At 43.5% G+C, this 288,358-nt stretch overlaps 1 protein-coding gene across 1 annotated transcript; it reads left to right on the top strand.

Annotated features, from left to right (window-relative positions):
• Positions 1-186,627: 186,627 nt before the first annotated feature.
• On the top strand, positions 186,628-283,052 carry LOC126204279 (protein lin-28 homolog). Its single transcript, XM_049938667.1, has 4 exons — positions 186,628-186,838; positions 204,226-204,365; positions 215,789-215,961; positions 282,785-283,052. Exons 1-4 carry the CDS (start codon positions 186,628-186,630, stop codon positions 283,050-283,052), a joined length of 792 nt encoding a protein of 263 aa, XP_049794624.1.
• Positions 283,053-288,358: the final 5,306 nt, after the last annotated feature.

Raw genomic sequence — 288,358 nt, 5'->3', positions numbered from 1 at the left:
TAGATATCCTGCAAGCGCCGATGAACATCTGCTATGCTATGGTTTACTGCCAAGAAAACCCTCAATGTTAGCTATGTGCTTGGAACGCAACATCGCTAGAGACGCCATTTTTGAAGGCTACGTAAAGCGCCGCCAGTAATGGAAACTTCATAAACCTGAAGGGGCTGAAGCGGGAATATTCCACATATTTCGCATTTTTTCAAAAATCTGTTGCATTGCGTATTGAACGTCCCTCGTAGCATCATGTGAAAGAGTAATGTAGACAATAAACAATACTGACAAGAAGAGGACAGAAACTTTTCAAATGTGGTGTTGCAGAAGACTATCGTAAATTAGGTGGATCGATCGAACAACCAGTTAGAAAGGTCCTGAATCTAGTTGGAGAAAGAAAAGAAATTTTAAGCGCAACTTGACTAAAGTAAAGGATGTGTTAACAGTACACGTTCTGTAGTGTTAAGAAATAGCTAAAGTGGTACTGGAGGGAACTGTGAGGCATGAGAACTGTAAAGGGACGCAAAGGTTGTCACTGTAGTAAGCAGATTCAAATGGAGCGCTGCAACAACCCTTTTCCCCAATTTCTGAAGTCTAGAGCCACTTAAGTTTTTTTTTTTTTTTTTTTTTTTTTTTTTTTTTTTTTTAAATAATACATATACAGGATTTAGCATTTCACACACATGCTACTAGAGGACTACTGGGCTTTGCCTCTATAACGGACTTCCAGTTGTTTTCGAACCGTCTAGGAATAAAACTAAAACTGTGCTTATCTTGTCTACATTGGCAGATTTTTGAGTGGTTTCGAAAAATGCAGTGGGTGAACACAGTTCGAAGACCCGCTTTCTTGCCCTAAGTAAATAAATAGTGCGGTGATGGCGTTGAAATGAGAGGGAGGTCATGTGAATGCACACTTCCTGCTGAAAAGTATGGCCGTTGGTTACGCGGGTTTGGCCCGCAGCGCCAAGGAGTTAGTCTGCTACCTTATTCCTCAGAAGGTAGTGAGTCTATGTGTAAATTTATGCATCTGACGATGCAGGGACGTAGTCTTGAGGTCACAACGCCCAAATTCTCGAGAATGGCTCGCGATTCAGTAACGTGAGAACACCTTTTAGGCAATGTAGTGACATTCCAACTAATGTCCACCTTATCTCCCCCAATACCAAGAAAGAAAGAAAGAAAGAGAGAGAGAGAGAGAGAGAGAGAATGAATAAAAAAGAACACTTCTGTTACAAAAACAGCACATCAAACGCTATAAGTGTGTCGTGAAGTTTAAGTGAAGTTGAAATGCATGTCTTAACCTTTGACCCGTATGAAAGGAAACGCAAGAAACACTTAGGACAGACGTAAATTTAATACCCTTTTTGATGACGTTGTCGATGTTGTTTCAGCATTCTCGGAGGCTACGAATTATCCTCGCGTTATGTCGACACCAGTGTCGTATAGAAGATATCAGACGTGTTTTCCTGTGGAGGAATCGGTTGACCTATGACCTTGCGAGCAAATGTTTTCGGTGCCCATTGGAGAGGCACGTCATTTCGTATACTAATCGCACGGTTTTCCGGTGCGGTGGCAAAACACAGACACTAAACTTATTACAGTGAACAGAGACGTCAATGAACGAACGGACGGATCATAAGTTTGCGAGAATAAAGAAAGTAAAATTTTCACACCATGGAAGTCTTGAACCAAGGACCTCTCACTCCGGATCTGATCACGCTAACCACGGGGCCACGGCGCTCCTGAGGTCAGAATATCCAATGTTGCTTATGTTGCGCATGGACTACTCAGTTCGTATATTTTGCTTATTTTTTTCGTAGTTCCACACAACTTCTTCCTGTTTTCTCGATTGATCTGTGTTCAGTTTTTCAAGGCCTATCCACTGTGCCAACTTGTAACAAAATCTGAGGGGGGTGCGATGGGGAGGTTCCCTTGTTAGAACCAATTGATATTCGAATGCGTCAGTGCGGAACCGATTTACGCTAGGGATAAAAATAGTTCCAGTTGAGGCTACCAGTTGCAAATTTAGCACTGCGAATCCAAGAAACAAACATAGAAATGTTCCTGTATGTAATGGCTTAGGAACGGGTAGTTGGCGGGAAATGTCAAACAAGTGAAAAAGATGTAATGTTCATTTTATTAAAAACCGTCCCTTACAGTTTGTTCGGTACGAGCATCCGAGACGAGATGCAGCATCCGTAAAACGATGTGCTCAACAGATACTCGCAGCACTTCCGGTGGAACCTGAACAACGTATTCCAGTATAGTGGCCTTCAGATCTGGTAAAGACCGAAAACGTTTCTCTGGTAATGGCGTTCTTTTAAATATCCCGTTAGCCAAATGTCACATGTATTCACATCTACGTTACATGATTACTCTGAAATTCACAAATAAGTGCCTGGCAGAGAAACAAGTGATTCTGCAACTTTGGAGATGGCACATTACTGGCATTTTGCATTAAGCAGATCTTTCACTGGGCGAGCGACATAAGTTATTGGCCCAACTTGAATGAAAACAATGGTCTACACACAGTTGCGCTCTTTCAATGCACGAATCATACCCTGTACAAGGTCGTCTCGATAATGTGCAGGTGCCACGTTACTCCCAACAGGCCCTCAGGGTATGTGTTCTTCAAAGAAGAACGGACCGAGAGTAAAGGTGCTTGTGAATCTGCAGCAGACAGTCACATAAGGCGACTGCATTGGTTCTTCGTGCACAATACGCGCACAATAGTGCCCAAATTCGGCAATTCTGTGTGTTCACTGCGTCACTTAATGTAGAATTTGCCTCGTCACGCCACTGAGTATTGCGTGGCCACATGTCATCGACTTCGATTCGTGCCAGAAACCTAAGAGCCAATTCAGAACGTTGCTTCGGATCATGAGATTTCAGTTGCTGCACTGTCAGGATCTTTTACTGCTACGACTGTAAAATAGACCGCAAAACTTCCCATACACCGAGCGAGGTGGTGCAGTGGTTAGCACACTGGACTCGCATTCGGGAGGACGACGGTTCAGTCCCGCGTCTGGCCATCCTGATTTAGGTTTTTCGTAATTTCCCTAAAATCGCTCCGGGCCAATGCCGCGATGGTTCCTTTGAAAGCGAAAGGCCGACTTCCTTCCGTGTCCTTCCCTAATCCGGTGAGATAGATGTTTTCGCTGTTTGGTCTCCTCCCCAAAACAACCAAACCCAGCTTCCCGCACTGTTGACCATGGTATAGCAATTCTCGTGATACTCCACGAGCAGCAGCCACCTCGTCAGTGACGGATTCCTCTTCCAGGTGCCACACCAAGCTCACCCGTGTTCTCGAATTGCATTATTATCTTCTCTGAAAGATTTAATGACATCAGGGATCTCGTCACATCTTTCAGCCGGCGGTACTCTCTCAATGTATTATTGTGGTTGCTGTCGTTCACATAAAACAAGTTCAGTAACTGCGAACGGTCTGTCTTCGCCATTCACTCACATTGTGACTTGTCATATGACGCCTTGGATGCCATGTCGTCATACAGTGTATAGCACCAGATTTGTTTCCTGATGGCCGAAATCGGAACTAACTTTCTCCTGCGTAAATCGGTTGCGCTTTAGCTTATCAACCAGTTTCAATGCCATACGATAATAACAACTCACAGTGGATCTCCGTGAGCAGCTGCACATCAGTTATAACCATACTACTGTCAAAGTGCTGTAGCAGGAGCTTGGGTCTCAGTTGGTTAGTGTCTGTGAGATCTCAACGTGTGGGAAGATCTTAGCTGGTCTTGCTTTTTTTGTAGTTCTTCTTTGTAAGGCTCCTGCAACACCAGAACCATCATCCAGCTAACGCTCGAGAACTTTTCAAGCAATTTCGGAAATCACACTAATTTGTGTCACACATCACCGAGCAACAGACAGAAGTCCGTATGTGTTATTTTCCACCGTTCTCGTTCGACTTTAACCTTTCCTGAGTTGAGGATGAAGGACACTATCCTTACTTTTAAAGACACGGTGAGATTTCTGGGGCTCATTTTTGACTCGAAGCTTACGTGGTTACCTCATCTTAAAGACCTGAAACGACAGTCACTTAAGGCTTTAAGTATTTTAAAATGTCTTAGCCACAGTACATGGGGAGCTGACAGGACTTGTCTGCTCCAGTTTTACTGGGCATTTGTTGCGATCTCGGCTCGATTATGGGTGTACGGTGTATGGGTCTGCGAGGCCTTCTTACTTAAAGATGTTTGACGTTGTGCACCATGAAGGGCTTCGGTTGGCCACTGGGACATTCAGAACTAGCCCCATACCAAGCCTCTGTGCAGAGGCTGGTGAACCGCCACTTCATATGCGGCGACGACTACTTACAGTGCGCCAGGCGTATAAAACTTTGTCCACACCTGCATACCATACCGTTGCTCAGCCTCCTCTGGCACGGCTATTTCATAACCGGCAACGAGCGACGCGGCCCTATGGGATTCGCGCACAGGACTGCCCCGCTGCGATGTCTATGGCTGGTCTTCATGTTTTACGTCGCGGTTGGAGCAATTTCCACCTTGAAAAAAGAGACAGCATTGGTCGTATATTTTTTACTATTGCAAAATCGATTTTCTGTCACTGAGTGACCATCTTCAGTGCTAGAAGTTAAAAATTTTTTCACATTACGATCAGAGAGTACAACATAGAAAATCACAATTACATCTGCATATGAACATAACACTTATTAGAAACAAACCTATATTGTATAACTTAAATTGGGATGCACTGTTGTCACTAAGCTTACGGCAATCACATAGACTGAGGTCGCTGTTTACCTGCACTTGTTCAGCAGACCTCGGTGTGACGGGGCTTGACACGCCCTCTATGTGACATGTGTCACGTGAAGACATAGTATTATTGGTTTTGCGAATTATTAACACTAAATAACTCTTGTACTTTTGTGAATGGTGTAGTAATTCAAATTTAAAATGTGCGTACAACACATAGCATACGCAGGAGAATATCTAAAATACATTGGCATATTGTTTTTTATAAACTATAAAACATAAAATAGATCGATGATAAGTAAAGTAATACAAACCGGTTATCACTTTACGTAATTATTTTTAATGTATGTTAACAATTCTTTTGCTATTTGAATAAGTGCTGGATATCATGCATAGTCTATGTTTTATTTCTCTAAAGTACGATGTACATTTTGGTATAAGTGACACTATTACTTGTCCTTCCTCATGATGGTTTCTCGATGATTGATGTATACTACTTGTTCGCACCTTACATTTGCACGGCATTTTAATTATTAAGTAACGGCAGTTTCGCACTGTGATTATTTTTTATATATTTGACTCCTTGGTATTAACGTTATTATTTTTTATATATTGACTCCTTGGTATTAACGTTTGTTACATAAATTACGAACGTTGTACTTTTGACTTCCCACGCCAGATGGTGGGTGTTACGTTTTTAAGAAAGACCTGTGTTGCGCCTCTTTTTATGTTGTTCATTTATTATTCTTTGGCATTATCTTTTGCTTTTTATATGTTCTGCACTCTAACAACTTATCATCGATCTATTTTATGTTTTATAGTTTATAAAAAACAATATGCCAATGTATTTTAGATATTCTCCTGCGTCTGCTATGTGTTGTACGCACATTTTAAATTTGAATTACTACACCATTCACAAAAGTACAAGAGTTATTTAGTGTTAATAATTCGCAAAACCAATAATACTATGTCTTCACGTGACACATGTCACATACAGGGCGTGTCAAGCCCCGTCACACCGAGGTCTGCTGAACAAGTGCAGGTAAACAGCGACCTCAGTCTATGTGATTGCCGTAAGCTTAGTGACAACAGTGCATCCCAATTTAAGTTATACAATATAGGTTTGTTTCTAACAAGTGTTATGTTCATATGCAGATGTAATTGTGATTTTCTATGTTGTACTCTCTGATCGTAATGTGAAAAAATTTTTAACTTCTAGCACTGAAGATGGTCACTCAGTGACAGAAAATCGATTTTGTAATAGTAAAAAATATACGACCAATGCTGTCTCTTTTTTCAAGTATACCTGTTATCTGGTCGTAGTGCACAAGACAACATGGAGTCGCCAATCAATAAAATTTCCACCTTGCTGCTCCGGAGACCCAAACTTATTTTAGATTTGGCTGATTTTAAGAAAGATAGCACACCAGATTTTAGATACCAATCTCTGTTTAACATTTTGGATGTGCGTCACGGTTTCACCGTCGTTTATACTGTGGCTCCAAGCAGGAGAATTTCCTTGGCTGTTCTGTAGTGTTCCCTGATAATGTTACCAAGCTTCGCCTCCCTGATGAATATACGGTTTTCGCAGCAGAGCTCCACGCGATCCTGAAGGCACTGGAGCAGATGAATCGTGTTCGAGGAGATCGATTTCTTCTCTCCTCCGATTCTCTTAGTGCCTTACAATCATTTCAGAATCTGTACCCAGCTGAGGAGATGGTCCAGCTGATATATGACCAACCGTACTTCCTCCATCGGCGGGGTAAGGAGGTGTCCGCCTGCTATGTGCCCGGCAATGAACAGGCAGGTCGGGCTGCCAAGGAGGCCTGCAGAGAGCAGGGTTTAGTCCAGTGTCCTATTCCCTTGCAGTCTGTCATCTCTGCACTCCACAGGAAGTGCATGGAGTTGTGGGAGGAAGAATGGCTCGCGGTGACGGCCAATAAACTGCGGTTGGTGAAGTCAACAGCTCGGCCGTGGCGTTCCTCCTGCCGGTTGCTCAGGCGGGAAGAAGTGGCCCTCACGCGTCTTCGGATCGGGCACTGTCCTCTCATACACAGCTTTTTATTACGGCAGGAAGATCCTCCGTTTTGTGATGCTTGTGGTGTGCACATCTCTGTCCGGCACATTTTAACAGACCGCATTTTATACCGTGATGCAAGGGCAGAAGCACAAGTTGATGGGGATCTGCCCTGTGTTTTAGCCAATGATGAGACGTGTGTGTCTAGGTTTTAAAGTTTTGTGATGTGTCAGGATTCTGGCCTAAACTTTTAGGCTGGAGGTTTTAGTGTATTGCACAGTGGCTGACTCCTCCCTTTTTTCCTTGCGGTCAGCCAGCCACTTCCATCTGCTATATTGTTTTAGCTCCCTCTACCACTTTCTTCCTGTGTTGTCCATGTTTTACTGCTGACGACATGCTTCGTCCCACGCTTCGGTGTGGGTCGGCACATATTTTTCAAAGCTTGTTACCTGTGTTTTATTTTCTGTTTTACCTTACTGTTCTGAGTCTTTTCTTGACACCCGTCTCAATCTGGTACTGAGCGGGTGCTGAAGACCTTGCTGTAGTGCGCCCAAAGAAAACCACCTCCTCGTACTACTACTACTACTATTACGAGAAAACTATTCTACCTTCGATACAGACATGATATCTGTGGTGTCACCGCCAGACACCACACTTGCTAGGTGGTAGCTTTAAATCGGCCGCGGTCCATTAGTACATGTCGGACCCGCGTGTCGCCACTGTCAGTAATTGCAGACCGAGCGCCACCACACGGCAGGTCTAGAGAGACGTACTAGCACTCGGCCCATTTGTACGACGACGTTGCTAGCGACCACACTGACGAAGCCTTTCTCTCATTTGCCGAGAGACAGTTAGAATAGCCTTCAGCTAAGTCCATGGCTACGACCTAGCAAGGCGCCATTAACCATTTCAAGATAGAGTCTCACTTGTATCATCAAGAATGCTGTATACAAATGATGGAATAAAGTTAAGTATTCTAGCAGCTACGTACTTTTCTTTATATCATTCATTACGTCTCCTGTTTCAGACCTAAACTAGCCTGCGTGAGCTGACGCTTGCCCTTTCGGCTTCCTCGCCTTGTGTCTCGACTGTCTTGTCTAGACACAACCATATCAGTCTGTGCAACTTGAATCATCATTAGGTTCAAATGGTTCAAATGGCTCTGAGCACTATGGGACTCAACTGCTGAGGTCATTAGTCCCCTAGAACTTAGAACTAGTTAAACCTAACTAACCTAAGGACATCACAAACATCCATGCCCGAGGCAGGATTCGAACCTGCGACCGGAGCGGTCTTGCGGTTCCAGACTGCAGCGCCTTTAATCGCACGGCCACTTCGGCCGGCTATCATTAGGTTGCTACACCTTATATATTTCGTGACACTGATATTTTACATATGGTTCTATCGTGCGAAAGGGGGCGGGCATATTTCGCAGACATTATTTTCTCATAATCATACACGATTTGGGGTTGACGCAACAGCTTCACTCTTTGTAAACAAACGTGAGTTTTCCAGTAAGCCGCTTGCTCTTATGTCAGCTACTCCATTGTTTTTTTCCTTTTCTTGCGCCCGCATTAACTTAATTCTTCCCGGACGCGCTCTAAAGATTCCTTCACGCTCTTTGGCTGCCGCTTATTTGTTTTTACCGATAAGCGCTTCGGAGAAGGGCCCTTTAAGTTGTAATAGCAATAACACCGCTCCACAAACACAGGCCGCCGTGCGGTCGTATACATTCATCGCTTCCGCCTCCGATGCGTCGGATATGGAAGTCGGGCGTCCCGAGAAAAAGAAACGGACGCTCGGAAACAAAAACGTGACCACTGGTGCTCTAAAAACGCGCCGTCGAGGAGGGGGGCCTTGCGCGGGGGCCGTCCGCTTGCTAGTAAACAAACAGCAGAAAAAGGACAACACGATAAGAGATTTAATGAGTGACACATCCCGCCGCTCGTGGCGTCGGCGTGATTGCGCTCTCGGTAACGAGGCTGGCGCGTGTCAGCGGGGGAGGTCCTCACTTGGCTTCCGCCCTTGACCTGTGCGAGGACATGCACTCTGACCGTAGTACCGCCGCGCTGGCGGGAGGGCTGAGGGTACCTACTTTGGCCAGATCCAGTTTGCAGAAAAGTGGGACTTGAGGACGTAAGGCTTAAGAAATCGGCGGGACAATGACCTGAAAGCCTAGATACAAAAAAGGTCTTAAATTTTTGATCATTAGACAACATTTTCCTTTAATACAAGTGTGCATATCAAATCTCCCCGGTTCCCGAAAGCAATAAAAAAAAACTGAGACGTACAGGGGCTGGACAAAAATATGGAAAGAACGCGAGAAATGCATGCTTGAACATAAAATGCAAGCGCTAGCCAAGCCTGCATGTTGTCTTGTTGTATTTGGCCACGAAAGGATCTTGTGCGACGTCCTCCAGCGTTCTGTGTAGTTGTGGGTGCATTATGTCGGAGTTAAGCGAATTCGAACCTGGATAAATTGTTGTTTCTATGTTCGGAGCGTCCGTAACCTAGATAGCCAAAGTTTCAAGAGGCACCGTATCAAAAATGTACAGGGTGTGGCCGAGCGGTCATAGGCGCTTTAGTCTGGAACCGCGCGACCGCTACCCTCGAAGTTTCCAATCCTGCCTCGGGCATGGATGTGTGTGATGTCCTTAAGTTAGTTAGGTTCAAGTAGTTCTAAGTTGTAGGGGACTGATGACCTCAGATGTTAAGTCCCATAGTGCTCAGAGCCATTTGAACAATTTTTTTGAACGAAAGTCCGTCAACATTTGATAATGCGCTAATTCACGACAAAATATACACTGAAGAGCCAAAGAATCTGGTACACTGGCCTATATTGTGTACGGCCTCCGCCAGCACGCAGAAGTGCCGGAGCACAACGTGGCATGGACTCGACTAATGTCTGAAGTAGTGCTGGAGGGAATTGACACCACGAATCCTTCCGGGCTGTCCATAAATCCATAAGAGTACGAAGGGGTGGAGATCTCTGAGCAGCACGTCGCAAGGCATACCAGATGTGTTCAGTAATGTCCCTGTCTGGGGAGTTTGGTGGCCAGCGGAAGTGTTTAAACTGAGAAGAGTGTTCCTGGATCCACTCGGTAGCAATTCTGGACGTTTCAGGTGTCGCATTGTCCTGCTGCATTTGCACAAGTTCATCAGAATGCACAATGGACATGAATGGATGCAGGTTACTGAACAGGATGCTTACGTACGTATCTCCTGTCGGAGTCGTATATAGAAGTATCCGGGGTCCCATATCACTCCAACTGCACAAGACCCTCACCATTTCAGAGCCTCCACCAGTTTGAACAGTCCCTGCTGACATGCAGGGTCCATGGATTCATGAGGTTGTCTCCATACCCGTACACGTCCATCCGCTCGATACAATTTGAAACAAGACTCGTCCGACCAGCCAACATGTGTCCAGGCATCAACAGTCCAATGTCGCCTGCCAGGGTGGTCTAGCGGTTCTAGGCGCTACAGTCTGGAACCGCGCGACCGCTACGGTCGCAGGTTCGAATCCTGTCTCGGGCATGGATGTGTGTGATGTCCTTAGGTTAGTTAGGTTTAAGTAGTTCTAAGTTCTAGGGGTCTGATGACCTCAGATGTTTAGGCCCATAGTGCTCAGAGCCATTTCAACCATTTTTGAAGTCCTAATGTCGGTATTGATGAGCTCAGGCGAGGTTCATATGGTTCAAATGGCTCTAAGCACTATGGGACTTAACATCTGAGGTCATCAGTCCCCTAGACTTATCTAAACCTAACTAACCTAACGACATCACACACATCCATGCCCGAAGCAGGATTCGTACCTACGACCGTAGCAGCATCGTTTTTCCGGACTGAAGCGCCTAGAACCGCTTGGTTACAACGGCCGGTTGGCCGAGGCGAGGCGTAAAGCTTTATGTAGTGCAGTCAAGGGTACACGAGTATCCCTTCGGCTCCGAAAACCCATATCGATTATGTTTCGTTGAATGGTTCGTACGCTGAGACTTGTTGATGGTCCAGCATTGAAACCAGCAGCGATTTGCGGAAGGGTTGAAATTCTGTGACTTCGAACGATTCTCTTCAGTCGTAGTTGATTCCGGTCTTTCAGGATCCTTTTCCGGCCGCAGCTTTGTCGGAGATGTGGGTATTTTCCCTTACGACCATTTCACTAGTGTACTGTGAATATCAGAAATAGGGTAAAATATCACTTCATCGCTGCCTCGGGGATGCTGTGTGCCATCGCCTGTGCGCCACTATAATACCACGTTCAAACTTACTTAAATCTTGATAACCTGCCATTTTAGCAGCAATAACCAATCTAACAACTGCACCAGACACTTGTCGTCTTATATAGGCGTTGCCGACCGCAGTGTCTTATTCTGCCTGTTTACATATCTGTGTATTTGCATACACATGACTATACCAGTTTGTTTGGCGCTTCAGTGTGGGTAGAGAGCTAAGACACACAGAATTGACATGGGGTGTTATTGAAATATATGTAAAGTGAGGGGGTGCAGCCCCGAATACTACCGCGGTTAGGAAAATGGTACCGAATCCTCCCAAGCCCGCAAGGGTCTGAAAAACGATGGCACCGAATCGTCCCGTTTGAAGCAGGTAGCAGTTCTAAAAGTTATGAATACCCCAAACAGGCAAGGGAAAGCATATGAAGTTACAGTGAAGATGTAAACATTTTTCGGGTGTATTGCGAGTATGTTTATAAGTTTTATCTTATTGAGATAAAGTTTTGCCGGCACAGCGCCAGCGACTAAGTCCCGCCCAAGGTCACGCGCAAAGCGTGCATAAGTGAATCAATATTTTTTGTTTACAACATGAGAGGGGTAGGGGAAGTAGATAAGGAACATGGCAGAAAATTATGTTGTGGTCTAATATATAATGTGTCAGTTTGGGAGGATTCGGTCGTGTTACCTGCTTACCTACATGGTTTCGGGAGGATTCGGGGCTGCGCCCAAAATAAGCTATAGTTAGAGAGCTAGTCAGATCATATCTAGCCAGGCTCACAAACATAAACATCGGCGGGAAGGTACGTAGTTTACACAGCGTGGCGCTCCCCCCCACATTGGTCCACGTGTGAAATATCTCCTGCTCAGTTTTATGAGGCTCAGGTGCCGAGTCGCCATTTCTGCCATGCGTGGCCTCCCTGGTCAGAAATTTGTGCGGTTATTGGTTGTGGGGTCACCTGAAGTCGCAAGTGCACCACGATCGTCAGAACTCACAAGGGATGCTAAAATAGATAGCATCCGACGGCAATTTCTCGCCATACGTACTGATAAGCTATAAAGTGCTGTTCACAACATTGTCCCTCGACTACAGGTGGCGCTGATGAATGACGGCCAGCACCTTGAGCATTTGTTATAAACAACATAGTCTTTACTAAAAATAAATTGTTCTGCTTGTTATTGTTTTTGTATCGTATGAAGCGCCATCATTTTGTGGACTTTCTTGTTTCAATAAAACCCCATGACATTTCAGACATGGCTGTCCATCCTTACCTCTTTACATGCATTATTCAGTGAAGTTCTGAATTTTCGATTGTTAACGGAGTTTTGGGTCACGCTGTATACAGCATACAGCGAAAACTGAAATCATTATCCGCTAAGAGAGAACGCAGACGTGTGTGTGGGATCATCGTAACGCACGATCATGGAAAAGTATTTGGCGAAAAAATAAGACGACGACAGGTACAAAAGCCACTGAAGAATTCAATATCGCATTCGCGAACTCTGCCGCCACCACCACGACATCACTGAGCTCCATACGCAGAGCACTGCACCACGACTGTTGCAAGTGCCCATTAACAGGGAAACGTGGTGCCGAAGCCATAAAGCGTAAACTAGGGAGCAATGTAAAGAAAGTCATTTGATCGAATGAGTTTTGTCTGACACTGCTTACAACTTCTGGCCGACTTAACGTCCCGAGAGGGAAACATGGAGACGTTCTTCTGTGAAGATTTGGGCAGCCATATCGCGGTACTCCATGGGCCTCACGGTTAATTCTCAAGTCGCGTTACTGCCAAGATTTATGTGACCATTTTTGCCGAACAGATCCATCCCATGGTACAATGTTGTTCTCCAATCGTGAGGCTGTATTCGTAGACGGAATGGCCCCTATTCATAGAGCTCTCATCGTCCAGGAGTGCTTTTGAGCGCGAGGATGAATTGTCACATTTCACCCTGTCACCATAGTCAACAGATATGAATACTTTCGAGCCTTTGCGGGCTGCTGTGGAGAGAAGGGTGCGTGGTCGCTATCCACCTCCATCATCGTTATCTGAACTTGCAACTATTTTGCAGGAAGAATGGTATGAAGATTGGTTTGAAAACTATACGAGACAAGTACAATACGGCCCATTAACATTGCTACATCAAGAAGAAATGCAGATGATAAGCGTTTATTCATTGGAAAAATATATTATACTAGAACTGACATGTGATTACATTTTCACGCAGTTTGGGTGCATAGATCCTTAGAAATCAGTACTCAGAACAACGACCTCTGGCCGTAATAACGGCCTTGATACTCATGGGCATTGAGTCAAACAGAGCTTGGATGGCGTGTACAGGTACAGCTGCCCACGCAGCTTCAACACGATACCACAGTGCGTCAAGAGTAGTGACTGGCGTATTGTGACGAGCCAGTTGCTCGGCCACGATTGACCAGACGTTTTCAATTGCTGATACATCTGGAGAATGTGCTGGCCAGGGCAGCAGTCGAACATTTTCTGTATCCAGAAAGGCCCGTACAGGACTTGCAACATGCGGTCGTGCATTATCCTGCTGAAATGTAGGGTTTCGCAGCGATCGAATGAAGGGTAGAGCCACAAGTCGTAATGTATCTGAAATGTAAAGTCCACTGTTCAAAGTGCCATCAATGCGAACAAGAGGTGGCCGAGACGTGTAACCAATGGCACCCCATACCATCACCCCGGATGATACGCTAGTATGGCGATGACGAATACAAGCTTCCAATGTGCCTTCACCGCGATGTCGCCAAGCACGGATGCGAGTATCATGCTGCTGTAGACAGAACCTGGATTCATCCGAAAAAATGACGTTTTGCCATTCGTGCACCCAAGTTCGTCGTTGATGACACCATCGCAGGCGCTCCTGTCTGTGATGCAGCGTCAAGGGTAAGCGCAGCCATGGTCTCCGAGCTGATAGTCCATGCTGCTGCAAACGCCATCGAACTGTCCGTGCAGATGGTTGTTGTCTTGCAAACGTCCCCATCTGTTGACTCAGGGATCGAGACGTGGCTGCACGATCCGTTACAGCCATGCAGATAAGATGCCTGTCATCTCGACCGCTAGTGATACGAGGCCGTTGGGATCCAGCACGGCGTTCCGTATTACCCTCCTCAACCCTGCTAACAGTCATTGGATCTCGACCAACGCGAGCAGCAGTGTCGCGATACGATAAACCGCAATTGCGATAGGCTACAATCCGACTCTTATCAAAGTCGCAAACATGATGGTACGCATTTCTCCTCTTTACACGAGGCATCACAACAACGTTTCACCAGGCAACGCCGGTCAATTGCTGTCGCTTAAATTTCGCGTCTGTAGCACGTCATCTTCATGGTGTATCAATTTTAATGGCCAGTAATGTATTTATCCATTCGAAGATGTCTGGAAACTGTTTTAAATGCCAACGTTTTTAGTACACCGTATTAGGCAATAAGTTTATCCATCCCCTGCCCCTGTAGATGTATACGGGTGCATCTTAGACTAGAGCACAATCGTTGTAGCAAAGCTGACCAGTGTTCCATGCGGAAAAACTTGCTATCGTACCGTGTCCGGAGGGAAATCTATGTAGGTGCTGCTAGGGTCATTTAGACAGCAAGGCAGCTCTGAAATTTCTGTCAAACATACTTGCAGAATTCCATGAATCCTTTGTGAAGCTAAGGAATATCAACAAGATAAACCTGCTGTGGTTCCTTGGTCACTCATGAATTAGTGGCAGTGAACAAGCTGATAGGATGGCCTGAAGAGGGCGAGGACTCAATTTTTTTCGTCCGAAACTTGTCCTAACCATCACTAAAACGATGGTAAAATGGTAAAATCAAATCTACGTAGCTTGATCAGATGGAAGCAAGCAGAATGTTGGACGTAGATCGAAAAAAGAAAAACGTGGCAAGCTTATGATGCCGATAACATGTTTTAACAGAAGGTCTGCAATCCTGGGATTGAACAAGAGACAGATTGGACTCATGGTAGGACTAACGAGTTGCCGTGGAACTTCGTAAAACACCTGCAAACAATAGTTATAGAGAAAGAAGCCCTTAAATATAGATTCTATGGCAGTGGGGATGAAATCGCATCCCATTCAATCTTCCAGTGCGGAGCACCTAGACACAAAATATTTAAGTCTTTAAATCCTGGAGAAACTGTGTCTAATAAAGAATTATTTGATGGTCTCCTACTACTCTTAAAGTATTCCGGCTGGCTTTAATAGAATGACAGGGAGAGGAACTACAAAGTAAATTCACTTTCTGTGGGGGCAAAAGGGGACTAAGACTACCGTTGTTTTGTCTCCCTCTGGAAGTCAGTCCCTCAAACAACGAAACATCAATACTTACCGATTTTTTGCAACAAGTGAATTAACTCAAAAAGTTTTGAACACAAATTAATACACTTATTCAAAGGCTGCTTTCGTAAACTATAAAATGTCAAGACGTTACTCTGTCTAAACCCATTTGTGCAAAAACATGTCTGGGATGATGGAGGCTATTGTATCCACAATTCATGTGCAGAGATAGCCAAGGCCACACACAGGCGGGGCATAAACAGTGTCTTCCACATAATTCCAGAAGAAGAAAATCGGAGGGGTTGTGTCCGGAGACAGCGGTGGCCACTTGGTTGATTCCTCACGTTCTATTCATCGTTGTAGAAATGTTCAGTTCAGGAAGTCCCGAACTTGTAAAGTGCAGTGGTGTAGCATTCTGGCGGAAAATTACATTTGGCTGAAGAGAAGGAAGCTGAGGGACAGGAAATTGCTCGAGCATATCCAGAAGAACGGTTCCTCTTATTGTCTCCTCGATGAAGAAGAGTACGCTATATTCCATCAGCGCACACCACACTGTCATCTTTTCGCTGTCTCTGATACATGTCTGAAAACTGTGGAGATTTTCCGAACCCAAGATGCAAACGTTATGCCGATTAACCTTCCCACTTACGCGAGAGGTTGCTGCGTCAGAGTGAACATCTCTTAAGTGTAGACATTTCTGGTAACTATTTAGCACACGAAACAAAACAAAAGGAATCGCTTAGGAGAAAAATATACAAATTTTTTTGAATTGTTTCATGTGATGATGAAAATTTCAAGTACCTAAGTCTCTTACGTTTTCTTACTTGCCTTTGGAAATCAGGTCGGGTTCACGTGTACAGCTTGCTGATTATGTGCAAAATTAGTAGACTGGTATAACTATGCTCAAAACTTTTATTTTTCCAGAGAATACAGTTCCTGACATCTATAACTCATAAGTTCGCCTACTAAAAAACCGAGCCTATAACTGTTCCACATGAAAAAACAGGCATAATAAAGGACTAAATACTTTGCGTTTCTTATGAAAGCAAATGAAACTTCAAAACGTAACGAGGGTCGATGTTTAGGCTTGTTATTTTAGTTCACATTATCAGTATACCTACCTTGCAGAAAGGTTAATTCAGATTTGTTACGTTAGTTGTGCTAACAAATAGAAGCTTACCATTGCCAACCCAAATTACATTATTTACCCCGGGTGTGGAGGATGTAAGCTGTGTTGCCTATCTCAAAGTGCATGAAATATTTCCCAGGCCAGTTTTATTTTGCCCAGCCTGTGTAAATCACTTACCAGTCGTATTTCCAGTGACTTCCACATTTGAGAACGTCGACGTACACTGTGTACGCACGTAAGTCACCTACGTCCGGCGTTTTCTTTCTGACTGCGAAAAGAACAATTACAGGAACAAGCGAACAGATAGGAGGCTGGATCACTCTCCTAGAATGTAATCACTAACAAGGGAACCTCCCCATCGCACCCCCCTCAGATTTAGTTATAAGTTGGCATAGTGGATAGGCCTTGAAAAACTGAACACAGATCAATCGAGAAAACAGGAAGAAGTTGTGTGGAACTATGAAAAAAATAAGCAAAATATACAAACTGAGTAGTCCATGAGCAAGATAGGCAACATCAAGGGTAATGTGAGCTCAGGGGCGCCGTGGTCCCGTGGTTAGAGTGAGCAGCTGCGGAATGAGAGGTCCTTGGTTCAAGTCTACCCTCGAGTGAAATATTTTCTTTCTTTATTTTCGCAAAGTTATGATCTGTCCGTTCGTTCATTGACGTCTCTGTTCACTGTAGTACGTTTAGTGTCTGCATTTTGCGACCGCACAGCAAAACCGTGCTATTAGTAGACGAAAGGACGTGACTCTCCAATGGGACCGAAAACATTTGATCGCAAGGTCATAGGTCAACCGATTGCTCCACAGGAAAACACGTCTGATATATTCTATACGACACTGGTGACAGCATGTGCGTCACATGACAGGAATATTTTGTCGACCCACCTAACTTGTACATTTGGCGAATGGGTAAAAAGATTCTTATACCTTGCCCGATTTAGGTTTTCTTGTGGATGTGATAATCACTCCCAAAAAAGTGATGAAAACATAAGAGTTTGTCACATAAACTGCAACAAATAAATGCAACAGTTTCACAGTCGCCCAGTTTTCCCTGTGCTCTATTAAAACATATGTTTTGTTTCGATGTTCGTTTAGGTGTAGCGTCCCCATACTACGGCGCAGTTACCTCGCATCGGACGGACAGATAATAATTGTCTGAAAATAAAAAATTAAATATTTAACTTGTGGGAAGGCTTGAACCAAGGACTTCTCGGTCCGCAGTTGCTCACGCTAACCACGGGACCACGTCGCACCTGAGTTCACAATATCCTTGATATTGCTTATCTTGCACGTGGACTACTCAGTTTGTATATTTTGCTTATTTTTTTCATAGTTCCTCACAACTTCTTCCTGTTTTCTCGATTGATCTGTGTTCAGTTTTTCAAGGCCTATCCACTGTGCCAACTTACAACTAAATCTGAGGGGGATGCGATGGGGAGGTTCCCTTGTAAGTACTAAGAGACGTTGCGACCTGTCAGTGGGCAAGAAGTGCAGGCAAGTTGAAAACAGCAACGTGGGTGCAGTGACACAGTAGAAGCCAAGCTGCTGAATGTTTTCGAAACATACAGTGCGGGGATGCGCCGAAGCGTCCCTTTAATTAATTGATTAAATATGACCCTCTAGCGCACCGTATTCCAACTTCCTTGGTTTCCGCCATTGTCGCATTCCGAAACTCATTTCGGAAATTTCATGTATTCCACAATTTTTGAAGTGAATACGCGTTATATTCCGAATTGTTCGCAGTGCCCAAAAGTCGAAACATTCGGCGTCCTGCGTAGGGTTTACGCGCGGCGGATCATGACAACCCTAAAAGTCTGAGTATCTTCCTAAGTAGAGATATCTGACGGCATTAGGTGAGGGGCACAGTAAGATTGGTTGGTTGGTTTGTAGATTAAAGGGACTAAACTGTACGGTTATCAGTCCCTGTACAGTCAGAGGAAAGTACACTGCGTGCGTTATGGGTTAACGATCTATCTTGATGTATTAAAAATACTCAATGTAAAGAGTCGATCCATCGAACTGAACCAGCTGTATTGTTAACACTTCGTTATACTTCATTGCATCGATTTATTTTTTATTCTATGCGTCGCCTAGAGGAAGCTACTTTCATGTTTGTTTTGTCATGTTAAATTATTTTCATCACTTTCGAGGGCGCGACATGCTGTTCATGAACACTCGTTTGCTTCGTCAATCAGAACGCAATTAGACCAACTAAGGCCTATCGCTCACTCCATGCAAAGCAACTGCGTCACAAGCGACTACTTCCATTGTATTACATTGTTGTTATCCCCCTTGTCGGCCCTATGCTTCTTCCCCTGTAGCCTACTCTTATTTTTCCCAGAAGTCAGAACATTCTGCACCATTTTCGATTTTCGTACAGTTTTTGCAGATCGACAGATCCTATAAATGTGCCTTGATTTTTTTTAACCTTCCTTCTATTATCAATCGCAACTTCAGAAATGCTTAAGGTTGTCTTACCTTTCCGAAAGTTAAACAGGCCGCCATCTAACAGGTTCTTAGTTTTCTTTCCCAGGGTTTGTCACAAAGCTTTAATTATAACTGAAAAAGTAACGTTACGTAACTAATTTTTAATTCTCACAAATACAGACCAGCAGTCTTGGAACAGAAACTTCCTGGCAGATTAAAACTGTGTGCCGGACCGAGACTCCAACTTGGGACCTTTGCCTTTAGCGGGCAAGTACAATTTGGAAGGTAGGAGACGAGGTACTGGCAGAAGTAAAGCTGTGAGGACGGAGCGTGAGTCTTGGCTTGGGTAGCTCAGATGGTAGAGCACTTGCCTTCGAAAGACAAAGGTCCCAAGTGCGAGTCTCGGTCCAGCACACAGTTTTACTCTGCCAGGAAGTTTCACATCAGCGCACACTCCGCTGCATAGTGAAAATCTCATTCAGTCTTGGTACACGTCGCAATTCTCGCGGCACAGTACCGTAGGAAGCCGCCGGAGGAGGGAAAACAAAATGATACAGCTCACTCATGAAATGGTGTAGAAGTTAGCCCCACTCGAACCTTGCGTGGAAGTGATGTCAGAAAAACGTGTGTCTGAATGCGACCACGAAAGTCGGCAGCAGTCAACAAATGAACATGAGGAGACACCACACGGGATTTTGTCGTACTCCGTCGTCAAGCGCGTTGTGACAGGATGCCATTTCGAGACAACAGCAAAACTGAAAACATCAAAGTATGAGTTAATGAAACATGGCGGCAGAAACCTACAGGAAACCTGAAGATAGACGATAATATTCTAGAGAGTTGTATGTGTTCACTACGGTCGCGTGGTTACGACCGTGGAGTCAGAGTCGAAGGAAGTAGGTTTGTATCCTCCTATATGATTTCTTTGTTTCCATATTTGCCTTTGTAATAGATTTTGGAATTCCTCATTAATATAACAGATATATTATCTACAACATTATTTACATACGAGACGGTGTTCTCTGTTTTCGATTTTGTGACTTCCGCCTGTTTATAAAAAGAAAGAGGGCAATGACAGTTGTATTCTTGCTTGTTACAAATATTTGGCTACTTGATTTCGGTTTCCGAGGATGTGGTTAGGCGGGTTCAAATGGCTCTGAACACTATGGGACTTAACTTCTGAGGTCATCAGTCCCCTAGAACTACCTGAACCTAACTAACCTAAGGACATTACACACACACATGCTGGAGGCAGGGTTCGAACCTGCGACCGGAGCGATCGCGCGGTTGCAGACTGTAGCGCCTAGAACCGCTCGGCCACACCGGCCGGCAGGCTAGGCTGGAACCTAGGAATACAGCTTAAATGGTTGCGAGTGGAACGAATAGCAATGAGAGTTACAATATTCTTGCTTGTCACAAGAATTTAGCAGCTTTTTTTCTGGTTGCCATTTGCTAGAGTACACTCAGACACGTGACAAGCTAGCGTCACTGGCAGGCTGTGCAACATCATTTCTGCGTAATGTTGTGACTCGTATACTCTTGGTACCGCGGAGCGAGGATTTCTAACATGTAGGACTGCAGACATGTACGTGCAAACAAAAAAAAAAAACTTACTACTGACCTTCACTTTTGTTTTCTTTTTTTCCGAGGTGATAATCGGACCTTTTATGAGCGCCCTCGAGTGATGACACGATGACGATACTACAGTGAGAGATATTCGACGTCTTACACAAGGGTACCGACAGTTACATGACACACTGTAGGCTCGCTGTGTGTAAATTTGTAGGAGTTTGAACACTAGGGTACTGATTGGCAGCGGCGGGTAGGTGTCCGTGGAGTGGCGCAAGGGCCTTCTGCTTGTGGGGCGGCGGCAGATGCTCGCTGCCGGCTATCGTGGTATCACCTGGCGGCTCCTTCACAGGACATCTGCCGCGCGCAGGGGTGCAAACGTAGCGGCACGCGCCGCCGGGGTGCCCGCCCTGCGCTCGCGCTCTCTGCCCAGAGTTTCTACGCGTCTCTTTCTACCCTCAAAAGCTTCTCCTGTCCATTTTGTGTATATAGAGTGAGCCGCAAATGATAAAAATTACAACGTGCCTATGATCATTGAACGGAAACTAGGGGTTTTTCCCATACGTCGATGTTGATACGGTACACTACTTGATCAAAAGTATCCGGACACCTGGCTGAAAATGACTTAAAAGTTCGTGGCGCCCTCCATCGGTAATGCCGGAATTCAGTATGGTGTTGGCCCACCCTCAGCCTTGATGACAGCTTCCACTCCCGTAGGCGTACGTTCGATCAGGTGCTGGAAGGTTTCTTGGGGAATGGCAGACCATTCTTCACGGAGTGCTGCACTGAGGAGAGGTATCGATGTCGGTCGGTGAGGCCTGGCACGACGTCGGCATTCCAAAATATTCCTTACGTGTTCTATAGGATTCAGGCCAGGACTCGGTGCAGGCCAGTCGATAACAGGGATGTTATTGTCGTGTAACCACTCCACCACAGGCCGTGCATTATGAGAAGGTGCTCGATTGCGTTGAAAGATGCAGTCGCCATCCCCGAATTGCTCTTCAACAGCGGGAAGCAAGAAGGTGCTTAAAACATTAGTGTAGACCCGTGCTGTCATAGTACCATGCAAAACGAAAAGGTGTGCAAGCCCCCTCCATGAAAAACACGAGCACACCGTAACATCACTTCCTCCGAATTTTACTGTTCGGCTTACACAAGCTGGCAGACGGCGTTCACTGGGCATTCTCCGTACCCACGCCCTGCCATCGGATCACCACATTGTCTACCGTGATTCGTCACTCCACACAACGTTTCTCCACTGTTCAGTGGTCCAATGTTTACGCTCCTTTAGCCAAGCCAATCGTCGATGGCATTTACCGGTGTGATTTGTGGCTCATGAGCCGTTCGACCATGAAATGCAAGTTTTCCCACCTCTCGCCTAACTGTCATAGTACTTGCAGTGAATCCTGATGCAGTTTGGAATTCCTGTGTGATGGTCTGGATAGACGTCTGCCTATTACATTTTACGACCCTCTTCAACAGTCGGCAGTCTCTGTCAGTCAACAGACTAAGTCGAAAAATGGCTCGGAGCACTATGGGACTCAACTGCTGTGGTCGTAAGTCCCCTAGAACTTAGAACTACTTAAACCTAACTAACCTAAGGACATCACACACATCCATGCCCGAGGCAGGATTCGAACCTGCGACCGTAGCGGTCGTGCGCTTCCAGACTGTAGCGCCTTTAACCACTCGGCCACTTCGGCCGGCAGACTAAGTCGGCCTGTACACGTTTCCACTTCACTATCACATCGGGAACAGTGGATTTAGGGATGTTTAGGAGTGTGGAAATCTCGCGTACAGATGTATGACACCTAATCACCTGACCGCGTTCGAAGTCTGTGAGTTCCGCGGAGCACCCCATTCTGCTCTCTCACGATGTCTAATGAATACTGAGGTTGCTGATATGGATTAGCTGGCAGGAGGAGGAAGCACAATGCGTCTAATATGAAAAACGTATGTTTTTGGGGGTGTCCGGACTTTCGATGAGATACTGTACGTGGCAATGTAACTGAAATACATAAAGTCCATAACTGTCAAGCGTACTTCTAAGTAGGAAGACAGTACTGGACGAAAAATATCGATTCTTAACGGATACCATCGTAAGAAAAGTATCGTACTCATAAAAGTATCGGAAGAGGGTTATCGATACCTTGAGGTGACGATGCTTACCTTTGATAAAAAGATTAGAGCAGATACACTATGTCGGCTCCTATCTTTCCATTCCTGTTTTTAAAATTTATGAATGAAACTGGTGTCTAAGTTCGCAGCTTGTTTACGTAAGTTTAATAAATGCAACAGAAAAGTCAGCAATAGTAGATTCTCCTCCTACACTATTTACAACCAGTTTGCCAAACTGGGGAAGTTTTCGATTCCGCAGCTGCAGAAATCCCGCGGTTTTGAAGCAAAGAATTCGTCGAGCCATGTCCGGAGCGCTTTTTCATCCCAAAAGCAAGTTCCTGGGTTGTTCGATAGAGAGCGGAAAACGTGATAATCTGAGGCTGCAAGATCAGATGAATAAGGTTGGCCCGAAATCACTTCCCAACCCAAACACCTACATAGATTCTTTCGTCAGTGTAGCAGTATGTGGGCGGGCGTTATCTTGGAGTGGCATCACTTCTCGCAGTCTTCCAGGTCGTTGTTCTCGCACTGCGTCTGCAAGTTAATAAATGTTAAAAATGTTGTTTACACCTCGGGGAAGCAGTTCTTAATACACTACAATGTCGCTGTTCTACCAGATGTCTAACATTGTTATGTGGCGGCGCGAAGGTCTTTGTAAGGGAAGTTGCTGCTCTGTTTGGGCTCAGCCGTTTCTTTCATTTCTATATGTCAGCCTAGAGACACCAGTAACGGTACTGGGTGGGAATGGTTAATCTTGTTCACGAACTAAATGATGACGATCAGGCGCAGAAGCACATGTCGCCTCACACTGATTTCTGTGATTTTGGCTTAGAGCATGCGGCACACATACATCTGATTTTTGAACCTTCCCCATTCCATGTAAATGTTGTACGATGGTGGAATGACTACAGTTCATCACATTTGCTAGTGACGTGTGTTGGGGGTTAATGCGTTTAAACGATCTTCATCGAACCTCGAAGGTCTTTCTGAAAGTGGAGAGTCACTAATGTCGAAACGATCCTCCTCAGAACGAGAAAGCCATTTCCTTGCCGTGATGTATCCAGCGGCATTATCCTCCTTTACGGCAGAAATGTTTGTGGCTGCCTCCGCTGCTGTTACCTCTCTACTGAACTCGAACAGAAGAATATGCCGGAAATGTACCGATTTCTCCCCTTGGCCCTCCATCTTCTACCGTCCATAGATCCACTCATTGTCTCCAGATAACAAAATGATGATATGCAAGCTCACACAGCAACAGCAAACTACAAATAAAAAATCGCAATCGCCATATAAACCCATAGCAACCGCAATAACAATACGGAAAACAAAAACGCTACGAACTTACGCACCAACCTAATATAATAGTCAGTTTTTACAAGTTTAAAATCGAAAAATACGACCGTTAAATAAACTAGTGTTCTTTTACGCTACAGTTTACAGTTTAAAGAAAGATGAAATTATAGCACAGATTATGACAAAATATCAGTATCCAAAAGTAAATAAACACTATATTCTGTTCTGTACAGAAAATAGAACCATATGAACAATTAAAAGAGGAGGAGGAGATTAGTGTTTAACGTCCCGTCGACAACGAGGTCATTAGAGACGGAGCGCAAGCTCGGGTGAGGGAAGGATGAGGAAGGAAATGGGCCGTGCCCTTTCAAAGGAACCATCCCGGCATTTGCCTGAAGCGATTTAGGGAAATCACGGAAAACCTAAATCAGGATGGCCGGAGACGGGATTGAACCGTCGTCCTCCCGAATGCGAGTCCAGTGTGCTAACCACTGCGCCACCTCGCTCGGTCATATGAACAATTGATGTAGCAGATGAGCAAAAATGGTTCAAATGGCTCTGAGCACTACGGGACTCAACTGCTGAGGTCATCAGTCCCCTAGAACTTAGAACTACTTAAACCTAACTAACCTAAGGACATCACACACATCCATGCCCGAAGCAGGATTCGAACCTGCGACCGTAGCGGTCGCGCGGTTCCAGACTGTAGCGCCTAGAACCGCTCGGCCGATGAGCAGGTGTCAGCAAATAGCGTACAATGCTCCAAATTTTTGCGTGTATTGGTGAGAGCATGAACTGCAAGGATCATGTTATTGTGTTTCTGTAACAGAGAAGTAAAGGCACTCCAGCTACTGTTACTCTTGTGTAGTTGGTAGTCTTGAAAACTAACCAACCCCTGCACATTTTGCATATCTTCACTCAGTAATGTCTTACGTTATAATTTTGTGGGGTAACTCATAACTTGGAAAGGCAGTATTGTTTGCTTAAAAGCGAGCAGTAAGAACAATATGTATTGTTCACTCGCGGTCGTCATGTGGGTACCTCTTCAAACAGTTGGGCTTTGCTATCACAGTGCATGTACGACGGCTTGGTAGAAAGAAATGCCTCCCAATTTTTTAGGCTAATACTCGTTTTACATTGTTCTTCGTTTCTGTTTCTCAACATAGTCACACTGGCGACGAATTCATTTCTCCCAGCAACGGTCTAGCTTGTTGATATCGTCACGAGAGAATGTTCTACTTTACTGACGGAGCTACAAGTCCATTTCTGCTCGCACTGCTTCATCGCTATGAAAGTGAAGTCCTCGAAAGTATGTTAAATGTAAGATTTGTTGTCTCACAGATCGCAAAACAAATCTTACATTTAACATTAATTCATGACTTCTGAGCAATTACTATTCCATGGACGATTTTATATTTTAAAACTGATAGCCCGTATAAGAAGTAAAACTTGTTTTCAAGTGACGTTGCACGAGTATGACGGAAATAATTTGTTCATTGGTGCTGGCACTGCCGGCCGTAATGGCCGAGCGGTTCTAGGCGCTTCAGTCCGGAACCGCGCTGCTGCTACGGTCGCAGGTTAGAATCCAACTTCGTGAATGTATGTGTGTGATGTCCTTAGGTTAGTTAGGTTTTAAGTAGTTCTAAGTCTAGGGGACTGATGACCTCATATGTTAAGTACCATAGTGCTTAGAGCCATTTGAGCCATGTCAATTATACCATTATTTTTCTCTATTTTTAGCTAACGATCGTCGAACCTAAAACACTGTTTTTAAAATCCACCATCTGAGTTTCTTTTGGCGAATGGTCGTAAGTCCGTCGCTCGTTAGTAATTTTTAATCGAAACACATATCGAATTTTATAGAAACCACGAAGTCCAGCGCGACCTATACATCGACTGTTATTTTTCCCCTTTCTCGCATATTTCGTGGAATATATACTAGTATTTCTGATGGTTGTGCTGTGTTTGGACTAGTGTTAGTGTGTTGTCAGTGTGCTTAAGTGATGTCACTTATTATTCATCGTTTTTATAATCTGATAAAATGATTAGAGTTGATGGTTATCAATGTTATTTTGTTCATGAATCCATGAAAGGCTTTATTTGTGTGTAAGCGTTCTTCATGTGCAGCTTGTACGCCATATTCGTAGTATTTTGATTCAGTGTTTTGTTTTACACTAGTTTTACCCTTAGAAAAAAAATATAACTGTTTTCTTGAAGTAATATTCGGAACAGCATCTGTGCCTTATCATGTCTAGCAATGATCCGTTGTTTGCGTTTTGATATTTTTTTTCAACCAAATGTTTCAAAACTCGTGGGACCAGAAAGCACCGATTTTACAGCTACATCCATACTCTGGAAATCATTTATTAGGGATTCGTTCCGTCGCAGTCGTGTATGGAGCACGGGAAGAATGACTTACTTCAGCTCTTCGTGGTCCATATTGAAATGGTATAGAGGATGCTGCAGCAGTTTCCGTACTTGGTGTTGGAACTGGAATTTGTCAGCGCGTCCACCTTTACAATTGTAGTAATTTGCCAAGAAAGACAAGCCACCAAAACGATGCTTGTCAGAGGATACCTAGACCACTGGTAATTATTCCCTTTCCCGTTCCACTTGCAAATGGGGCGAGTGGAAAACGCCTGTCTATATGCTTTCTCTTCCCTTTTCTTCGCCCGAGCGAGGTGGCACAGTGTTTATCACACTGCGCTCGCATTCGGGAGGACGACGGTTCACATCCACGTCTGGCCATCCAGATTTATCGGTGATTTCCCTAAATGACTCACAGCAAATCCCGGGTGGTTCCTTTGAAAGAGCATGCCGAATTTCGTTCCCTATCCTCGAACCGATCTGAGCTTTGTTCCGTCTCTAATGACCTCGACGTCGACGGGACATTGAACTAAAATTTTCATTCCTTATATTGTCTCCGCGGAACATACGCGAGATGTACGTTGGTGGCAGTAGAATCGTTCTGAGGTCTTTCACAAACGCCTGTTGCCAAAGTGTGTTTAGCGAAAACATTGTCTTCTCTCCAGGGATTCCCGTTAGGGCACTTCGAACGTTTCCGTATTACTCTCGTGATGATCCAAGCTATTAGTAACGGTTTGCAACATTGTTTTCATTCATTTATTGGCTTTCAGGACGTGCCCATAAAGCCATCAACAATGGAACGTCATTTATGACGATACGAACGTATGGACAAAATAATACCCAGTTCCCGAGTGTAGAAAATCTCCGGCTTTACCGGGGACAAAACCCGAGCCCCTTCGCTTAACCATCCGCCGGCTCTGAATTGCTCCAATGTTTTCCATTAATCCGACCTTGTGGGGATCCCAAGCACCCGAACAGTAGTCAAGAATGGGTCGCACAAATTTTCTGCGTGCGGCATCCTTTACAGATGACCCACCTTTTCTGGAGTTCTCCCAGTAAACCGAAGTCTGTCATTGGCGTTCCCTACAACCTTGGTGGTCATTTCATTATATCTCGCTTTGCTGCGTCACACATAGATATTTCATCGATGCCACTGTCAACCAGCACACCAACTATACTGTATTAGAATATTATACAATTGTTCTTCCTACTCATTCGTATTAACTTACTATGTATCTACATTTAGAGCAATCTGCTATTCATCACACGGAACAAAAATTGTCTGGAAATCACCCTGTATCCTTCTCCGGTCGCTCAACAACGATCTTTTCCCACGTGCTACATCGTCGCCAACAAACAGTCGCAGATTGCTGCTAACCCTATCAGGCAGATCAAAGGATACTGCGGAGAAATAGCTTAGACAGAGCCTAGGGCATTGTTTCTAGAATGAATTCTCGCTCTGCAGCGGAATGTCTCTGATTTGTAAAGATAATGACAGATCACCGCGCACTCCGCCGTAGAGTGAAAATTCATTCTGGGCAAAAGTTGCCAAACCTTGCACCATTTCGAAATTTTATCAAAATCTGACCGGATATTTCTGCAACTTTTTCCACTTAGTACTTCGTTATGGAGTAGGTAACTGCATCGTCTGCAAAAGTTTGGCGTTACTGCTAGGTCATTTAGGTAACAATATACACGTTATTCAGCAGATAAACTAGATCACGGTTTCAAAAAAGGCATTGTAGCGATCTCCTGTAGCGCCTGGTGGAATTTCGATGCAGGCGCCTCTTCCAACTTCCCCGGAAGGTCGGACGAGAGCAGCGTGAGAGTTTTTGTGGCTCGTGGCGCCGAGCAGCGGGTCTAGCCAAGAAAGAATTTCCACCCCCTGCGCGCCAGCCGCCATCCCTGTGATATATAGTGCGCCGCTACCCCGCCAGGGGGCTCCACCGGCTGCCGGGGTGTTCGCTACAAGGGCGCAGGGGTGTCACAAGCGTTTCCAATTACGCGCCGAAATAGGCACCGGTCTTCGCGCAGAGAGCTGTACCAAAAATTCAGCTTCGTGGCTATAGCTCTTATTTGTATTTCGTTTCTACCCCCAACAATACAGCGAACCATGTCAGCGCAGAATACTGCCGGAAATGGTTTAATACACTACTGGCCATTAAAATTGCTACACCAAGCAGAAATGCAGATGACAAACGGGTATTCATACTAGAACTGACATGTGATTACATTTTCACGCGTTCACCGCGATGTCGCCAGACACGGATGCGACCATCATACTGCTGTAAACAGAACCTGGATTCATCCGAAAAAATGACGTTTTGCCATTCGTGCACCCAGGTTCGTTGTTGAGTAGACCATCGCAGGCACTCCTGCCTGTGATGCAGCGTCAAGGGTAACCGCAGCCATGGTCTCCGAGCTGATAGTCCATGCTGCTGCAAACGTCGTCGAACTGTTCGTGCAGATGGTTGTCTTGCAAATGTCCCCATCTGTTGACACAGGGATCGAGACGTGGCTGCACGGTCCGTTACAGTCATGCGGCTAAGATGCCTGTCATCTCGACTGCTGGTGATACGAGGCCGTTGGGATCCAGCACGGCGTTCCGTATTACCCTCCTGAACCCCCCGATTCCATATTCTGCTAACAGTCATTGGATATCGACCAACGCGAGCAGAAATGTCGTGTTACGATAAACCGCAATCGCTATAGGTTACCATCCGACATTTATCAAAGTCGCAAACGTGATGTTACGCATTTCTCCTCCTTACACGAGGCATCACAACAACGATTCACCAGGCAACGCCAGTCAAATGCTGTTTGTGTATGAGAAATCGGTTGGAAACTTTCCTCATGTCAGCACGTTGTGTGAATGCTCTGAAAAGCTAATCATTTGCATATCACAGTATCTTCTTCCTGTCGGTTAAATTTCACGTCTGTAGCACGTCATCTTCGTGGTGCAGCAATTTTTATGGCCAGTATTGTAGAATTATAGACGTAACTGTCAGGGAATGACCAATACATAACGTCTTCGACATTAGGCTTGCTCGGATAGATGTAATTTAATAAGTGAAGTAGATAAAATTTAGAGAAATTTTTTGATTCAACTGAAATTATACTTATAAAAGCAGTGTTTACCCGCTCACATGCAAAAAGCGCGTATTTACATTCACATGTCACAAGGCGAATGTGAGCTCTGATATTTGCTATCAGTTTTCGTTTTTTTTTCTTGTCGTAGGCGTGCCGGCTCAAATCTTGATATTCAAACGGTGTTTCGATGTCTCCTACGCACCATGTTCCATAATAAAACGTGTATCTGACAGAAAATGTAAACTGCAGTTAATTTTTTTACGCATTCGAGTGCCCAATATTGATTCTTAGATAGCGTTCGTGTTTCTGCTGAATTATTACGTAGCAGTAACAATATTAGTTTAGAGATTATATACTATGTATTGTCTAAATTGTTCAATTGGCTCTGAGCACTATGGGACTTAACACCTGTGGTCATCAGTCCCCTAGAAATTAGAACTACTTAAACCTAACTAACCTAAGGACATCACACATATACATGCCCTATGCAGGAATCGAACCTGCGACTGTAGCAGTCGCGCGGTTCCGGACTGAGCGCCTAGAACCACTCTGTCATCGCTGCCGGGTGTATTGTCTAAAAGTAGGGAAAGTGAAAGTTTTAAAAGAAAATTAATACTGGACAGATTATATTTTATAGTATGAGCCATTTTACACTAGGTTCTAAACGACGCAGCTAAGCCTAGGGAAAATCAGATATCAAGTAGCATGTAATTATATGTTAATAAAAATTATATTCGTGACTCAGTGCTAATGATCGGCACAAACTTCTTAAGCGGGTTCTTGTTAAATTCCAACATTGTGTGTGTGTGTGTGTGTGTGTGTGTGTGTGTGTGTGTGTGTGTGTGTGTGTGTGTAGCATGGAAGGAACAAGGGAACGAACGTATGAGATACAGAATGTGATTTCTAATGCGGTATCATTTCACTTATGCGCTGGTTTTATAGAAGTCGTCAAACTCGTCACGCATATGGGTCTATTCTCATCTCTTATATCGAATTGGGAATGAAAACAATTTCGGCCACTCTATCCTGTGCAAGCTTCTAGTAGATATGTTGTTGTTATTGTTGTTGTTGTCTTCAGTCCAGAGACTGCTTTGATGCAGCTCTCCATGCTACTCTATCCTGTGTAAGCTTCATCATCTCCCAGTACCTAGTGCAATCTACATCCTTGTGAATGTGCTTAGTGTATTCATCTCTTGGTCTCCCTCTACGATTTTTACCCTCCACGCTGCCCTCCAATGCTAAATTTGTGATCCCTTGATGCCTCAAAACATGTCCTTCCAACCGGTCCCTTCTTCTAGTCAGGTTGTGCCATAAACTTCACTTCTCCCCAATTCTATCCAATACTTCTTCATTAGTTACGTGATCTACCCATCTAATCTTCAGCATTCTTCTGTAGCACCACATTTCGAAAGCTTCTATTCTCTTCTTGTCCAAATTATTTATCGTCCATGTTTCACTTCCATACATGGCTACATTCCATACAAATACTTTCAGAAACGACTATGTGACACTTTAAATCAATACTCGATAGCTGGCCGGTGTGGCCGAGCGGTTCTAGGCGCTACAGTCTGGAACCGCGCGACCGCTGGGGTCGCAGGTTCGAATCCTGCCTCGGGCATGGATGTGTGTGATGTCCTTAGGTTAGTTAGGTTTAAGTAGTTCTAAGTTTTAGGGGACTGATGACCTCATAAGTTAAGTCCCATAGTGCTCAGAGCCATTTGAACTATTTGAATACTTTATATTAACAAATTTCTCTTCTTCAGAAACGCTTTCCTTGCCATTGCCAGTCTATATTTTATATCTTCTCTACTTCGACCATCATCAGTTATTTTGCTCCCCAAATAACAAAACTCCTTTACTACTATAAGTGTCTCATTTCCTAATCTAATTCCCTCAGCATCACCCGACTTAATTCGACTACATTCGTATCTCTAGTTAACGGAGCTTTTCATTGTCATTAAAGTGGGCATGTTGCTGTTGTTATTACGTGTGAGGAGTGCAAACCGTGTTCCAAGTGCCTGTACGGAATCCAGTTACTACAGTGATTCCTGTATGTACACATACGACTGGAATGCTCCGGACGTTCGATGTTCTATTGCCTGAAGGACACACACTACTGAGGCTTTGACCCTAAAAGGGGGCAGTCAAATGAAAACGGAGTACCCGCCGCATCGGGACCAATTCCGAAGCAATCACCTACACCCGTTAAGACAATTATCCCACTGGGAGACGACACAATCAGTTCCTGTTTCGAACACGCGGTCGTAGGCTGGCGGATTCAAAGTGCTCCCATTCTTGCGCTTCCACTTCCGACTGAAACCAACGTCAACCCATGTCTTTGATCAGGTCGAAAATGATGTGAAAATCATCCAGTCGAACGGTCCTGGTTGTATTGAGGTGGTTGCGGAAGTTATTGTGCAACAGGATGATTTCGTACGACAGCATTCTTGCGAGTTTAGGCTTTATGGCGTGTCAGAGTTTCTGCAAAGTGTCTTCATAGCGCTGCGCATTGATTGCGGCTCTACGCGCGTAGAACTCAACGAGCAGAGGTGTCCTGCAGTCGAAGTTGCACGAGTACGCCCGCCCCCACACTGCCAATCGGGCGAAGCCTACGCTTCAGCGATTTGGTTGGGAAACCATGCAACATCCTCCGTACAGCCCGTATCGTTCACAGTGTGATTTTTCACGTCGTTAGCGACCTGATGAGACATGCGTCGATGTCGGTTTCAATCGCGCCACGAAGTGCGAGGGTGGATGCGATTGTTGATCTGTCAGTGGCCGACCGCTTTCTACGAAACAGGAATTGATCGTCTTATTGCAAAGTGGGATGAATGTAATAATGCGAGTGGTGATTACTTTTGAATGTAACTATTCCATGATCCTGCTTTAGTGTGTTTGCTTTTCATTTAAGGGCTCCTCACAGTAGCCCAAATAAGTTTTCAAAAACAGCAGCTGATGGTGTATATATTTCTAAACGAATTACATTTGTTTCGATGTAAATAGACTGTATAGCAACGCACCATCGACTGTCTTACACATTCAAGGAGTCCAGGAATTTGGCGTACTATCTCTGTGATTACGAATTTCCTAGCAACGAGAAACATGTTAGCATCTACCGGAGTCTCCTCAATTATGCCCCAAGAAGTATTAGCCCATTGGTGTCATTTCTAGCGACGAGCTGGTCATGAAACGGGAATGCGATGACCGTCCAGATGAAATGCAATTAATCTCTAACGAGCCACCGGGTACCACGGATAGATTATTAAAAAGATAAAAAGCCTCCGAAAATATCCTTGAACAACCTTTAAAATTTTGTTGACGTATCTAGATCTCACCGTACATACAGGTTGTCCGAGGAGTCCTGGTCGGTATTCGAGAATGTAACAGGAACACTTATTTCAACCAAAAAAGCTTCATATGGATGTACTATGTATTACTTATGGTTTAATGTACATTTGTTTGTCTTCGGGCTATTTGCCCGCACTTACATGTCTTACTCACAAAACCTATTTGACGTTTTAATCTAGTCCATCCAAACTCGTTGCTTTCACCTTCTTTCTTTGGGATTTCTTTCTGCCATAGGAAAAAAAAAGTGACCATGAAGTTACATCCTTTAGGAGTTCCAATGCGTTTTCTCTGGAATCATTAAAATTTTATACCTATTCTAAATTCGAGAATGAGATTTTCACTCTGCAGTGGAGTGTGAGCTGATAATAAACTTCCTGGTAGATTACAACTGTGTGCCGGACCGAGACTCAAACTCGGGACCTTTGCCTTCCGCAATATCCTTTCTTCCAGGAGTGCTAGTTCTGCAACGTTCGCAGAAGAGCTCCTGTGAAGTTTGGAAGGTAGGAGACGAGGTACTGGCAGAACTGAAACTGTGAGGACGGATCGTGAGTCGTGCTTGGGTATCGCAGTTGGTAGAGCACTTGCCCCCGAAAGGGAAAGATCCTGAGTTCGAGTCGCGGTCCGGCACACAATTCTAATCTGCCAGGAAGTTTTCTATTCTAAATTGTTTGAATCATTATGAGAACGTTTTGCATTCTGCATTTAAAATGTTTGAGACCAATTGTGCGTAAAGCCATCAATTCCATAGATAACTATGTACATTAAATATGCTGTATCTTCGAAACCATTCGGAATATTTCACACGTCAATGTGATTTTTTTTTGTCTAAATGAGCGTTCCTGTCATATCTCTAAACCTTTACACTTCCATCTGTGACACCCTGTATGCTGCTTGACACAACTGTGTCTTGCTAGTAGGTTGACCATGATACCCAAATTTTATGCATGCAAATGCTGATAGCTTATTAAATACAAAGACTGTAATAAATACAATGCAATAATCACAATGTCTAAAATTCTAACTCCACATTTTCTTTTTCAGGTAAATATCGCAGCAGACGTTCATAGATGACGCAATAAGGTAAAATAAAAGTACAGTACGTTATCTGCTGTGTATAATGGTACCTTGCAGGTGATCAACTGAAGAAATCAACAACATGCAGTACTCTAAGACCTCGATGCAAAAGGGGAATAACTCCATTTTTCCCCATAACATACACCAGACCTTATAAGCTATAGAATCTTATCCCGTTATAACGTACGTGGGAGAAAGAGATAAATACTGGAGATATCCCTATTTTTCACGGAACACGCATGTCCAAACAAGTTAATGAGACCACCGTCTATGTGCGATGTGTGTTTCATGTCGTGTTTGTTGTTATATTTCCCTCTGCTCAAAATAATTACTTCATCTGATCAACAAACTTTTTCTCCTTACACCATAAGGCAAGTTTCTGTGGCGAAGTACAAGCCTGTGTTAGAACATGCTTGGAAAAGGGCGTTTTATGACACTGACATGCTGATATCATCGTTTGAAAATGTAGTTAATGTTGCGTTTGATATTCAGTAGCTTTAATGTAACAGTGTTGCTGATTGAAAAAGTGACTTAAGGCAGATGTGCATATTGTTCTGTTACACTTTGCTTTGACACATCACTGAAATACCAACCTAAACATTCACATCTGAATAGCTGTGCACCACTATCAGGCCAGCAGAAAAAGTTGGCCATTCAGATGGCGTCATTATTTTAAGCAGAAGGAAGTGTAGCAATATGCCACGGCATGAAATGTGTTATATCGATATTTTGTGTCTTCGCGTTACCGAAATTAGTCTCTTGGAGCTTGTACACGTAATCATTCAAATGTCCGTCCGCCGTAGTAAGACGCCTCTCTCTGTAACACGCAAAGTACTGCATGCGACTACCTCATACCACTGTTTATAGCACGGGCGATTCACATTCTAAGCACATTTTACTGCGTTTCTGAGCGTTACAGGCGAGGCACTTTCCTTGTTAGTATATTTCAGCACATACGGGAAGCAATTACACGTTAATCTTTCCACATTAGCTATGGAACTATTGGGGGCGTCCGCAGAAATTTCATCCGGGAAGGGGGGGCGGGGCGGGGCGGCGCAAGACTACTAAATTGCCATTTTTTAAAATATATAAATGTGTTCGAGAGTTTTGAGTCGTAATGAATTAAAAGCACATACTCTAGGTTCTAGGAGGGGGAAGCGTCCCCTCCTACCCCCCCCCCCCCCCCACGCCCCCTTGTTGTCCACCATCTTTTCCTATCTTTTGTTGTTGTGGTCATCAGTCCTGAGACTGGTTTGATGCAGCTCTCCATGCTACTCTATCCTGTGCAAGCTTCTTCATCTCCCAGTACTTACTGCAACCTACGTCCTTCTGAATCTGTTTAGCGTATTCATCTCTTGGTCTCCCTCTACCATTTTTACCCTCCACGCTGCCCTCCGTACAAATACTTTCAGAAACGACTTCCTGACACTTAAATCTATACTCGATGTTAACAAATTTCTCTTCTTCAGAAACGCTTTCCTTGCCATTGCCAGTCTACTTTTTATATCCTCTCTACTTTACCCATCATCAGTTATTTTGCTCCCCAAATAGCAAAACTCCATTACTACTTCAAGTGTCTCATTTCCTAATCTAATTCCCTCAGCATCACTCGACTACATTCCATTATCCTCATTTTGGTTTTGTTGATGTTCATCTTATATCCTCCTTTCAAGACACTGTCCATTCCGTTCAACTGCTCTCCCAAGTCCTTTGATCTCTCTGACAGAATTACAGTCTCATCAGCGAACCTGAAAGTTTTTATTCCTTCTCCATGGATTTTAATACCTACTCTGAATTTTTCTTTTGTTTCCTTTACTGCTTGCTCAATATACAGATTGAATAACATCGAGGAGAGGCTACAACCCTGTCTCACTCCCTTCCCAACCACTGCTTCCGTTTCATGCCCCTCGACTCCTATAACTGCCATCTGGTTTCTGTACAAATTGTAAATAGCCTCTCGCTCCCTTTGTTTTATGTATCTGGCCATGTTCTATGGGAGTGGGTCCATTAATATGTAGCTACAGCGAGTCCAAATAAATACTGTTCATCACGTCTTTCATACGACGTCCACTGCCGACGGAAAGCGTCTGTTTGTTTTTCTGTTACAAGCGAAATGATTTATAAGGCGTAATTTTACATGCCCTTTAGATATAGAGGTCCAAAATCAGTCTAGTGCGGTATCTGTTTTAGCGCTATATGTACTAACATGAGCAGCAAAACAAGTAGAATACCCAGTTCTCTAGCAGGCGCAACGCGCTATCCTCGGCCGCGCTGACAGTTTTCACTCTGGAGCAACGTTTCTCAGTCGCTGGTATTCTTCATGCTGCACTGGCCCTGTCAATGTATACAGGGTGTTACAAAAAGGTAGGGCCAAACATTCAGGAAACATTCCTCACACACAAATAAAGAAAATATGTTATGTGGTCATGTGTCCGGAAACGCTTACTTTCTTTCCATGTTAGAGTTCATTTTATTACTTCTCTTCAAATCACATTAATCATGGAATGGAAACACACAGCAACAGAACGTACCAGCGTGACTTGAAACACTTTGTTACAGGAAATGTTCAAAATGTCCTTCGTTAGCGTGAATACATGCATCCACCCCCGTCGCATGGAATCCAAAATGCGCTGATGCAGCCCTGGAGAATGGCGTATTGTATCACAGCCGTCCACAATACGAGCACGAAGAGCATCTACATTTGGTACCGGGGTTGCGTAGACAACAGCTTTCAAATGCCCCCATAAATGAAAGTCAAGATAGTTGAGCTCAGGAGAGCGTGGCCATGAAATTGGTCCGCCTCTACCAATCCATCGGTCACCGAATCTGTTGTTGAGAAGCGTACGAACACTTCGACTGAAATGTGGAGGAGCTCCATAGTGCATGAACCACATGTTGTGTGGTACTTGTAAATGCACATGTTCTAGCAGCACAGGTAGAGTATCCCGTATGAAATCATGATAACGTGCTCCATTGAGCGTAGGTGGAATGACATGGAACCCAATCAAGACATCACCAGCAATGCCTGCCCAAACGTTCACAGAAATTCTGTGTTGATGACGTGATTGCACAATTGCGTGCGGATTCTCGTCATCCCACCAATGTTGATTGTGAAAATTTACAATTTGATCACGTTGGAATGAAGCCTCATCCGTAAAGAGAACATTTGCACTGAAATGAGGATTGACACATTGTTGGATGAACCATTCGCAGAAGTGTACCCGTGGAGGTCAATCAGCTGCTGATAGTGCCTACACACGCTGTACATGGTACGGAAACAACTGGTTCTCCCGTTGCACTCTCCATACAGTGACGTGCTCAACGTTACCTTGTACAGCAGCAGCTTCTCCGACGCTGACGTTAGGGTTATCGTCAACTGCACAAAGAATTGCCTCGTCCATTGCAGGTTTCCTCGTCGTTTTAGGTCTTCCCCAGTCGGGAGTCATAGGCTGGAATGTTCGGTGCTCCCTAAAACGCCGATCAATTGCTTCGAACGTCTTCCTGTCGGGACACCTTCGTTCTGGAAATCTGTCTCGATACAAACGTACCGCGCCACGGCTATTGCCCCGTGCTAATCCATACATCAAATGGGCATCTGCCAACCCCGCATTTGTAAACATTGCACTGCCTGCAAAACCACGTTCGTGATGAACACTAACCTGTTGATGCTACGTACTGATGTGCTTGATGATAGTACTGTAGAGCAATGAGTCGCATGTCAACAAAAGCACCGAAGTCAACATTACCTTCCTTCAATTGGCCAACTGGCGGTGAGTCGAGGAAGTACAGTACATACTGACGAAACTGAAATGAGCTCTAACACGGAAATTAAGCGTTTCCGGACACATGTCCACATAACATCTTTTCTTTATTTGTGTGTGAGGAATGTTTCCTGAAAGTTTGGCCGTACCTTTTTGTAACACCCTGTATAAATCGCTAAAATAAATATCGCACTAGACTAACCTGGAACATATCTATAGAATGGGCACGTAAAATTAAGTTTTAAAAATCATGTTGTTTGTAACGGGAACAAATCAATGTTTTCCGCCGACACTAGATGTTGCATGAAAGACGTCATGAACAATATTGTAAGTACCTGCTGAAACGAGAGAGAAAATGCGGCTGACGACATTTAAGAGGGACACCCGGTGTGTATATGGGATGGTCATAAACAGTATTGTAAGGGCGTTGCAGCATAGGTTCTGCTGAGAAATGTTAGAAAAAAAAATCGGACACGTTGCGCCGTCTCCCATTTAATTAGCAATGAAGTTAGCCATTCCGGTCCTTGCGCGCGCAGGTTCGTGCGGCCAGCCACATACATGTGTTAGTTGCTCTTATAGCGTGTTTGATAGCGCACGAGAATGCTTAGCCTTTATCTCGGATTCGATCATTACTACCGTCCCATATCCAATTACGGTATCGCTTTCTTATTCTGTTCTAGGAACCCAAACGAGGAACATGGCGACAACGTCTTGAAACTGCGCGCGAAACGGCCTGATAGACTAACTTCAATACCAATTAACGTAGAAAAGGCGCGACATACCGAATTTTTTCTTAACAATTACCTCTCAGCACAAGCTACCCTGCAACACTCTTACAAGCTTTTCAGACTGTTTCTGACCATCTACAGCAACAAAAAGACTTTTCGGTTTTTTACAGGGACACAAAACCATCAGTGGTGTGGGTCAAAGTAGTTAGAACAGATCTGAGGGAAAAGTTAAGAAGGAAAACAAAGCAAAGACAGTGAAGGTAAAAAGTTTCAGTGGTTTCCAGGAGAAAAAGAGAGAGAAAGATGTAATATGGATAGAAGGAAGGAGGTCACTACTTCGGGAAATACTGAAAAACTGCTCGGGGAAAAAAGATGACGTTAGTTATTTCACGTCGTTACCATAGGCCAAACCAGTTTTTTTAAAGTTATAATAATAATTTCCGAGAAATTTAATATTTGCTTGGAGAAGACAGGTGTCGTGCAATTACCCGTAGTTTGTGAACCATAATATAGACTGTAACTCCCACAGCGTCATAGTTTACAGAAAGAACACGAATCGTGCAGTTAACTTAAGACCTGTGATGTAGAACGTAACTCTCAAGTCATAATTCACACAATATAAAATAGAATTGTGCACCCAGCATTATATCACTTAGCACTGCGACTGTGAACATAAATCTGAAGACTGTGCTTAACTATGTGAGAGTCCAGTTTCTTTGAGTCGTTTGGACCTCCTTTCGAAAATCAGGTTTTTTTTTTTCATGTTCGAGGGCCTTTCCATTCTGTCTTTCCTTATTCAGCGTCCTGTGGTTTATAGTTTTTAGGAGTGCACTCACAAGCCTGGTCGGTTTTGTTGGTATCAGCTGGCAGTCAGCCTGGGAATGTGCGTCTTTACCTCGCTAAAATGTTACCGGCAGTTCGTAAACACGTTACTCACACAAGCAATCGGAAAGTATCCTGTGTTAAGTTCAGCTTATAATTTACAGAATTCTTCGCTAATCTAACTACTTAGTTGCCATTCTACTTTATTTTCCGAAATGCAGCTGTGTCTGGAATTTGACATACGTACAAATATAAATACTTTTGCTATTTTTTCTCTTTACTGTTCCTTTCATCGCCTGAATAACACTCCTTAGGGCCCCAAGGGGGCGAAATTCATTAATCACTGATAATGTGCTTGTAATCGTGAAAGAAGATTGTATACGTGGGAGAGATCTGCAGACATCGGAAGGTTTCAGATTGACTATATAGTGGTAAGGCGGCAGAGATGTCGGAACCAAATTTTGGATTTCAGGACTTTTCCAGGGTCAGATGTATAATCTGTGCACAATTTATTGGTTATGAAGTGCAGATTAGAACGGAAGAAATTGGAAAAAGGTTGGAAATTAAGGAGATGGGACCTCGAAAAGTTGAAAGAACTAGAGATTGTTGACACTTTCAGAGGGAGTATTAGGCAACGGTTGACAAGAACGGGGGAAAGAAATGGAGTAGAAGACGAATGGGTATCTTAAAGAGATGTTCGCGCGTCTACTCTGCTTGGCCGAAATACAGGGGTCGAAAGGCTATTTACAACTAGTACAGAAACCAGACGGCCATTAACAATCAAGGGTCATGATAGGGAAGCAGTAGTTGAGACGGGTGTGGGACATGGTTGTAGCCGGCCGGTGTGGCCTAGCGGTTCTAGGCGCTTCAGTCTGGAACCGCGTGACCGCTACAGTCGCAGGTTGGAATCCTGCCTCGGGGATGGATGTGTGTAGTGTCCTTAGGTTAGTTAGGTTTAAGTAGTTCTAAGCTATAGGGGACTGATGAGCTCAGATGTTAAGTCCCGTAGTGCTCAGAGCCATTTGAACATGGTTGTAGCCTGTAGCCGATGTTATTCAATCTCGACATTGTTTTCAGACTTAATGACCTTTCTTGACTCTGAGAAGCTCATATGCAGAAACCAGCACGGTGGAATTTGAAACAAGCTGCCGTTGCAGTATCCCAGCGTTGGTGACATGTTCGGCGTATCATTCTTCCGCGTCTTCTTTCAATATTTGAGATTCTGCGTCGTTCAAATAATAATGAATATTTAAGGTTGTACGAGGTTTTGTGTGAGCAATGCATGCGAGGCAAATGTTTGTAAACCGTACATGTTTCTGCGTCAAGAATAGCGGTGCTACCGTGAAAAAAATGATGTATCCACGGTAGATTTTTTCGTACCTGCATGAATTTGAATTTGCTGGCGTACGAAGCCCGAGTAGATACAAATAAGAATGTCGTCTGTTGAAGTAGTAGCTATCTCTTTCATTTGTACAACAGTGAATGGGGATATTTGGGAGAGTGGGGCAAAATTTTATGCGCGCTTGTAATGCATCAACCAGATCGTTTATGTAAATCGTAAAAAGCAGCGGACCTATTACGCTGCTCCGGGGAACAAATGAAGTTACGCTTCTTTCTGTTGAAGTCACCCCATTCAGGACGACGTACTGCTCTCTGTCTGTTAAAAAATTTACTATCCAACCGCATATGTCATCGGATAGACCGAAAGCGCGCGCTTTCTGGAGCAAGCGACAGTGTGGAACTGACTCGAACGCCTTTCGAAAGTCGGGAAAATGGCATCAACCTGGGAGCCGGTACCTAGAGCCTGTTGTATGTCATGCCCAAAGAGGGCCGGCTGTGTCTCACATGACCGTAGTTCTGAGAAGCTCATATGCAGAAACCAGCACGGTTTTAGGAAACTACGGTCATGTGAGACACAGCCGGCCCTCTTTGGGCATGACATACAACAGGCTCTAGGTACCGGCTCCCAGGTTGATGCCATTTTCCCGACTTTCGAAAGGCGTTCGAGTCAGTTCCACACTGTCGCTTGCTCCAGAAAGCGCGCGCTTTCGGTCTATCCGATGACATATGCGGTTGGATAGTAAATTTTTTAACAGACAGAGAGCAGTACGTCGTCCTGAATGGGGTGACTTCAACAGAAAGAAGCGTAACTTCATTTGTTCCCCGGAGCAGCGTAATAGGTCCGCTGCTTTTTACGATTTACATAAACGATCTGGTTGACGGTATTGACAGCGGCATTAGCCGATGCTGCTTTGGTCTACGGGAAAGTAGTATCAAACGAAAGTTGTGAACAAATCAATGAGGATTTTCATAAAATAAATGCGTGGTGTAATGACTGGCAGTTATCTCTCAATATCAGTAAGTGTAACCTACTGCGTATAACAAGGCGAAGATCATTAATGTACGAATACAAAATAAATGCCCAGTCTTTGGAAGCGATAACATCCGTCAAGTACGTGGGTGTGACTATTCGAAATGATCTCAAATGGAATGATCAGATTACATATGTAACGGCTAAGGCGAACTCTAGATGACGGTTTATTGGTAGAATCCTGAAGCGATGCAGTCCTTCAACAAAGGAAATAGCTTACAATACATTAGTTCGTCCAGTCTTGTTGTTCGGCTGTATGGGACCCTTACCAGATGGGTCTCATTCAAGAGATTCAGAAGGTCCAAAGGAGAAAGGCAATATTCGTGACTGGTAAATTTAGCCATCGCGAGAGCGTTACAAATCTCATAGATAGTTTGAAGTGGGACACACTTGCAGATAGACGACACGCTAAACGGAAGAGGCTGCTCACTAAATTCCGAAATCCGATCTTCGCCGAGGATATAGAGCATATATTATTACCATCAACTTTCAAATCGTGTAATGATCACCATTCGAAGATGAGGGAAATTAGAGCTCGTACTGAGGCGTTTCTGCCAGTCGTTTTTCCCTCGCGCGATCCTCGAGTGGAACAGTGTGTGTGTGTGTGGGGGGGGGAGGTAAATATGACTTTGGCGCGAATTGTGCCCTTCGTCACCCACAGCTTGGTGGCTAGTGGAGTATGGATGTAGATGTAGAAATACTGAAATACTGGTGGGAAGTGTGTGCCTGTGTGTTTGTGGGAGGGGGGGGGGGGGGTAGAATACGTAGAGCGAGACCAAGAGATGAATACGATAACGAGATTCAGAAGGACGTACGTTGCAGCAGTTATTCATAGATTGTTTGCACAGATTGGAGCATAGAGAGCTGGACCAAACCGGTCTTCGGACTGAAGAACACAACAACAGTGTGCTTGTTTCAAATAGAAGTCTGTCTCACACAGGAAAATGACTTACACCAAGAAAATATGTCATTACTTACCAGTTGATGTTGGTGGCTTCATTTTTGTCATAAAATGACTGCGAGTGTGAAGCAGACGGCAGCTTGGAGCGGTGTGACGTCGGTCCCCCTGTGAGTGCCGCAACACTGTGGCCTCGTGCAGCGTCGCCAGGAACAGCATTCTGTTCTGCCGCGGCGGCCGCTTTAAGAAGGCCCTCATAATGAAGTGGTGTCCCTAATTAGGGACAAATATTTCAAGATAAGGGCGAAGCGGTGCCTATAAATTATGATTTACTGCCAGCTTCCTCTCCATAATCCGGCCGTTTGCCGGCACTGCGCCGCTGCAGTCTACATCGCGCGCCGGAAGAGGGCGCTCTCAGTGAGAACGGAGAATGGCAGGAGGTGGTCCTGGGCATAGGTCCGTTTCGATAGCATATTCGATATAACCGACAGCACCGCACCGTATTGATTGCTTTATTTTTTTTCCCTCCATGATTGCGATCTTCGTCAAAATACGAAAATTCTGTGTCACGGGTTCGTTCAGTCACTGCTCAGAGTTTGAAAAAGAGTCATCGGCAATAGCGACTGAAGATTTCCGGTATAAGGAGTCACCCTCATTCTGAGGGGCGGATAGAAGTGCGGGAGAATCTCCTTACACTTGGATGGATATGGTGTCTGTTCTTTCGGACAAGTCCGTAAGGACAGACACTTGTTCGAAAGAACAGACACCATATCCATATAAGTATGGCCGGCCGGAGTGGCCGTGCGGTTCTAGGCGCTACAGTCTGGAACCGCGACACCGCTACGGTCGCAGGTTCGAATCCTGCCTCGGGCATGGATGTGTGTGATGTCCTTAGGTTGGTTAGGTTTAAGGGGAGCCGGAGGTGCCTATGCTGCCCAGGTTAAAATCACTAAGTTTGAGGAACATTTATGAATAAACTACTAAATAGAAAAATTTGAATTTTTTTTTACATGTAGAGTGGTTTAGTATTGCAGTTATGACAGAGGGATTTTGGAGTATCTTTTCTAGTTTCCTCCCAATTATTTTTTTATTAATGACCCAATTTTTTTTTACAAATAATTGCTTTATAATTAAACTGAAATGAAACTACTGAACATATTGCTAAATGGCTGTGTTACAATGTAAGTTTGACCACTAGGAGTGCTGTACAAAAATTTCATCTCTCTAGCTTGAGTGGATTTTGAGAAAATGTTCCTTATATTCGAAAAATTCTAATTTACGGGAACTTCACACTTCACACTGTTCCCTTGGTTGTAGGTTGCTATTGCATCATAAATGCCAAAGTGCAGTGTTTTTATGCCACCCTTTTAGGAATCACTTTCCAAATCAAATTGTTTACGCTCTCATTAGGATTCTGCGTCTTTCCGTGTAGACATTCGTGTAACAATTCTGGCTGTGCTAAGTCATGAAAAATTGGTTTTATTGTACCCTCCTGATTCTTGTACATACTGCATATTACCCGCTTTACACAAGAAGTATAATACTACCAACAACAGGCGCAACACTGAACTAATTCGAAACGGTAAACAGCAAAGAGACGATGTTCCGCGCTCTTGTTCATTGTAGTATCGCAACTTGGTATTAGTGTTAATTTTCTTTTCCCTACGTTCTTCCTCTTCTTATATACACGGTTACTAAAACGTGCCGGCCGGAGTGGCCGTGCTGTTCTAGGCGCTACAGTCTGAAGCCGAGCGACCGCTACGGTCGCAGGTTCGAATCCTGCCTCGGGCATGGAAGTGTGTGATGTCCTTAGGTTAGTTTGGTTTAATTAGTTCTAAGTTCTAGGCGACTGATGACCCCAGAAGTTAAGTCGCATAGTGCTCAGAGCCATTACTAAAACGTGGCATCGTAACCAGAACAAAAGTGTACGACAATATTAAATGGAGCAAGATGTTCGAAATTCTGAGGAAAATAGGAGTAAGCTGTAAGGAAATACGGGTAATATTTGTCACAGAAAACAATGTAGCCAACCCTTGCACACTCGCTGTATACGTAACATAAGGCGCTGTATGCGTAACAGGCCGAGAAAATCCCAAGCAGTTCGCCAGGAAATCACGTTAGGGTGTTAGATGCATTCAGCGGCCGCCCATTTCCTCTGCAGGCGTGGGGGAAAATGGTAATAACTCCACTTCTAGGGCGAGTAGAACAATAATTCAAAGTTTACATTAAAGAGGAATGTTCCAATTAATTTTCGGTAGCAAAAAAAATCGTAATTTTTTGGATTTGACCACCTCCGGCTCCCCTTAAGTAGTTCTGACTGATGACCTCAGAAGTTAAGTCCCGTAGTGCTCAGAGCCATTTTGAACCAAGTAAGTATATAATTCTGGCAATACCGGCCATGACCTTCTTCTTCTGTGCGGTTGCACACATATTCCCCGACCTCTTACGGGACTTCATAAGAATGTCTTCCACTAGTAATGAGTGCATTCAAGGGGGGGGGGGGGGGGGAGAGAGACACACACTATGAATATAGTGTGTGGACATACAAGGTGAGAATGTGGGTCTCGCGGGAGGCGTGCGCGAGATATCTGCAGTCGTGCTATCCTCTGTGCCCTCGGTGGTTCAGATGGCCTGAGTGTCTTCCATGTAAGCAGGAGATCCCGGGTTCGAGTCCCAGTCGGGGCACACATTTCCACCTGTTCCCGTTGATATATATCAACGCCCGTCAGCAGCTGAAGGTATTAATATAATTCCAATTTCTTTACACTTGGGTGGGAAGGCTGTCCCTATAGACGGAGAAACCAACAATGATCCACGAAATGAACATGCAGAAGCGAATGGAACACACTGCTTCGAGATATGTTGTCTGTACACATAGGAAGCGTAGCCTATAATTGGAAGTATCATAATCATATTCCCCTTGCAAAAAAAAGAACTAGAAAACTAGAAAATCTGGAAACCGAGATGCAAAAGCTATATTTTGGAATCGGGGAGACCGGTAACATGAAACTGAAATACCGTAGTTTCTGGTCAGGGTGATATCAAAAACAGTAACTGAGCTACGGTGGTTTCAGTTTGTGACAATGTTCACACACAACTTAAGTTTTAGTAGCCGTTCAAAGAGTTTAAAATGTGCGCTATCTGTAGCACGCGATATTCCGATTGCCCCATGCACGGCCTATGCTGTCCTCCTTATCGTGTGCAAACACTGTTCCGATGCGAGCTCGCCGTTCTTGCAGGTCCCGCCCGGGGGTGTGGTAGACAGCATCCTGGACAAAGCCCCCCCCCCCCCCCCCAAAAAAAAAAAATTGAAGGGAGTTACGTCCGGAGACCTGAGTGCCAGGAAATAAGTCTATCTCCGGCAATACAGCGATCTGGAAATGTGTTGTCCCAAACCCTCCTAACGTTCAGGGCCACATGAGGAACGGCAACATGCCGTTGCAGCATGGCGTGAGGTTACAGTCCTTCGACCTGTCAAAGTGAAGATTTTTCCAACATTTCCAAATAAACAGTCGGGATTATTGAGCCCCTGCGAAGATAAACGGCCCTACAGCATGGTCATGAAGCAGACCAGACAACACGTTTATTTTTGGACTTTCTTGCACAATTGTCACGGTAAAATGGGGTTATCAGAGCCCTAGATTCTCTCTCTCTCTCTCTCTCTCTCTCTCTCTCTCTCTCTCTGTCTCTCTCTCTCTCTCTCTCTCTGCCTTCTTGGCCACAAGAAAGCAAGTTTCGTCCGTGAACATCACCTTCTTCAGATGGTCTGAGACAACGTCGATGCGACTCAGGGTCTCTGCTGCAAATGTCGAACGCTTTGGCCTCTTATCAGCTGCCCCACAACTACATCACTCTTGCTGGGACGCCCAGAACGCGTTCTCTTCACGACACTTCAGGATTCCGTGTAACTGATACACCGCTGTCTGAAGTTTCGGGGTGTGCTTCTGCAACGTGTCCGGAAGATCCCGTTCTACCTGGGTGTTAGAACAGGTCTCTATCAAACAGTCCACGTATTGTTATATCTGCTGGGGGGTTGCTATTTTTATCATTAACTAACCTAAAAAAAAGGATTATGCTGTAGAAACCCATGCTTCTAACTACATCCTTTTCTGGCTCATTCTCTTAACAGCTATATATTATTTTCTTTAATATCATTCGTTATTTCTGATACGGATACTTTGTTAGTTCTTCCGATATTATGCAATTATCAAATGCTTTGCACCGATACCGTTATCATAGGTGTTGATACTATTGGTACGTCTGTATCTGGGCGTAGTTTTGGAAAATTCAAGAACTTGAGGGGTTCTAGATTCCGTTTTCTGGAGAACTGACTTCGAGTCTTCTAATACCACAGCAGAAAATACCTCCTTTTACACGTTGCAGATCGGCTTGTGTAGCTGCAGCGCTCGAAACCAGAACGAGAACATCAGCAGATCGTTACAGTAAAGTTCACGAATGTGCGTTCGTCTCCGTGTGTCTCCAACTGCCTCTTCATTAGAGAACCAGCAAACACCGATTCTTTAACGACTCGATCTTACCGGTATAAAATAGCATCAAACATCTGATTTATTTTACAAATGAGTTAATGCCATAAAAAGGTAACGTTAATCAGCAATTCGAGAAAAAATTAGGAAAGGTTTGAAATTATGCCTAAAGTTTATTGAAAGTCGCTAATTGCTCTCACTATGAAACCGCGGATGAATAAAGTCTCCGTAATCTGCACTCCATTTTAAGCATGTTCTTCACACATCTGATTGTCTTCATATCTCCCGAACTACGATTCGTACAATGATATAATTTTACAGGAACATTCAGTAGGATATGTCGACGAAATTGTCTGCAAACTGTGTTGCGAATAGTCGGTAGTTGAGTCGTAATACATAAAAACGAGAGGCCTGATGTTGAAAGTTTTAAGCAGAAGCTAGTATTTCACGCACCTAAATGACTCTGATTTTGTATCTCCTGAATGATATGTAGTACAGTGAAATACTTTGGCTCGTAAGTGCAGTGGTATATGTCGATACTGCCTGCAAACTGTGTTGTGATTAGGGACAGTAATACAGAAATAATAAATTAAGTCATGTCTGTTGCTGAGGTTTTACTGCACGACCAGCGAAAATTTAGTATGCAATAAACCTCTATCCTCATTTTGCGTGCGTGTGTGTGTGTGTGCGTGTGCGTGTGCGTGTGTGTGTGTGTGTGTGTAGGGGGGAGAGACGAGACGAGGCGGGAGCGGCCCCCTAAGGCTCTATATTTTGTATAAAGGAAGTCCCTAACTCATTCTCAAATACTGGCTGAACAAAGTCCAGGTATCTGCGCGCTGTCAGTCACATTGTATCAAGACACACACACACACACACACACACACACACACACACACACACACACACACACACACACACACACCTCTATGTGTAATACTTATCTTATTCTGTTAAACTTTTAACGTATGGTCGTATTACGTAATGAGAAGATTATGACCGAATTTCAAATTTTTAAATTCGGTCAACAATTACGCGAAGTAGTGAAAATCGTTTTTGTTGTCCCTATACACCCTTGGATAGGCAACCTGTAACGGGTTTAAAATTCGGAAGTAGTCGGTTATGTTGGTAACATAACACGAGTTAATCCGTGATGATATCAACTTTCAGGGATGATGGAGATGCGTAAACGTATGAATTGGAAGTAAGGGACCAGTACTGTTGCTACGATTGTAGGGTAAGAAACTTTGGTAGTGCGTACCAAAACAAAAAAAGTCCAATAAATATGGGCTCTAAACTGCATACCTTAAGGGGCAATGAGCAACTGTTCATCTTCAGTCCGTGAAACAAATCCCTGCTACTGGGCAACTCCCCATTGCCCTTAAGGTATGCATTTTAGATGTAGACATTTTCCCTTGTTATGGTTCATACTACCTCCTGTAAAAATATGGAAACCAAGGCGCTTGCATTAGTAATTGCAAGTCATTTTATGAAGCATCTGGTGCCCTTTACGATCCGAATCATGTGTGACTTGCAGCACGGCAGTCAGCATGCGGAGTAAATCTTCGCAGCGCATAAAACGACGAACATGCTGTAAGACACTGCTTCTTTGACTGAGGTACTCGTAGATCTCTTCATTCAATGGAAGCAGTTCCCCGCTGCCGCTTTAATCAGACAATACAAGGGCAGCACTATTTAAGTAGGTTAATAGGCCTTTGTAATATGAACCGTGTAGTGGCCGCTATGCGGGCGCTACTTTTGACGTTGAGGCATAGTGAAAGAGGAAAAGAAAGAAATACGAGAGAGGGGCGGTCTTAACAACAAGACGAGAAAGAGCCGGCATCGAAACACGTTGAGGATTCGTTTCTGGCCGTACTAATATCATCTTAATGAATACTGACAGAATCATGTTTGGTGGACACAGCGATCGAACGTGAATAGTTTAAAAGTCTTTATTTTTCACCTTCACACGTCGGATTGTTTTGCATGCGATTAAGCCCCATACTAGTTTCAGGCCATGACACCCCTCTTCAAATCCGCTGAAAAAGTTACTTTAAAGAGTAGAAATGCCTTGAAAAAAATACTAATACATTGAAAAATCCGCCTCAGTTGCGAAAATTTTCTGATCTTTACCCAGGTTTCGGCTCGAATAATATAGCCTTGTTCAGAAGTATAAAATTATTATGACATGCCAGAGTAAGGCACAGTAAACACTAAAATTAAACCCTATAGTGGCGTGGTACCGTGTCGAATTAAAACTACTTAACTGAATTCTAGCCCCGGCGTCACTTCAGCCAACCGACCGCGTGCTGAAGTGACGCCAGGGTCTTCTGCAATAATAATAATAATAATAATAATAATAATAATAATAATAATAATAATTAGAGACAACTGTACAGAACTTTTCGAACGCCCTTTGTAATTTTAATCGGGCCATTAACGCACTTACAAAATTGAAGAAAAAATTAAATACAGTATGGAAAAGTCTGCTGTCAAGGCCTAGGTCGTGTCATCTGTTGTGACGAAAGTAGTTGTAGTAGTTGTGGTGGTGGTGGTGGTAGTGGTGGTGGTGGTGGTGGTGGTGGTGGTGGCGGCGGCGGTGGTTACGGCCACTGTAAGCTAGCGGCGGACTGCTAGTAAACATGCCTCGTTGAATTAGTGTTTCCTTCGTGTTACGCACTGAGGTATGGTCGCCGACTACGGGATGACATACTGAGCCACAGAGTTCAGCGAGCTGTTATCAGCAGGTATCCCTAGGCAGCGACGTGGACAAGCAGTGGAACCCGCTGAAGTTAGGACGGGCTTAGCTTGCAGACTGCACGTTGTGGCCGATGTACCAGTTCTTTATTAACTACACTTTACTATGTAAATTGAAGAAGAAGGGAAAGAAACGAAAATAAATGGAATGGCTTATTGATATCAGCTGCATCAGGACTTTGTGCGGCATCAGGGGCGACCACTGAAAATGTGGGCTGGACCAGGTTCCGAACCCGGTATCTGCTCCTTACTAGACTTATGTTAACCACTGCACCACCCGGACATGTTTACCGGAATTGCGCGGACCTCCACGATACGCCCCTCAGCCGAGCCACATTCCCACCTATCCGCAGTCTCTATCCACGTCCTCCGTGCTCGCTACTGACAAGGGGAGGCCACGACGTTTGGTAGGCGGATTTACTGCAAACTTCGTACACTCGTAGTACTCCATTAGGACAACAAAATGTGTAAGCAATAGCGCGTTCTCCTCAAGCGTTATTGAGAAAATCGCAAGATAATTTCGGTCGTCAAATATATACCTGTGCGTGGCCATTTCTACCATGGAGCAGCGGCAGCCCAGTGGCGAGGAACGCTGTGGTCACCTGGTTAGCGTGAGTAACTGTGGAACTGAGGTCCTTGGTTCAAGTCTTCACTCGAGTGAAAAGTTTGCCGGCACGGTAACTCAGCGTGTTCGGTCAGAGGGTTAGCTGCTCTCTGTAATAAAAAAACTGAGTTAAGGGGCTCCGGAACGCCCTATACTTGCAATTTTAAAATAACGCTTATAAATTACATCTTTCCTCACAAAGTATTTGAGGTAGGAAGTTGAACTTTTTACAGATTATTTATTGGAATATGGGCTACAACTTAACACAGGGATTTTACAAAATTTTAGTTCAGTTATTAAAGATGATTTTTTTTCAATTGTAATGAAAATTCACAACATTTTTTTCCAATTTTTTATTTATATATTCAAAATATACAGTTTTTTGGAAAAAGGCTGTGTTAAATTATGCAGAAGGTACTGTGTAACATTTACTGAAAGTTTGAAACAAATATGTTTGGAAGATCCTTAGAAAACATGTAATTAGTATGAGAAAATAAAAGTTTTGGGAATCGAGCGACAAAGATTGGATTAACTTTTTAGTGCATTCCAGGTCCATAGGATGGATTATCTTCATCTTCTGCAAGCTCCTCCTCCAGCTTCCTCTTGTTCCTCCTCCTGTTTACTCTTGCTTGTATTTCTAGACTCTTTACAGCCCTGTCTGCAGCCCGAAGGTGTTCCTTGTCTAAAGCAAGCATCACTCGTACCATGTTAGAACCTATCTTCATTCCCATATTTCTAAATACCTTGCACCTTACAATGTTGCCATCATTGAAAGTCGCAACAGCATCATACACACCAAAGTGAAGTGTTTCTATTCCAACAAATACAGTCTTGGGGATTCTCGACCATATAACACTATTTACACTTTCATTGGGGTTTTGAGTTTTTCCGTGAATACACTTTTTCAACAGTTCAGGTGCTGCTAAGTCTCTGAAAATAGGTTTTATCACCTCCATTATTGCATGAGGCAGACTATGCTTATGAGTGTACACTTCACCAGTTAGCAATCCTTTGTTATATTTACACCAACTGTCTTCTTCTTTGGGACACAAGCTATGTTGGGGATTTTCATCGTCTTTATTGTTTACAGTAATAACACATACCTTTGGCTTTCCAACATTTCTCCTTTTCTTAAAAGCCTTCAGAGGATTTCTAATAACTTTACTTTTACTCATTATTATACTTCAACATAACAGAGACTCAAGAAACAGAATTAATTACGAATATTTTCGAGATAACGACAGAGTAAATAAACATGAAACAATCGACAATCACACCAGCGATATATATTGAACCATCACAGATTAGCCACAACACATACTTTATCTCACATCACTAAAATGTACCTGATGAACACGGACGTTAATAATAACACCATTTGACAGCAGTTTAACAGCGCCACAGTGGGTCACGCCCATGTAGAACACATTTCAAAAAAAATTTAAAAATAGTTGTAGTCTTCGGAATTGGATAAATTATATATCTATTAAAAGGTAATAGTCTGCAGATTCAGAAAACGCAAAAAAGTAAAAATTGAACTTTTCATGATTTTGAGCCTTTCCGGAGCCCCTTAATGGATCAACGACGAACTGAAACAGGTGTATTGCGACGTCCACCCCGAGCAAATCAAATACAACAAGCAAAAACGAACAGAATGAGATTAACAAAAAAAAAAGTGGTTAGCGTTCAAGCCCCGTAATCGTTGAGTCGCAGGATCGAGTCCCGTTCGTCAGTTTTTTTTTAATTTTCAACACAGTCATTTTCTTTACTTTTTATATTACAACTGATATAATGGGAGAAATACGTGTAATCGGATGAACTTTTATTAAATTTACAATGTTATTTGACAGTCTACAAATTTTTATTAGTACAAATAATACAATATTCATAACTATCGGCTAGAAAACGACCAAACGCATGAAGTGATACTGAAAATGTATGCTCGTCCGTGATTTGAGAAATCCCTCATACCTGAAAGGAGCCCGTAGCGACTTGTTACCTCAAAGTTTTGACCGACACAGACGGCTTTCGAAAGATGTACAATTAATCGTCGCTTTTGACATTACGAGTACAAGTTGCAGGATGGTATTTTTCGTAAAAACGTGAAAAACAAAGTTAAACGGCACCAGCTGCACTGAATAAGTTCTATGTTTCCGCATACGCAAGGTCTTTTGAGGGTTTCCGTGGGGAAACAAACCTCGTTAACATTTTCAAAAACCTCTCTTTCAGACGATAATTTGGAAGGAATCCATACATAACGCAGCATTTCCTTAAATATCGGCGCTGCTAATTGGTCATGCAGTATCGACTGTATTTCAATAGCGTCTTTAAGAGAAGCAATTTATCTTTCTCTTTCGATTAAATACGAACAATTTTGAAGACACGGACAAGCATACATTTTCAGTATCATATTATGCGTTTGGTCGTTTACTAGTCGATGGTAAATTATATTATTTGTGATGATAATAAAAATTTGTAGACTGCCAAATAACATTGTAAATTTAATAAAAGTTCATCCGATTACACGTATTTTGCCCATTATATCAATTGTAATATAAATAGTAAAGAAAATCACTGTGTTGAAAGTAAAAAAAAAAAAACTGACAAACGGGACTCCCCTGGACGCTGGACGTAATTGTGCACCCGTAATGAATATGGTGGATCGAATACCCATCGAGGTGAATCAGGTCCATGAATACGTGGTGTCTATTCTTTCGGACATGTCGGAAAGAACAGACAGCAGGCGTTCGTGTAACATAATGAAACTGACCGTGTTCCGAGTGCTGTAGTGCGGGTGGTATACATCACAGGACGCTGAAGCATCGTAGGTATGTTCATAAATCGATACGCTCACGGAGTATGATGAAGCAAGTGACTGTTCTACTTGCTGCCACCAAGTGAAAAGAGGAGCAACGATCAAACACGTGATAATGGCGGTTCTGGCTCATTTATTAGGACAAAGTCACAAGTTACATGTGCTCAGTATGGTCTCGTGACTCAGTAACATGCTGCATCCGCAACTCATTATGGTCGTCCGTTGCTCGCATCATACCCGGTGTAATCAGAACGATGTGTCATCGCGTGCAGTCTTTTGCCGGCCGCAGTGGCTGAGCGATTCTAGGCGCTTCAGTCGGGTTCAAATGGTTCAAATGGCTCTGAGCACTATGGGACTTAACTTCTGAGGTCGTCAGTCCCCTAGAACTTAGAACTACTTAAACCTAACTAACCTAAAGACATCACACACATCCATGCCCGAGGCAGGATTCGAACCTGCGACCGTAGCGGTCACGCGGTTCCAGACTGAAGCGCCTAGAACCGCACGGCCACACCGGCCGGCCCTTCAGTCCGGAACCGCGCGACTGCTACGGTCGCAGGTTCGAATCCTGCCTCGGGCATGGACGTGTGCGATGTCCTTAGGTTGGTTAGGATTAAGTAGTTCTAAGTTCTAGGGGACTGACGACCTCAGATGTTAAGTCCCATAGTGCTCAGAGCCATTTGAACCATTTTTTGTTATCCTTTAGAACAAGAGTAGTCCGGATACATTCCTGATAGACACGATCCCTCAGGTATCCCCATAACCAGAAATCACATGGATTTAGGTCAGGGGACCTGGAAGATCACACATCTTGAAGTTGCCTACAGATGATTTTTTTGGGGGTGGGCGGGCGGGGGAGTGGGGGAGGTACTGTGGGAGTCTCCTGGCCAGTACTCCACTAGAGACGACAGGCCGTAGCAGCTGAGTTCGCCTCTCGGTGGCGACAACTTCAACCGTTCTACTCTTCTTGTTTAGTCAATTCCTGAAGAATCCTACCCCGAGCTAGAGTACTGCTCAACTTCAGCCTTCAGAGACACTGGCTAGTTTATTCCGCTTCGTCCGCTTCCTGAATGAGCACTTTTGCACTGCGAATACGTCTTCACTCTTCATAGTGCGTTGTCACCACAATGACGACACATCTCTCCCTGTGATGTCATTTTACCACTGTGGTGCCCGGCGGCAAGTCACTGCTGCAGACTAGGTGTGGCGCAAAAGTGCTCCTCAACAACAACAACAACAACAACAACAAAATTCAATGACTTCGATCGTTTTCGAGATACGGTGTATTGAGTTTGGAACTGTTTCTGGTTTGGGAAAATTTTACCCATTTCATGCAAATTAACGTATTCGGATCTCCGGGCGGGGACTACTCAAGAGGATGTCGTTATCAGGAGAAAGAAAACTGACGTTCTACGGATCGGAGCGTGGAATGTCAGATCCCTTAATCGGGCAGGTAGGTTAGAAAATTTAAAAAGGGAAATGGATAGGTTAAAGTTAGATATAGTGGGAATTAGTAAAGTTCGGTGGCAGGAGGAACAAGACTTCTGGTCAGGTGACTAGAGGGTTATCAACACAAATAGGGGTAATGCAGGAGTAGGTTTAATAATGAATAGGAAAATAGGAATGCGGGTAAGCTACTACAAACAGCACAGTGAACGCATTATTGTGGCCAAGATAGATACGAAGCCCACGCCTACTACAGTAGTACAAGTTTATATGCCAACTAGCTCTGCAGATGACGAAGAAATTGAAGAAATGTATGATGAAATAAAAGAAATTATTCAGATAGTGAAGGGAGCCGAAAATTTAAGAGTCATGGGTGACTGGAATTCGAGTGTACGAAAAGGGAGAGAAGGAAACGTAGTAGGTGAATATGGATTGGGGCTAAGAAATGAAAGAGGAAGCCGTCTGGTAGAATTTTGCACAGAGCACAACTTAATCATAGCTAACACTTGGTTTAAGAATCATGATAGAAGGTTGTATACATGGAAGAACCCTGGAGATACTAAAAGGTATCAGATTATATAATGGTAAGACAGAGATTTAGGAACCAGGTTTTAAATTGTAAGACATTTCCAGGGGCAGATGTGGACTCTGACCACAATCTATTGGTTATGACCTGTAGATTAAAACTGAAGAAACTGCAAAAAGGTGGGAATTTAAGGAGATGGGACCTGGATAAACTGAAAGAACCAGAGGTTGTACAGAGTTTCAGGGAGAGCATAAGGGAACAATTGACAGGAATGGGGGAAAGAAATACAGTAGAAGAAGAATGGGTAGCTCTGAGGGATGAAGTAGTGAAGGCAGCAGAGGATCAAGTAGGTAAAAAGACGAGGGCTAATAGAAATCCTTGGGTAACAGAAGAAATATTGAATTTAATTGATGAAAGGAGAAAATATAAAAATGCAGTAAATGAATCAGGCAAAAGGGAATACAAACGTCTCAAAAATGAGATCGACAGAAAGTGCAAAATGGCTAAGCAGGGATGGCTAGAGGACAAATGTAAGGATGTAGAGCCTTGTCTCACTAGGGGTAAGATAGATACTGCCTACAGAAAAATTAAAGAGACCTTTGGAGAGAAGAAAACCACTTGTATGAATATCAAGAGCTCAGATGGCAACCCAGTTCTAAGCAAAGAAGGGAAGGCAGAAAGCCGGCCGAAGTGGCCGTGCGGTTAAAGGCGCTGCAGTCTGGAACCGCAAGACCGCTACGGTCGCAGGTTCGAATCCTGCCTCCTTAGGTTAGTTAGGTTTAACTAGTTTAACTAGTTCTAAGTTCTAGGGGACTAATGACCTCAGCAGTTGAGTCCCATAGTGCTCAGAGCCATTTGAACCATTTTTGAAGGCAGAAAGGTGGAAGGAGTATATAGAGGGTTTATACAAGGGCGATGTACTTCAGGACAATATTATGGAAATGGAAGAGAATGTAGATGAAGATGAAATGGGAGATAAGATACTGCGTGAAGAGTTTGACAGAGCACTGAAAGACCTGAGTCGAAACAAGGCCCCGGGAGTAGACAACATTCCGTTAGAACTACTGATGGCCTTGGGAGAGCCAGTCATGACAAAACTCTACCATCTGGTGAGCAAGATGTACAGACAGGCGAAATACCCACAGACTTCAAGAAGAATATAATAATTCCAATACCAAAGAAAGCAGGTGTTGACAGATGAGAAAATTACCGGACAATCAGTTTAATAAGCCACAGCTGCAAAATACTAACACGAATTCTTTACAGACGAATGGAAAAACTAGTAGAAGCCGGCCTCGGGGAAGATCCGTTTGGATTCCGTAGAAATACTGGAACACGTGAGGCAATACTGACCTTACGACTTACCTTAGAAGAAAGATTAAGGAAAGGCAAACCTACGTTTCTAGCATTTGTAGACTTAGAGAAAGCTTTTGACAATGTAGCGCCTAGAACCGATCGGCCACCCCGGCGAGATATAGAGTGTTGATTTAAAGTGTCACGAAGTCGTTTCTGAAAGTATTTGTATGGAATGTAGCCATGTATGGAAGTGAAACATGGACGATAAATAATTTGGACAAGAAGAGAATAGAAGCTTTCTAAATGTGGTGCTACAGAAGAATGCTGAAGATTAGATGGGTAGATCACATAACTAATGAGGAGGTACTGAATAGGATTGGGGAGAAGAGGAGTTTGTGGCACAACTTGACCAGAAGAAGGGATCGGTTGATAGGACATGTTCTGAGGCATCAAGGGATCACCAATTTAGTATTGGAGGGCATCGTGGAGGGTAAAAATCGTAGGGGGAGACCAAGAGATGAATACACCAAGCAGATTCAGAAGGATGTAGGTTGCAGTAGGTACTGGGAGATGAAGAAGCTTGCACAGGGGAGAGTAGCATGGAGAGCTGCATCCGACCAGTCTCAGGACTGAAGACTACAACAACAACAACAACAACAACACACCACAATTAGAACTAAGAAGAGATTTCAAATTTGATTGTAGATACTACAGGTATTGCAACGGGGTCAGGATGGTTCGAGTTGTTGTTGACTTCATTACAGGTCGCGAAGACAATACAGGCCACTAGCTTTATAAGAACAGGTGGTCGACCGTTGTGGAATCATTAAGAAAGTTAGAGATTACAAGTTTGTTGATTAGAATTCATGCAGGAGTTGAAGGCGTTACCTTGCTGTGCTCAGCGCTCACTGGCGCGCGCTTGCTGTTGACTGTGCTGCTTGCTTAGCTAGGCACCCGATAGCATGAGGCTGTCAGCGCACAGTGTTCCCGCGTCGGAGAGGCACCCCGCGGCAGCTTACTCTAAGTAAGCCGGCCACCACGCTAGGCGCAAATGCGCGATCGGCTGGTAGTCTTTCGTGGGTCCGTTATAGGAGACACTTAGTGCGACTGTGAACTAAGAACGGCCTGCGAAGAATGCAGCATCGTAAGTCGGTGGCAGAGACACTCACAAGGGGACCGCGTCTGCTCGTAATCGTCGATTTCGTCCAAATTTATGCCATGTGCAGGTCATAACCGGAAATTAAAGTGATAGATCTTTGAGCTCCAGATGGCCAAGCGTTAGTAATTTCTCTCTCTCGGTAAGTGCAGTTTTGTAGCTTTGCAGCGTTGCAGCACTAGCGAGAGCATTTGGTAGTTGGTTGACGGGGGGGGGGGGGGGGGGGGTGAGAAGGGGGGCTAATACTACGTGATGGCCATCCTTTATCTTGAATATTTCGTCGTGTATTTGTTCGTCCTCTCAGTGAATCAGTTAACAGAAGAAATTCGTTCTTCACACCTGTAAATATATAAAAGGTTGTAAATTTCCCAGATTACTCATAGACCTATTTTTCCTTTCCTTTTCATGCCATTTTTTAAAAATATTACTTAATACAATATATTGACCATCATTTGCGTTTATTTACATTGTATGTAATTAAAAACAAACAAGTTGCCGACCGGGGTGGCTGAGCGGTTCTAGGCAATACAGTCTGGAACCGCGCGACCGCTACGGTCGCAGGTTCGAATCCTGCCTCGGGCATGGGTGTGTGTGATGTCCTTAGGTTAGTTAGGTTTAAGTAGTTCTAAGTTCTAGGGGACTGATGACCACAGCAGTTGAGTCCCATAGTGCTCAGAGCCATTTGAACCATTTGAACCACCACAGCGAGCGTCCTAAGACCAAGAAAAATTAAAAATAGTCGTTAATGGGCAACTACCCCTGTATTTGTCTCAAAAGATGCAGAGAATATTACAAGTAGGAGATTAACTGACGCTGTCGGTACCACTTATCGATCACACAACCAAACAGTAACCTTCCAACCTAACGTAGGCCTTCGGGTACGCTAGAGATCAGTATTTCACCACATCTACGATTTCTTATTCACATTCACAGCACCCAAACTATCACCTTCCGACAAAACATCGACCACGGACGTGGCTGCAGATATTATTCTGTTGCCGCAAGGTACATTCCAAAAAGTAATATAGACGTAAAAGAAATACTGTAAGTGTTCTGTTGTCTTTCTGTTTGGCCGTATATCTAATGACACTCTACAACACCATTACGGTGCAGGACGAAGGCAGCATTGGGTATCAGTACGTTCAGTTGTATCCATGAAGATATCCGATGATATTTCCTTGATCGGCAATCCGGATTTCGGTTTTCCGTGATCTCCTTCATTTCTTTAAGGCGGATATAAAGATGGTTTCTTCATACTTACTCTCCATCCTTCCTTGATCCAATCTTGTACTCTGTCCCTAATTACTACATTGTGATTGACGGAGCTTTTAATCCTGATCCCCCTTTCTTCCAAAAGTGCACTGCCTTACACAAAAAGTGCAGCATCTACAAGATTCGTAGGAAAAGAAATGAGGATATGTGATATTATTTCAGTGTGTACACTATCGACTCATATTTACTGAGGACTTGGAAGAATGGCCTGAATGCACTGAATTGGTTGGGAATGCTCTTATAAAGTCGTTGTATTCTCCCCTGAGGCAAATTTCCGTACAACTGTTGTATCTGGTCCTTGATATTCATGATACTATGGGGCGACGTTGACGTCCGAGCAGCCGGCCGCTGTGGCCGAGCGGTTCTAGGCGCTTCAGTCCGGAACCACGCGGCTGCTAGGGTCGCAGGTTCGAATCCTGTCTCGGGCATGGATGTGTGTGATGTTCTTAGATTAGTTTGGTTCACGTAGTTCTAAGTCTAGGGGACTGATGACCTCAGATGTTAAATTCCATTGTGCTTAGAGCCATTTGAACCATTCTTCTCGAACGGATTTCCCACGTGTCCAGTCGGGCACAGATCTGGGCATATTGCTGGCCACGGAAGTAGCTAAATATGTCATATACCGTGCCATGTATGGATGAGCATTGTTCTGTTGAAGAATGGCACCATGGTACTGTCGCATGAGAGAGAACACATGAGGACGCAGGATGTCTTTGACGCACCTTTGGGCCGTCAGGGTTCCCTCAGTCACCAGAGCTGAAGTCATATCTGATTGCTTCCCACACCCTGACGCCAACAACGCTGTGCCTCTCCAAAACACTGGAACAATTGGACCTCTGCCCACGTCGCTACCATACTTAAAAGGGAACCTCCCCATCGCACCCCCTTCAGATTTAGTTATAAGTTGGCACAGTGGATAGGCCTTGAAAAACTGAACACAGATCAATCGAGAAAACAGGAAGAAGTTGTGTGGAACTATGAAAAAAAATAAGCAAAATATACAAACTGAGTAGTACATGTGCAATATAGGCAACATCTAGGAAAATGTGTGCTCGGGAGCGCCGTGGTCCCGTGGTTAGCGTGAGCAACTGTGAAATGTGAGGTCCTTGGTTCGAGTCTTTCCTCGAGTCAAAATTTTAATTTTTTTTATTTTCAGACAATTGTTATCTGTCCGACCGATGCGAGGTAACTGCGCGGTAGTGAATTGCAATGCGTCAGGAAAAATGGAGAAAAGACTGGTGAAAGACTAATGAACGTGTGATTGCTCCTTACGCGGACAAAGATTTTGCCTTACTCCTTGACAGCTATACAGGACAGGAGGATCAGGCATTGTACAATTTTAGTGTGGGAGTAGACTTGATTACCATTCCTCCAGGTTGTACACCTCTTGTGCAACCGTTAGATATGTTTGGTTTTCGGCAAGTGAAATACTTTGTGAAAAGATTCTATGATTTTGCGAAGCTGCACAGGTACACAGAGCAGTAGTGTTTACGTGATCGTGTGTCAATTATCAAAGTTCAGGCACTCACACATAGTCAACTTCGCTCTCCGAAATTCCAAGACATGTTCATATTTGCTTGGACATATGCAGGATTTGACGGTCTACACATGGAAAAATTTGAAAACGTTAAAAACATATGTTTTGACAGAGCACAAGGAAAACTGTGCGACTGTGAAACTGTTGCATTCATTTGTTGCAGTTTGTGACAAACTCTTATGTTTTCATCACTTTCTTGGGAGTGACTATTACATCCACAAGAAAACCTAAATCGGGCAAGGTAGAAGAATCTTTTCACCCATTCGCCAAGTGCACAAGTTAGGTGCGTCGACAACATATTCCTGTCATGTGACGCACATGCCGTGACCAGTGTCGTACAGAATATATCAGACGTGTTTTCCTGTGGAGGAATCGGTTGACCTATGACCTCGCGATCAAATGTTTTCGGTTCCCATTGGAAAAGGCACGTGCTTTCGTCTACTAATCGCACGGTTTTGCGGTGCGGTCGCAAAACGCAGACACTAAACCTATTACAGTGAACAGAGACGTCACTGAACGAACGGACAGATCATAACTTTGCGAAAATAAAGAAAGTAAAATTTTCACTCGAGGCATGACTTGAACCAAGGACCTCTCGTTCCGCAGTTCCTCACGCTAACCACGGGACCACGGCGATCCTGAGCTCCACTACCTATGATGTTGCATATCTTGCGCATCTGCTACTAAGTTTGTATATTTTGCTTATTTTTATCATAGTTGCACACAACTCCTTCCTGTTTTCTCGATTGATCTGTGTTCAGTTTTTCAAGGCCTATCCACTGTACCAACTTATAACTAAATATGAGGTGGGTGCGATGGGGAGGTTCCCTTGTTAGTGACTATGGTCGCCCTGGTAGTGAAGAGCCGCAATACATCGTTGAACACTGTCTTACCCGCCACTCATCAGCATTCCTTGCTTCCTAGTCACAGCAGCACTCCAAACGGAGTCGTTTATGATGCGGTGTTTTGTTCTCGGGTGGCAGGCGCAGATGCCAGGAAGCTACGGTGTTTGGTGCTCGATATGGCGATGCTCGCTTGCGATAGTCAGACGCGATTGCCCGGAACCTTGTTCAGGAGTAGGCCTTTCCTCACGCCCCATGCAGTCCAACATATGATCACTGTCACTTCCGAAATCCCTAAAAATTCAGTACTACACGATCCGAGGAGCCGGACAAGTGGACATCCACAACGAGGCCCACCCCAGACTGTCAGGATCTGATGACGCTGCCTGGCAGGAGTACGCGGCATATTCGTGGCCTTCACAGTGATCATTCAAGAACTGACGCTCTTCTCGCCCCTTGTATTCATTACCATGGCGGGTAACCGTCAAATTAAAAAACAATTGTTACTCACTCTGGTGTCCGGTATATACACTACTGGCCATTAAAATTGCTACACCACGAAGATGACGTGCTACAGACGCGAATTTTAACCGACAGGAAGAAGATGCTGTGATATACAAATGATTAGCTTTTCAGAGCATCCACACAACGTTGGCGCCGGTGGCGACACCTACAACGTTCTGCCATGAGAAAAGTTTTCAGCCGATTTCTCACACACAAACAGCAGTTGACCGGCGTTGACTGGTGAAACGTTGTTGTGATGCCTCGTCTAAGTAGGAGAAATGCGTACCATCATGTTTCCGACCTTGATAAAGGTCGGATTGCAGCCGATCGCGATTGCGGTTTATCGTAACACGACATTGCTGCTCGCGTTGGTCGATATCCAATGAGTGTTAGCAGAATATGGAATCGGTGGGTTCAGGAGGGTAATACGGAACGCCGTGCTGGATCCCAACGGCCTCGTATCACTATCAGTCAAGATGACAGGCATCTTATCATTAGCAGTCGAGATGACAGGCATCTCATCCGCATGGCTGTAACGGATCGTGAGCCATATCTCGATCCCTTAGTCGACAGATAGGGACATTCGCAAGACAACAGCCATCTGCACGAACAGTTCGGCGACGTTTGCAGCAGCACGGACTATCAGCTCGGAGACCACGGCTGCGGTTACTCTTGACGCTGGATCACAGAAAGGAGTGCCTCTGATGGTGTACTCAACGACGAACCTCAGTGCACGAATGGCAAAACGTCATTTTTTTCGATGAATCCAGGTTCTGTTTACAGCATCATGATGCTCACATCCGTGTTTGGCGACACCGCGGTGAACGCACATTGGAAGCGTGTATTCGTGATCGCCATACTGGCGTATCACCCGGCGTGATGGTATAGGTTACACGTCTCCGTCACCTCTTGTTCGTATTGACGGCACTTTGAACAGTCTACATTACATTTCAGTTGTGTTACGACCCGTGGCTCTACCCTTCATTCGATCCGTGCGATACCCTACATTTCAGCAGGATAATGCACGACCGCATGTTGCAGGTCCTGTACGGGTCTCTCTGGATACAGAAAATGTTCGACTGCTGCCCTGGCCAGCACATTCTCCAGATCTCTCACCAACTGAAAACGTCTGGTTAATGGTGACCGAGCAACTGGCTCTTCACAATACGCCAGTCACTACTCTTGATGAACTGTGGTATGGTTGAAGCTGCATGGGCAGCTGTACCTGTACACGCTATCCAAGCTCTGTTTGACTAAATGCCCACGCGTATCAAGGCCGTTATTACGGCCAGAGGTGGTTGTTCTAGGTACTGATTTCACAGTATGTATGCACCCAAATTGCGTGAAAATGTAATCACATGTCAGTTCTAGTATATTATACACTCCTGGAAATGGAAAAAAGAACACATTGACACCGGTGTGTCAGCCCCACCATACTTGCTCCGGACACTGCGAGAGGGCTGTACAAGCAATGATCACACGCACGGCACAGCGGACACACCAGGAACCGCGGTGTTGGCCGTCGAATGGCGCTAGCTGCGCAGCATTTGTGCACCGCCGCCGTCAGTGTCAGCCAGTTTGCCGTGGCATACGGAGTTTCATCGCAGTCTTTAACACTGGTAGCATGCCGCGACAGCGTGGACGTGAACCGTATGTGCAGTTGACGGACTTGGAGCGAGGGCGTATAGTGGGCATGCGGGAGGCCGGGTGGACGTACCGCCGAATTGCTCAACACGTGGGGCGTGAGGTCTCCACAGTACATCGATGTTGTCGCCAGTGGTCGGCGGAAGGTGCACGTGCCCGTCGACCTGGGACCGGACCGCAGCGACGCACGGATGCACGCCAAGACCGTAGGATGCTACGCAGTGCCGTAGGGGACCGCACCGCCACTTCCCAGCAAATTAGGGACACTGTTGCTCCTGGGGTATCGGCGAGAACCATTCGCAACCGTCTCCATGAAGCTAGGCTACGGTCCCACACACCGTTAGGCCGTCTTCCGCTCACGCCCCAACATCGTGCAGCCCGCCTCCAGTGGTGTCGCGACAGGCGTGAATGGAGGGACGAATGGAGACGTGTCGTCTTCAGCGATGAGAGTCGCTTCTGCCTTGGTGCCAATGATGGTCGTATGCGTGTTTGGCGCCGTGCAGGTGAGCGCCACAATCAGGACTGCATACGACCGAGGCACACAGGGCCAACACCCGGCATCATGGTGTGGGGAGCGATCTCCTACACTGGCCGTACACCACTGGTGATCGTCGAGGGGACACTGAATAGTGCACGGTACATCCAAACCGTCATCGAACCCATCGTTCTACCATTCCTAGACCGGCAAGGGAACTTGCTGTTCCAACAGGACAATGCACGTCCGCATGTATCCCGTGCCACCCAACGTGCTCTAGAAGGTGTAAGTCAACTACCCTGGCCAGCAAGATCTCCGGATCTGTCCCCCATTGAGCATGTTTGGGACAGGATGAAGCGTCGTCTCACGCGGTCTGCACGTCCAGCACGAACGCTGGTCCAACTGAGGCGCCAGGTGGAAATGGCATGGCAAGCCGTTCCACAGGACTACATCCAGCATCTCTACGATCGTCTCCATGGGAGAATAGCAGCCTGCATTGCTGCGAAAGGTGGATATACACTGTACTAGTGCGGACATTGTGCATGCTCTGTTGCCTGTGTCTATGTGCCTGTGGTTCTGTCAGTGTGATCATGTGATGTATCTGACCCCAGGAATGTGTCAATAAAGTTTCCCCTTCCTGGGACAATGAATTCACGGTGTTCTTATTTCAATTTCCAGGAGTGTATTTGTCCAGTGAATACCCGTTTATCATCTGCATTTCTTCTTGGTGTAGCAATTTTAATGGCCAGTAGTGTATCTCAAAGAGGATCTACGTTCCCGGACAAGGTGTTTGCATGCAAGATGTTACATTGACATTCCACTGCGTCTTCAGGGTGCTTCACTTTTTTTGTCAGGCAGTGTATGTTCCTTAAGCTGAATACGAGAGCATTAGCACCGGTAGCGTTTATGCCGGCGACTCCGGGCAGGGCAGGTGTACTTGTTAGCCGCCCGCACACGTGCCCACCGCCAATTGCAGCGGCAGGCGCGAACAAAACGAGTGCCGCTCGCCGCCAGTATTTAAAGTCCCCCGGGGGCCGCCCACGGGCCCTCGTCGCGCTAAGTGAATGGGATGATGCACTTGTCCGGAGGAGGCGGTCTCGTGGCGGAGGTGGTCTCGCCGAAGAAGCTCCGAAGGAGAGCGTGTGGGATGACTGACGGCCCGGCCCGGCCCGGCCTCGGGCGGACCTGTTCCTGCTCTCGAGCGCGCATGCGCTCTGGTGTGCGTGGAGCCGGTTGCAGTGGAATGTTTATGGAAGGCATTCCGAAGCAGCCGGGTCAGTCGCATGCCAGGCCGTGGATTCCCTTCCCCTCCCCCTACTTCTACCGTGTTATTGACCCACTGGCGCCCCCCCCCTCCCCCCCTCTCCCTCCAAGCGAACAGCCGGTTTGTTGACGTTCCGTGACGGATATTCCCTATCAGCGCTGGTGCGCTCTAGGGACTTCACGAACACGGCAGTCCATGAATTTCAGCACTGTACTGTTTTATAATGTTTACATGGTTTGTTTTCGACGGCGATTTTAAGCGACTGCTATGAAAAACTGAGGGAGAAGATGGAGATGAAGTCTTTCTCCTCTGCTGTTCAACGTGCACTGGCCGCAATACGGCGATACCAACAAACATCTTTGTGTTGTAAGTGTGTCTTGTGGAACCATTTGAGGAGTGAAACCCATCTCAGAACATATCATCGAACGACGCTACAAACCTTCGAAGTTACAGGGTATATTCAGAAACTAAGTTACGTTAATTTGTATAATCAACCATTATATAATCTATTATTATAAACAACGTAAACCAATAACTGTCAGCTGTTTTCTACGTAGATACCTCCTAGGTTAACTCAACATCACTAGAAATGGGAACACGCTACTAAGGCATCGTAAATTTTACTACTGTAGATTTTATTCAAAGGAAGTGGTCATTTATAAAAAATGGTTCAAATGGCTCTGAGCACTATGGGACTTAACATCTGATGTCATCAGCCCCCCAAAACTTAGAACTACTTAAACCTAACTAACCTAAGGACATCACACACATCCATGCCCACGGCAGGATTCGAACCTGCGACCGTAGCGGGTTATTTATAGGTTAAGCGCAAGTTAATTACAAATATTAATACCCAGTGTATCTTACATTGAAATTGAGTAGAAAATGTCCTGTTTTGTACTCTGTAACAACGACATTACTGCTTAGAAAGTTATTGGGAAAGAAGTCGTAATTTGTGGTATTCACTAGTTAGAAATTATTATAATTATTATAACTCGAAAAGTATTTTATACAAAAAAGCAATACAGAATCTTCTGCTGTAGTTACTACCGAGGTTTTTACAATCCAAGCAATATATAATTCGGTTTTGTGTAGAAATTTGTCTTGACCAGTGTTTAGAAAATGTGGTCATTCTTCGTTTGCTCAAATGACAAAATGAGCATACCTTTCTACGTTGAGGTTGTTGTAACTTCTTCTCAGGTGAAGGTCTCCCAGCAAATAACCCAGTATGCCGGCCGTTGTGGCCGAGCGGTTCTAGGCTCTTCAGTCTGGAACTGCGCGACAGCTACGGTCGCAGGTTCGAATCCTGCTTCGGGCATGGATGTGTGTCATGTCCTTAGGTTAATTAGGTTTAAGTAGTTCTAAGTTCTAGTGGACTGATGACCTCAGATGTTAAGTCCCATAGTGCTCAGAGCCATTTGAGCCATTTTTCAACCCAGTACGGTTGTGTCAAAATTAAACTCTGCACCATCCATATTGTGCTAATTTCAGTAGCAAAAGACGAGATGATCACCGACGGGGGCCCACGTGATATAAACTAACATTCTTGTAACTGTTACTGCTTGATATTTCCTCTAAGTAGCCACCAGAAGATGAATTGTAAGATATAAAACAAATATACGACTATTAGGAAGCAACGACACCATTACTAAGCTTCGTAGTATATATGACAAGTAGAATTTAAGACGATCGATATCATGGGATACGCTTTCACGTCTCTTACTGGCTCAGAACACCGTTTATTGCAGGGATCATGTAGTATGTTCACAACAGAGCTTCTAGCCATTCATAGAGCCCTCAGTTTTGTTTCTCAGGCCTCTCTTCGCAGTGTTTTAATTTGTTCCGACTTAGTGAGCAACATGCAGGCTGACATTCTCTCTGCCTTTGGCCGCTTGCTCAGTTGCCTTTCTCTGGGTCCCGAGTTATGTGAACATCCCATTGAATGAACTGGCTGATCATTTGGCTCGAGGAGGAGATTTTGACCCCCCCCCCCTCATTCCCTTTCATGATTCCAGCTGCGGAGCTGCGGATCTACGTCAAATATCTCTTTACCCAAAAGTGGAATGACATTTGTTCCGTTCCTGCCCACAGTAACAAACTCCGCACAATGAAGGTGTCTACTTCAGTTTGGCGCTCTTCCTTCCACTCCGCTAGCAAGGAGTCCACTGTTATATGCCGTCTACGCACTGGCCATACCAGACTCACCCACTGCTTCCTCCTGCGTAACGAACCACCCCCACTATGTATTTTTGGAGCCAGACTGACGGTTCCTCACATACTGGCGGAGTGTCCCCTTCTTTTGCTTCGTCGTGCTAAGTAGCTTTAAATTTAATATTATCAGACGATGCACGGCTAGTTGAATTGCTCCTCAGTTTCCTCCGTGAAAGTGGTTTCCATTTTCAGATACACGATTTTGCTTTACTCCTGGAGCAGGGACAGGGTGGTTGTGGTTGGGACTTATCTTCGTCTTCTCGGTCTGGGACCCCACGACCACTCCAACATTGAAAGACCGCCATTTTTCTACAGGTTTTCGATTTGCTCTCACATTTCATGCCTTTTAGTGTGTGTTTTTTAACTTCAGTATTTTATAATTTGGCTCCCCTGACTGGATCCGTCCACTTTGTTGCGGACCCTCTTTCTTCTATAAGTAACTTTGGAATAGCGGGACTGATGACCACGCCGTTTGGTCCTATAAACTCTCTAAATCAGTCAATCAATCAAGCACCAGTTTATCAAACCGCTGGAGTCAAGCAATAAACAATTGAGCCGTTTTCTACGATAATGTTTGCCATGAAGGTAGTCAAGAACATGTGACCATATTTACAAGTACAATAGTAGCTTTGTCACTGAACATAATGAGACGACAGAACAGCTGCCGCGTCGAAATGGTTTAAATGACTCTGACCACTATGGGACTTAACATCTGAGGTCATCAGTACCCTAGAACTTAGAACTACTTAAACCTAACTAATCTAAGGACATCACACACATCCATGCCCGAGGCAGGATTCGAACCTGCGACCGTAGCAGTCGCGCTGTTCCAGACTGAAGCGCGTCGAAATATTAAAGGCAAACTTACCTTCTGTGATTTGAAAATAATTTGCTAATGCCAAGAATGCCTTATGTTTAAATAAATTCCTCTGAGCAGACGTGTTTATAAGTGAACTGTTTACCGACTTCAAACGCGATTTTAGGCCTGTAATTACCTCTACGAAACGCAAATCTTGTGGCTATTTAATAATACTTTCTTGCCAAAGTACTTTAATAATATTTTATTGAATTATTGAAAGGAACGAAATAACAGTAACAAAAGTTTCTTTTTAACTTTAGGGTTATTATTTTATCCCAAGAAGCACAAGGATTATACACAGCACAACGAAATTAATGATACGTGATTTACGTGCTCTCAGGACAAGCATAAAAACACCTGCTTCATAACGTGAATTAGAAAGATAAACATAAAATTAAGAATCTTTTGGTGAATGAGATATCGGTTTGCTGAACTCGAGCCGCGCGGTGTGGGGTGTTTGTATAGCTCAGTTGGTAGAGCACTTGCACGTGGGAGGCAAGGTCCCGAGTTTAATCTTCCAGGTAGTTTTATACTTCCCCGGCACGGTAGCTCAGCGTGTTCGGTCAGAGGATTAGCTACTATCTGCAATAAAAAAAACTGAGTGAATGGATCAACGATAAAATTAAACAAGCTTCAACGGACGTCCGCCACGAACAAATACAACTAACAATAACGAAAAAATGAGATTTTTTTAAAAAAGTGACCGCGCTGCTTGAGGCGCCATGTCGCAGACAGCACGGCCCCTTACACTTCAGGTTAGAGTCCTCCCTCCGGCATGGATGTGTGTTCTTAGCATAAGTTAGTTTAAGTAGTGTGTAAGTCTAGAGACCGATGACCTCAGCAGTTTGGTCCCTTAGGAATTCACACACATTTTTTCCCCTTAACTATTATCACGAATCAAACAACACGTGAATAGCACGGGATCTGCACAATATTGATACTAACCATGACTTCCGACAACTTAGCCTAAGCACCCACACTGTTTCAGTACAGTTTGGCAATTAATAAAGAAACACACTGCCTTATGTTGCAGAACAGGCGCGTAGAGAGGAGCTGCATATGCTAAATAATAATACTTCGTCAAGTTTAGTCCACTGCTGCTTTCGTGCATGGCTTCTCTCTCTCTCTCTCTCTCTCTCTCTCTCTCTCTCTCTCTCTCTCAGTACATGTTAATGCAGTCACATTCGCTAGCACACCATATCACACACTAACAAAACACGACTTCACTCCAAAGGAGTCCAAATGAAATGGATACGAAAAAGAACGCCTTGTTTTTTCTTCAGAACCGGTAGGCCCTCTGGCGATCACGCCCTCACTAGACGCTGGCGTAAAGGGCCCTATGCACAGACCGACCGACCGATCGGACATGTATAGCCGTTCTGACCGACAGCCAACCCTTACCCCCCTCTACACAACTTCACCCCACAAATCGTGCCCTGTGTAGCACTGTCGTGCCAACCTCCCGACAAAAGTTGTCTTTGGTCAGTGCGTGCCGGTTAAATGCTGTATTACTTTGAGTTCCTGAAGAAATTTAAAGCCCGGATACGATTGTGGGACACGTCGTGCAAGGAGTATAGCACCAGAGATTCAAGAAATGAAACACTTGTTTAATTTTTAACGAATCCACAGCGGTTTATGACGCACATAAGGAGGTATGAGTAAAAGTCCGTCGACCTTCCGTATTTCGGTTTTTGGGTTTTATTTCCGATACTCATAGGAAATAAAATCTAACAAACCAAAATACAGACAGATTAGATCTTGGATTTAATTTCCGATACGTACCGGAAGCAAAACGCTGAAACCGAAATAGTCAGTCAATAGCCGTTTATTCACAAAAATACTTGCTTCATTGTTAGTCTTAAGTAAACAGGGTACTTTTCCGGCTCAATATTACGTAAAAATCAACACCTCTTCCTTTCAGGCACTGTTCATAATGAACATGTTTCACAGATTTTTTGTTATCAGGTGATGCAGCATACTGTCTGAACAAATTAGAAGCATTTTGAATATTTTTGAACCTGCTTAGGCTTATTAAAAAATTACAAAGAAATTGACGCATCTTTTCCAAAAATGCTTCCTCAAATTCAGGTACCAGTTAACCCAATGTTATACATTTGAAGGAGACCAAATTTTTACCAGATATGCATGACATGCTGGCTGAAGTACTAGACCTATTTAATTCCACCTATTATGTATATTAAAAGTATGAAAAATTATGACATCTGACATTTTAATTTTTATAATTTTTTCCTAATAAAAATGTTATTTATTCTACAATTTAGTTGATTATGCAAAAAAAGCTTAGGTCTGCTGCATAAGTATGGACAACTGTGCCTCAGGACATTACTGAGGCATAGTCTTCATCCTGCAGCATTTCATCATCTTCAAGCTTACTCTTGGCATACCTTTTAGCACTTCTTGCTTCTTTGGTAACTTGCAGAACGAATCTTCCAGCTTCATGCACCCGTTGTCAGTCACACGCAAGCAATTGATCTTCCATATTAGAGCCACATTTTATGCCTAAATTTCTCAGATCTTCCAACCTTCCTATCACTTTATCATTGAAACACATCACTGCATCCAGTTAGTACACCAAATTTTAACGCATTACGTCGTACAGAAACATTCTTGGGTAATCTTTCCCATATGCTGTGGTTGAAATTTTAATTTATATTCTGAGTGCCCCCATAAACACATTTACTAAGCAGAACAGGGTCACTCAGGTCTCTAAAAATTGGTTTTATTTCATTCACAACATTCTCAGAGCATGCTTATGATGGTATTTTTGATCACCTTCTTTTGCTTTTTGGTAACCGCACAAAGAATCTGCTCCTTTAGGGTAAATTCCGTGAACAGGATGGTCGTCTGTGGACAACTTACGAATTTAGGTGGCCCATACAGCATTTCTCATTGCTGTAACTTCATTCAGAGATGCAGTTCGTCTAATGGCCAGTCCATAATAACTCTGAAGGAGGTCTATTTCAGTTTCTGTCAACCTGCCTCGGCCAGACAGATTTTCCATCAGACAGCAACTTTCCTTTCTCTTTGTAGCTTCCTCAATATAGCACCCATCCTCTTTTGTACGTGTCCACAACGCTACAGTTTTGTTACCAAGGTATCACCATAAACATTGAACTCATTAATTTTATTGAAAGCTTTAGAATCCCCATCGCCTAGGTACTTCGTATATCTAACGTTATAAACGGGCACCGACCTCTGAAATATTTGTAGAGGTCCATCACACTCCATACCTCCACTGTAACCATCAAATTCTTAGAACACTGATGTTTAATGTGTCCTTCAGTGTTACCATGGCAGGTGTGGCAGTACTTAGATAAGCATTCAACATCTTTTCCATTCTCCAGAGAAGCAGCACGTACAAATGCCATTCAAGGAACGATGTCCTCGACATTGGCATATCCTATCAAGTGCACCCCCCCCTCCCCCACCCACCCCCCACCCATGAACCATGGACCTTGCCGTTGGTGGGGAGGCTTGCGTGCCTCAGCGATACAGATGGCTGTACCGTAGGTGCAACCACAACGGAGGGGTATCTGTTGAGAGCCCAGACAAACATGTCGTTCCTGAAGAGGGGCAGAAGCCTTTTCAGTACTTACATGGGCAACAGTCTGTATGATTGACTGATCTGGCCTTGTAACACTAACCAGAACGGCCTTGCTGTGCTGGTACTGCGAACGGCTGAAAGCAAGGGAAAACTACAGCCGTAATTTTCCCCGAGGGCATGCAGCTTTACTGTATGATTAAATGATGATGGCGTCCTCTTGGGTAAACTATTCCGGAGGTAAAATATTCCCCCATTCGGATCTCCGGGCGGAGACTACTCAAGAGGACGTCGTTATCAGGAGAAAGAAAACTGGCGTTCTACGGATCGGAGCGTGGAATGTCAGATCCCTTAATCGGGCAGGTAGGTTAGAAAATTTAAAAAGGGAAATGGATAGTTTAAAGTTAGATATAGTGGGAATTAGTGAAGTTCGGTGGCAGGAGGAACAAGACTTTTGGTCAGGTGAATACAGGGTTATAAATACAAAATCAAATAGGGGTAATGCAGGAGTAGGTTTAATAATGAATAAAAAAAATAGGAGTGCGGGTAAGCTACTACAAACAGCATAGTGAACGCATTATTGTGGCCAAGATAGACACACAGCCCATGCGTATTACAGTAGTACAAGTTTATATGCCAACTAGCTCTGCAGATGATGAAGAAATTGATGAAATGTATGATGAGATAAAAGAAATTATTCAGGTAGTGAAGGGAGACGAAAATTTAATAGTCATGGGTGACTGGAATTCGAGAGTAGGAAAAGGGAGAGAAGGAAACATAGTAGGTGAATATGGATTGGGGGGAAGAAATGAAAGAGGAAGCCGTCTGGTAGAATTTTGCACAGAGCATAACTTAATCATAGCTAACACTTGGTTCAAGAATCATAAAAGAAGGTTGTATACATGGAACAATCCTGGAGATACTAGAAGGTATCAGATAGATTATATAACGGTAAGACAGATTTAGGAACCATGTTTTAAACTGTAAGACATTTCCAGGGGCAGATGTGGACTCTGACCACAATCTATTGGTTATGAGCTGTAGATTAAAACTGAAGAAACTACAAAAAGGTGGGAATTTAAGGAGATGGGACCTGGATAAACTGACTAAACCAGAGGTCGTACAGAGTTTTAGGGAGAGCATAAGGGAACAATTGACAGGAATGGGGGAAAGAAATACAGTAGAAAAAGAATGGGTAGCTCTGAGGGATGAAGCAGTGAAGGCAGCAGACAATCAAGTAGGTAAAAAGACGAGGGCTAATAGAAATCCTTGCGTAACAGAAGAAATATTGAATTTAATTGATGAAAGGAGAAAATATAAAAATGCAGTAAATGAAGCAGGCAAAAAGGAATACAAACGTCTCAAAAATGATATCGACAGGAAGTGCAAAATGGCTAAGCAGGGATGGCTAGAGGACAAATGTAAGGATGTAGAGGCTTATCTCACTAGCGGTAAGATAGATACTGCCTACAGGAAAATTAGGAAAATTAAAGAGACCTTTGGAGAGAAGAGAACCACTTGTATGAATATCAAGAGGTCAGATGGAAACCCAGTTCTAAACAAAGAAGGGAAGGAGTATATAGAAGGTTTATACAAGGGCGATGTACTTGAGGACAATATTATGGAAGAGGATGTAGATGAAGACGAAATCGGAGATAATACACTGCGTGAAGAGTGACAGAGCACTGAAAGACCTAAGTCGAAACAAGGCCCTGGGAGTAGACAATATTCCATTAAAACTACTGACGGCCTTTGGAGAGCCAGTCATGACAAAACTCTACCATCTGGTGAACAAGATGTCTGAGACAGGCGAAATACCCTCAGACTTCAAGAAGAATATAATAATTCCAATCCCAAAGAAAGCAGGTGTTGACAGATGTGAAAAGTACTGAACTATCAGTTTAATAAGCCACAGCTGCAAAATACTAACACGAATTCTTTACAGACGAATGGAAAAACTGGTAGCTGACCTCGGGGAAGATCAGTTTGGATTCCGTAGAAATATTGGAACACGTGAGGCAATACTAACCTTACGACTTATCTTAGAAGAAACATTAAGAAAAGGTAAACTTACGTTTCTAGCATTTGTAGACTTAGAGAAAGCTTTTGACAATGTTAACTGGAATACTCTCTTTCAATTTCTGAAGGTGGCAGGGGTAAAATACAGGGAGCGAAAGGCTATTTACAATTTGTACAGAAACCAGATGGCAGTTATAAGAGTCGAGGGACTTGAAAGGGAAGCAGTGGTTGGGATGGGAGTGAGACAGGGTTGTAGTCTCTCCCCGATGTTATTCAATCTGTATACTGAGCAAGCAGTAAAGGAAACAAAAGAAAAATTCGGAGTAGGTATTAAAATCCATGGAGAAGAAATAAAAACTTTGAGGTTCGCCGATGACATTGTAATTCTGTCAGAGACAGCAAAGGACCTGGAAGAGTAGTTGAACGGAATGGACAGTGTCTTGAAAGGAGGATATAAGATGAACATCAACAAAAGCAAAACGAGGATAATGGAATGTAGTCGAATTAAGTCGGGTGATGCTGAGGGAATTAGATTAGGAAATGAGACAATGGTTCAAATGGCTCTGAGCACTATGGGACTCAACTGCTGAGGTCATAAGTCCCCTAGAACTTAGAACTACTTAAACCTAACTAACCTAAGGACAACACACACATCCATGCCCGAGGCAGGATTCGAACCTGCGACCGTAGCGGTCGCGCGGTTCCAGACTGTAGCGCCAGAACCGCTCGGCCACCAGCGGCCGGCTGAAATGAGACACAAAGTAGTAAAGGAGTTTTGCTATTTAGGGAGCAAAATAACTGATGATGGTCGAATTAGAGAGAATATAAAATGTAGACTGGCAATGGGAAGGAAGGTGTTTCTGAAGAAGAGAAATTTGTTAACATCGAGTATTGATTTAAGTGTCTGGAAGTCGTCTCTGAAAGTATTTGTATGGAGTGTAGCTATGTATGGAAGTGAAACATGGACTATAAATAGTTTGGACAAGAAGAGAATAGAAGCTTTCGAAATGTGGTGCTACAGAAGAATGCTGAAGATTAGGTGGGTAGATCACATATCTAACGAGGAGGTATTGAATAGAATTGGGGAGAAGAGGAGTCTGTGGCACAACTTGACAAAAAGAAGGGATCGGTTGGTAGGACATGTTCTGAGGCATCAAGGGATCACCAATTTAGTACTGGAGGGCAGCGTGGAGGGTAAAAATCGTAGACGGAGACCAAGAGATGAATACACTAAGCAGATTCAGAAGAATGTAGGTTGCAGTGAGTACTGGGAGATGAAGAAGCTTGCACAGGATAGAGTAGCATGGAGAGCTGCATCAAACCAGTCTCAGGACTGAAGACCACAACAACCACAACAACAACAACAACAACAACAACAACAACAAGAATCAAGTGCAACAGCAATGTCCCTGTTTCCACTAACATTTATAGTTCCTTCCACAGCACGTTTCATAGATGCTTGAGACACAAACCTCAAGGCACCTAGAAGTATTTTTATGTACTTATTGAGCATACTGGGAGGAGGATGAGGAGGAGGAATAGGAAGGTTTATCAAACCACAAAACGTTTGAGCAGTTATTTTTCCTTGCACACACTAACTTAAAATTCACATCATATGAATTATGAACAATGTTCAAAGTCACTTTCGAGGAAGATTTATTGCAGGATCTTAACGGAACAACTAATTTGGATGCTAAAACCTTCCTGCTACATTGTTGCTCAGTTACTTCGAGACAGCCTACACCATCACATTGTTTACATTTCTCCACTTTCTTTATCATAGAAGATAACATGCTCACATCAACAACAACAAATCCACTTCAAGCAGCGTCATTGTGAACACACAAATTTGAATCACCAGGAGGCGTGCCATGTGGGAGTTTCTTCCCTGAAGAACTGATACATAGGTTACTTTCAACAGTATGGCTTGCTTTGTTTGTGAACTGGTTACCAAGGAATTTCCTTTTATTGAATTTCTTGATGCATGGCATGGTTCGTATTTATTGCACACTAACGGATACGCACTTCCACAATTATATGTAGCACTTGGGAAACAAACATTCAGTAACACATGAACAAACTGCTTCAGCGAAACAAAAGTAAATACTTGCAAAGATAATCATTTACAGACACTAGAAACATTCACTGCTACCAACATATACAATGTATCATACGTATAATCGCTGGAAACAGAAAGTTCACAGGTATTTTCGAAATAATACTGGTTTCTGTAACAGAAATAAAGGGTGCATGGCAGCATACATGACCATAACTAAAATTTGGCGTATATAGGTCATTTTTAATTTAAAATTGTAGTGTCGGCAGACTTGCCAACACTACGCACACTAATTGAAAGAGGCGGCCAAGATGCACGCGCTAACTCACGAAGGATGGAGTGAGGTCTGAAACAGGAGACTTATGACTGCTATAAAGAAAATACGTAGCTTTGGAATATACTTAACTTTTAATGCTTCCTTTGGTACATCTCTCTTGACTATACAAATGAGACTCGTAAGATACATGCACTGATACAATTGGCGCCTTGCTAAGTTGTAGCCATTAACTTAGCTGAAGGCTATTCTAACTGTCTCTCGGCAAATGAGAGCAAAGGCTTCGTCCGTATAGTCGCTAGCAACGTCGTCGTACAACTGGGGACGAGTTCTCGTACGTCTCTCGAGACCTGCCGTGTGGTGGCGCTCGGTCCGCGATCACACAGTGGCGACACGCGGGTCCGACATGTACTAATGGACCGCGGCCGATTTAAGCTACCACCTAGCAAGTGTGGTGTCTGGCAGTGACACCACAGAAACCCTATAATGTATATATCAATGTAATCAGGAAAACTATAGAATATAATAAAGTTATAAAAATTTCGATTTTTCCATCATTTATAAGTACCCTGTATCCATAAAGTGCAGCCCATATCCAAGCCTTCTGCTAAGAAGAGCAAAGCGTGAGACCCTTTTTACATTTCTTACAGTTGCTAAATGATTCGTTTCCTAAATATTTGTTGTTCTATTTATCAGATGATGTGCGCCACCACCACTTTTAGTTTTTTTCTTCTCGTTTGAAATGATTTTCTTAAAATTACACGGGCATCGGTGTATACATAAAGAAGTTAATGAAGTTTATATGAACATCTTTTGTTTTCTTTATTTTGCTGTGCCAATGGGTATTTCCTCAGGCAACTATAAATCACGTTGCAGGTTTCAGGAATGGTATTAGACGACAATTGTGGGGACACAACGGCACTGAATTTGAGGCGCCAGTGGCTAGAAACCGTACTGCATCTAACAGCCTCTCCTCGCATTTTAAAACCACTCTCACAACTATGTTCTTTCTGGTTAAGAATCGCTTGATCATGTTTATGTTTCACACGTTCTTGGATAATTACGAAAATCGACTCCCATATCCCTAAGTAACAGAGCGTGTGTGAATTTCTTTCTATGCAATAGGCAGTTCTTCACCCACAGCTGTCTCTCGGCTTTGTTTTTGCCTTGTTGCCACTAAAACAGCCAGGGCAAATCCCGACTTTTGTTTCCGTGTTATACCAAAGGACATCCGTCACAGACAAACTCAATGTTCATTAGACAAACAAATCACAATAACAGGACGGCTCTGTAATCACTGAGGCAGTCGGTCGGCATGTGTGTAGGCCGCCACAAAAATCGTCAGCCGATAAACTGGTGCGTGTTTAGGGGCCTCAAGCCACGTTGGCCTCGAAGGTTTCAAGCAGAGAGACAAGTGTAGACGAAGCAGCAGTGAACGTGCTGATGTCGATCAATGTGATACAGATTTAGTGGCAAAGATTGCTCGAGAGACGAAGCCTCATAAAAACGAAATATATGGAAGATGGCCGATTATAATACACACCTTTGAGCTTGTCATATCGAGTAACGAATTTTTCACTGCCGCCTGCGCGATATACCGCGCTTTCGACACTCTCCTTTAAGTCATCGTCTCCTGGTCTCTCTGACACTAGCCATTTTCCATCTTCTGTAACAGATGAAAATCAGTGAGGGACAAATCAGAGCTGCGCGGCCGTCGACCATGCCTATATAAAACAAGCTTCTGGCGCAGTTCTCTGATAGGTTCTGCTGCTACAGTGGTAGGTTATCAAGAGTTAATAGAGTTTGAACCTCATGTTATAGTCGGCGCACGAGCGATGGGACAGCATCTCGCGAGGTAGCGATGAAGTGGGGATTTTCCCATACGAAAATTTGACAAGTGTGCCGTGAATATCAGGAATCGGGTAAAACATCAAACCTCCAACATTGCTGCGGCCGGAAAAAGATCATCCAACAACGGGACCAACGGCGACTGAAGAGAATCGTCCGACATGACAGAATTGCAACCCCTCCTGAAATTGCTGCAGATTTCAATGCTGGGCCATCAGCAAATATCAGCGTGCGAACCATACAACTAAACATCATCGATATGGGTTCTCTGAACCGAAGGCTCACTCGTGTACCCTTGATGACTGCACGGCACAAAACTTTACGCATCGCCTGGGCCTGTCAACGCCGACATTGGACTGTTGATGACTGGAAACATGCTCCATGGTCGGACGAGTCTCGTTTCAAATTATATCGAGCGGATTGACGTGTACGGTTATGGAGACAAACTCATGAATCCATGTACCATGCATGCCAACAGGGGCCTATTCAAGCTGGTGGAGGCTCTGTAATGGTTTGGGGGGTGTGAAGGTGGAGTGACATGGGACCCCTGATACGTCTAGATACGACTCTGACAGGTGACACATACGTAAGCATCCTGTCTGATCACCTGCATCCATTCGTATCCATTGTGCATTCCGACAGACTTGGGCAAATCCAGCAGTACGATGAGACACTTCACGTGTCCAGAATTGCTACAGAGTGGCTCCAGGAACAGTCTTCTGAATCGAAACACTTCCGCTGGCCACCAAATTCCCAAGACGTGAACAGTATTGAGCATATCTGGAATGCCTTGTAACTTGCTGTTCAGAAGGGATCACCACTCCTTCGTACTCTTACGGATTTATGGAGAGCCCTGCGGGATTCATGGTGTCAATTCCCTCTAGCACAACTTCAGACATTAGTCGAGTCTATAAATGTCATGTTGCGGCTCTTCTGCGAGCTCGAGGCGGCCCTACACGATATTTGGCAGGTGTAACAGTTTCTTTGGCTCTTCAGTGTATATAGTTTCACGTCGAAGACAGATGGGGGGGAATTATGAGACCCACCCTGTCCTGTTACATTCGAGAATGGTGCGCGGTAGAAAGAATTATTCATAATCGCTATGCGTGATTGACATAGGAGCAAACAATATCTTGGTTGATTCCTCTGGGAACTTACGCTATCAGCATTTCAACGGTGAACTACACAGTGGTGCACAATGCCCCTCTTGTAGCATCTGCCACTGGAATTTGTACCGTAATAAGCCCATGACACATTATAAATCGTACTATACCAGCGAATATCGCTCTCTTCGTTTATATTCGGAAGGACGACGGTACAAACCCGCGTCCGGCCATCCAGATTTAGGTTTCCAGTGATTACCCTAAATCTCTCTCCGCGATGGTTCCTTTGAAAGGCACGGCCGATTACCTTTTCCGTCCTTGACATAATCAGAGCTTGTTCCCCGTCTCTAACGATCTCTATGTCGACGGACCGTTAAACCCAATCTTCCTTCCTTCCTTCCTTCTTCGCTTCCAAAATAAAAATGACGGTTTTGACATCAAATTTTCTAAATTTAGTTTTGTTAAGTCTTGCTAAATGCGATTGTCTTTGTCTATAATTTAAAGCTGTGCTTGGCATAGGATCTTTGCACTACTTCATCGTGCACAGACTTGGTGGGCATTTGTGGTGTCATTGTAATGTGCGAAGAGTTTCGGAATACAAGACGTTTCAAAGTTCAGATGCTTTACTTCATTTCGTAAGTCGAAATTTACCAGCTATTCACGATCTTGACATAAGTTAATTTTGTATCTACTAGGCAAATCTGCGGACATCGTCATGCCTCTAAAGAATTCATAAGAGCTAACATAAAGGCAGGTAGCTAAGAAAAAACTTAATACATAAAATATACCCTTTAATGCATCTCATTTCGAAATATCGACAAATGTCCAGTCTAAGGACAGGTCATTGAATATGCAGCGTTGTAGAGGCGCATTACAAGTTGGCTGAGCATTTCCGTTACGCATATTGAAGCAGCTTGCACAGAAACGCGTTGCCCTTGTGAGAATTTTGTCTGTTGTCTCTATCAGGCCTATTTGGTACAGGTTCTAGACTGACGAGCAATATTTAATTAAGATTAGTCGAACGAGTGTTTCGCAGGCTATCTCCTTCGCGGGCAGTCTGCACTTCCCCAGGATTTTTCCAGTCAACATCTGTTTGGTGTCTGTTTTTCCTACGATAAGTTATATGTGGTCGTTCCACTTTAAATTGCCACTTACACTCCCAGACATTTAACTGACGTAACTGCTTTGTGTAGTCCAATAATGAGTCTTTCCCACCGGCTTAGGGAGCGAGCACTGAGGTGGTGAAATTCGCTGGCGCCCTACTCCAGCAGGCCCTCAACTTAGCTGTGATTTTTACTGCAGGGCTTTCCAGCCTCTATCAGGCCACCCAGTACATCGGACGACACAGGTTTCTCAATTGTGTATTATGTTCAGATTCACTTAGTGCCCTCCAGAGACTGTGTGTGCTATACACACGGGCCAACATGATGTTCAAGTGGGTCCCTGGAGTGTCGGGGAACGAAACTGCCTATGATGCTGTCAACTATGCAGTCAGAGTACCTAGATCTTTTACCTACTCTGTCCCTTAAAATGATCTCTGTTGTCGCACATAAGAGCGCAGTGTCACGCCAGCATGAACATTGCTCTTCTCTGTATGGGAACAAATTTTGCGAAATTAAACACCTCATAACGGCTGGGACGACTTTCTCTCGCGAGGAGATACTTTCAGCTAGGCTGCATGTTGGGCACTGTCATTTCAGTCGCCGTCATTTCTAAAGTGGAGGCCCCCGCACCACTCTCTGCTTACTGCAACCAACCATTGACGGTGCGCCATTTTCTGACCTAATACCGACTTAATATCATTTACGTTTTAATGTATGTTTTCCATCTGAATTATCGGTTTTTTTTTTAGCAGATACAGCAAAATCTGTAGATTTCGTTTTACTTTTTATTTGACGTAGTAATATGGCGAAGGAAATATAATTTTCAGCTGTTTGAGCAACCTCTTCAAAGGGTTTAGCTAAACCTCTACGCCAGTCGTTTAGGCTCTGAATATTATCGACTTCAAAGTCATTCGGTAATTGACCATTTTAAGTTATGACACGGGTGCATCGAACCTCAACCTCAACCGTTTTGTACCCTAAAGCAACAACAAAAAACAAATAGAAGCTTTGCTGCGGCCCTGAATTCCTTGAACTTACACGTCTATTTTCTTTCTCACTTAACGTATCACAGGTATGTTTCGCCTTCTGTTGTTTGCAGAAGCATCTGCCGTCAATGATCTCAAATGCACCGCAACATTGGTTTCATGCATATTAGTTACAGATTTAAAATAGGGCATAACTCGAGTTTTATGTTGTTTTAATAGGCTATTGTTATTGATATTACATGTGCTGATCAACTGTTCTGTTTGAGTTACACTGTGAGAATTAAATGCCTTAATGATTAACTACGCCTTGATCAAAACAGCAGTGATTAGCTGCGAGTTGTTTACAAGGCAGGTCTGTACCAACACTCAATCATGAAATGTGCTTCATCTCGTTTTCTGTTCACTTGTGTTATAGTGCTCTTCCTCACCGCATCGAGTGCCTTTTACGTCAGTTACGAATAGTCTATTGGTTGCAGCCAGTAACCTAATTGTCGTGATTTGTTTTCGTCGTTTGTTTCATTTCTTTGCGCAGCGAGTTAATTTTATGAGAGAGAGAGAGAGAGAGAGAGAGAGAGAGAGAGAGAGAGGGAGAGAGAGAGCCGGAAGCTAATCCAAATGGGAATCCCTGGAGTCAAGACGGCGTTCTTTTCGCGAAACGCTATTGAGAAATCTTGCGAGGGTAATAAGGTGACTACTAGTCAGGCAAGACACCCTCCGCCTTTCATCGTATGGTGGCTTGTGTAGTATTTATGTATGTAGATGTATACCGTAATGCCTCTATATATTCTGTGGATCGAGATCACTGGGGGGGGGGGGGGGGGGGGGGGGAAGGACTGAAAGTTCTTCGACTGCAGGTGTGCTCAGTTGCTATCAAGTCCTCGGATGATGGACTAGTGAAACGGTTTGAATTCACGAAATCTAGGTGTATATGGCACTCCATGGCAGTATCGTTTATTGTGAGATATGCGCGTGGGGCCTGAAGGTGGCATGACGGTATGCCGAAACTGGTTGTCGTCACAATTAAAAAAAAAAAAAGAAATATTACTTACACGGCTGTTGGAGAACTTAATTCATGTTGACAATTACTTAACCAGCTGATGTCCCCCGTCCATGATAGGTAAACAGAAACAACTTATTTGTTCCATTTTTCGAAGTGGATAGAGACTGCCAACCTCGTAGTTATGTCCGTTTAAACCATAAACACATCGCCATCGCGACTCCTGTATACCAGCAGCACCGTACGGGAACAGCGTGTTTTGCGGATGGGTGCCGTTACCTTGCTGCGGCAGATAGAGAAGTGCTTCAGCCGACAGGTTGGTTTGTTGAAGACAGCCAGGAGCGGTGACGCGCGTGGAAATGCACGTGCGCGTGCAGCGGGCGGCGGGATTCCTGAGCTGGCGTCGGGATGCAAGAAGCGGTAGGCTGGTTGTGCGCTGGAGGTGGAGGTGGAGGTAGGGATGGTGTAGGGAGGTGTCCTTCCGCGTGTTACTGACCCCGCGCCGGCGTGGGAGCGCTGTTTGTTGACGTTCCGCGGGAACGGGGGGGCGGGCACCTCTGTGGGTGGAGGGGGGTAGGGGAAGGGAGAGGGCGCGCGCAAGCGCGCGGCCGGCGCCGCCGCGACGCCGATTTCGTCGACACGTGCGCTGGCGCCGCCCCGTCTCGCTCGCGCCCCGCTGTACTTCAGCGCAGTGTTTACAGCAACATACGGCAACTAGTTGTGCGTTATTAGAATTCTCTCTTACTCGAAAACAACTGCTCTGACCGATGTCATTGCAAGAAACCTCTGGATCGTGGAAGTTGTAACTGACAATTTCAGACACAAAAAAATGTTATTTCAACTCAATCTGTTGAACATTTTTATTATTTTTAAACGCTTTTCATTCTCTGCCTCTAAAGAGGCCCCTCATACGTTTCAGTAATAGTGTCAAATGGTCAATATATTGACCGACTGAGAGCGCCTATTATTGTACTGTCAGTGCTCTAACTGTTGACGAGCTGTATTAATGGCCCCGAAGATGTTCTCAGGATTGATAACACGTTATGAGCTCCAGAGCTGGAATACTGACGGTTTAATAATACTCGTCACTGAGGTGTTAACAAAGCTTCATGAAACATCCACATAGCCGGCCGTGGTGGCCAAGCGGTTAAAGGCGCTACAGTCTGGAACCGCGCGGCCGCTACGGTCGCAGGTTCGAATCCTGCCTCGGGCATGGATGTGTGTGATGTCCTTAGGTTAGTTAGGTTTAAGTAGTTCTAAGTTCCAGGGGACTGATGACCTTAGAAGTTAAGTCCCATAGTGCTCAGAGCCGTTTGAGCCATTTGACCCAAACATCCACATAGTCTTAGTGTACGCTATTTGTATACAGTTCGTCTTTGTGCAAATCAGAGTCAGTTTTTCAGGTAGTTATTTTAACACACGACACTTTTTATAGGTGTATGTAGTGATACTCATTGTACTTACCAGTGTAGTTATGGTCAGGGAGAATTAACAGTAGCATTGCGTTCTTTATCAATTTGAAAACGTAGGATTAGCTTGGGGAACTACACAGACATATGAAAAAAGGCTTTTGTTTCAACAAGTAGGTAATATATGTGGAATGACCAGCAAGATGTCTGCGAAATGCACATCAATCTCACCAAATTATCACAAAATATCAAATTACCTTAGTATATCCCAGCAGCAAATCCTTCGGTATTTGAATCTGCTGGTATTACAGTACTAAACGTCGTGCATTCGAATGACTTGCCTGTTGCCAGAAATCTCAAAGCTAGTTGTCTCATAGAGTGCGATTGCATCTCTAACTTGTTTCTTATTTTATTCATAGGTGTTATTTTATCAGCAACTGTAGTATATACTTCAGAACAAAGTACAGTTGTCAGTTGGACAGATATTTTCGTTTCGCTTTACCGCTTTCAACAAATTAGTCATCTTCATAAACCTACAAAATTAGGAACATTATAAATCATTAGACCTTGAGCATACTTTTATGTATAGTACAAGAATTGTATTACAGAAACGTACTTAGTAACTGTTTATCAGATGTCAGTAAGTTCTTCATAAAAGCATAATGGCATGACATTTCCAAAACCGTACATGCTGTATGTAAACAGAGATTGACAGATTTACGGTAAATATATCAAACTACGTTAATGTCCAGCATACAAAGTATAATAACTAAGGTATATAAAGAAGTTATATATATTACATTTGAAAGACATAGCACATACTTCTAATATCTAACAGGATTGAGCTAATTTTCACATGTTAGAAAAGAAGTTATACAACCAAAATAGTGTCTGCTTTTCAATAGAACATTATCACTCAACAAATCTTTTGAATTTAGGTAGAACAGTTTATAGATTTCAAATTCCTGTGAAAGATTGTAGCCCCTGTCAATTAAGAGCAAAATTTCTCAGATCTTGGATGTATAAAAAAAAAACAGTTTTATTTGGTACACAGAGGGAGGGCGTTTAAGACCCTCTTTCGTTAGGACTTGCTCAACAAAGACGGTGAGAATTCCTAAAATTTAACTTTAGCAGTAGATCTCAAAATCGAGAAACACACTCCTCTTCTTCCACCCCTGCTTAAAATGGCAGTTTTGCATATAATCCACAAGAGCTACAAAATTAACCTTTCAGAAGAAATTAAAATATATAGACATTCCTGCCTAAATTCAAAAGATTTCTTGACTGATCAGCCTGTATTGAAAAACAGATACCGTGTTCATTGTATAGCATCTCTTAAAAAATGTGGATATAGCTCATTCCTTTTAAGTACTGGAACTATGTGCCGTTTTTTCAAATTCATTATGTATAATTTTCTTATATACCGTAGTTATACTTTTTATCTGACTTTATCTATGTTCCTTGCTGCTGACACAACAGTTTTGATACGTACATTACGGTAAATCATCAACCTGTCAATCGGCGTTTGCAATAACCACATACAATGTGTGCAATTTTTGAATTTGTCGTGCCATTATGTTTCTGTGAAGAAGACACTGGCATCTGCTAAACAAATACTAAGTAAGTTTCTGTAATACACTTATTATACGTCACATAAACTAGTGGCCGAGGTCTAATGAGTTTTAATATCCCAAATTTTGTCGGCTTCCGAAGATGACAAATTAATTTGTCGCAACTTGACTGACTATTATATTTTGACTAAAGTTCAGTCTTCATCACACCATTTATGTTTCAATGATATAGGTAACCGGTTTCGGTTATTTTTACATAACCATCATCAGACCCATGGCTCCCTTAGGATGGTAGGCGGAGTTCTCCTCAGCTGCTACGAAGTCAACTGCTAAGGGAGCCATGGGTCTGATGATGGTTATGTAAAAATAACCGAAACCGGTTACCTATATCATTGAAACATAAATGGTGTGATCAAGACTGAACTTTAGTCAAAATATAATAATCTATTGATCACTGTATTCCAAAAATGTTTACCAAAATTGACTGACTATATTCAACTTCGCTACTTAAATATAAGCGGGTTGTTAGATTTCCAGTACACCGGATAGCCAAGGTCCTTGCAAACAACGAGAGAGCTGTCTTTTGTGCCGGAGGGACACTCAGTTGCGAATATTTGAGAGGGATACTTCAGTTCCAACATACGCTCTACAACGAAGAAAAACTCCTTGAAAACTGTAGTGTGAAAATCTCCTCTGGGGAATCGGTGTTGTCTTTATATTGGTGCCGTCATAACAGACACTCTCAATCGCCTGCATGGTATCAGATGACAGGTCAAAGCCTACGTAACTTCGTACCGGGTTACTGCTTGACCCCAAAGAATATTCTGAACTGTCGAAGCGCAGTGTCTTACCGTTTTTCCTTTTCGTCCATCAAGAGAAAAGTTCCTAGTCTCGCGCTGATACTTCAAAATTAACAGAGTGCAAGGAGCGTACATAAATTCTATGGAGTAAAACAACTAGCCCGTATTCAAGTCTTCGTTCAATATCACTTAAGTAAAACTCTTGAACGTAAATTGGAACAAAATAGGTACTCCAGTCTCCCAAACAACTGATGATAAAACCATTATTTGCTGTTACACAAATTCGATTATCTTTCGTGTGTAGTACATCCATGTGTGTCTCTTATTTAACTAGTCTTTAATGATTATTAAGTTCACCCTGTTTCAGTAATTAGATCTGGCCTTGCACCTGCACCATTAACATGACTCCACATGAAAACAAAAGGAGTGAGAATCAGTTAAGTTTTTCGTATTAATTTTTTCAGCGACGTTCGAGACTCCATGGAGATCGACACATTGGAAGGCGGCAGTCGTTGATCGCGCTTTTGGGGGTGGGGGGGGGGGGCACTTTCTTGATCAACTAGTCAGACAAGGCAGCATAGTTTCTACAAGTGATGCTTCTGCGATATACTTTCCAACACATTAGCGTGGGAGAAATTTTCCCACGAATGTAACTCGTGCAGTTCTCAGCAATAGTCGTAGCTATTGTGGCTATTTGCCCATGCACTAGGGAATGCCAGTAAATCAGAAAGAGCGCTATAAGCGAACCTTCACAACCTTGATAAAATTAGACTGCAGTAATGGAAATTAGAACGTGTTTTAGAATATCCTGTTTGAAACCCCGGAGTTAGCAGAAGATAATATTTCCCGCGTCCATTGTTGAATGGTCAGTGCATCTGACTGCTATGCAAAGGCACTGGGTTTAGTTACCGTTACTGCCTGAGATTTTTCCTTGTTGAGAGGATTAGAACGAGGTCTATTGAGCCTCAACATGCCAACTGAGAAGCAGCAACTCAGAGGTCCGGAAAGACGAAGACGACTGGGGGAGGGATGTGTTGACTCCATGCCTCTCCATACCACACCCAAATGACGCTACATGGCACAGGATGACAGCGGATGGTCACCATCAGACCATCGTGTCGCCTTATCGTGGCAGTGGTTTTTTTTTTTAGTATTTAGCAGAGATAGAATTCAGGGAGGGATAAATTGCAATTAAAGACATTGGTGTAAGAACCAGATACGCCATCTCTGCATACATTCACGTAAAAAACAAAAACCTGCCCAGAAACTTGAAAATTTTATTAATCTGTTTCGTCTTATTCTAACCTTTTGCTTGGGCCGCCAACATACCGCAACAGCTTATTACACAACCAAACAAAGGTTTATTATATGTACTGAATTTTTAAAAGAATTGACCCATCTCTCTCTTGCCCACACTTTTTTTTTATATGTCAAAAATAAACATGTAACTAAAGAGAAAACAACTATCGGCAATATGCAGGTTACCGAATATGATGATGAGTCTGGCAGTTTAAAAAAAATGGAGACCCCAATAAAATTTAAAAATATGGAATATTAATAAGTAATGTATTGTGCTTTTCCTCTAGTATGTAGCATCCGTAACAGTTCTGTCACAGACCACCTCATTATAAAATCCACTTCTGAGGTTTGCACATTTCTTGGCAAACTTCATGACCTCTTTACATTTGTCAGATCTGACTGACTGAGGCACTTTTTTAAAAGTTTTTCCGCGGGGAAAATCAATAGAGATGAGGCTTTCTCAGTGATGAAATCATGATATATAACTTCTGATAATGAGGAACCACAGCAAATTATATACTTGTGTGCAGTGAAGTGCTCAGAGAACCTATACTGTGAAACAGAAATCCTCTCTGTCTCACCACTCTTCATGTTAGATCGTAACAACTTTTATGGGTCGAACAGGAAGTCTAAAAACTGCTCTTACGTAACATCAACAACAGTGAACTTCTCGGATTTATTTCAGTGCCAGAGTTTTTCTAATATTTGGTGGAATGGCAAAGCATGCTTTGGACATGGCGGGTTCTTGGTCCGACACCTGACATCGACAAGTTCATTCCCTCTATTATTATGAATTAGTCCTATGGACAGGTCCCAGTGTTCCACCACATGATAGAGCAATTTTCAACGGCAGGAGAAACTCATTTTCGGCCAAAAGTGAACGTACCAGGTTATTGCACCAATGCCTTTGATTGTAAAAGTGGAATGATGCAAGATTTTTAGCATATCAGCAATGTTATTCCGTCATTACGATGAGGAAACAATAAATGAAGCCAAAGATGAATATGACAAGGAAATAAGGTTGTGGGAGAATAAATAAAAACTTTCGATCTCACCTATGGCATTGAATGCAGTCAGAGCAGACCAAGAAGTTGGAAGAAGAGTTGAACTGTATGGATAGTGTCGCGAAAAGAGGGTATAAAGTGAACGTGAACAAAAGGAAACTAGGATAATGGAAGGAAGGCGAATTAAATGGAGCGATGGCGAGGGAATTAGGAGAAGGAACACAAAAAGTAATAAAGCGTTTTAATATTTGGGCGCCAAAACAACCGTCGGTGGCAGAAATAAAGAAGATATAAAATGCAGACTGTCTATAGTTACGTGTTAGGAAGTTATTTCTCATTGTATTTGTTTCGAGTGCATCCCTGTGTAGGGTGACCAGATGCAATTGTTTAAAAAGGAGGACAAACAGCTTCAAAAAGGAGGACAAAGGAAGAAAAAAGGGGACACATCAAACAGGTGACTGCCGTGAATTACCGGTAAAACTAGTAGTTAATTGTTACTGATGGTCAGGTGGTGGTTAACTGAGCAATATAAAAAATTAAAAACATTGATTGTGGTGACAGTGTGGCGTGAATTGTTTTGTCATGTCAACAACACGGAATTGTTTACGCAGCGAAAAACGTAACCCGGGTTCGATTCCCGGCGGGGTCAGGGATTTTCTCTGCCTCGTGATGACTGGGTGTTGTGTGATGTCCTTAGGTTAGTTAGGTTTAAGTAGTTCTAAGTTCTAGGGGACTGATGACCATAGATGTTAAGTCCCATAGTGCCCAGAGCCATTTGAACCATTTTGAAAAACGGAAGACCATTCCCCTCCCTTCATTCACGCACCGCTATCAACATCTACAATTCAAGTAGCAGCTGATGACATGTAAACTGCACTTGAACTTTCCGAATAGAGATAAATTGAATGACTATGAAACAATGAAATAAAACCATGGCAATCTGTCGAGTTATTTCTTACCTTTATTGGCCACTGAGACGTACGTTTCAGCTCACATATCTTACATTCCGCTTCAAATTCATTTCTCCCTTTCTTGAAAGCCGGATATTTATCGGAAAGGACATCAGAAAATGTACACTTTTGTTTAGGCATAGCCATATGTTTTACGTAACTCACTCGGTTAAAAATTACACTCGCAATTCGCACGTGGCCTACAGGAAGCGAACCCAGTACAAAGCGAAACGAAAATTTTAAATAATCGATATTTGCATTCGCTTATGGTCGATCAGCGATGACATCGACGATCCTGGTGTCACCTACTAACACAGTCTTCGTGCGTGTATATCACGAAGGCTGTGCCAATAGTTAAAGTATTTAAGAAAAGAGCAATAGAACGGGACGAATTGTAAATTTAACTTTGCGAAAAAGCCGGACACCGTAAAAATCCGCCCGGACCCCGGACAAAGAGCTAAAAAGGAGGACATGTCCGGATTAATGCGAACGTCTGGTCACCCTATCCCTGTGTGAAAGTGAAACGTGGACGCTTAGCAATACAGACAGATTTTCTTGAAGTGTGGTAGTGCTGAGCCAAAACATTGTGATCCCCGGTCACGGCGAGTTTGAATGCCTCCTGGTGCTGTTGAGGGCACGTGACGCAGCAGAGAAAGATTGTAAGCGGAACAGAGACGAATGGGCAGTTATTACAGCGAAGATACGAGCCGCAAATTCAGAAATCCACTGATAAAAGCGATTTTGACAAAGAGCACATTGTTGTGGCGCTGCGGCTGGAAAAGAGTATCTCTGAAAAGGCGAGGCTGGCCACCTGTTGGCGTACTACCTTCGCGAGAACCTGTGGAAAGTGGTTGAAGTTTGGTGAAATAACGAAGAGGCCGCGTGGTGTTGGGTGACCACGTCTCATCACAAAATGTAGAGGTCGGAGGATCCCCCACTGTGTAATCCAGGGTACGCAGCTACCTTTGGCAGATCTAACGACGGAGTACAGTGCTGGTGCTGGCAGAAGGGCTTCCGAGCACACTGTTAAAAGGTCATAGTTGAATGTGGAGCTCCACGTCACACGGCCCTACGTGTTCCTGTGTTGACCCGACGGCATCGTCAGTTACGATTGCAGTGGGCACAGGATTACTGAGTTTTCACCGTGACTCAATAGAAACGTGTCGCCTCTCGAATGAACCGCATTTCTTATTACACCATGTCGATGGTTGGGTCCCTACACGCCGTTATCTACTACATCTACATCTAAATTTATACTCTGCAAGCCACCCAACGGTGTGTGGCGGAGGGCACTTTATGTGCCACTGTCATTACCTCCCTTTCCTGTTCCAGTCGCGTATGGTTCGCGGGAAGAACGACTGTCTGAAATCCTCCGTGCGCGATCTAATCTCTCTAATTTTACATTCGTGATCTCCTCGGGAGGTATAAGTAGGGGGAAGCAATATATTCGATACCTCATCCAGAAACGCACCCTCTCGAAACCTGGCGAGCAAGCTACACCGCGATGCAGAGCGCCTCTCTTGCAGAGTCTGCCACTTGAGTTTGTTAAACATCTCCGTAACGCTATCACGGTTACCAAATAACCCTGTGACGAAACGCGCCGCTCTTCTGTGGACCTTCTCTATCTCCTCCGTCAACCCGATCTGGTACGGATCCCACACTGATGAGCAATACTCAAGTATAGGTCGAACGAGTGTTTTGTAAGCCACCTCCTTTGTTGATGGACTACATTTTCTAAGCACTCTCCCAATGAATCTCAACCTGGTACCCGCCTTACCAACAATTAATTTTATATGATCATTCCACTTCAAATCGTTCCGCACGCATACTCCCAGATATTTTACAGAAGTAACTGCTACCAGTGTTTGTTCCGCTATCATATAATCATACAATAAAGGATCCTTCTTTCTATGTATTCGCAATACATTACATTTGTCTATGTTAAGGGACAGTTGCCACTCCCTGCACCAAGTGCCTATCCGCTGCAGATCTTCCTGCATTTCGCTACAATTTTCTAATGCTGCAACTTCTCTGTATACTACAGCATCATCCGCGAAAAGCCGCATGGAACTTCCGACACTATCTACTAGGTCATTTATATATATTGTGAAAAGCAATGGTCCCATAACACTCCCCTGTGGCACGCCAGAGGTTACTTTAACGTCTGTAGACGTCTCTCCATTGATAACAACATGCTGTGTTCTGTTTGCTAAAAACTCTTCAATCCAGCCACACAGCTGGTCTGATATTCCGTAGGCTCTTACTTTGTTTATCAGGCGACAGTGCGGAACTGTATCGAACGCCTTCCGGAAGTCAAGAAAAATAGCATCTACCTGGGAGCCTGTATCTAATATTTTCTGGGTCTCATGACCAAATAACGTGAGTTGGGTCTCACACGATCGCTGTTTCCGGAATCCATGTTGATTCCTACATAGCAGATTCTGGGTTTCCAAAAACGACAAGATACTCGAGCAAAAAACATGTTCTAAAATTCTACAACAGATCGACGTCAGAGATATAGGTCTATAGTTTTGCGCATCTGCTCGACGACCCTTCTTCAAGACTGGGACTACCTGTGCTCTTTTCCAATCATCCTCTAGAGACTTGCGGTACACGGCTGTTAGAAGGGGGGCAAGTTCTTTCGCGTACTCTGTGTAGAATCGAATTGGTATCCCGTCAGGTCCAGTGGACTTTCCTCTGTTGAGTGATTCCAGTTGCTTTTCTATTCCTTGGACACTTATTTCGATGTCAGCCATTTTTTCGTTTGTGCGAGGATTTAGAGAAGGAACTGCAGTGCAACCGAATGGCTGCACGAAACATGCACCGCGCTGCAGATCCAGGCCGGTGAGGGCACAATTATGCTATGGGATACACAGATTTGGGCTTCTATGCCGGCCGGAGTGGCCGTGCGGTTCTAGGCGCTACAGTCTGGAGCCGAGCGACCGCTACGGTCGCAGGTTCGAATCCTGCCTCGGGCATGGGTGTGTGTGAAGTCCTTAGGTTAGTTAGGTTTAATTAGTTCCAACTTCTAGGCGACTGATGACCTCAGAAGTTAAGTCGCATAGTGCTCAGAGCCATTTGGGCCTCTATGGGATCTGTGGTGGTAATGCAAAGGATCAAGACAGCATTGAATTACGTGCGGGCCACCTCCATCGCTTCATGCGATGACATCTTCCAACAGGACAGCTGTCCTTGTTGCAAAATCAGAATCGTGCTACAGTGGTTTGAGGAGCGTTACAGTCAACTCACATTGATGTCTTGGCCAGCAAAGGTGACTCCTCTGTACCTGCTGGAACACACATTGGGAGCCAGCTGCGTGCCCGTAAACCACCATTCCGAAATTTGCGGGAATTGCTTCACCTGTGCGTAGACGTCTCGTGCCACATACTTCTGGAATCCTGTCAAGGGCTTCTAAAATACTACATCTCTGTAGTACCGTGATTTAAAAGTGGAACAACACGCTATTAAACAGGTGGGCATAATATTTTGGCTCATCGTTGTACCGGGTGATCAAAAAGTCAGTATAAATTTGAAAACGGAATAAATCACGTAATAATGTAGATAGAGAGGTACAAATTGACACACATGCTTGGAATGACATGAGGTTTTATTAGAACCAAAAAAATACAAACGTTCAAAAAATGTCCGACAGATGGCGCTTCATCTGATCAGAATAGCAATAATTAGCATAGCAAAGTAAGACAAAGCAAAGATGATGATCTTTACAGGAAATTCTCAATATGTCCACCATCATCCGTCAACCATAGCTGTAGTCGAGGAATAATGTTGTGAACAGCACTGTAAAGCATGTCCGGAGTTATGGTGAGGCATTGGCGTCGGATGTTGTCTTTCAGCGTCCCTAGAGATGTCGGTCGATCACGATACACTTGCGACTTCAGGTAACCCCAAAGCCAATAATCGCACGGACTGAGGTCTGGGGACCTGGGAGGCCAAGCATGACGAAAGTGGCGGCTGAGCACACGATCATCACCAAACGACGCGCACAAGAGATCTTTCACGCGTCTAGCAATATGGGGTGGAGCGCCATCCTGCATAAATATCGTACGTTCCAGCAGGTGTTTATTAGCCAGGCTGGGGATGATGCGATTCCGTAACATATCGGCGTACATCTCACCCGTCACGGTAGAAGGTTTGCCGTCCAGCGCCATCTATCGGACATTTTGTGAACTTTGTTTTTCTTTGGTTCTAATAAAACCCCATGTCATTGTAAGCATGTGTGTCAATTTTTACCTCTCTATCTACATTATTCCGTGGTTTATTAAGTTTTCAAATTTATACTGACTTTTTGATCACCCTGTACATTGAGCTCTGTTACAACTCTACATCAGGCTTGAATCAAAGTACTGTGGAAGGGATTTCCTACGGTGACACATCGTATGTCCACGTTTTTGCTGTGCTTGCACAGATATATAGACACGGATATAGAGACACGGACTTGAAGCAAAAAAAAAAAAAAAATTAATAAATAAATAAATAAAATAAAAAAACTCTTGTCCTAAGATTTTTTCAGATGATGCTACCAATGTGGTGCTTACGAATACGTGACAGCTGATTTCAGGAGAGCATTGGATAGCTTGCTGGCAGGCAGGGGAGGATGGGGTGATCTCAGTTCCGTTACAAACGGGACGCCTGTGCTCTTTTCTCTGTTGCTGGGAGGTAAGTGTTTCTCAGAAACTGTGGAGAGCCGTCGACGCGCAAAGGAGTTCCGTTAATGTTGAAATGTTTGCCCCAAGGTTTGAGTCGCCCATTAATGATTGGCAGTAATTGTTCCACTTTTTTTCTTCCGCGAATTTATCGCTATTGAAACCTGGGCTACAATTTTCTCTCGACCGGCACCTGTCTGTCAAGAGCGAACCCGTCGAACGGCATGGGCGGGGGTCTTCAGTTTCCTCGAAGAGTTTATCGACAACCGCTCACGGACTAATATTGACGTAAGAACGTCCTTATTCTGAAAGCTGTTTTTCTTTAGGTGATAGATATTGCATAAGAAGTACCACGGGTATCGAAACGAAGATGTAATCTTGTTCGGGATAGAAAGTTGTCCGTCACACCATTGTCGTCTGTAACGGTTTAAGATTGCACGGGGTCCGTAGTATTGACTATCTGCGGGTCCCATATTCAGTATCGGTTCAAACGGCTCTGAGCACTATGGTACTTAACATCTGAGGTCATCAGTCCCCTAGAACTTAGGACGACTAAAACCTAACTGACCTAAGGACATCACCCACATCCATGCCCGAGGCAGGATTTGAACCTACGACCGTAGCGGTCGCGCTGTTCGGTATTATGTACTCACATTTTAATGCGTAATATTTTACTTCCCCACAATTTGAGGTCATAAGGTCACATGAAATTTTTATTTTACTAATTTCGATACTGAGGTCAGTCTAGCTGTAGTTTTCAGGCAGTTAATTGCGGTCATGTAGGCCTGTGGTTCCCACTCGGAGTCCAGTCAGATATTAGCTTGCCGCCACTTCGCCTACCTCCGCCGGAATCAACGTCAACGCCTAATGAAACTTCTGAATAAAGAAGCATTTTCTTCGAACTCTTTCATTTCTAAAATGACGAAATATACGCTGATTAGCCAGAACATTATGACCACCTGGCTAAAAGCCGGTATGTCGACCTTTGGCATGGATAACAAATGTGTGTCTGAAATCTTACGGGACTTAACTGCTAAGGTCATCAGTCCCTAATCTTACACACTGCTTAACCTAAATTTTCACAGCTATTAAGAATTCACAAGGACTCATTTTCAGGACTACCTTTACGGGGTCAGGAATTTTCATGGGGTAGGAGGAATTATTTAATAGTATTTGGTTCGTTTTTAAAACGTGTTACATTAATAAGTTATTTAAATAATTATTTATAATGGATCGACTAAGATACAAATTTTACCATTTTATTGCATAAGATTCTTGAACAGGAACATACTGTATGTATCCAAACATAAAGCATGCAAAAAAAGAAACTTTTTACTCTTAAGGAAGAACACACCTAACATGTCTTCTCATTAAACATCGCATCGAGAAAGCTTGTCGCTTCGTGATGTACACATCTTTAAGTCTCGTCTTAGTCATTTAGAAGACCCACAGAGTTGTGCATTCAGGAATATGGACACTTTCTGAACTATGCACTTAAATGAACGTTCTTATCCCATCAGAACAGATAAATATGAACACCACGTTTTATGCGCTCTTGAAACTTTGAACGTTTCCATTTCCCTAACTGAAACTGTTAGAAATTTGATTTAAACTGATTTTGTACATAGTTTGTTCAAGTATAACTGCTACATGATAGAAAAAGATAATGTTGTGTTTAAAAAATTATAACTCATTTCCGTAATTCTCTCGAAAATACATAACCTATGTTCATAACTCCGTCTGAAAGAGTAAGGTTTTTTAAGTGCACCTGTTTAAATAAATATTCCTTTAATGAATCACTTAAGGACAAACACACACACACACCCATGCCCGAGGGAGGACTCGAACCTCCGCCGGGACCAGCCACACAGTCCATGACTGCAGCGCTTGAGACCGCTCGGCTAATCACGCGCGGCAGTCATGGATAACAGAGGCGCCGCGTCGTGGCATGGAAGCAATAAGGCCTTGGACGGCCGCTGGGGGTGTTGGCACATCTGCACACAAACGCATCTAATTTCCGTAAATTCCTGGAAGCGGTAGGGGGCGTGGGCGGTTAGCTTTGACACCACGTTCAATCATATCCCAGAAGTGTCGACTGGGTTTGGATCTGGTGGGTTGGCGATCCAGCACATAAATTGGAACTCGCCACTGTGTTTCTCGAACCACTCCATCACACGACGCATTATTTTTTTGAAAAGCGCCCCTTCTGTCGGACAACTTGATCGTCATGAACCGGTGTACGTGGTCTGCAACCAGTGTATGGCACTTCTTGGACCCATGGATGCCCACGTGAATTTTCCCCAGAGTATGCTGGAACCGCGCCAGCTTGTCTCCGCAGTACAGTTGTTAAGGAGCTGTTCCCTTGGTGGATTCGCGTCCTGCCATTGGCATGATGAAGAAGAAATTGGGATTCATCAGACTATGCAACGCTCTGCCACTCCACCTGTGTCCAGTGCCGATGGTCACGAGCTCACTTCATTGCCAGTTGCAGATTTTGTGGTGTTAACATTGGCATTTGCATTGGTTGTCGGATGCGGAGGCCGATCGTTACGAGTGTTCTGTGCACTGTTTGTTCACACTCGTACACTGACCAGCATTAAAGTCTGGCACAGTTCGCCGCCTGTCCTGTTCTACTAGCCTGCCCAGCATACGACGTCCGACATCTGTAGTAAGGTGTGGTCACCCAAACCTACGACGTCTGACGTGGTTTCGCCACGTGTTGAAGACACCACAGCACTCCTCGAACACCCGACAAGTCCTACAGTTTCCGAATTGCTCTTGAGGAGCCTCCGGGCCATCACAGTCTGCCCCCGTTCAAGCCCAGATAGATCGCGCGCGTTCCTCATTCTACTCACGGACAGGACGCCCAGTTATACGAGGGCAGTTCAATAAGTAATGCAACACATTTTTTTTCTGAAACAGAGGTTGTTTTATTCAGCATTGAAATACACCAGGTTATTCCCCAATCTTTTAGCTACACAACACTATTTTTCAACGTAATCTCCATTCAATGCTACGGCCTTACGCCACCTTGAAATGAGGGCCTGTATGCCTGCACGGTACCATTCCACTGGTCGATGTCGGAGCCAACGTCGTACTGCATCAATAACTTCTTCATCATCCGCGTAGTGCCTCCCACGGGTGCATGAGGAAGAACAGTCCACTGAAGTTTTGTGAGCTCCTCTCGGGTGCGAAGACTTGTGTTGAGGTCTTGCGTTGTCATGAAGAAGGAGAAGTTCGTTCTGATTTTTGTGCCTACGAACACGCTGAAGTCGTTTCTTCAATTTCTGAAGAGTAGCACAATACACTTCAGAGTTGATCGTTTGACCATGGGGAAGGACATCGAACAGAATAACCCCTTCAGCATCCCAGAAGACTGTAACCATGACTTTACCGGCTGAGGGTATCGCTTTAAACTTTTTCTTGGTAGGGGAGTGGGTGTGGCGCCACTCCATTGATTGCCGTTTTGTTTCAGGTTCGAAGTGATGAACCCATGTTTCATCGCCTGTAACAATCTTTGACAAGAAATTGTCACCCTCAGCCACATGACGAGCAAGCAATTCCACACAGATGGTTCTCCTTTGCTCTTTATGGTGTTCGGTTAGACAACGAGGGACCCAGCGGGAACAAACCTTTGAATATCCCAAATGGTGAACAATAGTGACAGCACTACCAACAGAGATGTCAAGTTGAGCACTGAGTTGTTTGATGGTGATCCGTCGATCATCTCGAACGAGTGTGTTCGCACGCTCCGCCATTGCTGGAGTCACAGCTGAGCACGGCTGGCCCGCACGCGGGAGATCAGTCAGTCTTGCTTGACCTTGCGGCGATGATGACACACGCTTTGCCCACCGACTCACCGTGCTTTTGTCCACTGCCAGATCACCGTAGACATTCTGCAAGCGCCTATGAATATCTGAGATGCCAAAAGAAACTCGATCACTGCCCGTTGTTTGCAACGCACATCCGTTACAGACGCCATTTTAACAGCTCCGTACAGCGCTGCCACCAGTCGGAAGTCAATGAAACTATACGAGACGAAGCGGGAATGTTTGAAAATATTCCACAAGAAATTTCCGGTTTTTTCAACCAAAATTGGCCGAGATAAAAAAATGTGTTGCATTACTTACTGAACTGCCCTCGTACTACACGCATCGTATGTTTGTTTGACTAGCAGTTATTCCTCACCATGGGACACTGCTATCGCCCGGACGGGTTTATGCGGATAGTAAGTCGGTGCTCATAATCCTAGTTGATGAGGGTCAATGACATTTAGTTTTTGTAGGTGTTTTAGTAGACCACGAATTAATGACGCAAAGGCACAGTTGATACTGCTTATTTCTAAGAAACTTTTATTTATTTATTTATTTTATTATTATTAATAGGAAGGTGAAGCAATTCTCAATGCATCGTTAATGTTGCTTACATCTCCTGTACAGACATTCTTCCTCTGCATCGCCCCTGTCCGTAACGACACTTCCTTCTCCCGCACCTTTTAGCAATGTTTGAAATCAACCACTTTAAAATGTGTCCAATATACTTAGGCGTAGTGTTTGTAAATCCCTCCACTGCAGGACTCCTTAATTCTGAAATTGCATAAATTGAAAGAATTCAGGCTGCAACTACTTTGTGTCTGACCTATATCAATAATAATAATAATAATATAGTGTGGCCCTGCAGCAATGTTGTAGCCATTACATAACAATTCTGTGTTGTGCTGTCAATTAGATCGTTTACAGTTGCGAAGTGATTAATGTAGCAATTTCTGACGCGTTAGGAGAACTACCTACAACTCGGAGAAGGCATCTTCATGAAATATTTAAGTAAGTGTGATACCTGTGTCTTAGTTTTACTGTCATAGATGCAGTGTACAAATTACGAAGTACGTGTGTAGCTGGTGGACTACATGAGAAGAATGCTGTTCATATAGTCGTTTCGCAAGCTGTAACCTCTATCACAGTGTGCCATGCGCTAATTCTAGTGTTAGAAAAAATAGAATTATTTGTAACTTGTACATTCAGTATTACAGTTTTATGAAAAACTGATGACAGTAATCATCATTCAAAAATAATTTAGTTTCATGACCGCATTGAATTCTTTTGTTTTTACCACTTGGAAAATTATATTTTACCCTCTTCGGGGGGAGGGGGACGGGAGGCGGGGCGTAACTACCTGCAGGTTAGTAACTGTTGGGCTACATAAGGGTTTCCATTTTAGTTATTTTTTGCACAAACGGGGAGAATATGGACAAGCCTCAAGACTGAAACACTAATGTGCAGATAGGTTTCAACTCAGACAGTATATGTTTCAGATAAGATGTTTCTCTCCCTAACTTAAAAAGTGATTCATTAAAGGAATATTTATTTAAACAGGTGCACTTAAAAAAATCCTTACTCTTTCAGACGGGGTTATATATTTTCGAGAGAATTACGGAAATGAGTTATAATTTTTTAAACACAACGTTATCTTTTTCTATCATGTAGCTGTTATACTTGAACAAACTATGTACAAAATCAGTTTAAATCAAATTTCTATCAGTTTCAGTTAGGGAAGTGGAAACGTTCAAAGTTTCAAGAGCGCATAAAACGTGGTGTTCATATTTAGCTGTTCTGACGGGATAAGAACGTTCATTTAAGTGCATAGTTCAGAAAGTGTCCATATTCCTGAATGCACAACTCTGTGGGTCTTCTAAATGACTCAGACGAGACTTAAAGATGTGTACATCACGAAGCGACAAGCTTTCTCGATGTGATGTTTAATGAGAAGACATGTTAGGTGTGTTCTTCCTTAAGAGTAAAAAGTTTCTTTTCTTGCATGCTTTATGTTTGGATACATACAGTATGTTCCTGTTCAAGAATCTTATGCAATAAAATGGTAAAATTTGTATCTTAGTCGATGCATTATAAATAATTATTTAAATAACTTTTTAATGTAACACGTTTTAAAAACGAACCAAATAGTATTAAATAATTCCTCCTACCCCATGAAAATTCCTGACCCCGTGAAGATAGTCCTGAAAATTAGTCCTTGTGAATTCTTAATAGCTGTGAAAATACTTGTAGGCGCGTGGAGTAGATAGTAAGGAGGTGAATTGTTCCTGCATCATTTCTGTATTGCATGCGGCCTACGTTGTTTGTTTTAAATTGTACAAGCATTTTCATAGTTATTAAAAATGTACAGTCACAAATTTTCTAGGCTATCTGTATGGGATCTGGAATCTGTATGTGGCTAGGAGGCATTATTTTACAGTTCTTAGCACGTTTTAAAAATTTTATGTCGAATGGCGCCGCAGTCATCAGTTCAAACCGGAAAGAAAACTGAAATCCAGGGAATGGCGCCGCACAAGCTCTCCTCCGAAGAAAAAGTTCAAAGCCGAACACCCAGCCGGCAAAGTCAAAGCGACAATTTTCTTGAACTCTGAAGGCGTTATTCTGTTTGACGTTCTCCCTCATGGTGCAACGATCAACTCAGAAGTGTATTGTGCTACCCTCATGAAATTGAAAAAACAATTTCAGCGTGTTTGTCGCCTAAAAATGCGAACGAACTTCTCCGCGACAATGCGAGGCCTCACACACGTCTGTGCACCCAAGAGGGGCTCCAAAACTCCGTTGGACTGTTCTTCCTCATCCACCCTACAGCTCGTATCTTGCATCATCCGACTTTCATCTGTTTGGCCTTTGAAGAATGTACTCCGCCGAAGCAGTAGGTGGATGATGGTGAGGTTATTAATGCACCAAGACTATTAAAGTGGTACCTTGAATATTATTTGTGATGATTATTGTTCAAATTTTCAAATGTGTGTGAATTCCTAAGGGATCAAAGTAGGGAGGCCATCGGGCGCTAGATTTACACACTAGAAAACTAACTTTAACTTACGCTAAGGACGAAACGCACACGCACGCACACACACACACACACACACACACACACACACACACACACACACACGAGGGAGGAGTCGAACCTCCGGCGGGAGGCCCAACCGCGAGGCTGATGTTATAGATCCGGTAAAGGCTTTCGAAAGACTGGCTTGGGATAACCTTGCAACTAATATGAGGGGGAAAAGAGTCGACTGGAAAACCAAGCGACTTATAAACTCATTGAATATGGTTTTTGAGGTTTGCAGACGACATGGTCATCAGAAATAATTACAAGATGAAATGGATGCCATTGAAGCTAAAGAAAGATTATGGAATGAGTCAATGCAAAGAAAGGAAAAGTAGTGGAATAGGGAGGAAAGAAAAAGGTAAAAATAATGCTGATTGGAGGAGTATTAGAACATGTACAAAGCTTTGTCTCGGAAGCAAGATAGAAACAGGCTGGAAGAGCAGCACAGAAATTAAATCCAGAATAGCAATGGCAAAAGGAGCATTTTCTAAGAAGAGGAGATTTTTCTACAGCAATAAGGACAAAGATTTAAGGTAAAGATTGATAACGTGTTTTCTATGATGTGTCGTATTGTATGGTGCTGAAACGTGGACACTGAGAAAGAAAGATACAGCAAGGCTGGAGGCTTTTGAAATATACACATGACGGAGGATGGAAAGAATAATTTGGGTGGATAGAATGAAAAATGAAGAGCTACTGAGAAGAGTAGGAGAGCAAAGACAATTACTGGGCGTAATAAGAAGGCGGAAACAAAGCCAGAGTGGACATATGTGAAGAATGAAGGAGAGCTTATAAAAGCAGTCATAGAAGGTTGTGTGGAAGGAAAGAGGAGGTGAGGGAAGAATAGATTTCACATCCTAGATGGTGTGATGGACGGCAGCACACATACCGGTATTAAGAAGGAAGCAATAGATCGCTTGAAATGGAGTTGCAAAGGACCTGCTAATATGGCGGAAAACTGATGATGATGTGTCACTTATGTGCTACTCGTTTTTCATGCAAGTTCAATATTACTAACTGCTGTTGTACTGCAGTTTAAGTCATGTGGGCACTGTTGTTTAAATTTTATTCATTCATTCTTTTATTGGACTAGCCTGAGATTAAGACTCAAAATTAGGCAACGAACACTGTTTCTGTACAGTCTCCCTTTGCTGAGATTTACATTGTACGTAATTCCTTGTTTCGCTAATTGTTCCTAAACTCGGGCTCTTTTCAGGAGAGAACTACCACTTATTTATGTGTGTTCTAATAGTCTTTATTGATTTACGTTAAGGATATATCTTACGTTGTTTTTATTATTGTTCATTGACTGTTGTGCTCTGGTGTGTTTACGCTTGTTAACTGAAGCGTTAAGCAAATGTTCATTCATTCTACATGCATTATTCTGGAACATTTGTTTATTAGAATGTTTTCTGTCTGTTCTTGTAGCACATGAATTCATACTCTGCTTTATTAAATATATTATGAAACAGAATCCGCTGCGTCAGGTGATGCTCCACACAAGGCCACGTTTTCAAATTTTAATATTCACTAATTTCGAAATCCGTACATATTCTTAATATGTACGGATTTCGAAACACACACATTATACTACTGCACTGATCTCAACGAAAGCTGGTACAGACATTCCTTACTGTCAGGCAACAATCGCTATAGGCGTAACAACCACCTGCTTATCATAGTTCAGGAGATTTGACGTCATAAACACTGAGATGCGTAAAAAGTGCTGTATCATTCATGACGTTGTAGCCTAATACATTTATTCTTTACCACTATGACACTGCTACAGTCTACGGTCGCCTCGGGCATGGATGTGTGTGATGTCCTTAGGTTAGTTAGGTTTAACTAGTTCTAAGTTCTAGGGGACTGATGACCTCAGATGTTAAGTCCCATAGAGTTCAGAGCCGTTTGAACCTTATTTGAACACTGCTACAGTCGAATGGAGTTACAGGAGTCCCTGATATATGGCATCGCTTTTGACAGCTTCCAACTGTGAAGAGCAAACGGCTGTAGGCGAAAACAGCCGTCTACAGAGCTATGAGAGGGCGTTGCTATTGAGACGTTCACAAAAAGACGTTGTAGACACGCGAAACAGCCGTGCCCAGGGTACAGAAATTGTCTGTGATAGTGTCCCACGGACTGCAGGAGTACGCTTACGGTTCCGTTAGTAGTAGAAAATCGGCATAATAAATACCCGAACAATGCCCGGTTTGTCAGATACTAGTAAATATTTATTGCTAGGTTGATGGTTATAAATAACTGCATTCGTTTGAGCTTGCTAAATTTCACGTTTTACAAAACATATATTCATAACAACAGTGGGTACTGCTTGTTCAATTAATCTTTTCTTGTGGGTGAAGTAGGTTTTTGCCTGCACCACTTTCAGCTCCACAACTTCTAACCACAATGTCGTGTGAAAAGTCAGGGGACAGCGATAGCACGTCTACAGATGGCGATGGTATTGCATACATAGGGTATAAAAGTGCATTGCATTGGCGGGCAGGGCTGTCACGGTAATTAACAGACTTTCAACGCGAAATGGTAACACGAGCTAGAAGCATGGGACATTGAATTTGCAGTGGCCGACAGCCTTCACTTATCGACAGAGGGCAGCGGCGTTTGCATAGAGTTATCAGTGCTAGCAGAAAAGCAACAAGCACAGAAATCAATGTGGGACGTCCGGCGAACGTCTCCATCAGAACAGTGTGGCAACTGCCTTTGCTAACAGCACGACATTGCTTGCAGCTCCTGGGCTCACCACCATATCGGTAGGACCATTGATGACTGGGGATGAGTCCCCATTTCATTTGGTAAGAGCTGATGGTAAGGTTAGATTGTTGCGCAGACCCCACGAAGCCATGGCTACAAGTTGTCAACAGTCCACTGTGCAAGCTGGCGGTGGCTCCAAAATGGTGTGGACTGTCTTTACATGGCGTGGACTGGGTCCTCTGGTCCAGCTTAGTCAATCATTGACTGTGAATGCTGTGTTCGGCTACTTGGAGACCGTTTTCATCGATTCATGGGCTTCATGTTTCCAAAAAATGATAGAATTTTTATGGATAACAATTCTCCATGTCATCGGGCCTGAACCTTCTGGACAATTCGAGTGAATGATTTGGCCACACAGATAGCCCAACATGGATACCATCGAATATTTACGGGACATAATCGAGAGGCCAGTTCGTGCACAAAATCATGTACCAGCAACACTTTCGAAATTGTGGACGGTTATACGAGGGCAGTTCAATAAGTAATGCAACACCCTTTTTTTCTGAAACAGAGGTTGTTTTATTCAGCATTGAAATACACCAGGTTATTCCCCAATCTTTTAGCTACACAACACTATTTTTCAACGTAATCTCCATTCAATGCTACGGCCTTACGCCACCTTGAAATGAGGGCCTGTATGCCTGCACGGTACCATTCCACTGGTCGATGTCGGAGCCAACGTCGTACTGCATCAATAACTTCTTCATCATCCGCGTAGTGCGTCCCACGGATTGCGTCCTTCATTGGGCCAAACATATGGAAATCCGACGGTGCGAGATCGGGGCTGTAGGGTGCATGAGAAAGAACAGTCCACTGAAGTTTTGTGAGCTCCTCTCGGGTGCGAAGACTTGTGTGAGGTCTTGCGTTGTCATGAAGAAGGAGAAGTTCGTTCTGATTTGTGTGCCTACGAACACGCTGAAGTCGTTTCTTCAATTTCTGAAGAGTAGCACAATACACTTCAGAGTTGATCGTTTGACCATGGGGAAGGACATCGAACAGAATGACCCCTTCAGCGTCCCAGAAGACTGTAACCATGACTTTACCAGCTGAGGGTATGGCTTTAAACTTTTTCTTGGTAGGGGAGTGGGTGTGGCGCCACTCCATTGATTGCCGTTTTGTTTCAGGTTCGAAGTGATGAACCCATGTTTCATCGCCTGTAACAATCTTTGACAAGAAGTTGTCACCCTCAGCCACATGACGAGCAAGCAATTCCGCACAGATGGTTCTCCTTTGCTCTTTATGGTGTTCGGTTAGACAACGAGGGACCCAGCGGGAACAAACCTTTGAATATCCCAACTGGTGAACAATAGTGACAGCACTACCAACAGAGATGTCAAGTTGAGCACTGAGTTGTTTGATGGTGATCCGTCGATCACCTCGAACGAGTGTGTTCGCACGCTCCGCCATTGCAGGAGTCACAGCTGTGCACAGCCGGCCCGCACGCGGGAGATCAGACAGTCTTGCTTGACCTTGCGGCGATGATGACACACGCTTTGCCCAACGACTCACCGTGCTTTTGTCCACTGCCAGATCACCGTAGACATTCTGCAAGCGCCTATGAATATCTGAGATGCCCTGGTTTTCCGCCAAAAGAAACTCGATCACTGCCCGTTGTTTGCAACGCACATCCGTTACAGACGCCATTTTAACAGCTCCGTACAGCGCTGCCACCTGTCGGAAGTCAATGAAACTATACGAGACGAAGCGGGAATGTTTGAAAATATTCCACAAGAAATTTCCGGTTTTTTCAACCAAAATTGGCCGAGAAAAAAAAATGTGTTGCATTACTTATTGAACTGCCCTCGTAGATGCAGAATGCCTCAGTATTTCTGCATGGGACTTTGTAAGGTGGCGTGGTCTCCTGAACTTCATTTCCTACATATTCCCTCCTCACAATCGTATTCTGCACATCAAGATGCTTCATTTAAACCCAAACTCGATAAGGTATAGTTAATTTTGTATAAATTCATGTAACCGACATGCAAATCTAATAAGTAAATCGCAAGTGCGCACTGAGGTTGAAAAAAGTCGAGGCTGGCGTACACAACATGACGGCCACAGGAAATCTCGTTCTAAAGAGGAAACCAACCCACTGGGAGGACCGTCCCTTCAGAGGGCTGGGCCAACAACTAACTCCTTCAGCCGAAGTGACCGCCGAGAGAGAAGATAGCTTTTGCCGGAGCGAAGGGATAACGACCCTCATGTTCGACTTAAAACGAAATTCCGCTACATGGTGTGGGAGCGCCCAGATGACGCATTTTTTCATAGACCGACTGCGTAGTTACAGAGTTCTCTCAGGAGGACAGTATCTGCGTACCGAAGATGCTACAGATTTCCGCGTTGGCCGACTTAAACGAAACGTCATTGTCCCGTTTGAAAGAGCAACGCTGATTGGCGGAATATTTCTGACGCAAAGAGTCAGAGGAGTGAAGGAAGGCAGCGAATGATATACCCTTGGAACAGTCGTCGCAGGTCACGGTATTGTATGCTACAGTGTATGCGAGCCCCATCTGTCCTCCATAACATTACACTCCATTACATTTCTCATGCGACAGCCTTGACCGAACCTAGAAAAGTTATTCAAGTTGTGTAGGCGTGGCTGTCAGCCATTCTGCCGAGTAAATAACATTCTTAAAGAAAAGGGAGAAAAGAACCTTTCCATACTTTGTAAAATAATAGCATTCCTATCTATAAGAGGCAATCTACTGTTCCAAAAGGAACCCTGAAATTTATTATTATTTTTTAAGAAAAAGTTTCAGTTGATTTCTCAGAATTTTTTGTAATAAATAATAATTTTAGTTCGTTTAATGTTTTTCTTACACTAACTAGCAATACTCCCGTACCCAAGTATCCCACTAGTTACGTAAGAATAGAATATTTTTGTGTCTTTTTCCTTACAGCGGACGACTCCGGGAGATATTTGTTGCTGAATGTTTTTCAAGCAGTTCTTGTTGGTACATTAGGAGTGTCTGTCTGACTTCTGTAGTAGTGTGAGGTCGAAATTATTTCTTGCAGGAGCCAAAGGGTACTTGTTGGATCAATCCATTGCTCAAGTTGACAAAAATAAAACCCACACACTCGCAACTTCCAACGAGTTGTTGAATCCATGGCACGTCGACTTGCTGCAATAAGCCGGGGAAAATGAGAATTTGGTATTAGAGGTGTCTAAGTGTATAAGGTTTCATTTATAAAAGGAAACTGCCCGCATCTCGTGGTCGTGCGGTAGCGTTCTCGCTGCCCACGCCCGGGTTCCCGGGTTCGATTCCCGGCGGGGTCAGGGATTTTCTCTGCCTCGTGATGGCTGGGTGTTGTGTGATGCCCTTAGGTTAGTTAGGTTTAAGTAGTTCTAAGTTCTAGGGGACTGATGACCATAGATGTTAAGTCCCATAGTGCTCAGAGCCATTTGAACCATTTTAAAAGGAAACTGGCGAATTGAACACCCAGGTAATACCGGATTTCTCAGTCGGTAGTAAATTTTCATTGCTGAGTTTATTTGGATTGTTATAAATAACTGCATTCATTTGAACTTACCAAATTTCAATATTCATAACAAGAGTTCGCACTAGTTGTTATATTAATCTTTTCTGTGTGAAGTGTACCTGTTTTTCGGCCTGGCAAGTTACCATTTACGGCTCCTCGCTATCTAACGACATCAGCTCAGGTGGGTCGAAGAGGAGTAAGCTTCGCAGAGCCACCTCCGCCGCGCTGCCGGTGTTTTCCTCGCACGCGGCAGCTGGAAGCGGCAGAGGGCGCGCTGTCAGTTGCGCGTCGCGCGCGGCGGTGTCGCGGTGCGTGCGTGCGTGCGTGCGTGCGTGCGTGCGTGCGCTGCGGCGCGCGGCCGGCATGAATGGCCCGTGGTGGTGGTGGCGGCCTTGACCGCGGCCCGGCTTGCCAGGAATGCACGCATGCACGCCGAGGCTGCGGCCGCGGCCTCCAGCAGTGAGTCAGCCGCGTGCTCGCCAGGACACCGCCCTCGCGCGCGCCTGCGCCACACGTGGGCCGGCTCCCACCTGCGCACACGTGCTGTCCGCTCCCGCGATTCGCGGCCCATATTTCTGCTCCCTTTCCATCCCCGGCCAAAAAGTCTGTTCGTAGCGCATCACAACGGTTGTGGCTTCCTAGCCGTCAGTGTACACCAGAGTACGATCTTTAAAGTCCCTGAAAAGTAACAAGTGATACCGTAAAGGAAAACATGGCTATTTGTAGGCTGTATATTTCCATCATTTATTTACTGTGCTAGTGGCCATTTTCGAGTACTAGGTGATTATCAAGACATACTAGCGGCACGCTCGCTCGTATCTGTATCTCACAAACAACACAACGCTTGTTTCGCTTCATGCAGCTGTATTACACTACTGCCCAATAAAACTGCTACATCACGAAGATGACGTGCTACAGACGCGAAATTTAACTGACAGGAAGAAGATTTTGTGATACGCAAATGATTAGCTTTTCAGAGCAGTCACACAAGGTTGGCGCCGGTGGCGACACCTACAACGTGCTGACATGAGGAAAGTTTCCAACCGATTTCTCATACACAAACAGCAGTTGACCGGCGTTGCCTGGTGAAACGTATTGTGGTGCCTTGTGTAACGAGGAGAAATGCGTACCATCACGTTTCCGACTTTGATAAAGGTCGGATTGTAGCCTATCGCGATTGCGGTTTATCGTATCGCGACATTGCTGCTCGCGTTGGTCGAGATCCAATGACTGTTAGCAGAATATGGAATCGGTGGGTTCAGGAGGGTAATACGGAACTCCGTGCTGAATCCCAACGGCCTCGTATAACGAGCAGTTGAGATGACAGGCATCTTATCCGCATGGCTGTAACGCATCGTGCAGCCACGTCTCGATCCCTGAGTCAACAGATGGGGTGTGCAAAACAACCACCATCTGCACGATCAGTTCGACGACGTTTGCAGCAGCATGCACTATCAGCTCGGAGACTATGGTTGCGGTTACCCTTGACGCTGCATCACAGACAGGAGCGCGTGCGATGGTGTACTCGACGAAGAACCTCGGTGCACGAGTGACAAAACGTCATTTTTTCGGATGAATCCAGGTTCGGTTTACAGCATCATGATGGTCGCATCTGTGTTTGGCGACATCGCGGTGAACGCACATTCGAAGCGTGTTTCGTCATCGCCATACTGGCGTATCACCCGGCGTAATGGTATGGGGTGCCATTGGTTACACGTCTCGGTCGCCTCTTGTTCGCATTGACGGCACTTTGAACAGTGGACGTTATATTTCAGATGTGTTACGAGGCGTGGCTCCACCATGCATTCGATCCCTGCGAAACCCTACATTTCAGCAGAATAATGCACGACCGCATGTTGCAGGTCCTGTACGGGCCTTTCTGGATACAGAAAATGTTCGACTGCTGCCCTGGCCAGCACATTCTCCATATCTCTCAGCAACTGAAAACGTCTGGTCAATGGTGGTCGAGCAACTTTCACGTCACAATACGCCAGTCACTATTCTTGATGAACTATGGTATCGTGTTGAAGCTGAATGGGCAGCTGTACCTGTACACACCATCCGAGCTCTGTTTGACTCAATGCCCAGGCGTATCAAGGCCCTTGTTACGGCCAGGTGTGGTTGTTCTGGGTACTGATTTCTTGGGATCTATGCGGACAAATTGCGTGAAAATGTAATCACATGTCAGTTCTAGTATAATATATTTGTCCAATGAATACCCGTTTTTCATCTCTCTTTTTTTTTTGTGTAGCAATTTTAAAGGCAAATAGTGTAGTACCACGAAATTTATTCGCAATTTCCGATTCTTTTGATATCAGCTGTATTAACTATGGAAACGTTACCTGTGGGTGACGCACGAGATAATGTGGCAGACCGTGATTCGGATACAATTTCCAGCTTATCGAGCGAGATAGGTGGTATACTTGCACGCTTCTAGGACCTATCCAAGCCTCCAGATGTCACACTGTCTACTGCTCGCAACATTACTTGGATTCTCACAACAGGGTTAATGAGAGAATGTTAGTATTATTATCGTCGTTTTGCCCTTCTGGGCTTCTAATATTCGTTTTACAGTGTGATTGCAAGACGATAATATTTTGTGAAGGAAAATATGATCCCGGTAGTCTCTATTATTTTTTGTATTAACTATTCGATTGGCCAATTTGGTCATTTTCAAAGACAAATCTTAAGCTTCCAGCTTCGTTTTAATTATAACATATCGCTGGTACATGTCTACGAGAATACATCTTACTTCTGTGTGTATTCCTGTCAACATGTCACCAGCGCCGGCGATATATTACAATGTAAAATACAACTGGAATCTTAAAATACATGTTTGAAAATGACCAAAGGTCGAAAGTGGCCAATCGATCGTTAACAATAATAATAATAATAATAATAATAATAATAATAATAATAATAATAATAATACCATGGTTTCATTCACAAAATAAGCTGAAGCAGTGGACCCCCAAAAATTAAATTTTCATATTAAGATGATAATATTAACATTGAACTTAGCTGCTGGCTATAAAAGAGTGTCCCTGGAACTGTACAAATAACTTTTTTCCTCTTACACCTTGAAATACACTGCCTGACTAAGAAAGTGATGACACCAGAATGGAAGGAGGAAACGGAATGAAACTTGACCGTTTGGGAAGGTATGTGGTGGTTTTTCAGTGATTCCAAAATACAATCAAATTTACAAAGAACTTGGCAGTATGTGCACACTTACCAGTACGAGATTGCACCTCCTCACGTCTGGATGATTGCACTGATACGCTTGGGAGGGATGTCATAAAGCCGTTGCACTCTCTCCTGGGGTAATCTGGCCCACGTCTGTTGTAACTGGTCCTTGATATGCTGGATACTAGCCTAGGGACGGTGTCACGGAGTTTACGTCCGAACTGGTCCCACACATCTTGTACCGCCCACATGAGTTGCTCGACATCTCACAGACAGTTCATAGATACATGCGCCATGTGTGACGAGCATCGCCCTGTTGAAAAATGGCACCGTTATACTGTCACACGAGACGTGACACACGTGTAACGCAGATGCTCTGTAACGCACAGTTGTGTCACCAGATTTGTGTCTGTCACTACCAGCTCACCACCTGTGGCCCCAAGTCATATCCGATGGCTGCCCCCACCGTGATGGGGGGAGTAACGTCGTTGTGCCCTTGCGAAACACTGCATGAATGGGATCTCCCCCCCCCCCCCCCCCCATCCTCCTACCATTCATCAGTAGTCCGTGCGTCCTGGTCACGGCACCACTCCAGACACAGCCCTTCGCTTTGTGCTGTTGATGGTAGACTCTGTACAGGACGACAGTTCCCTTGTCGGGCTGCTGCTGGTCCCTGGCCACTGGTTCAAGATGACACAAAATGAGCATAGAGTCCATTGCCTGTTCTCTGACGGCAGGCGACCATGTGAAGGCGTTACGATGTGCCTGGTATGCAATACGGCGATATGGTGGTCAAACGTGACCATCCGGAATCTTGACAGCTAGTATGACTGCCCTCACGTTCCCATGCAGCCTAACATCTGGACACTGTCACATTCGAATGCCTCACCAGACTGGATATTGTGCGTGATTCGAGTAGTCGGCGAAACAGATATCCTCAATGATGCCTCTTTCAAACCCTGTCAGTGGCTGATTACGCTGTCTCGCCTCCGTGTCCTTCCCAGTGACCACTCAATATCTACCACTCTCCACACCCCCTCATATATTGTACCAAACCTGGTAACAACACTAAACATGAACAACAGTAATGCACTTAGGTGGTTGTTCTATCGGTAGCAGAAGTACAACTCTATAACCATTCAGATACCCTGATGATGGTGTGTAAGTAAGCAAAGTTACACCTACATTTGACCGTGTCTCCTGGATGCTTGTCTTCTTAGTCAGGCAGTATATGTTCACAAACATCTCGAAAGGATTGACTTCCGTAACCAAAAGAGGAGTTAGTGCCATTTAACTGCACCCAGTAGGTTCAAGGACTCATTTACATCGTGAGTGGATTTGGAGTGTTAGAGAGCACTCTCAGCATCCAAGTGCAGCACCCGTTGTCGATTAACTTTTGTGCTGAAAGCACTCGCAGCCGCCCTGACAATGTCAGTACAGCTCTCTTTGGGAGTAATTTCAAGTTGCTCTCCAGTGGTGGGGCGATTTCTTCAAAGTTTAAACAGCAAGACTGTCAGAGAACAGCCTTTTGCTGTTTGAAGAGTGCCAGAGAGCTAGCTCTCTGCAAATGCTAATCACCATGTACACAGCGCAGGCCACCTCTGCGAGGTGCATAAGCTGTCTCAGCTGCATGTCCTTCTCCGTAATCACTCAGTATCTACCACTCCTCAAGAGGTATACAGCAAACAGACAAACCTCAATGGATGGAGCTTCTCACCAAATTTTTAACTCGTATTTATAGGTGCCGAATATGGGAATAACTTTGAAATGCGGCAGACGTCAGTGCGAGAGTGCAGTTCACTGGTATAAATTGTCTGGAAAGGCGCGACTGCAGCCCGCTTTGCTAATATGTTCTTTGGGTTGCGTGTTAGCAGGCGCGAACTCATTCGGTACTTAAAAATAGATATTCAAAGTATTGATAAAAATACGTCTGTGGGATTACATGACTTTACTAGAGGAGCTGATTTCAGGTTATATTTGAATCTTGCTGTATCATCTGCGAGTCATTTTACGTTACTGGACAAACGACGCAAATTTTTTGTTGGTGCATAACGAAATCCTTTCAAAATCAGTAACGGATTAAATGATCAGTACTAATGGTGATTCCCTTCCTTATAGTGTTGTAAGTAATGACTTCAGCGTTATTCTTAACTTATCGTGGATTATTTATGTTCAACTGCAGTCATCTTGTGGGTACCTCTTGAAAGAGTTAGGCGTTTTAACTGCACGTTTACTATATATATATACACTGTCCTTTTACTGCAGCTTCGTTCAGATTCGCCGCGCACGTATACTGCACACATTTCCTCCTCCTCCACCTACTACTACTACTACTACTACTACTACTATCCATGTTCTACCTGTTTTCTACACCTCCTCCCCCACTGTTTCTCATTTCCTCCTTCCCGTTTCTCTGTCCACCTGGTCCTTTCACTTATACCTATCCATGTCCTCCTTCCATCCTCTCCCTCTGGACATCTCTTACTCCCTTTCTCTGCCCATCTCATCTCCGCCCCCCCCCCGCCCCCCTGTCCTTCCGTCTCTCCACCATCCACACTCTGGAATATATTCAGATACTACTTATAGAACACGCCAGTTGTGCAGGTCAGCCTACACATCACATGTTTCCAAAGAGCTTTTCACCTCCTCCCTATCTCCTGCGGCAGCTAGGCGTTTCTTAACCCCATAGTACTTCTTTCCAGACAATAAGTAGCATGTGTACCAAATTTGGTCGAAATCGATCCAGTGGTTTAGGAAGAGATGTGAGTTTCAATATATGTGGGTGGGGGGGGTTACAGCGCAGAACTGTTCGAAGAGGCACCAATAAGGCGACCATGGGTGAACACACATTGTTCTTACTGCTCGCTTTTGCTCAATGAGTACTTTCTTTCTAACTGATGAGTTACCCACGGTAATTATGTCATAAAGCATAACTGAGTAAAAGTATGCAAAATATGTTAATAAACTGTTAATTTGTTTTCAAGACAAGTAATTACCCTAAGAGTAAAAGTAGCTGAATGGAATTGTTTGAGCAGTTCCGTAATATTTATTTCAGTTAAAGTTGTCATCAATATGTATCTTCTTCTTCTACGAGATCAGACACAGTGGACCGTACGCTGCTACAAGTTTCCTCCTCCGTTGTATTCTGTCCATTGCTGCTATCCGCCATCCGTCCACATGTATTGATGCTTGGTTTAAATCTTCATGCAGGCCATCTCTACTAAGCTTCTTGGGTCTCTCTGGGGTCTCTTTGCTGTAGGTGTGAAATCCAGGAGCTTCCGAGGCCATCTGTGATCTTGCATACGGGCCACATTCCCGGCCACTGCATTCGTTCGGCTTTGACAGTTCCTGCTACATTGGGCATAGTTATACATCAGTATGTATACCTCCAAGATTTAGAACTTTGGGCACTGTCTACTGACCCTTGCTCAAGTGTTACATAATTTGTTGACATGGCTGACAGCTTTATACAGGATGACTCAAAAGAACGGGAAATTTTGGAACGTGTTGTGACATCTCCGCGAGTTGTGTGTCGCCGAATGGCATGTAACGAAATGCTGCTCGCACTCTCTTGCCATTTAGTAAACATTAATCGTGGAGCAGTGGAATGCTGTGCATCGTGAATTTGTGGTAAAAGCCTGTTACAAGAATGGAAGTTACGCGTCGGGAATTTCGGAGTCATCTCAACAACGGACGGCACGGTCGTGTTCTCTCAGCGCATGTAATTAACAGTAGGATCTGCAGTTTGAAAGCAACTGTTTCTGCATTGAAGAAGCAGTCTGCAAGGAGACCGCAAACCTCTCATGGAGGAGACGGTATCGAGGTTGTGCGAAATGTTTTCGTAAGGAGCCCACAGTGCTCTATCGACGTCATGCAGAATCTCAACAGTTTAATTGTTTGGGTGTTCAACGAATACTGGAAGTGGATTTAAATCTCCATCCGTACAAGCTGCAAATGTTGACCAACTTCGACCTAACGATTGGTTAGTTGGTTGGTTAATTTGGGGGAGGGGACCAAACAGCTATGTCATCGGTCCCACTAATGATCTGCTAATGCCTAGACGATATACTGCATGCTCCTTAGCAAAGGATAACGACGGCAGTATCATTAAGAAACTGTGGACGTCTGGTGATAACTTCCACCGCACTGGATTTGTCAATAGGAAGAAATATCGCTATTGATCTCAGCAAAACTCACGTCAGCTACACGGGCGTCCACAACATAGCAGTAAGATTACTGTATGTCATCGAGCGGCGTTATAGGCCCCCATTTTTTTGAAGAGGATGATGTGAGCGCAACCTCTGTAACATCTGTTCGATATGTTGTCATGATGGAAAGTTTTGTTGTGGATGAACTGCCGCATCTTCCTGCTGACAGTTGGTTTCAACATGACGGAGTAACAGTACCTATGGCACTGATATCGATGATAGCTACGAGACGATTGTTTGGTGGTTTCAGGGACGGCGGCATTTCGTAGCTTCCAAGATCGCCTAATCTGACAACGCGTGATTCTTTCTTGTGGAGCCCCCTGACGAATATCGTTTACCGTACCCGATCTGCTACCATCAAAGAACGTCAGGCAGTACATGTCCAGGACTCCTATCGAAATGTTAGGTCGAGCCACGCATTATGTTCGTACCAGGCTACAGAAATGTGTGCGCCGAAGGGGAGTTAACTTATCGGATGTGATATTCAATAAATAAAAATGCTTGTGCCATTCAGTAATAACATACTCTATACTATACATTGGCATGAATAAATATGTGTAGAGCAGTTGCGCTGACCCATTATTCTCCATTCCAAAATGTCCCGTTATTTTGAGTCACCGTGTAGCTTCGTAGAGCTATTACATGACCCACCAGTTGACTAAATTACTGGCCTAGCTTGAAATATATATATATATATATATATATATATATATATATATATATATATATATAAATTGTTGTATACATAGTTCCGCGTAGTCAGCGCGTACACATAAAAAGAACATTTGCACTGAAATGAGGATTGACACATTGTTGGATAAACCAGTCGCAGAAGTGTACCCGTGGAGGCCAATCAGCTACTAATAGTGCCTGCACACGCTGTACATGGTACGGAAACAACTGGTTCTCCCGTAGTACTCTCCATACAGTGACGTGGTCAACATTACCTTGTACAGCAGCAACTTCTCTGACGCTGACATTAGGGTTATCGTCAACTGCACGAAGAATTGCCTCGTCCATTGCAGGTGTCCTTGTCGTTCTAGGTTTTCCCCAGTCGCGAGTCATAAGCTGGAATGTTCCGTGCTCCCTAAGACGCCGATCAATTGCTTCGAACGTCTTCCTGTCGGGACACCGTCGTTCTGGAAATCTGTCTCGATACAAACGTACCGCGCCACGGCTATTGCCCCGTGCTAATCCATACATCAAATGGGCATCTGCCAACTCCGCATTTGTAAACATTGCACTGACTGCAAAACCACGTTCGTGGTGAACACTAGCCTGTTGATGCTACGTACTGATGTGCTTGATGCTATTACTGTAGAGCAATGAGTCGCATGTCAACACCAGCACCGAAGTCAACATTACCTTCCTTCAATTGGGCCAACTGGCGGTGGATCGAGGAAGTACATTACATACTGATGAAACTAAAATGAGCTCTAACATGGAAATTAAGCGTTTCCGGACACATGTCCACATAACATCTTTTCTTTATTTGTGTGTGAGGAATGTTGCCTGAAAGTTTGGCCGTACCTTTTTGTAACACCTTGTATAAATCGCTAAAATAAATACCGCACTTGACTAATCTGGAACATCTCTATAGAATGGGTACGTAAAATTAAGTTTTAAAAATCATGTTGGGAACAAATCAATGCTTTTCTTATGGGACGTAACTGCTAAGGTCATCATTCCCTAAGGACAAACACACACACCCATGCACGATGGAGGACTCGAACCTCCGCCGGGATCAGCCGCACAGTCCATGACTGCAGCGCCTAGCTTGAAGCAGCCTCCAGAGTTGCGGCAGTGTCGTCTTCATTGCAACGGCCTCCTGAACAAAGGCTGCTAACGAGGAAAGCGTGTGAGTGAGCGAGCGCGCGCGTAAACACGCGCTAGCCGGCGCGGTCCGGCGCGGGCAGCGGGTAAGCTTCCGGCGGCTCCAGCTCCAGCGGCGGCGGGCGCCAGGAATGCGGTCGCTTCGCTTCCCTGGGAGCCTAGCCGGCACGGGCGCCGAGGAATGGCCCGCCACAAAAAAGAGGAGCCGCACCGCGCCGTGGCGAGGCGAGGCGAGAGCACAGCACAAGGGAAGAGCAGGCGCCACGCCAAGCTAAGCCACGCGGCCATCCCGAGCAGTCGAGTCGTAGCGCAGCAGGTGGGGAGGGGGCGGGGTCCGGGCAGGGCTTTGTGCAGGCGCGGACTCAGTTTTGCAGTGTATCTATTAAAGTAACAATAGGTTTGTTTATAAATAAATAAATCTTCTGCTACCAGTCACGATTTTTCTTTATTTTACTATTCGCACGACGCGTTTCGATAAATAATTCCCATTTTCAAGTGCGTTTTTTTGATGTGTGTTAAGCCATTTCTTTTGATGTCGTCAGTGTGTGTGAGTCTGCTTCATTTTGTTGGCTTTTACTGTAATACATAAGAAACGCGATTTTTAGTTGGGTATCAATTCCTTCTGTGAGGTTAGTGGCTCAAGTTTGAGAACAATTTGTACTTACAGTTTTCTAATGGTCCATTTGTGTAGAGTCTCACACACACTTAACATCACATACAACTTGTACACTTTACACGTCGAAAATATCTTATATAAACAAAACAGTTACAAAGATCTTCTTACAGATAGTTCACAGAGATAACATTCTCTGTGGAAGACCTATAATGTTATCTGACATACGCGATCAGTATGTTACTAGATTCCCCTAAAAGCCAGAAGTATGGATCTTCTACAAACCCCGTAACCTACGGAACACTTATGTTCTACGTAGTGCAGCGCGGGAATAGCCGAGCGATCTAGGGCATTGCAGTCCTCCCTCGGGCATGGGTGTGAGTCTTTGTCCTTACGATAATTTAGGTTAAGTGGTGTGTAATCTGATGTACTTAGCAGTTAAGTCCCATATGATTTCACACACATTTGAACATTTATCCTATGTAGTCATCCTCCTATCTGTTACTTCAAAGCCGGCCGAAGTGGCCGTGCGGTTAAAGGCGCTGCAGTCTGGAACCGCAAGACCGCTACGGTCGCAGGTTCGAATCCTGCCTCGGGCATGGATGTTTGTGATGTCCTTAGGTTAGTTAGGTTTAACTAGTTCTAAGTTCTAGGGGACTAATGACCTCAGCAGTTGAGTCCCATAGTGCTCAGAGCCATTTGAACCATTTTTTGTTACTTCAAAGTGAACAATATTTATAGCAAAACAGAAATCTTCAGTTTTATAGTTCATGTTGGCCGGCCGTTGTGGCTGAGTGGTTCTGTGCGTTTCAGTCCGGAACCGCACTGCTGCTACGGTCGCAGGTTCGAATCCTGCCTCGGGCATGGATGCGTGTGGTGTCCTTAGGTTAGTTAGGTTTAAGTAGTCTAAGTCTAGGAGACAGATGACCTCAGATGTTAAGTCCCATAGTGCTTAGAGCCATTTGAACCATTTTGAAGTTCACGTTGAATTCGAAAATTGTGGTTTTGTAACGTGAAATGGGGGAATGTTGTAGTAAAAATAAAGAAAACAAATAGATTTATCATAGAGCGTTAGAGAACGCAATTTGCTCAACAAAATGGAAAATTAAAAAGAATCGCAAAACGAAAAAAATTCAGACATCGCTTCAATACTTCGTCGAACTTAAAATAAAACATGTTTCTACTATTCATAAACAACTTTCGCGTTTATCAATGATAACAGGAACCGCATACCTTCGGTCATGATAAAGAATGTTCTATTGAGTACGCGATTACAATAATAATTATGTACATTTTCTTATGTTTGTGCATGTAAATTGTTCTTGCATCAAAACTGTTTTAATTACGTAAAGGTGCAGAAATCACGCAATCAGTTAACTTACTTACAAAATGCGATTTATATTCCGTAAGGATACAAAATCCGTAATGGACTACCACTGAATAATGTATGGTATTAATTATGTGCTGGCCGCTGTGGTCAAGCGGTTCTAGGCACTTCAGTCCGGAACCGCGCTCCTGCTACGGTCGCAGGTTCGATTTCTGCCTCGAACATGGATGTGTGTGATGTCAAAAAAAATTGTTCTGAGCACTGTGGGACTTAGCATCTGAGGTCATCAGTCCCCTAGAACTACCTGGACCTAACTAACCTAAGGACATCACACACATCCATGCCCGAGGCAGGATTAGAACCTGAAGCGCCTTAAACCGCTCGGGCACAGAGGTCGATTGTGTGATGTCCTTAGGTTAGTTAGGTTTAAGTAGTTCTAAGTTCTAGGGGACTTATGACCTCAGCAGTTGAGTCCCATAGTGCTCAGAGCCAATTCATAAAATAATTACAGCAAAATATAATTTTGTCACTAGGCATATAAATTAAAATTATCATTGCAACTAATATTGCAATACATTATGCCCGTTATAGTGAAGTACACTGAAATTTATTTTGAAAACTTTATTTCGTAAAATATAAAAACAGGAATAACTGGCGTAAATATTATAATTGTTCATTCTTTCCTTAATTTTTAATCTAAAAATATAAAATACAAGTACCAATACAAATATATATATATATATATTTATGTATGTATGTATGTATGTATGTATGTATGTAGACACGACGTAATGAAATTTTGGATCGATGTCATGGCTGCCAGCTGAAAGTGAAATACAATAAAGTGTTTATTATTGTATGCTTCATATTACATTTCAGGAAACTGAAGTAACACACAATGGTGTTAGAAACCATATTTCGAAGTGTACAATCTTTAGATACTGGAAAGACGTGTTAGGTTAGTACATAGGGATGGGTCCGTTAGGTTCAGTAAGTATTTCCTGGGTTTCCACTTCTCTCAAGAAGCCTGCTTTCGAAAAGCTCCTAAAAATGGGTGCAATTCGTTGCCACGTGCTCATTCAGTAAGATAGCGCGAGGAGGTCTCCGATGGCAGAAAAATCTCCATCACTCAAGAAAATCTAAAACTCAACTCCTCTCGCCTGTTCCAGTGTCCGACTCCTGTGTTATTTTAGTATTCATAGCACTGATAGTAACTGCGTGTTTTATCCACAGATCTACAGTGAAATTATATTTACAATATATGGCCCCTCGACACATGCACAAAAATGACGAATTGGGTTCTGCAAGTAACCGCTGAATAACAAACTACAAGACAACTCCAGTCATGGCATATAAATACCAAAATTAATATCGGTCTGTCCCCTCCCCCTTCCCCCCCTCCCTCCCCCCCCCCCCCCCCCCCCGCTTTCTCTCGCAAAGCAACCATAACACAATACCCACGTGCCTTCCGTGTGTAGTAATATTGATCATCCGATACACTCAAAGCTCAGACTGTTCTCTTCTCTGTATACTACGCACATGCGTACAGTTGTTTAAGTCGCGTCTGAGCAGCGCCTTCGCCTATTCTGGGTACTTGCAGAGTGGCTTTTTGAGCATTCAGAGGCTACCCGGAAACAATTTTCTGGCGCGCGCAAGCTACCAGATTCGTGCATGCGCACGCCAGTCTGAATTGTAGTAGGAAGATAGTATCCACGTGCCCCGTGTTTACGTTACCTGATTTTGCTGTTTTCTCTTTGAGTATGTCTCTCACGTCAACAGAACAGATTTCCGAGACCGCGAGCTATCAAGTCAATTAAAACACATTCACATAATCACGGAAAACCGAAATATATTTATTAATTTTAGTTTTCTGATTTTATTTTATTTCCACGTTATTAACAGATACAGCCATTCCGTAATCGTCTTGGAGAACAGTGAAGTTATTTTTGGCGGTTAGCTAAGGAAATTTTGCTTTTACTAACCAGCTAAAATACACTATCCTTTACCGCAGAGGCAGTCAGTTTATTTGTAACAAATCGTTTCATTCCACACTACTGGCTCGTTTCAACTTTTCCCTTTGTTTTAAGTGTACATTGTCATTTTCTGGCACGCTTGGCATCAGGCCGTAACAAACAACCGAACATGAGATAATAAGAGTATTACGTTAAAGGTATGTGTAATATATAAAAGTTTAAAGTATATATGTGTATGTACAGGTGTGGAAAGTTAGTATTGGTGTCATTGCAAAGTTATATTACAGCGTAATACTGGCGTTAGCACAACGCAGGCGTGTCTTTCGTTTATCTCACACGTTTCTTCAGCCCACGGGGAACCTGTATATCTGGGGAGTCAAAATTCTGCATTTAAATGCTTATTTGCAAAAGCAGCGTGTACGATACAGAATTTTTAAATATCTGAGATACTCTTCTAGTTACATCTACATGGATACTCTGCTAATCACATTTAAGTGCCTGGCAGAGGGTTCATCGAACCACCTTCACAATTCTCTGTTTTTCCAATCCCGTATAGCGCACGGAAAGAACGAAGACCTATATCTTTCCGTCCGAGCTCTGATTTCCCTTATTTTATCGTGGTGATCATTTCTCCCTATGTAGGTCGGTGTCAACAATATATTTTCGCATTCGGAGGAGAAAGTTGGTGATTGGAATTTCGTAAGAAGATTCCGTCGCAACGAAAAACGCCTTTCTTTTAATGATGTCCAGCCCAAATCCTATATCATTTCAGTAACAGTCTCTCCCATATTTCGCGATAATACAAATTGTGCTGCTCTTCTGTGAACTTTTTCGATGTACTCCGTCAGTCCTATCTGGTAAGGGTCCCACACCGCACAGCAATATTCTAAAAGAGGACAGACAAGCGTAGTGTAGGTAGTCTCCTTAGTAGGTCTGTTACATTTTCTAAGTGTCCTGCCAATGAAACGCAGTCTTTGGTTAGCCTTCCCCACAACGCTTTCTATGTGTTCCTTCCAATTTAAGTTGTTCGTAATTGTAATGCCTAGGTATTTAGTCGAATTTACGGCTTTTAGGGTAGACTGATTTGTCGTGAAACCGAAGTTTAACGAATTCCTTTTAGTACTCATGTGGATGACCTCACATTTTTCGTTATTTAGCGTCAAGTACCAATTTTTGCACAATTCAGATATCTTTTCTAAATCGTTTTGCAATTTGTTTTGATCTTCTGATGACTTTATTAGTCAACAAACGACAGCGTCATCTGCAAACAACCTAAGAAGGCTGCTCAGATTGTCTCCTAAATCGTTTATATAGATAAGGAACAGCAAAGGGCCTATAACACTACCTTGGGGAACGCCAGAAATCACTTCTGCTTTACTCGATGACTTTCCGTCAATTACTACGAACTGACAGTTATGTGACTGGATTTGTGATTTCCTGAGACGATATTCCATAAACACGCAATTTCACTACTAGTCGCTAGTGTAGTACAGTGTCAAAAGCCTTCCGGAAATCCAGAAATACGGAATCGATCTGAAATCCCTTCTCAATAGCACTCAACACATCATGTGAATAAAGAGCTACATGCCTTAGCGGTGTTCATTAGTATACGGAGACAAATACCTGTGACGTGTGTGTCAAAAAGTAGTTCTGTGAGCGTGTCGGGAAATGTGTTAACCATGGCTCGCGTATAAGCGTCGGCGCCTCCATGCAGATAAACGGCGGTTCTGCGGTGTGCGGGCCGTCTGATACACGATACTCCTCGCGCTACCGCTCGCTGCCCAGGTAGTCGGTCAGAGTATCGGTTACTGTCCCTCCCTCTCGTCCTTCATCCACAGCCACGACCAGACCCAGAGGAAGGGGAAAAGAGGGAAAGTGAAAGAGCCACAGAAGACGCTTCCCTGTGCAGTCGTACCTATCTTGGGTTTACATTGCTGAGAACCAACAGCTTAACCCTTTGTTTCCTGACATAATAAAAAATTTACTTTTTGAAATTTGCTTTGCAGAATTTATGCTATTGTGGCCTCAAATGACGGTAGGATTTTTTGTAAAATTTTATTTTATTTTTCACAACTTTTTCTCTCCTGGTACTCAGAAGTACCGTCAGACTCCATGGACAGAATCACAACATGCGCAGGAAAATGCTCCAATTTTTATAACTTGTACTTTATTCCACATAAATATTACATATTTTTACATTAGAAAATTAATTAACAGAAATATGATTTTTCGTAATTTTTTTTTTTAAATTTCGCATAAATTTATTCTAGAGTTACTTCACAATACACAGTAACTTAGCTATACATTTTTGACAGTATATACATATCACATATTTAGTGATACCTCATGAAATTGTAGGAAACAGTTCTTTTTCTCATTGCAGCACACATACACTTTACGTGTACTACATTGTGAATGTGGTCTCGACTGAATTTTATTTTTCGCACACATTTCGCATCGTCCTCTTTTACAACTGAACACTACAAAATGGTTTCCTCGGTTTTCAAGACGTACATCCTTCGGAACAGAAAAGTTATCCTTCCTTCTCTTTGGGAGAGTTATTTCATCTTTACCAGAGTTTCTCTTTTTGAGATTTGGCACTTGCTGTTCATTCATTAGCCCTAGTGCCACAGTACGCCTGGATTCCAGCAGTGGCAGTGCCCCATGTAGATCACTGAAAATGACGTAAGCATTGACAAAAGCAATTTCTATTGCTCCCCTGAAGAGACGGTGCCATCATTTCTTTGATCGCTTGTCAAGACCATAAGTTGAACGTAATCTGTCTGCATGATCCACACCACCCATGTTTTTATTGTAATCACATACAATAACTGGACATGGTATAGACATACTAGTTCCATCTTTCTGTTTTCTTGTCACTACGCTCTGTTCAATGCCATGGAAGTTTGACGCAAAATATACTACTTTATTTTCCTTCCATTGAAATACTGTTAGGTCTAAAGATGACTCTCTGTGATTTGATTTAGACATTTTTCTTTAGGTAAATTCCCTGGCAAACCTTTCCTGTTTGTTCTAATTGTTCGACAGGCAAATATATTTACCGATTTCTGTGTGAGAAAAAGTGGACAGAACAACTAGTGAGAGGTAACGCATTGTTGCTACAATAAAGTGTTCGCACAACCTGACTGTACTAATAAGTCCGCCTTATATATTCCACTTTATCTCATTCACTTGTGACGTAATGCTTCAAACTATTATAAACAAACAAAGAAGGTAAGTACGTACAAATTTAAAACTCAACGGAAGTTTCAATAAATAGCGCAGAAATTCAGGCAACACCATGGAAACAAGCACATACAATCTTCTGTTATCACAGCAGCGCGCGAAAAACAATTTCAAGCTCTGACCGCCAGAGAGGTCTACGTATAGCACAATTACATCTATGAAACAGTAGAGCAGAGTTACTGTTACGTACCGACAGGCTCTCAGATCACGAAACTGCACCACGAGAAAATAATGAGAGTCAAAACTTACTGGTACTTTTAAGTACCGTCAGGCAACAAAGGGTTAAGCTGCGGCTCGTGCATTGAAGATAACATGAGGAGTTACTCGTCAGTATATACGAAGGTAATCCCAAAAGTAAAGTCTCCTATTTTTTATACGTACATAGACCTGTTTATTTCTACAATGGTTTACATCAATTTGCAGCTTGAACATGTAGCTATTTTTCGACATAATCACCATTTCTGTCTGTGCATTTTTATAGACGCTGTGGCAGTTTCTGTATGCCCAAGTCATACCAGCTCGCCGCCATGCTATTCAGCAAGTTATGAACCTCATCTTTCACCTCGTCGTCGGAGCTGAATCGCTTTCCGGCCAAATGTTCTTTTAACCTAGGGAACAGGTGATAGTCACTGGGCGCCGTTAGGACTGCAGGGTGGGTGGCTGATTATGTTCCACTGAAACTGTTGCAGGAGAGCAACGGTTTGCCGAGCGATGTGTGGGCGAGCGTTGTCATGGAGAATGTATACGCTATTGCTAAACATTCCTCTTCTCCGGTTCTGAATTCCCCGTTTGAGTTTTTCAGAGTCTCACAGTACCTGACAGCGTTAATTGTGGTCCCAGTGGGCATAAAGTCGACCAACAATACCTCTTTCCGATACAAAAAATAAAAACTGCTGTCATGGCTTTACCGGCGGACCGTGTTTGTTTGAATTTCCGCAGCTTTAGCGAAGAAGGATGCCGCCACTGGCATGATTGTTGCTTGGTCTCAGGTGTAAAGTGGTATGCCCACGTTTCGTCGCCCGTGACAATTGAGTTAAGAAAGTTGTCCTGTTCGCCTGCAAGGCGGTGAAGAAATGCGCGGGAAGCACCAGCTCGTTGCCGCATGTGGTCTTCAGTCAGCACGCGTGGCACCCATCTTGCGCACACCTTCCGATAGTTCAATGTTTCCGTTGAAGTTCTGCGAGCGGTGCTTGGGGGAACCTCAGGAACCATCGTGCAGACATCACCTACATCTAAATCAATTCTCCGCAAGCCACCCGTTGGTGTGTGGCGGAGGGTACCTTGAGTATCTCTATCGGTTCTCCCTTCTATTCCAGTCTCGTATTGTTCGTTGAAAGAAGGATTGTCGGTATGCTTCTGTGTGGGCTCTAATCTCTCTGATTTTATCCTCATGGTCTCTTCGCGAGATATACGTAGGAGGGAGCTATATACTGCTTGACTCTTCGGTGAAGGTATGTTCTCGAAACTTCAACAGAAGCCAGTACCGAGCTACTGAGTGTCTCTCCTGCAGAGTCTTCCACTGGAGTTTATCTATCATCCAGGGTGATCCGCCGATCTTCACGCATGCTTTGCTCAACCTTCAACACTGTCTCCTCAGAAATTGACGCTCTCCCGCTCCTTTGTTCGTCGTGAATTTCGGTCCGACCAGCTGCAAACTCTCTACACCACTTACGAACATTTTTGACATTCATGCGCGACTCACCATACACTTCCATCAATTGGCGATGGATTTCAATAGGCGCAGTGCCCTTTGCGTTCAAAAACCGAATAACTGCGCGCAATTCGCACTTGGCGGTAACATCCAACGGGAGCTCCATTCTCAACGGCTCAGCGCGGCGTGCGCATGTTTACACACAGCGCGTGAAGCACTCTTCATAACAGTGTGACCAACTGCCACACAGAGTTCTGTACGTATAAAAAAAATTGGAGAGCTTACTTTTGGGATTACCTTCGTATATGTACGGGAATTTGACTTCTTTTGGTACAAACAAAAGGGAGAGGGCAATGAGTAACGCAAATAATCCTAACAAAAGAATGTCCAGAAGCCAATGATTTCCCCGACACGATATATGCACGTGTGCAGTATTGCCGATGATAGAACGCTGTTAATCTCTAAGGGTACGTTTTGGATGATGTTCCTCATGGTGAAAGGATCCGTTTGTGATATATCCATGACGGTGCACAGCTACCCTTTCTTGTTTCAACATACACTGATGAGCCAAAATATTATGAACATCTACCTAATAGCCGGTATAACCGCCTTCGGCACGGGTAGCAGCGGCGACTCGTCGAGTCTTGGAAAGCAACGAGGCCCTGGTATGTCGCTAGAGAGAGTTCGCATCACATCTGCTCACACAATTCACCTAATTCACGTAAATTTCATGGAGGGGGGGGGGGGGGGGGAGCGGTGATGAGCTCCGATGCTTCGCTCAGTCACGTACCAGTTGTGTGCGATCGGGTACAGATCTGGAGAGTTGGATAGCACACCAATTAGAACCCGCCACTGCGTTCCTCGAACCACTCCATCACACAGCGGGCCTTGTGACGTGGCTCATTATCATGATGCAAAATGCCACTGCCGTAGGGACACATGATTGTTATGAAGGCACGTACGTGGTCTGCAACCAGTGCACTATACTGTACGGCTGCCATTGTGTCTTGCACGAGCTCCACTGAACACACGGATGCCCCCGTGGATGTTCCCCAGAGCATGGTGGAGCCGATGCCAGCTTGCCTCGCCGGCCGCGGTGGTCTAGCGGTTCTAGGCGCTCAGTCCGGAACCGCGCGACTGCTACAGTCGCAGGTTCGAATCCTGCCTCGGGCATGGATGTGTGTGATGTCCTTAGGTTGGTTAGGTTTAAGTAGTTCTAAGTTCTAGGGGACTGATGACCACAGATGTTAAGTCCCATAGGGCTCAGAGCCATTTGAACCATTTTGAACCAGCTTGCCTCGGTCTCGCAGTACAGGTGTCAAGAGCTGTTCTCCTGGAAGACGACGGATTCGCGCCCTGCCATCGGCATGACCAAGCAGACCGTGCAATACTCTGCCACAGCGGCAACGTCCAGTGTCGATGGTCACGTCCGCATTTAAGTGGTAGTTGACATTTTTTGGTGTTAACATTGGCACTTGTATGGGTTGTCGGCTGCGGAGGCCGATTGCTAGGAGTGTTCGGTACACTGTGTGTTCAGACACACTTGCACTCTGCCCAGCATTAAAGTCTGACATTAGTTCCGCCACAGTTCGCCGCCTGTCCTATTTTGCCAGCCTACCCAGCTACGATAATCCGACATTTAACCCCACGACGTGGTTTCGCCTTCGTTTCAGCACCTGTTGAAGACACCGTAGCAAACACCTGACAACTTGGGCAGTTTGCGGCATGCTAATGCGGAGCCTCCAGACCACCACAAGGTGCCCTCGGTTAAACTCGGATGGATCGCTCGCCTATCCCATTCCACGCAGGGACAGCACGCTCACTGATACTACATGCACCGTGCGTGTCAGTCTTTCCTCGCCAGTTGACGTTGCTATCGCCTGGACAAGCTTAATCGTTAGTACGTCGCTGGTCATAATGTTCTGGCTGATCAGTGTATAGCTTGAATCTTTGATAAAAAGGCTATAACGTCGTGGGTCGCCAAAAGCGGTGTGTACGGTCAGAACTTTATACGGATCCCAGATACTCTTACACCAAGCTGATATCTTACTGATGTTTGTTAGAATACGAAGGTAAATACGTCCTGCTTCAACGACCTGGATTTTATTGTGTGGGGATATTAAAAAAATTGTGTGTTCCAGCTCTGTTGATAGTGTCGATGAACTCCGGAAACGCATTGTGGGTTGTTGTCAGTGCATTCGGAACACCATCGGGATTTTTGTACGTGTATTTATATCGGGTGGACGATGGCCACGTGGTATACTTGCTTAAATGTGTTTGTTCTCAAGTGGATATCTGCAGTTTGGATTCTCAGAAACTCTGTAATAAGATGTTTCTATACTCAGTCGTAATACACCGGGAAAATAATTGGTTTCGAGATCTATGTTTACTAGGATTATTTGCCGATGTCTTGTCCTGTATTTGCCCCCTTTCGTTTGTACGTGTATCTCTCCCTTCCTTTCCCTCTCTCTTCCTCCCCCGCCCTCCCCCCGCCAGATGCGATCCCTATAAGATTCTACAAACATTATGGGAAAGAACTTGCTCCCCTTCTAACAGTAGTTTATCGTAGATCTCTTGAGCTACGAAAGGTACCTAACGACTGGTCATTCCCGTTGACGTCAATCTGTTGTAGAATTATGGAACTTGTTTTATGCTCAAGAATTATGACCTTTTTTGGAAAATGAACAGCTCCTCTATAAAAATCAACATGAATTCCTCAAACAGAGATCCTGTGAAACTCAGCTCGCTGTCTACCTCCATGAGGTCCTCAGCGCAGTGGACAACGACGCTCAGGTTGATGCCTTGTTCCTTGATTTCAGGAAGGCATTTTACACCGTCCGCATTTCCGTTTACGGAAAAAAAATACGAGCTTACGGAGTATCGGAGGAGACTTGCATTTTGATTCTTGCAGACAGAACTGAACACGTCGCTCTTAACGGAACTAAATCGATAGATGTAAAGGTAATATCCGGAGTACCACAAGGAAGTGTGATAGGACCGTTGCTGTTTACAATATTTATAAATCAACTAGTAGAAAGCGTCGGATGCTCTTTAAGTTTTCTCGCAGATGATGCAGTTGTCTATACCAAAGTAGCAACGCCAGAAGATAGTAAGGATTTGCAGAACGACCTGCAGAGAATTGATGACTGGTGCAGACTCTGGCAGCTGACCCTGAACGTAAATAAATGTAACATACTGCCCATAAATAAGAAAAGAAATCCACTACTGCACAGTTACGCTATTGATGACAAACAGGTGGAGACAGCTTCTGTCGTAAAATATCTGGGCGTAACTATCCAGAGCGACCTTTACTGGAATGTCCATATAAAACAAATAACGCGAAAAAGCAGACACTAGACTCAGTTTCATAGGAAGTATCTTAAGGAGATGTAACTCATCCACGAAAGAAGTGGCTTATAAGGCGCTTATCCGCCCGCTTGTTAAGCACTGTTCATCTATCTGGAATCCCTATCAGGTAGGAATGATACAGTAGATAGAAAATATCCAACGAGGAGCGGCGCGTTTCGTCACAGGATCTTTTAACTGGCGAGAGAGCGTTACGGAGATGCTAAACAAACTCCATTGGCAGACTTTACAAGAGAGGCGCTGTGCATCACGGAGAGATTTATTATTGAAATTTCGGGGCAACACTTTTCACGAGGAGTCGGAGAGCATATTACGTCCCCCTCCCCCCACATACATCTCGAGTATCGATCACTAGGAGACGCGCGGAGTGGCCGTGCGGTTTGCTCGGGTCCTTGTGTCGGAGGATTGAGTGCTCCCTCGGGCATGAGTGTGTGTGTTCTTCTTAACATAAGTTAAAGTTAGTGTAACTCGTGTGCAAGTCTAGGTATCTACATCCATACTCCGCAAGCCACCTGACGGTATGTGGCGGAGGGTACCCTGAGTACCTCTATCGGTTCTCCCTTCTATTCCAGTCTCGTATAGTTCGTGGAAAGAAGGATTGTCGGTTTGGCTCTGTGTGGGCTCTGATCTCTCTGATTTTATCCTCATGGTCTCTTCGCGAGATATACGTAGGAGAGAGCAATACACTGCTTGACTCCTCGGTGAAGGTATGTTCTCGAAACTTCAACAAAAGCCGTACCGAGCTACTGAGCGTCTCTTCTGCAGAGTCTTCCACTGGAAGTTATCAAATCATCTCCGTAACGCTTACGCGATTACTAAATGATCCTGTAACGAAGCGCGCTGCTCTCCGTTGGATCTTCTCTTGTCTCTTCTATCAACCCTATCTGATACGGATCCCACACTGGTGAGCTGTATTCATTATCGAACCCAGACCAGGGGTATATGAATCTATCAGCAATCCAACAGACCACCAAATCCTCTTCTCTGTGGCTCATCGATGACCTCAGCAGTTTGGTCCCTTAGGAATTGACATACATTTGAACATTTGAGAAAATTCGAGAAATTAGAGCCAATACAGAGGCTTACCAACTGTCGTTGTTCCCAAGCACTATTCGCGAGTGGAACAGGGTTGGAGGGCCATTATGTGGCTTTCGGAGGCTGATGTGGATGTAGATGAAGAAACGTCTTTGTAGGTAATACTCTGGTGTCTGTACTTTATCCCTAATCTTTTTTGGACTGTGGACGTGTTATTCCATCCAAGTAACCTGCTGTTTTCGGGGATGTGGATCTTTCCTTCCACTCTCGTTGCGGCGTGCCGACTGTTGTGACGTCAAAGGCTGCGGCTTTTTGCGTCGCCGAACAACGAGCGGAGGAGTTTGCGCTGCTGGAGGCGACAAAAAGAGGCCCGCGGCCGGAGTGGGGGCGGGAAGGTCGGCCGTGAGTCAGGCGGCCGCAAGTACACGAGGCCAAGGCCCGACTCTCTTCATGAATGGGACCGGCGCTCTGTGAATCACGCCAGGGTAGAGTGGCGAAGTGCGGCGCTCCTCTTCCTGGAAGGCGCTCGCAGAGTCAGCTTCCTGCCGGATCCGGAGAAACTTTCCAGAAAGACGCGCGCGCGTGGCTGCGCGGTGCGTCACGCGCTGCCGTTTCCTGACCTCGCGCAACCGTCCTCCTGTAATTAGCCGAAGAGCGGCCTCACGCAGCGTTCTCGGAGCCGCGTCAGGGTCGCCAAGAGGGAATTTAAAAACCATTTTCCCCGGATTACGCACGGCTTATACACTGATCAACCAAAACATCACGACCACTGCCCACCGCGAGATTGTGTGTGGCCTGTTGGAGTCGCGGTCACGTTGCCTGATACGAACAGAACCGCGGCTTAAAAGGATATCTTGTTTTAAACCTTTGTAGCGTGCATTGTATTAAACTTTCAATTATAAACCTACCTACCTACCTACCTACCTCTCTCTCTATTGTCAATGCATGTGCGAACATTATGGAAGGCGAACTACTCGCTGTTGAGAGGAATGTCGTTACACGTATTGCCAAATGCATTGAGGTTGACGGACATCATTTTGAGCATTTATTGCATTAATGTGGTATTTACAGGTAATCACGCTGTAACAGCATGCGTTCTCATAAATGATAAGATCACAAACGTACATGTATCACATTGGAACAACCGAAATAAAATGTTCAAACGTACCTACGTGCTGTATTTTAATTTAAAAAAACCTACCTGTTACCAACTGGTGGTCTAAAATTGTGAGCCACATGTTTGTGACTATTACAGCGGTATCACTAAGCGAAAAAAGTGGTCCAACTAAAACATTCATATTTCTTTACGTACTACACGAATATGTAATAAAAGTACGGGTTCCTATTTAAAAAAAGCAGTTGATATCCATTTGACCTATGGCAGCTCTATCTAGCGGGCCAACCATAGCGCCAGCTGTTTCTCCCTTCAAGCTGGAAGAATTTCGTTCTTTGTAGTTTTTTCGTTTGACGCTTATCTCGTGAGATATTTATAGGCCTCGCTTAAAAGGGGAGTTTTCGAAATTCCACTCCTAAGAGGTTGAAATTGATAATGGAAAGCTTTTGAAAATATGTTGCTATTAAGACAATTTTGGAACTAGAACTATAACAGTTGGAGTTTGATTTATCAGTCAGAAATCAAGAAGTCCATGTTTCAGCATTTTTGGAAATTCAGCCAATTTTTGGAAATCCCACCAATAAAGAAGTAAAACAGTGAATGAAAGATTTTTTAAAAAAATAACTTACAATTAAAGAACTACTATAGCATTTTTAAAGCTTCGTTTAAGGAAATTTGTGTTGACCTCTGTTAGAAGTAAAAAATAGGTGTTTCACTGTTTTTTAAAATACAGCAGCAAAGGGGGTTGACACGTCCCCTTAGAAAAATTGTACATGACTGTGCTTAAACTGACACATAATATTTTTGGCGCAACGCAATCTGACTTTCAAACATCCCTACAAAAGAACGGCCCTGACTAACTTTAACCTATACGTTTCACAAATCACTTACCTCACAAAAATCTTCGTTACTCGCACTACTGCAATACAGCGAGCGACACTACTGCCAGCTAAATAAAAGATTCAAACTACGGAAGGCACTAACTACTGATAGGCATAGTTAGCAAATGAAAGATTTTGATAGAGAACAAACAATGTGTTTACCTTAATAGTGTTCAAAAGTCATAATATATATAGCAGTTCACGACATCCACTCTTACAAATGTACTGTTTCTGATGGACACACGTCCAGATCATCCGCTCTCAAAAATCCGCCATCTCACTTCCTCACATCCACCACTGCTGGCGGCTCATCTCCTACTGCACAACGCTACGTGCTGTTAACATCCAGGTGCCCAACACTACAATGGCAGACAATGCAAACTAGCCACAGCCAGTGATTTTCATACAGAGCGCTACGTAGCGTTACCAATAAGAAAACTTAAATAGCCTACTTACAGGGTGAAATAAGGGCTGAAAAGTTTTAAAAAATATTTCATCATCATAATCATTTAAGACTTATAATGCCTTTCAGCGTTCAGTCTGGAGCATAGCCCCCCTTATAAAATTCCTCCATGATCCCCTATTCAGTGCTAACATTGGTGCCTCTTCTGATGTTAAACCTATTACTTCAAAATCATTCTTAACCGAATCCAGGTACCTTCTCCTTGGTCTGGCTCGACTCCTCCTACCCTCTACTGCTGAACCCATGAGTCTCTTGGGTAACCTTGCATCTCCCATGCGTGTAACATGACCCCACCATCTAAGCCTGTTCGCCCTGACTGCTACATCTATAGAGTTCATTCCCAGTTTTTCTTTGATTTCCTCATTGTGGACAGTCTCCTGCCATTGTTACCATCTACTAGTACCTGCCATCATCCTAGCTACTTTCATATCCGTAACCTCAACCTTGTTCATAAGGTAACCTGAATCCACCCAGCTTTCGCTCCCATACAACAAAGTTGGTCGAAAGATTGAACGGTGCACAGATAACTTAGTCTTGGTACTGACTTCCTTCTTGCAGAAGAGAGTAGATCGTAGCTGAGCGCTCACTGCATTAGCTATGCTACACCTCGCTTCCAGTTCTTTCACTATGTTGCCATCCTGTGAGAATATGCATCCTAAGTACATGAAACCGTCCACCTGTTCTAACTTAGTTCCTCCTATTTGGCACTCAATCCGTTTATATTTCTTTCCCACTGACATTACTTTCGTTTTGGAGATGCTAATCTTCATACCATAGTCCTTACATTTATGATCTAGCTCTGAAATATTACTTTGCAAACTTTCAATCGAATCTGCCATCACAACTAAGTCATCCGCATATGCGAGACTGCTTATTTTGTGTTCACATATCTTAATCTCACCCAGCCAGTCTATTGTTTTCAACATATGATCCATAAATAATATGAACAACAGTGGAGACAGGTTGCAGCCTTGTCTTACTCCTGAAACTACTCTGAACCATGAACTCAATTTACCGTCAACTCTAACTGCTCCCTGACTATCCATGTAAAGACCTTTAATTGCTTGCAAAAGTTTGCCTCCTATTCCATAATCTCGTAGAACAGACAATAACTTCCTCCTAGGTACCCGGTCATATGCCTTTTCTAGATCTATAAAGCATAGACACAATACCCTGTTCCACTCATAACACTTCTCAATTATTTGCCGTAAGCTAAAGATCTGGTCCTGACAACCTCTAAGAGGCCTAAACCCACACTGATTTTCATCCAATTGGTCCTCAACTAATACTCGCACTTTCCTTTCAACAATACCTGAGAAGATTTTACCCACAACGCTGATTAAAGAGATACCTCTGTAGTTGTTACAATCTTTTCTGTTTCCATGTTTAAAGATTGGTGTGATTACTGCTTTTGTCCAGTCTGATGGAACCTGTCCCGACTCCCAGGCCAATTCGATTATCCTGTGTAGCCATTTAAGACGTGACATTCCACTGTATTTGATGAGATACGACTTAATTTCATCCACCCCAGCTGCTTTATTGCACTGCAATATATTGACCATTTTCTCCACTTCCTCAAATGTGATCCTATTTCCATGATCATTCCTATCCCATTCTACCTCGAAATCTGAAACATTACTAATCGTATTTTCACCTACATTGAGCAACTCTTCAAAATATTCCCTCCATCTGCCCAAGGCAAAAATATTTCACTGTGTTAAAAAAATTTGAAAGTAAATCTTTGAAAATTTGGTATTCACTTCTCACATAGATACAAAGAAATATGATGCATAAGAAACTATCAGCCTCGATTGCGGTTATGAAACAAACCTTTACCTAGGCTTCAGCCCAAGTAATTGAACCTTCTTCAGAAGATAAACCTGATTCCATAACATGTGTACGAGGGCATGGTCTAGAAATAAAACTGAAACAGCCTGAATAGGCGTAGTCACACTTTAAAAATGTGGTACATAGGTAGTAAATCACCACCAAGTACCTATGTACCGCATTTTTAAAAGGTGACTACGCCTATTCAAGCTGTTTCAGTTTTACTTCTAGACCATGCCCTCGCAGACATACACTACTGGCTATTAAAATTGCTACATCATGAAGAAATGCAGATGATAAACGGGTTTTCATTGGACAAATATATTATACTAGAACTGACATGTGATTACATTTTCACGCAATTTGTCCGCATAGATCCTGAGAAATAAGTACCCAGATAACCTCCTTGATACGCCTGGGCATTGAGTCAAAACAGAGCTTGGATGGCATGTACAGGTACAGCTGCCCATGCAGCTTCAACACCATACCACAGTTCATCAAGAGTAGTGACTGGCGTATTGTGACGAGCCAGTTGCTCGGCCACCATTGACCAGACGTTTTCAATTGGTGAGAGATCTGGAGAATGTGCTGGCCAGGGCAGCAATCGAACATTTTCTTTATCCAGAAAGGCCCGTACAGGACCTGCAACATACGGTCGTGCATTATCCTGCTGAAATGTAGGGTTTCGCAGGTTTCCAATGAAGGGTAGAGCCACGGGTCGTAAAACATCTCAAATGTAACGTCCACTGTTCAAAGTGCCGTCAATCCGAACAAGAGGTGTCCCAGACGTATAACCAATGGCACTCCATACCATCACGCCGGGTGATACGCCAGTATGGCGATTACGAATACACCCTTTCGATGTGCGTTCACCGCGATGTCGCCAAACACGGATGCGGCCATCATAATGCTGTAAACAGAACCTAGATTCATCCGAAAAAATGACGTTTTGCCATTCGTGGACCCAGGTTCGTCGTTGAGTACACCATCGCAGGCGCTCCTTTCTGTGATGCAGCGGCAATGGTAACCGCAACCATGGTCTCCGAGCTGACAGTGCATGCTGCTGCAAACGTCGTCGAACTGTTCGTGCAGATGGTTGTTGTCTTGCAAACGTCCCCATCTGTTGACTCAGGGATCGAGATGTGGCTCCACGATCCGTTACAGCCATGCGGATAAGATACCTGTCATCTTGACTGCTAGTGATACGAGGCCGTTGGGATCCAGCACGGTGTTCCGTATTACCCTCCTGAACCCACCGATTCCATATTCTGCTAACAGTCATTGGATCTCGACCAACGCGAGCAGCAATGTGGCGATACGATAAACCGCAATCGCGATAGCTTATAATCCGACCTTTATCAAAGTCGGAAACGTGTTGGTACGCATTTCTCCTCCTTACACGAGGCATCACAACAACGTTTCACCAGGCAACGCCCGTCAACTGCTGTTCGTTTATGAGAAAACGGTTGGAAACTTTCGTCACGTCAGCACGTTGTAGGTGTCGCCCCTGGCGCCAACCGTTTGTGAATGCTCTGAAAAGCTAATCATTTGCATATGACAGCATCTTCTTCCTGTCGGTTAAATTTCGTGTCTGTAGCACGTAATATTTGCGGTGTAGCAGTTTTAATGGCCAGTAGTGTATACAGAATCAGGTTTATCTTCTGGAGAAGGCTCAATTACTTGGGCTGAAACCTAGGTAAAGGTTGGTTTGATTATATATTAGATTATCACGATTGCTGACTGGGGTTCAATGTTGAAAATACTAAAATATAAAGAAATATGTATTAGGGGACGAACAGTTGTATGGCTATATTACCGCAAGAACGCAGAAGGCATGATTAAGAAATTTTAAAATAATACCTTGGACTCCAGCTACCAGATTCGCTTTTTGGTCAGAAGTAAACTCGGAAGTGACCATGCTTCCATGGTCTTAATTACTGTGAAAAGTTTGGGTGTTGCACTTTGTGAACAACATAAAAATTCTGTTAAAGGAAAACAAACAAATTTGTGCAGACGATACAGTCTTTGCGAGCAAAGAAGCAGACGATAAGCTAGTAATACATAAAATGAAAGAGCAACTTGGACAGTTTTTCTTACAAAGGTCCACTGTGAGCACCATTCGTCACACGGCACACAGCGAGTCAACGGGCGATTTCTTCCCTAACCTTGATCAGTGTCTGAAGTAATTGTTGTAACGACTGTTCCAGCCCTCTTCTTTCCGTCGACTGCATCAGGTGTTGGCGGAGGTGCATACGTGTGACCCTTTATGAACCCCCGAAGGTAAAAATAACATGATGTCAGATCAGGTGTTAACGTGGTGGCCATTCGAAACAATCTCTATCATCCGGCTCCTTGCCGCCAAGCCAGCGGTCGGGTACAGCGTAGTTCGATAAATCGCATCCTGAGTTACGCCAGTGAGGCAGCGCACTATGGTTCGGCTTCCTCCAATTGAGGTAACTGCCATAGTTCTTTCCCATCAAGATATGAAACACCAAGAAAACAAGGCACATAAACTTTCCGCTCTGCTGTAGCACAAAAAATATTCAGTTTACGGGAGTCTCGTTGAAACTTCTAACAACCCTACCACAACAAAGGTCAAAAATTAATTACGATTGTAGTCTTTCTCACGCTGCTAAATATTGCATTTTCGGGCAACAACAAAGTTATATTACGTGGCAGGTGTCATTAGAGCACAGTTAATAATGTCATTTCTTGAAATAATGGATAAACTAGGCACTCATCTTTTCGTGTTCCTCACGCTGGTCTCGTTGTGAACTCATGGCTCAATCGTCGAAAATCTAGGTAGTGATGATTACAAGCTCGGATGCAAAGAGGCCTAGGTGTTATTCTGCGATATTCAAAAGTTTTATAGATGTGTTTCACAAACCATTTTTCATGATTAAACTTTTGCAAGTTAGGACAATGGTGATGTAAAAAATAATCAGCACTCCGAATTTAAGCTACACTTCTTTTTTATTACTTTTGTTGCAATATCACGTAACTCGTTCCAAAACATCACTTCACAATATAAAACATACTTGAAAATATCTTCCTCACTGTTAAAGTTCACATTTCATAAACTGACTACAATTTGCGTCTTTTTAACATGACGACCAAAGCTTGACTAATAACCGCTTACGCGCCCTAAAATCCGAGTTACAAGTACATCAAAAATCATAGAAACAAAAGAAAGAATACACATAAGAATAATATCATTGCAATATATACATATCGATGTATCGAAGTACCTCTACATTAATGAAATTAAATCTGAATGTTGTCACAGAAATATGTTAACTATTTTACAGAAACACAGTAGAATATTGCTGGTATCGAGAGGTTGAGGTGAGGTGCCGTAATAGTTACGTAATTTAAGTACCATTACAAACTGTACCATCTCGTGGGGTTTGCTGACCCCCAGATGCGTACAGTATGTTAACATTACCACTCACATGAAATATCGGTTCATCAATGAACACGACACGGACCCACAAAATCTTCAATGTCATGCAGTAACATCGCGTTCGCAAACTTAGCACGTAAACAGTAGTCTGGAGGCTTTAGAGCCTGTGACAAATGCGAACAAATCTGTTTGAGTTCCTCTTTCATTTGCTGTATTATTTATGATTGTAAGTTTAATGCAATAAATGCTACAAAGCCTTAAAACAGCGATATTCATTTTGAAACGCCAAAGAAACTGGCATGGGCTTTCGTATTCAAATACAGAGATACGTAAATAGGCAGAATACGGCGGTCGGCAACGCCTATCTAAGACAACATACGTCTGGCGCAGCTGTTAGATCGGTTACTGCTGCTACAATGACAAGTTATCAAGATTCAAGTGAGTTTGAAAGTCGTGTTTTATTCGGCGCACGAGCGACGGGACACAGCATCTCCGAGGCAGCGATGATACGGGGATTTTCCCGTACGACCATTTCACGAGTGTACAGTGAATATCAGGAATCTGGTAAAACATCAAATCTCTTACATCGCTGCTGTTGGAAAAAAATCTTGCAAGAACGGGACGAACGACGACTGAAGAGAACCGTTCAGCGTGGCAGAAGTGCAACCATTCCTCCAATTTCTGCAGATTTCAGTGCTGGGCCATCAACAAGTGTCAGCGTACGAACCATTCAACGAAACATCATCGATTTGGGCTTTCGGAGCCGAAGGCCCACTCGTGTACCCTTGATGACTGCACGACACAAAGCATTACGCATCGCCGAAATGTCTCTGAGCACTATGGGACTTAACATCTGTGGTCATCAGTCCCCTACTTAGAACTACTTAAACCTAACTAACCTAAGTACATCACACACATCCATGCGCGAGGCAGGATTCGAACCTGCGCCCGTAGCGGTCGCGCGGTTCCAGACTGAAGCGCCTAGAACCGCTCGTCCACACGGGCCGGCGACATGATTATTCGAAAGATGCTCCAGAACAGCTGCTTATAATAATTAATCTTTATTAACGACAGATTGTTTCGACATTTATCACGATTGCCAATTACTTGCGAATACATTTTTGGTGAGACCACGTGTAAATGTGTAGTCATTTATACAAAGTGACTGTATTATATTCACGTCTAGAATGATGTGACGTGCGTAATTACGTTGTTTGCGAACTGTCATATATCTGTCAAAATTTTGATTAGGTGGTAAATATGTAAATATATTCGCCAAACAGGAAGAAATTTTAACGTCATTCAAACAGAACAGATTAGAAACTGCGAGAATAATTAGACGAGCTTCTAGCTACATTTGAAAAATGGAAACCACAATGCTGATACTATGGAAAATACAATCTAAATCCTGAACAGAGTATTAAAGGGTCTTTCAGTGTACATTCTTGAAGAATTGGAACTCTGTATACATACCAGAAAACACCCACAATAAATATTAAAGGAACACACAGAATTTAGACACAACTACTACGTCAAGTACTTCAGTGAACTTTCAGGACTTGGAAAAGGATAAATCGTAAATCACATATGCAGCAACCAAAGGTAATCGTGACAGAATTTAATTAATAAAATAATATCGCTGTCCATCTACATAAACGTCGCAAGAGCAGAACTGTCCAACTACTGTCAAACCATAATTTGCGTATTATTTTCAATATATTTACGTCCTTTACCATCTAATCAAAACAGTTCACTAACTGCGCAATATGGATGTCACATAATTCTAGACGTGAGCGCAGCATAGTTATTTTAACATAAACGACATGCAGATTTATGCAAGGTCTCACAAAAATTGTATTTTCAGATACTTGGCAGTTGCGATAATTGCCGAAACATCAGTAATTAATAAAGATTATTATAAGCAGGTATTCTGGAGCAGCTTTCTAATAGCCATGTCACTACCGTTTTTGTTTGTTTAGAAGTATGAGCTAGAAGCTTGGCTTCCGTATGACGTCATAAGATACCATCCGCCCGGGGCCAAGAATGACTCGGTGAGCGACTTTCAAGTGGCCTTGATATGCGTCACTGCATTCTGTTGCGATGAGCGGAAGCATTCCTTCTTCCACCCGGTGCACGTGCCACGTCACACACACATACACACATACACACACACACACACACACACACACACTGGCGCTAGCGGAAGTTTTGGGCTGAAGGACGAGATGATGTTTCACTTTGTTGCTGCAGCTGGTGTGATCAAGTATCACAGCGAGAGCTTTTTCTTCCACGGTTTTTCCCCCGTCGCCCATAACTTTTCTGCCCTTCCTCAAGCACAGGCGCCGGTGTAATGAAAACGATGCGAAGGACATGGTGCGTGGTGGGTCCCCATTTAAGACTGACGACTTTGCAACGTCATCACAGTAGTGCTGTGCTGCAATGGTGCTGCAATGTGCGGAATAGGGAGAGTTTTATACATTTGTACAGTATGACAGAGGTAATGCCGCGCCGCCGCCTTTTCTCAGGTACCGTTTTATCCAAAATTATGTTCTGCTGTCAGTTTGTTCAGATGTGAATGGAGTTGGACAAAAATACGGAAACACTGTGAGAAATGCATACTTGGACGTAATTGAAGATGCTAGCCAGGCCTGCAGGTTTCGCTGTTGTATCTGACTGTCCTCATTACGTTGCAAGTGTCTGTCATGTCTTCGTGTTCAGAACAGTATTCTGTGTAGTTGCCGGTGCATTATGTTGGAGGTAAGTGAATTCGAATATGGACTAACTGTTGGTACTCGAATGGTGGGTGCTTTCGTAACTAAGACAGCCGAAGTGTTGGTGTTTCAAGATGCATCCTATCGCAGGTTTATGCGGCGTACAGGGATCGTGGAAGAACATCATCCGATAAGTCACAATGCGGAGGAAAGTATTTGTTAAGTGGTTGTAATAGATGGTCATTGTAGAGGACTGTAACAAAAAGTAAGAGGACGACTGCTGGAAAAGTCACTGCAGAACATTAAGTGGCAGTCGCGAACCCTATCAGCACCGTGACTGTTACGGTCGCAGGTTCGAATCCTGCCTCGGGCATGGATGTGTGTGATGTCCTTAGGTTAGTTAGGTTTAAGTAGTTCTAAGTTCTAGGGGACTAATGACCTTAGAAGTTAAGTCACATAGTGCTCAGAGCCATTTGAGCCATTTGAACCTATCAGCACAAAAACAAAACTAAGCCACCTCAATAAGCAGCGAATTGGAATTCCAAAACCTCACATCAGTTACGAAAATGCCCATAACTGAGGGCATAAAACCTGGGCTGTGGAGCTGTGGAAGAAAGTCATTGGCTCGTATGACTCTTGTTTCAGACTGTTGCAAACTTATGGTAGTGTTTATGCCCCAACACGGAAACATGGCAGGGACTCGGAGATGATTAGAGATACCGTGGTAATCTATGGGCCTCTTGGTTAATATGCAACGTCGCATGACTCACTAGGGTAATATGACGATTTTGGCCTATCATGTTCATCCCATGGCACAATGTTGTTCATAACAAGACGACATGGAACTAGTTCACACAGCTCCCTTCGTCCAGGACAGGTTTTTTGAGTGCGACGATGAGTTGTCGTATTTCTCCTGGCCCCAGTCACCGTATCTCAATATTACTGAACCTTTGTGGTCTACGTTGGACAGAAGCATGCGTGATCGCCATCCACCTCCATCATAATTTCCTGAAATTTCCACTATTTTTCAGGAAGAATGGTAGAAGATTATCTTGAAAGGCAAACGGGACTTGTATTTATCCATTCGAAGACGACTTCAGGCTATTTAGAATCTCAGCAGGGTTTCTCCCCCGTATCAGGCAAGTTAATGCGTTGTGTTTGTGATGTCCCCATATTTCTGTTCAAGAACATACGGTGCAACAGAATTCAGCGACAAAATTTCGGAGGTTGTTGATTGACTTGTAAAATAGTAACTACACTCCTGGAAATGAAAAAAGAACACATTGACACCGGTGTGTCAGACCCACCATACTTGCTCCGGACACTTCGAGAGGGCTGTACAAGCAATGATCACACGCACGGCACAGCGGACACACCAGGAACCGCGGTGTTGGCCGTCGAATGGCGCTAGCTGCGCAGCATTTGTGCACCGCCGCCGTCAGTGTCAGCCAGTTTGCCGTGGCATACGGAGCTCCATCGCAGTCTTTAACACTGGTAGCATGCCGCGACAGCGTGGACGTGAACCGTATGTGCAGTTGACGGACTTTGAGCGAGGGCGTATAGTGGGCATGCGGGAGGCCGGGTGGACGTACCGCCGAATTGCTCAACACGTGGGGCGTGAGGTCTCCACAGTACATCGATGTTGTCGCCAGTGGTCGGCGGAAGGTGCACGTGCCCGTCGACCTGGGACCGGACCGCAGCGACGCACGGATGCACGCCAAGACCGTAGGATCCTACGCAGTGCCGTAGGGGACCGCACCGCCACTTCCCAGCAAATTAGGGACACTGTTGCTCCTGGGGTATCGGCGAGGACCATTCGCAACCGTCTCCATGAAGCTGGGATACGGTCCCGCACACCGTTAGGCCGTCTTCCGCTCACGCCCCAACATCGTGCAGCCCGCCTCCAGTGGTGTCGCGACAGGCGTGAATGGAGGGACGAATGGAGACGTGTCGTCTTCAGCGATGAGAGTCGCTTCTGCCTTGGTGCCAATGATGGTCGTATGCGTGTTTGGCGCCGTGCAGGTGAGCGCCACAATCAGGACTGCATACGACCGAGGCACACAGGGCCAACACCCGGCATCATGGTGTGGGGAGCGATCTCCTACACTGGCCGTACACCACTGGTGATCGTCGAGGGGACACTGAATAGTGCACGGTACATCCAAACCGTCATCGAACCCATCGTTCTACCATTCCTAGACCGGCAAGGGAACTTGCTGTTCCAACAGGACAATGCACGTCCGCATGTATCCCGTGCCACCCAACGTGCTCTAGAAGGTGTAAGTCAACTACCCTGGCCAGCAAGATCTCCGGATCTGTCCCCCATTGAGCATGTTTGGGACTGGATGAAGCGTCGTCTCACGCGGTCTGCACGTCCAGCACGAACGCTGGTCCAACTGAGGCGCCAGGTGGAAATGGCATGGCAAGCCGTTCCACAGGACTACATCCAGCATCTCTACGATCGTCTCCATGGGAGAATAGCAGCCTGCATTGCTGCGAAAGGTGGATATACACTGTACTAGTGCCGACATTGTGCATGCTCTGTTGCCAGTGTCTATGTGCCTGTGGTTCTGTCAGTGTGATCATGTGATGTATCTGACCCCAGGAATGTGTCAATAAAGTTTCCCCTTCCTGGGACAATGAATTCACGGTGTTCTTATTTCAATTTCCAGGAGTGTATTTCGTTTGATATCTGACGTAATAGCATTTGCTAATAGTCTCATAGAGCCTCTGGCGTTATGGACTACATCATTAATTTATATTGCGACCCTATTACACCGTTTTGGAATACTCCTCAGATTTCCTTTACAATTGAAAACAGACATCTTCACTACATGCTGTTTTTTAAAAGTTGTGCTGTCTTTAAATTTATCGAGACTTACACAGCAGACGCTGACCTTTGTCGCTTTCGTTACGTTACGAACAACTTGTAGAGTTCACTTTGCTAGGTAGTTCCGAATGCAGTCACAAGCTCGTAATTTGGCCATTAAAAGCCAGTAGGGAACTGTATCGATTCCCCTCCGAAAGGTAAGGAAACCGTCAACAACTCGAGCGCCTGTATCTACGGCGCTCTGTATTTCATGGACGAACATAACGAGCCAAAGAAACTAGTACACCTGCCTAATATCGTGTAGGGCCTCCACGAGCACGCAGAAGTGCCGCACACGACTAACGTCTGACGTAGTGCTGGAGGGAACTGTCACCGTGAATCCTGCAGGGCTGTCCATCAATCCCGTAAGAGTACGAAGGGGTGGAGGTCTCTTCTGAACAGCACGTTGAAAGCCATTCCAGATATGCTCAGTAATGTTCATGTCTGGGGAGTTTGGTGGCTAGCGAAAGTGTTTAAACTCAGAAGAGAGTTCCTGGGGATCCTCTGTAGCATTTCTGGGCGCGTGGGGTGTCGCATTGTCCTGTTGGAATTGCCCAAGTCCGTCGGAATTTGCAATGGACATGAATGGAAGCAGGATCAAGCAGGATGCTTATATACGTGTGTCCTGACAGAGTCGTATGTAGACGTATCGGGGGTCCCATATAACTGCACACATCCCACACACTTACAGGGCCTCCACCAGCTTGAACACTTCCCTGCTGACATGCAGGAACCATGGAGTCATGGCCGGCCGGTGTGGCCGAGTGGTTCTAGGCGCTTCAGTCCGGAACCGCGCGACTGCTACGGTCGCAGGCTCGAATCTTGCCTCGGGCATGGATGTGTGTGATGTCCTTAGGTTGGTTAGCTTTAAGTAGTTCTAAGTTCTAGGGGACTGATGACCTCAGATGTTAAGTCCCATAGTGCTCAGAGCCTTTTGAACCATGGATTCATGAGGTTGTACCCATAACCGTACACGTCCATCCATTCGATACAATTTGAAACGGGACTTCTCCGACCAGAAAACATGTTTCCTTTCATCAACAGTCCACTGTCGGTGCTGACTGATCCAGGCGTGGCGTAAAGCTTTACGTCGTGCAGTCATCAAGGGCCACGAGTGGGCCTTCAGCTACGAAAGTCCGTATCGATGATGTATCGACGATGTTTCGTTGAATGGTTCACTCTCGTGACACTTGTTGATGGTCCAGCATTGACATCTGCAACAATTTGCGGATGGATTGCACTTCCGTCACGATGAATGATTCTCTTTAGTCGTCGTCGATCCGGTCCTTGCAGGATCTTTTTCCGGCTGCACCGATATCGGAGATTTGTTGTTTTACCGGATTATTCACGGTACATTCGTGAAATGATCGTACGGGAAAACGACCACTTCATCGATACGTCAGAGATGCTATGCCCCATCACCCGTGCGCCGACTATAACACCACTTTCAAACCCATTTAAATCTTGATAACCTGCCATTGTGGCGACAGTAACCGTTCTAACAACTGCGCCACGCACTTGTTGTCTTATGTAGGCGCTGCCGATAGCATCGCCGTATTCTGCCTGTTTACGTATCTCTGTATTTGAGTACGCATGCCTACACCAGTTTCTCTGGCGCTTCGTGTATATTGATACACACTGAGATATTTTCGTTTTCGAAAATCCATCATTATGCTTGGCATAGGCGTATAATTAAGTGCAGCTGCCCGACGACCTTTCTAGAGTGCACGACCTGGGATTTTCTTTTTTCAATCGGTTGTTATTATTCTTCGTTCTAACTACCTACAATGAGCTACTGATAGAAGGGAAATGATCTTAAGGCATTATTGGTAGGAAGATCCCATCTGGGATTATTAAGCAGCCTGGCTGCCACTTCGGTGACTTCAGTGCCGATGATGATGATGACACAACATCCTGACCATGACAGGGTAAATCCCAGACCACTCTCCCCCCACCCCCAACCAGCCACCACCCCTCCCACCGCATAGTAGTCAGCTACGTAGGCGGACTCCTAGAAGGGAAGAAATTTCTTTCATAATCTCCATACAATCTCGTATGTATATCATTCGACCCAGATTTTCCACTGTCGCGCAATTTTCGGATGTTTTACTATACCCGCAATCTCTCTAAGTACGAGGGTTATTTAGAAGTAAGATCAGACTGATGGCGAATATGAAACGAAAGTGAAACTCCGATGAAGCTTTGCACAGATGTGTTAAAGTCTGTAGTGTGTCTGTCGAACGCTCACCTCTGTTCTGAGCATACAGAGAGCACTTAAAGGTGCCTAGAACAGTGCCATCTCCCACCAAGTATTGGTACTCGTTGCGAGGTTTCACCTGATATCGTGTAGCCCCCACATAACGTACCTGTCATGCATTTCTTTCTTCGTGACACTCTGCAAGGCCAAAGAGCACGTCCCCACAGCGTTTTCGATGGGAAGTGTTTGATCACCCACTATACCCCTCTGATATTCGTCTCTGCTGTCACGAACTGCTAGCGATGAAGACAACGTTTTAGCACATACAGCGAACTGCAGACTAGCGTAGAGAAATGGCGGAAAACACAGGCGGCTGCTTTCTATGACGAGAGTATTAGAAAACTAGTGCAATGCTACGACAAATGTCTGAAGGCTGAGCGGCGACTATTTAGAGAAGCAGCTGGAACGCGTAACTAACTGTTCCGAATAAAACAATTTTGAGTTTCACCGTGGTTTCCACTTTTCGACCGATCGGATCGTATTTTCCCAAAAGCCCTCTTATTACTAATTTTCTCTTTAGTGCGGCGCCTGAGGATGCAGAAGGCAGTGGGAAGGGAGATGATTAATAAGCATTAGGGATTGGATCGCTGTAGTAGGGGAATGAACTGAAGCGGTATGGGAGAATATGGGCTTGGTAGTAGCGGTGAGAGGAAAAAGACACAATCCAGCTTTAAATTTCAGCTGGTCATAGCGAATACACCATTCAAAAATTTCAAGCATAGGAGATATACTTGCAGAAGGCCTGGAAACATGGGAACGTACCAGGTGGATTACAACATGGTGAGACAGAGATACTGGGTTGTAAGGCAGCATATCCAGGAGCAGATATAGACTCAGATCACAATTTAGTAGTGGTGAAAAGTAAGCTGAAGTTTAAGAATGTCACACGGAAGAATTAAAGTGGAAAGAAATGGGTAATGAGGAATGATACGTTTGAAGTTCGCAATGAAGTTTGATACTTCGATAATGAATATCACAGTACGCTGTTCACTTGAAGAAGAATGGACACCTCTAAAAAAGACAGTCACAGAAGCTGGACGGACAACTATAGTCACGAGCTAGGCAACTGCGAAGAAACCTTGGGCAGCAGAAAAAATACTTGAATTGATCGATGAAAGAAACCAGTGCAGAAATCTACAGAAAAGGACACGAAGGCAGAAATTTTGGAATTAAATAAGTGAGAAGAGCGGGAAAGCTAAAGCGAAATAGCTGCAGGAAAAATTAGAAGAAATTGAAAAAAACAGGAAATGCGGTCGGAAGGACAGAGTCAGCATACAGAAAAGTTAAAACAATCTCCAGTGCAATTAAAACAAAGGTGCAGGAGGAATTCTGGTTTTAAGTGTGGAAAAAAATGGTTCAAATGGCTCTGAGCACTATGGAACATCTATGGTCATCAGTCCCCTAGAACTTAGAACTACTTAAACCTAACTAACCTAAGAACATCACACAACACCTAGTCATCACGAGGCAGAGAAAATCCCTGACCCCGCCGGGAATCTAACCCGGGAACTCGGGCGCGGGAAGCGAGAACGCTACCGCACGACCACGAGCTGCGGACTTAAGTGTGGAAAGGAGAGCGGATAGATTGAGAGAATACAGCGAAGGAATCTACGAGGGGAGGTTCGTTTTGCTAATGTGATATTAGAAGAAATGGAATTTAATATCTAAGACGTATTATTATGGTCAGTGTTCGACAGAGCTTTGGACGCTTAGGATTAAATAATGCACTTGGCATAGGTAACATCCCTTCGGAATTTCTAACATCGCTGGGGAAGTGGCTACTAACCAACTAATCAGTTTAGTGTGCGGAATACATGAGAGCTGTAGATGACGATGATGATGACGATGATCACGATGATGACGATGATCACGATGATGACGATGATCACGATGATGACGATGATCACGATGATGACGATGATCACGATGATCACGATGATGACGATGATCACGATGATGATGATGATGATGATGATGATGATGATGATGATTTGATTTGTGGGGCGCTCAACTGCGTGGTTATCAGCGCCCGTACAAATTCCGAAACTTTGCCCAGTCATCTCGAGGCAGGGGAAAATCCATGACCCAGCCGGGAACCGACGCATGGACCCCGTGCTCGGGAAGCGAGAACGGTAGAGATATCATAGCCTTTAGGAAGGTCATGCACACAATTCCGAAAGTAGCAAGGACAGACAAATTCGAGAATTATCGCACAATCAGCTTTAACGTCTCATGCATCCTAGTTGCTGAGAAGAATAATGCATATGAAAACAGAATAGACTGTTTAGGATCTCTGGGGAAGACCAATTTGACTTCAGGAAAGGTAGTCACCACAGAGGCAGTTCTGTCGCTCCGCTTTATCTTGGATGGCAGGCTTAGAAAAATCAAGACACCTTCATAGGATTTGCCAACCTCTAAAAATCCTTCGATAATGCAAAACGCTGCAAGACGTTCGAACTCCTCACTAAAATAAGTATAATGTATAGGGAAACACGGTAACATACAAAATGTGCATGAATCAACAAGGAACAACAACCATGGTAGACCAAGAACGGAGCTACAGTTCACTCATCATACCAAAGAGACAATGACGGAAATACAAGATAGGTTCAAGAGTTGGATTAAAATCCGGGATGAAACCAAAAATAAGTTTCACCAATGACTGAAAATTGTTTTACATCGAAGAAAGACGAAAGTAGTGAAAAGTAGCAGAAATGAGAATAGCGAGAGACTTAAGATCAAAATTAGGTACCACGAAGTAGATGAACGTATGACGGACGAAGCAAGGTGAACGTAAAAAGCAGTCAAACACACGCGGAGAAGAAATTGCAGTCCAAAAGACGTCTACTGACATCAAATATCGGCCGTAACATGAGGAAGAAATTTGTGAGAATCTACGTCTGGGGCACAGCGTTGTACGGTACTGAAGTATGGACTGTCGAAGACCCAATAAAGAGGACAATCGAAATGTTTGAGATATGGTGCTACACAAGAATGTTGAAAATTAGATAGGCTTATAAGAATAAAAATGAGGACGTTCCCCCACAGAATCGTCGAGGAAGGAAGTATCTGGAAAACTGACAAGGGGGCACAGGATAATAGGACATGTCTTAAGACATCAGCAAATAAATTCATTGGTCTTCTAATAATTTCCGGGAGCTGTAGAGGGGGAACACGGTAATGGAAAACAGGGACTGGAGTGTATTCAACAAATAACTGACGAGGTTAGGCTGCAAATGCTGCTATGAGGTGAAGAGATTGACACAGGAGAGGATTTCGTGTCGGGCCGCATCATATCAGTCACAGGGCTAACGATCAAACAGCCCCTACAGTAGAAATGGATGTTAGGAGGAAACATATTACGACCTTCCACGGTGAAACAATTTCAAAAGATTCAATTCAATTCCAAATTTGTCCTTCTCTGTGCCATATTTCGTTTCGCTGCCAGTACGGTCGCTGAGCATCTCGAAACATGACTTCGATTCAGTTATTGACTTTACATACAACGAAACTTCTTACGATTGATAAAATGTTACTTTCAAATTCACTGAACACTTACCGCGTTTTTTAAGAAAGACATTATTTCACCGGGTCGTATTTAAAATTGTTACTACGAGTTTCGCCCGTGGGAGATTTTCAGGTACATGTATAGCAAGAGAAGTTGGGAATATCGAGGCTGTGGGGCCTCGCTAGAAGAAAATAAACTTCTCGTATTGCTGTCCTTACTCTCATTTTGGTTTCACTGAACTTTTGCTCCCTTTGACGTCGTTTAAATCTGTGATGAACCCTTCTTTGCTCTCGTAGCAACTATCTAATACATCTACTGAACCCCAATGGGTCATTTAATGCCTCATAACCTTGCTCGGTGCATACTAGTCTAAATAATACCGCTTTTTCCTTCTTTCTCAAAGTCGATAGTTTATGTATACTACTCAGATACTCTGCAGTTCGCCTCCTATCACTCCTGGTGAGCAAAAAATTGTAACTTTCTTAATGTTCCTAACATTCAATAATGATCTTGCTTTAAGCAAGACTCCGTTGATCGATTGTCTACTAGACAGAAGTACGCCAAGGATACTTTTCTCATTGTTGCTTATGACCGTCCTCTGAATCTTCATGGCGACTCGTACGTTGCACACGATCTCTTAAGCTGTCCACACCCCAGATATGTTTCTCATCGTGCAGCACGCCAAACAGTTCCCATCGCGTTGATGCACGTTTAGAAACGAGCTGGTTGTCACACACAACGTACGCCGCATCGTGATTTGCGGCCACAACTCTCCCCAGTGGTACTTGTCGGCTGTATCTCGCGACGTCACATACAGTTTGTTTAAAAAACGGGACTCGTGTAAAATTTATACGTTAGCTCTATTAAAACAAACTTCTCTCCATTGCCCAAACGATAGCAAAGTTGTTCTTTCATCGCTGCTTCTAATCAGTAACAGGATTATCAAAACATGAGAAATATAGCTTGAAACAACAAAGCGCAAAATCGTCAACTGCAGATAGTGCAAGATCTGACGTGGAATATGTTGGGAAAACTCCTTTATTTACAGGAATATTAGTTAAATTTTCTGATGGATCAATGAATATAGAATTGCTATCGAATCAGACAGCAGTCTTGGAGTTCACTGGTCCATGTTCTCTGGCACCTCCACAGAATCGATCGAATCCACTCCTGAACGGATAATGCTCTGGCATATACAAAACATCAAATATTACACCACTTATTTATATTCAAGTGAAAGAAATTTAAAAAACTTTTTAAAAACGTTAAGGTGAATAAAAAATACACATCCCTTGAAATCACGATCCGCGACTCTGTGCACTATACCACAGTTGCTAGCTGTAAAAACTCCGTGATGGGACAACCGACTGTTTCTAACAACCGATTGGTCAACCGATTATTTTTCCGTCCAGTCGGTTTTCTTGAGTCGGTTTTCTTGAGTCGGTTTTCTTGAGTCGGTTTTCTTGAGTCGGTTTTCTTGAGTCGGTTTTCTTGAGTCGGTTTTCTTGAGTCGGTTTTCTTGAGTCGGTTTTCTTGAGTCGGTTTTCTTGAGTCGGTTTTCTTGAGTCGGTTTTCTTGAGTCGGTTTTCTTGAGTCGGTTTTCTTGAGTCGGTTTTCTTGAGTCGGTTTTCTTGAGTCGGTTTTCTTGAGTCGGTTTTCTTGAGTCGGTTTTCTTGAGTCGGTTTTCTTGAGTCGGTTTTCTTGAGTCGGTTTTCTTGAGTCGGTTTTCTTGAGTCGGTTTTCTTGAGTCGGTTTTCTTGAGTCGGTTTTCTTGAGTCGGTTTTCTTGAGTCGGTTTTCTTGAGTCGGTTTTCTTGAGTCGGTTTTCTTGAGTCGGTTTTCTTGAGTCGGTTTTCTTGAGTCGGTTTTCTTGAGTCGGTTTTCTTGAGTCGGTTTTCTTGAGTCGGTTTTCTTGAGTCGGTTTTCTTGAGTCGGTTTTCTTGAGTCGGTTTTCTTGAGTCGGTTTTCTTGAGTCGGTTTTCTTGAGTCGGTTTTCTTGAGTCGGTTTTCTTGAGTCGGTTTTCTTGAGTCGGTTTTCTTGAGTCGGTTTTCTTGAGTCGGTTTTGTTCAGTCGGTTTTGTTCAGTCGGTTTTGTTCAGTCGGTTTTGTTCAGTCGGTTTTGTTCAGTCGGTTTTGTTCAGTCGGTTTTGTTCAGTCGGTTTTGTTCAGTCGGTTTTGTTCAGTCGGTTTTGTTCAGTCGGTTTTGTTCAGTCGGTTTTGTTCAGTCGGTTTTGTTCAGTCGGTTTTGTTCAGTCGAATGAAACAACCGAATGAAGTACTACTCTCTGCGGCCATGTCAGCTATATGAATATCTTCAATCTGTCTTCGGGTTTGAATTTTTTGTGTATATACTTATCAGCCTGTTCGGTTTAAGATTGATAACTTTTTTAGAGATAAAGTATTTTATTTCAAGGACACGTGAATTGAAATTATTTTTCCAAAAATAAATTACTTGCAAAATGTATATATTTACTTAATTACGAATCATCCTACTTTTCGCATTAAATATGAATTTTTGGTTGGGGTTAAATTTAATATCTGATGCTGCACTACATATATGAACAATCACTTTTTAACAAGTTTTTACTAGAACGGTTCCTAGTCTATTCGTTTCGTAAAAAATTTGAAATTTTGCAATTTATTTTAAACTAACTCAAAATGGTTCAAATGGTTCTGAGCACTATGGGACTAACATCTGAGGTCATCAGTCGCCTAGAACTTAGAACTACTTAAACCTAACTAACCTAAGTACATCACACACATCCATGCCCGAGGCAGGATTCGACCCTGCGACCGTAGCGGTCACGCGGTTCCAGACTGAAGTGCCTAGAACCGGCCGGCTTTAAACTAACTTCCAGATAAGCTAGATGCCTGGAACTTTCAAGCCAAGCTTCCGTGTAAGCTCGATTCTCTGTCATTGTTTCATTCGGTGTCTTTTTGCGATATATACATAGGAGGCAGCAAAATATTGGTCGACTCAATTGAAGGGAAAACTAAATAAACCTGTAATTTACCACATGTCTCTGTTGTAATCTCATCAAAATGTTTAAAACCAATTGAAAAATTTTACACACTCAAGACTAAAAAACAGAAAGTAACTATTTGAATAAAAACCTATTTAATACAACATTTTTCACTGGAAAAGAAGGAACTACTAACTCAGTCAATATTGAAATCTGCAACAGTGTCGAATGTTTTCATTCAGTCACTCCCACAGACTGCTTTCACTCGAAAAAATAAATAAATAATAATCCAGCCGATATGTGAAACTACAACCGATGTGCTCAGTTGGACCGAGTAGTCCCCCCAACTGAACGGCTGTTCCCATTTGGTTTCTCCCACAGACTCAAGAGAATGAATGAATAATTCAACCAATATGTAAAACTATAACCGAATGAGTGGACTGTTCTCCAACAATCGAATGAATCGGTCCTTTTCACTCAGTTTTTCCCGTCACTAGTAAAACTCAGTCTGTGTCATTGATGTCAGCGGCTCGTGGTCTTATCGTTAGCGTTGCTGACTCACGACCCCAGAGTCCCGGCTTCGATTCCCAGCTGGGTCCGGTATTTAATCCGCTCTAGGATATATATATATATATATATATATATATATATATATATATATATATATATAATGTGTATGTGTATACATGTGTCTGTTCTGTGTGGTTTTTTTTTGGGGAGGGAGGGGGGAGGGTCTACATCATTATTTCATCGTCATTGACCCGCAAGTGGCCGAAGTGGCGTAAAATAAAAAAACCTAGCACTAGGCGGCCGAACTCTCCAAAGGGGGTTCCCGGCAAGATATTCTACGTGCGCATTTCATTTATGTTATTGATAATATAAGATCTCCTAACAATTTTAACCAGCGATACGTCATTAACTGTCATTTGATTATGTTAAAACTTACGAAACACTATGCATTTCCGAGAGATAGTTAATTTACCGGTAGCGCTACATTTATAGCGCGTAAACTACAATATAAAAACCACGAAAACTGGCTTCAACTGCAAACGACGCAAATCAGTGTGGGTTCTCATAAGTTCTGCTTTTGACATAGAAAGCGATTGTGCACCTAGTTGGTCAGCCAAACAGCTGCCCACAAAGCAAAAATTTAACTTGCCTCATTGTCATTGTTGGTAATGCCTCACAGCGTGGAACACTTATTCGCGACGTCAAAAACTGAACCAGATCCACGTCCGCGGATCCTTTCACGTCCTGCGCAGGATGGCTTTTGGTGCGATTTTTCGCATGCGCACCGTTACATATGTTTTGCCAACTGGGAGATATTTCTTAGCCACACTTCCCTGCACCTCACGTCTCTATAACATTATCAATAAAAAATGAAATCAGCTGTATACAAGTTTTTGATTCTCTTTGGCTCCCTGTCGCACTTAGCTTGGGCCCTTTGTTTTGGCCCGGCAGATGCGGCGACAGGAAACGAGGCAGGGACAGCTAACACCGTAGTGACGTTGCTAGTGCAGCGCCAAGGCCCATATGTCGACCAATTAGGCGCCGGAAGCGCAGGCCAGTTCCCGATGCAGCGTGGCGCACGGATTTGGTGGCCGGAATAAATTATATCGTAGCGTAGACGGCGCTGCGCCTGCGGGGCGGCGATTATGCACTCCACACGACACCTGCCACTGCCCCGGTAGCCAGCTGCGGCCGGGGCCTACACGCCAACCAATCACCACGTGCCTCTTCCTCACCAAACCGCGGACAAGCGTCGACTCTTCCGCCTCGTATTAATCCATCATTTTTATGAAAATTTCATCATTGCACTGATTACTTTATTCCAATCTTCTCGTGCATTGGGATGGACTTCATGCTCAAGAATTATGACGTTTTTCGAGAACGAAAATCTGCTGTGTAAAAATTCACATGGATTCCGCAAACAGAGATCTTGCGAAACTCGGTTCTCTGTTTCTCCATGAGATCCGTAACGCAGTAGCAACGGCGCTCAGTTTGATGCAGAATTCAGTGACTTAAGGAAGTTGTTTGACACCGTCCCGCACTGTCGTCTAAAAAAAAAAAAAAAAAAAAAACCCACCGGATATCGGACCAGATTTACGACTCAGTACATCGACAGATTTAAAGGTAATATCCAGAGTATCTCAAAGAAGTGTGTCAGGCCCATTAATGTTGACGATATATACAAATGAACTAGCAAAACTCGTTGAAAGCAGATGATGTGGTTGTCTATAAAAATATCGTAACGGCAGAAGACAGTATCGATTTGCAAAATGACGTGAAGGTGATTGATGAATGGTGCAGGTACTGACCGTTCACACTGATCGTAAATAAAAGCAACGTATTGCGCACGCATAGGGAAATAAATCCACTACTGTACAACTACACTGTTCATGGCAAATTGCCGCGCGGAGTGGCCGCGGGGTTTGAGGCGCCATGTCACGGATTGTGTGGCCCCTCCTGCTGGAGATTCGAGTGTGTGTGTGTGTGTGTGTGTGTGTGTGTGTGTGTTGTTCTGAGCGTAAGTTAGTTTCAGTAGTGTGTAAGTCTAGGGACCGATGACCTCTGCATTCGATGGCAACTGTAAACAATATGCACTGTAAAGTCTATAAGCGTAACTATCCAGAGCGACTTTAAGTCGAAAGATAACATTAAACGAGTAGTATGAAAAGAAGAGACCAGACTGAGATTCACAGGAAGAAGGTCAAATTTTTCAAATGGCTCTGAGCACTATGGCACTTAACATATGAGGTCATCAGTCCCCTAGAACGTAGCACTACTTAAACCTAACTAACCTAAGAACATCACACACATCCATGCCCGAGGCAGGATTGGAACCTTCTCTGGGACTGTGCGGCTGGTCCCGGCGGAGGTTCGAGACCTCCCTCGGGCATGGGTGTGTGTGTTTGTCCTTAGTATAATTTAGGTTAGGTAGTGTTTAAGCTTAGGGACTGATGACCGTAGCAGTTAAGTCCCATAAGATTTCACACACATTCGAACATTCCCCTCTCTGTCCATTTCTTCTTGCCGTCTCACCGTGTCCATCTCCCTCTCCTCCTCTCCCTTCCCCCCCTCTAGCCTCTCTGTCCATATCCTCCTGCTCCTTATTTCTCCCAATTTCTTTCTCCCTTTCTCTCTGTCTACCTCCTCCTTACCAATCTACGTCAGTTTCCTCTCCCTCTTCCACCCATCCGCTTTTCCACGCTCTCTCCGGCTTGGAGCCTCGTTTATTATTATTGCAAACGAAACCTTGATTGGTAGTGGAAGTCGCTTAAAATGAATGGAGAAATGGTTGGTAACATTTGTATTCGGGATATGAGAGACACTTCTCCAGCTGCTCGGTATGTGAGCATAGTAGCCTCAATGACAGTATTTCGCGTAGTTTAAATCTGCGAGCGAGTAGGATTACAACCTTTTGGACGATTCATGTACCGCACTAGTTTTCTCATCATAAGCCAATAAATCGTAGAAACTACTTTCCTATTTTCCGTTAAAACTGTTGTGTGTACGATTTTTGTTTGAAATTTTATATGTAGTGGACGAATATATTCGACAGAAACCATTTCTCTAATCGTTTAAATGCCCTGCTATCGTTGTTAGAACAGACTGAAATAGTTATCAAAACTGCACATTTTCACTGCACAGCCCCTAGTTTTCTTTCTCGCAGTCGGTTTTAATACAAAACCAACAAATTGTTGTTCAATATATATATATATATATAGGCACCTGTGAGTGTGTTTGTAATTTGTGTAGGTTAAAAATATGTAGCTTACGCCTGTCGAAGTCTTTGTTAGAGGAGTGTGTAAAAATTTGAAATAAATCTGCCGAGAGCTTTAAAGAAGGTAGTAACGTGTATAGAGTGCATGAAAGGGTGAATGTGGTGGTCCGTAATGTTCACTTAGTCCTCAGCTCCTTTCGATTTTATATAGGCTATATATATATATATATATATATATATATATATATATATATATATATATATAGCCTATGTTTATACGTGTAATGTCTATCCATTCGGACATGTCCGGAAGAACAGATACCACTTGTTTCTGAACCTGCAGCCGTATGTATACACGACGAAAGTGAAATTCCGACCTTGTCCGCAATCGGACATTGAAACGAATTCGATGGGAACAAGTGAAAATTTGTGCATGACCGGAACCCAGACCCCGATTTTTCGATTTACACTGTGGCGCAGATGCACTCTTCTCTCTTTTGCGGGAATGAGGCTGCGAGCAAACACGGTAATGAACAGGGGGTGATACGTAGGTCGTGTGCAGTAAGTTGGCGATTAGGACCGGACGTGAAGTGGGCTCTGATAGCGGACGGTTAAGGCGACCGCTTTACAACGGGAAGTCCGGGTTTGAGACCCGATCCGGCACAAATCTTCACTTGTCGCCATTGAATTAATTTCAGTCCTCGATTGCGAGCAGTTTTGGAAAATAAATTCGTAATATACATAGGCACCTGTGAGTGTGTTTGTAATTTGCGTAGGTTAAAAATATGTAGCTTACGCCTGTCGAAGTCTTTGTTAGAGGAGTGTGTAAAAATTTGAAATAAATCTGCCGAGAGCTTTAAAGAAGGTAGTAACGTGTATAGAGTGCATGAAAGGGTGAATGTGGTGGTCCGTAATGTTCACTTAGTCCTCAGCTCCTTTCGATTACTGTGGAAGGTCATGGAAGACGAGGTGAGCGCCCCCCGTAGCGTCATACTGCCGCCACTGGCCTGCGTCCGTGGCGCAATGCCTGCTCGAGTACCCTGTCCTCTGGTTGACGGCGTATCTAGACGCGACGATCGGCATGGTTTAACAAGAAAAGAGATTCGTCCAACCAGGCGACACGTGTCCAATGACCCACAATCCCATCTCGATGATTCCCTGCCCCCTCCAGTCGTACGCGATGACATCGCTGCATCTAAATGGGAACACGTAGTGGACGTCTGTTGCGGAGATGCTTGTTCAAAAATGTGCCCTGGACAGTGTGCTCGGAAACACTTTATCCTGTCCAAGCATTGTAATTTGGCGCCAGACATGTCACAGATTGCAGCCCATTCTTCTCCACACAGAGGGGAGGCATCTCCCCTCAATGCTATGGATTGACACGTGGACGTTGTACACATTGTCGCCTACTTGCGGTTTCATCGTTCCTTAACTATTTTCCACAGATACAACCGTAGCACAGGAGCAGCCGACCATTTTAGCCGTTTGCGAGATGCTAGTTCCCAAGCACTGGGCCGTAGCAATCTGCCCTCTGTCGAATTGACTTTTGCCAGAAGATTTCCCATTTGAAGTCCGTATCACCACTAGAACGATTTCGCGTTCGTCTCTGCTCTGCTTCTGTACTTACCTTAAGCCGTCGGCGCGCGGACCGTGCTTTCGAACGTCAACGCTGGGCGTGCCGAGTTCAACGTGCTGCTGAACGCTCAGAAACGTTGCGGACTTGTGCATACGGTACATGGGACCCAACGTGGTATACGCGATCGCAACGCACTCCAGCGGCAGTTGTGGAATGTTTCTATTCGTAAATCACACTGTTTACTCAACGGCCGCGTGTAAAATTCCCACGTTACCTCTATTAAAACGCACGTTTCAAAATGTTCAAATGTATGTGAAATCTTATGGGAGTTAACCGCTAAGGTCATCAGTCCCTAAGCTTACATACTACGTAACCTAAATTATCCTAAGGACAAACACACACACACACACCCATGCCCGAGGGAGGATTCGAACCTCCGCCGGGAACAGCCGAAAACGCACATTTCCTCCATTGTCCATATCCTAGTCACGTTGTTCCATATGTAATATACACAAAAACTTCAATATCGATGTACATGTTTTAAGACAGATAGGAAAGTACCATGTCCAATTAATAAGGACACAGGCTTATAAAAGTTCCGTTACAAACAGTACGACACAAATATGCAATAGTTCTCCACGTAAGATAAACGTTATTTTATTTTTCCCACATTTTGTTAAAACCCTAAGGTCATTCTTACTTGATCACAGTTCCTGCCCAGTAGCAGAATCTTTAAAAGACGTGAATTACGAAACTCAAAAGAAAAAGGAACAAAATATCTTCATACAGCGCAAGCTGTCCTGTAGATTAATCCAATTGTACAGGCTCACTCCTCAAAAAAGGGAGAATTTATATTTACGTGATATCTAATATGTGGTATATACTGACATTAAACTAATAATAAAGCATCTTAACCTATTAAATACGTCAGTCGTGAATCATTGACGCTGCTCACTACGCTAAAGTGACAACAATTCATCTGTGGCCAAATATAACATGTTACACGTCATAAATTCCTTAATCGTAGCTATGTTACTACCTGAAATTTAATTATAACAAATTGTACCAAGAACAATGGATTTTTGGTGCATCCTCAGTGTGTCGCTACCTTCAGATGACACACGAGTACCCTCATAATACACAAGTTATAATAAATATTTTGCCACGAATATGACGTTTCTCATTATTTTATTGCAATGAATCACACAGTTAATCAAGGGGTTTTAGAGTGGTTCTCAATTTGCTGGTGCTCAGAAACGGCATATATACGTATAGGCTTGAACTGAATGCCAACGTGGCGCCTCTCAGATCTGTGCTGAAGGGTGATGGCGTGCGTGTGACGTAGGTGGCGTTGTGCCATCTGATTGGTCAACTCAGACGCACGTTGAGAATATCTGACATGCTGGATATTGTTCTGCACGTTCGGAAAGACTCCCGAACGTGCTGTTCCACGCTATGACGTCAGAAACTCGGCACGCTCAACGTTCGGATGCACGGTTCGTGTGCAGACGACTTCAGCGCGTCACCTGCCCGCAACCGCACCAAGTGGCATTCAGTTTTTGTCAAAATATTTTGGCTCAATGAACATTATTCGAACACTTGCATTAAACAACAAAGTAATGATCAAATTATACAGATATTTACATATAAATTAAAAATTATAATTATAATCAGGACTGTTAATGTATCAGGAAGTCTAATGTTACTTTGTTAGGAGAAATCGGGATGGATGCTTTTCCTTTGTAAGATGTCTCATCAGTCCCTCTAAATAACACCCAACTGTAATAGGTAATCATTGACGGGATCCAATGGCCTTGGTGCTATGTTCAATGGTAAGAATACCAAAATTATGCTGCCGCAAAAATCTTCGATCATTTGCCAAATCGTATTAAAAGAATTTTTGAATGACAACTCCTTCTACTCAATAGATGAATTCTTAGATATGAAGTAGTAACTGTAAAAAAAAAATTAATTTAATTGATTTGTGTAAAGAAAACTTACGTTAAAGTTACACGTTCCACATCATTATGAAATGTCGTATTCACGATCCATGGAACAAGGATTAATGTATTTAATGTACGTATGTATGTAGGGGATCCTCCTGGGTGTGGAACATGTCAGATAAACACATTACAAAAATGTAATTAGAAACACTTGAGTTTCATTAATTTTAATGATCCTCAGTCAATAAACAGTAAAATTATGTACATGAATTAAAATTAAACTTCTAATATTTACAGGTTTAATACTTACATCTGCTTTCATTAAATCCATCATTCACACAGTAGCTAGTTACTTGGCTGTTACAACCAAGTATTGTCAAAAATTAATGTATAATAAATGTTCATTAAAATGGTCTACTGCACTTGTTGAGAATTTCATGAATGGGAGTTGGCCACCAAAAATTCTTTTAAATTATGTTTAAATTGTGATTTGTCTGAAACTAAATTCATAATGGTTGCTGGTAACTTATTGAGAATATGCGTTCCTGAATATAGGACTCCTTTCTGGGCAAGAGTAAGTGATTTTAAATCTTTATGTATATTGTTCTTATTCCTAGTATTGTTACTGTGAACGAAGCAGCTAGTTGCGAAAAGAGATGTATTATTTACAACAAACTTCATTAAGGAATAAATATACTGCGAAGCTGTGGTTAGTATGTCCAGTTCTTTGAATAGGTTCCGACATGATGTTCTTGGATTTTCACTACACATTACTCGTATTATACGCTTCAGTACTCTAAAACTTTTTTATTGGTTTGTGGAGATACCCCAAAATATGATACCGTATGACATAATGGAGTGAAAATAAGAAAATATGCCAGTTTTTTTATATTTATATCTCCTATGTCTGACATCATTCGCATTGCAAACACAAACTTGTTTTGGCGCATTAGGAGTTCGTTAGTATATCGCTTCCAACTAAATTTATTATCAAGTTATAATCCCAAGAATTTTACACTCTCAACTTTTCCTATTTCCATGTAGTCATATTTTATACACACACACTAGAAGGAAATCGCTTGGAAGTTCTGAAGTGAATATAATGGGTCTTTTCAAAGCTTAATGACAGGGAGCTGGCTATGAACCACTCATTAATGTCAGTAAAAATTTGATTAGCTGCCCTTCCGAAATTTATATTTGATTAACTATTTATTGCAATGTTTGTATCATCTGCAAATAAGACAGACTTGGCATCTGGTAATATAACAGATGAAAGGTCATTAATATACACAAGAAACTTCTTTACGTGGTCTAACTTAATATGAAGCTGAAGCATTTGGTTTCTGATATCTCGGCTGTCCCACAAAAAAATAACAAATGTAAGAAAAGGCATAATACGTAATTTTAATTATCTCGAAACATGTTTATAAGGCTCCATTTTGATTCCACAATCATAAACGCACAGGAATTGATGTCTTATGCACAAGATAAAAAATGGTTGTTGAGTAGCGTTATTTCCCATTTCATGATAGTATCTAATTAAGCACAACGTCAAAATGGTGAAGAGCGCAGTAATGGAAGAAATCAAATAACTGACCTCTGTGAACACTAAAACTATACTGGTCGGCCGAAGCAAGGAATGTACAGGAGAACATTAACCCCATCGACAAAACTTTGGAGGTTGCTCAGGAATGTTTACTGAGTATCTCGTAAAGTTAACTGCCTCGCGGTCTACGGTGCCCCGTTATAGTGTGATTGCATTCATTCAAAGCCGAGCTTGGAAAAACGTGTTCTATTCACTGTTGACAATAGCAGTGCCCACTTTAGTTTTCGCTCTGATGCTCGCATTCAGTGCGGCACAGCTCAATTTCGATATTGTTTTTCGAGAAGTAAGTTCTGAAAATATACAGTGTGAGCACAAAGTCCTGCCTTGATTATAAAAGTTTATAACAGAATAACCGTTTGACATAATAAGTTACATTTGATGCCGTTACATAGGTTAGTGTTACTAGTTCTTTTAAGGCGGCTTACGTTAGTAAACCTCAACGTGTGCTCCCTTGGTAGCTCGAAGACTGTCCAGGCGGTATTCCACCTCCCACCAGGTGTTTCGCAACATGTGTTCTCTCTCAGTACCCACAGCAGCTTGTATCCTGTCCTTAAGTTCGTCGACGTCAGCAAGTGGTATGACGAAGACTCTGTCCTTGATGTAGCCACAAAAAAAAAAAAAGTCAAGGGGCGTAATGTTTGGAGAGGGGGAATAATGTCCGGATCGGTGGATTGGAAGCAACTGTCCTACACCCTGGCCATCCCGTTCTGCAGACATTACACCCCAGAAATTAGCATGTTTTTCTTACTGCATATCGGTCACATAATGTTTTTGTTACCTAGCAACAAAAACAGTAAACAAGTTCTATGAAATTTATTCGAGTTAATCGATATTAACGCCTCTTAAAATATTAGCTCTTCATACTGAAAAACCCTGTGAAACAGGGGCAACAAGGGTCACCAGCCTAAGTTAGATATGTGGGACAGGGTTAAAATCATTGGTACTCGAACACCATTGACAAATGCCCTGCATCAAACTGACTGATCAAACTATCTGCTTTGAGAATATTTCCATGATTCGACCACCGGATTTGGAAGACGAATGCCGCTAAGTGGAATACACCGCATCGACCTTGTCTCTTGTCCGTTGTCTCCTCAAATACAAAACAGGGTAACGGTTTGATGGTACAGTACTTAACTAACTGTGAAACCAAATCCAAACACTTCAAATTTCAGCGTAAACACATTCAGTTTATTAGGTTAGCTTCAATTAATTGTCATCAAGTCCGTCTCTATTTCTGTCTGGTTAAAACCTCAACGGTCTGATACCAGGCCTCTTGGTTCTCTAAGCCACAACATGTGCCTGGAAAAATCAGAAAAGCTGATCAAAATTACATGCGCACGCAAGGAAACGGATTTGCAAATTCTTATAAGCTTTCGATAACCGCGAGATGAAGTTTATCGATCTCTGTGAATCAGTAAATTCCGATATAGGAAACCTTAAAATTATCAAACAGCTCCTCTTCCGTAAAGGCCTCACGAGTTGCCATCTACGACCGCTGAAGCTCAACAGATTTTTGTAGACCTCTCATTAACGCCCAAAAATTGTTTAAGGATGTCTTTCGGCCAGTAAGCCTTAGGAGTAAGATATAAAGAGTTTCGCTAGTCAACAGCACTCTTTTTTAATTATGATTACCTGACATTTTTAAATTAATGCTTTCTGACAGGACTTCTCGCAAGCTTAAATGGTGCTGGAAATTACCTGAGGTAATGGGGAAGTCAGTAGTCTTCATGCAAGCCCACTACGCTATGACCACGTGTTTCACACAATAAGTAGTATGTGTTTCTACTCCAACATACTTCACGCGTATTTGCGGAAAGCAGTTGATCATCTCTGGACTGGCAGACAAAGTGAAACTAACAGCCCCCGGAACTCGAGGAAACACGCATCCTGCGTCGATTACAACCAAAATCACGTCACCAGGACGAGCCTTACCACGGGTCAGACTCCCCGTCCCAAATAAAATCCGAATAGGATAATTATTCCTTCGAATGTTCATATCAAGTAGCTCTGAAACGAAATGTTAAATATTGAAGACAGACTGTCGAAACGTGTTGATGGTAAGCAATCGCCTTCTGTAGGGAAACACAACACTTAAAATCTTCTTCACGGTGAGAGGGCCGGATACGACTTTTTTTTTTTTTAAATAATTTGGCCCTCCGACAAAAATAACGTCAGCTAATGAATATATCGTGAATGTACACACGCAACGTTTATTAATGGCGCCTTTATTGAATGGGAATTCTCTTCAGAGTTCACGTAGTAACTGTATGGTGTTAATTCACGATACTTGTTTATCTTGAGTGCCGACAGTGGAATAAACAATGAGTTTAGCATGGCGGTGTGGATGAGTACTGTAGTGATAAGCTACAAACAGTTCTAGTTTTAGCACGTCCTTGCCCAACACTTACGTTTTATTACTTGCAGTATGTGCTGTTGGTGTCACCTGCGTGCTTCGTGTTGTTCTCGTAAAAATATTCTTCGGCCTAGGCCGCTACGAATTCTTCAAGATTTTGGTTGTGTCTTCTATTCGACGCACGAAAATAGTAGAGAGAATTCTATTTTAGGCTGTTTCCGACCAAACTGCATTCGTTTTAGTTCTCGGTTTCATCCCATTGTAAGAAAACAGAATTAAGAGGACAGAAAAAAATACAAGACAAAAAGACGGGAAACGCTGAAGATTCATATACACGAGTTTAAAGAATTAGATGACTTTAAATGTATGCGGGTGGCAGCCAATAACAGAAATGGTTAGAAACAAGATATAGAAGCGAAGGATCAAACCGGTATCCAGTGTGTCATATTCACCCAATAAACTACTATCATCCAAATTGCTTTCAAGAGGAACAAAAGAAGGATAAAAAATATAATTACGTCAGTGTTACTATAGAGGGGAGATATATGTGGAGAACAGATTTGTTTACAGAGAGAAAGATAAATATCTTTAAAAGTAAAATCCTGCGCGGAAGATGTTTGGACCACTTTGTGAGGGAGGATAAAGGCGAAAACAAAAACAGGGATCTCAGGGAGCTACACTATGTGATCAAAAGTATCCGGACACCTGGCTGAAAATGACTTAAAAATTTGTTGCGCCCTCCATCAGTAATGCTGAAATTCAGTATGGTGTTGGCCTATCCTTAGCCTTGATGATAGCTTCCACTCTCGCAGGCATACGTTCAATCAGGTGCTGGAAGGTTTCCTGGGGAATGTCAGCCCATTCTTCACGGGGTGCTGCACTGAGAAGAGGTATCGATGTCGGTCGGTGAGGCCTGGATCAAAGTCGGCGTTCCAAAACATCCCAAAGGTGTTCTACAGGATTCACCTCAGGACTCTGTGCAGGCCAGACCAATACAGGGATGTTATTGTCTTATAACCACTCCGCCACAGGCGGAACAGGTGCTCCATCGCGTTGAAAGATGCAGTTGCCATCCCCGAATTGCTCTTAAACAGTGGGAAGCAAGAAGGTGGTTAAAACATCGATGTAGGCCGGTGCTCTGACAATGCCACACAAAACAACAAGGGGTGCAAGCCTCCTCCGTGCAAAACATGACCACACCATAACATCACCGCCTCCGAATTTTACTGTTGGCACTACACACGCAGGCAGATGACGTTCACCGGGCATTCGACATACCCACACACTGCCATCGGATCGCCACATCGTATACCGTGATTCGTCACTCCGCACAAAGTTTTTCCACTGTTCAGTCGTCCTTCGACAAAGCGAGGCGTCGTTTGGCATCTACCGGCGTGACGTGTGGCTTATGAGCAGCCACTCGTCTATGAAATCAAAGTTTTCTCACATCCCGCATAACTGTCGTAGTATTTGCAGTGGATCCTGATGCAGTTTGGAATTCCTGTGTGATGGTCTGGATGTGTGTCTACCTAATACACATAATGAGCCCCTTGAACTGTCGGCAGTCTGTCAGTCAATAGATGAGGTCGGCATGTACGCTTTTGTGTTGTACGTGTACCTTCACGTTTCCACTTCAGTATCACATCGGAAATAGTTTACCTAGGGATGTTTGGGAGTGTAGAAATCTCGCGTACAGATGTGCGACACAAGTGACACCCAATCACCTGACCACGTTCGAAGTCCGTAAGTTCTGCGGAGCGCTCCATTCTGCCCTCTCGCGATGTCTAATGACTACTGAGATCGCTGATACGGAATACATGGCAGTAGGGGGCAGCGCAATGCACCTAATATGAAAAACGTGTGATTTTGGGGGTGTCCGGATACTTTTGATCAGATAGTGTATATAAGGAATAGGAATGCCCATATAATTGAATCCTGCATGACTGCCTCAGTTTATTCACAGTTACCCATTTTTCTATATTTTTAACATTGTCTGAATTATTCAATAAAACGTGTTGCATTCTGTTTGTTAAGTACAGTATATTTCAAACGAGCTATGCATACAGCCATCAAATCCATAAAATTTGAGTTGTTATAAGAGAGTAACATGATCTCCATAGTCAAATGCCTTGGAAAAAATGGTTCATATCGCTCTGAGCACTATGGGACTTAACATCTGAGGTCATAAGTCCCCTAGGTCTTAGAACTACACTACAAGCCATTAAAATTGCTACACCACGAAGATGACGTTTACAGACGCGAAATTTAACCGACAGGAAGAAGATGCTGTGATATGCAAATGATCAGCTTTTCAGAGCATTCACACAAGGTTGTCACCGGTGGCGACACCTACAACGTGCTGACATGACGAAAGTTTCCAACCGATTTCTCATACACAAACAGCAGTTGACCGGCGTTGCCTGGTGAAACGTTGTTGTGATGCTTCGTGTAAATGTCAGATTGTAGCCTATCGCGATTGCGGTGTATCGTATCGCGACGTTGCTGCTCGCGTTGGTCGAGATCCAATGACTGTTAGCAGAATATGGAATCTTTGGGATCAGGAGGGTAATACGGAACGCCGTGCTGGATCCCAACGGCCTCGTATCACTAGCAAGCGAGATGACAGCCATCTTATCCGCATGGCTGTAACGGCTCGTGCAGCCACGTCTCGATCCCTGAGTCAACAGATGGGAACGTTTGTAAGACAACCACCATCTCCACGAACAGTTCGACGACGTTTGCAGCAGCATGGATTATCAGCTCGGAGACCGTGGCTGCTGTTGTCCTTGATGCTGCATCACAGACAGGAGCGCCTGCGATGGTGTACTCAACGACGAACCTGGGTGCACGAATTGCAAAACGTAATTTTTCTAATGAATCCAGAATCTGTTTACAGCATCATGATGGTCGCATCCGTGTTTGGCGACATCGCGGTGAACGCTCAGTGGAAGCGTGTATTCGTCATCGCCATACTGGCGTATCACCCGGCGTGATGGTATGGGATGCCACTGGTTACACGTCTGGGTCACCTCTTGTTCGCATCGACGGCACTTTGAACAGTGGACGTTACATTTCAGATGTGTTACGAGCCGTGGGTCTATCCTTCATTCGATCCCTGCGAAACCCTACGTTTCAGCAGGATAATGCACGACCGCATGTTGCAGGTCCTGTACGGGCTTTTCTGGATACAGAAAATGTTCGACTGCTGCCCTGGCCAGCACATTCTCCAGATCTCTCATCAACTGAAAGCGTCTGGCGTATTGTGACGAGCCAGTTGCTCGGCCACCATTGATCATTGACTCTTGCTGAACTGTGGTATCGTGTTGAAGCTCCATGGGCAGCTGTACCTGTACACGCTATCCAAGCTCTGTTTGACTCTTTGTCCAGGACTATCATGGCCGTTATTACGGGCATGAGGTGGTTGTTGTGGGTACTGAATACGCAGGATCTATGCACCCAAACTGCGTGAAAATGTAATCACAAGTCAGTTCTAGTATATTTGTCCTATGAATACCCGTTCATCTGCATTTCTTCTTGGTGTAGCAATTTTAATGGCCAGTAGTGTACTTGAACCTAACGAACCTAAGGACATCACACACATCCATGCCAGAGGCAGAATTCGAACCTGCGACCGTAGCGGTCGCGCGGTTCCAGACTGAAGCGCCGAGAACCGCTCGACCACACCGGCCGTTAAATTCCTTGGAAAGATCGATGGCTTGTTGTTATTTAAGACATAAATGAAACATTCGAGTTATATCTATACGCGGTGACAGGTAAGAGGGAAGACGCTGAGGGTCCCCTCGTTTGCTCCCAGGACTGTACTCGTGGCAGGCAGTAGCCGGCACACAGGTGGCGGGCACACACAGCCTCCTGGGGCCGGCCGTCAGCTGTGCTGCATTACGGCAGACCAGCGCGGGGCACGCGCCGGCCCTTCGGCAGCTGCTGCCTTCTGCCCGCTCCTACACGCTACACCTGCCGCCGGATCGCCCTCGCTAACAAATCTCTGGACTGGCCTGGCCTGGCCTGGCCCCAACCACCTCCACCTTCGTCCCAGCGGCTTTCCTTCAACCTCGTAACTGGTCTGCAGCAGCGTTTGCCAGGTTTCCAGTCCTTGCTTTACAAACAATTACGTTGGACTGTACCGGGTGATCAAAAAGTCATTATAAATTTGAAAACTTAATAAACCGCGGAATAATGTAGATAGAGAGGTAAAAATTGACACACATTCTTGAAATGACATGGGGTTTTATTAGGTCAAAAAAAAAAGTATTGCTAGACGCGTGAAAGATCTCTTGCGCGCGTCGTTTGGTGATGATCGTGTGCTCAGCCGCCACTTTCGTCATGCTTGGCCTCCCAGGTCCCCAGACCTCAGTCCGTGCGATTATTGGCTTTAGGGTTACCTAAGTCGCAAATGTATCGTGATCGACCGACATCTCTAGGGATACTGAAAGGATCCATCTGACGCCAATGTCTTACCATAGCTTCAGACATGCTTTACAGTGCTGTTCACAACATTATTCCTCGACTACAGCTATTGTTGAGGAATGATGGTGGGCATATTGACCATTTCCTGTAAAGAACGTCATCTTTGCTTTGTCTTACTATATGCTAACTATTGCTATTCTGATCAGATGAAGCGCCATCTGTCGGACATTTTTTGAACGTTTGTATATTTTTTGTTGTAATAAAACCCCATGTCATTCCAAGCATGTGTGTCAATTTGTACCTCTCTATCTACATTATTCCGTGATTTATTCAGTTTTCAAATTTATACTGACTTTTTGATCGCCCTGTACTTAACGAACAGAATTCAGAAAGTTGTACTGAATAATTCAAACAACGTTGGAAGGAGAAAAAATTGTAGTGACTAGGGAGAAATCACAGAGTTAGTCCTACAAGGTTCAAGTTTGGGTCCACTCCTATTCCTTATCTGTGTGAATGGCCATCCACTTAACAACTGTCAAGCGGAAATGGTACTTGATTCATGGGGTGTTCGTGTATCAATAAACCCCATCAGAGGGAAAACAATCCTTTTCAAAGATTTGTGAAGTAGTCCTTCAGAAATAGACACCCTTCAAAAAAAGTGCTGTGTTCAGTTACGTAAACAAGCAGATGCTTACCAACAATTGATGTCGCCCATTTATTTATTTATTTATTTAATCCTATGGTGATTTCATACAATATACAGTTGATATAAGGCAAATGATTTTATACAATATGTGGTGTCACCGCCAGACACCACACTTGCTAGGTGGTAGCCTTTAAATCGGCCGCGGTCCGTTAGTATACGTCGGACCCGCGTGTCGCCACTATCAGTGATTGCAGACCGAACGCCGCCACACGGCAGGTCTAGTCTAGAGAGACTCCCTAGTACTCACCCCAGTTGTACAGCCGACTTTGCTATCGATGGTTCACTGACTACATACGCTCTCATTTGCAGAGACGACAGTGTAGCATAACCTTTAGCTACGTCATTTGCTACGATCTAGCAAGGCGCCACACACAGTTACTATAATCTGAACAGATAATTTTGTGACTCATGTACCGTCAAGAGCGACGGTCATCATTAATGGATTAAATTTAAGTATCAAACTAATTACGTCCGCTTTCTGAATTCTAATTCCTTGTCATGTTAGAGACCTCACGTCAGTAAAGTCCTTCCCTGCTCACGCCAGCCTGCGGGAGCTAAACGCGTGCATTTCGGCCTCCTCTCGTAACACGGTGTTGACTCTTCAGCCAACACAACGCAATAAACATATAAGACAAGATTAAACCTTGAAGTCCGTGATTTCAACCAGTTAATTAAGCTGGGTGTGAGAGTGAACAAGTCATCGGGAATTACAGGGTATGAATGAAGTGGACAGCGTTGGACTAAATGTTCAATTGTCTGCTCTTCTCTATTACATTCACACATTGGTGAACTGATCCAGCCCCATTTGTACCTGAAGTTGCTACAGCAACCATGTCCAGTCCTTAACCTGTTGAGGCGGCACCAAAGGTTCCTCGGTAGGTCAGAACCTTTTGGCTTCTTTGTGGGATCAAGGTGATGGGCTCTTGCTCCCAATGTTTTAGTTGACCATTCATGCTTCCAGCTTTCATTTAGATCAAAACCATCCGCGATGAGTTGTCCTGCAGTAACAGTTGCTGGTCTTCTTGATCGCAATCGTTGCTGTGGCGGATGACAGAATTCCTGGTGCAGTGGTATAGAAGGTGATGCAGAGATTTTCTTGGCCTCCCTCAGTAGGGCTTGTTTCCTCCTCAAGTGAGGTGGAGGGGTGTGCCTCAGTACGGGTAACCAGTGGCCTGGGGTTGATTTGATGGAACCAGTAATGCAGCGCATTGTGTCGTTCAGTTTTGTGTCCACCTTCTTCACATGTACACTTTCCAACCCATGAACAGGAGTCAGTACACAGGATGGTATGCCCAATGATGTATTACTGCCAAGTAACTTGGCTCGATGAGACATTTTTTTCCATTATTCAGCGTATTGTTCCACAAAAGTCGTATTACAAACTGAGGACTGAATCAGTTGATCTTCATTTTCATAATTAGTCTTACATGTACTACATCTTATATGAGTAAATGAATGAGGTAGCTCCTTTCGAAAGCATGAAAAATAGGTGATCCTCGTGTTTTTCTTAAGTAAAAAAATGCTAAAACTGGTGATTTAATTGTTTTCTTACACTTTTTTCTCAAAAAAATCATTTTTAATATCCACATTGGACGCTAACTGTGATAGCTGCAACAGCTGGAAAGGCCCCTTGCTGCCGGAACATTAGCGATCGGCGGGACCGAACGCCTTGTATTGGATCTGTAACTAAATAATAATTTATAAGTCATTTTCAGTACATTTTCTGTCAGCATACGTACGATATCTGAAAAATATTACGTTCTAACAAAATGGCGTTGAAACAGTCATTTTCTTCTCCTAAAACATCGAGAAAAAAGAAACCACAGAAATCAGACATTGTGAAACGCTTACCTACCCTCACAGAAAATTTAATTTAGAATGCTGGCATCAAATTCTAATCAAAAAAATGTCTACTGTTCTCAAGTTATGTTTCTAGCCAGTTGGAAAAACCTGTCTTCAAGAAAAACGCGTTTAAAGTTTTGCGTTCCATTTTTTGCAGTTAAATTAGCTCTTTGCAATTTTCTCAAATAAGGACATGGTCGGAGACCGTGACTGTTCTATGACATCAATAGTGATTGTTTAAGTCAACCAGCCACAAATTGGGTTTAGGTTAATCTGTTCAAAAAGTACCGTCACCGGTTTCGAAACTTCCATAATTCATCATCAGACGGTTCTCTTCAGGCTTTCATCAAAACAAATTATACATTTGTTTCCTGTGAGTAGCCCTAGGATAAACAATAAATTGCAACGTGTGGGGGTAACGTATTTGTGTTGGAATGAAACTTGCGTGAAATGTCCACCTGGCGCATTTATTTTTTCGGTTTTCTTGCAATGAAATACATTCTCAAGGATGTTCTTCTTTTCGCAATTTACAAACGTTGCACCCCATTGTAAACCTCTTTCTTTCGGTCACGAAAGGAATTGTCAATGTGCACCACATGTTCTTATTTACAACGTACGGTTCGCTTGTCAAAGAGCGGCTGGTGATCTCTTGGTAACACTATTTTATGTGTAGTAGTGCAGAAAATTGATACTAATCCAGCAATAAAAGGTTGCTAATTAAGCTTCGGAACAGTACGTTTCGTGATTTGTCTGACCACAAACGAGGAGTGGATAGTGCCGCGGAGAGTGGGATGTCACGCGATGCTAAGAAATCTGAGGACCAGACATAAAACCATTTTAACTGCATTTAGAAGAAGAGTAAAAAGAACAGTAGCGAATTATTAAATATGCAACTTTTATCATGCTTTTGTCATCCTTCTTCCAACGATACTCAATTTTTTCCATGATTTACACACAACTTCCCCCACGGATTCAAACTTTTTTAGTCTGGTTCTACATTGTTTCGCTTCCTCAGAGGACTATATAAGTAAAACAGGAAAAATGCGCGTTATTCAAAGAGCGGAAAAGTAACTTCTTCCAGAATTGTGTCTCAATACAGCGTAATATTATTCGATAGTCTCCCTTAGTTGAAGGCCTCTGCAAATTGCTTACTTCCCGCACGGCGCCCAACATTTCCAAGGCAGGTCCCTCAAGACGTAGGCAACCAGGCCAACACAATGAACGGCATGCGCTATGGACCGTAGGTGCGAGCGGATATGAAGAACATCAGCATGCCCGTATATTAAAATACTGTAAACAACCTTAACCAGTTCAGTGCGCCATAATTCTAACGGTAGGATTACGTCTGATATGAATTTTCGTCCGTTGAAGTTGGACCTACTAATTTACATTTCATAGACTAAGAACATAGAGGCCGAAACATGGCTACATTTTAGTATTACATAACCTGTCATATTTTTGACACACTCCTTAGATTGCTATTTACTGTTGTAGTTAATAAAACATAATCTATAAAGTTTTCTGAAAAATATGTGCTCAACATTGAGCAGTCAAATGAAGCTATGTGACACCATGTCACATCTTTCACACAGTCTATAAAATATGTTAACTGGCCATAATTTGAAACTGTTACCGGGCAACATATCGAAGTATAATGAGCGTTGTATTTTTAAGAGAGACATATATAGCATTACTGATTTTATGCCGAACACAAACAGGAGTCAGGCCATGAAGCAAAGATTCCAGTGCAGCGAACGTCCTAGCATCCTTCAGTTCGCTTTGTGACAGACCTGTTAATATACATGAAAGAGGAATGATTCAGACCACAGAAGCTGCTGGTATGACGGACATGTACTTATGTGGAAAAATCTTTATCACTTGCAGTTTTAGACATCGGATCTACCATTTCCACGACACCACTTATACCAGCCATTCTAGCTGTACCATGTTCCAAATGGATTATAATAATGACTTCAACAGTAATATCCATTATTATCCATCGCTGTTACGTAGAAATAGACGAAAATCGTGATATTTATATTGTCCTTCAACTTTTAGCCCCAAAGTTATTACTGCAGATATGATAAAAAATCAGTATTGTTGCGAGCATCCACGTCCGCAGAGAACTCCAGCTATGGTATCGGTGCATGCATATTTCGTAGCGAACTGCAGCTGTCTCAAAGTTGGCGTCAAAACAAGTCTAACGCTCATTTTACACCGTCGACTTCCTTGTCTCAATGGACTACTCGAAATAAGTCCGTCTACTGCAGCGCCCCTGGCTTTCTATTGCCGTACTGACTCTTGTCCGTTTCAAGTGGTCATTTTCATGCACACGTCGGCGCCAAAATTGCCGGTGTTGTGACGATTGTCTGCTGCGCAGTTTGGCATCTGGACTGTGAAAGGAGCGTTATGAGGAACTTTCAAATTTACGGAAGAATCGAAATATGGTAACCACATGTAGGAACAAGTAAGAACAGTAGAGTTTATTAATGACCAAGGCAGAATTAATAGTGGAAGTTCTTGTCAGCGGTCGTGTGCTAAATTCTCTATACTCATGGGAACTGAAAGAATAGGAAGATTGTCGTCCAGAAATTTCAGAACATAATCATCTATTTGCTGGAGAAAATATCTACTTGCAAGCACGCCAGTCAATATGTAGAACAGAATAAACGGTGTCTTTTTGGTTTATCCTTTGTACCTTGTTTTCTTGCTAAGTGCCAAAATACAACGAAGATTATTTTTCTCGTTCAGTAAATCTGACTTTGTCACTGTTGAAATAATTTTCATTAAAACACGTTTATGTGTTAAATATTTTTACATAGTATAGGTTTTTTTTTTCCTCTGCAAAACGAAAATAGTTTTTGATTTGAGATATTTTGTCTCTCTGGTGGGAGAACACTAATAGAAAAAGATACCCGAACCTTCTATAACTATTCAGTGTGCCGCGAAAATAAAGCAAAAAACACAGTAATGATTAAGAAGACACGAAATCCACCTATAACACTAGCGAGCTCGATTAGAATAGCAAATGCCGCCATAGTCACTTGTCTCTGCGCATGCGCTGTGTGCAGCGTACTTAGAAATTTATCATTGACGTCTCGCGACACACTCGTGACATGGTTGGTAGCTGATATACGCGCAAGCATGAAAGGCATGAAAGAGTAGTCGGTTTGGGCCACAAACTGTCTCCTGTAAAACGGGCTTAAAGGAGTTCTTGCCTGTCTACGTATCGAAAGATGTATGAGTAGAATAATAAGTACAAATAACATTCGTAATCGCCCACCATAATTTGTTGCCATTCAGTATGATAGCAACATGCCAATGTATTTATCTCAACAGGACATTAAAGAGGGTGTCCGCACTTCTGGGTACAACCAGCCATGAGTTTCGACAACAGAGATAAAGAACAAGGTGATACAGTGGTTTTCGAGAATAGTGTGGCAGACGCTTTGTCAGTTTCCTGCAGGATATACTCAGTAAATATACTCTCTTTTTTTGTTACCGTTTGCAGGAACTAAACAACAATGGCTGTTGTACGGTTCGTGGCTAACATAAGGAAGTAATTATTCTCCTTACGTGATGTGTTTACAAAAGTGAGAATATTTTATTTATTCGTCTACATCAATGGCTTCCTCTTTAATACAGTCCCCATTAGATATTGTACACTTAGAGCAGACTTTTTTCTAATCCCCAACATACTTCTGAAACTCTGTCTTTTGGACAGCTTTGAAGTCTCTCATGGATCCGCTTTTAATCACATTTACGCATGTAATTCGAAGGCGTTTTAATGTATTATTTGTTTCCGGCAGCAGAAAAATGACAAATGGGGTCATGCCTGGCGAATAGGGAAGCTGGGGCAACATTACAGTATTTGTTTCGACCAAAAATTCACGAACAAGCAACAAAATTTGACCATTTCCATTATGACACTGCAAAAGTCATGAGTTGTCTGTAGTAAATTGTTGCGCTTTCCACATTCAATAATTCTGCTAAGGTTAGAAGCTCCTATCATTTTTCAAATTTTTTGGTTAAACATGATTTTTTTCACTCCCCCTTCTGGGAAACTGTTTGTTCCTTTTACTCCTTATTCCATTCATACATATTTCGACACCAGTGTGTCATCATACGTGGGTTGTGTTTTTTTTTTTTTATTTCCGAAGCTGCGTTAACATTAAGACTGATTTGTAGAAGGTGGCCTGCTCTTACTCATTTTCATGAATTGACACCACGTTTTAATTTGTCATATTGGGCATCGCTTGTGTGCTTCGTAGGTTTTAATTAAACAAAGTCTTTAAAAATCGTTCAAACGTGTGTGAAATCTTATGGGACTTAACTGCTAATATCATCAGTCCCTAAGCTTACACGCTACTTAACCTAAATTATCCTAAGGACAAACACACACACCCGTGCCCGAGGGAGGACTCGAACCTCCGCCGGGACCAACCGCACAGTCCATGACTGCAGCGCCCAGACCGCTCGGCTAATCCCGCGCGGCCAAACAAAGTCTTGTTCTCTCATTTTTACACTACACTGTAACTTGTTATTACGGTATTTCATCCACGAAACGAATTTAGAAAGACTTATTGTGGCAGACTGATAGTCTTTCTAGAAAGTAGCAATATCAAAAGTATGTAAAAAAACAAAAGGTAACTTTCTCCATTCATTATCTGCACGCTTAATTTTTAATGATCACCTCCAGTACCACATTTATTGCACGACCACTTTCGACTTTCGAACACGGTTTTCCTCCATACTCACTAGCCGGCCGTTGGTGGCCGCTACGGTCGCAGGTTCGATTCCTGCCTCGGGCATGGATGTGTGTGATGCCCCTAGGTTAGTTAGGTTTAAGTAGTTCTAAGTTCTAGGGGACTGACGACCTCAGAGTGCTCAGAGCCATTTGAACCATACTTACTACCTGCCTTCTAGTGAACGTTTATTATGAATGGACAGAAACATAGCATTTCGTTACTTAACTGCCTTTTGAGTGCCCACTGCTAATATTTTTCAACTACGCGTGTTTCCCTTTTATTCAAGATAATTAATCTGTATTTCATGTGCCCGGGTAACTTCCTTCTTGTTTCTCAATGTGAATAGGGAATCGCAACTACTACGACCTTTCGATCATTTCATGACGATCCACAATAATAAATTTTTGTTTTTAGCAGACTTTTACACAAATCTCGAAGTCGTATGAAGCATACCCAGTAAAGCATTTATTCATCCTGTTCAGAGGGAACGTGTAGCGAGAAAGGCTGTTATGATCACTATTATGACTATTTTAACTTTGTTATTTGGGCCTTTTTAATTGTTGTTGTTACTGTTGTCGTTTTTGTCGTGTTCGTAGTTGTGGAGATTATCTTCCAACCGAAGACTAGTTTGATGCAGCTCCCCACGCTATTCTGTACTACTAAAGTCTCTGCAGCCTACGTTCGTTTGAACCAACTGACTGTAATCGAATTTTGTCACGCTCTGCAGTTGTTAGTCCCCGTACTTGCTTACACTGTTAATTTAAATATCTCTTGATGTTTAGGGACGTATCCTTTCAACCTATCCCGTCTTTCAGTCAATTTCTACCGCAAAACTACTTCTCCTTATTCGATTAAACAGACATTCATTATGTAAACCATCTACTTGACTAATCCTCAGCTTTCTTCTGTAGAGCCATAGAACTTACACGTTTTACTTCCATACAATGTTACACTTCAAATACTTTCAGAAAAGACTTCACAACGCTTAAATTAATTCTATTCGATGTCAACAAGTTCGCATTTTACAGGAAAACTTTTCTTCTTGTTGTCAGTCTGTATCGTTTTTGCTGCCCAAATATGAAAACTTCTTTCAGCATCCCATTTCCTAATCTAATTCTCCCAGAATAATCTTATTAAATCTAATACGCTCAATTACCCTTGATTTTTAACTGAATGTTGGATCGATACGGTTACGTTATTGTTACTGCAAAGATAAAATATGACACCAAACCGTGAAACAAAGAAAAAATACTGTCGTAAAATTTGCAAATGTATCTTGCGTAAACACTGTCACCCTTTTGGAAGTAATGTTGCTTTTTCCACTTAATAGTAACTGAGAACAATTTCACTTAAAAGTAACTTCAAGCTTGCAACTTTTTTTTTCATTTCAATTGTCGGTAGTAGGATGCCCCTCAGTATTTCCTGTCATTGTTGTTGTGCAATATTGTCAACAAGCAGTTTGAATAAAATTCGGGTACAGTCAAATATAAAGGCTGTAATTTCAACCAAATACCTAGGAATCACAATTACGAACAACTTAAATTGGAAGGAACACACACAAAATGTTGTGGGAAATGCTAACCAAAGACTGCATTTTACTGGCAGGACCCTTAAAAAAATGTAATAGATCTACTAAGGTGACTGTCTATACGACGCTTGTCCGCCCTCTTTTAGAATACTGCTGCGCGGTGTGGTATCCTTATGAGACAGGACTGACGGAGTACATCGAAAAAGTTCGAAGAATAGCAGCACGTTTTATATTGCCGCGAAATTTGGGAGAGAGTGTCACTGAAATGATACACGATTTGCGCTGGACATAATTAAAAGAAAGGCATTTTTCGTTTCAAGGGAATCTTCTCACGAAATACCAATCACCAACTTTCTCCTCCGAATGCGAAAATATTTTGTTGACACCGACAGGGAGGAACGATCACAAAGATAAAATAAGGGAAATCAGAGCTCGCACGGAAAGATACAGGTGTTCGTTCCGCGCGCTATACGAGATCGTAATAATAGAGAATTCTGAAGGTGGTTTGATGAACCCTCTGCCAGGCACTTAAATGTGATTTGCAGAGTAACCATGTAGATGTTAAATTTAGTACGCGATGTGCAAGTAGATCGGCCGGTGTGGGTGAGATCGGAAAAAAGAGAAAAATCATCGTAACTGCTGATAATTAGCAGTTACGCTATTACAGTAGCCACAGATATTCTCTAACAGACTGCCGCAAACAGTGTATTATCGCAGTGAAGGAAATACAGAATTACCCGCAACACTAAGATTTTACCGTCTTCTTTTTTTTTTAACAGAAAGAACAATTAATGGAACTGTACACGTGGATTACACTGCAGGAGGCTACGAAAGTTCAAGGTGGCACGTTTTGACAGTGTTTCACCATCAGTGCAATACGGCAGATAAAAGTAAATCGCTTAATTAACTCTCGTGTTACGTAGCCTCTTGAGCTTTAGTTCTGTGCTACGTGTGTAACGAACTTACGGCAACACAATGCGCAGATATCTTAGCCACGTGTGCAGGATCAGATGCTTTTTCCGTTTTACGGCATAACCGTCGCTCCTCTAAGCTGAAGCAGGTTAAGCCTGAGGCTTCCCGCAAGAAGTGAAAGGACACGGAGGGGGCAGCCTTTGAAGAGTGCGCAGGACGCGTTCTTGTAAGCCCTTTTCCGCCAGCGGGCCCGTAATCCTGACGTTTTCCCCGTAGCAGCACGTGACACCGCTTTGCCGATTTCCTGCCTGTATCTAGTCTGCAGAAGCGGATACTGTCAGCAGTCTCACCCCGAGAAAGACGGCAGCTTTATCGCGTTGTCGAATTCTTCACACATTTCTTCGCGGAATAACGAAGCGGAGAGGACGTTGGCACATCTCGCGTCGTTAAGCAGTCACGTAGTCAAGACGCAAATTAGGAGCTGTTTAAGGTAATACAGTATTTTTCAGATGGCAGCATATTCACCAGAGCGGCTAAATTATTTATTGTTCCACTGTTGCCTGTATTTGGCGTTATGCCATTTTCAGAAGATACCTGCAGTGTACGTTCGGCTCGAAGTCAAGCGGGTAGAGGAATAAACTCTGGCACTGGAGGTCCCAGGTTCAATACCCAAATACGGGTGGGAATCCATCTTCGTTCCAGTCCATTCAGGGCGACCGCAGATCAACAGCATTCTATCAAGTGAATACCGGGGATCTTTGCCAGGCTGAAAGCCTTCCATGGCCCCCCGACTACTGATATCTTTAGTGACGCCAGTAGTCGGGCCAAGGGCTTGCGCCACCGACTTTATCTTTACTTCAGTTTTACTGCAATACAGTCTGCCTCGACAGCTGAGTGGTCAGCGTGGCGGAACGCTGTGCAAAGGAGCCCGGGTTCGAGTCCCAGCTGGGTAAGAAATTATCTCCGCACAGGGAGTAGGTGTTGTGTTGTATTCATCACCATATCATCCCCATCAACACACAAGTCGCCGAAGTGGCGTCAACTAAAACAACAAAAAAGACTTGCACCAGGCGACCGGTCTACCCGACGGGAGGCCCTAGCCACACGACATATCTTTTCACTACAATACAGACACAAAGAACGAAGTAAGCATTATACAAAACATATCTACAACTACATCCATACCCCGCAAGCCACCTGACGGTGTGTGGCGGAGGGTACCCCGAGTACCTCTATCGGTTCTCCCTTCTATTCCAGTCTCGTATTGTTCGTGGAAAGAAGGATTGTCGGTTTGGCTCTGTGTGGGCTCTAATCTCTCTGATTTTATCCTCATGGTCTCTTCGCGAGATATACGTAGGAGGGAGCAATATACTGCTTGACTCTTCGGTGAAGGTATGTTCTCGAAACTTTAACAAACGCCCGTACCGAGCTACTGAGCGTCTCTCCTGCAGAGTCTTCCACTGGAGTTTATCTATCATCTCCGTAACGCTTTCGCGATTACTAAATGATCCTGTAACGAAGCGCGCTGCTCTCAGTTGGATCTTCTCTATCTCTTCCATCAACCCTATCTGGTACGGATCCCACACTGCTGAGTAGTATTCAAGCAGTGGGCGAACAAGCGTACTGTAACCTACTTCCTTTGTTTTCGGATTGCATTTCCTTAGGATTCTTCCAATGAATCTCAGTCTGGCATGTGCTTTACCGACGATCAACTTTATATGATTATTCCATTTTAAATCACTCCTAATGCGTACTCCCAGATAATTTATGGAATTAACTGCTTCCAGTTGCTGACCTGCTATTTTGTAGCTAAATGATAAGGGATCTATCTTTCTATGTATTCGCAGCACATTACACTTGTCTACATTGAGATTCAATTGCCATTCCCTGCACCATGCGTCAATTCGCTGCAGATCCTCCTCCATTTCAGTACAATTTTCCATTGTTACAACCTCTCGATACACCACAGCATCATCTGCAAAAAGCCGCAGTGAACTTCCGATGTCATCCACCATGTCATTTATGTATATTGTGAATAGCAACGGTCCTATGACACTCCCCTGCGGCACACCTGAAATCACTCTTACTTCGGAAGACTTCTCTCCATTGAGAATGACATGCTGCGTTCTGTTATCTAGGAACTCGTCAATCCAATCACACAATTGGTCTGATAGTCCATATGCTCTTACTTTGTTCATTAAACGACTGTGGGGAACTGTATCGAACGCCTTGCGGAAGTCAAGAAACACGGCATCGACCTGTGAACCCATGTCTATGGCCCTCTGAGTCTCTTGGACGAATAGCGCGAGCTGGGTTTCACACGACCGTCTTTTTAGAAACCCATGCTGATTCCTACAGAGTAGATTTCTAGTCTCCAGAAAAGTCATTATACTCGAACATAATACGTGTTCCAAAATTCTACAACTGATCGACGTTAGAGATATAGGTCTACAGTTCTGCACATCTGTTCGACGTCCCTTCTTGAAAACGGGGATGACCTGTGCCCTTTTCCAATCCTTTGGAACGCTACGCTCTTATAGAGACCTACGGTACACCGCTGCAAGAAGGGGGGCAAGTTCCTTCGCGTACTCTGTGTAAAATCGAACTGGTATCCCATCAGGTGCAGCGGCCTTTCATCTTTTGAGCGATTTTAATTGTTTCTCTATCCGTCTGTCGTCTATTTCGATATCTACCATTTTGCCATCTGTGCGACAATCTAGAGAAGGAACTACACTGCAGTCTTCCTCTGTGAAACAGCTTTGGAAAAAGACATTAAGTATTTCGGACTTTAGTCTGTCATCCTCTGTTTCAGTACCATTTTGGTCACAGAGTGTCTGGACATTTTGTTTTGATCCACCTGCCGCTTTGACGTAAGACCAAAATTTCTTAGGATTTTCTGCCAAGTCAGTACATAGAACTTTACTTTCGAATTCATTGAACACCTCTCGCATAGCCCTCCTCACACTACATTTCGCTTCGCGTAATTTTTGTTTGTCTGCAAGGCTTTGGCTATGTTTATGTTTGCTGTGAAGTTCCCTTTGCTTCCGCAGCAGTTTTCTAACACGGTTGTTGTACCACGGTGGCTCTTTTCCATCTCTTACGATCTTGCTTGGCACATACTCATCCAACGCATATTGTACGATGGTTTTGAACTTTGTCCACTGATCCTCAACACTATCTGTACTTGAGACAAAACTTTTGTGTTGAGCCGTCAAGTACTCTGTAATCTGCTTTTTGTCACTTTTGCTAAACAGAAAAATCTTCCTACCTTTTTTAATATTTCTATTTACGGCTGAAATCATCGATGCCGTAACCGCTTTATGATCGCTGATTCCCTATTCTGCGTTAACTTTTTCAAATAGTTCGGGTCTGTTTGTCACCATAAGGTCTAATATGTTATCGCCACGAGTCGGTTCTCTGTTTAACTGCTCAAGGTAGTTTTCAGATAAAGCACTTAAACAAATTTCACTGGATTCTTTGTCCCTGCCACCCGTTATGAACGTTTGAGTCTCACAGTCTATATCCGGCAAATTAAAATCTCCACCCAGAACTATAACATGGTGGGGAAATCTACTCGAAATATTTTCCAAATTATCCTTCAGGTGCTCAGCCACAACAGCTGCTGAGCCAGGGGGCCTATAGAGACATCCAATTACCATGTCTGAGCCTGCTTTAACCGTGACCTTCACTCAAATCATTTCACATTTCGGATCTCCGTCAATTTCCTTCGATACTATTGCACTTCTTATCGCTATAAACACGCCTCCCCCTTCACTGCCCAGCCTGTCTCTGCAGTATACATTCCAATCTGAGTTTAGGATTTCATTACTGTATACGTCTGGTTTCAGCCAACTTTCTGTCCCTAGTACTATATGGGCATTGTGACCGTTTATTAATGAGAGCAGTTCTGGAACCTTTCTATAGACGCTCCTGCTGTTTACTATTAGCACATTAATATTGTTATTCCCTGTTGCATTTTGCCTACTCCTACCTTGCCGCGTCTCAGGAGGCGTCTTGTCGTGCCTAGGGAGGGAATTCTCTAACCTAAAAAACCCCCATGTGCACTCCACACGTACTCCGCTACCCTTGTAGCCGCTTCCGGCGTGTAGTGCACGCCTGACCTATTCAGGGGGACCCTACATTCTCCACCCGATAGCGGAGGTCGAGAAATTTGCACCCCAGATCTCCGCAGAATCGTCTGAGCCTCTGGTTTAAGCCTTCCACTCGGCTCCAAACCAGAGGACCGCGATCGGTTCTGGGAACGATACTACAAATAGTTAGCTCTGATTCCACCCCGCGAGCGAGGCTTTCTGCCTTCGCCAAACGCCTGTACGAACTGAGGATGACCTCTGACGGCAGGAGTCATTCGTGCCGACATGAGCAACAATTTGCAGTCGGGTGCACCCAGTGCTCTCTATCGCCGCCGGTAGGGCCTCCTCCACATCTCGAATGAGACCCCCCCGGCAAGCAGACAGACGCTTCAGTCTGGAACCGCGTGACCGCTACGGTCGCAGGTTCGAATCCTGCCCCGGGCATGGATGTGTGTGATGTCCTTAGGTTAGTTAGGTTTAAGTAGTTCTGAGTTCTAGGGGACTGATGACCATAGATGTTAAGTCCCATAGGGCTCAGAGCCATTTGAACCAAGCAGACAGAGTGAACACTGGCCTTCTTCCCCGACCTTTCCGCTATTTCCCTAAGGGGCTCCATCACCTGCCTAACGTTGGAGCTCCCAATAACTAATAAACCCCTCCCCCCGTGTGCCTGCTCGGATCTTGCTGAAGGAGCAGCCACATGTCCACTCACAGGCAGAGCGGGCGACGCCACACGGCCGGCCTCCACATTTACCCTCCACCCAGTGCGCCGCGAACGCCGCTGAACCCGCCACTCCCCTTGGGGAGAGGGTGGCCCAACCGCGCCCGGTACCCGCGAAGATGTCTCGACAGCAGGGACAGTGGGTGAAGCATGTAACACCTGGGGTGTACCTTGCGACGCACCAGACTCCCCACTGCCGCTACACTCCGAGGCAGCAGCCTGAAGACGGCTGACCGCGGTCATCAACACGCTCAGCTGTTCACGATCAGTGGCCAGCTCCTCCTGCGTCCGTACACAGCAGTCACACATCCTATCCATCCTAAGGAATCAATTTACTGAAGAGAGTTAATCAACTTTTAACTAGACTGCTAATTCACTAAAGGCGGCTGATTATTGACTAAACTGTGATTGCTAGCCACTTCTTGTAGAAAGCAATGAAAATAGCACTACCTGTCTCTGGACTGTATTGAAAACAAACACTAGCACTACTGGCACTATGGTTGACTAAAGGGACTCTCTCTGACTGTATTCAAAGCAAACACGAAATCTATGGAACACTATTAATAGCACTCGACAATTAAAGCTTCCTAAAAGCAAAAACACACGGAAGAAGAAGTGACAAGTAAGAAAAATACAGTTAATACTAAAATTAAGGTAGCTCGCTGCACAGCAGACGTGAAGCAGACGGCGGTTAGGACGACACTGACATATAAGTAGAAAGTTGATAACAGTAATTACTATTAAAAACAGTCTTGATCACGATTTATTTAACAGAAAGAGGTTCCTACCCAATGGTCTGAAGATGACCACAGTAGTGGTTGAAACCGGTCACCTTGTTAAATAAATCGTGATCAAGACTGTTTTTAATAGTAATTATTTATAAGACATTGATCACTGCTGTGCCCATAATGTATTCAATAGTAATTGATAACGGTAAATGTGTGACGGTTACATACCTAAATAATAATACAGCACTGCTATAAATGATTCATTCGTTATTAAAAATGGTTCAAATGGCTCTGAGCACTCTGGGACTTAACATCTGAGCTCATCAGTCCCCTAGAACGTAGAACTACTTAAACCCACCTAACCTAAGGACACCACAGACATCCATGCCCGACGCAAGGTTCGAACCTGAGACCGTAGCGGTCGCGCGGTTCCAGACTGAAGCGCCTAGAGCCGCTCGGCCACACCGGCCGGCATTCGTTTTTAAACTCTATTTTTCCAAATTATTATGTGTACGAATATGACTGATACTTGAATAGGGCCGTAAGCTCAAAAAGTTAGCATTTCGCAACCTACGAATATTTTATGGGTGGCCCTGTTGTCACAAGACATACATTCAAGCCGTAGTCAACTTAATTCGAATCTTATGTTGCAGCATCCTGTTATTGGTCATTGATGCGCACTCTGAGGTGTTCCAATGTTCCTAGCCGTGAGGGTACATAAAGACTACGTCTTGAATGTATGTCTTGTTGCATCTGGCACATTTGGTCGACAGTTACTTTTCCGTTTTTAGGTACAGTCAGTGTCCCCTAAATTGACGATACCCGGCCACTGCACTCCATTTACTTGGCAGATCTTTCCCATAATTTGTACGGTATGCACGCTGCACTGTTGTAGTAGATAAACATCTCGCATACAACAACACACAAAAACTCTTTTCTTCCCTTGTCAAGACACTGTACTCGTAACATCAGCTGGTGTACGCAAAGAAAACTCGGTGAGTTTACGATTCTTCTCATGCATCCATCATATTTGTACATGCAATATTTCGGGAAAAATAGAGCTTCGAAAACGAATAAATCATTTGTAGTACCCTTGTATAGGCGTTTGACATCAATTAGGTTATTACTTTGGTGTGGAGTGATCAGTAGGCCTATGTATTTTACGTTATGCTTCTATTTCCCCCCCTGCCCCCTGTCCCCTCCCCCCCCCCCCCCCTTACCCGTGCGATGGTGCACAATCTTGATGAAACACTACCCATGATATATATTCCTGTAACTGAGGTGCATCGTAATGCTCCCATATATTGAGATAAACTGATGCAGTAATAGTACGCTCACTGAAAAAGAACGTTTGAGTAATTGTGCTGCGCGTGAAGACATGTGAACTGTATCCATAAAAAAACTGTGATTTACTTAGGCCAGTTGCATGAAACTCAACAGTAACCTGTCAGACTGTGCGGCAGCATGTGGCGAGCATATGCTTCCACAGTGAGAGGCTCTACTCTAGGAGTAGTGTACTCTGTCACGGAATATTACTTCTCTGTGCGGTTGTATAGTAGTCATGGAAGTAAACTGCATCCCAGACTACATAAAATATTGCGCATCATCAACGGATGCATCAGAAGTACACGCTGCAATGGTTAGCACTAACAGTTCCGCAGAAAGGGCCATTGTTCGTCAGTTAAAAATGGTTCGAAGTGACCCAGACATGTCAGTGCTCAACTACATTCCTTGTATAACACTGATGAGAAGGCCGAGCTCCAGGTAATCCCATTAGTTTAAGCGGAGCACAGACTTCAACATCATAGTACAGTGTCGGACACGCTGGACCCCCGTCAACTAGACGATTCACTGGGCCTCTTCAGATTAGATTAGATTAGAGATTAGATTAGATTAATACTAGTTCCATGGATCATGAATACGATATTTCGTAATGATGTGGAACGAGTCAAATTTTCCAATACATGACATAATTAAGTTAATTTAACATAATTAAGTTAATATAACAACTTTTTATTTTTTAAAATTTTTTATACTTTTTTGTTTGGTTTTTTCTTTTTTTCTTAATTTATATCTAAAAATTCCTCTATGGAGTAGAAGGAGTTGTCATTCAGAAATTCTTTTAATTTCTTCTTAAATATTTGTTGGCTATCTGTCAGACTTTTGATACTATTTGGTAAGTGACCAAAGACTTTAGTGGCAGTATAATTCACCCCTTTCTGTGCCAAAGTTAGATTTAATCTTGAATAGTGAAGATCATCCTTTCTCCTAGTATTGTAATTATGCACACTGCTATTACTTTTGAATTGGGTTTGGTTGTTAATAACAAATTTCATAAGAGAGTATATATACTGAGAAGCTGCTGTGAATATCCCTAGATCCTTAAATAAATGTCTGCAGGATGATCTATTACACGCTCCAGCTATTACACGCTTTTGTGCAATAAATACTTTATTCCTCAGTGATGAATTACCCCAAAATATGATGCCATATGCAAGCAATGAGTGAAAATAGGCGTAGTAAACTAATTTACTAAGATGTTTATCACCAAAATTTGCAATGACACTTACTGCGTAAGTAGCTGAACTCAAACGTTTCAGCAGATCATCAATGTGTTTCTTCCAATTTAATCTCTCATCAATGGACACACCTAAAAATTTTGAATATTCTACCTTAGCTATATGCTTCTGATTAATGTCTATATTTATTAATGGCGTCATACCATTTACTGTACGGAACTGTATGTACTGTGTCTTATCAAAATTCAGTGAGAGTCCGGTTACAAGGAACCACTTAGTAATTTTCTGAAAGACATTATTGACAATTTCATCAGTTAATTCTTGTTTGTCAGGTGTGATTACTATACTTGTATCATCAGCAAAGAGAACTAACTTTGCCTCTTCATGAATATAGGATGGCAAGTCATTAATATATATTAAGAACAACAAAGGACCCAAAACTGACCCTTGTGGAACCCCATTATTGATAGTTCCCCGGTTTGAGGAATGTGCTGATCTTTGCATATTATGAGAACTGCTTATTTCAACTTTCTGCATTCTTCCAGTTAGGTACGAATTAAACCATTTGTGCACTGTCCCACTCATGCCACAATACTTGAGCTTGTCTAGCAGAATTTCATGATTTACACGGACTCCACACAAAGACAAACACCGACTGGGTTCGAATTTCCTCGGTAACCTCACTTTTGAAACAGACGCTGTTCTTGTGCTCAGTGTTGGCACTAGTGGGAACGGCAATAGGTAAAGCGTTTCTAGCGTATGGCACTGCGCTTAAAGAAGAAGAAAACAAGACACTAGTCCAGAGAATTGTTTAAAACGAGAGAGAAATATACACATGGAAACCTGTTACATGAAATGCTACACCTGCTGATTACAGCAAATTTCTCCAAATGGCTTGTGAAACTATTAAAAACTTGTTTTGAGTTACTGCCCTTTACATTGAAAAAGGGCCCGAGTATGTGAAAATTTGTTTTCTTGCTCGTGGTCGCTTAATGACATTTTATTGAAATACCACAACGTGGGAACATGTAGCCCACATCGTTCGTGGAAGAGCCGGAGAGCTGCGATATTTTTATTTTATTGCACTCCCACTTGTATGTCCTTAACCTCTTCCTGAGTAAATATGTGACAGGGAAAGAAGCGGCGCTTCTACCATTTTGCTAATTGCTTGTGCTGTTTTGTTTTTGTCCTTGATCAGAGCTCCCATAGTTGAGGGATCTCACGATTCCCTAAGATAAATTGTATAAGGGGCGACTAAAACGTTTCCGTTTGAGTGCGCTGCTGCACCGTACATGCAGTGTAGCGGGGATATTATTTAAGCACCGACATGTACACATGGGATTGGTATGGTACTCATGTGTTTCCGACGAGCTTGCGGTAAATGTAGAAACATCAACTATGACGACGTTATTACCAAATGCGTTCAGATCGGAATAACGTGCTGCTAGTCTTTTCTTGGCTATCAAAAGAGAAATGCCGGTAAAAATCCCGCGGAGAATGAAGAATTTGTATAGGACAGTATGTCTGTCGAATCCGCCCTTGTGAAACGGTGCGCCAAATACTGTGATTGTCGTGATGCTCACACTGTTCTTAGATTACAGGGGCGCGTTGCTTATTGATTTCAAGGAACCTCGTGTCTCCATCACAGGAAAACGCTTCAGAAATTATGGCGTTAAAAATTTCTTTCAGATGTCAGACACGGTCTATGTGTGACAAACACGTCAATCAGAGGCCACACACTGTCAGATGTTTGACAAACCCAGTAAAGTTTGGCATTTTGTTTGATCGCGTGTGCGGGGACCTTTACAAGTAAATTTTTGTAGCCATGTCAAGACTTCAGGCTCACCCCGTACAGACAAAGTGTACACCTATATAAAGAGGAAAGTAGCTAACGCAGGTAAGGGAGGAAGAAAGGAAGAGGTGGAGGTGAAGAGGCGGGTGTAGCAGCGGCACGAGGGGGAGGCAAGAACAATCCGGCAGCTGGCGCGGCGCGTGCGTGGCACCTGGCCCGCAGCGGCCGGCCGTAATGAGGCCGTCACGCGAGCCCCTCCCACTGATCCGTGGCGCGTGGCGGAGAGTGGGCGGCGCGCCGGAGGGGCGCCGGCCGGGCATCGCGGGGAGGAAGCGGGCCGCCGCCATGGCAGCCAGGGGAGGCGGTGGCGCCTCGCGGGCGGGCAACCCGCCGCGCGTGCTCCGGGCTTCCGCGCCGAGACTGCTGCATCTACGCTACTGGCCAAGTGTATCCGCGCACCCCTATGTACATGGGTGTCCCCAGGGGAGGGGGTGAGAGGGGCAAGAGCGCTTACTCCCTCCAGAAATCCGCATACAAGCTTTTTATTGATTACAGAATTTCTAGCAATGATTGCATGCGGCTCAACTTAACTATCGAGCGCATCGGGAGATACTGCACTTACGTCGTTACTGCATATGTTGTTTGTTCACAGTATACAATCATTTTAACCATATTACATCAGAGCTGCTTTTTATACATCATTTTTATTTATGGCTATCGGTTTCAAGCTGTACCTAAACGTGATCAAGCTATTATCAGAGCATACTCCAGGTGTTACTCCCAAGAGTCGTCGGCGCATTTTCTCTTGATTTTCGGCAGGAATTTGCAATTTTGTTTTCACATTTTATCGCTAGAGTCAGCCCAAACAACTACTGTTCGTGAAGTCTTTCATTTGACACCTTTCCTCAATAGAAAGCGTCAATTTCTTTCCTATTACGAACAAAATTCTTTTTAAATCCGAATTTTATGTGCCAATTGATATGGAGGTTCCAGGTTAGTCTAGTACGATGTTTGTTTTATCGATATATATTAATAGCGACAGTAAGACACGAAGAATTAACAGCAACCCAGTAGCGACTCAGTAGTGCTGTATGTTTGGCGGTAGCAATCAGCGCAGGCCAGGGGGTGCTGTCGCTGCTGCAGTACTGGTTGTTCTTACAGTTTGACTGTCACTGTTAACATTGTGTCGTCCGCACGCCTCGTACAGATTTATTATATTGGCACCGGCAGTGCTAATTCGGATTACTTGGCTTGTCGCCGGCCGTTCTTGACATTATCGGGAGATTATAAATTGATACGTTTTACTAATCTCATTGTTAGTTCTCATAAGTTCCCAACCCTGTTCCCTTACCTTCATGAAATTTCGAAGATATACATACGTAAATAAATACAAAATTCGTTTGTTTCATATATTTGTTTATTTACATTGTCTTTACTACTTAATATTTCTCTATCATATGTTATGCAGCACAACAGTCACCAAGATGTTACACAACTATGACTTGCACATTAAGTTTATTGTTCTTTTTTTGTTTTTGTGACATACATGACAGTTTCTTCGTTTTCGTTTATTGGTTTCGGAAATACGTAGGCCTATTAGTTGGTGCTGCTTTACGTGACCGGAAAGTCTGTCAACCGGATCATGATGAGACGTACTCGATGTAGTGGCAACCTCCAAGTTTTGCTCCTCGCATTCATCGTAAATAATCGTATCGTCTCTTTCGTCTGCCATGATGGTAGGGCACAAGTACGTATAAAGACAAAAAGCTTGTTGACGTGTGTAACTTATTGTTACCTCAACAAAACACCAACAGAATGCAAAAAATACTAAAGTGCTGTCGCCGGCCACTGCGCGACTCTATGCTCACGACACCAGTGTGGTGTCGCCGGACGGCAGAGTGATAATACAAATCGATAAAACAAATATCGCACTAGACTAATGTGGGAGCACTTTAGCTAACGGGCGCGTAATATTCCACCTTAAAAAAATATTGTTTTTGATTGGAAACAGACCGACGCTTTCGTCAGCATTGGGCGTCGCATGAAAAACGTGGCTAACACTATATGTTTGGTCTGACACCAGCTACACAATACAGAAACGAAATTTTAAATACCTGCTGAAACATCAGAGAAAATGCGTCTGACAACTCGTGTGTTCAATATTTAGTTGCAACATAATTTTTACTTACGCAGAAAGATCGTAATGCTGTTATTCGAATAGGATGCACTTTTATTTTGTTACATTTGTGCTTGGTCGTTATGTTATGGAAATGTTTCAGACACATAGCTTGCTTTTAAAATTTTTATTTTTGATGAAAATCGATTTATATTGAACAGTATAATACGTAACTCGACATGTCACCCACTGGCAAATAAAACAGCGTATTTTCGCGCTGTTATAGATAATGTGATTAGACTTTAACTAAAGAAAACATGAAGACAGAAGTAGATACAATTACAACTGTAGCCGCAGATAACGACTGCAGTCCTAATATAGTAGATAAAAAAGACAAAGAAAATTAGGGTGGAAAGTGCAAACAGAAATGAGAAAATAAAATTAGTCAATATGAAGTAAGAATCAAACAAAGAAAAAAGGAAAAATTCGGTACTCTACCAGAAATGGGCAATATTTCACAAAAAAATAAGTAACACATTTCGTAGTACAGTTATAATGGTAAAATTAGCTTCTGGCCAGAGACTAAACTAAGAATACAGGTACTACACAAAACAAACCTCAGAAATACAACCAGTTAGGAATATGTAAAATTATATTAATTGTGACAAGATCTACATCGGACAAACAGTGAAAACAACCTCTCCAATTTAGTATGTAACTTCGGATAAAATCAACGCTCTACAGTTATTATGAACACTAATCTGTCTATTCTTCATAGAGCCAAAAAAACGAAGCTGCATGAGCGCATTAGAAGAAACAGAGGTCTACACACGTCTGGTAAAAAATTCAAATAATGTACAAAATGAACAGATAGAACTCAAAAATAAAAAATAAATTGAGAATTTCGACAAAATTCTTATCGGTGACAGACAATTCAGAACAAAAAACAATCTTACATTTTATTACGAAATAAAAAGATTTTCATCAAAGATAAAAATTTTAAAAGCGGTCTGTATCGTAGACACACAGATTCATAATATAAAAACCAAGTAAAAATATAAGAAAACAATAATACATCCCATCTGAACAACAGCATTTTACGATCTTGTTGCGGAAATAAAAATTATGTTTCAAGTATATATTACACATATATATTCTGATAATAGCTCGATTATATTTAGATATCGCTTGAAAATTAGCTGCCCGCATCTCGTGGTCGTGCGGTAGCGTTCTCGCTTCCCACGCCCGGGTTCCCGGGTTCGATTCCCGGCGGGGTCAGGGATTTTCTCTGCCTCGTGATGGCTGGATGTTGTGTGATGTCCTTAGGTTAGTTAGGTTTAAGTAGTTCTAACTTCTAGGGGACTGATGGCCATAGATGTTAAGTCCCATAGTGCTCAGAGCCATTTTTTTTAAAATTAGCTATACTCGAAACTAGTAACAAGAAATAAAACCGATCTATAAAAAAGCAGGTATGGTCGAATATCGTTACAATGCATTTTATGTAATTGGTAGCAGAACAGTATACATACAATTCTCTTCTTCTTCCACTGCAAATGCTGATCCCTTTGTACGCGGCTGTTTCGACCTATTTTGTGGTCAAGATGGATACGAACCCTTACAGAATAGTGCCGAAATGAGAGTCCTCGATCTTTCTGTGTCACTTCCTTGTACAGGTCTTACGCTGTTGATGAAAGGAATCGATCAAAACCCCCACGCACTGATTCCCAGAAAACACAAACACGGCAGCAGTATACGTGCCCGTCGCAGTTTTCTAATTCCCTCAAGTACGGCCCGTCCGTTGCAGCACAATGGAATCACAAATTGGTCTACTGTTTCTCTGTGGACAAAAAAGATCCATTATGTCTTGCTAATTCTACACTCAGTTTTAGGCATTGGATCTGTTGTCGTAGACTTTGTAGAACACTGCCATGTAGATATATAACATACCTACATGCTTAATCTACGGGCCCAAATGAATAATTTTGTAGTGCCCTTATACTTTAGTCACTGTATAATTTTCATGTTCGTTGCCGTTTTCTCGGCTTACAGCATGTAATCTGCTAAGGTATGAGCGGCTGTTATTAACAACTATGAAGATTCGAACTCAAAAACGTTAGCGTTATTACAACTGGAACTTTCGGTTGCATTGTGAAACAACTTCCATTGCAAGTAAGTGTGTACATTGGTTTGGTGAAATATCATGATGTGTCACCTGACAGTCTCTTGTGTACCATAAGGACTGAATAGGATCCGATGGAACGAAAACCTCAATCGGTCTTACGAAGTTGAAGGGAAAAATTATGTCGCAGTGGTATCTAGTCACTCATCACGTGCTTGTTACCAACATTGCAGATACAGCAGAAACATTATACTGACCATGGCACGAATAATCATGGGAGATTCCGACAATGTCTCCATCGCCTCAACATTATCCCATCTTCACGTGAATGCGGCGGTGAGGAAGATGTTAAAGACATTTTCTTCGGCTACGACTGAAGATATCAAAAGACATGTAACAAATGCTGTCTCTGTCCTCTGGCAATGCTTTACCACAAACGCCGGCCGCTGTGGCCGATCGGTTCTAGGCCAATGACCTCAGATGTTAGGTTCCATAGTGCTTAGAGCCATTTGAACTATTTTTTTTACCAAAAACATTCAAACATTTATCGCAACAGATGCAAAAGTACATAAACTCTCATACGATTTTCTAGCAGACGGACAAGTAAGAATATAAGGAAAGCGACTTTCCAGTTATTTCTTGCATTTTAATGTTAACATTATTTTAATTTTAATATTCATGAATGAATGAGTGCTTTCCAAAAGCCACTAACAAAGGCAAGGCAAGAACATATGCTATAGTTGTAGCTGCCCGTGGTCTGCAGGTACTTGTATTCTAGATATGGCTGCTGTTTCACATGCTTTAGCCTGTAGAAGTGGCTACTCGTGAAATGTGCATAGAAAAATAACTTGTAACGAGGAAAGTAATCTCAGTAACTAGTACACAGAATATCAAAATACATGTCACGCAGCCGTTACAGACTTTCGGAGAGAATCTAAAGAGTAAAATCATATCAGAAATCAAAAAGCCATAACTATCGACTGATCGTCTTAGTACATAAGCCATAACAACGTTGGTCGATCCTAGATTCAAGGGCACACGCTTTCAATTTGCTTTAACATGTTAGAATGCAATCAAAATTATCGAAGTTTTGTTTTCGTATGTTAAAATGACTGTTGATCAGAATGGGTAACATCCAGGTGCGTTGGAGGAAAACAAAGAAAGGGAATCTGATTTCTGGTGTGAAGACTTTGAAATAACAAAGTATCAAATTGGAACACAAACGGAGCTACAATGACAACTTGGGTATTATGTGAAAGATGGCCTTCTTGATCTTAAACAAGATCCCGTTTTAAGTACTGTATTACGTCAGCGCTACTACCTATCCAAAACTGCAAGAAAATGCATGTAATTATTTTCGCTGTATAGCTACGGCATCAGGTATTGGAGGACTGTTCTGAAAAGCAGGATATGCTGTCCATCAACAACGCAGTAGACTGTGGGGCAAATTTCTGTCGAAAATATTATTTTTACCGTCTGTAGACAAATAGTGGCTGGCTCTGAGCACTATGCGACTTAACTTCTGAGGTCATCAGTCGCCTAGAACTTAGAACTAATTAAACCTGACTAACCTAAGGACATCACACACATCCATGCCCGAGGCAGGATTCGAACCGGCGACCGGAGCGGTCGCTCGGCTCCGGACTGTAGCGCCTAGAACCGCACGGCCACTCCGGCCGGCAGACAAATAGTAGTGGGATATCTGATATTAATTATTATTGTATTTAGCGATTAATAAATATGGTATTATATGTATACATATGCTGATACACTGATTTTTGGGTATCGATTAATGTCGGCTATCGATGTGTAGAGATCGATAATGAAACTGGATTCACACAGTGGTCTGCCCACGTCATACATTAATATACGATATTTGATATCGATATGACATCTAAATTACAATTGATGCGTCGATAGTACTGACACTAAGTATCGATACCTTTAATATCGGAACGTATTGATTCGTTTGTTGAACACAAAAGGACTTTACTTAGAATTCTAACCGACATGCGTACTATTTTTTCGTAATGCATCTTGAGTATAAAAACAGATTATAAGCTTATCCTAAGACAGTAGCACTCATTTACAATATATTTTTTATTGATAAAAGCAGTAAATTTGAGTACAAGGAAAAAAATGGAAATTATGAAACAACGCCCTTCTACGATTGGATGCTACTGGTGTATTTATTTATTTACGATCAGCTCAATAACAAGCACCCTCGGAGAACGGGAACACCCTTCAGAATTTATGCAATTTATTCTTTTAAACAAATAATTTCGTCGACAACTGACGATTTTAGAAACTTTTAAAAAATATATTACTTTAAGATGATGTCTCACAGCTCGCAAGTATATGGGGAAAAATCTCTTATTTCAGAACTGCCTGGTGGTAGCGATGAAATAAGCTTTAATTAACTAGCAGGTGTCATAAAATTGCTTGCATCAGCCTTGTGGCAACGTTGTTATTGCTGTGCATCACCGAAGCTGCCGTCAGTAGCAGGTTGGATTAATATAGTCATGAATAGAACACCAAACTTCATTAAATAACATTAATAATAAACGTAGACCATCTTTCGATTTAACTGTTAAATTTGTCGTCTTGGCCGGCCTTTGTGGCCGTGCGGTTCTAGGCGCTTCAGTCTGGAACCGCGTGACCGCTACGGTCGCAGGTTCGGATCCTGCCTCGGGCATGTATGTGTGTGAATTCCTTAGGTTAGTTAGGTTTAAGTAGTTCTAAGTTCTAGGGGACTGATGACCACAGATGTTAAGTCCCATAGTCCTCAGAGCCATTTGCACCATTTGTCGTCTTGTCAAACGGCAGATGTCCTTTCAGCCAAATTTTTCAGTAATTTGTTAATTATAAAACTACATAACATCCGTAATTGCATTAATTACCCACAAATGTTTTTCCTTTTCAATAAATATTTTTTTTCTTCATACGCTCAGATACCGCTACACTTACGTAAAAATCATACATAATAACCTGTGCGGGCTCTCTTTGGAATCGCTAACATTGTAATGACAACACTTTCATGCGACATGCCATAGATACACCACAGTAGAAATTTCGTTTGTTTCGATTGAACCACGGTGGATTTTGTACGCACGTTTCATAGGTGTCTTAATAATTTCGCATTTGATATCTAGAATGGATTTGGCTTACAGCTTCGTAGAGAGAAATGCAAAGCTGTTTCGCGTATTCATCAATGCACAGAGGAAAACTGGAGATAGCCACTGCAATTTTTTAGCGCTTTATCGTATTGCCGAGTATCTGTTTTAATAAATCTTGCTTCGGCGGCGTTGCGAAATGACTTCCTAGTACGCTAAAGTGAAACTGTGGCCAGAATCATCGAATTCGGAACAGTGATGTGCAGCAAATCAGCGATTTGTCGCACTTTGAATTATTTCTGCGGAGGAAATTTTGCTGTTTCTACTTTCAAGTGTCACGTATGTAATATTTGTCCTTAGTGAAACTGAAACATTAATTACGCTGTCTCCATGCCGTAAGTACAGGTTCTTTTTGTGACTACTTTAAAATGAACGTAGTGGTTTAGAGGTCTGTATAATCTGAAGGTAATGAGGCATCCAGATGGGAAGAAGGAAACGAAATGAAACTTCACGGGTGAGGGAATACGTGATGTTATTTCGGTGATTACAATATCAAGTCAAATTTACAATAACTCGCCACTATGAGACCACCTACCAAAATAAATTGCAACCCCCAACCCTCACTCCTCCATCCCTCTTGGCCTTGATCCATGCACTGATTCGGTTAGGAAGTGTGACAAAGTCGTTGTATCCTCTCGAAACCGGTCCACAACTGTTGCAACTGGTCGTTGATATCCTGAACCCCGACACTGGGTGGGAGTTGATATCCGAGATGGACGCACACATTGGGCAGATGTTGGACCTTGCTGAACACAGGACTACCTCAACATCACGGAGGCAGTTCATAAAGACACGCGACGTTTGTGGACGAGCGTTGTCCTGTTGAAAAGTAGTACCAAGCCACTGTCATGTACCGTTGTGCTGTCAGCGTTCCCTCCGTCACTACTAGCCCTGACCTGAAGTCTTGCCCGGTGGATCATTCCACCATGTAAGAATTAACACGGCGGTGCCTCACCAATGCATTGAGGAAAGGGGAGTCCGTCCAGGTCGCCGCCATTGCCCGCCGACGATGGTCATCCGAGGTACTACAGAACCGCGATTCATCGCAGAAGACGGCATCGCGGCATTCATTAGCAGTCCGTGTCTCCCAGTCACGCCGTTTGTGTTGTGGTGTTGACGACAGCCTACGTATTCTTCTTCTTTTGCTTGCTCCTGTATACCGCAGTTTTCGCAGGGTCCATGGTTACAATCGGATTTGCGTGGTTAATTTGAAGAGGTGACCGGATGCCCTTCCTGCCACCACCCCGAACCTCCTCCCCTGTCTCCATTCCCCCCCCCCCCCTCCAACCCAACTGCAATGACCACTCTGCCCGCATGGCTTAGTGATCAGAGCATCTGACTAGTAAGCAGGAGACCTGACTTCGAATCCTGGTTCGACACAAACTTTGAACTTTACTTATTGTTACTTACTCATTTCAATCAATAGCCGCTCGCAGCCAGTGTCTATAGTTCCTAATTTATAATGGCTCGCCGCGCGGTCAGAGGCGTCCTATCACGGATTGCACGGCCCCTCCCGCCGGAGGTTCGGGCCTCCCTACGGCGTGTGTGTGTGTGTGTGTGTGTGTGTGTGTGTGTGTGTGTGTGTGTGTGTGTGTGTGTGTGTGCGTGTGTCGTTCTTAGCATAAGTTAGTTTAAGTAGTGTTTAACCCTGGGGACCGATGACCTCAGCAGTAGTTTGGTCCCTTCAGAATTCACACATGTTTGAACATTTTTTTCATAATGGCCCCTGGATCAAAATCGTGTCTGTCCTTTAAGATAGGTCCGAAAGAATACACAGTAATTATGTATACAAGATGATTTTTTTCCACCGTTTAAAAACTCTAGGAATTGATCGATGAGAGGATACGGAAAAAAAAGGTCTAATGAACTTACGTCCGGAAATGCATGGTTTACATGCTAGAGACCATTTCTTCAATCATACATTGTTACAGAGACTGTGGTCTAATACGCACTGTACCATGCAGCCACTACTAGGGTATGCGTGGTTTCCTCCGTGAGGGTGGTACTGTTCCTCATACGTCATGCCCTAGCGCCCTCTCCTGCCGTAGTAAATGGTGAAACATCCCCTTAGAACAATTTATGAATTACTGTGCTGGTAAACCCTTCCCGTTATTTGATTTTCATACAACTGAGCAAAACTGATCGTGTTCAGACATTTCTCTCTTTACTTATTCTGATCATCACTAAACTGACACAATATTTTTAGCGCAACGCAATCTGACTTTCAATAATCCCTACAAAAGAATGGCCGTGACTAACAATAACCTATACCTTTCATGAATCACTTACCTCACAAAAATCTTCGTTACTCGAACTACTGCAATACAACGAGCGCCAATACTGCCAGCTAAATGAAAGCCTCTAACTACTGAAGGCACTAACCACTGATCGGCATAGTTAGCAAATGAAAGATTTTGATAGAGAACAAACAATGTATTTACCTTAATAATGTTCAAAAGTCGTCATGTATATCAATTCATGACCTCCATCTTTACAAATTTCCTTTTTCTGGCGGACACACGTCCAGATCGTCCGCTTATAGTAACCTCTCAAAACTCTGGCATCTCTCTCTCCACATCCACCACTGCTGGCGACTCACCTCCAACTGCGCAACGCTACGCGCTGTTCACATCCAACTGCCCAACACTATAGTAGCAAATATTCCAACAATACAAACCAGCCACAGACTGCACACAGCACAGTCAGTGATTTTCATACAGAGCGCTACGTGGCGTTACCAACATAAGAACCTAAACAGCCTACTTACAACGGTAATGTTGTGTCCGATTCACTTCTCTTGCTGACTCACCTATTAGTGGAAGAGATACAGCATTTTACACAATGGTTCCGCATTCGAATCGAGAGCTCCCCGACATGGCGTTTACTTACGGAAAGGCAAACGGCAACTGACTTCGGGCAGCAAGGTTGTATCAGGAGACATGTCCCCGTCGACAACAACCACAGCATTCAATGTTCGCAACAGTGTTTTGCCGTTTGTCTGAGACAGGGTCGTTTCAGGAAGCAGGAAATGACAAAGGACGTTCACCAGACTTACAGGAAGGCGACCGCCGTGTCAGTACCAGGCAGTTGGCCCGCCAGTACAGAGTAAACCAGACGATCCGGTCCCGTCTTCTTTTCAGTGTTTTCCACACTTTCCTTTGCCCGCCGATTGGAGAACCACATAATTTCTAACTTTATCAGTCCACCTAATTTTCAACATTCTCTTATAAAACCACATCTCAAATACTTCCATTAACTTTTGCTCCGGTTTCTCCACGGTGCATATTTCACTACCATACAAACGTACATCCTCAGAAAGTTCCTCGAGTAAAGGCCTGTGTTCGATACTAGTAGACTTCTCTTGGCCATGAATGCCGATTTTGTCAATGCTGTTCTGGTTTTTATGTCCTCCTTGCTGTGCCTGGCATGGATTATTATGCTGCCTAGGTATCAGAATTCCTTAACTTCATTTACTTCGCTGTCACCTCTCCTAATGTTAAGTTTCTCGCTGTTCTCATTTCTGCTACTTCTCATTACTTTCGTCTTTCTTCAATTTACTGTCAATCCATTTTCTGTATTCATTAGATCGTGCTTTCTATTCAACAGATCGTGTAATTCTTCTTTACTTTCATTGAGGATAGCGATGTGATCAACGAATCTTATCATTGATCTCCTTTCACATTGAATTTTAATTCGACTCTTGAACGTTTCTTTTCTTTCAGTTATTGCTTGTTCGATGTATAGACTGAACAATACGGGTGAAGACTAAATCCTTGTCTCACGATCTTATTAATCCGAGCACTTCGTTCTTCGTCTTCCACTTTCGTTGTTCCCTCTTGGTTCTTCTACACACTGTGTGTGTCCCCGGCTTTCCCTACAGCTTATCCCTGTCTTTCTTTGAACTTCGAACATCTTGCACCATTTGACACTGTCGAGCCGGCCGGGGTGGCCGAGCGGCTCTAAGCGCTACAGTCTGGAACCGCGCGACCGGTACGGTCGCAGGTTCGAATCCTGGCTCGGGCATGGATGTGTGTGATGTCCTTAGGTTAGTTAGATTTAAGTAGTTCTAAGTTCTAGGGAACTGATGACCTTAGAAGTTAAGTCCCTTAGTGCTCAGAGACATTTTTTGAGACTGTCGAACGCTTTTGCAAGTAGACAAGTCCTATTAACGTTTCTTCATTTTCCTACAGTCTTGCTTCCATTATCAACCGCAACGTCACAGTTGCCTCTCTGGCGCCTTTACCTTTCCTGAAGCCCAACTATTCGTCATCTAACACATCCTAGAGTTTCTTTTCCATTCTTTTTTTCTACTAGGATGGAAACTGTGTTTCACTCTCTCTTGGTTAAATAACATCACACCATTCTCGCAGCATAACAGTGCCAACTGTCACACAGTACGTCAAATCATTGATTAAAATATCCAATTAATATTTCATTGCCCGCTTTCACTTGATATATTGCTTAATGGCTTCTTCTGTTCCCTTACATCAAACAAAATCGGCATGGGAAGTGGTTATCATCCTCTCAAGAAGCTGTTTCGTCGTTCCAAAGTCGTGTTTCTGAGGCACCAACACGAGGGATAAAAGAGTGTTTCCAGGATAGGCTCGAATGGATGCAAAAGTGTGTAAGGTGGTTGCTGTGTACGAAAAAACAATGAAAAAATTATGGTAGAAACATACAGTCCCCGTAATTGCTCAATATTCAGAGGTAAAAACTATTGTTTCTTACGTTTGTGCTTGAAACATGTTCAGTCGTTAACGAGTTCTCTTTGATGTGTAGAAGAGATTTAAAAGAAGAGCAGATATTCTGATAGTGCTAATCGTTACTTACGGGGAAAGAAAAGGGAAGAACTCGACGGTGAAACCAGTTTCATTTTTTGTTAGGAAACGAACATTTTTATTGCCTCGCTTCCTACAAGCTTAACGACTCGTGCCTGCCACGAGGTTGTGCCTGGAAATAAAGGCGATAAAAGAGAGAGGTAAATTTTGAGAACCAGCTCGGAACATGAGAGATAACATGAACACAGAAAACGCTTTCGTGTTGGGAGAGGCCACAGCAACACGAATGTGTCGCTGACATTTATTGAAGTTCTCTTTCCTGTATCTGTCAAGATCGTCTTTACAGAAATAATCCAATAACTTACAGTTACTGCCTTAATAATAGCTCATACCAAATTCCCATATTAATGTCTTGTAGGGGGTTACCTATTTAGATACAATTTTGAACACAAAATCTTGTGCTGCAGCAATTAGTTTTCTGTACTTTGTTTCCTCTTCCGCGTGTATAGGGTGGCTGTGCGATATTAACTCAGTGCTTCTGGTAATTATTACGAGGATCATTTTAAATTGAAATAACGTTTTGATCTGACGAACCGCATAATTCGCCCTCCATCCCCTTCGTCATAGACCTTCCTAATCTTTGGCGCTACTATCTCTTAACAGCGAGCAGGAGCTGTAATTTACTGTTTATTTGTGTGATTTTAAAAAAAACAAGAATCCTGTCAAGTGTGAAGTTGGCAGTGTAAAATCGTTTCTGAATGGATAATGTCGGCCCTATTGAAATTTACAGGCAATGACCGAAGCTACAGGAAATGCAATGGCATAAACTTCATTTCGATATTAGTGCGCCATATTTAATGGCGGATAAACGAATATTTTCAGTCAGATCTTTATCAAACTGGTGGTGGTGATTTGGGCTACAGAAAAGTGTGTGCCTGGTGAGATTCTCAACTCTCGACAGGCAAACACAAAGAAACATCTAATAGGAGCTGCATAACCTTTCTCACTGGGTGTAAGGTCCGCCCCCGGTAGCTGAATGGTCAGTGTGACGGGTTGTCAGTCCTCTGGGCCCGGGTTCGATTCCCCAGCTGGGTCGGGGAAATTTCCTCCGCCCAGAGACTGGGTATTGTGCTGTCAGCATCATCCTATCATCCTCATTGACTGCAGGCCGCCGAAGTGACGTCAATTGAAAGACCGGCACCCGGGGAACGGCCTGCCCGACTGGGGGCCCTAGCCATGCGATTAAATAAATAAATACTGGGTGTAAGGATGGAGAGAAGTTTTTGCAAACGGTGGGTATAACACAGTGATTATAGCACACTCGAATCCCACTCCGGAGGACGACTGTTCAAACCCGCGTCCATCCATTCTGATTTCCGTGATTATCCCAAAATCGCCTAACGCAAATGCCGGGATGGTTCCCTCGCAAGGACACATCCGCTTTCCTTCTCCATACTTCCCTAATCCGAGCTTGTGCTCCGTTTCTAATGACCCCGTTATCGACGGGACGTTAAATACTAATCTCCTCCTCCCCAAATTTTTGCACGTCATTGTTACTAGTGACAATACCTTGGTTTGCCTAAAAGTCCAGATGCATAGCGCCAGTCTATGCAGGGACACCATTCGCAATCAGCAAAAGAACTGGCGTACTGTCAGAATCTACACTGCCTACGCCACGCCGTTCAGAACAATCTTCGTGGATTTTTATTTTTGTGCCGGACGAAAATAACCTCGCCAGTACAACGGAGGGTTCTTTGGTTTGCTCCGGAAGGAGATTGGCCGGCGTTATAACGCATAAAATATTATTTCATTTTATTTCAATATAGATATGAATATTTATTTAAGACAACCCATTCCCACAGGAATGTTCTGAGTATTTACAACAGTCTCTGAGCACTATGCGATTTAACTTCTGAGGTCATCAGTCGCCTAGAACTAATTAAACCTAACTAACCTAAGGACATCACACACATCCGTGCCCGAGGCAGGATTCGAACCTGCGACCGTAGTGGTCGCTCGGCTCCGGACTGAAGCGCCGAGAACTGCACGGCCACTCCGGCCGGCTCTGAATATCAAGTATCGCCTTATACGAAGTTACAGCAGTCATCACTTGAAGTATAACTGACCTAATGTCCACGTTAATGCCCTGTGTAAGACATTTAATATACTGGTGGGCTGTCTGAGACGATACTGTCGTCTTGTTCAGTGGCTGCGAACTGGACCAAGTGTTCCGCTGCTCAGCCGTAAGTGGACCATCGACTGCTGCGGCGTAGCGAAGCATCATAAAGCGTGGCTACTCCGGCGTTTCTCATTCGTCGGTGCAGCGACTGTTCTGTGGTTTCGTTGCGAGGTGCCAACCTTGCTTTGGCTCCTCGTTCTTAGGACGACAACAGAGTTATCCAACGGCATTATGCTTCTTCACAACAACACTCATCAGAATCCTGGGGCATTTAGTAAACCACTGAGTACTCTGAGATGAAAAGGTTGGCACAGGAGAGGAGTTCGCGGAGGGTCGCATGAGACCAGTCACAAAACTGACGACCCAAGACAATCCTGCCAGAACAAACTTCTGTACGAGGAGCGGTCAATCAGTAACAAAACACAATTTTTTTCTGTCAGCAGATTGGTTAAAAATATGGCTCAAATGGCTCTAAGCACTATGGGACTTGACATCTGAGATCATCAGTCCCTTAGACTCAGAACTACGTAAACCTAACCTAAGGACATCACACACATCCATGCCCGAGGCAGGATTTGAACATCATCCACGCACGTCTTCCCGCAGAGCGTGTCCTTCATTGAGCCAAGGAGACGGAAGTCGGAAGGTGCGAGATCCAAGAATGAGGAAGAACGGCCCAATACAAAACTTCCTGGCAGATTAAAACTGTGTGCCGGACCGAGACTAGAACTCGGGATCTTTGCCCTTCGCGGGCAAGGCAAGGCAAAGGTCCAGAGTTCGAGTCTCGGTCCGACACACAGTTTTAATATGCCAGGAAGTTTCATATCGGCGCACACTCCGCTGCAGAGCGAATTCTCATTACGGTACAATACAGTTTTTTGAGCTCCTCTCGGGTTCACAGACCTCGGTCACATTGTCTCGGGGAACGAGAAGTTTGTTTGTAGTTTTGTTACCACGAACACGCTGAAGTAGTTCCTTATATTTTCTGAGGGTAGCACAGTACACTTCAGAGTTAAGTGTTGTTCCATGAGGGACGAAATCAAACAGAATAACTCCTCTCGAGTCCCAGAGGACCGTCGCCATGGCTTTTGGTTGATGGTGAGGTTTTGCACTTTTTCTTCGGAGGGGAGGTGGTATGCTGCCGCTGCCGTTCTATTTCCGGCTACAAGTGATAACCCATGTTTCTGCGCCTGTGACAATATTCAACAAAAAACTGCTACTATGAGCCTCGTAGCGACCAAGCAGTTCTTCTTGCTCTTCATGGTTTTCTGTTTGGCGGTGAGAAACCCAGCGGACACACGCCCTTGAGCGCTCCAACTGGAAGACAAGTGTGTCAACACTACCAACAGAGACGTGCAGTTGAGCAGAGAGGTGTTTGATCGTGATCCGCCGGTCGTCTGGAATGAGTGTGTAGAGTCGTTCCAACATTGAAGGAACACAGCCGTGTGTAATTGGCCGGTATGCGCGAGGTAGGACAGGTTCGCGAGACATTGTTGTGATGATGGCAGACGCCTCGCTCAACGACTCACCGTGCTTTTGTTCGCTGCCAGATTTCCATAGATATTTGCAAGCGTCTGAATATTTGCGATGCTCTGGTTTTCCAGTAAAAGGCTCTCAGTGGTAGCTCTCTGCATAGAACGCACCTCCGTTACAAAAACACCATTTTGAAGGCTGGGTACAGTATGGCGACACAATGAAAGTTTTTGAAAAAAATGGTTCAAATGGTTCTGAGCACTATGGGACTCAACTGCTGAGGTCATAAGTCCACTAGAACTTAGAACTATTTAAACCTAACTAACCTAAGGACAACACAAACATCCATGCCCGAGGCAGGATTCGAACCTGCGACCGTAGCGGTCGCGCGGTTCCAGACTGTAGCGCCAGAACCGCTCGGCCACCAGCGGCCGGCCGAAAGTTTTTGAAACTATGGATTCTAATGCGGGAATATCTCTCGATGTCCCAAGCAAATTCCACATTTTTTCAACCGAAATGGCCTGAAAAAATGTGTTGCAGTAACTATTGAATACCATCTCACGGACTGCGCGGTCCCTCCTGCTGGAGGTTCGAGTCCTCCCTCGGGCATGGGTGTGTGTGTGTGTGTGTGTGTGTGTGTGTGTGTGTGTGTGTGTGTTGTTGTTGTTGTTAGCGTAAGTTAGTTTAAGTAGTGTGTAAGTCTAGGGACCGATGACCTAAGCAGTTTGCCCCTTAGGAAGTCACACACATTTTTGAACCTATTGAACACCCACTGTAGGAAACTATTTCCCACAAGTGTCGTCTAGTGCACAGCCTCTTGCTTCACGTTCTTTTCTTGTGTTCCTTCGGCAGTCAGTCTGTCTTCAGTTCTTGTAGACCGACTTTTACATCTACATACATACTCCACAATCCATCATACGGTGCGTGGCGGAGGGTACCTCGTATCACAACTAGCATCTTCTCTCCCTGTTCCAAACAGAACGAGGGAAAAATGACTGCCTAAATGCCTCTGTAGGAGCCCTAATCTCTCTTATCTTATCTTTGTGGTCTTTCCGGGACATGTAAGGTGGCGGCAGTAAAATTGTACTGCAGTCAGCTTCAAATGTTGGTTTTCTAAATTTCCTCAGTAGCGATTCACGAAAAGAACGCCGCCTTTCCTCTAGAGTGCCTGAAGCATTTGTTTAACACTCGCGTGATGATCAAACCTACCAGTAACAAATCTAGGAGCCCGCCTCTGAATTCCTTCTATGTCCTCGCTCAATCGGACCTGATAGGGATCCGAAACGCTCGAGCAGTACTCAAGAATAGGTCGTATTAGTGTTTTATAAGCGGTCTCCTTTACAGACGAACCACATCTTCCCAAAATTCTACCAATGAACCGAAGACGACTATCCGCCTTCCCCACAACTGCCATTACGTGCTTGTCCCACTTCATATCGCTCTGCAATGTTACGCCCAAATATTTAATCGACGTGACTGTGTCAAGCGCTACTCTACTAATGGAGTATTCAAACATTACGGGATTCTTTTTCCTATTCATCTGCATTAATTTGGATTTATCTAAATTTAGAGTTATCTGCCATTCTTTACACCAATCACAAATCCTGTCCAACACATTTTGTATCTTACTGCAGTCACTCAACGACGACACCTTACAGTACACCACCGCATCATCAGCAAACAGCCGCACATTGCTATCCACCCTATCCAAAAGATGATTTATGTAGATATAAAATAGCAGCGGACCTACTACACTTCCCTGGGGCACTCCAGATGATACCCTCATCTCCGATGAACACTCACCATCGAGTACAACGTACTGGGGATCTCCACTGCTTCGTTTCATTGTGATTTACAACAGTATTCGAAGATCTAAAAAATTGTCAAGTTGTTAGCAGCAATTCTGCTTTCCCGTATAGTGAACTTGTAGAGCAGAAATGATGTTACGAAACGAAGCTCGGCAGCTGATTTCTTTTGCTTGTGTTGCGTTGCAGGGTCGGTGGGCGGCAGCACGTCGCCAGGCGGTGATGAGACGCGCGGCCGGCGGCGGGGCCGCTGCAAGTGGTTCAACGTCGCCAAGGGCTGGGGCTTCATCACGCCCGACGACGACGGACAGGACGTCTTCGTGCACCAGGTACGGTCGCCGCTCTCCCAGCCCTAGGTGCATTTACAACTCTCACTGACCAGCCAAAAGCTTGTGACCACTGTCCGCCGCCGGAGTGAATGCCGCCAGGTGGCGTTGCGGACACATCAAGCGGCAAGGGAAGTAAGCTTACCGTACAAAAAAATTTGTCACCTCATTAGAGGCGCGCGCGCCCACGCACGCACACGCACACGCACACACACACACACGCACACACACACACACAGACAGACAGACAGACAGACAGACAGAGAGAGAGAGAGAGAGAGTGATGAATCTATTGATTTGATGTAATTACATCTTCCTGGCCGGCCGCGGTGGTCTAGCGGTTCTAGGCGCTCAGTCCGGAACCGCGCGACTGCTACGGTCGCAGGTTCGAATCCTGCCTCGGGCATGGATGTGTGTGATGTCCTTAGGTTAGTTAGGTTTAAGTAGTTCTAAGTTCTAGGGGACTGATGACCACAGATTTTAAGTCCCATAGTGCTCAGAGCCATTTGAACCATTTTGAACATCTTTCTGGATACGTATTGAGTCTCAGTTTCATCTCCGATATGGATAGCAGCTGAAATAATGAACTAAAATTTCTGCCAAAGCCGGACTTCAACCCTGGTCTCCTGTTTATTAGGCAGATGTGTTACCCATTACACACAAAAAAAATGGCTCTGAGCACTATGGGCCTTAACTTCTGAGGTAATCAGTCCCCTAGAACTACTTAGGGGGGTAGGACGTCAAACGGGCCGACTTGGAGCAGGAGTGGCACCACAGAACATTTTAATTTCTACTGTCTATAATTCATGAAACATTAACAGCATGACCAGGAAGCATTCAGGATTCATACTCATAGCAGTGGAAGCTCAAAAACGTAACAAAACACATTTTTTTTACATGTGAAATTTCATCATTTTTTCACTTACTACTGGCTGCATTTATTGCTATAGGTACACTTTTCTTCCTAAGTAAGAGAGATTCTTCGATGACTTTTGCACAGCATACAAACCAGGTGTATGAAACTCTAGAAGTTATTTAATTTATGAAAAAATGAATGAACTGTTACATTTTAAACTTCATATTTAGTAAAAATTCAAGTTTTATAGTTAATTATCTCAATTTTTTCCAGTTTCTTAATAGATTTGGAAAATTCTAGAGTTTCATACACCTGTAACTACTGTTTGTATGCTATGAAAAATTCATCGCAGAATCTCTCTTACTTAAGAAAAAAAGTGTACCTATAGCAAAAGTAATAAGTGAAAAAATGATGAAATTTCACATGTAAAAAAAAGATACTTTGCTATGTTTTTGAACGTCCACTGCGATGAGTGTGAGTCCTCAATGTTTCCTGGTCATGGTGACAAAGTTTTATGAATTTATTTGTAAAAGTATAGACAGTAGAAATTAAAATGTCCGGTGGTGACTCTCCTGCTCCAAGTCGGCCTGTTTGACGTCCTACCCCGCTTAAACCTAACTAACCTAAGGACATCACACACATCTCTGCGCGAGGCAGGATTCGAACCTGCGACCGTAGCGGTCGCGACGTTCCAGACTGTAGCTCCTAGAGTCGCTCGGCCACCCCGACCGGCCCATTACACCACCCTAGCATTGTGGCTAACCCAGTTGCACATACTATCATAATCCAATGCCCACAAGATGGACCAAGGTGTGAATTGAAGTTTGTGTTAGGGAGAGAATTAAATGAGGGTAGTAGGGTAGTTTCAGTCGCAGGGTGGTGTAGTGGATAATGCATATGCCTAGTAACTGGGAGACCCAGGTTCAAGTCCAAGCCTTGGCACAAACTTTTATTCCTTACTTGAGATTCTACCCTTGTCATTGGTGAATAGTTAAACCCTTAAGCCGACCTCTCACGGAATGTGAAAGCGCCCGCGGGCGAGGAGTTCGTGATGTTACAGCACGGAACTCCACGTTCACTGCACTGCTGAGCGTGAAACAAGGAATCTGGCAAGTTAAATTTTTTGCCTTGTGGAGAGGAACGTTGCCAATTAGATGCAACATCGTTTTCAGTCACAAGCAGAACTTACGAGCCGCCATATTGTATGGCGTTAAACATCGTGTTTGGTGGGTTTTATTTCTCGTAGGGTACGCGGAACGAATATAACCCGTTTACAAGCATCAGAAAATTGAGGAACTCTCGAAAAAGCGTCGTTTTAGCTGCAATTCGTTCTAATAAAAGGACTGCAAACTACTTATATGTAGATAACGGCTTTCTGTAGTTGATGCTTTTACTGTTATAACTCCTGAGCTACGGAAGTATACCATTTCAGTGCTATGGCACAATGGTGATCTATCAAAAGCGCAACTTTTTGGTACAGTTAGCATATCAAGTACTGTGGTGTCACCGCCAGACACCACACTTGCTAGGTGGTAGCTTAAATCGGCCGCGGTCCATTAGTACATGTCGGACCCGCGTGTCGCCACTGGCAGTGATCGCAGATAAAGCGCCACCACAAGGCAGGTCTCGAGAGACGTACTAGCACTCGCCCCAGTTGTACGGACGACATTGCTAGCGGCTACACGTACGAAGCCTTTCTCTCATTTGCCGAGAGACAGTTAGAATAGCCTTCAGCTAAGTTAATGGCTACGACCTAGCAAGGCGCCATTAACCATTTGTAACGTTGCATGTACCTCAAGATAGAGTCTCACTTGTATCATCCAGAATGCTGTATACCAAAGGACAATATAAAAGTTAAGTGTTCTAGTAGCTACGTTCTTTTCTTTATCACATTCATCACGTATCCTGTTCCAGACTTAACGCCAGACGGCGTGAGTTGACGCGTGCCCTTACGGCTACTTCACTGTGGACTGGCTGCCTTAACAGTCCACTACAAGTACAACATAACATTTGGAGATACAGTCCGTAGACAGTCTATATAATATTAGGAAATTCAGCTTCTGTGTCGACACTGTAGCTCACTTGATAGCCTCGTGACGTGGAAACTGTAAAGATGAAGGTAGCGGGTCCGAGTCTACATCCTTCAATATTTTTTTTTTCAGCTTGTTTTCTAGATGATTCTGGGTCTTTCTTATTCATGTAGTTGAAGTATTATCTCAAAAGTTGATGTTGTTTATTATGAGTAATGTATACGCTGCAATTTTTGTTGCAGTGGCGAACGCCTACAGTGTTTCCCTAGTGGCAAGAAATCTTAATGTGACTGCGCCTCTATTTCTGAAAGCAAACGCAAGTTATGCGGATTGGAAGTTTTTGCTATTATGAAACTTTCCGTAAAATATACACTGATCAGCGAGAACGTTATGACCACTGACCTGCAATCGATATTAAACCCGTCCAGGTGATAGCAGCGTCACCTGGTGAGGAGTGATTACTACTCGGACACACGTATAGCGCGTGTAGTATCAGTGAGCGTGCCGTTAGTGTGTAGAAAATGGAAGGCGAGTGGTCTGTCCGAGTTTGACGGAGGACAGATTGTGATGCTCGGACGCCCGGTGCAAGCATTTCGGAAACTGCACGACTTGTCGTGTGTTCGGGGAGTTCTGTGGTAAGAGTCTTCAAGACGTGGCGATACAACAGTGAAACCACGCCCAGAAATCGTGGGGTTGGACAGCCACCCCTCATTACAGATGTCGGACGTCGTAGGCTGGGCAGACTGGTAAAGCAGGACAGGCGGCGAACTGTGGCGGAACTAACATCAGATTTTAATGCTGGGCAGAGTACAAGTGTGCGTGAACAGACAGTGCACCAAACACACCTAACGATGGCCTTCGCTGCCGCTGACCCATGCACTAGCCAATGTTACACTACGACATACGCAACTACGAGTGAGAGGGGCACGTGACCATCGGCGCTGGACGTTGGCGCAGTGGCAGAGCGTTGCACGGTCTGATGAATCCCGGTACCTTCATCATCAATTCGATGGGAGGACGAGACTTCGTCATCTTCCAGGGGAACAGCTCCTTGATACCTGTACTGCGGGACGAAGACGAGCTGGCGGAATCTCCATTATGCTCTGGGGAACATTCACGTGGGCATCCATAGCTTCAGTGGAGCTCTTGCGAGGCTCCATGCTGGCCAAGGAGTATCGTACACCGGTTGCAGACCACGTACACTCCTGCATGACTACCATGTTTCCCGGCTGCAGTGGCATTTTTCAACAAGATAATGCGCCGTATCACAAGGCCAGGAGCGTGATGAAGTGGTTAGAGGAACGCAGTGGCGAGTTCCAACCGATGTGCTGGCTCCTCAGCTCGCCAGACCTGAACCCGATTGAACACATCTGGGATGTGACTCTACGTGGCGTCAGAACTCATTGCCCCCTCCCTGGAATTTACGAGAATTAGCTGCCTCGTATATCTGTAGAAGTGATGCCAACGCCCTCCAGCGACCTATCGAGACCTCACTACTTCCAAGCCACTATGCTTCGCCGTGTGAAAAATGGACGTATCGGCCAAAAGGTAGGTGGTCACAATGCTCTAGTTGATCAGTGTATACACGCGTCTTTGGGTTCATTTACTGGCTCATGTTTGTCTCTGGCCGGTAAAATCTTGTACAGTGATGGTGAGCAGCTCTGAAAAATCTCTCTTTCCGTTCTAATGATTCTATGTGATAATGTACGTTATTTCACAGTGTTGATACTCGATGCAACATTGAGAATATGGATGTTAGCCATGCGCAGACAGACATTAGACACTGTACCTTATCTACATTCAACTTAGAACCGGAAGTGGAGTGAAAATTCAATAACGTTAACGAATAACCTCTACTAGTGTGTATCTCGGAACATTGTACAACGTTATATAATGATCCTATACTATCAATTCGCTGTTGAAGCTATCCGCGAATCCAGAATTTTCTTCGCAAGTTTCTCCAAGCTTCTTTGACAGTCGTTAGTAGAGTTCAGAAAGAAACTGTGTGCTTTGCCAGTCTAATAAAGCTTAGAACGGTCGCTGTAGAGCGCTGAGAGTGCAAATCACTTAAACCAGCTCGTCCTGTGCGCCGGCGGCGCCGTCTCTCGTGAGGTCAGATGTCACGTCCGCGTCCACATCAGCGTTAGCTGCCTCGCCCCGCAAGAGGACGGCTTTTACAGATGGAGCAGCATTAGAGTCACGTGCTCAATTGCGCGCGCACTGCCTGTGTGTGTCATAAGGAAATAGCGATCAGGGAGACATTTATGCTTCACATTAAATATATTCGGAATTGTTAATATGGACCACCATCAGGTGCAGAATGCAATGACTACAATGAAAATTTGTGCCGTACTGGAACTCGAACCCGGGCTTCCTGTTTATCATGAGCGGTCGCGTTACCGTTACACAATAATGGACGCACGAGTGTAGGTCGTAGACACATGGTTGACTACACATGGAAGTTTTGGTCTGACCATGAGTCTTGCTAGTATAGCCCTTACATTGTACGTAAACATTAGTACATGTTCAAAAATGGTTCAAATGGCTCTGAGCACTATGGGACTCAACTGCTGAGGTCATTAGTCCCCTAGAACTTAGAACTAGTTAAACCTAACTAACCTAAGGACATCACAAACATCCATGCCCGAGGCAGGATTCGAACCTGCGACCGTAGCGGTCTTGCGGTTCCAGACTGCAGCGCCTTTAACCGCACGGCCACTTCGGCCGGCATTAGTACATGTAACGACGTGTGTTTGGCCTGCCCACGGTTCAAGCCGGAGATGTGTCTGTGATATTTCGGAGGGTGTTTTTCTTATCATGACTTCGGCCCACTCACGCAAGTGATCACTTACATGACCCAGCACGTTTACTTAAACATTCCGAGTAATCATATGTTGCCTGCATGATGTGTACGCTATTGAGAGCCCTATTTTTGAAGACAATAACAGCAGAGTTCAATGGGATGGAAAAATATGCGACTTCACCCATCCTATTGCATCTCGACTGATTTACTAAATCATTTGACTTGAACCCTGCAGAAAATCTGTGGGACACGTTGGAACAGCGGGTGGAACGCCGACATCGGCATCCCCGCTATTTCGTAGAAGTGCGCGATCAAATCTTCAGTGAGTGGCTTAACTTGGATGTGACGTACCTGAACAGCCTTGTGGACTCACTTCCTAAGCGAGCCCAGGGGGCTATCAAGTCCACAGCCGAAAATTCGCTGTGTTAAATGATGCTTCTAATTTTTTCTCTATCGATGACTATTCTGATGAAATTAAATAGAAAATTTATGTCGGGTGAACTTATACAGGGTGTCCCAGCTATCTTGTCCACCCAAAATATCTCTGGAACAATAACAGCTATTGGAAAAAGACATTCACCGGTATCAACGTAGGGCTGGGGCCCATGAATGTACATATTTGGAAACATTCTAAAACCAAAGCATATGTGTTTTTTAACACAAACTTATGTTTTTTTAAATGGACCTCCTATATTTTTTCTTCAGCAATCCATAGCATGACAAAGCACATACACAATGGCGTTGATTGCATCGCAATATTCCCATTACATCCCGAGATATTGGGACGCGAAGTTGACGCTTGAAACACCCGACATGAGCTGCTAGAGCACGTCCTGAGTCTCAGGCGTGAACCCCATGCTGCCCGTAATCGCGATGTGATTGACATGTCTAATCACACCTCCATACTTATCAAGAGGGACACTTACTTGTCAATCACATGGCGATTACGGGCAGCATGGGGTTCACGCCTGAGCCTCAAGACGTGCGCTAGCAGCGCATGTCGGGTGTTTCAAGCGTCAACTTCGCGTCCCAATATCTCGGGATGTAATGGGAATATTGCGATGCAATCAACGCCATTGTGTATGTGCTTTGTCATGCTATGGATTGCTGAAGAAAAAATACAGGAGGTCCATTTAAAAAACATAAGTTTGTGTTAAAAAACACATATGCTTTCGTTTTAGAATGTTTCCAAATATGTACATTCATGGGCCCCAGCCCTATGTTGATACCGGTGAATGTAGTTTTCCAATAGCTGTTATTGTTCCAGAGATATTTTGGGTGGACAAGATAGCTGGGACACCCTGTATAAGCGTGGCGGAGAGAGAGGCCGCAGACGGGGGAATACACTCACATAAGCGGGTTTCACAAAGGGCAGATTGTTACAGGCCAGCACTTGGGACCGAGTATCTTGGAAGCGGCAAAGTTGGTTGAATCTTCGCACGCTGTTGTTGTACCTGTAGTTAATGGGTGAAGAACAATGACACAGTGAGTAAGCGACAAAGTGTTGACCGCCCACGCTTCATCACAAAACGTGGGGGTCGGAAGCTTACCATCTCTGTAAAAGCGGAGATGTGTGGCAGATCTCATGACAGAGTTTAGTGCGCTAAAAGAAATCCCTCGTACCAAGAAACCAAGAAGGAATTAACCGGGTAGGATGGAAAGTGGTAAGTGTGCTGTAACTGTACAAATAAATCATAAAATTTAAAAGTAATGCATTATTTATTCAATAGAAAAAGCTTCACAAATTGAGAAAGTCTATAGTGCGTTGGCCAGGCTCTGGTGCTTATGCAACCTTTTATTCGCCTTGGAACGATGAAGAGGGATATTTTGCCAAACAGAGCCCAGTTGGCACGTTAGGTCGTCAAAATCCCGTGCTGGCTGGAGGCCCTGGCCATTATGCTCGAAACATTCTGAATTGAGGAGATCTCTGGTGACCTTGGTAGCCAGGGTAGGGTTTGGCAAGTACCAAGCAGTAGAATCTCTCGCTGTGTCCGGACGGCCGTTATCTTGCTGAAATGTAAGCCCAGGTCGGCTTGCCGTGAAGGGTAACAAAACGGGGCGTAGAATATCGCGGACGTATCGCTGTAGTACAAGGGTGCCAAAGATGTCCTGCTATGAAAAGAAATCGCACCCCAGACCATTACTCCTGGCTTTAGGACCGTACGGCAAGAGATAGTCAGGTTGTAACCTCCAAATAAATAAATTAAGTAACCTCGCAATAATGTGACTAAACTCTCAATAAAAATGTGACTGATACATAACCTTTCAATAATTAACTGACTGTGAATCTAAACTGGTATATCTGGACGTCAGTAGTGCTGCGTCATGGCCCTGAAAAGTCTTTCTGAATAAACTGAAAATTCTTAACTCAATTATGTCGCCGGATAATACATATACAGGGTGGTCCATTGATCATGACCGGGCCAAATATTTCACGAAATAAGCGTCAAACGAAAAAACTGCAAAGAACGAAACTTGTCTAACTTGAAGAGGGAAACCAGATGGTGCTATGGTTGGCCCGCTAGATGGCGCTCCCATAGGTCAAACGGATATCAACTGCGTTTTTTTTTTTTTTAAATAGGAACACCCATTTTTATTACACATTCGTGTAGTACGTAAAGAAATAAGAATGTTTTAGTTGGGCCACTTTTTACGCTTTGTGATAGATGGTGCTGTAATAGTCACAAACACATGGCTCACAGTTTTAGACGAGCAGTTGGTAACTGGTAGGTTTCTTAAATTAAAGTACAGAACGTAGGTACGTATGAACATTTTATTTCGGTTCTTCCAATGTGATACATGTACCTTTGTGAACTTTTCATTTCTGAGAACACATGCTGTTACAGAGTGATTACCTGTAAATACCACGTTAATGCAATAAATACTCAAAATGATGTCCGTCAACCTCAGCGCATTTGGCAATACGTGTAAGGACATTCCTCTCAACAGCGAGTAGTTCGTCTTCCGTAATGTTCGCAAATGCGTTGACAATGCGCTGACGCATGTTGTCAGGCGTTGTCGGTGGATCACGATAGCAAATATCCTTCAACTTTTCCCACAGAAAGAAATCCGGGGACGTCATATCCGGTGAACGTGCGGGCCATGGTATGGTGCTCCGACGACCAATCCATCTGTCATGAAATATGCTATTCAATACCGCTTCAACCGCACGCGAGCTATGTGTCGGACATCCATCATGTTGGAAACACATCGCCATTCTGTCATGCAGTGAAACATCTTGTAGTAACATGGGCAGAACATTATGTAGGAGCCGGCTGAAGTGGCCGTGCGGTTCTAGGCGCTGCAGTCTGGAACCGCGAGACCGCTACGGTCGCAGGTTCGAATCCTGCCTCGGGCATGGATGTGTGTGATGTCCTTAGGTTAGTTAGGTTTAACTAGTTCTAAGTTCTAGGGGACTAATGACCTCAGAAGTTGAGTCCCGTAGTGCTCAGAGCCATTTGAACCATTATGTAGGAAATCAGCATACATTGCACCATTTAGATTGCCATCGATAAAATTGGGACCAATTGTCCTTCCTCTCATAATGTCGCACCATACATTTCCTCGCCAAGGTCGCTGATGTTCCATTTGTCGCAGCCATCGTGGATTTTCCGTTGCCCAATAGTGCATATTATGCCGGTTTACGTTAACGCGCTTGGTGAATGAAGCTTCGTCGCTAAATAGAACGCGTTCAAAAAATCTGTCATCGTCCCGTAATTTCTCTTGTGCCCAGTGACAGAACTGTACACGACGTTCAAAGCAGTCGCAATGCGATTCCTGGTGCATAGAAATATGGTACGGGTGCAATCGATGTTGATGTAGCATTCTCAACACCGACGTTTTTGAGATTCCCGATTCTAGCGCAGTTTGTCTGCTTCTGATGTGCGGATTACCAGCGACAGCAACTAAAACACCTACTTGGGCATCATCATTTGTTGCAGATCGTGGTTGACGTTTCACACGTGGCTGAACACTTCCTGTTTCCTTAAATAACGTACCTATCCGGCGAACGGTCCGGACACTTGGATGATGTCGTCCAGGATACCGAGCAGCATACATAGCACACGCCCTTTGGTCATTTTGATCACAATAGCTATACATCAACACGATATCGACCTTTCCCGCAATTGGTAAACGTTCCATTTTAACACGGGTATAATGTATCACGAAGCAAATACCGTCCGCACTGGCGGAATGTTACGTGATACCGCGTACTTATACGATTGTGACTATTACAGTGCCATCTATCACAAAGTGAAAAAAGTGGTCCCACTAAAACATTCACATTTCTTTACGTACCACACGAATATGTAATAAAAATGGGGGTTCCTATTTTAAAAGCGAAGTTTGTATCTGTTTGACCTATGGCAGCGCCATCTAGCGGGCCAACCATAGCGCCATCTGGTTTCCCCCTTCAAGCTAGACAAGTTTCGTTCTTCGTAGTTTTTTCGTTGGACGCTTATTTCGTGAGATATTTGGCCCGGTCACGATTAATGTACCACCCTGTATATATATTTTTTGAAACTTTGTTAACAGGAAAGTTGGAGCTACGGCTTATTGGTTTATGATTAAAATTCTACAACAGAATCTCACTTTGCGATAACAATAAACAATATATTAGTATGTATGTGTCAAAGAGTTTATTGCAGTAACGTGTAAAAATTTGAAGTAAATTGGAATGCTACATTTTGAGATTTTTGGTAAGAGTGTTTCCCTTTATATATTATGTACATTTATATATTATATGTATTAATAATATACCTATATTAAGCAATTAGGTCGCTAAAAACACGTCCATATTAAAATTCAACGTTGTTTCAAAATTTTAAAGCATCGGTCAGGAACTTTTAGATATACGACTTTGAACAAACTTTTACATTTTTGTATACCAGGTGATCAAAAAGTCAGTATAAATTTGAAAACTGAATAAATCACGGAATAATGTAGATAGAGAGGTACAAATCGACACACATGCTTGGAATGACATGGGGTTTTATTAGAACCAGAAAAAAAATACAAAAGTTCAAGAAATGTCCGACAGATGGCGCTTCATCTGATCAGAATAGCAATAATTAGCATAACAAAGTAAGACAAAGCAAAGAACAGGAAATGTTCAAGATGTCCACCATCATTCCTCAACAATAGCTGTAGTCGAGGAATAATGTTGTGAACAACACTGTAAAGCATGTCCGGAGTTACGGTGAGGCACTGGCGTCGGATGTTGTCTTCCAACATCCATAGAGATGTCGCTCGATCACGATACACTTGCGACTTCAGGTAACCCCAAAGCCAATAATCGCACGGACTGAGGTCTGGGAGGCCAAGCATGACGAAAGTGGCGCCTGAGCACACGATCATCACCAAACGACGCGCGCAAGAAATCTTTCACGCGTCTAGGAATGTGGGGTGGAGCGCCATCCTGCATTTTGGTTCTAATAAAACCCTATGTCATTCCAAGCATGTGTGTCAATTTTTACCTCTCTATCTACATTATTCCGTGGTTTATTAAGTTTTCAAATTTATACTGACTTTTTGATCACCCGGTACATAGGTAGTTCCTTAACCGTTTTAAAGTCTTCGTAGAGGATGGATCTATAGGTCAAAAAATAAATAAATAAAAGACAGATCCGATTTCCTTTCTTGTCCTTCCACAATCCCAGATGTACTCGGTCACTGACCTTAAGGTCTAATCTTTCTCCCGCCCTCATTTGCAACTGCAGTGTTGTGTGTGTTGCAGAGCGTCATCCAGATGACAGGCTTCCGCAGCCTGGGCGACGACGAGGAGGTGGAGTTCGAGTGCAAAGCGTCGGACAAGGGTCTGGAGGCGACGCTGGTGACCGGGCCGTCGGGCGCAGACTGCTGCGGCAGCCACCGGCGGCCCGTCTCCAAGAAGAGGTTCCGCAAGATCAGGTGAGGACTCGAAAGCGCGCTCCTCTGGCTCACCAGCGCCAGCACGCTGACCACACACACACACACACACACATATTACTCGCCTACTAGCAGTTCGGCATTGTCGCCCAATGAACGAAATACCAGCGTAAGGGGTATCACACCAGCTGTGTGAGTGGACTGTCACTGGAGAGAAATCGTCAGCCGTCAAAGTAATTTTCGGTGTACACCCAAAGGGGTGTTATTGGACCATTATTTTTCACAATATAAGAAAATGACCCAGTGGATAATGAGGTGAGACCAGTGAGGCTTTTGATGCTGTTGTGTACAGAGAAGTTACAATGCTAGAAAACTAGAATGAAATGCAGGAAGACCTGCAGAGGATCGACGTGCCGCGGGGATTTGTGGTTCACCTTCATCATAAACATATGTCAAGGATTGCGCGTAAATAGGCAGATCGATACATTATTGTACGACCAAAGGGAAATTGCTCGACAAAAGAGGCGAATATGCTCCTGTTTAAAAGACTGTTGACTGTAAACTCAGCTACCAACTGCCTCCATGTACACTCCTCAGAACCATTAAAAACTTCACCAAAAACTTTGTCGTGTCAACACATTCGCGGTCGTTTTCACATGCAAGTCACCAATCATACCACAACTTCCCCTAACTGTAGCTCACTTACATCCTCTATCGTAGGTCGCTCGTACCCATCCACTCGCACTTGCCTGTTCCCACTCACTCATTCAGCCCAACTCATTGCCATTGCCCCTTTCTGTCTCTCTGTCACTGTCTCCTGTCTCTCTGTCAGTGTCTCCAGACCGCAGCTCGTGGTCTCGCGGTTGCGTTATCGCTTCCCGAGCGAGGGGTCCCGGGTTAGATTCCCGGCGGGGTCAGGGATTTTCACCTGCCTCGAAATGACTGGGTGTTTGTGTTGTCCTCATCAGTTCATCATCATTCATGGAACAGGGGAAATTGGACTGAGAAAAGGTTGAGAAATAGTACGGGCGCTGATAACTGCGCAGTTGAGCCCCCCACAAACCAAACATCATCATCATCATCATCATGATCACCATCATCATCATCATCATCATCATCACTGTCTCCTGTCTCTCTGTCACTGCCTCCTGTCTCATAGCCAGAGTCTCCTTCGTTCTGGCCTACTAATATTGTCTCCTCTCACTGTTATTGTCTCACTATTTCTCTCCCTTACTGCTATTGTCTCGTTCATTCCTTCTCGCTGCTGCTGTCTTTTCTCATTGCCACTATCTCTCTCTTCCCCTTTGTCATTGTCTCTAATTATCACTGGCTCTTACCCACTTCCACTTTTTCCTTCTCTTTATTCCTCTCCCACTGGCACTGTCTCCTTCACTCTTTTTCTTACACTGTTCTATCACTGTCAAATTGTTGCACTGCCAATGTGTCCATCTCTTTCTCTCAGAATGCCATTGTCTCCTTCGCTCTTTCCACAGGGCAGGGCAACCAAAAGCGGCCCGGACAACAGAGTTACAGGGTATAAAGAAACACAGCAGATGGAAAGAAATACAATACTACCTGCCCATAGCAGATTTTTAAAGTGACCAGCTTTCATCTTTTGACAAGTTGGTGAAGGTGGATCGAAGCTGGACTGTTGGAATTGCTGCCGTCTCAACTGCAGTTCTCGAATCCTGTGAGGATTGTTACCATACACCTTGGCCTTGAGGCCACCCCACGCAAATTAATCGCACACTGACATGTCAGGTGAACTGTATGGCTAGATAGTGCCATGACCAGACTGGCATCTGCTAACAACTATGACAGGCGTGAAGATTGTGTAAAATGTTGTCTAAAGTTCGGCCGGCTATATGGGCACTTGCTCCATACTGTTGGAAGTAGCTGTAGGTCTTCTCCTCCGTTAATGCTGCCACAAATTCGTGTCCAACCGTATCCACTCGTCCTATCCACCTATCCACTTTTATTTGCCCCCACCTTGTATCACGATCACTGTCTACTCTTCCAATATTTACAGTATTTATTAGTCTTCCTTTCTCCCCCTTGCCACTGTCTCCTCCCATCTCAGCGCAAAAAAAAAAAAAAAAAAAAAAAAAAAAAAAAAAAAAAAACGCAAATATGTTCACGTGCCAAAATTTTTGAAGGTTCTGAGGAAGGCAAAATGAGGTAACTAGTACCCTACTTTTCAGTCAGAGTCTTTTAAAGAGGCTCATACTCGCCTTTTATGTGCTCCAATAGCAGCGTTTTTCCTCTGGTTCCCTTTCTTCCCTGCCACAGCAGACCATGTCATTCATTCGAAAAGAATTTAATAGGTCAGTAAAATATTGATAGAGTACTTACGTGAAATTGAAGTTACGCAAAAATAATTTTACACTTGAGATCCAATTTTATGTGTGAAAAAATTTTGCACATGGTTTATTACAACAACATCTGATTCTCAGAACCCTTTTGATTATAACGGGCCGGCCGGAGTGACCGTGCGGTTCTAGGCGCTACAGTCTGGAACCGAGCGACCGCTACGGTCACAGGTTCGAATCCTGCCTCGGGCATGGATGTGTGTGATGTCCTTAGGTTAGTTAGGTTTAATTAGTTCTAAGTTCTAGGCGACTGATGACCTCAGAAGTTAAGTCGCATGGTGCTCAGAGCCATTTGAACCATTTGATTATAACGGAGACAGGGTGTTTGTGTTGTCATCACCATTCGGAGAGTGCCGAGACTGGAAATGAAAAGATTTGAAACTTGTACGGACCCTGATGACCACGGTGTTGAGCGTCCCACAAACCAACAGCATCATTATCTTGATGATGGAGCCACATTAAAACATACTTCTCCACGCTACGTCACTTCAAAAATTACGTTTTCGCCTCACACTGGATTTTACATGCTTATTGTACGTGTACAGATAGAGTAACTTTGTACTTCGGTATCTCGTAAACGAATAAAGATATCAAGAAAAGTTTGAAGGTTGTTTGAGGTCGCGATCTTAAGAATATGTCTTAAAAATGTCAGCCGTATGCTGTTCATAGCCGTCTTTGAATACATGGGTATGTTTTAGTACGAAAAAATTGTAAGAAAATGCCGCCTCCATAAGTCCCACCGTGGACCACATCAAATCAGAAAAGAACCAAACAACTTGCTGCGCTTGCCTAAACAGGAGAAACTGTCTCATAGGGATACTTTGGGCCTGTAATACAGGGTAGTGAAAGTAAGACAATCGATCCTTCCGTTGGGTACACAAATGTTCCCTAGCCCAAGGGCTATCCTAAACAATTGACCCTATCTTACTATCACCTATCGAGCCCGATATTTGAGCCCCGGGAAAATTCCGTTTTTTATGCGCGGCGCTTTGGAACGTCTTATGTAGCGCATACTGTCGCATGCGTACCAATTACATGATTGTTCACAGGTTCAGGGGTTCATTTAGTAAGCGCGGAAGCGCACGGAGACACATGTTGCCAATATTGTTTCGAACACGCCGCGGAAGTTTCGCTGGGAAGCCTTTACACACCCTCCATACAGACCGAGCCTCTCCGGATGCGACTTCAATATTTTTAAAGTTCAAAAGATAGATACTTGAGGCCGTTGATTTGCTTCGAACGAAGAGGTGTACGCCTGGGTACAATCATGGAGTCGTAGGCAACCGCTAATATATAATTTCATGAAATTTATTTATTTATTCGTGTCAGAAGCATTTACGATGTATAAAATAATGTACAATATTTACATGTCGTGTGTATATGCATTTACAAGACAATTATTTACACTTTTGCCGCACAGAAGTTAGCGACCTCTATTGCATTTGGCGTTGCATGTAGCAGGTCTTCTGTTGTGCTTGTTGCTGGACAGTGGGTCCACTGGAGCAGGTGGAAGGTCGTCTACTTTGCTCCACACTCATAGAGTGGCGGCTCCTCCAGGAAACCCCATTTAGTAAAATTGCTCTTACATTTCATGACACCCGTGCGTAGTCTGTTGAGGGATCTCCATGTACTCCAATTCTCTGTCTAGCCGGGTGGTAGTCTTTCGCTTGGTGTAATCCATCTCACAGTACTGGTAAGCCATGCACTCCATATTTCGATTCGTCCTTGCTGTGGTGCCCCTAGACCCTCGGTAGATTTGAGGAAGCTCTTTCTGGATTTTAGTCGTGGGTTTGCTGGTTGATAGCCATATAGGGGGGTGAGCTTCAGAAGTTTCTGATTTTTTTTTCTTCTCACTTTTTGCTGCTACCTCTCGGCGGATGTCGGGGGGTGCGATTCCCGCGAGGCTGTACAGTTTATCCAGAGGAGTGGACTTCAGGCACCCGGTGATGATGCGACAAGTTTCATTAAGAGCGACATCTACTGTTTTAGCATGGCAAGAATTGAACTACATTGGGCTTGCGTATTCTCCGGCAGAGTAACAAAGTGCAAGGGAAGAGGTTCTCACAGTGTTGGCGTGTGCTCCCCACGTTGTGCCTGTTAGCTTTCTGATGATATTGTTCCTGGCTGCCACTTATTTTCCATCTTGTCTCACAGTGGGATAAATATACTAACCCAGCGGCGCGTAGCATCCACTATAGTGGACAGCTATTATTGGTCGCTTATCTGGCGTTTTTAATCAGCCCTGAAGCAGCAAATGCACACAGTCAGCTGAAGTGGCCACTCCCTAATGATGCTATGCCCTCCATGCATTTGCAGCCTCATGACTGATTGAAAACGCCTTATGAATTACCATTAAAAACTGTCCAATACTATGAAAATCATGCACCACAGGGTTAACACTTACGGCGATCACTTTTGTAATAATAAATAGTTTATTTACTTTTTTCCCCATATCTCGCGTTTTGACTACCCTTTACACTAGCCTTTACGTGCGAATTCGCCCGCGGACGTGTATGTCACATGTATTGTAGGCATTTCCTCCTCCCCCCTTTTCCTGCCATCTGACCATTAACCTTTTCCATATTTCAACCCTGCCTCCTGCACTCCCCCCTCCCTTCTCCCCCCTCCCCCTTTCTGTCCAATGCCTCATGCACCCTCTCTCTGTCGACTGAGAGAGCTGGTACGCCCGCATGGTACCACTCTACTAAACTACGTCGGATCCAACGTCTTGATGCATCAACAACCTCCCCATAACCCAAGTACTGCTCTCCGCGGAGTGCATCCATCCTTCAGTGGGTCAAACAAATGGAAGCTTACGCGTCCCAGTATAGCGGGAGTAAGCTATGTGCGGCTGGCCGACACCTGGTAGATTGGACAGGTTTGCGCGACCTTGTTGTGATGACGGCAGACGCCTCGCCCAACGGCTCGCCGTGCTTTTGTTCATTGCAAACTCCTGCAATGCTCTGGTTTACACCGAAAGAAACTGTGACAGCTCTCCCCTTGGAAAGCGCGTCCGTTACAAACGCCATTCTGAAGGCTACCAGTAGCTCCGCCACCTATCTGAACTTCATGAAACTATACGCGCCGAAGTGGGAATATTCCGCGGTGTCTCACAACAAACTCCACATTTTTTCAATCAAAAGTGACTGACAAAGTGTTGCACTGCTTATTGAACTCCCTTCGTGTCTTCCTTACCGCGTCTCGTTCCCGTAACGCTAGTAAACCGCGGCACTGAATCGCGCAGGGGACGATGGTCGCAATATTTTCACTCACGAGTCTATATATTCGTATTCTTAAGGGGACGTTTACTATCTTTGGCCCGAAAACGCATGTTCCTTGAGAATTTTTTTCTCGGAATGTGTTATAGATATCAATGTAAAATTCAGTCAAAATGTTTATTGATATTTCCTCTACAAACTGGAATTTTTTCGACCAGAAATGTCGAAGAGCAAAGGCGGAAGTGCCTTCTGAACGAAACAAAATTTCGATGTAGACCTCCACGCGCGGTATGTCACAGGTCAGCCGGCTTGTCTGAAATCAAAATTGAGATGACGTTAACGAAGTATAGAAGATTCTTTAGGAGTTGTACCTCGCTTATTTGGACCATAGGAAACAAAACGGCGACCATTTGAAAAAAACATAGGGCTTTTTCACCGATTTTTCGACTTACTCGGCCAAGTAAAAACATCTATAATTGATGGATCGGAATAAAAGTGGTACAACTCCTATACAATTTAGTTAGCTACGTCGGAAACAAAGAATCATGCCAATCGGTTCAGTAGATTTGAAGTTACCATACCGCGCGATAAAAAAAAAGTCATTTCGAGAAAAACGCGTTTGATGTTTTGACTACATATAAATGCAATATTATGCAAAGTACGTTCAATCTGCTATCCAGGGTCCATAAACTAGTCCTTCGTCTTCCTCATAGAGGGCGTTCTGCTCGATCTGGGCCATCCTGCACTGCTCCAGAGCCGCTCGTACGGCCGGTGAAAGGTGGTTTTCGGCCGCTTGAATATGATGGTCGTGCGAATGCTCGGCGAACTGCGTCGAATAGAGTCCCAGGGTGACGTCCATCGTTGTCATGGTCTTCAGAATTGCTGAATACCCCTCGTTGCAGCTGCTCACTACCAGGAAAGTCGCAGTCTCCACAGTCTTCGCACCAGAATGCAAATGCCTGGGGGCTAGCTTCCAAACACACGCGTTCAAACTTTCATTTGAATTTTGTGTGTTTCCTTCCAAGCGCCGGTACAATAACTCGTCCTGAAGGAAAAAAACTGGTGCGTGAAAAAGGCCGATTTCAAGCAGGCGTATTTTTTTGTTCAACCGCGAATAACAAACATTACCGTTCCGTATTCGGAAAAACCGTTTCAGGGGTGGATTCTAAACACTTTTGTGGATCCAAAAATGCACTTTAAAAAAAATCGTTTTTTTAAGCAAAAGATAGTAAACCTCCCCTCAAAGAAACGTATCGACATTCTCGAGCAACTATTCGCGGATGGACTAGGAAGACGATTGGGGAATTGTTTCGATCCCGGGTTCGATTCCCGGCGGGGTCAGGGATTTTCTCTGCCTCGTGATGACTGGGTGTTGTGTGATGTCCTTAGGTTAGTTAGGTTTAAGTAGTTCTAAGTTCTAGGGGACTGATGACCATAGATTGTTTCGACACACTACGTACCCTCCACCACACAGCTTACGGTAGTTCGTTGTACAGACGTAGATATAGATGTAATCGCAGTCAGCTATATGTACGGTGTCTTCTGAACGAACAGCGATGGACGCCCAGGTGCTTCGGACCGCATAGAGTATGCACTTCACAGGTGTTGTTCGTTCACTGGGCGGACAGGACAGCTCCAGCGTTCGAATCTGGCAATTGATATTCCGAGCTCGTTGCGTAGGTGTCGGAGACATATTGGCTGTCCCGGAGGAGTGACGAGTGTGGGATGGTATCAGTCGACGCCGACATGTGCTGCTCAGGTTCCACCAGTTGCTTCACCGAGGCGTGACGGACAGACTTGCAAGACAGCTGTGAGTTGTGGCGCCGCGGATCCTTCTCCTGACAGCCTGTCATCGCGACCTGTGTAACTTACTCCAGCGCCACTCCTTTCGGTAGCCTTTGTTTCCAGACATGACTTGGCATAATCCGAATGTCGTGCCATTCAGGCGCTGGTCAGTGCCTTATGGGCAACATATGTCTCCTGCAATGTCGTACTCCAATAATCCCAACCGCCGTAGACGAATTATCTCATCAACAAGGCGTAACGTACACACAATGAAGTTCCTTGTACATTACAAGGATTCAATAATAGAGTGAGATAGTATTTTCTGTGGCATATACAAAGCATATCACTATGTAAAATACATTTTGTTACAAAAACTGAGGTTACATGGTATTAATGGCACTGTTAACGTGTGTGTGTGTGTGTGTGTGTGTGTGTGTGCCTCGTTGTAAAAAAATAATGCAGGAAGCTGTACTGGATAACTTATAAACGGTATTGGGAGAAAAAATGGAGTTCCACAAGGTTCAGTATTGGCTCCTCTGTTGTTTGTAATATGTCAGTGACGTGCCATTTAAAACATATTAAGTATAGTTAAAACTTTTTGCAGATGTTTCAATCTCAGTTGATATACAACGAACAAATCGTAAATAATGTGTTCTAAATTTTTGACTTTTTTTTCTTTTTTTGCAAATGGTCTCCCAATTTTACACAGACTCAGTGTATTCCGTTCTGCATATCAACAGTACAACACCAGTGATAAATTAAAACATTTGTAGGAAATCATAAGCAAGCCCTAAACTTCTTGGGTGTAACTATTGATGTGAATTTGAAATGGAGGAAAAAACAGGTTTCGGTGATGCTAAACAAATCATTTAAGCCGATTTTGCACTTGTGTTATTGTAAGTCTTGAAAAAGAGACAGGTCAGCGAGTTAATATACTTTCTTTTTCATTCAGTAATATCATTTGGAATTTATTCCGCGGTAGCTTATCTTTAAGAAAGAAAGCTGGTATTACACACAAGGATTCCATAAGATAATAAGAGTACATGGTGATGAGACAACGCCATGTGTGCAAGTGCCTAAGTTGTTAGGAATCATGATTACAGCCTCATAGTACGCATTTCCTCTCCTGAAATTTATTGTATATAAACCACCGGAGTTCACAAGGAATACTTATATCCAAAATAACGAAAAAAATACTCATTATAATTGGCGTTGATCCATAGTGCTATAGACAACGGCGCTCGGCTTGATATGTTCCTTGGCTTCAGGAAGGTGTTTGGCACCATCCAGAACCGCCGTTTAGAGAAAAAAAATACGAGCTTGCCAAGTATGCTGTCATAAATATCTTTGATCACTTTATCAATTAAGAAAAATGCCTGACACATACCAAAGCTAAATTTGAAGTTCCTTCAGCGCAGCTGCAATTCCATAGACTAACAATTTAGATACTCGCAATTTATTTAGTGCAAATGTCACATACTTATTAATGTCGTATTCTATTATCTGAAGTCACCTATGAACGGTCAGCACGCAGCCATAATTAAATACCAAGTAACTTAACAGCCAGTAAACTGACTCTTTCCACGTCAATACGTTTTGTCGCCAAAAGGCATCCGTGGAACATGTCACTAGATAAGTAATTAGATTGGACACCCTGAAGATATCGTCATCGGTTCTGATATCGAAAGAGTTTCTGGCACTTTATAGCATGGAAAGGGGCCTGCAACTTAGTGAACTGGTAACACTTTTATCTGATCTATGGAGATACATTATCTTGGTCAAAAGTATTCGGACACAGAGTGTCCCTGGGAACACTCTGCGTTCCTACCTATTGCGATATAAAGGTACGCCTAGCTTTGTCGAACATGATCGTTTTGGTAGTCCAGATGTTACGATGTAGGGATGCATAATGTGGCATGGGCTTCCAAATCTTTCGACGCGGTAAACCGACATTACTGTAACACTGTACTCCTGCCCCATGTGCGTCTTTTTCACGGGAGCATTCGACCCTAACTTCATTTTTATGGATCACAGTGCGCGACAGTATCTAACAGCGCTGGTGGAGAGCTCTTGGAACGAGATGACGTTCGGCGATTGGACTTACCTGTCCGTTCCCCCGAGCGACCATCCCACAATGGGTTGGGGAGGCATATGGCAGTACGTTCACATGGACCAACGACCATCCATAATCTGTCAACCGCGCTAATGAAGGAATGGAACGCCCCACCACAAGAACTCCTTACGAACCTTGCGGCCAGCATGAGAGAACATTGCAGAGCATTCACTGCCTACCGTAGTGATCCCACACCCGAGAAAGAACCATGTCCCGCCTTTTGTGATGTAAAGAGGACCATCCTGAACTGTAGCGACTTCGTCGTGATTATTGTGTTTCAATATAAGTGCCATTTCTCTTCGTCTCATTGTGTAATTCTTTGAGTACATCTACATCATACTCCGCAAACCATTTAACAGTGTGTGGCGGAGCGTACTTCTTTTACCTGTAACTGATACCCCTGTCTGTGTTCCACTCGCGAACGGCGCGTGGGAATAATGATTGTTGGTAGGCCTCTCTAGCAGCGCTCTAAATTTCAATAGTAACCGTTCCGTTACGTACAACGCCTCTCTTGTAACTTCTACCACTGGACATTGTCGAGCGCACCTGTAATGCTCTCTCGCGGAATAAACGATCCCGGGAGGTAACGATCCGCTCTTCCTTGTCTATTGTCTCTTCTATCAGTCCTACCTGGTAAGGATCCCAGAAAGATGAACAATACTCAAGAATCAGTCGAACAAGTGCCCTTCGTGGATGAGTTAATTTCCTTAAAATTCTTCCTAAGTGTAGTGACTTGGCAAGACAGCCAAGCCACTCGGAGGTAGCCGAAAGGCACGCGTTTAAGCTCACGCAGACTGGCGTGAGGTCTGCAACAGGACAATGTCTTGAGAATTGCAAATAAAGTACGAAGATCTTGGAATACTTAACTTTAATCCATAATTGGAGAACATCGCTCTTGATGATACATAATTTATAATCTCAATATAAACTGGTAATGGCGCCTTGCTAGGTCGTAGCAAATGACGTAGCTGAAGGCTATGTTAAACTATCGTCTCGGCAAATGAGAGCGTATTTGTCAGTGAACCTTTCCTAGCAAAGTCGGCTGTACAAGTGGGGCGAGTGCTAGGACGTCTCTCTAGACCTGCCGTGTGGCGGCGCTCGGTCTGCAATCACTGACAGTGGCGACACGCGGGTCCGACGTATACTACCGGACCGCGGCCGATTTAAAGGCTACCACCTAGCAAGTGTGGTGTCTGGCGGTGACACCACACTAAGAATCTCACTTTGGCATCTGGTTTTCATACTGTTTGCTTTATGTGGTTATTCCATTTAAGGTTGCTTTTTATAGTTACTCCTAGATATTTTACGGCAGGCACTGTTTCCAGCAATTTGTCATCAGTAGTGGTTCAAATGGCTCTGAGCACTATGGGACTTAACTTCTGATGTCATCAGTCCCCTAGAACTTAGAACTACTTAAACCGAACTAACTAAGGACATCACACACATCCATGCCCGAGACAGGATTCGAACCTGCGACCGTAGCAGCCGTGCGGTTCCGGACTGAAGCGCCTAGAACAGCTCGGTCACAAGGCCCGGCTGTGCAATATGTCACATTTAATTACGTCCTGGATCAACTGCCAGAGACTGCACCATTACTCAACCCTTTGGAGATAATTCTGAGAATGGATACTGTCTTCTGGCGTTGCCACTTTCTTATAGACAACCACATCATCTGCGAACAGTCTTAAAGTGTATTGTAAATAAGTAATGGTCCTATCATACTTCCTTGGGGTTCTCTGCAAATTACGTTTGCATCTATCAATTTTGTTCCGTTAAGAACAACGTGCTGATTTTATCTGCAGGGAAGTCTCGAACCCAGTCGCAAATCTGGTCCGATAGTTGGCAAGCTCGTAATTTTTTTTCACTAAACGGCAGTGTTGGTGGTGTCAAATGTCTTCCTAAAGCCACGGAATACAGCATCAACCTGAGCACCGCTGTCTACAGCGTTAAGGGCATCGTGGAGCAACAAAGCGAGCTGAGTTTCACAAGACCTCTGTCTGAGCAACCGATGTTGATTTTATAGAGAAGATTTTCAATCTCCAAAAAGTCATAATTCCCGGATATAAAATATCTTACATTATTCTACAGCAGATTGACGTCAGCGATATTGGGCCATAATTATGTGCATCTGTTCTACGACCCGTTTTGAGAGCGGGGACGATCTGCGCTTTTCTCTAGTCGGCAGGTACGTTTCATTGCCCCAGAGATCTACTTTAAACTGCTACTAGAAATGTAGCAAGTTGTTTTGCATAATGCTACACTATAGCAGTTCTATTTATGGTCCAATTTTCATTGAGGTATATTATTGGACACTGGCGTAACATGCGAAATGTACTTTTTTTCTGGTTTGGCAGACTCGTCTCTTCGATTTATTTTCAATTCACTGTCTGTTACAGGCCAATAGTGTCTCCCCCGTCCCCTTCATTTAGTAAGTTATTAATCCAGGCAATAGAAACGCTAGAAGACTTGTCTCCACAGCCTAGGAGACAATATTTGTCGGTGAAGGTGTTTTTATCTGCTGACAGGGAGACAGCAATAGGTAGTACGTCTCATTTCCATGCGATCAGTCATTAACAAAACCATCAACGGCTACAGGATCACAGTCAACAGTTTCACATCCCTTACTACTTGAGTCACTGCGGAGAGGCTTGGAATTTAAATCACGACATTGGCGCAAAGACTGGTGACGAGGAAGTGTCCCCTGCCAGTCAACAAATTTCACAATCACCAGGAATCGAACCAACTTACCAGCAAGTCGAGTGCCACTCCGCAGGCACGCGTTACCGGCTTCGGCTACGGAGGCGGGTCTTAACGGGCTAAATGTCAGTAAATTGAAGATACAAAGGGGGCAATGAAAAATTTCTACAAGTCATCGTCGTAATAGAGAAACGACTAGATAAGAAGCTGAAAACATACATAGCTTTCGTAGATGTAGAGAAAGCCTTTGATAATGTTAAATGGGATAAGGTGTTTGAGGTACTCAAAAATGTAGGAATAGACTATAAAGATAGAAAAATGGAACCTGTACAAAAACGAGACAGTAGTTATCCGTGGACGGACAAAATAAGAAGAGGTGTAGATACAGAAAGGTGTCCGACAAGGTTGCTCACTATCCCCTGTTATCTTTAACCTACACATTGAAGAGGCGCTGAAAAAAGTAAGGGAAAATTCACAGACAGGTGTAGTAATTCACGCCCAACGAATAGATATAAGATATGCCGATGATATAGCTGTCCTGGCTGAAAGTGAAGAAGATCTTGTAGTCCTACTGAATAGAGTGGATAAAGTTATGGGGGAAGAATATAATATGAGAATTAATAAAGCAAAAACAAAAGTAATGGCATGCGACAAAAAAGATCAAGTGAAAGTCCAAGTTCATGTAGGTAATGAGCTGCTTGAACAAGTTGATAAATTTACTTATCTGGGCAGTAATATTACCAGGGATGGAAGGAACAAGGCAGAAGTGAGAAGTAGAATTGCTCAAGCAAAGGCTGCTTTTAACAAGAAGAAAAACATCTTAACATCTAAGAGCATCAGCCTTGAAACCAGGAAAAGATTTTTGAAATCATATGCGTGGAGTGTGGCATGCTATGGGTGTGAAACATGGACTCTAGGGACAGAGGAAGAGAAGAAGCTAAAGTCTTTTGAAATGTGGTGCTATAGACGCATGCTCAAAATAAAATGTATCGACAAGGTCACAAACGAAGTGGTTCTGGAAAGAGCAGGTGAGAAGAGAAGCTTCTGGAGTTTCATTGTTAAAAGAAGAGTGCAATTTACAGGCCATCTGTTAAGACATAAAGGACTCCTGAACACAATCATAGAGGGATATGTCGAAGGAAAAAGACCAAGAGGAAGACCGCGGCTGAGGTACACGGATCAAATCGTGAAAGATGTGGGATGTAACACCTATAAAGACGCACAGAGTGGAGAGAAGCAGCCACTGTAGCTGTTGCAAACCAATCCTTGGATTGACCACTACAGAAGAAGAATCGTCGTACGCCAGCGTGCTTTGGGTGTGACCCTGGGCTGCTTAACTTGGCGTCTCGGGGTGTGCCGTGCCCGGGCGAGGGCGCTGTCGGCGGCTGCATCCTCCGGCGCCAGGTGCGGCACGTGCGCGCCTCGTGTCGGATGTTTCGTTTTCGGACACCCAGGGCTCGCACCTGTTGTTGCCGCCGAGGGGTGTACAAGCCTCCCACCCCCCTCCCCCTCCGACCACCAATCGCCGGCTGTTTCCTCTACCCTGCGATGCATCTCTTATTGGCGCTACTGTGACTGCGCACCGCCTCTTGGTTTCGTACCTGTTGCTCAGTTCGTCGGCGAACTTTGTCTTTCAGGATCAGGGCGGATTCAGAAAAACCATGAGAATTAAAATGTATCGACAATGGCAAGGAATTCTAAAAATTACGAGGGGGTGTTAAATAAGTAACGCAACACATTTTTTTCTCCGTCAATTTATGCTAAAAAAATGCAGAGTTTGCTGTGGGACATCGTGGAATATTCCCGCTTCAGTTTCTATAGTTCAGTGACATACGTAGCATTCAAATTGGCGCCTGAAACGGACGTGCGTTCCAAGCAGAGATGTGTCATTGAGTTTCTTTTGGCGGAAAACCAGAGCATCGCAGAGATTCATAGGTGCCTGCAAAATGTCAACGGAGACGTAGCAGTGAACGAAAGCATGTTGAGTCGTTGGGTGAAGCGTCTGTCATCATAACAACAAGGGCGGCACGCAAACTTGTCCGATCTCCAGCGTGCCAGCCGGTCGCACACATCTGTGTCTACTGCAGTGTTGGAACGTGCGGACACTCTCATTCGAAATTAGAATTATATTAATACCTCCAGCCCATTACCGGCGGCCGGCCGGAGAGGCCGAGCGGTTCTAGGCGCTACAATCTGGAACTGCGAGACCGCTACGGTCGCAGGTTCGAATCCTACCTCGGGCATGGATGTGTGTGATGTCCTTAGATTAGGTTTATGTTGTAGTGGACTCATGACCTTAGAAGTTAAGTCCCAAAGTGCTCCGAGCCATTTTGATTACGGACGTTGATTATATATCAACGGGGACAGGTGAAAATGTGTTCCACCGACCGGGACTCGAACCCGGGATCTCCTTACATGGCAGACGCTCTATCCATCTGAGCCACCGAGGGCACACAGGACAGCATGACTGCAGGGGCTATGTCGCGCACGCCCCCCGCGAGACCCGCATTCCCACCTTGTATGTCAGCATACTACATTCGTAATGTCCCACCCCAACACACTCATTACTCGTAGAAGACTTTCTTACCAAGTCCCGTAAGAGTTCGAGGAATATGTGTGCATCCGCACAGAAGAAGGTCATGGCCGGTATTGTATATAGTTCTGACAACACAGGCCATGACCTTCTTCTGTGCGGATGCACACGTATTCCTCGAACTCTTACGGGACTTAGTAAGATTGTATTCCACGAGTAATGAGTGTGTTGGGGTGGGACACTACGAATGTAGTGTGCTGACATACAAGGTGAGAATGTGGGTCTCGCGGGAGGCGTGCGCGACATAGTCCCTGTAGTCATGCTATCCTCTATGTCCTCAGTGGCTCAGATGGGTAGAGCGTCTGCCATGTAAGCAGGAGATCCCGGGTTCGAGTCCCGGTCGGGGGAACACATTTTCACCTGTCCTCGTTGATATATATATCTATTTCAACGCCCGTAATCAGCTGGAGGTATTAATATAATTCTAATTTCGTTCCAGGCCATCAATGGTGTCTGTTCTTTCGGACATGAGTGTCCATATAAGTATATACTCTCATTCGAGGTGATCGACGGATCACAATCAAAGATTCGCTGCTCAAGTAGCCTCACACAAGTCTGTACACCCGACGAGAGTTCTAAAAATTTCGTCGGACTGTTCTTCCTCATTCTGCCCTACTGCACGGTTCTCGACTGTTCTGACTTACATCTGTTTGGGCCAATGAAGGATGCACTTAGCGGCAAGATGCGGCAACACGTTGGTACCACACGGGCGTACAGGCCCTCCCAGTAAAATGGCTTAAGGCCGTCGCATTAAATGAGTTTATTTTGAAAAATAAGGTTTTGTAGCCAAAAGAGTGGGGAATAATATGATGTATTGGAATCCTGAACAAAACCAATCTGCATTACTTATTGAACGTGCTCTTACAAGCTGCATTCAACACAGAATACAGGGTGACCATAAAAGAATTCCCCAGTTATAAATTTTAATAGTATGAACTGTAATCGTTGTACTGTGTTGGATTAAGATTATAGTTATAGAGTAACTCAGATAGTTTTAGATAAGCGCATGCGTGTGTTATGCTTTGTTGTTTTCCCGTTTGCAGTGTCACATACACAAAATGGCGATTCTGACCGCAAAGCATTTTGTATTCTGCAGTTTACTACGAGCGAATCTGTAATTTCAGTTCAACGTGCGTTTCGTTTATAGTTTAATTGTAATCACCCATGAGACGAAAATATCCGCCGATGGTATAGTCAATTCGAAGTGACGGGACGTGTGTTAAAGGGAAAAGCACGCGTGGATCAAAAGTGTCTCAAGATGTTGAGCGTGTCAGAGCATCTTGCCTTCTTCGTCCTAAGAAGTCCGTTCGGAAATAGTCTTGAAATTCTGTTGCCAAAGACAGTAGTGTGGAAAGTTTTCGCAAGTGTCCATATCGTTCACGGTTAGTACAAGCTTTACAACCAGATGACTGTAATGTACAGTATAACTTTGCAAGTGACATGTTGTAGTGGGAAGATGACTTTCTTGACCTTGTGATGTTCAGTGGTACAGCAACTTTTCATGTAAGTGGAAAGCTAAATACCCCTAACGTTCTCATCAGGGTTCAAAACATTCTCATGAACATTTACAATATCAGAGACACTCCCCAAAATTAAAAGCGTTGTGTCCCGACGTCAAGTGTAGTACTTTTTTTTCGTTGAAGCTACTGAAATAGGTGTGGCTTATCTGGCTATGTTATAAGTATGACTTTTCTCCAATTAGAAGGTGAACCTGAAAACTTTTTGTGGCAACAAGATGGATCATCTCCCCAGTGGCATACCTGGGGTTGAACGTCGAAGTCCCTGACCTTTGGATTGGCCGTAATGATCGATATGACAGATATCGTTTCCTCTGGCTTCCACCTTCACTTGATCTCATGCCATGCGATTTTTTCCCTTTGGGGCTTTGTAAAAGACCATGCATACGTTCCGCAAATAGCTAATGATTTTCCAGGATTGAGACACAGAATTTAAGAGGCTATTCCTTTCATTACTCCGTTGTTAACCAGAGTGTGGGAAGAATTGGATTTTAGGTTGGATGTGTGCCACAGAACTAAAGGTGCGCTTGTTGAACATTTGTAAGAAAAATTATGTTATGTTACTATTAATGTAATGCACGATTTGTTGCAACCAGTGCCACAGAAAATTGGACATTCTTTAATGGGCACCGCGTACTTAACACTTCCAGTTGCTCGAGTGACGACCTGAGGGTAGCATTTCACTCGGAATCGCTAACATCCACTGGCTGACCGTATCTGTAGCCGACAACAAATCCCAAACGATTCTCAATTTTGCAGGTACAACTGGCAAACCACAGGAAGCTTAATATTGGAAGAAGAGGGAAAGAGTCTCCACAACAAAAAGACTCAGTTTCAAAACGTAGGCAGAATTGACCGAAAGAAACGGCTTTCCCTCATTCACGAGCTTGCAAAGCCATAATCTGCAGATCTGTAATCATAATCGTTGAACGTTCTGTAATACTGATAAGAGAGAATGCACACTTGAATTTTGTGTCGTATAAATTATGATACTGTCAGAGTTGAGTGTTTGTTCCTATCAAGGTTCTTAAGCCAATTGGGTTTCGTATGTCCTTGTCCCATTTTCATAAGAATCGTCTTCGAATGCTGGGTTTTAGTACTGTTTTCTAGACATTACGCCAGTTCAATGTTCTAAACACTGATTTAAACTACTGTTGTTGTTGCTGCTGCTGCTGCTGCTGTTACAACCCCCCCCCCCCCCGCCCGACAGTCGTGCGTGTTAAAGCGCCGCTTGGATTGAAGACGAGGTTCGGTGTGTCAGCTAACGTAGATGTGGTTTTTAGGCGGTTTCCCACACCTCACTACGTAAATACTCAGCTGGTACTCAAGTCCCACAATTCGCAAATATTTAGAAGACTTTAGCTCACTTTCACATCAACGCGGACAGTTGGATTACGCACTTTCCGTTCTGGGGGAGGGGAGGGGGTGACAAGAAGGGTATCCGGCCACCCCTTAAACTAACCATGCCAGTCCGTTAATTCATGCCGACCCTGCGCCAGTGCGGGGCAAAGGCACAAGAAACAGTGACTGCCCCAGAAGGATCTTCTCGTAGCTTTACACATACACGAATCCCTGCGAACGACAAAAGCTGGTACATTCTGAAAAGCTTTGGACATGTACCACATCGTCACGTAGTAACCAAAATACGATAATATGAATCATTTTCATTAATAAGTGATTGGTTCGATGTATATTTTAGTAATAAGATCCTGCACGTTGTATTAGACGACGAATGCCGAATAGAAACAAAAGTAACACTAGGCCCCAAGGTGGCATAAGGCGATATCCAATGTTCGCATTATCATGGCAGGCCAAGTAGCTTTTACTGAATGCTGCGCTGCACTTCTAAGTGACACAGATACACACACCTCACGTCGTCTGAAGATGTCTCGTTGTTTCCATTGAACTAGTTCGTATGTCAAGGTTTCTGTCACAGCTATTTTCAGCAATGAAAGTAAGTGTGGCCATTGTGATTGCTGCCGCAGGTACCAATGTAACGTTCAAAGTCTTTGATTTACGAAAAATGAATCTCACTCGATTTATTCGTCAGTTTTATTAAATAAGGAAACACTTATCCTGGCGATATGGTACAATCACTGCCTCATGACAGCCAGTAAAAACCCACTAGTCTGCTTTGCGATTGCGATGCCTAATTACGATAATAGGCATTGCAACTATTATACTTATTATTGAATTTTTTACGTATTTAATATCATACCAAACCGTTCCCGAGGCAGTCTACTGACTGGTTTGATGCGGCCCGCCACGAATTCCTTTCCTGTCCTAACCTCTTCATTTCAGAGTAGCACTTGCAACCTACGTCCTCAATTATTTGCTTGACGTATTCCAATCTCTGTCTTCCTCTACAGTTTTTGCCCTCTACAGCTCCCTCTAGTACCATGGAAGTCATTCCCTCATGTCTTAGCAGATGTCCTATCATCCTGTCCCTTCTCCTTATCAGTGTTTTCCACATATTCCTTTCCTCTCCAATCCTGCGTAGAACCTCCTCATTCCTTACCTTATCAGTCCACCTAATTTTCAACATTCGTCTATAGCACCACATCTCAAATGCTTCGATTCTCTTCTGTTCCGGTTTTCCGACGGTCCATGTTTCATTACCATACAATTCTGTACTCCAGACGTACATCCTCAGAAATTTTTTCCTCAAATTAAGGCCGGTATTTGATATTAGTAGACTTCCCTTGGCCAGAAATGCCTTTTTTGCCCTAGCGAGTCTGCTTTTCATGTCCTCCTTGCTCCGTCCGTCATTGGTTATTTTACTGCCTAGGTAGCAGAATTCCTTAACTTCATTGACTTCGTGACCATCAATCCTGATGTTAAGTTTCTCGCTGTTCTCATTTCTACTACTTCTCATTACCTTCGTCTTTCACCGATTTACTCTCAAACCATACTGTGTACTCATTAGACTGTTCATTCCGTTCAGCAGATCATTTCATTCTTCTTCACTTTCACTCAGGATAGCAATGTCATCAGCGAATCGTATCATTGATATCCTTTCACCTTGTATTTTAATTCCACTCCTGGACCTTTCTTTTATTTCCATCATTGCTTCCTCGATGTACAGATTGAAGAGTAGGGGCGAAAGGCTACAGCCTTGTCTTACACCCTTCTTAATACGAGCACTTCGTTCTTGATCGTCCACTCTTATTATTCCCTCTTGGTTGTTGTACATATTGTATATGACCCGTCTCTCCCTATAGCTTACCCCTACTTTTTTTCAGAATCTTGAACAGCTTGCACCATTTTATATTGTCGAACGCTTTTTCCAGGTCGACAAATCCTATGAAAGTGTCTTGATTTTTCTTTAGCCTTTCTTCCATTATTAGCCGTAACGTCAGAATTGCCTCTGTCGTCCCTTTACTTTTCCTAAAGCCAAACTGATCGTCACCTAGCGCATTCTCAATTTTCTTTTCCATTCTTCTGTATATTATTCTTGTAAGCAGATTCGATGCATGAGCTGTTAAGCTGATTGTGTAATAATTCTCGCACTTGTCACCTCTTTCCGTCTTCGGAATTGTGTGGATGATGCTTTTCCGAAAGTCAGATGGTATATCGCCAGACTCATATATTCTACACACCAACGTGAATAGTCTTTTTGTTGCCACTTCCCCCAATCATTTTAGAAATTCTGATGGAATGTTATCTATCCCTTCTGCCTTATTTGACAGTAAGTCCTCAAAAGCTCTTTTAAATTCCGATTCTAATACTGGATCCCCTATCTCTTCTAAATCGACTCCTGTTTCTTCTTCTATCACATCAGACAAATCTTCACCCTCATAGAGGCTTTATTCTTCCCACCTATCTGCTCTCTCCTCTGCATTTAACAGTGGAATTCCCGTTGCACTCTTAATGTTACCACCGTTGCTTTTAATGTCACCAAAGGTTGTTTTGACTTTCCTGTATGCTGAGTCTGTCCTTCCGACAATCATATCTTTTTCGATGTCTTCACATTTTTCCTGCAGCCATTTCGTCTTAGCTTCCCTGCACTTCCTATTTATTTCATTCCTCAGCGACTTTTATTTCTGTATTCCTGATTTTCCCGGAACATGTTTGTACTTCCTCCTTTCATCAATCAACTGAAGTATTTCTTCTGTTACCCATGGTTTCTTCGCAGCTACCTTCTTTGTACCTATGTTTTCCTTCCCAACTTCTGTGATGGCCCTTTTTAGAGATGTCCATTCCTCTTCAACTGTACTGCCTACTGCGCTATTCCTTATTGCTGCGTCTATAGCGTTAGAGAACTTCAAACGTAGAGACAGTGGGGAAGACACGTGACAGGGAGATGGCTGAGTATGAAGGCCTAACAACATAGAGAGACTATGTGAAAGGATTTAGAATGTTCTTTGTTAAAAAAGCGGCAGTATGTTCGTAAACCATAACTTTTAAGATGCACGGCATATGTCAGCGCAATATTCAGATTGTTCCCACACTGCAGCGACCACGTCTTGAGTTCTTGAGTTACAGCTTCCACAGCTGCTGTTACGTGATGTCTCAGTTCATTCATTGTTGTTGGTTACGCAGCCACACTTTTATAAACCCCTACAAGAAATAATCACATACAGTCAGATCCGGCGACCTTGGAGGCCAGTAATGTGAGGCTGAATCATTTGGTTCAGTGCGACCCATCCATCATTCAGTAATCATTCCATTTAAAAATTCTCGCACATCCAGATGACAGTACGGCGGTGCCCCATCCTGATGGTAAATGAAGTCGTTCGAATCAGTCTGCAAGTGTGTAAAAAGGAAGCCCTCTAACATCTTGAGGTGTGTGCTTCCTGCAACAGTGGTCTCGGCAAGGAAAACCGGAGCACACACCTTTTCCCGTGAAACTGCACAAAACATACTAAATTTTGCCTAGTCTCTCTCATGTTGTATAACTTCATGTGGTTGCCTCATACCTCATATTCTCACATTATGACGGTTCACCTTTCCATTTAAATGAACGTTGCCTCGTCACTAAAGACTAAGTGTGGAAGAAACACGTTGTTGTTTGTCACCTTGACGAAGGGCTTGCGGTACCTGAATTTTGTATGGTTTCATGTGTAAAAGTCGACGCAACACACAGCAGACGGGCATCGGGGCATGTTGATGTGTCGAGCTGCACGGCAAACGGATTTCTGCGGACTACTTGCGAAACTATGGCTGATGAGTTCGACGCCTGTGTCAGACACTCGAGGACGACTCGTTGGTTTGCCTTTACACAGACAACCTACGCTTTCTGTTGTCCCGACACCATTTTTACTTAAACTGAAGTGGGCGCACACTGTTGCTACCTAGCATGAACCGTGTAAAACTCGAGAGTACGTTATTCACGCTCATATATCAAATAACATAATAGTTACGACTTTTAAAATCTTTTTTGTGCTCCGACAGGAATGTTTTTCCGCTGGTTAAATGATGACCCGCAACGTGGCATAAAGGCCTTAATTTCTTACACATACTCTGTTCAGCTGTTCAGTGCTTCTGTGTACATTCACATCTACTCGTGAAATAAGCGACAAAGCTTGTTGTTGTTGTTGTTGTTGTTGTTGTGGTCTTCAGTCCTGAGACTGGTTTGATGCAGCTCTCCATGCTACTCTATCCTGTGCAAGCTTCTTCATCTCCCAGTACTAACTGCAACCTACGTCCTTCTGAATCTGGCTAGTCTATTCATCTCTTGGTCTCCCTCTACGATTTTTACCCTCCTCGCTGCCCTAAAATACTAAATTGGTGATCCCTTGATGCCTCATAACATGTCCTACCAACCGGTCCCTTCTTCTTGTCAAGTTGTGCTGCAAACTCCTCTTCTCCCCAATTCTTTTCAATACCTCCTCATTAGTTACGTGATCTACCCATCTAATCTTCAGCATTCTTCTGTAGCTCCACATTTCGAAAGCTTCTATTCTCTTCTTGCCCAAACTATTTATCGTCCATGTTTCAGTTCCATACATGGCCTCACTCCATACAAATACTTTCAGAAACTTCTTCCTGACACTTAAATCTATACTCGATGTTAACAAATTTCTCTTCTTCAGAAACGCTTTCCTTGCCATTGCCAGTCTACATTTTATATCCTCTCTACTTCGACCATCATCAGTTATTTTGCTCCCCAAATAGCAAAACTCCTTTACTACTTTAAGTGTCTCATTTCCTCGCCTAATTCCCTCAGCATCACCCGACTTAATTCGACTACATTCCATTATCCTCGTTTTCCTTTTGTTGATGTTCATATTATATCCTCCTTTCAAGACACTGTTCATTCCGTTCAACGGCTCTCAAGTCCTTTGCTGTCTCTGACAGAACTACAATGTCATCAGCGAACCCCAAAGTTTTTATTTCTTCTACATGGATTTTAATACCTACTCCGAATTTTTCTTTTGTTTCCTTTACTGCTTGCTCAGTATACAGATTGAATAACATCGGGGAGAGGCTACAACCCTGTCTCACTCCCAACCACTGCTTCCCTTTCATGTCCCCCGACTCTTATAACTGCCATCTGCTTTCTTTACAAATTGTAAATAGCCTTTCGCTCCCTTATTTTACCCCTGCCACCTTTAGAATTTGAAAGTGAGTATTCCAGTCAACATTGTCAAAAGCTTTCTCTAAGTCTACAAATGCTAGAAACGTAGGTTTGCCTTTCCTTAATCTATTTTCTAAGATAAGTCGTAGGGTCAGTATTGCCTCACGTGTTCCAACATTTCTACGGAATCCAAACTGATCTTCCCTGAGGTCGGCTTCGACCAGTTTTTTGCAGCTGTGACTTATTAAACTGATATTTCGGTAACTTTCACATCTTTCTGTGGGATTGGAATTATTATATTCTTCTTGAAGTCTGAGGGTATGTCGCCTGTCTCATCCATCTTGCTCACCAGATAGTAGAGTTTTGTCAGGACTGGTTCTCCCAAGGCCGTCAGTAGTTCCAATGGAATGTTGTGTTAGCACTACTAAATAATCCCCCACATCAACGCCCTCGCAATCAGCATCCAGCCATATACATGCATAATAAAAGCAGGGACAGACATTCAGCTTTGTACTGAAACATTTTTTATTTACATGTGTTGCTGCTAGACAGTGCACCACCACTCGATCGCCCTACGAACAATACATCCACGCTCTATTAATTGACAAATCCACCCGGTGATGGAGATGTAATCCTTGGAAACGCTTGATGGCTAAACGTAACATGTTACGGCAATCTGTATTTTCAACCGATCGCAGCACACTGTTGCTATAAGCCGCTTAAAACCGTGCGCCGCACGATTTCTACGAATACGGCTTACTGCGCTGCACGCTGTCGCCTTTCCGTCGGTTCTGCCCCTGGCCCGCTTCCGCCGCTGCGGCCCTCTGCGTTTTATTGATTACAATGGCGACCCACTGAGCCCAGATGGCGGACCGCAATGGCAGCTCGGCAAGTTCGCGCATTGCAAATGGCGCCCGGGCGTCCGCAAAGCCTCGTGCCTTCTGTTCCTGGCGCACTGCTCTCCGCGCCGTAACATTTCTGGCCTTATACCTGAGCCCCCAGAGACAGGCCGTACAAAATATATCCGGAGCGAGTAAATACGCGGTTTTCGGTAAGTTATAGCGCACAATGTGGAACTCCAAGAGGAACTCGAAACATTCACCTCTGCACAGGTGCACGTAGAAGTGTTTGCTACTACCGATTTTTAGCTACCTACCATTGCATACAAGTTACTAGCGAGTCCCGGAATACTTCGCAATTGCTAAATATGTATAGGAATTGGATATACGCCCCAATCTTCTTCTTCTTCCCCTCTGCCAATCCCTTCACCTCTCTCTAACCTTGTACTTCGTTTATTGTTATTGCTAACGAATCCTTCATTGGGAATTGTAATCACTTTTAAATGAACGGGTAAATTGTGTGCGGATTATGAAAGACTTCCCTTGCTGCTGAATCAGTGACATTATTTCGCATTGTTTTCGTCTGCGGACGGGTATGCATTACACGGTCACGAACGGTTGAGATTCCGTAGCAGTATTCTGATCATAAGCCGATAAGCCACAAATACAACTTCCCGGTTTTCTATTAAAGCCGCCTGCGAGGGGCAAAACAAAACGGCACATTGTTGTGTATGCAAGTATACAATCTTTGTTTATATGTAAGGAGAAAGAATGTGTATTGGAGAAAGAATCTGCCTATTGTTTAAATTCTCCGCTATTACTATTAGAACTGACTGCGGGAAAGAAAATGAAAGAGCTCATTCTCACAGCACAGCATATCGTTTTCAATCTCGCAGTCAGTCTTAACAGAAAGCCCTTCCATTGTCGTTTTAAAAATTATATAGATCGTGTCTGTCCGAAACTTTATTAGAGCACTGTGTAAAAACTGGAAGTAAATCAGTGAAGAACTCTCAGAATTTTGGTAAGAACGTTAAGCAACGACTTGTCTTTATATAGTGGTATAGATGACTCCATTATTAATGCCCGAGAAATATCCCACCCCTCCCCAGCTATAAAATTTGTCCCATAAATGGACTACTGTTAATTAAATACGTGCTTGTGAGCGAACTTTACGGCACAACGGAATATACTAGTATATAAGTGGGCTGTTAACAAGTGCTGAAGTAAGACAAAATTTTATCAGAGTTCTTAAAACGTCCTAATACGACCTATAAGTACAAACCCGTCCTTTTTTATAGAAAAGACGCGTGCTTTGCAGATGGGACTGCCTTTCGTATGACACAATTTACATCTAAATCTACATGATTAATCAGCAATTCACAATAAAGTGGATGGCAAAGGGTTCGGCGAATCACTTTCAAGCTATATCTCTACCGTTCCACTCTCGAACAACACCCGGGAAAAATTAACACTTAAATACTGCGATTTCTGATTTCTCTTATTTTATTAAAATGGTCTTTCCTCCCTCATCAGGTGGGCGCCAGCAAAATCTATCCACGCTCGGAGACGTAAGCTGGCGACCGAAATTTCGTGAGAAGATCTTCCGCAACGAAAAACGCCTTTGTTTTAAAGATAGCCACCCCAATTCCTGTATAATATTCTTGGCATACTCTCTCCTATCTCGTGATAATATAAAAGGGGCTGCCTACAAGATAGCAGGCAAACGTAGAGTAAGCAGTCTCTTTAGTAGACATTTTGCAGTTTCTGAGTGTCTGCCAACAAATTGCACGCTTAGGTTTTCCTCTCCACAACATTACCTATTTGATCGTTCCAATTTAAGTTATTACTAACTGTAAACCCTAAGTACTTAGTTGACTTCACAGCCTTTAGATTTGTGCCACTTATCGTGTAATCGAAATTCAGTGGATCCTTTTAGCATTTGTGTAAATGACTTCACACTTTTCATTGTCTAGAGTCAATTGTGGTTAGCACACTGGACTCGCATTCGGGAGGACGACGGTTCAATCCCGTCTCCGGCCATCCTGATTTAGGTTTTCCGTGATTTCCCTAAATCGCTTCAGGCAAATGCCGGGATGGATCCTTTGAAAGGGCACGGCCGATTTCCTTCCCCATCCTTCCCTAACCCGAGCTTGCGCTCCGTCTCTAATGACCTCGTTGTCGACGGGACGATAAACACTAAATCTCCTCCTCTCCTAGAGTCAATTGCCATTTTAAGCACCATACAGATATCGTATGCAAAGCATTTTGCACTGGGTTTTCATCATCTGTTGCCTTTACGGTAAATGACAGCATCATCTCAAACAATCTAATAGTTCTGCTCTTGTTGTCCCCCAAATCGTTTATGTAGATCAGAAACAGCAGAGGGATTATAACAGTTTCTTGGGGAAAGCCAGGAATTATTTCTGTTTTACTCCATGCCATTTCGTCAGTTACTACCAACTACGATCTTTCTGACCGGAAATCACGAATTCAGTCCCACAACTGAGCCTATGCTCCATAGGCATGCAATGTGATTAGACGTGCGTTTTGAGGAACGGTGCCAAACTCCTCCTAGGAATCTAAAAATATGGAATCAATTTGACATCCCCAGTCGATAGCACTCATTTGTGTGTGGGTATAAAGACCTAGTTGAGTTTAACAAGAACCATATTTTCCGAATCTGTGTTGATTGTTTGTCAATTTCTCTTCTAGGTTCGAACACAGTATATGTCCCAAAATCCTACAGCAGGTCGACGTTGATGATATGGATCTGTAATTCAGTGGATTACTCCTATTTCCTTTCGTTGTTATTGGTGTGACTTACTCTGAAAGGAGCCTGACTGGTACACAATTTGGACCGGAGGCCGTTGCTTTATCAAGTAACGCTAGCATATACCAGCTCCTAAGTTACTCGTGTTAGCAGTTGTTCTTAATTCGAATTCTGGAATGTTTATTTCGTCGTATTTGGTAAATGCATTTCGGAAAATCAAGTTTAGTAATTCTGCTGTCGTGGCGCTGTCATCCGTTACATCGTCACTGTTATCGCACAGTGAAGGTACTGATTGCGTCTTGCTACTGGTGTGCTTTCCAAAAGACCAGAATTTCTTTTGGTTTTATGCCAGATTCCTTGATAGCGCTTCGTTGTGCTAACTATTAAATGTATCTCGCATTGAAGTTCGCGCTGGGCATGATAGCTAATGACAAAAGAATTAATTGCTGAAATATAATGTTTCATGGCTGAAACACGTGTCTGGATGCTCTCTGCAACTTGCGACTTAACTGGACTGAAGATCGTCTAGAAGACTAGTAAAAGTTTCATCTGCCGAAAGTAGTTTATAGTAGGGTGGATTCTTCTGAAGACAGTTCGTTTATAGTAAGTTGTGCTTGCATCTTCTACTACTCACAAGGAAGGCTAAACGAGCACATGCGCCACTGACTCTCATAATTCATAAACATAAAGATTGGTTTCAAGAGAAAGTAATTACAGATTTCGAGTAGATTTCAATTATTATTCCGGATAAAGATGAAAATTCCTGAACCGTGGGTACAATCTGATCATGTAGTTGCACTCAAAAAATACCACACAGCAGAAATGAAAACAACACGCCTTCAGATCATCGTAGTGCCATTTAATGAATAGTAACGTGAAATTCGACCTATATCCACAGATGACCTAATGAAAGGCCCATGTTCATCCTTACCTGTAAAGCCTCTATCGGAACAAATAAACCTGACCTTACCCACATGAATTCCCACCTACACCTGAAAAGCAATATAAAATGTAATCATGCCAATGTAGTCCAAACAAGCAGCGTTATCATAAAAATTCCCGGAAGCTGCATTTGAGTAATAGCCGTCTCGTATGTCACAAGACAATATGTCTGAAATTCTATGCAAATCCTCATTGTGCAGTGGAATGTGTACAGCGGCTCTAGGTCAGAGGGGGTGGGGGGGGGGGAGTAGAGGAGGAGGAGGAAAAGAAAAGAAAAGTGCGTGCTTTCTGCGTCTACTCGAGGGGAAAGCGAACTCGAATCTAAACGCCTAACGATTTGATTGGTTAACAAGACTCTGCGCTCAAAGTACAGCTTGCAGATATGCTGCGTAGCCAAACATGAAAGTGTGCTAGCAGACGAAAGCACAGTCAATGTAGTCTTTGCATCACGCAAGTGACTCGCAATTCGTGGAGTCACGCCGAGTGGTTACGATTAAAGTGCATCTACTCAGAGAGGCTCAGCGTGGACTGTAGCTATCGTATGGCAGCGAAACTTGGAAGATACGCTAATGCGTTAATGCGGAACAGATTAACATGGATTTTTTTTTTTAATTTTGGCCACCAGGTGGAAATCTGACGCTGTACAACATCTCCTCGACGTCTCAGATGCTCATATTGAACAAATTGAGTGGCGATTAATAATAAAATCGAGCGAGGTGGCGCAGTGGTTAGCACACTGGACGACGGTTGAAGTCCACTTCTGGAAAACTTAGGTTTTCCGTGATTTCCCTAAATCGCTTCAAGCAAATGCCGGGGTGGTTCCTTTGAAAGGGCGCGGCCGATTTCCTTCCCCATGCTTCGCTAATCCGAGTTTGTGCTCCATCTCTAATGACGTCGTTGTCGACGGGATGTTAAAAACTAATCTCCTCCCCTTCTCACTTGTTTGACCTTTGTGCCAACGGCCCGCTCCGTAATTCATTACATATGGAAAAAATTCTGTACGTCTTTTTTGCATTCGAAGAGACAGATTTGCACCAGGTGGCCAAAACCGGAACTATTTTTTTTCCGGCGTAAATCAGTTACACTTTTAACGCATTAGAATATTTTTCTACCAATTTTCGCTGCCATACGGTGATTACAGCCCACATTGTACCTCTGTAAGTAGCTGCCTGTAATTACAACCACCCTGTACATATCATGAAAGACGTTTCTAACAGGTGGCTTTCAGAGTGTGGTTCAGCTTTAAAAGAGTAGATAGATGTGGATAGTACAGATAGATGTGTACATAGTAGAACCGTTCATGATAGGAGGGACTCTCCATGGAATATAGCCACAGTTTTAATTTCCAAATATTAGTCTAATGAAATACAATAACAGATTATTTTTTAAATCAACAAATCATAATCGAACGTTTTTTATTTTAATCCCTGGAGAATTACCCCTGTGGTGGAAACTGCTGGCGCTGAGGAACATCTGCATCTACATCTATGCTCCGCAAGCCACCATACGGTGTGTGGAGGGGCGTACTTTGTATACCAATTTTACTTCTCCCTGTTTTTGTTCCAATCGAGATTGGATCCCGGGAAAAAAGATTGCTTGTAAGCCTTTGTATGGGCTCGAATCTCTCTGATTTTATCATAATCAACTTTAGCGTGATGTACGTAGGAGGAAGTAATACACTGACCAACTCTTCAAAGTACATACTCTCTTGGAACTTTAATAACGCCTCTCTTGCAGCGTCTGCCATTGAGTATCGCCGTTACACTTTCCCACTTACTAAATGAACCTGTAACGAAACGTGCTGCTATTCTTTGGATTTTTTATATTATTCTCTATCAGTCCTATCTGTTACGTATCGTAGACAGACGAGCAATACTCAGAAGTATTGCTCACTTCCATTAGGCAACGCTCCATCTTTCTAAGGCTACTTCGCGATATATACCTTTCTTCCCGCTCTCTTCAAATAAGCAAAAATCGCACAGAAAGAAGACGATCACTAGTCTAGTATTGTACAGAGGAGTTATAGTGCTCTGTGGTGGTGAGAGTAGCTGCTGCATGGGGAAGCGTGTTGGACTGCTGGCGACAGCAGGTAAGAAAAGAAAAGAAAAGAAAAAAAGCGAGTCTGACGACGTCCGACACTTGAACCAAGGCGGTGAATTGGTATGTCGGACGACATCCGACATTCGGGCGGAAAGCTTTAGAAACAGAAGCTATCAGTACTCTAAAGTAGGACTGTGTCTGTCGTGAAGACAGAAGAATCTGTGCTATGCACGTAGTAGTAGTAGTAGTAGTTGATGATGATGATGATGATGATGATGATGATGATGATGATGATGAGGAGGAGGAGGAGGAGGAGGAGGAGGAGGAGGAACAACGTGAGGTGAACAAGATGATGATGGTTAGAAACGTTGTGACGAGAGAAGAGATAGTACCCTAAACACAGAAGTAAGGAAGAAGCGTGTTGCTTTTGGCGCTGAGGCTCTGTTGAAATTGGTTACGACGCCCTTTATAAGTTTTCCTAGGTCACATGTGACGTAATAAAATTTATCCGACACGTCATCAGATGCAATACTTTCAACATTGACATTCTTGAAGGGAAAGTGCTGTGAAAGAAAGGAAGAGGACAGCTTAGGGTGAAGTACTTGGAAGTCATCGGGAAGAGGTCAGGATGTGACAATTACATTGAACTGAAACGACAAGTGGCATTAGCCTTTAGAATATGTATGCATACGTGATGTCATGTGACAAGTAGCTCTAAAATACTAAATGAACTTAAATAACGCCTCAGCAATTAAAAATGTAAAATGATACAATTGCAATTCACGTAGCTAGTGGCACATTGCAAAAACAAATTTGCGCACGGGAACTGGGCGTGCACAGGACTTTGGGAACACCCTGTGCGGCCGCCCACCCTATTGTCACGAGCGGGGAGGGAGCGGCGGCGGCGGCGGCGGCGGCCTCGACTACTTCCTACTTCTGACACAGCGTGACCTACAGACTAATATTAAGGCTCGTAAAGGAACCTTACGGAAAGCAGGAAGATAATTTTGCTTACCAAACGCGACAGGAAATTCATGATATATAGTCTCAGCGGTCAACACCAAATATTTTTCTAATGTCGATGTGGAATATCTTCTGCGTATAAAATTAAAGGCTATCCAGTATGTTTTAGACATCTCTGTAACGAGTTAGGTTGCAATTGATTTACGTATAAATAATATAGCGCTTGAAAAGTCCGTGCAAAGTCCGAGAGATGGCACCACCGGCGCGTATCGAGGTCATCTTTAGTTCATCTTTGGAAAGAACGCACACCAAGTTTCAGCCATATTGGTCTATTTATTTGTGTTTGGCATTCGTGTGAACCATGAAGTCGAGTGATTGTCTAAAAATTGACGAAAAAGAATTTTGCGTGGTAATTAAACATTACTTTATGAAAGGCAAAACGCCTCAGGAGACTAAAGAGAAACTTGGTGAACATTACGGTGACTCTGCACCATTTTATAAGTGATTTCAAAATTTTCGGAGTGGCCATATGGGCACAAGTGATACTGAGCGTTCTGGACGCCATGTGGAGGTTACGACTCCAGAAATCATTGATAAAATCCATGATATGGTGATGGATGACAGAAGAGTTCAGGTGCGTAAGACTGCTAGTGCTGTGGGCATCTGGAATGAACGGGTACATAATATATAAACATTTGTAAATGACAAAGCTATCCGCAAGATGGGTTCCGCGATCACTCAAGCTTGACCAAAAACGGAATCGTGTGAAGTGTTGCAAGGATGGTTTGCAGCTGTTCAGGGAGAATCCGCAGAGCTTTAAGCGTCATTTCGTCACTGTGGATGTAACATGAATACTATACTCCCGAGACCAAACAAAAATCCAAACAATGGGTTACGAAGGGAGAATCTGCACCAAAACGGACGGAAAGCATTATGACGACTGTCTTTAGGGATTCGCTAGGGACAATCCTCATCGACTATCTGCAAAAGAGTAAAACTATTACAGGTGCAAATTATTAATCGTTATTGGACCGTTTGAAAACCGAGCTGCAAGAAAAACGCTGGCGATTGGACCGCAAAAAAAGTCCTTTTCCATCACGACAATGCACCAGCACACACCTCAGCAGTTGTGGTCGCAAAGTTATTGCAAATAGGATTCCAACTCGTTTCACATACCCCCTATTCTCCAGACTTGGCTCCCTCGGACTACTGTTTGTTCGCCAATTTGAAGAAACTGCTGGTGGGACAAAGATTTTATTCAAACGAGGTGATTGTAGCAACTAACAGCTATTTTGCAGACTTAGACACTTCCTATTATGCGGAAGGGATCAACAAATTAGAACAGCGTTAGACGAAGTGTAAAAGTCAAAAAATAAAATAGGTTTACCCCAAACACGTAAGCAGTTCTTGTTTTTGCACGGACTTTTCAAACGCCCCTCGTAGCTCCGCAAGTCACTAGACTCTGCTTCGTATAAATGTTACTGATTTTCTATTTTGTTCCATTTGGGTGGTGAGCGAGGGACAAATGACTACCTACACTGCTGGCCACCGTAAATGCAACACCCTGAAGGAAGCATCCGAATCAAGTGAAATTTACACCATGGGTTTGCAGCGATGAGATATGCAACTGATTAGAATTTCAGCGCAGACGCACATCACGCGCGCCTGTGGCGCCACCTCATAGCGCCATTTAAGGTTTGGCGATTTCGACGAGTGTACGTTCGGCACTTGTGTTTACCTTGTGGTTGTTTCACAAGACGATCAGTTATGCCTCGTAGACAACAGCGAACACCGTTTGATCAAGTATCCGAGTTCGACAGAGGAAGGATAATGGCTTACCGAGATTGTGGATTATCATACAGAGAAATCGCTAGTCGTGTTGGACGAAACCAAACAACTGTAATGCGGATATGTGACCGTTGGATGCAGGAGGGTACGACGGACCGACGTGGTCGATCGCATTCACCTCGGTGCACCACTGCACGTGCTGATAGGCAAATTGTGCGCATGGCAGAGACGGATCGCTCAGTGACATCCCGAACCATAGCACAGCACATTGCGACTGTAACGCATCATCCAGTGTCTGCGCGTACCATTCGACGCCGTTTACAGCAGAGTGGTCTGTCCGCAAGACGTTCATTGCTTCGTCTACCACTGACGCAGAACCACAGACGTCTCCGTCGCCAATGGTGTGATGACAGACGGATGTGGACGGCAGAATGGAATGACGTTGTCTTTACTGACGAGGCACGCTTCTGTCTGCAGCACCATGATGGTCGGATTCGAGTGTGGAGACACCGTGGAGAGAGGATGCTGGACAGAGCTGCATTATGCACCGCCACACTGGTCTTGCACCGGGTATTATGGTATGGGGCGGTATTGGATATTACTCTCGCACGCCTCTAGTACGCATTGCCGGTACTTTAAATAGCCGGCGCTACATATCCGAGGTGCTGGAGCCAGTTGTCCTTCCTTACCTTCAGGGCTCGGCCACAGCCATATTTCAACAGGATAATGCGCGACCACACGTGGCACGCATTGTCCAAAGGTTCTTCGTCAATAACCAGATTGAAGTGCTTCCCTGGCCGGCTCGCTCTCCGGATCTTTCGCCGATAGAAAACATGTGGTCCATGGTTGCTCAACGAGTGACCCAGATTACATCCCCAGTTGCCACACCAGATGATCTTTGGCAACGTGTGGAAGCTGCTTCGGCTGCTGAACCCCAGGAACGCATCCAACGTCTCTTTGACTCAATGCCGTGTGGCAGCGGTGATCTCCAACAATGGCGGCTACTCTGGCTACTGATTCTGGCAGGAACCACATGTCACAGACGTCTGTAGACGTAATCATTTGATACTTGGTCAACATGTTATCTACAAAATAAATTTTGTTGTGCTACCTCTTGTCTTTCTTGGTGTTGCATTTACGGTGGCCAGCAATGTATGTACCTCCGTTCACGCTCTAATCTTTCCCAGCTTGTTATCAAGAGTTCTAAACAAAATGTGCGATAGTGGCAGCAAAGCTGATGCTCAGTGTTTTTTTGTTTTTGTTTTTTTTTTTCGAAAAACCTATCTCTAATTTTAGTCATGAGGGGTTCGCGACGACTATGACGTCTTTCGTCTTAGGATTAAAACTGAAGTTCCCCGAGCGTTTCTCTTACAATTTCTTGTGGGTTATACCGCCCTTTTACGATCCTAGCAGAACATATGTTGTCACGCTCGCATGATACAGGTTGTCACGCTTACTTGATAAGTACTCTATAGATACTGGAACAAGCATCTAGTATGCGATTTCCTTCACTTTCCCAGAAATCTTCCAACAAATCCAAGTCTTCCAGTGGCCTTCTCTAATGCTGGATCTACTTCTAGCAGCAGTTGGTCGTATTTTGCTGGAGCAACAAAGAGTACCTAGCGACTAGAATAAGTCGCGAGTCATTTGTTTTCAAGAAGGGTCGAAAGACAGATGCACATAATTACAGGCCTGTATCTTTGACGTCGATTTGTTATAGAATTGTGGAACACTTTTTATGCTCAAGAATTATGAAGTATTTGGAGAACGAAAATCTGCTTCATAAATATCAACATGGGTTCTGCAAACAGAGATCTTGTGAAACTCGGCTCGTGCTGTTCCTCCATGAGATCCATCTACATGGTTACTCTGCAATTAACACTTAAGTGCCTGGCAGAGGATTCATCGAACCATTTTCATACTACTTCTGTACCATTCCACTCTCGAATGGCGCGTGGGAAGTAGGAACACTTAAATCTTTCCGTTCGAGCTCTGATTTCTCTTATTTTATTATTATGATCATTTCTACCTACGTAGGTGGGTGCCAACAAAATTTTTTCGCATTCGGAAGAGAAAGTTGGTGATTGAAATCTAGTAAATAGAGCTCGCCGCAAAGAAAACTGCCTTTGTTTCAGTGACTGCCACCCCAACTCGAGAACCGTATCAGTGATACTCTCACGCCTATTGCGTCATAACACGAAACGAGCTGCCCTTGTTTGCACTTTTTCGATGTCCTCCGTCAATACTACCTGGTAAGGATCTCACACCGCTCAGCAATATTCCAGCAGAGGACGGATAAGTGTTATGTAGGCTGTCTCTTTAGTGGGTTTGTCGCATCTTCTAAATGTTCTACCAACAAAGTGCAGTCTGTTTCGCCTTCCTCACAATATTATCTATGTGGACTTTCTACTTTAAGTTACTCGTAATTGTAATTCCTAGGTATTTAGTCGAATTAACAGCCCTTAGATTTGTGCGATTTATCGTATATCCAAAATTTATCGGTTTTGTTTTAGTACCCATGTGGTTGACCTCACACTTTTCCTTGTTTAGTGCCAATTGCCACTTGTCGCACCAAACACAAGTTCTCTCTAGATCATTTTGTAATTGAAACGGATCGTCTGACGATTTTACTAGACGGCAAATTACAGCGTCGTCTGCAAACAGTCTAAGGGGGCTGCTCAGACCATCACCTAGATCATTTATGTAAATCAGGAACAGCAGAGGGCCTATGACACTACCTTGCGGAACGCCAGATATCACTTCTGTTCTACCTGATGATTTACCGTCTGTCACTACGAACTGTGATCTCTCTGAGAGGAAATCACGAATCCAGTCCCACAGCTGAGACGGTGCTCCATATGCACGCAATTTGATTAATAGTCGCTTGTGCGGATCGGTATGAAAAGCATTCTGGAAATCTAGGAATATGGAATCGATCTGAGATTCCATGTCGACAGCACTCATTACTTCATGAGAATAAAGAACTAGCTGTGTTACACAAGAACGATATTTTCTGAATGCGTGTTGGTTATGTAGCAATAAGTCATTTTCTTCAATGTGATTCATAATGTTCGAGTACAGTATATGCTCCAAAATCCTACTGCAAATTGAGGTCAGTGATATGGGCGTGTAATTCAAGGGTTACACCTATTTCCTTTCTTGAATGCCGGCCGCGGTGGTCTAGCGGTTCTAGGCGCTCAGTCCGGAACCGCGCGACTACTGCGGTCGCGGGTTCGAATCCTGCCTCGAGCATGGATGTGTGTGATGTCCTTAGGTTAGTTAGGTTTAGATACTTCTAAGTTCTAGGGGACTAATGACCACAGATGTTGTCCCATAGTGCTCAGAGCCTTTCTTGAATATTGGTGTGAGCGGTCGTATATGATTGCTAAGAAAGGCGCTATTGTGTCTGCATACTCTGAAAGTAACCTGATTGGTATACCATCTGGACCGGAAGACTTGCCTTTAAGTGATTGAGTTGTTTCGCAAGATATCTACTTTTATGTCACTCATGCTAACAGCTGTCCTGGTTTCTTATTCTGGAATATTTACTTCGTCTGCTTTCGTGAAGGAATTACGGAAAACTGTATTTAGTAGCTCCGCTTTAGTGGCACCATCATCTTCAACATTTCTATCGCTATCGCGCAGTGACGGTATTCTTTCTTCCACTGGTGTACTTTACACATGAACAGAATCTCTTTGGGTTTTCTACCATATTTTGAGACAATGTTTCATTGCGGAAACTATTAAAAGCATCGCGCATTGACGTGCGCACTAGATTTCGAGCTTCCGTGATACTTAGCCAGTCTTGGGGATTTTGCGTTCTTCTGAATTCGTCATGTTTTTTTTCGTTGCTTCTGCAACAGTGTTCTGACGTGTTTTGTGTACCATGTTGGATCAGTCCCGTCTCTTATTAACTTAACGCGGTATGAATCTATCTATTGCTGTCGATACTGTATCTTTGAATTTGAGCCAATCTGATCTACACTTACATAATTAGCTTGGAAGGAATGGAAACTCTCTCTTAGGAAGGCATCAAGCGAATTTTTATCTGCTGCTTTAAATAGATATATTTTGTGTTTATTTTTAGTGGTTTTGGTTGATATGGTTTTGAGCCTTGCTAAAATGACCTTGTGTTCACTAAGCCCTGTATCCGTCATGACACTCTCTATTAGATCAGGATTATTTGTGACTAAGAGGTCAAGTGTGTTTTCGCAACCATTTACGACTCATGTGGGCTCATGAACTAATTGCTCAAAGTAATTCTCAGGGAAAGCGTGTAGTAGAATTTCGGAAGATGTTTTCTGTCTTCCACCGGCTTTGAACATGTAATTTCGCCAACAAATCGAGGGTAGATTGAAGTTCCCCACCAATTATAACTGTATGAGTGGGGTGCTTATTTGTTATGAGATTCAAGGTTTCTTTGAACCATTCAGCTATTCAGCTATTATACCATCTGAGTAGGGGGGGGGGGGGTCGGTAGAAGGAGCCAATTATTATTTTGGTACGGCTGTTAAGTATAACCTCTACCCATAGTAATTCGCAGGAACTATCTATTTCAACTTCACTACAAGATAACCTACTACCAACAGACACAAACACATCACCACCTACTTTATTTAATCTATCCTTTCTGAACACTGTTTGCGCCTCTGTGAAAATTTCGGCAGAATTTATCTCATAGCGCTGTAGAAAACAGTGCTAGAGTTAATGCAGTGTTCCTTGTCTTCAGAAAGGCTTTTTAACAGCGCCCCGCACTGCCGTTTAGCAGGAAAAAAAAAATAAAGGAAAGAGCGAGTTTACTTAATGTCCGGCCAGGTCGGACCAGATTTGCGACTGTATTCAAGACTTCCTTGTACTTAATGGAACAAAATCGACAGATGTAAAGATAGTTTCCCGAGTGTCCGACTGAAGTGTGATATGACAGTTATTGTTTACAATGTGTATAAATGATCAAGTGGAAAGCGCCGGAAGCTCTTTGAGTGTTCGCAGATGATGCGGTTGTCTACAAGAAAGTAGCAATGCCAGACGCCAGTATCGATTTGCAGAGCGACCTACTGAGAATTGATGACTGTCTCAGACACTGGCAGTTGACCCTGAACGCAAACAAATGTAACATACTGCACATTCATAAGAAAACAAATCCGCTACTGTACAATTACACTGTTGACATAACAGCGTAGGATTTCGCGACCGGTGGCATGATTATTAAAAATCTTCTGGGTGTTGTACCGCATCATTCTATAAAATATTGTGATTATGAGACTTAATATCAACCTTTTGACACCGATCGAGGTGGCGCAGTGGTTAAACACTGGACTCGCATTTGGGAGGACGACGGTTCAATCCCGCGTCCGGCCGTCCTGATTTAGGTTTTCCGTGATTTCCCTAAATCACTCCAGGCAAATGCCGGGATGGTTCCTTTCAAAGGGCACGGCCGACTTCCTTCCCTAATCCAATGAGACCGATGACCTCGCTGTCTGGTCTCCTTCCCCGAAACAACCCAACCTCAACCTTTTGACTGTATTAGTACACCACTGATGACAAATTGTAGGAGACATTAGCTACCGTAAAATATCTATGATTTAAAGAAAACTGTAGGAAAACCAGACGCCAGACTCGTAGGAAGCATCTTAAGGAAATATCTCATCCACGAAAGAAATGCCTTACAAGACGCTTGTTCGACTGATTTCGAGTATTGTTCATCGATCAGTATGGCAATATGCGACCCTTACTAGGCAGGACTCGCAGAGAGAGAGAGAAAAGGGAGGGGGGGGGGGGGCAAGATCCAACGAAGAGGAGCGCGTTTCATCATCGGAGCGTTTAGCGTCTAGTCGGCTCGAGAACGTTACAGAGATGCCCAAGGAACCCTACTGACAGATGCTGCAAGAGAAGTGTTGTGCATCCACAGAGGTTTACTACTGAAATTTCGAAAGTACTTTCTGGAAAGAGTCAGACAACATATTACTTCCTCCCACAAACATCTCGCAAAATGACCACGATGATAAAATTCGAGAAATTAGAGACAATACAGATGCTTACCGACAATCGTTCCTCCCACGCACCACTCGCGAGTGGAACGGGGATGGGGAGTCAGTTGGTGGTACCAGAAGTATTCACTGCCACACACCATCAAGTGGCTTGCAGAGTACTGAAACGAAAATGAAATGTCGTGTGACGAGGGCCTCCCGTCGGGTAGACCGCTCGCCTGGTGCAAGTCTTTCGATTTGACGCCACTTCGGCGACTTGCGCGTCGATGGGGATGAAATGATGATGAGTAGGACAACACAACACCCAGTCCCTGAGCGGAGAAAATCTCAGACCCAGCCGGGAATCGAACCCGGGCCCTTAGGATTGACAGTCTGTCGCGCTGACCACTCAGCTACCGGGGCCGGATGCAGAATACTGATGTTGATGTAGCTGCAGATGTAGATGTACGTGAGCGTCCCATTTCACACCACGTCTTAGTACGGTAAACGTGAACTCCGGCCGCGGACCTTGGCGAACCCTACGGTATCGACCGACCGCCGTCTCGCCCTCTGCCAATGACGTTGTTGGAAACGGTATGGAAGGGCATGGGATCGGCACACCGCTCTCCAGGCCACGTCAGTTATCTTCTGGAGCCGCTACTGCTCGGTCAACTAACTTCTCAGAAAGCATCCAGAAGCTGAGTACACACGTTTTAATCCTCCCAACAAAAGAGGAAACAAAAATCTCTGGAAGTACCTGGACTGGAACTCGTATCGTCCGCGAGGGAGTTATCTGCGCTCGCCACTCAGCTACGGAAGGTTAAGTGTTGGCGCTAAATACACCACTCTCGGTGCACTTTGCAAGGAGACGACACGTGATTAGAATGAAATTCAGTTCATTCCACAGATGAGGGACATGACAACACATAAACGATTATAATTATACAACTGCGCGCGCACTTTGACTGCGACCATTCAGCATCGTGTGAAGCCGTCATATGCTGCAAACAGGGCTGATTAGACGTCGTGACGTGACATCAAAGAGGGCTCGAACATGATGCTGGGAACACACTGCCACGTGGTTTGTAGGCGTATCCACAAAGCATTGACGAAGTGTACTTGGGAACCATAATGTCGGGCAATCATATCCCAGGCTTGTTAGGACAACATATCAGGAAAGCGTGCGCATCAGGGAAGCAGTGGCATACGTAATTATTCGAAAGGCTTGCACTTCACCCTTATGCGATCGCGCATTGTCCAATTAAAATATGGCATGTGGAGCTGCCTTCAGGAGTGTCAGTGCCTTAGGTTCTAAAACCCTCCTGATGCAGCAGTTAATGTACATATTACCCTGAATACGTAGCAGGCAAGATTGCTTGTTATAGCTAATGACGCCCCCAATCATCCTTGGCCTTTGTCCGCTAGGCCGCTCAACAATGCAGTCTGTCCCATTGCGTTCACCACGGCAGCATATGAAACGTATCCGCCATTTACCGTCTGCTAAGTTGAAATGGGGTCCTCGAAAAAGATTGCATTTTGCTACTCATATTGCCGGTGACGGCGTTCACGTGCCCCGTGCGTTCTGAGATAATGGTTTCTGGCTAGCGGAAGCCGACGTAATGGTTTGCGTGCCATTAGTCCAGCCGTCAACAGATGGTGTCGAAGCGTCGACGCGGACATGTCCACAACCATTACGGTACTCCCACATCCACCAAACACTGTTGACAAATGTTCTGTTGGTGAAGACATGCGGACAAGATGGCGGACATTCCACGCTGTGGTCACACTGCGTAATCAAGTACCCGCCCGTCACTGTGTAAGGCCTCTTCTAGTCACCGGTCCCATGGATGCATCGTCCGGCCCGGGTAGCAGCGTGGTCAGCGCGACAGAAAGTCAATCCTAAGGGCCCGGTTTCGATTCCCGGCTGGGTCTGAGATTTTCTCCGCTCAGGGACTGGGTGTTGTGTTGTTCTACTCATCATTTCATCCCCATCGACGCGAAAGTCGCCGAATTGACGACAACTCGAAAGACTTGCATCTGGCGAACGGTCTACCCGACGGGAGGCCCTAGTCGCACGACATCTATCTCTGTGCATGCATCACTGTCATAGCAGGGTGCTGCAATTCGAGATACGATAGATCCGTTTCCATGCACTAATAATTCTGCCCCATTCGCGCTCACTCACTTGCTAATGTTGCACCCTTCGACGACGATGAGGCATGCTAGCACTTCGTTGCATATTTCCACTTTGTATGTCTGCTTTGCCCCGACTGAGCGTGGTGCTAACACTGACTCGCCCGGATACACAAAAGATGGCGCTGCTGCACGTAAGTCCCCACTATTCTCTGCAATCCGTCCAAACTTCATCTCTTATTATGATGCCACTGTCCCACACATCACTCCGATTTTGGAGTGATTCAGGCCATTACTTCTGGGTGTCGCAATTTTCACTAACAGTACTGTACTGCTCAACCACGATATTAAAGCACATGGTCGTATCGTAAACACGCGGTAACGGTACGGTAAACACACACAGTATTGACCAAGGAGAACGCACCACACTGTCAATGGTTTCTCCTCTCCAGAAAATGTTCAGTTTAATCGTTCACGTCACGTTCAAACTATACTTGAACAGTCTCTCTCTCTCTCTCTCCCTCTCTCTGTCTCTCTGTCTCTCTGTCTCTCTCTCTCTCTTATGGAACGATGCGGTGTACGGAACTGTACTAAAAAGTGTAGCTTCCATCTTTTGAAGATAAGAAAACGGCAAACAGTACATTTTTGATCCCTAATTACTTTTTGTCACTTGCAGCCTTTATTGTACATATCGTAAACCACTTACATTATCGAATTAATTCAAATAACTAAACAGATCTGCATTTCTGTGTGGGCTATCCCGACATATTACTACACTTTGAATTCATTCGATTTCTACTGTCATTTCTACTCGATACCGACTGCAAGCGCTGGATCGCTAACACTAGAAATGTATAATTTTGTTTCATTTGGATTCACAATCAGCTTGAATTTCTTGAACGTAATAGTTTCGTATTTGAATGCTTATATTTATCGTAAATACCCAATTGCCATTTCGGTTTCGAACCCTTATGTTGAGAGATACTGCGTTTAAACATTTGAACGACTTGATAATGACCTTAAGCCTAATTTGTAATTCTGAGCTTAAGAATAAATGTATGCAGTCAATGGCAAAAATGTTGTCGCTCAAAATCCTCTAGAACTGGTCGCTCTAGCGTCGTGTTTAGGATTTCCTACACAGATGCCGTGGACTTCCCCCAGGACCCTTATTACAAGTCAGTCCTCCATACGCCTTCCCAAATTCTGATTTTATATGAAAGCCTGAATTCATATTGCTTTTTACCTTTCCCTATAAATACTTAGCCCATGTGAAATTGTTTTATGGAGGAGCGAAGCGTTCCTAGTTATTCCCATTTTCAAGAAGCGTCATCGACAAACCCACATAACAGTAGTCCTGTATCTCTGAAATCAGTCTGTTGTTGAATTCTGGACCAAGTTTAATACCCGCGTGTTACGACATTTTTTAGATGAGAAGTCTCCCCTGTAGGAATCAAGATTGGTTTCCGAAAACAACGGTCGTGTGAAACACAGCTCGCTCTATTCGTCCACGAGACCCAGAAATGGAAATGAGCGTACGGCATTGTGTGCCGGGAGGTCCCCATGTGGGGAACTTCGGCCGCCGATGGGAAGTACTTACTGCATTCGACGCCACATTGGACGACTTGCGTGTCGGAGATGAGGATGAAATGATTATGAGGACAACCCAACAGCCAGTCCCTGAGCAGAGAAAATCTCCTGTCCCAGCCGGGAATCGAACCCGGTCTCCATGGCGTGGCATTCCACCTCGCCGACCACTCAGCTAACGGTGGCGAACAAGCAGTAGAGACAGGTGCCCAGGTAAATACCGTGTTCCTTGACTTTTGGAAGGCGTCCTGCAATGTCGCCACGCCACGGCTGCATTCACAATGGTATCGACGACGATCGTCAGACGACGTCGCCAGAGGTTGCCTAATAACATCACTGTGCGTCCGATCTCATTCGTCAGTTCTTGGCGGGGTCGAGCAAGTTAAGTTAGCTTAGAATCTCTCCTGTATATGAAGCAGGTTAGAATTTCACCTCCAAGGGTGGTATGATACCACGACGCCTCTGTGCTTGGAGACGAGTGCTGCAATGTGGCGTTTACTATTTAAAAAATGCCTAACGAGCTATATCTGTCTCGAAAAGAACTTATTGTGTACTAGACAATCTGTCTTCAGTTGTTGGAAGTACCAAACACGTTTTAGAAAATACTCATGTATTACGAAAATATGTAGTTTCAGTGACACACCGCACCAAGGATCTCTCCAAAACACGTTGTTCAGAGTATGGATTATTATGCTACATGGGCGACTTCGGTGGATGAAAGTTTTGCCAGTGAGGTTATGAGCACATAATGGATAATTTACGTGGTGAAAGTAGATGTTTCCATTATATGATGAATGGATAAAATTTGAGAGAGAGTAAGCCAGTATTATTTAACAAAAGAGAGGTAGATCTGCGGTTTCACAACTGCCCAAATCATTTTAAAACGGTGAGTATTAATTCAGTTATGGGTGTAGGTGTAATCAGATTCAGGTTCTTCACTGCCCAGTGAATTTGAGAACGAATATAACAAGACTTCTGGCGGCAGTATTACTGCAGATTCAGTATGTAACAAGACTTCTGGTGACAGTATTATTGCAGATTCAGGGTAGGTTTGGTGAAGAAAGTCAACTATTATTACAGTGTCTTTAGGGTACTTGCATGAAGCGTAGCTCCAAAATTCGGTGTAGAATAAATTAAAAATTTTCGTAGTGTTTGTGGTGCAAGAGTGAAAATATTTGCTTTAAAATTAGTATTTGGGGCATCGTAAGTGGCATCCAGCGTATCACATAAAAACTTTGAAACTGCACTTTTCAAAATGCGTTGTAGGCCTAATCATTCGAAAAATGTAATCGCCAGATGCCAAATATCGAAGTTGTAACCTCTCAACAGATTTTTTTCTGTAACCTCGGAATAAAAATCTGCCTAACCTCCCAATGAAAATGTGACTCATTTCTAACATTTCAATAATTAAATTGACTGTGAATCTAAACTGGTAAATCTGGACGTTAGCAATGCTGCGTCATGGCCCTGAAAAGTCATTATGAATAAACTGAAAATTCTTACCTCAATTATGTCGCCGGATATCGCGTATATATCTGCTCCTATAAGAAAATTTTCTGGCGCAGCCCAGTGCAATGCTGGCCACTACATTTTGTTATGTATAAAAAAAACTGAGTTTTCTTTACGATAATTGGCATGACTATGGATAGGAGAAATTAGTAAAAAACTTTAAATTCATATGAATGACTGTCAAAAGTTATCTTTCTCATAAAGATTTTATTGAAAAATTATTGAAAATTGTTTACATGTGACTTTGATATAACAATAGTACAAAATGAGTTGTTGCAAATTACATATGCGCGCGGCAATAAATAATAATAATATTTGCTTTTACCTTATGCTACATCGCTCAGGCACCGCCATCTTTCTCCGCGAACGGCCTTGGTAATTCCATACCGGACACAAGTGCTCTCTGTGAGCTATACAACTAGACAATTGCTAAGAGCGACATGACCCAACCGCCCGACTGCGAGCTGCTGCTGCTTCTAGTTTTACTTGAGCCAGTTAATGCGACTATCAGATTTTTTAGAACTCAAATCACACCTCTACAAGCACACGATATCTGCTTTGCTGAATTTATTTGAAGTTGCCCAGTCACACTCAGTTAACCTTCAATGACTGTCACTCAGCATACATGTGAAAGACAGGCACAAATTCTGGAATAAGCACTCTGAAAACCTAAAGCAATATATAGTGGAAACGCATACGTGCACCACATTTGCAAACCACCTCCTGTAACAGAACAACTCGCCTACCAGCATAAAAACGTCAGTAAGCGGTAAAAATAACTTTTAGACAGCTAATGTCCACCTATCACAACCAAAAAACATCTACTACAGTAACTTTAATCAAAAGATACAGCACTTGTCACTTGAAAAACTTATTTTTCGAGGTATAACGCTCACCTAAAATACCCAATAAAGATTCTGCCTACTTATGGTTTCCGGTAAACCTGCGATTTCAGTCCATAAATTCAGAACTACATTCCGATTATGATCTTTTTCATCCTTAGGATTCCACAAATCAGTTTCTTACAGTCCATGTTTTGTGTCGTGTTGGCCATTAGGACCAGAAAAACTGATTTAAATTTCACCGATTGTCGTCCGAAATCTGTACGTTCGGGCGATGAGATCGGCTACATTGCAACTGCGCACGTAGTGGCGTACTGATTGAAAATGTCGGCCTATCATCGGATGAAGTCGGTCGTCGGCGGAATCCACCAGTAGCGGTGCCACTGTGACCATAGCCTTTTGAAGAAAATACGAGCGTACGGAATACCAGATCAGTTGTGTGACTGGCTTGAAGAACTTCTAGTAAACACAACACTGCAAGTCATACTCAATGGAGAGAAATCTTCAGATATAAAAGTAACTTCTAGCGTTCCCCAAGAGTGTGTTACAGGACCGTTATTTCTTATGATCGGGAGGTCTGTTCAAAAGATTGAGGAACGTTCTAATTTAGCGACAATGGTGTGTTGGAGGGAAATGCGATTGGCATCCCTGCATACGCCTGTGTTTAATATGTAACTGCCGGAAGTTTCATTGTTGCATGTCTGTTAGTTACTATTCAGTGCTGAATTGGGTAGAACGTTGTGTTGCACTTTCGCGAATTTCAAGATGGCAGATTTATAGGAGCTACGCGTCTGCATTAAATTTTGCGTGAAACTCAAGAAAACCTTTACAGAGACCCACCAATCAATGCAAGAAGCCTATGGTGATGATTGCTTAACCTTACTCGGTGTTACGAATGTTTCACACAGATTACAAAAGGGCGGACGGAAGTTAAAGATGACCCTCCTTCAGGACGCCCTCCGTTATCTACCAACAACTCTCGTGCCACGAACGTCAATGAAATGGTGCATGCCAATCGAAGATCGATTGTCCGAGAGTGTGCAGAAGAATTTAACATTTTAGACCATGTCATGAAATCCTAACACAGCATCTTGCAATGCATCGTATTGCCGCCACGTTCGTCCCAAGGTTCATGAGTCAAGACCAGAAAGACCCTCGCCTCGCTATCTGTGAAGTTTTTGATCTCGCAAATGAGAACGAGATGTTCCTTCAGAGAATCATAAGTGGTAAGGAGACGTGGGCTTACAATTGTGATGTTGAGACCAAGGTTCAATCTTCACAATGGATCGGTAAAGGTTCTCCAAGACCAAAACAAGCTCGTCAGGTCAGGTCAGGACAAATGTCAAAGCCATATTGGTACTTTTGAATGATTTTGAAGGATTAGTTCATCATGAGTTCGTACTACATGGACAAACTGTTAATCGATGGTACTATCGGAACGTGTTGCGACGTTTGCGACAAAATGTGAGAAGGAAAAGGCCTGAAATGTGCTGCGGATTTTTTATTTCCAAAGCTGAAACCCCCGTTGAAAAGACGAATATTTGCAACGATGGACAAGATAAAGGAAAATTCAGACGGCGCTTCGCGCGATCCAGCAAGAGGCATACCGAGAATGCTTTAGGAAGTGGTCAAGACATATACATTAGTATGTTCTACAAAAATTATTAGTACTTGAACCCTGTCAGTCCGCGGTTTCAGGGTCAAAATCGATACTGCCGCGCAACACCATCTACCGGTAAAGGTAAAATATGCCTGCGGCTCTCTTTGTCGCTCTAAACCGAACGTGGGTAACATTCCTCCCTCACTTAAGCGAGCAAAGATCATCGCAGTCCTGAAACCTGGTAAACCAGGCGATAGACCAGAGAGTTACCGCCCCATTGCCCTTCTCAGTGTGGTCTATAAATTACTAGAAAGACTGCTCCTCAACAGAATGGGCCAGACTATACTCAAAAAAATCCCTATCGAACAAGCAGGATTCCGTCCATATCGCTGCTGTACAGATCAAGTCCTATCACTGACAGCATATATAGAGGCGGGCTTCCAGAAGAAACATAAAGTAGCTGTAGCATTCATAGACCTAACAGCAGCCTATGATACAGTTTGGAAACAGGGGCTCATGTACAAATTAATTTGTGCCGTCCCCTGCAAGAAGATAACCAACCTCATTGATGATATGTTGTCAAATAGAACCTTCCAAGTAATAATGGGGAATGAGAGAAGTAAACAGATGAAACTCAATAATGGACTCCCACAAGGCTCTGTCCTTGCGCCCCTTCTTTTCAGCCTTTACATCGCTGACATGCCTGCAACCAGATCGCGCAAATTTGGTTATGCTGACGACTGGGCTCTAGCAACAACCCACAGAAATATAGAAACTGCCGAAGATATTCTTACGAGTGACCTAGGGATTCTCAGCGAGTACTTTAGAAAATGGAGGCTACAACCTAGTGCTACAAAGACGGAAGTATCTGCCTTCCATTTGAACAACAAAATGGCCAACAGAGAACTAAAAGTCTATCTAGACGGGAAATTACTAAATCACAACAAACACCCAAAGTACCTTGGGGTTACCCTAGACAGGACACTAACATTCAAAGAACACCTGACGAAAACTGCAGCGAAACTTAAAACACGCAACAACATATTGCAGAAGCTCTGTGGCACCACTTGGGGCTCCACAGCATCTACCTTAAGAACATCCGCACTTGGCTTGGTGTATCCAGTGGCAGAATACTGTGCCCCAGTGTGGCTCAACAGCAAACACACACACATGGTAGATAGCCAACTTAATGCAACAATGCGTATTATGTCAGGCACAATCAGGCCAATTCCTACAGTGTGGCTGCCCGTTCTCAGTAACATAGCCCCTCCTAACCTGCGCCGTGAACACGCTCTGGTTAGAGAATTTCAAAAAATCGTGACCAACCCTCAATTAAAAATCCATGAAGATACTCACGACATCCAAGGAAACCGACTCCGATCTAGACATCCTCCACTAAAGACCGCACAGGCTCTGCATCAAACCAACTTTAAAATAAATGACCGATGGAAAGAGGAATGGGAGAGCAGAACAGCAGTAAACTGCCACAGTATGCCATGCATCTTTAGTAAACCAAAAGGATTTGATTGCCCTCGCAAAGTTTGGTCAACTCTTAATCGCATCAGAACCAACTGTGGGAGATGCGCCGACTCCTTACACAGATGGGGTAAACTTCCTTCGGCCGCTTGCGACTGTGGCGCTGAGACAGACGGTCAAACACATCGTTCAGAAATGCCCACTAAGGGCATACGAGGGTGACGCACGGGATTTCCTAATGGCGACCCAAGAGGCAATCGACTATTTATTATCTAAGCTGGACGTCTGCTTGTGATTCCTCTTCTGTGAGTGTAAATTTACAATTGGCGGTGTTCTTATATACAAACTGTTATTTATTGCTCTGTTTATACATATGTGATTTTTCTTAAATCGTGTTGTTTCTGTAATTTTTACTGTGATGTTATGAGCCATACGCTAAATAAAATAAAATAAACCGAACGTAATGGATCACTGTGACTTGAGCAGATGCGGAGGATGCCTCGCAGACGTATGCGCGAACCGTGCCATCAAATCAGTGAGTTTGAAAGAGCGCGCATTATTGGCGTGAGATAACGTGATGTATCCGTCCGGGAAATTGCTGCTCGTGTGGGACGAAGTGTTTCGGCAGTGCAACGGGTGTGTGTTGAACGGTTCACGGAAGGCTGTAGAGTACGACGAGATGGGTCAGGTCTCACCACCCTAAAGACATTGTAAGACAATCTGCGACCTCCTTGGCTCTGGCGCAACAATGGGGCAGTGTAAAACATCGTACACTATCACTTTATTATGGCATGGATTACGTGCGCGTCATTCACTTCTCCTCCTTCATTTGACGAAAGTGCAGAAACATGCTAGACGGCAATGGTGTATGGAACGACGTCACTGGAGCAGGAATGGCATCAGATAGTGTTTTCGGACGAATCCAGATTCTGTTTCTTTGAAAATGATGCCGGCTGTTGTGGCCGAGAGGTTCTAGGCGCTTCAGTCCGGAACCGCGCTGCTGCTACGGTCACAGGTTCGAATCCTGCCTCGGGCATGGATGTGTGTGATGTCCTTAGGTTAGTTAGGTTTAAGTAGTTCTAAGTCTAGGGGACTGATGACCTTAGATCTTAAGACCCATAGTGCTTAGAGCCATGAGGTCTTTCCATGAAAATGATGGTCGCATTTTGGTTCGCTGCAGATAGGGGGAGCGGCATCACAATGACTGCATTCGCACAACACATTCAGCGCCCATTCAAGGCCTTATGGTGTTCGGTGCTATTAGATACAACCACAAATCACATTTGGTGCGTGTCCAGGGGACTGTGACCTACGTGAATGACATCTAGAGACCTGTAGCCACACCCTTTCCGCACAACACCCTAGAAGTCATTTCTCAGCAAGACAGTACACTACCATATGTTACTGCAGGAATACATGCCTTTTTGGTGTCTCAGGATGTAAGCGCTTTGGCTCGATCCGCCCGATCACCAGTCTTGTCGCCGATCGAAAATGTATGGGATATGGTGAAACGACTGGTGCAGCGCTCTGATCCAGATGAACACTGGAACCAGGTGAACGCAGAATGGACGGCTATACCACAGGACGCCATTCGCACATTATACGCGTCGATGACATTACGCATGTGTGAGGTTATCAGGGCCTATGGTGGATACTGTGTCTAATAGGCAACAGGACACATACTGAACCTGTCCGCAGCTCGTGGTCTAGTAGTTACCGTTGCTGCCTGTGGATCACGGGTTCGATTCCCGGCCGGGTTGGGGATTTTCTCTGCCCGGGGACTGGGTGTTTGTGTTGTCCTCCCTCCTCCTCCTCCTCCTCCTCCTCCTCCTCATCATCATCATCATCATCATCATCATCATAATTCGTGACAGTAGCTCGACTGGACTATATAAAAAAAGTTTAACTGTGTAAAACTAGGGACTTTGTATGGGCGCTGATGGCCGCGCAGTTGAGCGCCCCACAAACCAAACGCCAACGTGCTGAACCGAGGTGCCTGCAGAACGTACTAATGTACATGTCCTGTGAATATGAACGTCCTATCTCTAGTCGTTCAAGGGGTTCTACTTTTTCTGAACAAGAGCGTATGTATAAATGATCTGGTAGGTAAGGTCGGAAGTTCCGTGAGGGTTTTCGCGGATGATGTCGTTGTATACAGAGAAGTCGCACCGCTAGAAAATAGTAACGAAATGTAGGAAGACCCGGCCCGGATCAACACTTGATGTGAGAAGCGGTAACTGACCCTCCACATAAAGAAATGTAACTTATTGCGAATACATAGACACAATGAACCTTTATTGTACGATTATACGATTGCAGTACAGTTACTGGAAGCAGTTACTGTCATAAAATACCTGGGAGTATGCGTACCGATGGATTTGAAGTGGAAAGACCACATAAAACTAATCGCAGATAAGGTAGATGCCAGATTAGATTCACTGAACGAATCCTCTGGAAGTATAGCCCACCTGCTAAGGAGGTACCTTACGAATAGCTCGATCGAGCAATACTTGAATACTGCTTGTCAGTCTGGGACCGCACCTGAAAGGTTTGATTGCAGAAACAGACAAGATCCAAAGAAGAGCAGCGCGTTTCGCTACAGTTAACTTAGTAAACGCGAAAGCCTCTCAGAGGTTCTCAATCAACTCCAGTGGCAGACGCTGCAAGAGAGGCGTTCTACATAACGATCCGGTTTACTGTTAAAAAGGTTCTGAGAGAGTATATTTCTAGAATAGTCAACCAGTATACTGCTTCCTCCTACATACAGGGGGAGAACAAAGATATGGAAACACCACGAACACAACACATTACCAGACAACGATATCATTGCATTTGTCCTTCCGTGGGCGTTGTCGGAGAAACGCGGTCCGGAACATAAGCGGAATGAACGGCCACAGCACATTTAAATAATATGCACCTTGAAGGCAAATAATGGCACATTCCTCTTGCGGGAATCAGGTGAGGCTGCGAGCCATGAGGATAATGGACAGGGGACACTAGTTACGTAGTGTGCGGCATATGGGAATATGGGCTGGACGGGAAGCGTGCTCGAATAGCCGAAGTGGTTGCTGGCACGGTAGCTCAGCGTGTTCGATCAGAGAGGCGCTGGCTCTCTGTAATAAAAAAAAAAAAAAAAAAAAAGAAAGAAACTGAGTAAAGGAATCAGCGAACAACTTGAACGGATGTCCTATGACGTCCGCCCAGGCCAAACGCAACGAACATTACCAAACAAAATAAATAAAGTGGTTAAGGCGACCACTCGCAATTAGCGGGAAATCTGGGTTCGAGACCCGGTCTGGCACAAATTTTCACTTGTCACCGTTGGATTTATTTCAGTGTCCGATTGCACCTCGTGACGGAATTTCTCTTTCGTTGTTATTATATTTACCCACAATGAAAACCGTCATTCATTACACCAAGAGGAAATTTTTTCCAATTCTCCCTGCAGTTCCTTACGATCGTCTATCGACGCTATTTTCCCACAGACAACGGCATCGTCAGCGAACAGTCTTATAGTGTGGATAACACTGTCTGAAATATCGATTACGTATATTTAAAAAGTTAGCCGTTCAACTATGCCACCTTGGGACATATCCGGTGTTTCGTTTCTGTGGAACATTCGCAGTCCAGCATAACGTGCGTGTTGTATCAGTGAAATATTCCTCGATCCAATCACGTAGCTGTCAAAGCACTCCATATGATCGTATCTTAGTTGGTAGTTGGCAATGTGGTACTGAGTGGAAAGCTTTTCGAAAATCTACTGAGCCGGTACTTACCTGTTCACTGGCATATGTTGTTTGCAACTTACCATCTATGAATAAATTAAGCTCATTTAACACAAGCGGTTTTGTCATGAAACCGTGCTGATCTTTCGAGAGAAACGTTTTACTTTAGGAACATCAGAATGTTTGAGGCTAGAGCAGTGGTACTTTTTGTTCTTCTGGGCCCCCCATCATGGGGAAAAACAGTGTCAGCCCCACCTCCCAGACTATTTTATTAATAAAAGTTTTCGTTTTTTATATTTTCTTTGTCTTTCCTCTGTTTTACCAATTTCAGTTCAGAAGGATTTTACGGCACTAAAACCGAAACCGCATTAATTATTACAACGAAAAAGATTTTTTTATCTCTCTCACATTTTCATTTATTCAAAAACTATGAAGTAAATAATACTTACAATTCAGCACACAAGGATTACAAGAGCGCAAAGAGTTCAGTGTGATGAGCAGCTTGATTTTGAGAAGAATGTTTCTAAAGACGTGTAATAATAGAAATTGCCACTCTGTATTCTTTGCTTGCATTTAGCATTGACAGATAGTTCGACTTCATAGTTACCAAGTTGAAAAGCCAGTATCGCACAATTATGTTGTTGCAAAAGGAATCAGGGCCTTCATTGGATTTTGGCTCAGTTTTGGGAATTCCTTGTTAATATGTATTCAAAACTCCAACAAAGACAGTTCATTAAATTTAGTCGTCAGTGAAGTATCACATGTTAAATCAATAAGTTGTTCTTGCTCTTTTATCTTTATCCGTGATGTCCAGCTGCATTTTTGGATAGATTTTTATTCCAAATAAATTTATCAAAATCGTCGGTGAACTACTTACTGAAGTCAACTTTTAGTGTTGCAGGATGATGAAAGAGGCAGGCTTTATAGTCTGTATGGCTGGTGGACATGGCTGTTAATTATGTAAATATTTTTTTTTTATTTTCCTTATGTTTCACCAGGCCTGTTACATATTTTGTTTCAGCTAATTGACCTTAGTTGGTTACACCACGGTTTTTTTTTTTGTGACAAATTTGAAGATGGCATCAGTCGAAACTGGTAATAGTGAATTGTAAAATTTGTGTGATCAAGACGGACCTTTACAAACTAAAGTCGAAATCCTGTGTCCCCACTTGAGACACCCGGAATACACGGGCTCCGTCATGCCTCAGCGCTGGCACCGCATTATGGTGCCTCGCCCAATCATTGAATTTCCTCAGTAACGTCATACCCCAGGAACCTACACGTCATAAGGGCTTTAAGGACCGTGAGCCAACAGTCCAAATAAGATATTAATAATAATATTAATAAGGATATTATTGCCCTTACACTTGCCACACCGCTAAGTTAGTGGCACTTCAAGTTCACCCTAACACGCGCACACACACACACACACACACACACACACACACACACACACACACACACACACTGTCCACTCTAGAGAGAGAGAGAGAGAGAGAGAGAGAGAGAGAGAGTGTGTGTGTGTGTGTGTGTGTGTGTGTGTGTGTGTGTGTGTGTGTGTGTGTGTGTGTGTGTGTGTGCGCGCGCGCGACGTGAAGGTGCCAGCGGGCTGTCCAACGCCTCCTACAAGGAATATTGTGCCACTTGCAGCCGCGTAATACAGCGTAAGAACAGTGACCGTAAAAACCTCTAACAGACAAGGACCGCAGTGAATGTCACGCCTTGTCACAGAACCTCTCTGTCAAACCCGAGAGGAATTGCTTCTGTCGGTGAATGCAGCTCCACCTCAACCAGTTTACGAGCAAACATTTGCAGGCGGATTCCTCGCAAAAGGCCATTGCTCACAGCTGCACGTCTTCAACGGCATGGCAGTAGCTGATTGGAGTCGAGTAGTGTGATCCGACCAGTCAGGATTTCGCATTTTGTCAAATCATCTGAGACGGCGAGTGTAGCTCCTCTCCCTTCCTTCTTTCTTTGCGTGTGACCCAGGCGTTTGGAGGTTGTAGTTCAGGGCGAAGTTCGGTCTGTAATATTTTGGGGCTGTCTTTCGACTTGGAGCCATGGACTGCAGAAAGGTTCTACTGCCGGCAACGTACTTCTCGCGGAAGGATCGCGAAGACGAGATAACAGAAATTAAGGCTCATACAGGGAGGCATATAGACAGTCCTTCTCCCCTCGCTCCATTTGCGAGTGAAACAGGGAAAACACGATTTGTAGGGGTTCTGGTATCCACCACACTCCCGATGCGGTGGATTGCGAAGCATGTACGTGGATGAAGAAGTACGGGGACGTGCTGAAAAGTAATGCCTGCGAATTAAACCTCTTAAAGCTTATTTAAAAAAAAAAAACGTTGTTAATATTCTACATCTTCATTCTCCATGTCTACATATTTGCAGTGTTTTGCCGCTAGAGGGCGTGTAACATGGCTGTGAACATGAACCAGGTTCCTTATTTCAACAGTCTCGCTAACCAAGTGTTGCTCTTTCTTCTACGATGGCATGTTCAAAAGTTAAACCTCCGAATCTTTTATGTGAAAGCTCTTACCGCTTTTTAAATAAAACAAACGTTATTAACATTCTACGTCTAGAATGAGATTTCCACTCTGCAGCGGACTGTGTGCTGATATCAAACTTCCTGGCAGATTAAAACAGTGTGCCGGACCGAGACTCTAACTCGGAAGGTAGGAGACGAGGTGCTAATGGAAGTTAAGCTGTGAGGACGGGTCGTGAGTCGTGCTTGGGTAGCTCAGATGGTAGAGCACTTGCCCGCGAAAGGCAAAGGTCCCGAGTTCGAGTCTCGGTCCGGCACACAGTTTCAATCTTCCATGAAGTTTCAACAGTCTATGTCTTTGTTCTTCATGTCTACATATTTATTTCTCAACATAGTCGCCCGGCGACGAACACACTTCTCCCAACGAGTAACGAGTTTGTTGCTACCGCCAGTGTAGAATGTCTGACTTTCTTAGGATGATGGACTACAGTGAACGCAGGGCTTCGGATTGTTACAGACGTCGCAGCGCTCGTGTGTGGTCCAGCATCGTCATGCCGCCCTCCACGTGTAACGAACTCTTTGTATTCGCAACCCGATTAAGCAAGCGGTTTCTCGGGCACCGAGATAGTTACACATCGCCATCTTACACGCCCTCTAGCGGCAAAACGCTGCAAATACGTAGACATGAAGTATGGAGATGTACAATATTAACAATGTTTGTTTTATTTAATGAGCATTTCACATGAGCTTTCACATAAAAAAAATTGGGAGGCATCACTTTTCAAACCGCCCCCGCACGTCTTCATCCACATACATGCTTCGCAATCCATCGCATTGGGAGTATGGTGAAGGATACCAGAACCCCTACACATCATGTATTTCCCTGTTTCACTCGCAAATGGAGCGAGGGAAGCTGAACTGTCTATATGCCTCCGGATGAGCCTTAATTTCTCTTATATCGTCTTCGCGATCCTTCCGCGAAAAATAGGTTGCCGGAAGTAGAACCTTTCTGCAGTCAACTGCGAACGTCTGTTCTCTAAATTTTCTCTACAGTGTTTGGCGAAAATAAAGTAGTATTCTCTCCACTGACTTTTGAGTTCCAGAAGCATCTCCGTTACGCTCACGTGTTCATGAAACCTACCTCCAACATTATGCTGCCACACAAGAAGGGGTGAAGAAAGCTCCATTGAAGACAGACGTACAAGGGTTGGACTAAAATGTGGAAACCCTGCGGTAAATGAATGCTTGAAAATAAATGGAGATGCTGGCAACGGCACCTCTGCAATGTCGTCAGTATGCTCCAAGTGCCAGTCGTGGCTAGAACAATGTTTTAACTAATTGTGGGTATAGTGTGTCGCAGGTAAGTGAATTGTAATGTGGGCAAATTGTTGGTGCTCATATGGTGAGTGTTACTGTATCCAAGGTAGCTGAAGTGCTTGATGTATCAAGAGCCGCTGTCTCGAAGATTTGTACCGCATTTAGGGAAAGCGGAAAAACATCAAACTTCCTGGCAGATTAAAACTGTGTGCCCGACCGAGACTCGAACTCGGGACCTTTGCCTTTCGCGGGCAAGTGCTCTACCATCTGAGCTACCGAAGCACGACTCACGCCCGGTACTCACAGCTTTACTTCTGCCAGTATCTCGCCTCCTACCTTCCAAACTTTACAGAAGTTCATTCTGGAAACATCTCCCAGGCTGTGGCTAAGCCATGTCTCCGCTATATCCTTTCTTTCAGGAGTGCTAGTTCTGCAAGGTTCGCAGGAGAACTTCTGTAAAGTTTGGAAGGTAGGAGGCGAGATACTGGCAGAAGTAAAGCTGTGAGTGCCGGGCGTGAGTCGTGCTTCGGTAGCTCAGATGGTAGAGCACTTGCCCGCGACAGGCAAAGGTCCCGAGTTCGAGTCTCGGTCGGGCACACAGTTTTAATCTGCCAGGAAGTTTCATATCAGCGCACACTCCGCTGCAGAGTGAAAATCTCATTCCGGAAAAACATCATCCGCTTAGTCACAACGCGAAGGAATGTGTGTGTTCGGTGACCGTGACAGTCGCTCACTGTGGAGGACTGTTAGGAAAATAACAGGACGGCAGCTGCAGATGTCAATGCAGAAGTGAATGTTGATCTTGCGATCCCAGTCAGCACCGAAACAACGCGAAATAGGCTCCGTAAGCAGGGACTGGAGGGCGAGCTGGGATTCTAAAACCACTCTTCGCTTAAGCAAATGCCCGTAACGAAAAAACGTGGTGCCAAAGCCACAAAACTTAGACTATTGAGCAATGGAAGAATGCCATTTGTGCAGATGAGTCTTGTTTCAAACTGTTTCCAACTTCTGGGCGAGTTTTACGTCCCAAGAGTGAATCATGGAGGGAGTTAGGGAATGATTTGGGCAGCCATGTCGTGGTATTCTATGGGCTCCATGGCTAGTCTGCAAGGTCGCATTACTGTCAAGCTTTATGCGAGCATTTTTGCTGATAAGGTCGATCCTATGGTACAATCTTTGTACCCGGGTGATGCTCAGTTTTAAGAAGCAGGACCCCTGTTCACACAGCTCGCTTCGCCCAAGACTGTTTTTGTGTGCACGAGGCTGAATTGCCGTATCCAATTGGACGCCGCAGTCACCAGATCTCAATATTTTTGCGGCTTTGTGGTACACTTCGGAGAGAAGTTTGCTTGATCGCTTTCCACTGGGGCACTCCCGTCTTCCAAGACGAAAACAGCCGTGTTCGAAAAGACTGTTAGACATTCCCACTGGCATATTGTCCCACATCAACTGCCTGGCTAAATCACCCGATATTAATTCCGTATAAAAAGTTTGGGACTGTTAGGAAGATCCCAGCAGTATGGTAGCTGTGCGGATGTAATCATCAGTGAGAGATGTCATCTAGACATGGGATAACTGAAGAAACTTGTGAAGCACCTTCCTCGTTGAATTGAGACTATCTGTATTTAGCTATCCATTTTCTATTGTGCGGTGGAAGGTACTCGTGCACTATAGTCACTCCTCCCCCTCCCCCCTTCCCTCGCCGCTTCCTATTCCAGTCGCGGGAAAAACGGCTGTTATCATCACGATCTCTTCGCGAAATACACGTAGCGGGAAGCAACACAGGATGTCCCAGGAGAAATTGTCATTATGCAGGGATATGTCAAGAAGGATCACTGGAAGCAAAAAATTCCAGTAAACGTGGGTTCTAAAACGCATACCTTTAGAGATATGAGCACTTATTCACATTCGCTACTGTGAAACATATCTCTGCTACTGAACAAGTCCTCGTAGCTCTTAAAGTATGCAATTTAGAGCCCATGTGTACTAAATTTTTTTGCTTCGAATGATCATTGAATTGAATATTGGCCATTCTTCCTGAAACGCCCTGGATGACGCTTCCAGGAAGAACGCTCCCGAAATTTTAACTGTAAACCACAGATATGCAGAACGCCTTTCTTGCAGGGGCCGCCACTGCAGTTGGTGGAGCATCTTGCATTCGTCTTTATTAAATGAACTTGTAATGAAACGCACAGCTCTTCCTCTATCAGTCCTATCTGCGTGTGATCGAGAATGAAGAGCAGTATTTAAGAACTGGTTGAACGAGGGTTTTGTAAGTTACGCCCTTTCGTGAGTGGACTACACTTGCCGAAGATTGTTCAAATCGTTTTGTCTGGCATCTGCCTTACCTGCGATTAGTTTTACGTGGTCGTTTCACTTTCTCTTGCAGACCCTCTGGTTACAATCGTGTACATTAACTTTTTACTGTGCCTTAGCTGTAACAGAAGTATTTTTTTCCAAATGGAAACCTGAGGTACACATCTGTGAATGGTCAACCTTTACGTCACGTGCAAGTGCTGCTAACTGTTCGGCATCACTATGAAAATGTCAGAAAATCAGTGTAGCAGTGCGCAGCAGCTCGTGACCACCACAATACACAGATGTGGTTGGTTCCGTATATTCCACTGTATAATTGAATGTTGCTATTGTTATTTTACATGTTAATTATTGAGTGATCATTTTACTATTTATTACAACAAAGAATATTTCGGAATAAGTTATTTTAGTCCATAAAATGACGCCAAGTGAACAAAGTATGATTTGAAAACGGATACGCATTTTTGTAAAAATTTTGCATCTAAAATAATTACAAAATCACCTAAGAGAATTACCACGTAAATAAAAAATTTTCTTTGCTCCAGAAAAAAATGCAAGTTTAAAAGGGTTACGTCGTTCAGTTTTCATACTCCTAGATATGCCATGGATGTGACTGCTGCTGCTGATTGTTCTGCAATCGTGTAATACAGTAATGAGTTTTTCTGCTTATTTATGAGTAATATTTTAAAATTGTTTACGCTGGGTTCAACAGCCGCTCCCTACACCAGATCGATCCCCTTCAGGTCATACTCCATTTTTAGTGTTTCTACTTCTCTGTACCCAACAGCATCATCCGCGTAAAGCCTCGTAGAACTTCCAATTTATCCAGTAAGTGATGTATTTATATGAAAACGAGAATGACTTGAGCTTTTTTGTGGATAGCTAGGAATGCTTTACTCCTCCATCGACCTACGGCACACTGCTGTTAGTGGAGGTGCACGTTCTTTCGCATGGTCTAGGTAGTATCGTATGTACCCCTCAGATCCAGTCGTCTTAATGGTTTAGAACGAATTCCGTTGATTTCATACCGCGTAGTCTCATGTTGACGTTTGAGGGACAGTCTAGAGAAAGAACCACAGTATGGTCTTCCTTAGATTAGATTAGAATCAGTTTTCGTTCCATAAACCCAAAAAATGAGATGATTCTCGTGGGTGTGGAACACGTCAGAAAGTATAACATAAAACATTTAAATACAATACTTACTACCCTGATCATTTGTCAGGACATAATCGAAATTGGTTAATACAATCCAGTAAACTGGAAGAGCTAATATGTACAGAATTAACACGCTGTCAGAATAAAACATTGTTAGTGAAAGAGCTTTGGAAAAATAAGTTTAGTATTTCGCTGTTCTCTGCCACCTTCGATTCCACCATGATCAATGCGTGGGTGGACGGATGGTTTCGATCCGTTTAATCATTTAATATGAGACCAAAACTCCTCTGGATTCTCTGAACGCTTGACATACGGCTCTCCTTACGCTAATTTAGCTTCGTTCAGTTTTTGGTTGTCTGTGAGACTGCATTCAAATTTGCAGTGAAGCTCTCTCTGCCTTCGGTGCAACTTCCTTAAAGGACTGTCAAACCACAGCAGTTGTTCACTATCCCTCACAATTTCCTCAGCGCGTACCTTTATAAGACGCATTGTCAAACATTCTTCAGTTTTGTCCGTTTATGCTCAACATTTACAGTTCTGGAGAAGATTGTTTCATGTTACTCTTGCATGTTTTCTATTGTCTTCTACCCAAGGCTCTGGGAGTGACTGAAGTGTTTAATCTGGAATGACTAATTTTTTTGACAGATGTGCTTATGTGCGGGGGCCCAAGAGATATGAAAATACAAATATCATTTGATAATGAAAGATGGGTAAATGACTCTATAAAAGATGCAGCGGCAAATGTATTGCTTGTCACTGTTTAGTTAAATGCATGGAAAAATCTGTAGGGAGGGCTTCATACAGCCGTGATTGCTAGGTTCATGATAATGATGACGACGACGACGACGACGACGACGACGACGACGACGACGACACATCTAAAGGCCCCTGTACACAATCAAACAATTTATCGAACGTTTACTATGTTTACCATATATTTGACCGTGTGTGGTGCTGTTTGACCAGCATAGATCGTGTCTGACCTGTTTGCCAGAAATTTTTATCTATGGAAAGTTTGATTAGATGGCGAACGTTGTTAGTGTCGTTGTTTCGCCGGATATGTTTAGAATAAAATAGTTCTATTACAGTTTATCTCACTATATCATGAGTTTCAACTACTACGGAAATCACAATCAAGGATAAAAACAAAATAGCACTGGCAGTTACCAAAATGGTATCGGAGTCGCACCTTCCCCAGCTATATATTACGCAGGAAGACTTAAGAAGAAAACTGATATTCTACGCATAACATACTAGCGGCAGAGCAATGAAATTAAAAAAATCTAATTCTTCCACGGACGATGTTGTGGTATCTTAATGAACTGTCATTCGAGGACCAAGTAGCAGAGAAAAAATTTTGGCATACTTGTCTGTTCTGTTTCAGTGCGAGGGCGAAGTGACTCTACACTGTAAAATGGAAGCGAAGAAGTCAGCGTGACGTGGAATGTATATAATATGGATTGCTAATAAATAAAACATTTGCAAACTTATGTAAGTTGAAAGTTTATGCCAGAAGTTACAGCAAGATTCGCGGCCACAGTGAAAACCGCAAGAATTTAAAAAATGGACCTCCACCAGCGGAGATGCAAATATATCAACAAATTGATTGAACTGAAAATACAGAACTGTTCATTAATTTAGAGATGAAATGTTGTTACCAAAAATGTTCCCAAATTTACATAACTTGTAAATCTTCATTCTTGAGGTGTTGCTTTGTCGCAAATATCCCTGGGCTTCTTCTGCTGCTGTACATGCAAAACCAATCGTGTAATGTATGAAGTAAATTCCAAGTTAAGATTTTCTACCAAGTTGCTTTATTCTCACACAGGATGTTCGGCGGCGAAAAATATGTAAACAAAGTTCTAAAAGTTATGATGTTGATGATTGGTAACAAAACTGCCCCTCTGCTGTACGTAATCTCTGGTACTTATTATTTACAGCAATCATTGACTATTAGAATTTACAAATTTTAAGAAATGACAATTAAAAATATGTGACAAAATTAATTAAGATAGGGCTACATAGAAAAATAACTAAAATAATTCATGACAATTTTGTGTGGACGCGGAGATAATTTCGTTAAGAATTCCGAAGTAATTTAAAAGTTTCCAGAAAGTAACAATATATATCACATTTAGAGCGAAAAGTGTTCCTATCGGCCGGCCGCGGTGGTCTAGCGGTTCTAGGCGCGCAGTCCGGAACCGCGCGACTGCTACGGTCGCAGGTTCGAATCCTGCCTCGGGCATGGATGTGTGTGATGTCCTTAGGTTAAAGTAGTTCTAAGTTCTAGGGGACTGATGACCTCAGAAGTTAAGTCCCATAGTGCTCAGAGCCATTTGAACCATTTTGTTCCTATCGTGTGTATGATTTCCAAATAATAAGTTTATCAAAAATAGCTAGCCGATTTTACGAAAATAAATTTTTAAGCTGCAAAATACACTTTATGTAGAACATTACGGTTTTTGATAAATGTTAATTAACAGGCTCATCGGCGTAGCAAAATGGTTCAAATGGCTCTGAGCACTTAGAACTACTTAAACCTAACTAACTTAAGGACAGCACTCAACACCCAGTCATCACGAGGCAGAGAAAATCCCTTACCCCGCCGGTAATCGAACCCGGGCGCGGGAAGCGAGAACGCTACCGCACGACCACGAGCTGCGGACTCGGCGTAGCAATTTTAGATCAATTAGCTTAGTAATTCTTTGAAACAAAATATTCCTAACATCACCTCAAAATTTTTATTGAGCGCAGAATACAATAGCAAACGCAGATTTTACATAAATTGCCTCAGACGCGCTAATTACTAGTATAGGTGCACTAAAGAATTATACATTAAACAATTAATCAAGTATAAAATAAATGTAGTCTCTTCAGGCGGTGGCAGAGGATGCCAAAGGCGTTGTTTTATTGCAGCTGATACGCCAAAACATTATGACCGCTGCCCACCGCGACTTTGGATGCCGCATGGTAGCGTTGTGGGCACGTGACGGGGTAACAGAAGTGTGTAAGCTGACACGGACGAGGTATCACCCTAGCGAAGATATGAGCTACAGATGTGAAAATGCACTGAGATACGCGACTTTGGCAAAGGGCGTATTATTATTACGCAGAGCCTGTGAACGAGTATCTCGGAAAAGGTGAAGCTGGTCGAATGCTCACGTGCTACTGTTGTGAGCCTCTACGGAAAGAGGTAATAGGACAATGGAACTGCCCGCATCTCGTGGTCGTGCGGTAGCGTTCTCGCTTCCCACGCCCGGGTTCCCGGGTTCGATTCCCGGCGGGGTCAGGGATTTTCTCTGCCTCGTGATGGATGGGTGTTGTGTGATGTCCTTAGGTTAGTTAGGTTTAAGTAGTTCTAAGTTCTAGGGGACTGATGACCATAGATGTTAAGTCCCACAGCGCTCAGAGCCATTTGATTTTACAAACTGAGTAGTCCAAGTGTAAGATATGCAACATCAAGATATATATAAGCTGAGGAGCGCCGTGGTCACGTGGTTAGAGTGAGTAACTGCGGAACGAGAGGTCCTTGGTTCGAGTCCTCCCTCGAGTAAAAATTTTACTTACTTTGTTTTCGCAAAGTTACGATCTGACCGTTCATTCATTGACGTCTCTGTTCACTGTAATAAGTTTAGTGTCTGTGTTTTGCGACCGCACCGCAAAACCGTGCGATTAGTAGACGAAATGACGTGCCTCTCCAATAGGAACCGAAAACATTTGATCGCAAATTCATAGGTCAACCGATTCCTCCACAGGAAAACACGTCTGAAATATTCTATACGACACTGGTGACGGCATGTGCGTCACATTACAGGAATATGTTGTCGACCCACCTAACTTGCGCACTTGGCGAATGGGTAAAAAGATTCTTCTACCTCGCCCGATTTAGGTTTTCTTGTGGATGTGATAATCACTCCCAAAAAAGTGATGAAAACATAAGAGTTTGTCACATAAACGGCAACAAATGAATGCAACAGTTTCACAGTCGCACAGTTTTCCCTGTGCTCTGTCAAAACATACGTTTTTAACGTTTTCAAGTTTTTCCGTGTGTAGACCGTCAAATCCTGCATGTGTCCAAGCAAATCTGAACATGTCCTGGAATTTTGGAGAGCGAAGTTGATCATGTCTGAGTGCATGAACTTTGATAATTGTCTGAAAATAAAAAATTAAAACTTTTCACTCGAAGGAGGATTGAACCAGGGACCTTCAGTTCCGTAGCTGCTTACGGTAACCACGGGACCACGGTGCTCCTCAGTGTACACGTACCTTGATGTGGCTTATCATGCACACGGACTACTCAGTTTGCATATTTTGCTTATTTTTTTCATTGTTCCATACAACTTCTTCCTGTTTTCTCGACTGATCTGTGTTCAGTTTTTCATGGCCTATCCCTGTGCCAACTTATAACTAAATCTGAGGGGGGTGCGATGGGGAGGTTCCCTTGTCAGAGCCATTTGAACCATTTTTGACAATGAAACTACAACTACGTGCTAAATGGTTAGACACCCACAGCTCTTCATAGGACGGGAGTCGCGGAGACTTCTCTGCCCTGTCAAGTAGGATAGACAAAAGGGCACGCGCAAGTCCATCGGAGCACGATGTCCATCGTATTTGTTGAACATGGAGCTCCGCAGCAGACCACCCCTGTGTGTTCACATGTTAACCAAAGACATCGTCAATTATGATTGCAGTGGACATGGGACCATCAGGATTCGACCGTCGATCAATGGAAACGTGTGGGCTCTTTTGGTTAATCACATTTTTGCTACACTAGATCGATGGTCGTCCTCATAGACGCCGTCATCGCGATGAATGGCGGCTCGAAACATGCAGTGCGCCACGGACGCAGGCTGGCAGGAACAGTATTAGGCTGTGGAAGACGTTCTCCTGCTCTTACATGGACCTGTGGCAGTAATTGAAGACAGTCTGACAACTGTGAACCTCGTGCATTTCTTCATACTTGATGCCTTCCCCGACGGCGATGTCATCTTTCAGCAGTATAATTGTGTGTGCCTCGGAGCCAGAACCGTGTTACAGTGCTTTGATGAACGTTATTGTGAACTCACGTAGATGTCTCGGCTACCAAGTTCGCCTGATGTATATCCTATGGAACCCATCTGGGTCTCTCGTACGCTGATCAGCAGCTCTTTATTTACACGAATCAGTGTAGATATCTAATGCCACATACTGCAAGAAACCTACCAACAAAATGTCGGATTCCTGATACGCAGAATCTGTTTTGGTTGGCAGGAGAGCCAACACCGTGTAACTAGAGGAGGCCGAAAGGCACGCGTTTTAGCTCACGCAAGCTGGCGTGAGGTCTGGAACAGGACAAGGCAATTAGAGTTTAGAAAAACGGACGTAGCTGGTGGAATACTTAACTTTAATCCGTTAATGAAGAACGTCGGTCTTGACGGTACACGATTCATAATATCAATAGTAACTGATAATGGCGCCTTGCTAGGTCGTAGCAAATGACGTAGCTGAAGGCTATGCTAACTATCGTCTCGGCAAATGAGAACGTAATTTGTCAGTGAACCATCGCTAGCAAAGTCGGCTGTCCAACTGGGGCGAGTGCTAGGAAGTCTCTCTAGACCTGCCGTGTGGCGGCGCTCGGTCTGCAATCACTGATAGTGGCGACACTCGGGTCCGACGTATACTAACGGACCGCGGCCGATTTAAAGGCTACCACCTAGCACGTGTGGTGTCTGGCGGTGACACCACGGAATCAGTTATGTATTTCGTTCCAAAGACTGACACAAGCTATTAAGCATGTGGTCATAATGTTTTGGCTCATCAGTACATAAACAATTTACTAAAAGTTTCACTCTCCATCCGCAGAAAGTTTATGTAATCATCAGTTTCCGGGTGTAACACTTCCTTTAACATGTTTCCGCTTATATTTCTCATTTTAAATCGTTTCCTGGATCAATGTCTTGTTTACTTATTATTCTTTAAACATGGTGCCGGAGTCAATGTTAGAAGTGCTTTATTTGCATTTGCAGCCATTCTTGCTAGTGCCCAAATACAGCATACATGAAAAGAATTTGCTTCAAAAGCAAAGTCATATTGAAGAACTTCGTTATACGTGTATGTGCTTGTTTGGCACATCCGTGGCTAGATAAGAGCGAATCTGACAAACGGGGGCCTTAACAAGTTATTAATGGTTTCATTGGCCATTCGAAGGAAGTTGCGACAATCGGCTTCTGAGAGTAATAGTTCCTTAGCAGAGTGCCAGACTAACTCTGTCTCATTTTTTGCTATTCCCTGCACCATCGTCTTATTTTCTTCTTCTGTAAACTGTCAAAATCAGTGCCAGAATTGCTTTCCCTGCATTTGTGGTCATTCTCACAACTGTCGAAATACTCTCGATCACAAACAGCGGTGCTTCAATGTGGGGTTGAATTGGCAAACATTGTTTGTACGTGTACGAGCCTGTACCACAAGTTCAAATGGCTCTGAGCACTATGGGACTCAACTGCTGAGGTCATTAGTCCCCTAGAACTTAGAACTAGTTAAACCTAACTAACCTAAGGACATCACAAACATCCATACCCGAGGCAGGATTCGAACCTGCGACCGTAGCGGTCTTGCGGTTCCAGACTGCAGCGCCTTTAACCGCACGGCCACTTCGGCCGGCTGTACCGCAAGTCTGCGGCTAGACAAGTGCGAATTTGTCAAACAAGTCTGCTCGTTTACGGGAGCCTTCACTACCAATTTTGATTGTAGATTAATTTTAGCTGTGCTATATGTAATATACTACAAACTGAAGTACATAGATCTACATTTAGAACTTAATAAAGCAAAAACACGATCTCTTACTGGCCACGAGATATCAGTAGTATCAAATAAATAGCAGGATGTACTCATAGTTCCCAGTATTGTTATGTGAATTAATTTTCATGTTTACGTCGTTGACCAAAATCTTGGCAGTAAAAATGTGTTTCGTAAATTTGTGACATGCATTTTCAGTGGTTTATATACGTGTATCCAGACCGCTACATGGCACACTTGGGCGGTGGTACTCGAGAACTTTTCGTGGCCAATATTTATATATGTGCCTAATCTGTTACTTGCCCCCTTTATGAAGAGTTTTGGTGCGGTTGCTGACGGGAGTGGCTGTTTCAATCAACGATCTGGTTTCAATATGAGTTGTGACTTCGGGCCGATAGTCACTTGATCCCATTCGCTACCAACGGTAGGAGTAGCTTCACTCAGCATATCAACAAATTAAAAACTTTTCAAATTTAATTGCATATAACATTTCTGCCATCTCTAATTCCGTGTGTTATGCAAACTGTTGTAAAATACGCTCAATCCATTGTCTGCTGACTCTGGTTCACCAGGCTGGCTGTAGTGAAGAAACTATTAAGCTCAGAGACGATTTCAATCAGCTACTCCCAAAAATCACCGTGCCGTAACTGTTCACGAAGTGATCCCACGCGGTTCCCAACAACAATACCATAAGACTTCTTATTTCAGTGTTGACCATACTGGCGATACTTTTGCATTAAATCTATATTACTTCTAAAACTGAGATAATGACTTTCTCTTACAGATGACCAAAGTACTATACAGGGCGTACATTAATAAAACCGACAATTTAAAAGGAGGGATTCCTAACTGGAAAAGGAGGAAAAAAAAAAGTCGTATGAACATGTGTCCGGAAATGCATCGTTGCCACGGTAGATGACGCTGACGAATGAAAGTCCCTCTGCCTCGTGTTCCTTGAGTATTACAGGGTGTGTGATTGACGCGGAGTACAGTAAGCAACAGAATGGCCCGGTATTCATGTCGGGAACAAGCCATGATGGCGTTCGTGTACGGCCAAGCAGCTGGAAACGGTCGACAAGCAGCACGGCTATACCAGAACAAGTACCCTCACAGACACCAATCACATCAGACAACATTTGAAGTCACTTTTGGGCGTTTGTGTGACCATGGGTCCTTTCAGACAGACGAACTTGCAGGGAGGCGGCGGCGGACTGTGCTTACTCCAGATTCGTAGGACCGGGATCTACAGAATATTGAGAAGAACCCTAGTTCGAGCTCCAGGCAAGTGGCCCGCCAATATGATGTAAGCCAAAGTACGATTATGTGTATCCTGCATGACAGTCGCTACTATCCCTGTCACTTGCAACGAGTGCAAGAATTATCAGTAGCGGATTTCCCTCTACGGGAAGGATTTTGCATCAGACCATCACAATTATGTGATTTCTGCCATTTGTTCTCTTTACCGACGAAGCAATCTTTACCAGAAGTGGCATCATCAATCTGAATAATCATCATCTGTGTGCAACATACACGGCACGTGGTCAGAGAAACTTTAATTCGACGGCGCAATCTACCGTGGGAACGATGCATTTCCGGACACTTGTACATATGACTCGATTTCGTCCATAGCCTGTCAGGAATCAGTTTCTACAGTTCCGCGGTTTTATCAACGTTCACCCTGTATTTCCTTTATTTGTAAGAATATTAAATTCGTTTTATTACCGGTATATTAATTAAATTCAGGGACGTGAGATCCAATTATATGAAGTAGTATTTTTACTGGCTGCTCAAGTCGTATAGTGAAACTGTAATCTTGTTTGACAGATGTTACAACTGCGGCGAGTTCGCGAACCATATAGCGGCGAAATGCACCATGGGTCCACAGCCCAAGCGCTGCCACCACTGCAAATCGCAGGACCACCTCATCGCGGACTGCCCCTCCCGGCCGGATCGGAACAAAAAGTCTCCGTCGATGGCAGTGCCATCTGCTGGCGCTGGAGGCGAAGCTGAACATCCAGAGACGTCCGCGGCGGTGCCACCAGATGGCGAAGCTAGCGTCCAGCCCTCTACCACCACAGCGGGCGGAGAGTAATACACACGCACACATTCTCGCACAGTTTGTTTCCGATATCATCCCTTGCTGTCTCCCGTATCATCTCTTGCTATCGTTAATGCCCCATATTCATCAACAAGTCAATAATACCAGTATGCATCCCAGATCATAAAGAATAATGCGAAGCAAATTATTAATTTTAACTTTAATAATGAGATCGTTTGTCTTTTAATCGTTTGCCCCCTGTTTTATGCAAGAATTGCTGTCCTTAGCAAACAAAAATTTCAAGAAGAACGTTGAAATATTTGCATATTTCATTTCTCATTATTCTATACAGTATCACGCATAATTGTCCTTCCTCAACACCACTAACGATCGGCCGAAATATTTCAACTTAAGCCTACTGCAGTGACGGTGTTACACAGCTATTTCATTTGGCAGCAATATTAACTGGATAAACAACTTGCATTTCTTTTCACATGTACCAGAAAAAACGTAGGCCCCATGCCTGAAAATAGCTTGAATATGTTGAGTAATAAGTAACTCTCCATGCTATCACACAAGTGGCAATATCACTTCTGTTTCAAAGAAGAGTCTCCGAGTATCACTGAGGCAATTTGCCTAGAAACACACTGTGAGAGAGAAAAAGTCAATGGAGTTGATGGCCCTTGTTCTGTAGTGATAAACATACCTGATTTGTTCACAGCTGCTCACAGGGACAAAGCTATCTATTACTTTACCAAGGTCTTTTTATATGCTTCCTTGCAGATCTACTTTCATTGTCGGTACTTCACAATATATTATACATTTCAGAAATATTATTTTACAGGCACAGTTATGGCTTTTCTCCATAATCATATCTGAATATTAATTACAGCTAGGTCTGTGAACTTCAGTATGGTTGTTCTGAAGAAAGTAATTGTTACGATATCAACCTGTATGTTTCTAAATTGAACTACAGTCTGCAGTAGAAAAATGAAGTGGATGTACTCACTCTCGAGTGAAGAGTTCAAAGACTGAATGTTACAGACATCTGGTCTAACTGACACCAGTATGTGAAAATTAGACATGGAATCTTAAATTTATGAACCAAAGATTTTCTGCATGTGAAAGAATGAAACACAATTTGAAGAACTGTCAGGTTCTTGCTAGAATAAGAATCTGAGAAAAGCAAACAGTACCCAGAGAGAAATGAAGGTCACATGTTAAACTTGTTTTATATAGCTACCTTACAAAGAAAGATACAGTACATACTGCTGCCAGCCAGACCACAAATTCTTACAGTGTGTACAACCATAGTAATGTCTGCTGCAGTCTGTAGTACATAAAAACAAATAAGAAGCATCTTGCCTATGTTATCAGATGTGATTTCAATGGAAGAGATGAATACTTACTTAGCCATTTGCATTTTGCATGTATTCAAAAACATTATCAAAGGTTTAAATCTGCTGTTAGCATTTTGTTAAGAAGAATGTAAAATAAGTATATCTGTTTTATTACCTTTTCTACACTTCATGCATATATCAGAGAAATGCATACCTGTGCTTGAATATTTTTACTACAGCTGTTTCTCTCTTGTTTTAACCCTGAGATATTTTATAATTTTGTCAAGTAATTGTTAGGATTTTATTCTGTCAATTCCTGGATAAGAAAAAGATTCTCAGAATGCTTAAATGAAAGAAATCAGGCTTCAAAAATCTATGTATCTGAAGAGATTTAAAAGGCAGAGAATGTCCATAGTTTTTTTAGTGGGGATGCATAAGGTTATCATGAGATCAGCATGCCATTGTTCTGTTTGTCCTTTTGCATTGATTATCTTTAGTAGCTACCTAAAGCTAATCAGTTATGTACCCCACAGCAATGTATTGCTTATCCAGGACATGATATATTTAACTTTGCAAACTCTAGGCAGCACAAATCTGTCCTGACAGATAGTATTTTCTTCGATGGATACAAATAATTATGTCAGTAGTTTATCAAGTTGATGTCATCGTTTCCATATCTAACACAACCATATAAATAATTATTCTGGGAACCTATCGTAGTATTCCAGATTTTCACACAGAAAATAAAAAAAGTTTTCTTTTCAAGATTAACTGGTTTGTGAGAGACAAAGTAAAATTTGATGCTGCTGTATATTTTCAGCTATTTGTTGTACCACTCGTCACTGAAAAAGATCCAAAGTACCAAAATATTTCCACTGATGTGCACAAATACGAGCCAGAGAAGTAGAAGAGTGCATTATGTGATACAAAATCTGTATACGGAACCAGAGTTGTATAAATACTATTGATGTAATTAATTGAGAGAACAAAGAATTAAAATTTCATCATAAAATTAGTCAAAATAATCTATTGAATTGTCATGAGTTGTTAAATTCTGTAGTAAATAAGAAAATTAATTTTAAGAGTGCTGTCAAAAAATGTTGGAAGTATGTATGATTACTTGAAATTATTCAGGAGAAAACAAGGTGTGCAATTTTCTTCTCTTGGTGTTGTAACTACACACATAATACATCTCAGATGGAGGTGTATTGGCAGTGGAGTGCCTCACAGAATAACAAAATTGAACATATCGAGCTGTGAACTGAGGTTGGGATTGAGGAAGTGAGATGTGATTGATTAGTGTGTCATACGGATGCAGTTATTACTGTCTCATGAATCTACTGCAATATAGTTGCACTGTTGCCAAAGAGGCAGATACTTTCTTCTGTACTGTACATAATTCTGGAACTATTTTGCAGTTTTGTTAATTAGAATTTCTACCAGTCTGGTTGGACATTCAGTTCTGTTGTTATTTTCATTTTTTGTTGCAGTAATCCAGTAGCATAGATTATGAGATTCCAATGACTGTATGCACTACTGATTTGATCAAATGTAATGGCATGTGCATTTAACCAGAAACAATTTTAATAGGGGATATTTGTTTATATAGATATATTATAGCCAACCTAAAACAGTGATAGCTAATGCACTGAAATTGCAATGCGTATGATAGAGAGACAATTCCACTATGTTGGAATTTCAGGAAACATTCTAATGGTGCATTGTCCCCCATTACGGTGAGTGTTCCTAAGTCATCTTGCCTTGCCACAAAACATAACCATTTTTTCAAACATCTCATTTTTTAAAAATTTGATAACCACAGATTGTGATTCATATGCTGCAGTAAACACAGGATGAACACATCTCAAGTAGGCTGTATGTGTAGAATTGTTCTTTTGCTACAGAATTCTACATTTGTTTGTATTCTATTTTATATTTAGAGAAAAGTGCTTTGCCACTACCAGTCAGTGTAGATCAAAGCTTCTGTAACTGTAATTAAGAAATATGAGTAGTTTTCTGCTGTAGTGTTCCAGTGATATTTTTATGTCAGATTCAATTATTTTTGTACTTGCATAGATCAACTCCCTCTACAACTGTCTTCACTGTAGTTTATTATGTATAACCAGCAAATGTGAAATGCATAGTGTTTTGAACTGTGAGTCAGTGCTGAAGGGACAGCTATGATTTTCAGGCTGTTGTTGTAAGCCCCAAAATATATCGATTGAGACCTTAGTTTCCTGTGTTTTCAGATCAAAAGAAATCAGTCTGTTTAATTTGTGAGATGTTTAGCTGATAAACGACTTAATGTCTGTATTGAATGTCAGCAGCTTTCCTTTTCTTTTCTTTAAAAAAAAAAGCCACCTGTAGTCCAATTTCATCATCAAATTTTACCATGAAAACAAATTACAGTTAAATATTCATTAACTCTTGGGACCAAGCTAATGCCTTGTCGTTACAATGTTCATATAATCACAGTAGGCTTACATTCATTACAGAATGCTTGTGCTGCATCAACAGTAATCACAAGTGTGTTATGGGGTATCACAATGAAGAAGTGGAGTGACTAGAGTAACAGCTTGTGTTGCCATTTTTCTATGACGTATACATTTTAACACTAGCATTTGAAGAGAATTATGTCATTGCATTTTACAAAAATATTTTTATACTAACCATATTTTCTATAGAGAAGAATTTGTAAGTTGATTCACCAAGCATTGAAAATTTAAACTAGGAAACATAAAACACATCCTTAACTTCCAAGCCTCTGATCTCATTCAGATGCAATTTCATTACATGTGAAAGTGTTGTCTTCACACATTTAAATTATCAGAAATTGTTAATATTGATTTTTTTTTATTCGGTGCTTTTCATTTTAATAAATTTGAAAGTTTATTTAAAAAGAAAATTATGCAATGTATGTATGTAAATTTATTAACGTATTTATTTTAAATATTATTTTGATTACCTGGTATTAAAGCATGTCATTATTTTCATTTGCTGTGTGCATAATTTTTAGTATGGTACTCCCCACAACACTGGACTTACTGGAATAACAGACAATAATGTTCATAGAATGCAGAGATAAAAATGGCAACACTGTGAAATACCTTTTGTGGTGTGTGGTGTGATTTGAATTAGTATACATCATTTTAAGTTATTTAATCAAAATAATTTTAAAAGGCATCAATTTCTGGCATTAAAACAGATATCCAACATGACAAGTTCTGTGCAGAATTTGAAGACTGTTTAATCTAATTATAGAACATTTTTATCATTGTATACTTTTAATTACATGCAGTATTCATTTCACAATAGCCATAATCGAATATTTTTATTACTGTATGATAGCTGTTGTGTGATGACCTGATGTGTGTGCATTTAAATACTGTGCTGAGTTGATTCTGAATGGGTCAGGAAAATTTACATGTTATTGTACTTCATGCTCAAGAAATTGGTGCCTCTGAGACGACTGGGTCACGAAGTTGTTTTATTTAAGCAGTTTTGTAACTTTCTTTTAGAAATAAGGTTCCTATGCAAAAGACTACTGTCCATTAACTACCTCAGAAAGATTTTTAACAAATTACAGTAAGTCTTGAGTACAAGGTAGATGTCATTAGCATTACAGTTGTCTAGGTTGTAAGTAACTTTCTTCCTGTTGACAGGAGTGAAGCATAGGAGTTTTAGGGCATTATTTTTACATTGTTTTGTGTTTTAATGTATTCTTGCAGTTGTTGGTAGTATTATGTAGGGTTCTTGCAGATAAAAAATTATTCTCTTCAGATGATTTGTATAGTGTTGTTCTATTTTTGTAGTACATTTTCATGAAGCTAGAGGCTATGCACACTTTCTGAATCTAAGTGTTTAAACTACACAGGAAACAATAGTATTTCATAACAAATCATTATTATCAGAAGCAAATAACAAATTAAATTTTCCTTTAAGAGAGTGCACATTTTTTTGAAATGACAGAAACATTTTGTCAATGTATAATTAAAAATACAGATATAAGTAGCATCATGC

Source organism: Schistocerca nitens, chromosome 9 (genome assembly GCF_023898315.1).
Source record: "Schistocerca nitens isolate TAMUIC-IGC-003100 chromosome 9, iqSchNite1.1, whole genome shotgun sequence".
In the NCBI taxonomy this organism is placed as follows: Eukaryota; Metazoa; Arthropoda; class Insecta; order Orthoptera; family Acrididae; genus Schistocerca; species Schistocerca nitens.
Note: the sequence above shows the minus strand (reverse complement) of the source record. Positions and strands in the feature narration are given on the sequence as shown.

Bases quoted from the DNA above. Each gene is read 5' to 3' on its own strand.
- LOC126204279 (XM_049938667.1), top strand. From the start codon at position 186,628: ATGAGGCCGTCACGCGAGCCCCTCCCACTGATCCGTGGCGCGTGGCGG. The intron at 186,839-204,225 runs GTGTATCCGCGC...GTTGCGTTGCAG, and splicing joins GCATCTACGCTACTGGCCAA to GGTCGGTGGGCGGCAGCACG. The intron at 215,962-282,784 runs GTGAGGACTCGA...CTTGTTTGACAG, and splicing joins AAGAGGTTCCGCAAGATCAG to ATGTTACAACTGCGGCGAGT.